Consider the following 269,248-nt stretch of genomic DNA (forward strand, 5'->3'; position numbering starts at 1 on the left):
AAAGTCAGAAAACTAAAAAGAAGATTTATGCTGGGGTCTCAGGACTGATTCTATAGGATTTATTTTATTTACAATAAAAACTGGGGAGACATTTCAGTAGGTTTTGTTGTACATGGTTAACATCCACTCAGAACATATTCCCTTCATCCATGTTCATTGAAGAACAAGGAACAGTCATCAAAGGTGGAAGAAAATGAGCAAAGTCATTTCTAGCCTCCAGATTCATGCTCTGAACGGAAATATCTTGAATCATCATCATGGATAGCGAGACCTTCCACTTTAGACACACATTTCTCAAGTACAGAACTATAGAAATGATCCCTGAAAGTATAGTCTTGATGTAGAAGTTGTTGTGATCAAGGTGGAGCATCTTGACAAGAGCATTTGCACCACCGGTTTGTGTTGCATTCTCAGCATCAACAGTTGTTGCAATCAAATTATGTTAATTATGGAGAATTGTGAGCTTCCACAAATGAGAAATATGGTCAACGATGCTGGTTGCCAACAGGTAAAATATGACCTAATGTTGGTGGACAGCTATCCATATTTCAAAGCTGGTTATTTTGTGGAATTCTACCCCCTTTTAAACATTGTGTGTTTTAGCTATAGACGTATGGGTTGTACCATCAGATTTGTCTTTGTCTTCCTCATCCAGTGGTACCAAGAGTTGGTCTGTGTGATTAACGGGGGCTGAGATAGAGCTGTGTTCGTGAGACGAAGACGGATCCCGAAGGGGCCCAGGCCGGGTCTTTGTTTTACAGAAACATCTGTAGAAACAGAATGGTTTGAATTACAAATTACTAAAACCTATCTATGAAAAGCTGAGACTCTATCGAACATGCACATGTAACATGTTTTGCTCTATGACACTCACAAGCTACACAAGAGTTGTTAGAAGGTACAGGGTTCTTCTACGTAGAAGATCAAAGGAAGGTCAAAGGTTGTCCTGAAAGGAAAATGGTAAAACACCTCATTGTGAAGCTAAATTTCAGGGCTGGACATGAGATAAATCAAAGTCAGAAAACTAAGAAGAAGATTTATGCTGGGATCTCAGGACTGATTCTATAGGATTTATTTTATTTACAATAAAAACTGGGGATACATTTCAGTAGGTTTTGTTGTACATGGTTAACATCCACTCAGAACATATTCCCTTCATCCATGTTCATTGAAGAACAAGGAACAGTCATCAAAGGTGGAAGAAAATGAGCAAAGTCATTTCTAGCCTCCAGATTCATGCTCTGAACGGAAATATATTGAATCATCATCATGGATAGCGAGACCTTCCACTTTAGACACACATTTCTCAAGTACAGAACTATAGAAATGATCCCTGAAAGTATAGTCTTGATGTAGAAGTTGTTGTGATCAAGGTGGAGCATCTTGACAAGAGCATTTGCACCACCGGTTTGTGTTGCATTCTCAGCATCAACAGTTGTTGCAATCAAATTATGTTAATTATGGAGAATTGTGAGCTTCCACAAATGAGAAATATGGTCAACGATGCTGGTTGCCAACAGGTAAAATATGACCTAATGTTGGTGGACAGCTATCCATATTTCAAAGCCAGTTATTTTTGTGGAATTCTACCCCCTTTTAAACATTGTGTTTTAGCTATAGACGTATGGGTTGTACCATCAGATTTGTCTTTGTCTTTCGCATCCAGGCGTACCAAGAGTTGGTCTGTGTGATTAACGGGGGCTGAGATAGAGCTGTGTTCTTGAGACAAAGACGGATCCCGAAGGGGCCCAGGCCGGGTCTTTGTTTTACAGAAACATGTGTAGAAACAGAATGGTTTGAATTACAAATTACTAAAACCTATCTATGAAAAGCTGAGACTCTATCGAACATGCACATGTAACATGTTTTGCTCTATGACGCTCACAAGCTACACAATAGTTGTTCGAAGGTACAGTGTTCTTCGACGTAGAAGATCAAAGGAAGGTCAAAGGTTGTCCTGAAAGGAAAATGGTAAAACACCTCATCGTGAAGCTAAATTTCAGGGCTGGACATGAGATAAATCAAAGTCAGAAAACTAAAAAGAAGATTTATGCTGGGATCTCAGGACTGATTCTATAGGATTTATTTTATTTACAATAAAAATTGGGGATACGTTTCAGTAGTTTTTGTTGTACATGGTTAACATCCACTCAGAACATATTCCCTTCATCCATGTTCATTGAAGAACAAGGAACAGTCATCAAAGGTGGAAGAAAATGAGCAAAGTCATTTCTAGCCACCAGATTCATGCTCTGAACGGGAATATCTTGAATCATCATCATGGATAGCGAGACCTTCCACTTTAGACACACATTTCTCAAGTAAAGAACTATAGAAATGATCCCTGAAAGTATAGTCTTGATGTAGAAGTTGTTGTGATCAAGGTGGAGCATCTTGAAAAGAGCATTTGCACCACCGGTTTGTGTTGCATTCTCAGCATCAACAGTTGTTGCAATCAAATTATGTTAATTATGGAGAATTGCGAGCTTCCACAAATGAGAAATATGGTCAACGATGCTGGTTGCCAACAGGTAAAATATGACCTAATGTTGGTGGACAGCCATCCATATTTCAAAGCTGGTTATTTTGTGGAATTCTACCCCCTTTTAAACATTGTGTGTTTTAGCTATAGACGTAGGGATTGTACCATCAGGTTTGTCTTTGTCTTCCGCATCCAGTGGTACAAAGAGTTGGTCTGTGTGATTAACGGGGGCTGAGATAGAGCTGTGTTCGTGAGACGAAGACGGATCCCGAAGGGGCCCAGGCCGGGTCTTTGTTTTACAGAAACATCTGTAGAAACAGAATGGTTTGAATTACAAATTACTAAAACCTATCTATGAAAAGCTGAGACTCTATCGAACATGCACATGTAACATGTTTTGCTCTATGACACTCACAAGCTACACAAGAGTTGTTAGAAGGTACAGGGTACTTCTACGTAGAAGATCAAAGGAAGGTCAAAGGTTGTCCTGAAAGGAAAATGGTAAAACACCTCATTGTGAAGCTAAATTTCAGGGCTGGACATGGAGATAAATGAAAGTCAGAAAACTAAAAAGAAGATTTATGCTGGGGTCTCAGGACTGATTCTATAGGATTTATTTTATTTACAATAAAAACTGGGGAGACATTTCAGTAGGTTTTGTTGTACATGGTTAACATCCACTCAGAACATATTCCCTTCATCCATGTTCATTGAAGAACAAGGAACAGTCATCAAAGGTGGAAGAAAATGAGCAAAGTCATTTCTAGCCTCCAGATTCATGCTCTGAACAGAAATATCTTGAATCATCATCATGGATAGCGAGACCTTCCACTTTAGACACACATTTCTCAAGTACAGAACTATAGAAATGATCCCTGAAAGTATAGTCTTGATGTAGAAGTTGTTGTGATCAAGGTGGAGCATCTTGACAAGAGCATTTGCACCACCGGTTTGTGTTGCATTCTCAGCATCAACAGTTGTTGCAATCAAATTATGTTAATTATGGAGAATTGTGAGCTTCCACAAATGAGAAATATGGTCAACGATGCTGGTTGCCAACAGGTAAAATATGACCTAATGTTGGTGGACAGCTATCCATATTTCAAAGCTGGTTATTTTGTGGAATTCTACCCCCTTTTAAACATTGTGTGTTTTAGCTATAGACGTATGGGTTGTACCATCAGATTTGTCTTTGTCTTCCTCATCCAGTGGTACCAAGAGTTGGTCTGTGTGATTAACGGGGGCTGAGATAGAGCTGTGTTCGTGAGACGAAGACGGATCCCGAAGGGGCCCAGGCCGGGTCTTTGTTTTACAGAAACATCTGTAGAAACAGAATGGTTTGAATTACAAATTACTAAAACCTATCTATGAAAAGCTGAGACTCTATCGAACATGCACATGTAACATGTTTTGCTCTATGACACTCACAAGCTACACAAGAGTTGTTAGAAGGTACAGGGTTCTTCTACGTAGAAGATCAAAGGAAGGTCAAAGGTTGTCCTGAAAGGAAAATGGTAAAACACTTCATTGTGAAGCTAAATTTCAGGGCTGGACATGAGATAAATCAAAGTCAGAAAACTAAAAAGAAGATTTATGCTGGGATCTCAGGACTGATTCTATAGGATTTATTTTATTTACAATAAAAACTGGGGAGACATTTCAGTAGGTTTTGTTGTACATGGTTAACATCCACTCAGAACATATTCCCTTCATCCATGTTCATTGAAGAACAAGGAACAGTCATCAAAGGTGGAAGAAAATGAGCAAAGTCATTTCTAGCCACCAGATTCATGCTCTGAACGGGAATATCTTGAATCATCATCATGGATAGCGAGACCTTCCACTTTAGACACACATTTCTCAAGTAAAGAACTATAGAAATGATCCCTGAAAGTATAGTCTTGATGTAGAAGTTGTTGTGATCAAGGTGGAGCATCTTGAAAAGAGCATTTGCACCACCGGTTTGTGTTGCATTCTCAGCATCAACAGTTGTTGCAATCAAATTATGTTAATTATGGAGAATTGCGAGCTTCCACAAATGAGAAATATGGTCAACGATGCTGGTTGCCAACAGGTAAAATATGACCTAATGTTGGTGGACAGCCATCCATATTTCAAAGCTGGTTATTTTGTGGAATTCTACCCCCTTTTAAACATTGTGTGTTTTAGCTATAGACGTAGGGATTGTACCATCAGGTTTGTCTTTGTCTTCCGCATCCAGTGGTACAAAGAGTTGGTCTGTGTGATTAACGGGGGCTGAGATAGAGCTGTGTTCGTGAGACGAAGACGGATCCCGAAGGGGCCCAGGCCGGGTCTTTGTTTTACAGAAACATCTGTAGAAACAGAATGGTTTGAATTACAAATTACTAAAACCTATCTATGAAAAGCTGAGACTCTATCGAACATGCACATGTAACATGTTTTGCTCTATGACACTCACAAGCTACACAAGAGTTGTTAGAAGGTACAGGGTACTTCTACGTAGAAGATCAAAGGAAGGTCAAAGGTTGTCCTGAAAGGAAAATGGTAAAACACCTCATTGTGAAGCTAAATTTCAGGGCTGGACATGGAGATAAATGAAAGTCAGAAAACTAAAAAGAAGATTTATGCTGGGGTCTCAGGACTGATTCTATAGGATTTATTTTATTTACAATAAAAACTGGGGAGACATTTCAGTAGGTTTTGTTGTACATGGTTAACATCCACTCAGAACATATTCCCTTCATCCATGTTCATTGAAGAACAAGGAACAGTCATCAAAGGTGGAAGAAAATGAGCAAAGTCATTTCTAGCCTCCAGATTCATGCTCTGAACGGAAATATCTTGAATCATCATCATGGATAGCGAGACCTTCCACTTTAGACACACATTTCTCAAGTACAGAACTATAGAAATGATCCCTGAAAGTATAGTCTTGATGTAGAAGTTGTTGTGATCAAGGTGGAGCATCTTGACAAGAGCATTTGCACCACCGGTTTGTGTTGCATTCTCAGCATCAACAGTTGTTGCAATCAAATTATGTTAATTATGGAGAATTGTGAGCTTCCACAAATGAGAAATATGGTCAACGATGCTGGTTGCCAACAGGTAAAATATGACCTAATGTTGGTGGACAGCTATCCATATTTCAAAGCTGGTTATTTTGTGGAATTCTACCCCCTTTTAAACATTGTGTGTTTTAGCTATAGACGTATGGGTTGTACCATCAGATTTGTCTTTGTCTTCCTCATCCAGTGGTACCAAGAGTTGGTCTGTGTGATTAACGGGGGCTGAGATAGAGCTGTGTTCGTGAGACGAAGACGGATCCCGAAGGGGCCCAGGCCGGGTCTTTGTTTTACAGAAACATGTGTAGAAACAGAATGGTTTGAATTACAAATTACTAAAACCTATCTATGAAAAGCTGAGACTCTATCGAACATGCACATGTAACATGTTTTGCTCTATGACACTCACAAGCTACACAAGAGTTGTTAGAAGGTACAGGGTTCTTCTACGTAGAAGATCAAAGGAAGGTCAAAGGTTGTCCTGAAAGGAAAATGGTAAAACACCTCATTGTGAAGCTAAATTTCAGGGCTGGACATGAGATAAATCAAAGTCAGAAAACTAAAAAGAAGATTTATGCTGGGATCTCAGGACTGATTCTATAGGATTTATTTTATTAACGATAAGAACTTGGGAGACATATCAGAAGGTTTTGTTGTACATGGTTAACATCCACTCAGAACATATTCCCTTCATCCATGTTCATTGAAGAACAAGGAACAGTCATCAAAGGTGGAAGAAAATGAGCAAAGTCATTTCTAGCCACCAGATTCATGCTCTGAACGGGAATATCTTGAATCATCATCATGGATAGCGAGACCTTCCACTTTAGACACACATTTCTCAAGTAAAGAACTATAGAAATGATCCCTGAAAGTATAGTCTTGATGTAGAAGTTGTTGTGATCAAGGTGGAGCATCTTGAAAAGAGCATTTGCTCCACCGGTTTGTGTTGCATTCTCAGCATCAACAGTTGTTGCAATCAAATGATGTTAATTATGGAGAATTGCGAGCTTCCACAAATGAGAAATATGGTCAACGATGCTGGTTGCCAACAGGTAAAATATGACCTAATGTTGGTGGACAGCCATCCATATTTCAAAGCTGGTTATTTTCTGGAATTCTACCCCCTTTTAAACATTGTGTGTTTTAGCTATAGACGTAGGGATTGTACCATCAGATTTGTCTTTGTCTTCCGCATCCAGTGGTACCAAGAGTTGGTCTGTGTGATTAACGGGGGCTGAGATAGAGCTGTGTTCGTAAGACAAAGACGGATCCCGAAGGGGCCAAGGCCCGGGTCTTTTTTTTACAGAAACATCTGTAGAAACAGAATGGTTTGAATTACAAACTACTAAAACCTATCTATGAAAAGCTGAGACTCTATCGAACATGCACATGTAACATGTTTTGCTCTATGACGCTCACAAGCTACACAAGAGTTGTTAGAAGGTACAGGGTTCTTCTACGTAGAAGATCAAAGGAAGGTCAAAGGTTGTCCTGAAAGTAAAATGGTAAAACACCTCATTGTGAAGCTATATTTCTGGGCTGGACATGGAGATAAATGAAAGACAGAAAACTAAAAAGAAGATTTATGCTGGGGTCTCAGGACTGATTCTATAGGATTTATTTTATTACCGATAAGAATTTTGGAGACTTTTCAGTAGTTTTTGTTGTACATGGTTAACATCCACTCAGAACATATTCCCTTCATCCATGTTCATTGAAGAACAAGGAACAGTCATCAAAGGTGGAAGAAAAATGAGCAAAGTCATTTCTAGCCACCAGATTCATGCTCTGAACGGGAATATCTTGAATCATCATCATGGATAGCGAGACATTCCACTTTAGACACACATTTCTCAAGTAAAGAACTATAGAAATGATCCCTGAAAGTATAGTCTTGGTGTAGAAGTTGTTGTTATCAAGGTGGAGCATCTTGAAAAGAGCATTTGCACCACCGGTTTGTGTTGCATTCTCAGCATCAACAGTTGTTGCAATCAAATTATATTAATTATGGAGAATTGCGAGCTTCCACAAATGAGAAATATTGTCAACGATGCTGGTTGCCAACAGGTAAAATATGACCTAATGTTGGTGGACAGCCATCCATATTTCAAAGCTGGTTATTTTGTGGAATTCTACCCCCTTTTAAACATTGTGTGTTTTAGCTATAGACGTAGGGATTGTACCATCAGATTTGTCTTTGTCTTCCGCATCCAGTGGTACCAAGAGTTGGTCTGTGTGATTCACGGGGGCTGAGATAGAGCTGTGTTCGTGAGACAAAGATGGATCCCGAAGGGGCCAAGGCCCGGGTCTTTTTTTTACAAAAACATCTGTAGAAACAGAATAGTTTGAATTACAAACTACTAAAACCTATCTATGAAAAGCTGAGACTCTATCGAACATGCACATGTAACATGTCTTGCTCTATGACGCTCACAAGCTACACAAGAGTTGTTAGAAGGTACAGGCTTCTTCTACGTAGAATATCAAAGGAAGGTCAAAGGTTGTCCTGAAAGGAAAATGGTAAAACACCTCATTGTGAAACTAAATATAAGGGTTGGACATGGAGATAAATGAAAGTCAGAAAACTAAAAAGAAGATTTATGCTGGGGTCTCAGGACTGATTCTATAGGATTTATTTTATTACCGATAAGAATTTTGGAGACTTTTCAGTAGTTTTTGTTGTACATGGTTAACATCCACTCAGGACATATTCCCTTCATCCATGTTCATTGAAGAACAAGGAACAGTCATCAAAGGTGGAAGAAAAATGAGCAAAGTCATTTCTAGCCACCAGATTCATGCTCTGAACGGGAATATCTTGAATCATCATCATGGATAGCGAGACATTCCACTTTAGACACACATTTCTCAAGTAAAGAACTATAGAAATGATCCCTGAAAGTATAGTCTTGGTGTAGAAGTTGTTGTGATCAAGGTGGAGCATCTTGAAAAGAGCATTTGCACCACCGGTTTGTGTTGCATTCTCAGCATCAACAGTTGTTGCAATAAAATTATGTTAATTATGGAGAATTGCGAGCTTCCACAAATGAGAAATATTGTCAACGATGCTGGTTGCCAACAGGTAAAATATGACTTAATGTTGGTGGACAGCCATCCATATTTCAAAGCTGGTTATTTTGTGGAATTCTACCCCCTTTTAAACATTGTGTGTTTTAGCTATAGACGTAGGGATTGTACCATCAGATTTGTCTTTGTCTTCCGCATCCAGTGGTACCAAGAGTTGGTCTGTGTGATTCACGGGGGCTGAGATAGAGCTGTGTTCGTGAGACAAAGATGGATCCCGAAGGGGCCAAGGCCCGGGTCTTTTTTTTACAAAAACATCTGTAGAAACAGAATAGTTTGAATTACAAACTACTAATACCTATCTATGAAAAGCTGAGACTCTATCGAACATGCACATGTAACATGTCTTGCTCTATGACGCTCACAAGCTACACAAGAGTTGTTAGAAGGTACAGGCTTCTTCTACGTAGAATATCAAAGGAAGGTCAAAGGTTGTCCTGAAAGGAAAATGGTAAAACACCTCATTGTGAAACTAAATATAAGGGTTGGACATGGAGATAAATGAAAGTCGGAAAACTAAAAAGAAGATTTATGCTGGGGTCTCAGGACTGATTCTATAGGATTTATTTTATTACCGATAAGAATTTTGGAGACTTTTCAGTAGTTTTTGTTGTACATGGTTAACATCCACTCAGAACATATTCCCTTCATCCATGTTCATTGAAGAACAAGGAACAGTCATCAAAGGTGGAAGAAAAATGAGCAAAGTCATTTCTAGCCACCAGATTCATGCTCTGAACGGGAATATCTTGAATCATCATCATGGATAGCGAGACATTCCACTTTAGACACACATTTCTCAAGTAAAGAACTATAGAAATGATCCCTGAAAGTATAGTCTTGTTGTAGAAGTTGTTGTGATCAAGGTGGAGCATCTTGAAAAGAGCATTTGCACCACCGGTTTGTGTTGCATTCTCAGCATCAACAGTTGTTGCAATAAAATTATGTTAATTATGGAGAATTGCGAGCTTCCACAAATGAGAAATATGGTCAACGATGCTGGTTGCCAACAGGTAAAATATGACCTAATGTTGGTGGACAGCCATCCATATTTCAAAGCTGGTTATTTTGTGGAATTCTACCCCCTTTTAAACATTGTGTGTTTTAGCTATAGACGTAGGGATTTTACCATCAGATTTGTCTTTGTCTTCCGCATCCAGTGGTACCAAGAGTTGGCCTGTGTGATTAACGGGGGCTGAGATAGAGCTGTGTTCGTGAGACAAAGATGGATCCCGAAGGGGCCAAGGCCCGGGTCTTTTTTTTACAAAAACATCTGTAGAAACAGAATGGTTTGAATTACAAACTAATAAAACCTATCTATGAAAAGCTGAGACTCTATCGAACATGCACATGTAACATGTTTTGCTCTATGACGCTCACAAGCTACACAAGAGTTGTTAGAAGGTACAGGCTTCTTCTACGTAGAATATCAAAGGAAGGTCAAAGGTTGTCCTGAAAGGAAAATAGTAAAACACCTCATTGTGAAACTAAATATAAGGGTTGGACATGGAGATAAATGAAAGTCGGAAAACTAAAAAGAAGATTTATGCTGGGGTCTCAGGACTGATTCTATAGGATTTATTTTATTACCGATAAGAATTTTGGAGACTTTTCAGTAGTTTTTGTTGTACATGGTTAACATCCACTCAGAACATATTCCCTTCATCCATGTTCATTGAAGAACAAGGAACAGTCATCAAAGGTGGAAGAAAAATGAGCAAAGTCATTTCTAGCCACCAGATTCATGCTCTGAACGGGAATATCTTGAATCATCATCATGGATAGCGAGACATTCCACTTTAGACACACATTTCTCAAGTAAAGAACTATAGAAATGATCCCTGAAAGTATAGTCTTGGTGTAGAAGTTGTTGTGATCAAGGTGGAGCATCTTGAAAAGAGCATTTGCACCACCGGTTTGTGTTGCATTCTCAGCATCAACAGTTGTTGCAATAAAATTATGTTAATTATGGAGAATTGCGAGCTTCCACAAATGAGAAATATGGTCAACGATGCTGGTTGCCAACAGGTAAAATATGACCTAATGTTGGTGGACAGCCATCCATATTTCAAAGCTGGTTATTTTGTGGAATTCTACCCCCTTTTAAACATTGTGTGTTTTAGCTATAGACGTAGGGATTGTACCATCAGATTTGTCTTTGTCTTCCGCATCCAGTGGTACCAAGAGTTGGTCTGTGTGATTAACGGGGGCTGAGATAGAGCTGTGTTCGTGAGACAAAGATGGATCCCGAAGGGGCCAAGGCCCGGGTCTATTTTTTACAAAAACATCTGTAGAAACAGAATGGTTTGAATTACAAACTACTAAAACCTATCTATGAAAAGCTGAGACTCTATCGAACATGCACATGTAACATGTTTTGCTCTATGACGCTCACAAGCTACACAAGAGTTGTTAGAAGGTACAGGCTTCTTCTACGTAGAATATCAAAGGAAGGTCAAAGGTTGTCCTGAAAGGAAAATAGTAAAACACCTCATTGTGAAACTAAATATAAGGGTTGGACATGGAGATAAATGAAAGTCGGAAAACTAAAAAGAAGATTTATGCTGGGGTCTCAGGACTGATTCTATAGGATTTATTTTATTACCGATAAGAATTTTGGAGACTTTTCAGTAGTTTTTGTTGTACATGGTTAACATCCACTCAGAACATATTCCCTTCATCCATGTTCATTGAAGAACAAGGAACAGTCATCAAAGGTGGAAGAAAAATGAGCAAAGTCATTTCTAGCCACCAGATTCATGCTCTGAACGGGAATATCTTGAATCATCATCATGGATAGCGAGACATTCCACTTTAGACACACATTTCTCAAGTAAAGAACTATAGAAATGATCCCTGAAAGTATAGTCTTGGTGTAGAAGTTGTTGTGATCAAGGTGGAGCATCTTGAAAAGAGCATTTGCACCACCGGTTTGTGTTGCATTCTCAGCATCAACAGTTGTTGCAATAAAATTATGTTAATTATGGAGAATTGCGAGCTTCCACAAATGAGAAATATGGTCAACGATGCTGGTTGCCAACAGGTAAAATATGACCTAATGTTGGTGGACAGCCATCCATATTTCAAAGCTGGTTATTTTGTGGAATTCTACCCCCTTTTAAACATTGTGTGTTTTAGCTATAGACGTAGGGATTGTACCATCAGATTTGTCTTTGTCTTCCGCATCCAGTGGTACCAAGAGTTGGTCTGTGTGATTAACGGGGGCTGAGATAGAGCTGTGTTCGTGAGACAAAGATGGATCCCGAAGGGGCCAAGGCCCGGGTCTTTTTTTTACAAAAACATCTGTAGAAACAGAATGGTTTGAATTACAAACTACTAAAACCTATCTATGAAAAGCTGAGACTCTATCGAACATGCACATGTAACATGTTTTGCTCTATGACGCTCACAAGCTACACAAGAGTTGTTAGAAGGTACAGGCTTCTTCTACGTAGAATATCAAAGGAAGGTCAAAGGTTGTCCTGAAAGGAAAATAGTAAAACACCTCATTGTGAAACTAAATATAAGGGTTGGACATGGAGATAAATGAAAGTCGGAAAACTAAAAAGAAGATTTATGCTGGGGTCTCAGGACTGATTCTATAGGATTTATTTTATTACCGATAAGAATTTTGGAGACTTTTCAGTAGTTTTTGTTGTACATGGTTAACATCCACTCAGAACATATTCCCTTCATCCATGTTCATTGAAGAACAAGGAACAGTCATCAAAGGTGGAAGAAAAATGAGCAAAGTCATTTCTAGCCACCAGATTCATGCTCTGAACGGGAATATCTTGAATCATCATCATGGATAGCGAGACATTCCACTTTAGACACACATTTCTCAAGTAAAGAACTATAGAAATGATCCCTGAAAGTATAGTCTTGGTGTAGAAGTTGTTGTGATCAAGGTAGAGCATCTTGAAAAGAGCATTTGCACCACCGGTTTGTGTTGCATTCTCAGCATCAACAGTTGTTGCAATAAAATTATGTTAATTATGGAGAATTGCGAGCTTCCACAAATGAGAAATATGGTCAACGATGCTGGTTGCCAACAGGTAAAATATGACCTAATGTTGGTGGACAGCCATCCATATTTCAAAGCTGGTTATTTTGTGGAATTCTACCCCCTTTTAAACATTGTGTGTTTTAGCTATAGACGTAGGGATTGTACCATCAGATTTGTCTTTGTCTTCCGCATCCAGTGGTACCAAGAGTTGGTCTGTGTGATTAACGGGGGCTGAGATAGAGCTGTGTTCGTGAGACAAAGATGGATCCCGAAGGGGCCAAGGCCCGGGTCTTTTTTTTACAAAAACATCTGTAGAAACAGAATGGTTTGAATTACAAACTACTAAAACCTATCTATGAAAAGCTGAGACTCTATCGAACATGCACATGTAACATGTTTTGCTCTATGACGCTCACAAGCTACACAAGAGTTGTTAGAAGGTACAGGCTTCTTCTACGTAGAATATCAAAGGAAGGTCAAAGGTTGTCCTGAAAGGAAAATAGTAAAACACCTCATTGTGAAACTAAATATAAGGGTTGGACATGGAGATAAATGAAAGTCGGAAAACTAAAAAGAAGATTTATGCTGGGGTCTCAGGACTGATTCTATAGGATTTATTTTATTACCGATAAGAATTTTGGAGACTTTTCAGTAGTTTTTGTTGTACATGGTTAACATCCACTCAGAACATATTCCCTTCATCCATGTTCATTGAAGAACAAGGAACAGTCATCAAAGGTGGAAGAAAAATGAGCAAAGTCATTTCTAGCCACCAGATTCATGCTCTGAACGGGAATATCTTGAATCATCATCATGGATAGCGAGACATTCCACTTTAGACACACATTTCTCAAGTAAAGAACTATAGAAATGATCCCTGAAAGTATAGTCTTGGTGTAGAAGTTGTTGTGATCAAGGTGGAGCATCTTGAAAAGAGCATTTGCACCACCGGTTTGTGTTGCATTCTCAGCATCAACAGTTGTTGCAATAAAATTATGTTAATTATGGAGAATTGCGAGCTTCCACAAATGAGAAATATGGTCAACGATGCTGGTTGCCAACAGGTAAAATATGACCTAATGTTGGTGGACAGCCATCCATATTTCAAAGCTGGTTATTTTGTGGAATTCTACCCCCTTTTAAACATTGTGTGTTTTAGCTATAGACGTAGGGATTGTACCATCAGATTTGTCTTTGTCTTCCGCATCCAGTGGTACCAAGAGTTGGTCTGTGTGATTAACGGGGGCTGAGATAGAGCTGTGTTCGTGAGACAAAGATGGATCCCGAAGGGGCCAAGGCCCGGGTCTTTTTTTTACAAAAACATCTGTAGAAACAGAATGGTTTGAATTACAAACTACTAAAACCTATCTATGAAAAGCTGAGACTCTATCGAACATGCACATGTAACATGTTTTGCTCTATGACGCTCACAAGCTACACAAGAGTTGTTAGAAGGTACAGGCTTCTTCTACGTAGAATATCAAAGGAAGGTCAAAGGTTGTCCTGAAAGGAAAATAGTAAAACACCTCATTGTGAAACTAAATATAAGGGTTGGACATGGAGATAAATGAAAGTCGGAAAACTAAAAAGAAGATTTATGCTGGGGTCTCAGGACTGATTCTATAGGATTTATTTTATTACCGATAAGAATTTTGGAGACTTTTCAGTAGTTTTTGTTGTACATGGTTAACATCCACTCAGAACATATTCCCTTCATCCATGTTCATTGAAGAACAAGGAACAGTCATCAAAGGTGGAAGAAAAATGAGCAAAGTCATTTCTAGCCACCAGATTCATGCTCTGAACGGGAATATCTTGAATCATCATCATGGATAGCGAGACATTCCACTTTAGACACACATTTCTCAAGTAAAGAACTATAGAAATGATCCCTGAAAGTATAGTCTTGGTGTAGAAGTTGTTGTGATCAAGGTGGAGCATCTTGAAAAGAGCATTTGCACCACCGGTTTGTGTTGCATTCTCAGCATCAACAGTTGTTGCAATAAAATTATGTTAATTATGGAGAATTGCGAGCTTCCACAAATGAGAAATATGGTCAACGATGCTGGTTGCCAACAGGTAAAATATGACCTAATGTTGGTGGACAGCCATCCATATTTCAAAGCTGGTTATTTTGTGGAATTCTACCCCCTTTTAAACATTGTGTGTTTTAGCTATAGACGTAGGGATTGTACCATCAGATTTGTCTTTGTCTTCCGCATCCAGTGGTACCAAGAGTTGGTCTGTGTGATTAACGGGGGCTGAGATAGAGCTGTGTTCGTGAGACAAAGATGGATCCCGAAGGGGCCAAGGCCCGGGTCTTTTTTTTACAAAAACATCTGTAGAAACAGAATGGTTTGAATTACAAACTACTAAAACCTATCTATGAAAAGCTGAGACTCTATCGAACATGCACATGTAACATGTTTTGCTCTATGACGCTCACAAGCTACACAAGAGTTGTTAGAAGGTACAGGCTTCTTCTACGTAGAATATCAAAGGAAGGTCAAAGGTTGTCCTGAAAGGAAAATAGTAAAACACCTCATTGTGAAACTAAATATAAGGGTTGGACATGGAGATAAATGAAAGTCGGAAAACTAAAAAGAAGATTTATGCTGGGGTCTCAGGACTGATTCTATAGGATTTATTTTATTACCGATAAGAATTTTGGAGACTTTTCAGTAGTTTTTGTTGTACATGGTTAACATCCACTCAGAACATATTCCCTTCATCCATGTTCATTGAAGAACAAGGAACAGTCATCAAAGGTGGAAGAAAAATGAGCAAAGTCATTTCTAGCCACCAGATTCATGCTCTGAACGGGAATATCTTGAATCATCATCATGGATAGCGAGACATTCCACTTTAGACACACATTTCTCAAGTAAAGAACTATAGAAATGATCCCTGAAAGTATAGTCTTGGTGTAGAAGTTGTTGTGATCAAGGTAGAGCATCTTGAAAAGAGCATTTGCACCACCGGTTTGTGTTGCATTCTCAGCATCAACAGTTGTTGCAATCAAATTATGTTAATTATGGAGAATTGCGAGCTTCCACAAATGAGAAATATGGTCAACGATGCTGGTTGCCAACAGGTAAAATATGACCTAATGTTGGTGGACAGCCATCCATATTTCAAAGCTGGTTATTTTGTGGAATTCTACCCCCTTTTAAACATTGTGTGTTTTAGCTATAGACGTAGGGATTGTACCATCAGATTTGTCTTTGTCTTCCGCATCCAGTGGTACCAAGAGTTGGTCTGTGTGATTAACGGGGCCTGAGATAGAGCTGTGTTCGTGAGACAAAGATGGATCCCGAAGGGGCCAAGGCCCGGGTCTTTTTTTTACAAAAACATCTGTAGAAACAGAATGGTTTGAATTACAAACTACTAAAACCTATCTATGAAAAGCTGAGACTCTATCGAACATGCACATGTAACATGTTTTGCTCTATGACGCTCACAAGCTACACAAGAGTTGTTAGAAGGTACAGGCTTCTTCTACGTAGAATATCAAAGGAAGGTCAAAGGTTGTCCTGAAAGGAAAATAGTAAAACACCTCATTGTGAAACTAAATATAAGGGTTGGACATGGAGATAAATGAAAGTCGGAAAACTAAAAAGAAGATTTATGCTGGGGTCTCAGGACTGATTCTATAGGATTTATTTTATTACCGATAAGAATTTTGGAGACTTTTCAGTAGTTTTTGTTGTACATGGTTAACATCCACTCAGAACATATTCCCTTCATCCATGTTCATTGAAGAACAAGGAACAGTCATCAAAGGTGGAAGAAAAATGAGCAAAGTCATTTCTAGCCACCAGATTCATGCTCTGAACAAGAATATCTTGAATCATCATCATGGATAGCGAGACATTCCACTTTAGACACACATTTCTCAAGTAAAGAACTATAGAAATGATCCCTGAAAGTATAGTCTTGGTGTAGAAGTTGTTGTGATCAAGGTGGAGCATCTTGAAAAGAGCATTTGCACCACCGGTTTGTGTTGCATTCTCAGCATCAACAGTTGTTGCAATAAAATTATGTTAATTATGGAGAATTGCGAGCTTCCACAAATGAGAAATATGGTCAACGATGCTGGTTGCCAACAGGTAAAATATGACCTAATGTTGGTGGACAGCCATCCATATTTCAAAGCTGGTTATTTTGTGGAATTCTACCCCCTTTTAAACATTGTGTGTTTTAGCTATAGACGTAGGGATTGTACCATCAGATTTGTCTTTGTCTTCCGCATCCAGTGGTACCAAGAGTTGGTCTGTGTGATTAACGGGGGCTGAGATAGAGCTGTGTTCGTGAGACAAAGATGGATCCCGAAGGGGCCAAGGCCCGGGTCTTTTTTTTACAAAAACATCTGTAGAAACAGAATGGTTTGAATTACAAACTACTAAAACCTATCTATGAAAAGCTGAGACTCTATCGAACATGCACATGTAACATGTTTTGCTCTATGACGCTCACAAGCTACACAAGAGTTGTTAGAAGGTACAGGCTTCTTCTACGTAGAATATCAAAGGAAGGTCAAAGGTTGTCCTGAAAGGAAAATAGTAAAACACCTCATTGTGAAACTAAATATAAGGGTTGGACATGGAGATAAATGAAAGTCGGAAAACTAAAAAGAAGATTTATGCTGGGGTCTCAGGACTGATTCTATAGGATTTATTTTATTACCGATAAGAATTTTGGAGACTTTTCAGTAGTTTTTGTTGTACATGGTTAACATCCACTCAGAACATATTCCCTTCATCCATGTTCATTGAAGAACAAGGAACAGTCATCAAAGGTGGAAGAAAAATGAGCAAAGTCATTTCTAGCCACCAGATTCATGCTCTGAACGGGAATATCTTGAATCATCATCATGGATAGCGAGACATTCCACTTTAGACACACATTTCTCAAGTAAAGAACTATAGAAATGATCCCTGAAAGTATAGTCTTGGTGTAGAAGTTGTTGTGATCAAGGTGGAGCATCTTGAAAAGAGCATTTGCACCACCGGTTTGTGTTGCATTCTCAGCATCAACAGTTGTTGCAATAAAATTATGTTAATTATGGAGAATTGCGAGCTTCCACAAATGAGAAATATGGTCAACGATGCTGGTTGCCAACAGGTAAAATATGACCTAATGTTGGTGGACAGCCATCCATATTTCAAAGCTGGTTATTTTGTGGAATTCTACCCCCTTTTAAACATTGTGTGTTTTAGCTATAGACGTAGGGATTGTACCATCAGATTTGTCTTTGTCTTCCGCATCCAGTGGTACCAAGAGTTGGTCTGTGTGATTAACGGGGGCTGAGATAGAGCTGTGTTCGTGAGACAAAGATGGATCCCGAAGGGGCCAAGGCCCGGGTCTTTTTTTTTACAAAAACATCTGTAGAAACAGAATGGTTTGAATTACAAACTACTAAAACCTATCTATGAAAAGCTGAGACTCTATCGAACATGCACATGTAACATGTTTTGCTCTATGACGCTCACAAGCTACACAAGAGTTGTTAGAAGGTACAGGCTTCTTCTACGTAGAATATCAAAGGAAGGTCAAAGGTTGTCCTGAAAGGAAAATAGTAAAACACCTCATTGTGAAACTAAATATAAGGGTTGGACATGGAGATAAATGAAAGTCGGAAAACTAAAAAGAAGATTTATGCTGGGGTCTCAGGACTGATTCTATAGGATTTATTTTATTACCGATAAGAATTTTGGAGACTTTTCAGTAGTTTTTGTTGTACATGGTTAACATCCACTCAGAACATATTCCCTTCATCCATGTTCATTGAAGAACAAGGAACAGTCATCAAAGGTGGAAGAAAAATGAGCAAAGTCATTTCTAGCCACCAGATTCATGCTCTGAACGGGAATATCTTGAATCATCATCATGGATAGCGAGACATTCCACTTTAGACACACATTTCTCAAGTAAAAGAACTATAGAAATGATCCCTGAAAGTATAGTCTTGGTGTAGAAGTTGTTGTGATCAAGGTAGAGCATCTTGAAAAGAGCATTTGCACCACCGGTTTGTGTTGCATTCTCAGCATCAACAGTTGTTGCAATAAAATTATGTTAATTATGGAGAATTGCGAGCTTCCACAAATGAGAAATATGGTCAACGATGCTGGTTGCCAACAGGTAAAATATGACCTAATGTTGGTGGACAGCCATCCATATTTCAAAGCTGGTTATTTTGTGGAATTCTACCCCCTTTTAAACATTGTGTGTTTTAGCTATAGACATAGGGATTGTACCATCAGATTTGTCTTTGTCTTCCGCATCCAGTGGTACCAAGAGTTGGTCTGTGTGATTAACGGGGGCTGAGATAGAGCTGTGTTCGTGAGACAAAGATGGATCCCGAAGGGGCCAAGGCCCGTGTCTTTTTTTTACAAAAACATCTGTAGAAACAGAGTGGTTTGAATTACAAACTACTAAAACCTATCTATGAAAAGCTGAGACTCTATCGAACATGCACATGTAACATGTTTTGCTCTATGACGCTCACAAGCTACACAAGAGTTGTTAGAAGGTACAGGCTTCTTCTACGTAGAATATCAAAGGAAGGTCAAAGGTTGTCCTGAAAGGAAAATGGTAAAACACCTCATTGTGAAACTAAATATAAGGGTTGGACATGGAGATAAATGAAAGTCGGAAAACTAAAAATTAGATTTATGCTGGGGTCTCAGGACTGATTCTATAGGATTTATTTTATTACCGATAAGAATTTTGGAGACTTTTCAGTAGTTTTTGTTGTACATGGTTAACATCCACTCAGAACATATTCCCTTCATCCATGTTCATTGAAGAACAAGGAACAGTCATCAAAGGTGGAAGAAAAATGAGGAAAGTCATTTCTAGCCACCAGATTCATGCTCTGAACGGGAATATCTTGAATCATCATCATGGATAGCGAGACCTTCCACTGTAGACACACATTTCTCAAGTACAGAACTATAGAAATGATCCCTGAAAGAATAGTCTTGTTGTAGAAGTTGTTGTGATCAAGGTGGAGCATCTTGAAAAGAGCATTTGCACCACCGGTTTGTGTTGCATTCTCAGCATCAACAGTTGTTGCAATCAAATTATAGTAATTATGGAGAATTGCGAGGTTCCTCAAATGAGAAATATAGTCAACGATGCTGGTTGCCAACAGGTAAAATATGACCTAATGTTGGTGGACAGCCATCCATATTTCAAAGCCGGTTATTTTTGTGGAATTCTACCCCTTTTAAACATTGTGTGTTTTAGCTATAGACGTATGGGTTGTACCATCAGATTTGTTTTTGTCTTCCACATCCAGTGGTACCAAGAGTTTGTCTGTGTGATTAACGGGAGCTGAGTTAGAGCTGTGTTCGTGAGACGAAGACGGATCCCGAAGGGACCCAGGCCGTTTTTAAAAATAATTTTTACAAAAACATCTGTAGAAACAGAATGGTTTGAATTACAAACTACTAAACCCTATCTATGAAAAGCTGAGACTCTATCGAACATGCACATGTAACATGTTTTGCTCTATGACGCTCACAAGCTACACAAGAGTTGTTAGAAGGTACAGGCTTCTTCTACGTAGAATATCAAAGGAATGTCAAAGGTTGTCCTGAAAGGAAAATGGTAAAACACCTCATTGTGAAACTAAATATAAGGGTTGGACATGGAGATAAATGAAAGTCGGAAAACTAAAAAGAAGATTTATACTGGGGTCTCAGGACTGATTCTATTGGATTTATTTTATTACCAATAAGAATTTTGGAGACTTTTCAGTAGTTTTTGTTGTACATGGTTAACATCCACTCAGAACATATTCCATTCATCCATGTTCATTGAAGAACAAGGAACAGTCATCAAAGGTGGAAGAAACATGAGCAAAGTCATTTCTAGCCACCAGATTCATGCTCTGAACGGGAATATCTTGAATCATCATCATGGATAGTGAAACCTTCCACTTTATACACACATTTCTCAAGTAAAGAACTATAGACATGATCCCTGAAAGTATAGTCTTGGTGTAGAACTTGTTGTGATCAAGGTGGAGCATCTTGAAAAGAGCATTTGCACCACCGGTTTGTGTTGCATTCTCAGCATCAACAGTTGTTGCAATAAAATTATGTTAATTATGGAGAATTGCGAGGTTCCTCAAATGAGAAATATGGTCAACGATGTTGGTTGCCAACAGGTAAAATATGACCTAATGTTGGTGGACAGCCATCCATATTTCAAAGCTGGTTATTTTGTGGAATTCTACCCCCTTTTAAACATTGTGTGTTTTAGCTATAGACGTAGGGATTGTACCATCAGATTTGTCTTTGTCTTCCGCATCCAGTGGTACCAAGAGTTGGTCTGTGTGATTAACGGGGGCTGAGATAGAGCTGTGTTCGTGAGACAAAGATGGATCCCGAAGGGGCCAAGGCCCGGGTCTTTTTTTTACAAAAACATCTGTAGAAACAGAATGGTTTGAATTACAAACTACTAAAACCTATCTATGAAAAGCTGAGACTCTATCGAACATGCACATGTAACATGTTTTGCTCTATGACGCTCACAAGCTACACAAGAGTTGTTAGAAGGTACAGGCTTCTTCTACGTAGAATATCAAAGGAAGGTCAAAGGTTGTCCTGAAAGGAAAATGGTAAAACACCTCATTGTGAAACTAAATATAAGGGTTGGACATGGAGATAAATGAAAGTCGGAAAACTAAAAAATAGATTTATGCTGGGGTCTCAGGACTGATTCTTAAGGATTTATTTTATTACCGATAAGAATTTTGGAGACTTTTCAGTAGTTTTTGTTGTACATGGTTAACATCCACTCAGAACATATTCCCTTCATCCATGTTCATTGAAGACAAGGAACAGTCATCAAAGGTGGAAGAAAAATGAGGAAAGTCATTTCTAGCCACCAGATTCATGCTCTGAACGGGAATATCTTGAATCATCATCATGGATAGTGAAACCTTCCACTTTATACACACATTTCTCAAGTAAAGAACTATAGAAATGATCCCTGAAAGTATAGTCTTGGTGTAGAACTTGTTGTGATCAAGGTGGAGCATCTTGAAAAGAGCATTTGCACCACCGGTTTGTGTTGCATTCTCAGCATCAACAGTTGTTGCAATCAAATTATGTTAATTATGGAGAATTGCGAGGTTCCTCAAATGAGAAATATGGTCAACGATGTTGGTTGCCAACAGGTAAAATATGACCTAATGTTGGTGGACAGCCATCCATATTTCAAAGCCGGTTATTTTTGTGGAATTCTACCCCTTTTAAACATTGTGTGTTTTAGCTATAGACGTATGGGTTGTACCATCAGATTTGTCTTTGTCTTCCACATCCAGTGGTACCAAGAGTTTGTCTGTGTGATTAACGGGAGCTGAGTTAGAGCTGTGTTCGTGAGACGAAGACGGATCCCGAAGAGACCCAGGCCGGGTTTTTTTTTTTTTTTTTTTTTTTTACAAAAACATCTGTAGAAACAGAATGGTTTGAATTACAAACTACTAAAACCTATCGAACATGCACATGTAACATGTTTTGCTCTATGACGCTCACAAGCTACACAAGAGTTGTTAGAAGGTACAGGGTTCTTCTACGTAGAATATCAAAGGAAGGTCAAAGGTTGTCCTGAAAGGAAAATGGTAAAACACCTCATTGTGAAACTAAATATAAGGGTTGGACATGGAGATAAATGAAAGTCGGAAAACTAAAAAGAAGATTTATACTGGGGTCTCAGGACTGATTCTATTGGATTTATTTTATTACCAATAAGAATTTTGGAGACTTTCCAGTAGTTTTTGTTGTACATGGTTAACATCCACTCAGAACATATTCCCTTCTTCCATGTTCATTGAAGAACAAGGAACAGTCATCAAAGGAGGAAGAAACATGAGCAAAGTCATTTCTAGCCACCAGATTCATGCTCTGAACGGGAATATCTTGAATCATCATCATGGATAGTGAAACCTTCCACTTTAGACACACATTTCTCAAGTAAAGAACTATAGAAATGATCCCTGAAAGTATAGTCTTGGTGTAGAAGTTGTTGTGATCAAGGTGGAGCATCTTGAAAAGAGCATTTGCACCACCGGTTTGTGTTGCATTCTCAGCATCAACAGTTGTTGCAATCAAATTATGTTAATTATGGAGAATTGCAAGGTTCCTCAAATGAGAAATATGGTCAACGATGCTGGTTGCCAACAGGTAAAATATGACCTAATGTTGGTGGACAGCCATCCATATTTCAAAGCCGGTTATTTTTGTGGAATTCTACCCCTTTTAAACATTGTGTGTTTTAGCTATAGACGTTTGGGTTGTACCATCAGATTTGTCTTTGTCTTCCACATCCAGTGGTACCAAGAGTTTGTCTGTGTGATTAACGGGAGCTGAGTTAGAGCTGTGTTCGTGAGACGAAGATGGATCCCGAAGGGACCCAGGCCGGGTTTTTTTTTTTTTTTTACAAAAACATCTGTAGAAACAGAATGGTTTGAATTACAAACTACTAAAACCTATCGAACATGCACATGTAACATGTTTTGCTCTATGACGCTCACAAGCTACACAAGAGTTGTTAGAAGGTACAGGGTTCTTCTACGTAGAATATCAAAGGAAGGTCAAAGGTTGTCCTGAAAGGAAAATGGTAAAACACCTCATTGTGAAACTAAATATAAGGGTTGGACATGGAGATAAATGAAAGTCGGAAAACTAAAAAGAAGATTTATACTGGGGTCTCAGGACTGATTCTATTGGATTTATTTTATTACCAATAAGAATTTTGGAGACTTTTCAGTAGTTTTTGTTGTACATGGTTAACATCCACTCAGAACACATTCCCTTCTTCCATGTTCATGGAAGAACAAGGAACAGTCATCAAAGGTGGAAGAAACATGAGCAAAGTCATTTCTAGCCACCAGATTCATGCTCTGAACGGGAATATCTTGAATCATCATCATGGATAGTGAAACCTTCCACTTTAGACACACATTTCTCAAGTAAAGAACTATAGAAATGATCCCTGAAAGTATAGTCTTGGTGTAGAAGTTGTTGTGATCAAGGTGGAGCATCTTGAAAAGAGCATTTGCACCACCGGTTTGTGTTGCATTCTCAGCATCAACAGTTGTTGCAATCAAATTATGTTAATTATGGAGAATTGCGAGGTTCCTCAAATGAGAAATATGGTCAACGATGCTGGTTGCCAACAGGTAAAATATGACCTAATGTTGGTGGACAGCCATCCATATTTCAAAGCCGGTTATTTTTGTGGAATTCTACCCCTTTTAAACATTGTGTGTTTTAGCTATAGACGTGTGGGTTGTACCATCAGATTTGTCTTTGTCTTCCACATCCAGTGGTACCAAGAGTTTGTCTGTGTGATTAACGGGAGCTGAGTTAGAGCTGTGTTTGTGAGACGAAGATGGATCCCGAAGGGACCCAGGCCGGGTTTATTTTTTATTTTTACAAAAACATCTGTAGAAACAGAATGGTTTGAATTACAAACTACTAAAACCTATCGAACATGCACATGTAACATGTTTTGCTCTATGACGCTCACAAGCTACACAAGAGTTGTTAGAAGGTACAGGCTTCTTCTACGTAGAATATCAAAGGAAGGTCAAAGGTTGTCCTGAAAGGAAAATGGTAAAACACCTCATTGTGAAACTAAATATAAGGGTTGGACATGGAGATAAATGAAAGTCAGAAAACTAAAAAGAAGATTTATGCTGGGGTCTCAGGACTGATTCTATAGGATTTCTTTTATTACCGATAAGAATTTTGGAGACTTTTCAGTAGTTTTTGTTGTACATGGTTAACATCCACTCAAAACATATTCCCTTCATCCATGTTCATTGAAGAACAAGGAACAGTCATCAAAGGTGGAAGAAAAATGAGCAAAGTCATTTCTAGCCACCAGATTCCTGCTCTGAACAGGAATATCTTGAATCATCATCATGGATAGCGAGACCTTCCACTTAAGACACACATTTCTCAAGTAAAAAACTATAGAAATGATCCCTGAAAGTATAGTCTTGGTGTAGAAGTTGTTGTGATCAAGGTGGAGCATCTTGAAAAGAGCATTTGCACCACCGGTTTGTGTTGCATTCTCAGCATCAACAGTTGTTGCAATCAAATTATGTTAATTATGGAGAATTGCTAGGTTCCTCAAATGAGAAATATGGTCAACGATGCTGGTTGCCAACAGGTAAAATATGACCTAATGTTGGTGGACAGCCATCCATATTTCAAAGCCGGTTATTTTTGTGGAATTCTACCCCTTTTAAACATTGTGTGTTTTAGCTATAGACGTATGGGTTGTACCATCAGATTTGTCTTTGTCTTCCACATCCAGTGGTACCAAGAGATTGTCTGTGTGATTAACGGGAGCTGAGTTAGAGCTGTGTTCGTGAGACGAAGACGGATCCCGAAGGGACCCAGGCCGTTTTTTAAATTTATTTTTTACAAAAACATCTGCAGAAACAGAATGGTTTGAATTACAAACTACTAAAACCTATCTATGAAAAGCTGAGACTCTATCGAACATGCACATGTAACATGTTTTGCTCTATGACGCTCACAAGCTACACAAGAGTTGTTAGAAGGTACAGGCTTCTTCTACGTAGAATATCAAAGGAAGGTCAAAGGTTGTCCTGAAAGGAAAACGGTAAAACACCTCATTGTGAAACTAAATATAAGGGTTGGACATGGAGATAAATGAAAGTCGGAAAACTAAAAAGAAGATTTATGCTGGGGTCTCAGGACTGATTCTATAGGATTTATTTTATTAACAATAAGAATTTGGGAGACATTTCAGTAGGTTTTGTTGTACATGGTTAACATCCACTCAGAACATATTCCCTTCATCCATGTTCATTGAAGAACAAGGAACAGTCATCAAAGGTGGAAGAAAAATTAGCAAAGTCATTTCTAGCCACCAGATTCATGCTCTGAACGGGAATATCTTGAATCATCATCATGGATAGCGAGACCTTCCACTTTAGACACACATTTCTCAAGTAAAGAACGATAGAAATGATCCCTGAAAGTATAGTCTTGGTGTAGAAGTTGTTGTGATCAAGGTGGAGCATCTTGAAAAGAGCATTTGCACCACCGGTTTGTGTTGCATTCTCAGCATCAACAGTTGTTGCAATCAAATTATGATAATTATGGAGAATTGCAAACTACTAAAACCTATCTATGAAAAGCTGAGACTCTATCGAACATGCACATGTAACAATTTTTGCTCTATGACGCTCACAAGCTACACAAGAGTTGTTAGAAGGTACAGGCTTCTTCTACGTAGAATATCAAAGGAAGGTCAAAGGTTGTCCTGAAAGGAAAATGGAAAAACACCTCAATGTGAAGCTAAATATAAGTGCTGGACATGGAGATAAATGAAAGTCGGAAAACTAAAATGAAGATTTATGCTGGGGTCTCAGGACTGATTCTATAGGATTTATTTTATTAACAATAAGAATTTGGGAGACATTTCAGTAGCTTTTGTTGTACATAGTTAACATCCACTCAGAACATATTCCCTTCATCCATGTTCATTGAAGAACAAGGAACAGTCATCAAAGGTGGAAGAAAAATGAGCAAAGTCATTTCTAGCCACCAGATTCATGCTCTGAACGGGAATATCTTGAATCATCATCATGGATAGCGAGACCTTCCACTTTAGACACACATTTCTCAAGTAAAGAATTATAGAAATGATCCCTGAAAGTATAGTCTTGGTGTAGAAGTTGTTGTGATCAAGGTGGAGCATCTTGAAAAGAGCATTTGCACCACCGGTTTGTGTTGCATTCTCAGCATCAACAGTTGTTGCAATCAAATTATGATAATTATGGAGAATTGCAAACTACTAAAACCTATCTATGAAAAGCTGAGACTCTATCGAACATGCACATGTAACATGTTTTGCTCTATGACGCTCACAAGCTACACAAGAGTTGTTAGAAGGTACAGGGTTCTTCTACGTAGAAGATCAAAGGAAGGTCAAAGGTTGTCCTGAAAGGAAAATGGTAAAACACCTCATTGTGAAGCTAAAATTCAGGGCTGGACATGGAGATAAATGAAAGTCAGAAAACTAAAAAGAAGATTTATGCTGGGGTCTCAGGACTGATTCTATATTCTGATTCTATTCTATTCTATTTTATTTTTGTGGAATTCTACCCCCTTTTAAACATTGTGTGTTTTAGCTATAGACGTATGGGTTGTACCATCAGATTTGTCTTTGTCTTCCACATCCATTGGTACCAAGAGTTTGTCTGTGTGATTAACGGGAGCTGAGTTAGAGCTGTGTTCGTGAGACGAAGACGGATCCCGAAGGGACCAAGGCCGGGTTTTTTTTAATATTTTTTTTTTTTACAAAAACATCTGTAGAAACAGAATGGTTTGAATTACAAACTACTAAAACCTATCTATGAAAAGCTGAGACTCTATCGAACATGCACATGTAACATGTTTTGCTCTATGACGCTCACAAGCTACACAAGAGTTGTTAGAAGGTACAGGGTTCTTCTACGTAGAAGATCAAAGGAAGGTCAAAGGTTGTCCTGAAAGGAAAATGGTAAAACACCTCAATGTGAAGCTAAATATAAGTGCTGGACATGGAGATAAATGAAAGTCGGAAAACTAAAAAGAAGATTTATGCTGGGGTCTCAGGACTGATTCTATAGGATTTATTTTATTAACAATAAGAATTTGGGAGACATTTCAGTAGGTTTTGTTGCACATAGTTAACATCCACTCAGAACATATTCCCTTCATCCATGTTCATTGAAGACAAGGAACAGTCATCAAAGGTGGAAGAAAAATGAGGAAAGTCATTTCTAGCCACCAGATTCATGCTCTGAACGGGAATATCTTGAATCATCATCATGGATAGTGAAACCTTCCACTTTATACACACATTTCTCAAGTAAAGAACTATAGAAATGATCCCTGAAAGTATAGTCTTGGTGTAGAACTTGTTGTGATCAAGGTGGAGCATCTTGAAAAGAGCATTTGCACCACCGGTTTGTGTTGCATTCTCAGCATCAACAGTTGTTGCAATCAAATTATGTTAATTATGGAGAATTGCGAGGTTCCTCAAATGAGAAATATGGTCAACGATGTTGGTTGCCAACAGGTAAAATATGACCTAATGTTGGTGGACAGCCATCCATATTTCAAAGCCGGTTATTTTTGTGGAATTCTACCCCTTTTAAACATTGTGTGTTTTAGCTATAGACGTATGGGTTGTACCATCAGATTTGTCTTTGTCTTCCACATCCAGTGGTACCAAGAGTTTGTCTGTGTGATTAACGGGAGCTGAGTTAGAGCTGTGTTCGTGAGACGAAGATGGATCCCGAAGGGACCCAGGCCGGGTTTTTTTTTTTTTTTACAAAAACATCTGTAGAAACAGAATGGTTTGAATTACAAACTACTAAAACCTATCGAACATGCACATGTAACATGTTTTGCTCTATGACGCTCACAAGCTACACAAGAGTTGTTAGAAGGTACAGGGTTCTTCTACGTAGAATATCAAAGGAAGGTCAAAGGTTGTCCTGAAAGGAAAATGGTAAAACACCTCATTGTGAAACTAAATATAAGGGTTGGACATGGAGATAAATGAAAGTCGGAAAACTAAAAAGAAGATTTATACTGGGGTCTCAGGACTGATTCTATTGGATTTATTTTATTACCAATAAGAATTTTGGAGACTTTTCAGTAGTTTTTGTTGTACATGGTTAACATCCACTCAGAACATATTCCCTTCTTCCATGTTCATTGAAGAACAAGGAACAGTCATCAAAGGAGGAAGAAACATGAGCAAAGTCATTTCTAGCCACCAGATTCATGCTCTGAACGGGAATATCTTGAATCATCATCATGGATAGTGAAACCTTCCACTTTAGACACACATTTCTCAAGTAAAGAACTATAGAAATGATCCCTGAAAGTATAGTCTTGGTGTAGAAGTTGTTGTGATCAAGGTGGAGCATCTTGAAAAGAGCATTTGCACCACCGGTTTGTGTTGCATTCTCAGCATCAACAGTTGTTGCAATCAAATTATGTTAATTATGGAGAATTGCAAGGTTCCTCAAATGAGAAATATGGTCAACGATGCTGGTTGCCAACAGGTAAAATATGACCTAATGTTGGTGGACAGCCATCCATATTTCAAAGCCGGTTATTTTTGTGGAATTCTACCCCTTTTAAACATTGTGTGTTTTAGCTATAGACGTTTGGGTTGTACCATCAGATTTGTCTTTGTCTTCCACATCCAGTGGTACCAAGAGTTTGTCTGTGTGATTAACGGGAGCTGAGTTAGAGCTGTGTTCGTGAGACGAAGATGGATCCCGAAGGGACCCAGGCCGGGTTTTTTTTTTTTTTTTTACAAAAACATCTGTAGAAACAGAATGGTTTGAATTACAAACTACTAAAACCTATCGAACATGCACATGTAACATGTTTTGCTCTATGACGCTCACAAGCTACACAAGAGTTGTTAGAAGGTACAGGGTTCTTCTACGTACAATATCAAAGGAAGGTCAAAGGTTGTCCTGAAAGGAAAATGGTAAAACACCTCATTGTGAAACTAAATATAAGGGTTGGACATGGAGATAAATGAAAGTCGGAAAACTAAAAAGAAGATTTATACTGGGGTCTCAGGACTGATTCTATTGGATTTATTTTATTACCAATAAGAATTTTGGAGACTTTTCAGTAGTTTTTGTTGTACATGGTTAACATCCACTCAGAACATATTCCCTTCTTCCATGTTCATGGAAGAACAAGGAACAGTCATCAAAGGTGGAAGAAACATGAGCAAAGTCATTTCTAGCCACCAGATTCATGCTCTGAACGGGAATATCTTGAATCATCATCATGGATAGTGAAACCTTCCACTTTAGACACACATTTCTCAAGTAAAGAACTATAGAAATGATCCCTGAAAGTATAGTCTTGGTGTAGAAGTTGTTGTGATCAAGGTGGAGCATCTTGAAAAGAGCATTTGCACCACCGGTTTGTGTTGCATTCTCAGCATCAACAGTTGTTGCAATCAAATTATGTTAATTATGGAGAATTGCGAGGTTCCTCAAATGAGAAATATGGTCAACGATGCTGGTTGCCAACAGGTAAAATATGACCTAATGTTGGTGGACAGCCATCCATATTTCAAAGCCGGTTATTTTTGTGGAATTCTACCCCTTTTAAACATTGTGTGTTTTAGCTATAGACGTGTGGGTTGTACCATCAGATTTGTCTTTGTCTTCCACATCCAGTGGTACCAAGAGTTTGTCTGTGTGATTAACGGGAGCTGAGTTAGAGCTGTGTTCGTGAGACGAAGATGGATCCCGAAGGGACCCAGGCCGGGTTTATTTTTTATTTTTACAAAAACATCTGTAGAAACAGAATGGTTTGAATTACAAACTACTAAAACCTATCGAACATGCACATGTAACATGTTTTGCTCTATGACGCTCACAAGCTACACAAGAGTTGTTAGAAGGTACAGGCTTCTTCTACGTAGAATATCAAAGGAAGGTCAAAGGTTGTCCTGAAAGGAAAATGGTAAAACACCTCATTGTGAAACTAAATATAAGGGTTGGACATGGAGATAAATGAAAGTCAGAAAACTAAAAAGAAGATTTATGCTGGGGTCTCAGGACTGATTCTATAGGATTTCTTTTATTACCGATAAGAATTTTGGAGACTTTTCAGTAGTTTTTGTTGTACATGGTTAACATCCCCTCAAAACATATTCCCTTCATCCATGTTCATTGAAGAACAAGGAACAGTCATCAAAGGTGGAAGAAAAATGAGCAAAGTCATTTCTAGCCACCAGATTCCTGCTCTGAACGGGAATATCTTGAATCATCATCATGGATAGCGAGACCTTCCACTTTAGACACACATTTCTCAAATAAAGAACTATAGAAATGATCCCTGAAAGTATAGTCTTGGTGTAGAAGTTGTTGTGATCAAGGTGGAGCATCTTGAAAAGAGCATTTGCACCACCGGTTTGTGTTGCATTCTCAGCATCAACAGTTGTTGCAATCAAATTATGATAATTATGGAGAATTGCAAACTACTAAAACCTATCTATGAAAAGCTGAGACTCTATCGAACATGCACATGTAACATGTTTTGCTCTATGACGCTCACAAGCTACACAAGAGTTGTTAGAAGGTACAGGGTTCTTCTACGTAGAAGATCAAAGGAAGGTCAAAGGTTGTCCTGAAAGGAAAATGGTAAAACACCTCAATGTGAAGCTAAATATAAGTGCTGGACATGGAGATAAATGAAAGTCGGAAAACTAAAAAGAAGATTTATGCTGGGGTCTCAGGACTGATTCTATAGGATTTATTTTATTAACAATAAGAATTTGGGAGACATTTCAGTAGGTTTTGTTGCACATAGTTAACATCCACTCAGAACATATTCCCTTCTTCCATGTTCATTGAAGAACAAGGAACAGTCATCAAAGGAGGAAGAAACATGAGGAAAGTCATTTCTAGCCACCAGATTCATGCTCTGAACGGGAATATCTTGAATCATCATCATGGATAGTGAAACCTTCCACTTTAGACACACATTTCTCAAGTAAAGAACTATAGAAATGATCCCTGAAAGTATAGTCTTGGTGTAGAAGTTGTTGTGATCAAGGTGGAGCATCTTGAAAAGAGCATTTGCACCACCGGTTTGTGTTGCATTCTCAGCATCAACAGTTGTTGCAATCAAATTATGTTAATTATGGAGAATTGCAAGGTTCCTCAAATGAGAAATATGGTCAACGATGCTGGTTGCCAACAGGTAAAATATGACCTAATGTTGGTGGACAGCCATCCATATTTCAAAGCCGGTTATTTTTGTGGAATTCTACCCCTTTTAAACATTGTGTGTTTTAGCTATAGACGTTTGGGTTGTACCATCAGATTTGTCTTTGTCTTCCACATCCAGTGGTACCAAGAGTTTGTCTGTGTGATTAACGGGAGCTGAGTTAGAGCTGTGTTCGTGAGACGAAGATGGATCCCGAAGGGACCCAGGCCGGGTTTTTTTTTTTTTTTTACAAAAACATCTGTAGAAACAGAATGGTTTGAATTACAAACTACTAAAACCTATCGAACATGCACATGTAACATGTTTTGCTCTATGACGCTCACAAGCTACACAAGAGTTGTTAGAAGGTACAGGGTTCTTCTACGTAGAATATCAAAGGAAGGTCAAAGGTTGTCCTGAAAGGAAAATGGTAAAACACCTCATTGTGAAACTAAATATAAGGGTTGGACATGGAGATAAATGAAAGTCGGAAAACTAAAAAGAAGATTTATACTGGGGTCTCAGGACTGATTCTATTGGATTTATTTTATTACCAATAAGAATTTTGGAGACTTTTCAGTAGTTTTTGTTGTACATGGTTAACATCCACTCAGAACATATTCCCTTCTTCCATGTTCATGGAAGAACAAGGAACAGTCATCAAAGGTGGAAGAAACATGAGCAAAGTCATTTCTAGCCACCAGATTCATGCTCTGAACGGGAATATCTTGAATCATCATCATGGATAGTGAAACCTTCCACTTTAGACACACATTTCTCAAGTAAAGAACTATAGAAATGATCCCTGAAAGTATAGTCTTGGTGTAGAAGTTGTTGTGATCAAGGTGGAGCATCTTGAAAAGAGCATTTGCACCACCGGTTTGTGTTGCATTCTCAGCATCAACAGTTGTTGCAATCAAATTATGTTAATTATGGAGAATTGCGAGGTTCCTCAAATGAGAAATATGGTCAACGATGCTGGTTGCCAACAGGTAAAATATGACCTAATGTTGGTGGACAGCCATCCATATTTCAAAGCCGGTTATTTTTGTGGAATTCTACCCCTTTTAAACATTGTGTGTTTTAGCTATAGACGTGTGGGTTGTACCATCAGATTTGTCTTTGTCTTCCACATCCAGTGGTACCAAGAGTTTGTCTGTGTGATTAACGGGAGCTGAGTTAGAGCTGTGTTCGTGAGACGAAGATGGATCCCGAAGGGACCCAGGCCGGGTTTATTTTTTATTTTTACAAAAACATCTGTAGAAACAGAATGGTTTGAATTACAAACTACTAAAACCTATCGAACATGCACATGTAACATGTTTTGCTCTATGACGCTCACAAGCTACACAAGAGTTGTTAGAAGGTACAGGCTTCTTCTACGTAGAATATCAAAGGAAGGTCAAAGGTTGTCCTGAAAGGAAAATGGTAAAACACCTCATTGTGAAACTAAATATAAGGGTTGGACATGGAGATAAATGAAAGTCAGAAAACTAAAAAGAAGATTTATGCTGGGGTCTCAGGACTGATTCTATAGGATTTCTTTTATTACCGATAAGAATTTTGGAGACTTTTCAGTAGTTTTTGTTGTACATGGTTAACATCCCCTCAAAACATATTCCCTTCATCCATGTTCATTGAAGAACAAGGAACAGTCATCAAAGGTGGAAGAAAAATGAGCAAAGTCATTTCTAGCCACCAGATTCCTGCTCTGAACGGGAATATCTTGAATCATCATCATGGATAGCGAGACCTTCCACTTTAGACACACATTTCTCAAATAAAGAACTATAGAAATGATCCCTGAAAGTATAGTCTTGGTGTAGAAGTTGTTGTGATCAAGGTGGAGCATCTTGAAAAGAGCATTTGCACCACCGGTTTGTGTTGCATTCTCAGCATCAACAGTTGTTGCAATCAAATTATGATAATTATGGAGAATTGCAAACTACTAAAACCTATCTATGAAAAGCTGAGACTCTATCGAACATGCACATGTAACAATTTTTGCTCTATGACGCTCACAAGCTACACAAGAGTTGTTAGAAGGTACAGGCTTCTTCTACGTAGAATATCAAAGGAAGGTCAAAGGTTGTCCTGAAAGGAAAATGGAAAAACACCTCAATGTGAAGCTAAATATAAGTGCTGGACATGGAGATAAATGAAAGTCGGAAAACTAAAATGAAGATTTATGCTGGGGTCTCAGGACTGATTCTATAGGATTTATTTTATTAACAATAAGAATTTGGGAGACATTTCAGTAGCTTTTGTTGTACATAGTTAACATCCACTCAGAACATATTCCCTTCATCCATGTTCATTGAAGAACAAGGAACAGTCATCAAAGGTGGAAGAAAAATGAGCAAAGTCATTTCTAGCCACCAGATTCATGCTCTGAACGGGAATATCTTGAATCATCATCATGGATAGCGAGACCTTCCACTTTAGACACACATTTCTCAAGTAAAGAATTATAGAAATGATCCCTGAAAGTATAGTCTTGGTGTAGAAGTTGTTGTGATCAAGGTGGAGCATCTTGAAAAGAGCATTTGCACCACCGGTTTGTGTTGCATTCTCAGCATCAACAGTTGTTGCAATCAAATTATGATAATTATGGAGAATTGCAAACTACTAAAACCTATCTATGAAAAGCTGAGACTCTATCGAACATGCACATGTAACATGTTTTGCTCTATGACGCTCACAAGCTACACAAGAGTTGTTAGAAGGTACAGGGTTCTTCTACGTAGAAGATCAAAGGAAGGTCAAAGGTTGTCCTGAAAGGAAAATGGTAAAACACCTCATTGTGAAGCTAAAATTCAGGGCTGGACATGGAGATAAATGAAAGTCAGAAAACTAAAAAGAAGATTTATGCTGGGGTCTCAGGACTGATTCTATATTCTGATTCTATTCTATTCTATTTTATTTTTGTGGAATTCTACCCCCTTTTAAACATTGTGTGTTTTAGCTATAGACGTATGGGTTGTACCATCAGATTTGTCTTTGTCTTCCACATCCATTGGTACCAAGAGTTTGTCTGTGTGATTAACGGGAGCTGAGTTAGAGCTGTGTTCGTGAGACGAAGACGGATCCCGAAGGGACCAAGGCCGGGTTTTTTTTAATATTTTTTTTTTTTTACAAAAACATCTGTAGAAACAGAATGGTTTGAATTACAAACTACTAAAACCTATCTATGAAAAGCTGAGACTCTATCGAACATGCACATGTAACATGTTTTGCTCTATGACGCTCACAAGCTACACAAGAGTTGTTAGAAGGTACAGGGTTCTTCTACGTAGAAGATCAAAGGAAGGTCAAAGGTTGTCCTGAAAGGAAAATGGTAAAACACCTCAATGTGAAGCTAAATATAAGTGCTGGACATGGAGATAAATGAAAGTCGGAAAACTAAAAAGAAGATTTATGCTGGGGTCTCAGGACTGATTCTATAGGATTTCTTTTATTAACAATAAGAATTTGGGAGACATTTCAGTAGGTTTTGTTGCACATAGTTAACATCCACTCAGAACATATTCCCTTCATCCATGTTCATTGAAGAACAAGGAACAGTCATCAAAGGTGGAAGAAAAATTAGCAAAGTCATTTCTAGCCACCAGATTCATGCTCTGAACGGGAATATCTTGAATCATCATCATGGATAGCGAGACCTTCCACTTTAGACACACATTTCTCAAGTAAAGAACTATAGAAATGATCCCTGAAAGTATAGTCTTGGTGTAGAAGTTGTTGTGATCAAGGTGGAGCATCTTGAAAAGAGCATTTGCACCACCGGTTTGTGTTGCATTCTCAGCATCAACAGTTGTTGCAATCAAATTATGTTAATTATGGAGAATTGCGAGGTTCCTCAAATTAGAAATATGGTCAACGATGCTGGTTGCCAACAGGTAAAATATGACCTAATGTTGGTGGACAGCCATCCATATTTCAAAGCCGGTTATTTTTGTGGAATTCTACCCCTTTTAAACATTGTGTGTTTTAGCTATAGACGTAGGGGTTGTACCATCAGATTTGTCTTTGTCTTCCACATCCAGTGGTACCAAGAGTTTGTCTGTGTGATTAACGGGAGCTGAGTTAGAGCTGTGTTCGTGAGACGAAGACGGATCCCGAAGGGACCCAGGCCGGGTTTCTTTTCTTTCTTTCTTTTTTATTTTTTTACAAAAACATCTGTAGAAACAGAATGGTTTGATTTACAAACTACTAAAACCTATCGAACATGCACATGTAACATGTTTTGCTCTATGACGCTCACAAGCTACACAGGAGTTGTTAGAAGGTACAGGCTTCTTCTACGTAGAATATCAAAGGAAGGTCAAAGGTTGTCCTGAAAGGAAAATTGTAAAACACCTCATTGTGAAACTAAATATAAGGGTTGGACATGGAGATAAATGAAAGTCGGAAAACTAAAAAGAAGATTTATGCTGGGGTCTCAGGACTGATTCTATAGGATTTATTTTATTACCGATAAGAATTTTGGAGACTTTTCAGTAGTTTTTGTTGTACATGGTTAACATCCACTCAGAACATATTCCCTTCATCCATGTTCATTGAAGAACAAGGAACAGTCATCAAAGGTGTAAGAAAAATGAGCAAAGTCATTTCTAGCCACCAGATTCATGCTCTGAACGGGAATATCTTGAATCATCATCATGGATAGCGAGACCTTCCACTTCAGACACACATTTCTCAAGTAAAGAACTATAGAAATGATCCCTGAAAGTATAGTCTTGGTGTAGAAGTTGTTGTGATCAAGGTGGAGCATCTTGAAAAGAGCATTTGTACCACCGGTTTGTGTTGCATTCTCAGCATCAACAGTTGTTGCAATCAAATTATGATAATTATGGAGAATTGCGAGGTTCCTCAAATGAGAAATATGGTCAACGATGCTGGTTGCCAACAGGTAAAATATGACCTAATGTTGGTGGACAGCCATCCATATTTCAAAGCCGGTTATTTTTGTGGAATTCTACCCCCTTTTAAACATTGTGTGTTTTAGCTATAGACGTATGGGTTGTACCATCAGATTTGTCTTTGTCTTCCGCATCCAGTGGTACCAAGAGTTTGTCTGTGTGATTAACGGGAGCTTGAGTTAGAGCTGTGTTCGTGAGACGAAGACGGATCCCGAAGGGACCCAGACCGTTTTTTTTTCTTCGTTTTTTTTACAAAAACATCTGTAGAAACAGAATGGTTTGAATTACAAACTACTAAAACCTATCTATGAAAAGCCGAGACTCTATCGAACATGCACATGTAACATGTTTTGCTCTATGACGCTCACAAGCTACACAAGAGTTGTTAGAAGGTACAGGCTTCTTCTACGTAGGATATCAAAGGAAGGTCAAATGTTGTCCTGAAAGGAAAATGGTAAAACACCTCATTGTGAAACTAAATATAAGGGTTGGACATGGAGATAAATGAAAGTCGGAAAACTAAAAAGAAGATTTATGCTGGGGTCTCAGGACTGATTCTATAGGATTTATTTTATTACCGATAAGAATTTTGGAGACTTTTCAGTAGTTTTTGTTGTACATGGTTAACATCCACTCAGAACATATTCCCTTCATCCATGTTCATTGAAGAACAAGGAACAGTCATCAAAGGTGAAAGAAACATGAGCAAAGTCATTTCGAGCCACCAGATTCATGCTCTGAACGGGAATATCTTGAATCATCATCATGGATAGTGAGACCTTCCACTTTAGACACACATTTCTCAAGTAAAGAACTATAGAAATGCTCCCTGAAAGTATAGTCTTGGTGTAGAAGTTGTTGTGATCAAGGTGGAGCATCTTGAAAAGAGCTTTTGCACCACCGGTTTGTGTTGCATTCTCAGCATCAACAGTTGTTGCAATCAAATTATGTTAATTATGGAGAATTGCGAGGTTCCTCAAATGAGAAATATGGTCAACGATGCTGGTTGCCAACAGCTAAAATATGACCTAATGTTGGTGGACAGCCATCCATATTTCAAAGCCGGTTATTTTTGTGGAATTCTACCCCTTTTAAACATTGTGTGTTTTAGCTATAGACGTATGGGATGTACCATCAGATTTGTCTTTGTCTTCCGCATCCAGTGGTACCAAGAGTTTGTCTGTGTGATTAACGGGAGCTGAGTTAGAGCTGTGTTCGTGAGACGAAGACGGATCCCGAAGGGACCCAGGCCGTTTATTTTTTTATTTTTACAAAAACATCTGTAGAAACAGAATGGTTTGAATTACAAACTACTAAAACCTATCTATGAAAAGCTGAGACTCTATCGAACATGCACATGTAACATGTTTTGCTCTATGATGCTCACAAGCTACACAAGAGTTGTTAGAAGGTACAGGGTTCTTCTACGTAGAAGATCAAAGGAAGGTCAAAGGTTGTCCTGAAAGGAAAATGGTAAAACACCTCATTGTGAAGCTAAAATTCAGGGCTGGATATGGAGATAAATGAAAGTCGGAAAACTAAAAAGAAGATTTATGCTGGGGTCTCAGGACTGATTCTATAGGATTTATTTTATTAACAATAAGAATTTGGGAGACATTTCAGTAGGTTTTGTTGTACATGGTTAACATCCACTCAGAACATATTCCCTTCATCCATGTTCATTGAAGAACAAGGAACAGTCATCAAAGGTGGAAGAAAAATGAGCAAAGTCATTTCTAGCCACCAGATTCATGCTCTGAACGGGAATATCTTGAATCATCATCATGGATAGCGAGACCTTCCACTTTAGAGACACATTTCTCAAGTAAAGAACTATAGAAATGATCCCTGAAAGTATAGTCTTGGTGTAGAAGTTGTTGTGATCAAGGTGGAGCATCTTGAAAAGAGCATTTGCACCACCGGTTTGTGTTGCATTCTCAGCATCAACAGTTGTTGCAATAAAATTATGTTAATTTTGGAGAATTGCGAGGTTCCTCAAATGAGAAATATGGTCAACGATGCTGGTTGCCAACAGGTAAAATATGACCTAATGTTGGTGGACAGCCATCCAAATTTCAAAGCCGGTTATTTTTGTGGAATTCTACCCCCTTTTAAACATTGTGTGTTTTAGCGATAGACGTATGGGTTGTACCATCAGATTTGTCTTTGTCTTCCGCATCCAGTGGTACCAAGTGTTTGTCTGTGTGATTAACGGGAGCTGAGTTAGAGCTGTGTTCGTGAGACGAAGACGGATCCCGAAGGGACCCAGGCCGGGTTTTTATTTTATTTTTACAAAAACATCTGTAGAAACAGAATGGTTTGAATTACAAACTACTAAAACCTATCTATGAAAGGCTGAGACTCTATCGAACATGCACATGTAACATGTTTTGCTCTATGACGCTCACAAGCTACACAAGAGTTGTTAGAAGGTACAGGGTTCTTCTACGTAGAAGATCAAAGGAAGGTCAAAGGTTGTCCTGAAAGGAAAATGGTAAAACACCTCAATGTGAAGCTAAATATAAGTGCTGGACATGGAGATAAATGAAAGTCGGAAAACTAAAAAGAAGATTTATGCTGGGGTCTCAGGACTGATTCTATAGGATTTATTTTATTAACAATAAGAATTTGGGAGACATTTCAGTAGTTTTTGTTGTACATGGTTAACATCCACTCAGAACATATTCCCTTCATCCATGTTCATTGAAGAACAAGGAACAGTCATCAAAGGTGGAAGAAAAATGAGCAAAGTCATTTCTAGCCACCAGATTCATGCTCTGAACGGGAATATTTTGAATCATCATCATGGATAGCGAGACCTTCCACTTTAGACACACATTTCTCAAGTAAAGAACTATAGACATGATCCCTGAAAGTATAGTCTTGGTGTAGAAGTTGTTGTGATCAAGGTGGAGCATCTTGAAAAGAGCATTTGCACCACCGGTTTGTGTTGCATTCTCAGCATCAACAGTTGTTGCAATAAAATTATGTTAATTTTGGAGAATTGCGAGGTTCCTCAAATGAGAAATATGGTCAACGATGCTGGTTGCCAACAGGTAAAATATGACCTAATGTTGGTGGACAGCCATCCATATTTCAAAGCTGGTTATTTTTGTGGAATTCTACCCCCTTTTAAACATTGTGTGTTTTAGCTATAGACGTATGGGTTGTACCACCAGATTTGTCTTTGTCTTCCTCATCCAGTGGTACCAAGAGTTCGTCTGTGTGATTAAGTCAAAAAAATGTAGAGGTTTTTGCTGTGGTCTCAAGACTGATAGGGACTGCCTCCGCTATTCCAGCACCATTTCAAATTCAACATTTCAACATCATCAACACACCTCTGCCTAGTCTAATACAGTGATCACTAAAACATACCAAAAACTATTTGGCACAATATAAATATTATGTGGGTAACCATGGATCTGAGTTCTGTTTGTGTGTGTGTGTGTGGATGCTTTCTCCAGTGAGATACAGTTGAAGACGGAAGATTACATCAAAAACATTTCAACTCAGTTTTTCACGATTCCTGACATTTAATTATAGCAAAATCCCTGTCAGAAGTTGACATACACTCAATTAGTATTTGGTAGCATTGCCTTTAAATTGTTTAACTTGGGTCAAACGTTTCGGGTAGCCTTCCACAAGCTTCCCACAATAATCAAATCAAATCAAGTTTATTTTATATAGCCCTTCGTACATCAGCTAATATCTCGAAGTGCTGTACAGAAACCCAGCCTAAAACCCCAAACAGCAAGCAATGCAGGTGTAGAAGCACGGTGGCTAGGAAAAACTCCCTAGAAAGGCCAAAACCTAGGAAGAAACCTAGAGAGGAACCAGGCTATGAGGGGTGGCCAGTCCTCTTCTGGCTGTGCCGGGTGGAGATTATAACAGAACTATGCCAAGATGTTCAAAATATTCATAAGTGACAAGCATGGTCAAATAATAATCATGAATAATTTTCAGTTGGCTTTTCATAGCCGATCATTAAGAGTTGAAAATAGCAGGTCTGGGACAGGTGGCGGTTCCATAACCGCAGGCAGAACAGTTGAAACTGGAATAGCAGCAAGGCCAGGTGGACTGGGGACAGCAAGGAGTCATCATGCCCGGTAGTCCTGACGTATGGTCCTAGGGCTCAGGTCCTCCGAGAGAGAGAAAGAAAGAGAGAATTTGAGAGAGCCAAGATTTTCAAAATGTTCATAAATGACAAGCATGGTCAAATAATAATCAGGAATAAATATCAGTTGGCTTTTCATAGCCGATCATTAAGAGCTGAAAACAGCAGGTCTGGGACAGGTAGGGGTTCCATAACCGCAGGCAGAACAGCTGAAACTGGAATAGCAGCAAGGCCAGGCGGACTGGGGAAAGCAAGGAGTCATCATGCCCGGTTTGCCGTGACGTATGGTCCTAGGGCTCAGGTCCTCCGAGAGAGAGAAAGAAAGAGAGAAGGAGAGAATTAGAGAGAGCCAAGATTTTCAAAATGTTCATAAATGACAAGCATGGTCAAATAATAATCAGGAATAAATATCAGTTGGCTTTTCATAGCCGATCATTAAGAGTTGAAAACAGCAGGTCTGGGACAGGTAGGGGTTCCATAACCGCAGGCAGAACAGCTGAAACTGGAATAGCAGCAAGGCCAGGCGGACTGGGGACAGCAAGGAGTCATCATGCCCGGTTTGCCGTGACGTATGGTCCTAGGGCTCAGGTTCTCCGAGAGAGAGAAAGAAAGAGAGAACGAGAGAATTAGAGAGAGCATACTTAAATTCACACAGGACACTGGATAAGATAGGAGAAGTACTCCAGGTATAACCAACTGACCCTAGCCCCCCGACACATAAACTACTGCAGCATAAATACTGGAGGCTGAGACAGGAGGGGTCAGGAGACACTGTGGCCCCATCAGAAGAAACCCCCGGACAGGGCCAAACAGGAAGGATATAACCAAAGCACAGCCCCCACACCAATAGAGGGATATCTTCAACCACCAACTTACAATCCTGAGACAAGGCCGAGTATAGCCCACAAAGATCTCCACCACAGCACAAACCAAGGGGGGGCGCCAACCCAGACAGGAAGATCACGTCAGTAACTCAACCCACTCAAGTGACGCACCCCTCCCAGGGACGGCATGAAAGAGCACCAGTAAGCCAGTGACTCAGCCCCTGTAATAGGGTTAGAGGCAGAGAATCCCAGTGGAGAGAGGGGAACCGGCCAGGCAGAGACAGCAAGGGCGGTTCGTTGCTCCAGAGCCTTTCCGTTCACCTTCACACTCCTGGGCCAGACTACACTCAATCATATGACCTACTGAAGAGATAAGTCTTCAGTAAAGACTTAAAGGTTGAGACCGAGTCTGCGTCTCTCACATGGGTAGGCAGACCGTTCCATAAAAATGGAGATCTATAGGAGAAAGCCCTGCCTCCCGCTGTTTGCTTAGAAATTCTAGGGACAATTAGGAGGCGTCTTGTGACCGTAGCGTACGTATAGGTATGTATGGCAGGACCAACTCGGAAAGATAGGTAGGAGCAAGCCCATGTAACGCTTTATAGGTTAACAGTAAAACCTTGAAATCAGCCCTTGCCTTAACAGGAAGCCAGTGTAGGGAAGCTAGCACTGGAGTAATATGGACAAATTTCTTGGTTCTAGTCAGGATTCTAGCAGCCGTATTTAGCACTAACTGAAGTTTATTTAGTGCTTTATCCGGGTAGCCGGAAAGTAGAGCATTGCAGTAGTCTAACCTAGAAGTAACAAATGTATGGATTAATTTTTCTGCATAATTTTTGGACAGAAAATTTCTGATTTTTGCAATGTTACGTAGATGGAAAAAAGCTGTCCTTGAAACAGTCTTGATATGTTCGTCAAAAGAGAGATCAGGGTCAAGAGTAACGCCGAGGTCCTTCACAGTTTTATTTGAGACGACTTTACAACCATCAAGATTAATTGTCAGATTTAACAGAAGATCTCTTTGTTTCTTGGGACCTAGAACAAGCATCTCTGTTTTGTCCGAGTTTAAAAGTAGAAAGTTTGCAGCCATCCACTTCCTTATGTCTGAAACACAGGCTTCTAGCGAGGGCAATTTTGGGGCTTCACCATGTTTCATTGAAATGTACAGCTGTGTGTCATCCGCATAACAGTGAAAGTTAACATTATGTTTTCGAATAACATCCCCAAGAGGTAAAATATATAGTGAAAACAATAGTGGTCCTAAAACGGAACCTTGTGGAACACCGAAATGTACAGTTGATTTGTCAGAGGACAAACCATTCACAGAGACAAACTGATATCTTTCCGACAGGTATGATCTAAACCAGGCCAGAACTTGTCCGTGTAGACCAATTTGGGTTTCCAGTCTCTCCAAAAGAATGTGGTGATCGATGGTGTCGAAGGCAGCACTAAGGTCTAGTAGCACGAGGACAGATGCAGAGCCTCGGTCTGACGCCATTAAAAGGTCATTTACCACCTTCACAAGTGCAGTCTCAGTGCTATGATGGGGTCTAAAACCAGACTGAAGCATTTCGTATACATTGTTTGTCTTCAGGAAGGCAGTGAGTTGCTGCGCAACAGCTTTTTCAAAAAAATTTGAGAGCAATGGAAGATTGGATATAGGCCGATAGTTTTTTATATTTTCCGGGTCAAGGTTTGGCTTTTTCAAGAGAGGCTTTATTACTGCCACTTTTAGTGAGTTTGGTACACATCCGGTGGATAGAGAGCCGTTTATTATGTTCAACATAGGAGGGCCAAGCACATGAAGCAGCTCTTTCAGTAGTTTAGTTGGAATAGGATCCAGTATGCAGCTTGAAGGTTTAGAGGCCATGATTATTTTCATCATTGTGTCAAGAGATATAGTACTAAAACACTTAAGTGTCTCTCCCGATCCCAGGCCCTGGCAGAGCTGTGCAGATCCAGGAAAGCTAAGCCCTGGAGGAATATGCAGATTTAAAGAGGAGTCTGTAATTTGCTTTCTAATGATCATGATTTTTTCCTCAAAGAAGTTCATGAATTTATTACTGCTGAAGTGAAAGCCATCCTCTCTTGGGGAATGCTGCTTTTTAGTTAGCTTTGCAACAGTATCAAAAATAAATTTTGGATTGTTCTTATTTTCCTCAATTAAGTTGGAAAAGTAGGATGATCGAGCAGCAGTGAGGGCTCTTCGGTACTGCACGGTACTGTCTTTCCAAGCTAGTCGGAAGACTTCCAGTTTGGTGTGGCGCCATTTCCGTTCCAATTTTCTGGAAGCTTGCTTCAAAGCTCGGGTATTTTCTGTATACCAGGGAGCTAGTTTCTTATGACAAATGTTTTTCGTTTTTAGGGGTGCAACTGCATCTAGGGTATTGCGCAAGGTTAAATTGAGTTCCTCAGTTAGGTGGTTAACTGATTTTTGTCCTCTGACGTCCTTGGGTAGGCAGAAGGAGTCTGGAAGGGCGTCAAGGAATTTTTGTGTTGTCTGAGAATTTATAGTACGACTTTTGATGCTCCTTGGTTGGGGTCTGAGCAGATTATTTGTTGCGATTGCAAACGTAATAAAATGGTGGTCCGACAGTCCAGGATTATCAGGAAAAACATTAAGATCTACAACATTTATTCCATGGGACAAAACTAGGTCCAGAGTATGACTGTGGCAGTGAGTAGGTCCAGAGACATGTTGGACAAAACCCACTGAGTCGATGATGGCTCCGAAAGACTTTTGGAGTGGGTCTGTGGACTTCTCCATATGAATATTAAAATCACCAAAAATTAAAATATGATCTGCTATGACTACAAGGTCTGATAGGAATTCAGGGAACTCAGAGAGGAATGCTGTATATGGCCCAGGAGGCCTATAAACAGTAGCTATAAAAAGTGATTGAGTAGGCTGCATAGATTTCATGACTAGAAGCTCAAAAGACGAAAACGTCATTTTTTTTTTTGTAAATTGAAATTTGCTATCATAAATGTTAGCAACACCTCCGCCTTTGCGGGATGCACGGGGGATATGGTCACTAGTGTAACCAGGAGGTGAGGCCTCATTTAACACAGTAAATTCATCAGGCTTAAGCCATGTTTCAGTCAGGCCAATCACATCAAGATTATGATCAGTGATTAGTTCATTGACTATAACTGCCTTTGAAGTAAGGGATCTAACATTAAGTAACCCTATTTTGAGATGTGAGGTATCACGATCTCTTTCAATAATGGCAGGAATGGAGGAGGTCTTTATCCTAGTGAGATTGCTAAGGCGAACACCGCCATGTTTAGTTTTGCCCAACCTAGGTCGAGGCACAGACACAGTCTCAATGGGGATGGCTGAGTTGACTACACTGACTGTGCTATTGGCAGACTCCACTAAGCTGGCAGGTTGGCTAACAGCCTGCTGCCTGGCCTGCACCCTATTTCATTGTGGAGCTAAAGGAGTTAGAGCCCTATCTATGTTAGTAGATAAGATGAGAGCACCCCTCCAGCTAGGATGGAGTCCGTCACTCCTCAGCAGGTCAGGCTTGGTCCTGTTTGTGGGTGAGTCTCAGAAAGAGGGCCAATTATCTACAAATTCTATCTTTTGGGAGGGGCAGAAAACAGTTTTCAACCAGCGATTGAGTTGTGAGACTCTGCTGTAGAGCTCGTCACTCCCCCTAACTGGGAGGGGGCCAGAGACAATTACTCGATGCCGACATCTTTCTAGCTGATTTACAGGCTGAAGCTATGTTGTGCTTGGTGACCTCTGACTGTTTCATCCTAACATCGTTGGGTGAATTTTGGCCCATTCCTCCTGACAGAGCTGGTGTAATTGAGTCAGGTATGTAGGCCTCCTTGCTCGCACATGCTTTTTTAGTTCTGGCCAAAAATGTTCTATAGGATTGAGGTCAGGGTTTTGTGATGGCCACTCCAATACCTTGACGTTGTTGTCCTTAAGCCACTTTGCCACAACTTTGGAAGTATGTTTGGGGTCATTGTCCATTTGGAAGACCCATTTGCGACCAAGCTTTAACTTCCTGACTGATGTCTTGAGATGTTGCTTCAATACATCTACATAATCCTCATGATGCCATCATTTTTGTGAAGTGCACCAGTCCCTCCTGCAGCAAAGCACCCCCACAACATGATGCTGACACCCCCGTGCTTCACGGTTGGGATGGTGTTCTTCTGCTTGCAAGCCTCCCCCTTTTTCCTCCAAACAGTATGATCTTTGTTCACATGTGCAGTTGCAAACCGTAGTATGTCTTTTTTATGGCGGTTTTGGAGCAGTGACTTCTTCCTTGCTGAGCGGCCTTTCAGGTTATGTCGATATAGGAATCGTTTTACTGTGGATATAGATACTTTTGTATCTGTTTCCTCCAGCATCTTCACACAGCCCTTTTCTGTTGTTCTGGGATTTATTTACACTTTTCACATCAAAGTACATTCACCTCTAGGATACAACCCGTCTCCTTCCTGAGCAGTATAACGGCTGTGTTGTCCCATGGTGTTAATACTTGTGTTCTATTGTTTGTACAGATGATCGTGGTAACTTCAGGCGTTTGGAAATTGCTCCCAAGGATGAACCAGACTTGTGGAGGTCTACAATTTTTTTCTGAGGTCTTGGCTGATTTCTTTTGATTTTCCCATGACGTCAAGCAAAGTGTCACTGAGTTTGAAGTTAGGCCTTGAAATACATCCACAGGTACACCTCCAATTGACTCAAATTATGTCAATTAGCCTATCAGAAGAAATTTGTGGAGTGGTTGAAATACGAGTTATAATGACTCCAACCTAAGTGTATGTAAACTTCCGACTTCAACTGTACATTCAGCCTCTTGTGAATTGAAGGAAAATTATGAAACACAGAGACAAAAGTACATTTTTTGGGGAAGCCTGGCTTCCCTTGGCATCCATAAATACACATCACTGACAGGGGTTGTATTTGAAGTCGAAATGGAGGTTAGTAACTGTCGATCTGATGTCCAGAAGTGCTTTGCGGTATGAACTTTCTGTCCCGCTTTAATATAAATGCATCTTATGAAGGCTTCAATTCACAAATAATCTATAACCGTATATCATGCTTTATACAGATTCATGTGTATGACATAACCATCAATATATTTTTTCACATCTATTCATATTTTACAGTGCATGAAATACGGTTATAGATGATTTGTGATCCATTTATGCAGTGCTTTTGAAGCTTTATAAAGCCTTCATAAGATGCACTTCAACTAAAGCGGGACCAAACTTTCTGTACAAAAAAATAAAGATAAACACGAAAAAATCCACTAAATAGCAAAGTTGGATTGGAACTCGTAAGATAATGCCCTACTCCGTCGGCACCATCTTATCAAAGGAGACTGATGATGATGGCATCTGCACAAGGATAATGCACTAAAACATTTTAAATGTGTTATTTTGTTACATGTGTCCTTAAATTGGGCCCATTTTTTTTCATGATGATGTTGAGTTGGAAGTTGTGTCTGTTCGTGACAAACTGAAGAACTTTCCACCTGAACGTAGTTCATGCTTTGCTCTCACTATCCAACTGGTTGTCCGTGATGCCCCAGAGCAGGCTGGCTCATTTAGACAAGTGCTAGGCAAAGGTGTCTAGAATATTGTCCCAAACCATACAGAGCTACCGAAGGCCCACAACAAACTAAAGATTTCAAATGCGACAAAATGGAATAGCTAGCTGAAGATGCTCAGGTCAATTCTGAGAGTTACACCAGAAGTCCTCAGTCGGCTCCATGACTCATGCAAGCTCACAGCCACTGACATGGAAAAACATCTGAAAGCTTTGTGAAACTCTGGAGCCATTTTACGGATGCCACTGAAATGGTCTAGGGGGACCAGGTTGTAACCAGCAGCTAATTCCATAACATGTGCCAAAGGTCTTCGCCTTACAAATGCCTTGCAAATGTCCCTACAACAAAATGCTTAAAACCATGAAGCTCTCGGAGAAAAACGTCTGTCGAAGTGATGGAGTGTTTCAGTTGGCAACATGCCTGGATCCACGCTTCAAAGTGGATTGGTGTTCTGGGGATGAGGCAAACAGTATGAAGGATCTTCTCCTTGCAAAGGTCACCCCTCTTCTGGATATGCAGAGGTACCGTACCTGCAACCCCTCCAACACAGTCACACTCTAAACTCTTGAGTACATGACTGACCGTTCCAGTAGGAAATCCAGGAAATTGCATGAACCATGTGCCCCAGAGGATTCTGATCCATTGACTTTTTGGAAAGGTCAAGAGAAGACACTTACCCACCTGACAAAGCTAGTTATCAAGAATCTTACCAGCTTCTTCAGCACCTCTTAAGAGATTGTTTTATGTTTCACCGTACTCTGATTTTCTTAATCAGCATAAGGCCATAATCAAAGTAAGTATAAACTGATTAAAACACCTAGATTGGAACGCCTTAATCGGAGTTCCAGCAGTGTATTTGATCTGTGCATGTGCTAGCACGAGCAGCGCAAGCCTTTTGCATGAGTGAAGTGAGTTCGGAAAATCGTACATTTATTTATATTTTATTTAACCTTTATTTAACTAAGGAGGGTAGGTTGAAAACAATTTCTTATTTACAATGGCTGCCTACAAAAAGGCAAAAGGCTTCCTGCTGGGACGGAGGCTGGGATTAAAACAAAAAATGTAGGACAAAACAAACATCATGACAAGAGAGACACCACAACTACATAAAGAGAGTCCTAAGACAACAGCACAGCATGGCAGCAACACAACATGACAACAACATCGTAGCAACACAACATGGCAGCAGCCCAACATGGTAGCAGCACAAAACATGGTACAAACATTATAGGGCACAGACAACAGCACAAAGGGCAAGAAGGTAGAGACAACCATACATCACGCAAAGCAGCCACAACTGTCAGTAAGAGTGTCCATGATTGAGTCTTTGAATGACGAGATGGAGATAAAACTGTCCAGTTTGTGTGTTTTTTGCAGCTCGTTCCAGTCGCTAGCTGCAGCGAACTGAAAAGAGGAGCGACCCAGGGAGGTGTGTGCTTTGGGGACCTTGAACAGAATGTGACTGGCAGAACGGGTGTTGTATGTGATGTGGAGGATGACGGCTGCAGTAAATATCTCAGATAGGGGGGAGTGAGGTCAAAGAGGGTTTTATAAATAAGAATCAACCAGTGGGTCTTGCGACGGGCATACAGAGATGACCAGTTTACAGAGAAGTATAGAGTGCAGTGATGTGTCCTATAAGGGCCATTGGTGGCAAATCTGATAGCCAAATGGTAAATAACATCTAGACGCTCGAGAGCACCCTTACCTGCCGATCTATAAATTACATTTCCATAACCTGGCATGGGTAGGATGGTCATCTGAATCAGGGTTAATTGGCAACTAGGGTGAAAGAGGAGCGATTACGATAGAGGAAACCAAGACTAGATTTAACTTTAGCCTGCAGCTTGGATATGTGCTAAGAGACAGACCGTGTACCATCTAGCCATAGTCCCAAGTACTTGTATGAGGTGACTACCTCAAGCGCTAAACCCTCAGAGGTAGTAATCACACCGGTGGGGAGAGGGGCATTCTTCTTACCAAACCACATGACCTTTGTTTTGGAGGTGTTCAGAACAAGGTTAAGGGCAGAGAAAGCTTGTTGGACACAAAGCTTTGTTGTAGTGTTTAACACAAAATCCGGGGAGACTGTATCATCTGCATATAAATGGGTGAGAGAGCTTCCTACTGCCTGAGCCATGTTGTTGATGTAAATTGAGAAGAGTGTGAAAGTATGGATCTTCGAAATTTTTCACATAAAATGTTTATATATGTTAAAACTCAGAATCTAATATGTTTCCCAAAAATAATAAAGTTTCTGTGATAGTACGTTTTGATAGATTGTTGATTTTCTGCATTTTCAAAGTCCCATCAGGTTGATTTCAGATGTGTCTGTGTAAACAGGATTATTAGGGACATTGTTCTTCTTGCAAAGTATGTAAATGTTTTAATCAAACTCATTTACGAATCTTCGTATTATTGTGTGCATGTAAATGTACCCACTGTCATTTTGTCATTTTTGGGTGAACTATCTTATTAATATGGCTTTTTTATATATTAAATGTATAAGTTCTCAATTACACAAAACAAAGTCACAGGTGCAACAGGAATGTTTATTTCGCTTTTTATCAAAATCAAGTGGTGAGGCACACCTGTTTTACATTTCATGTTGCGCACTATGGTGGTGTTTATATATATTTTTTTTTTTACAAAAGCATAAACCACAAATTGAGAGAATTCTGGTGGGACATTTAAAAATGATGAACCTGGCAGAACATAATAGCGAACTGAGCAACATTAGTAATTGAATGACCCATTATTGTAAACAACATCTTTAAGCTCTGTCTCTTATAAATGGTGCTCACTGTGATGCTGTCAACCCTCTGAACTGCAGCATGGTATTCAACATATTTATCACTTCTACCCCCCACAAACCCTATCTAATTCAGACACCACCACTACCACCCCTCAACCCGGCCGACGTGCCTGAAATGTGTTCTTAAAGAAAAGCATATGTGCAAAGTTGCATAAGAGTACAAACACTGTAATTGAAAACTTTTGAGGCAAGCCTGAGTCAAAACAGGACCTTTAAACCTTTAGTTTATTTATTTATCTTTTATTTTTTACATATTAACCTTGTACCTCTCTGTATATCTGTCCCCCTGCATGCAAATTACATTGTGTGAACACATAAACCTATGAAAAGTGCTACGACTGGCCCATAACTTCAGATTACATAACTACACAGCAAATTGGCCAGTGTTACCTAGTGTTGATTTAGATTGACGCACATCATTTAAAAAATCCCCATCAGAATCCGTCAGTTTAAACTAGAGATATCCGCTTTTTTTTGCATTGGCTGCATCTCAATCGACCACATCCGTCTATGTGAGCCTTCCGCATGCATGGTGGAAAGTGGTTGATTACAGTGTGTTTGTCAGACCATGAGACATCCCGAAAATCCGTCTTCTCACAAAAATATCTGTAGCTTCCGAACGGTTTACGTTTTGCACAAGTGTCACGGGACTCATCTGAAGTCAGTAACGCTGATGTGCTTCTGTCTGTAGAGTCCGGACCATTTGAGCTACAAACTATTATGACTCTCGTGAAAACAATGGAGTTCTCCATTTTTCTTTACGACCCCCACAAGTGTCACAAGACTCGTTTGAAGGTAACCCATAGTATGGAGGTAGTTTTGTGCAAACAAAAATAAGGGGTTAAATATGTGTCCAAAAAATATATATATATTTGCTGAGCCTTCTTTTATCTCCTAAACATAGGACAGACACCTCAAAACCTTATTTCTTAAGATTTTTTTTTTTTACAGTTTTTTTGCTTTTGATTAATGTGTTATACAATGCGTTTCTAAGAGGCTATAGTAATACAGGCCAAATTCTATATTTTATCAAATAACTTTGTAAAAAGAATTGTGGGGGGGGTCCTAAAGGGGTCCTAAAATTCAAAATCAAATATCTAAATGATCCATGGTATGACCATCTTAACACAATTCCATAAACTTTTAGAGTAACAATAATTTGTTTAAAAGCCGTAGAGCAGGTATTCCCAAACTGGGGTACAGGTACACTCAATACCGTCAGGGGTACGCCAAATAAAAATGTGATTCACATTTATTTTTATTTTTATAAATCTTCACATCGGGGCTATACATTTGGGTGAGTTTTTTTTCTCTCGACTGAGTAGCCTCGTTTCAGTGCCAAAAATAAAATTGAAGCATCTAGTGTTCAGTGAAATAACAACACAAGGTCAAATACAGGTAGCCTAGTCAAATAATTAACATCCAATCACATTAACCGTTACTCTCTCGTGGGAATTCCACTAACGGTCCGTATGTAGCTAAACGTAGCTGCTGCTCATGTTGGTATCAGTACTGATGGTGCAAAAGCCATAACAGGGAAACCTAGTGGAGTGCAAGCAGTTTCTCCCGACGCCACTTGGGTACACTGCAGCATCCACTGAGAGGCTCTTGCTGCCAAGGGAATGCCTGACAGCTTGAAAGATGTTTTGGACACTATAGTGAAAATGGTTAACTTTGTTTAAGCAAGGCCCCTGAACTCTTGTGTATATTCTGCACTGTGCAATGATATGGGCAGCGACTATGTAGTGCTTTTACAACATACGGAAGTGCGCTGGTTATCAAGGGGCCAAGTATTGACACGTTTTTTTTTTAAATTGAGAGACAAGCTTATTGTTTTCTTTACTGACCATAATTTTCACTTGTCTGACCGTTTGCATGATGGCGAGTTTCTCATACGACTGGCCTATCTGGGTGATGTTTTTTCTCGCCTGAATAATCTGAATCTAGGATTACAGGGACTCTCCGCAACTATATTCAATGTGCGGGGGACAAAATTGAGGCTATGCTTAAGAAGTTGCAGCTCTTCTCTGTCTGCATTAACAAGGACAACACACAGGTCTTTCCATCATTGTATGATTTTTTGTGTGCAAATTAACTCAAGTTTACGGACAATGTTTAATGTGATATAGCGAAACACCTGAGTGAGTTGGGTGCGCAATCACGCAGGTACTTTCCTGAAACGGATGACACAAACAACTAGATTCGTTATCCCTTTCATGCCCTGCCTCCAGTTCACTTACCGATATCTGAACAAGAGAGCCTCATCGAAATTGCAACAAGCGGTTCTGTGAAAATTTAATTTAATCAGAAGCCACTGCCAGATTTCTGGATTGGGCTGTGCTCAGAGTATCCTGCCTTGGCAAATCGTGCTGTTAAGACACTGGTGCCCTTTGCAATCACGTACCTATGTGAGAGTGGATTCTCAGCCTTCACTAGCATGAAAACAAAATACAGGCACAGACTGTGAGTGGAAAATTATTTAAGCCTGAGACTCTCTCCACTACAACATTGCAGAGTTATGTGCATCCTTTTAAGCACACCCTTCTCATTAACCTGTGGTGAGTTATTCACAATTTTCGATGAACAAATAAGGTTTTATATGTAAGATGGCTAGACCCTTTCCTTTCCTGTTTCAGCATGACAATGCCTCCATGATCGACGAGCAGGTGTCCACCTACTTTTGGTCATGTAGTGTATACGTTCCGCTCAAGTTATTCGCTCTTTCCAGAGTTAAATGGGAAACACTGCAACATAGTAAAATCTTTAACACGTTCAAAAGTGTTATTTTAACACCAGTTCAGTGGGACACTTTCCGAATTAAATGTACACCTTTGATTTTGTTGTGTGTTAAGCCTACACTGTAAGATTCTTCTGTAATTTCAACAGTAAAACACTGTAGAATACACAGTATAATACCTTAAATATGGTGTTGATTGCACTGCCTTATGTGTAATATGCTGAAAAAATTGTTATTAACTGTAATCAAAACTGTAATCGAAATTGTCAAGTGCCGATATATGTCTATGTGTTACTGTTTAATCTAATAGATAGAATATATATATACTGTACATTAATACTATAACTACGCCTAATCTTTATTGCTAGCCAACTTTAAACGACTTTATGTTTTCTTTGCTAACCTAGCTAGCTAGCTGGCTAAAGTTTGCTAACTGGCCTACTTCTCAAGTAGACACAAGCAATTTAGGTCTACTATAAATTGTTCTTAATTATCTTGCTGTTCGACCTGGAATTTTATTTTGGGAGCACCAGTGTGCCTAGAAAAAAAGATCTAACAAATAATCTTTGTTGTAATGATTACACTTCGCTGCATCACGGTCTCTCGGTGCCATAGAGAATAAACACGCAGATTCGTGACCGTTATGTTTGCACCATTACTACAGAGAAAATTGCTTATTTTTTTAGCCCAAACAGTTCAAAAGATATGACCCATATTACTGGCGCAATGTTTTTGTCATTCTATAGTGGATTGACGTGCCACATTTTACACATAAACTACATAAACCACATCGCAGGCCATTCTAAAACTCCTCGGGAGCCACTAACCATTTAACTTAACTTGTCTTCCAAAAAAGGTTATTCATTTGAAAATGGTTCTTGGTAGAACCCTATCCCTCAAGAAAGAACCCTTTTGGAACCATTTTCTCTAAGAGTGTGGGGTCACGTAAGGTCAATGCTACAATAGTTTTTTCAGTTTGTAACAATAAATAGCCCAATGGTCCACTGGTTGTTTTATTACCCACAGCATCATTCAAATTGTTAAGTGGTGATTTATATATATGTGTTATTGTATAATCTAATAGATAGAATATACAGTTGAAGTCTGACGTTTACATACATTGAATTTACATTGAAAAACTTGTTTTTCAACCACTCCACAAATTAATTTCTTGTTAACAAACTATAGTTTTTTGCAGGTTGGTTAGGACATCTACTTTGTGCATGACACAAGTAATTTTTACAACAATTGTTTACAGACAGATTATTTCACTTATAATTCACTGTATCACAATTCCAGTAGTACATATACTAAATTGACTGTGCCTTTAAACAGCTTGGAAAATTCCAGAAAATTATGTTTTTAGCTTTAGAAGTTTCTGATAGGCTAATTGATATAATTTGAGTCAATTTGAGGTGTACCCGTGGATGTATTTCAAGGCCTACCTTCAAACTCAGTGCCTCTTTGCTTGACATCATGGGAAAATCAAAAGAAATCAGCCAAGACCTCCACAAGTCTGGTTCATCCTTGGGAACAATTTCCAAACACCTGAAGGTACCACGTTCATCTGTACAAACAATAGTACGCAAGTATAAACAACATGGGACCACACAGCTGCCATACCGCCCAGGAAGGAGACGCGTTCTGTCTCCTAGAGATGAACGTACTTTGGTGTGAAAAGTGCAAATCAGTCTCAGAATAACAGCAAAGGACCTTGTGAAGATGCTGGAGGAAACAGGTACAAAAGTATCTATATCCACAGTAAAACGAGTCCTATATCGACATAACCTGAAAGGCCGCTCAGCAAGGAAGAAGCCACTGCTCCAAAACTGCCATAAAAAAGCCAGACTACGGTTTGCAACTGCACATGGGGACAAAGGTCATACTTTTTGGAGAAATGTTCTCTGGTCTGATGAAGCAAAAATAGAACTCTTTGGCTATAATGACCATCGTTATGTTTGAAGGAAAAAGGGGGACGCTTGCAAGCCGAAGAACACCATCCCAACCGTGAAGCACGGGGGTGTCAGCATCATGTTGTGGGGGTGCTTTGCTGCAGGAGGAACTGGTGCACTTCACAAAATAGATGGCATCATGAGGCAGGGCAATTATGTGGATATATTGAAGCAACGTCTCAAGACATCAGTCAGGAAGTTAAAGCTTGGTCGCAAATGGGTCTTCCAAATGGACAATGACCCCAAGCATACTTCCAAAGTTGTGGCAAAATGGCTTAAGGACAACAAAGTCAAGGTATCGGAGTGGCCATCACAAAGCCCTGACTTCAATCCTATAGAAAATTTGTGGGCAGAACTGAAAAAGCGTGTTTGAGCAAGGAGGCCTGCAAACCTGACTCAGTTACACCAGCTCTGTCAGGAGGAATGGGCCAAAATTCACCCAACTAAATGTGGGAAGCTTGTGGAAGGCTACCCGAAACGTTTGACCCAAGTTAAACAATTTAAAGGCAATGCTACCAAATACTAATTTATTCTTAAAATAAAGTGGTGTTCCTAACTGACCTAAGACAGGGAATTATTACTAGGAATAAATGTCAGGAAGTTGGCTAAGGTGTATGTAAACTTCCGACTTCAACTGTATACACTGAATATGCATACATACTGTATGTATTTGTGCACATACATGTATGTGTGAGTGCTATGGACTCACACTGCCGTGGACTCCACTGCACACTGAACATGCAAAATACACAAGTTAGTAGTGTTTTACATTTATCACATCTGTGTATCGGTGCAGTGTATAAGAGCTAATCATTTGATGGTTTGTGTGTAGAGTTTTGATGCAAAAACACAACTTTGAGAAGAGTTCAAATAGTTTTGAATTAAGTGTTTGGTTTTGCAAGAGATGTGTGACGTTTTGCATGTTGTGTGTTTTGGGGTTTTGTGTGCAGAGTCTTGAGAAAATGAGCCAGAGTTTCAGAAATCATGTGTAAGCAATTGTCAAAAACTGTAACAGCATTTTTCCAAAATAGCATCTACCACATTCCACCATACAGGGAAACAGACTTTTTCCAGATTGGCAGCAACCACCTTCAGAGACTACAGTGAACGTTTCATCCCATGTAGGAGCTACACCTATTTAGCACATTTCCGGGATACTATTGTCCGGCCAAATTTCCAATGTGGAAACTGTCCGTTTATTGAGAATGTACTGTATTTCTGAGCTGGAGGTCCAGAGTAAGCAAATTGAGACATTGCAGTGTATCCTGGATAGTTCGCACTCTAAGACCTTTTCCTTTACTACTCCTGAGCCTGGTCGTTGTGCCACCGTGTTGCCACTGACTGGCCAGGGTTGCCCTGCAGAGACCCCTCCCTAGTGAAAGCATCACTACCCTCCCATCTCACCCGCTCTTCCCATTCTATCTCGACCTCCCATCCCACCCCCCTTTGGAGAATAAAGGAGCAAGGACGCTTTATGAGGAGCTGGTGGATGCCACGGTTATCGATCCTGCATCCCAGCATTTATTTGGGCTGCAATTTCTGAGGCTGGTAACTTTAATGAACTTCTCCTCTGCAGCAGAGGTAACTCTGGGTCTTCCTTTCCTGTGGCGGTCCTCATGAGAGCCAGTTTCATCATGACTGACCTTCATGTCTTAAAGTTCTCATTTGCAACTGCGACCTGGCCAAGATAAAGCATAGCAGTGTGAACAGACAACAACACAGAGTTACACATGGAGTAAACAATAAACAAGTCAATAACATGGTAGAAAAAAAGAGAATCTATATACAATGTGTGCAAAAGGCATGAGGAGGTAGGCAATAAATCGAATAATTACAATTTAGCAGATTAACACTGGAGTGATAAATCATCAGATGATCATGTGCAAGTAGAGATACTGGTGTGCAAAAGAGCAGAAAAGTAAATAAATAAAAGCAGTATGGGGGGTGAGGTAGGTAAATTGGGTGGGCTATATACCGATGGACTATGTACAGCTGCAGCTGGTACAGCTCCTGTACCACCCCTACCTTGTCACAACACAATTGATTGGCTCAAATGCATTAAGAAGGAAAGAAATTCCACAAATTAAATTTTAACAAGGCAAACCTGTTAATTGAAATGCATTCCAGATGACTACCTCATGAAGCTGGTTGAGAGAATGCTAAGAATGTGCAAAGCTGTCATCGGGGCAATGGGTGCATCTTGTCAATGCTTTGGAAACTACAATTAAATGTGCTGCTTTGTTTGTGTATCTGTCAAAAGCTTTTGACACTATTGATCATGCTGTTTATTGAATAAGTTGTCCTTGATAGGCCTGAGCTCTGACGCCTGTTATTGGTTTCATGATTATCTTAGTGATAGATGGGGTTAAGTCAGTATTTCTTGAAGTATATAAATGTGTGGGCTATACTCGGCCTTGTCTCAGGATGGTAAGTTGGTGGTTGAAGGTATTTCTCTAGTGGTGTGGGGGCTGTGCTTTGGCAAAATGGGTGGGGTTATATCCTTCCTGTTTGGCCCTGTCCGGGGGTATCATCAGATGGGGCCACAGTGTCTCCTGACCCCTCCTGTCTCAGCCTCCAGTATTTATGCTGTAGTAGTTTATGTGTCGGGGGGCTAGGGTCAGTTTGTTATATCTGGAGTACTTCTCCTGTCTTTTCCGGTGTCCTGTGTGAATTTAAGTATGCTCTCTCTAATTCTCTCTTTCTCTCTTTCAGAGGACCTGAGCCCTAGGACCATGCCTCAGGACTACCTGGCATGATGACTCCTTGCTGTCCCCAGTCCACCTGGTCATGCTGCTGCTCCAGTTTCAACTGTTCTGCCTGTGGCTATGGAACCCTGACCTGTTCACCGGATGTGCTACCTGTCCCAGACCTGCTGTTTTCAACTCTCTAGAGACAGCAGGAGCGGTAGAGATACCCTTAATGATCGGCTATGAAAAGCCAACTGACATTTACTCCTGAGGTGCTGACTTGCTGCACCCTCGACAACTACTGTGATTATCATTATTTGACCATGCTGGTCATTTATGAACATTTGAACATCTTGGCCATGTTCTGTTATAATCTCCACTCGGCACAGCCAGAAGAGGACTGGCCACTCCTCATAGCCTGGTTCCTCTCTATGTTTCTTCCTAGGTTTTGGCCTTTCTAGGGGGTTTTAGGCTGGGTTTCTGTACAGCACTTTGAGATATCAGCTGATGTAAGAAGGGCTATATAAATACATTTGATTTGATTTGTACCACATGGATAAATTTTGGGACTTGTTCTCTTCGCTATATACTGTATATAAACACCATTGGTCAAGCTGTTAAAAATGGTAAACTTCATCTACAGTGGGGCAAAAAAGTATTTAGTCAGCCACCAATTGTGCAAGTTCTCCCACTTAAAAAGATGAGAGAGGCCTGTAATTTTCATCATAGGTACACTTCAACCATGACAGACAAAATGAGGAAAAAAAATCCAGAAAATCACATTGTAGGATTTTTTATGAATTTATTTGCAAATTATGGTGGAAAATAAGTATTTGATCACCTACAAACAAGCAAGATTTCTGTCTCTCACAGACCTGTAACTTCTTCTTTAAGAGGCTCCTCTGTCCTCCACTCGTTACCTGTATTAATGGCACCTGTTTGAACTTGTTATCAGTATAAAAGACACCTGTCCACAACCTCAAACAGTCACACTCCAAACTCCACTATGGCCAAGACCAAAGAGCTGTCAAAGGACACCAGAAACAAAATTGTAGACCTGCACCAGGCTGGGAAGACTGAATCTGCAATAGGTAAGCAGCTTGGTTTGAAGAAATTAACTATGGGAGCAATTATTAGGAAATGGAAGACATACAAGACCACTGATAATCTCCCTCGATCTGGGGCTCCACGCAAGATCTCACCCCGTGGGGTCAAAATTATCACAAGAACGGTGAGCAAAAATCCCAGAACCACATGGGGGGACCTAGTGAATGACCTGCAGAGAGCTGGGACCAAAGTAACAAAGCCTACCATCAGTAACACACTACGCCGCCAGGCACTCAAATCCTGCAGTGCCAGACGTGTCCCCCTGCTTAAGCCAGTACATGTCCAGGCCCGTCTGAAGTTTGCTAGAGAGCATTTGGATGATCCAGAAGAAGATTGGGAGAATGTCATATGGTCAGATGAAACCAAAATATAACTTTTTTGGTAAAAACTCAACTCGTCGTGTTTGGAGGACAAAGAATGCTGAGTTGCATCCAAAGAACACCATACCTACTGTAAAGCATGGGGGTGGAAACATCATGCATTGGGGCTGTTTTTCTGCAAAGGGACCAGGACGACTGATCCGTGTAAAGGAAAGAATGAATGGGGCCATGTATCGTGAGATTTTGAGTGAAAACGTCCTTCCATCAGCAAGGACATTGAAGATGAAACGTGGCTGGGTCTTTCAGCATGACAATGATCCCAAACACACCGCTTGGGCAACGAAGGAGTGGCTTCGTAAGAAGCATTTCAAGGTCCTGGAGTGGCCTAGCCAGTCTCCAGATCTCAACCCCATAGAAAATCTTTGGAGGGAGTTGAAAGTCCGTGTTGCCCAGCAACAGACCCAAAACATCACTGCTCTAGAGGAGATCTGCATGGAGGAATGGGCCAAAATACCAGCAACAGTGTGTGAAAACCTTGTGAAGACTTACAGAAAACGTTTGACCTCTGTCATTGCCAACAAAGGGTATATAACAAAGTATTGAGATAAACTTTTGTTATTGACTAAATACTTATTTTCCACCATAATTTGAAAATAAATTCATAAAAAATCCTACAATGTGATTTTCTGGATTTTTCTTTCTCATTTTGTCTGTCATAGTTGAAGTGTACCTATGATGAAGATTACAGGCCTCTCTCATCTTTTTAAGTGGGAGAACTTGCACAATTGGTGGCTGACTAAATACTTTTTTGCCCCACTGTATATGTGGTTGATACTACTATGTAATGTATGTTATTGCCCCGACTGTTGATCTGGCTGTGTCAAAACTACAGTCAGATTTTATAGCTATGCAGGAGTCCCTTGCTGATTTAAAACTTGTGCTTAATATAGGCAAAACTAAATACATGTTGTTTTTAGACTCTCGTAAGAAGTTTTCAGATTAACTACATGTTCACTCATTAGATGGTTATCCAATCGAATGGTGTTCCCGCAATTCTTAGGCATTTGTATTGATATGGATTTGACGTTTGAAAAACATATAGATGAGCTAGTTAATTAAGAAGCTAAGATTTAATATTGGCTTTTTCTACAGAAAGAGATCGTACCTTTCTCTAAACACTAGAAAGCAGATTATTCAGTCAACCTTTTTATCTGTTCTTGATAATGGTGATATTATTTATCAAAGTGAGGCTGCTACTACTCTTAAACCTTTAGATGCCATCTACCATAGTGCCCTTCGTTTTGTTACAGGCGACAGTTCTGATACTCATCCCTGCATCCTGTATCAAAAGGTTGTCTGGACTTCGCTAAAGCCGTGTAGAGCTCTACATTACTCCTTTTTTGTTTACAAGGCCCTACTTCATTAACTTCCGTCTTATCTAACTTTGCTGTTGAAGTATAGACACCTAGCCTAACCCGTCCTGTTAGGAGGGGGGGGCAGTTTTGCAACTTAACCCCCACATCATAAATTACGTAAAGAGACTCTCCCTGGCCATGCAGTATGGAGAGAGAGTTTCACAGTAAGACAAAGGGATCCTTCCGCCCAATTCTACTCCATCCCAGAATTTGAGAACTGAACAAAATTACTATTTTGGAGAATGTGTAAACGATCAGTGGAGAAGCCAGCTACGACCCGGTCCGTTTTGTTTCATGTTTGTGACCTCATGAAAGACAATACAGCCACATTACCCTAACTCTGTTTATACAGGTGCCTCAGTTATGAGGTTTGCATCTAATTCTTGTATAAAATGAATGAGTAAAGATTAAACTATTTGCGAAATTATTTAATGTGATGTGAACTTTTAAAATGAGAAAATCATCTTCCCTGTAAAATGTAACTAAGTCAGCAGCCACGCCCAAGTGAATAGGCATTGGTTGGAAATGATGAACCAACCCCTTTCTACATTTCTATAAAAGTCCCTGTGACCCAAAGTCACCTAAGTTCCAAATAACAGGAAGACTTGACCTCACATTTAAAAAGGGCTAATTTCTCATTTCAACCATACAGGCCAGGAAATGTGAGAGCTTGTGCCACACGTGAAATGGTATGAACTCTGAACTATTGATCACCTAAAGAAGAAGTGCATACTAAACTAGCATATACAGTGGGGAGAACAAGTATTTGATACACTGCCGATTTTGCAGGTTTTCCTACTTACAAAGCATGTAGAGGTCTGTAATTTTTATCATAGGTACACTTCAACTATGAGAGACGGAATCTAAAACAAAAATCCAGAAAATCACATTGTATGATTTTTAAGTAATTAATTTGCATTTTATTGCATGACATAAGTATTTGATACATCAGAAAAGCAGAACTTAATATTTGGTACAGAAACCTTTGTTTGCAATTACAGAGATCATACGTTTCCTGTAGTTCTTGACTAGGTTTGCACACACTGCAGCAGGGATTTTGACCCACTCCTCCCTACAGATCTTCTCCAGATCCTTCAGGTTTCGGGGCTGTCGCTGGGCAATACGGAGTTTCAGCTCCCTCCAAAGATTTTCTATTGGGTTCAGGTCTGGAGACTGGCTAGGCCACTCCAGGACCTTGAGATGCTTCTTACGGAGCCACTCCTTAGTTGCCATGGCTGTGTGCTTCGTGTCGTTGTCATGCTGGAAGACCCAGCCACGACCCATCTTCAATGCTCTTACTGAGGGAAGGAGGTTGTTGGCCAAGATCTCGCGATACATGGCCCCATCCATCCTCCCCTCAATACGGTGCAGTCGTCCTGTCCCCTTTGCAGAAAAGCATCCCCAAAGAATGATGTTTCCACCTCCATGCTTCACGGTTGGGATGGTGTTCTTGGGGTTGTACTCATACTTCTTCTTCCTCCAAACACGGCGAGTGGAGTTAGACCAAAAAGCTCTATTTTTGTCTCATCAGACCACATGACCTTCTCCCATTCCTCCTCTGGATCATCCAGATGGTCATTGGCAAACTTCAGACAGGCCTGGACATGCACTGGCTTAAGCAGGGGGACCTTGCGTGCGCTGCAGGATTTTAATCCATGACGGCGTAGTGTGTTACTAATGGTTTTCTTTGAGACTGTGGTCCCAGCTCTCTTCAGGTCATTGACCAGGTCCTGCCGTGTAGTTCTGGGCTGATCCCTCACCTTCCTCATGATCATTGATGCCCCACGAGGTGAAATCTTGCATGGAGCCCCAGACCGAGGGTGATTGACCGTCATCTTGAACTTCTTCCATTTTCTAATAATTGCGCCAACAGTTGTTTCCTTCTCACCAAGCTGCTTGCCTATTGTCCTGTAGCCCATCCCAGCCTTGTGCAGGTCTACAATTTTATCCCTGATGTCCTTACACAGCTCTCTGGTCTTGGCCATTGTGGAGAGGTTGGAATCTGTTTGATTGAGTGTGTGGACAGGTGTCTTTTATACAGGTAACGAGTTCAAACAGGTGCAGTTAATACAGGTAATGAGTGGAGAACAGGAGGGCTTCTTAAAGAAAAACTAACAGGTCTGTGAGAGCCGGAATTCTTACTGGTTGGTAGGTGATCAAATACTTATGTCATGCAATAAAATGCAAATTAATTATTTAAAAATCATACAATGTGAGTTTCTGGATTTTTGTTTTAGATTCCGTCTCTCACAGTTGAAGTGTACCTATGATAAAAATTACAGACCTCTACATGCTTTGTAAGTAGGAAAACCTGCAAAATCGGCAGTGTATCAAATACTTGTTCTCCCCACTGTATCAGACTGCAGCTGAACATATGCGCAAATCTAGTAGGAGAACACTGACCGACGTGGACCAATCTCCAGAGTGAGATGAACCTCTCAGACCGAAGATTCCACAAAGAACAGGGCAAATCAGAGCCTCACATCACCAGCTTCACGTAAATACAATGCATTGCTTTTCCGAATGAGCGATCATAAGTGGCATATGTATTTATGTGAGAATATCTTCCCAGGTCCGATAAAGACCAATGTTCCTTAGTCTTCCTTCCAAACCCCCCTTCTCTTCTCTCTGAATCTATCATGTTAACCAAACTGTTTTTGTTTAGTTTAATCACGTAATAATAATTACAGAGAATTTATTTGATAAAATAACAGTCTTCAACTTTAATGATGCAAAAGACACGACACCACTGAGTGTTAATTTCCCTCCAACAGAGTTAATTTAACTCCTGAATCAACACTGGAAATATAACACTGAAAAATCAACACTAGAAATGTTACAATGAAAAATCAACACTGGCCAATTTGCTTTGTACTTAGTACCGACACAAATGAGTCACATTTCCCAGATATTTGGGTCTTGACTCCGTGTTCTTGTCTCCAATCTGCAGCTGCTGATGGATTTGTCTCCATTGGGTCATAAAAAATGTACTGAAATAGCAAGTCTGCTATCGGTTTTCAACATCAAAGACTTACGGTTAACAATATGATCGCACATTGGCTTAATGTCTTGCTGCATCTCACTCAATCTCCAGGGGTAACTGTCATAGAGGTGTCATTGTGGAACGAGTGCCAGCGTTCGATGCTTGATTTGCCTGTGATAGTGTTGTGCTGCAAGCCTTTCCTCTATGGTGCCTCGCCAACACTCTCCTCGGTCTCCATGCAGGGAAAGAGGGGTGATGTAGGCCATATGAAATGTGACCCTGGCACGCTGTACAGCTGTTGTATAACGGTTCATTAGAATCGAATCATTCACCCGAGCTGTCTGAGCTAAGGGACGACTGTCACATTGTCCTCGTTATGACTTCAGAGTAGCTGCACCGAAAGAAGGAAAAAAACATGTTTTATCACCTCTTAAGAAATTAAGAGACGTGGCAGATAAAAAAAATTAAAAAACATTTTATTGAGGCAATGTTGTTTATGCCAGTGTTGCTGTGTAAAGACAAGCAAGGCTTCACCTTTCTGTTTTTACAGGTACAAGAGGTGGCTGGAGCGTTTTCAACATGTGTGAGCTAATAACCCAAAGGCAAAAAATCAGAGGGACATTGTTAAGCACTGGGCCAGTGTCCATGGATAGAAAGGGGGATCAGGGGACATTGTTAAGCACTGGGCCAGTGTCCATGGATAGAAAGGGGGATCAGGGGACATTGTTAAGCACTGGGCCAGTGTCCATGGATAGAAAGGGGGATCAGGGGACATTGTTAAGCACTGGGCCGGTGTCCATGGATAGAAGGGGGATCAGGGGACATTGTTAAGCAGTGGGCCAGTGTCCATGGATAAAAAGGGGGATCAGGGGACATTGTTAAGCACTGGGCCAGTGTCCATGGATAGAAAGGGGGATCATGGGACATTGTTAAGCACTGGGCCAGTGTCCATGGATAGAAAGGGGGATCAGGGGACATTGTTAAGCACTGGGCCAGTGTCCATGGATAGAAGGGGGATCAGGGGACATTGTTAAGCAGTGGGCCAGTGTCCATGGATAAAAAGGGGGATCAGGGGACATTGTTAAGCACTGGGCCGGTGTCCATGGATAGAAGGGGGATCAGGGGACATTGTTAAGCAGTGGGCCAGTGTCCATGGATAAAAAGGGGGATCAGGGGACATTGTTAAGCACTGGGCCAGTGTCCATGGATAAAAAGGGGGATCAGGAGACATTGTTAAGCACTGGGCCAGTGTCCATGGATAAAAAGGGGGATCAGGGGACATTGTTAAGCACTGGGCCAGTGTCCATGGATAAAAATGGGGATCAGGGGACATTGTTAAGCAGTGGGCTGGTGTCCATGGATAGAAGGGGGATCAGGGGACATTGTTAAGCACTGGGCCAGTGTCCATGGATAGAAGGGGGATCGGGGGACATTGTTAAGCACTGGGCCAGTGTCCATGGATAGAAAGGGGATCAGGGGACATTGTTAAGCACTGGGCCAGTGTCCATGGATAAAAAGGGGATCAGGGGACATTGTTAAGCACTGGGCCAGTGTCCATGGATAGAAGGGGGGTCGGGGTACATTGTTAAGCACTGGGCCAGTATGACACACTCCTCCAAGGGGGCATAGTGGGTGTGCTAGCCAGGAAAAGGATGAGGATACGGTAGCGCGCAGATAATTCAACCTTTAGGCTTCGCCACATCAAGCTCATGGCCTTTCACCTACTAAAGAGAGCCCTCCTGAACCGTTCACTTCTACCTCTTCTCCATTATGTACGCTGTTTTCAGATATTGAGGTATTTTTAGACAGACTCTGCTTCTATAAAGGATGCTGGTATACAATGCGTTGGTCCGAAGCCAACTCGAACCTTGGCTCATTCAGCCCCAGCCAGAATAAATCAAGAGAGAAGCATAAATGGATGTCCTGGCTGGCTGGAGTGCAGTACAGTCCATGTGGGGTGCTGGTCAGGAACTTTTTTGCTGAGACACTTGTGTTCTATATTTACTCCATTTGAACACATTCTTCTGTGTTGGTGGGGGAGGATGAGGAGGAGAGATATTCTCGCTTCCAAAGCCTTGCGTCTTGTCACGTATACAACATTCCACACGCAGATAGCTACGCAGCAAACAGAGTACCCCCACCTCCCATTCCAAGTCCACTTCAGGCTACAAACAGAGTGTGTGTGTGTGTGGGTGGGCGGTGGGGGGGGGGGGGGAGGGATTGTGCGGCGCTTACCCTATGTTTGTGTGCATGTGTAACCTCTGACCTCATATAAATCCTGCTGTAGAAGGCAGAATGGCAAACCACTCACCTTTAACTTGGCTATTTCTATTGTTCAGGGATATTTATAACTGGATGGGTTTGATTTCCCTGCAGTGGCCTAAGCCTGGCCTTCCTGTGAGAGAGCAGGGCAGACTGAAGTTAGTAACTCTGATTGGATCCAGATTCCTTTGTCTCAAACTCAGAATCTTTGAGCCCTCACAGAATCCAACACAATGCTATAACCTTGTTGTTGTATTACCCTTGTTACAAAAGCCAGTGATAACTGAACCCACGTGTGCCATTGTGATGCAACAGGACAGGTGATAGTAGTGACCCTTTAATTCTGTATGTTCTCTGCCTATATTTCATGGTTTGCCACTTTATGAGAGGACGTGTTACATGTGTTTGAAATACGCATAAATGTTTTCTATTCTATTTTTTTTATAGCTGTTTACAATGTTGTGGCCCCCTATCACCACAAATTTCCTGCATTGGTATCAGAAGTCTGATGGCACTATGGCGTCTATTAAATTACCAACATTTTTATTTTAAAAAATGTGTTGTCGTTAAGGGTTCTACTACCAAATATATTTATATTTAATTAAATACATTATTTTTATTATTTATTTTACCAGGAAAAGCCCATTGAGACCCAGAGTCTATTTTTCAAGGGAGACCGGGCCAAGAAGTCAGATACAATCAATATATTACAGAATTAAAACATACAACGATACAATACAACAACATGATCCAGAATAAAAAAAGCATTTGCACTCCTCTGTAACAGTCTCCTATTAATATTTTGGCACTAACATATCCAGATGAAGCATGGATTGTAGACTATTCCATGCGTCTGGTGCACAAGAAGAGAAGACAGTCTTGCCTAATACTGTGAATGTCCTGGGGACTTTAAGTAGCAACCACCTAGCAGACCGGGTATGGTAACTGCTGGTGGTGAAGGAGACAAGACTACAGAGGTAAAGAGGGAGTTTACCCAAAAGGGCTTTGTAGATGAAAACATACAAATGTATCTTTCTGCGCATATAAAGTGAGGTCCAGCCTACCATTTGGTACAATGTGCAATTGTAGGTGAGTGACTTGGCATTTGTAATAAAGCGCAAGGATGCATGATAAACAGAGTCCAGTCTCTGTAAGACAGAAGAGGTTGCATGCATATACAGCAAGTCACCATAATCAATTACAGAGAGAAAAGTGGCCTGAACAAGCTTCTTTCTAGCCATAAGCGGGAAGCAAGCCTTATTACGAAAATAAAATGTAATTTAAGCTTTGTCACAAGATTATCCATATGAACTTTAAAGGACAACTTGTCGTCCAACCAAATACCTAGGTATTTGTAGGATGACACTTTTTCAGTGAATAAGCCACCAGATGTGACAATGCTAACGTTCTCTGGCAGAGTTCTAGCTCTAGGAAATGTCATGAATTTAGTTTTTGTACATTCAAGACCAGTTTGATACCATAAAGGGAGGCCTGCAGTGACTGAAAAGCAGTCTGGAGCTCTTCAACAGCCTGAACCAGAGAAGGAGCACATTAATATTTGACTGTATCATCTGCATATAGATGTAACTTTGCTGGTTGCATCCCATTTCCCAAAACATTCATACAAATTGAGAACAACACAGGAGCTAAAATGGAACCCTGGGGCACACCTCTATTCATCTCAAGAAAGCTAGACTTGTGATTGTCAGTATATACACATTGTGTTCTGTCAGAAAGATAGTTCCTAAACCAATTTGCTGCCCCTTCAATGAGACCAATGTTTCTGAGTCTAGCTTGCAACAATTTTGAATCAAATGCCTTTTATAAATCCACAAACAGAGCAGCACAATGTTGCTTTTTATCAAGTGTATTACTTGGCAAAAGTATTATATTTTGATACATTGGTCTTTTAGATAATGTTTTTGTATTTTAACGTATCTTTATCTCTGTTTATGAGATGAGGGAGGACATCTGTTTGTATCACTGACCTGAACAAAACATTTCTGTGGACATTTTAACATAAGCCTACTGTAGAGACAAATGCTGTACAGATACTATGATATACTATTTCCATCTCGCCAGATGCTTGTTTAAGGTCACTCAGCTTTTACTACATCTGAATGCAGGTTGCAAGGGAATAAAAAGTCAGACTGGTTTTGCTTCATTACGCACACACCTGCCCTGAGGAGTCCTCGGAGTTGTGTCTCTATTTTTCATTTATTTCGATAGGCTAGGGGACAGTGCTAGTAACAGTGGCTTGACTGCGGCTGGTTTTGTTCCCTTGAGGAGACGACAGACTGCAGGCCTTGAGGCGAGTAGAAGCCCTGCCATGGCAAGCCTTTACTCCCTCTACCCCCTGGCCTGCAGACGGAGAAGGATGTAATTGCAGACAGAAATTAGGGGGCGTTTTCTGATATAGCCATTTCTTGATATCAAGTCACACACATTGATACTCACCATTGGTCCGTGGATGTTTCTTTCGTATTGGGGACAATAGTTATTGGCAACTGTAGCATTGTAGCTAAGCCAAACTAGAACCCTTTTCCTAACCTTAACCTCAGCCTCCTAACCTGCCACGCTAATTCATCTAACCTGCCATGCTAATTCACCTAACCTGACACGTTATTTATCCTAACCTGCCACATTAGTTATCCTAACCTACTATGTAAACAAATAATCTGTGTCTCATAACACTGGAAGTGACCAATGGCTGGTATCAAAGGCCGTTTTCTGATATCAGAGAACACCCACATCATGAAACGGCCCGAATTGTGGTCTTCAATTACACCATATTCTGCAGGCCTCCTCCCCTGCTTTCTGTCTCCCCATCTGCCTTCCTCAGGCCACAACTGACCAGATAAGGACCAGCTGACCGCCAACCACCCGGAGCAGTTTCACCAGAAGGAGACACCAGACCAGACCAGAAGCAGAGAACACCACCTCAACCAGGGCACGGAGGAATAAAGCCCTTTAAAGATACCAACCCACGCTCGGAGCGAGCAGACCACTGGGGAGGGCCTCCATTGACCTTCGGCTCACGAGCTTCCAGGTGTGTCTGCTCGCTCTGAGGTTGTCCTTCCTCCCCCTGCAGGACCAGAGCAGATCAATGACCAGACCAGACCAGACAACGCCAACACCAAGACCAGGCCAGAACCAACACCATTCCAACCCCCACCATAGATAAGTGGTCTATGGTTATGTAGTGTAAGTCAAAGTTAAAACATGTCCGCTGCCAGTCCTGAAGTCTTTGTAAAGGCAGAGCATGTGGCATTAAAGACTAATATTATTGTAATGTCCTTAATCACTAAGTGAACTGAGATATGGACTTCTTTGTGTAATGGTTAAAAATACTTTATGAGGTGTTATTGCATAACACTAAAAGTGTTAGGTCCCTAACACTGACAAAGTGTAACAGCGTCACCATTAATAAGCACAGTGTTAATTTAACACTGAAAAGTTTGGACCCTTATAGGCACTGGCCCAGTGTTAAATTTAACACTGTCGGTGTTGATTTAACACAGGAGACTTTGCTGGGGGCCTCAGAGATTCATTCATCTTCTCCTAGGACACTATAATGGCGAAAGTGGGGATGGCTGCCGTTTTACAGGCTCCTATCCAACAGTGGTATTTTGTGTGTTTTTTCACATTGTTTATAACTTATTTTTATATAATGTTACTGCTACCGTCTCTTATGTCCGACAAGAGCTTCTGGGCATCAGAACAGCAATTACTCACCTTGACCTGGACAAATATTTTTCCTTTAATGAGTCCGACGCAAAGGATATACTGCTTCTCCGAGACCAGGTCCAAATCCCCGTCATTCGCATGGAAATACAGGGGGCGGAGATCGGGGTGCCTTGTGAGAATTTGTCGGCGAGTGGGTAACCCGCCTCTACCATCTGTTTTATTTGACAACGTGCAATCACTTGAGAATAAACTCGATGATCTCCGTTCGAGACTACCGAGTCGAGGCTGAACGACGACACTGATAATATACAGTTGGCTGGGTTTTCCATGCATCGGCAGGACAGAACAGCTACTCTTGTTAAGATGAGAGGTGGTGGTGTATGTCTATTTGTCCATAACAGCTAGTGTGTGATGTCTATTATTAAGTAGGTCTCGAGGTATTGCTCGCCTGATTTAGAGTACCTCATGATAAGCTGTAGACCACACGCTCTGCCAAGAGGGTTGTCATATATATTTTTCATTGCCATCTATTTACCACCACAAACCGATGCTGGCACTAAGACCGCACTCAACGAGCTGTATAAGGCCATAAGCAAACAAGAAAATGCTCATCCAGAAGTGGTGCTCCTAGTGGCTGGGGACTTTAATGCAGGCAAACTTAAATCCGTTTTACCTCATTTCTACCAGCATGTCACATGTCGAACCAGAGGAGAAAAAAACTCTAGACCACCTTTACTCCACACCCAGAGATGCATACAAAGCTCTCCCTCACCCCTCCATTTGGCAAATCTCATTTTGCAAATATGTTCCGGGATTCATCCAATGGCATTGCTCAGTCACTGGCTTCATCAATAAGTGCATCGATGACGTCGTCCCCACAGTGACCGTACGTACATATCTCAACCAAAAGCCATGGATTACAGGCAACATCCGCAGCGAACTAATGGCCAGAGCTACCGCTTTCAAGGAGCGGGACACTAATCCGGACGTTTATAATAAATCCCACTATGCCCTCAGCTGAAGCATCAAACAGGCAAGGCGTCAATACAGGACTACGATTGAATCCTACTACACCGGCTCTGATGCTCGTTATATGTAGCAGGGCTTGCAAACTATTACGGACTACAAAGGGAAATCCAGCAGCGAGCTGCCCAGTGACGCGAGCCTACCAGACGAGCTAAATGCCTTTAATGCTCACTTCGAGGCAAGCAACACTGAAGCATGCATGAGAGCACCAGCTGTTCCAGATGACTGTGTGATCACGCTATCCGTAACCGATGTGACCAAGACCTTTAAACAGGTCAATATTCACAAGGCTGCGGGGCCAGATGGATTACCAGGACGGGTACTCAGAGCATGCGCGGACCAACTGGCAAGTGTCTTCCCTGACATTTTCAACCTCTCCCTGACCGACTCTGTAATACCTGCATGTTTCAAGCAGACCACCATAGTCCCTGTGCCCAAGAAAGCGAGGGTAACTTGCCTAAATGACTACCGCCCCGTAGCACTCATGTTGGTAGTCATGAAGTGCTTTGAAAGGCTGGTCATGGCTCACATCAACACCATCATCCCTGAAACCCTTGACCCACTCCAATTCGCATACCGCCTCAACAGATCCACAGATGACGCAATCTCAATCGCACTCCACACTGCCCTTTCCCACCTGAACGAAAGGAACATCTATGTGAGAATGCTGTTCATTGACTAGAGCTCAGCGTTCAACACCATAGTGCTCACAAAGCTCATCACTAAGCTAAGGACCCTGGGACTAAACACCTACCTCTGCAACTGGATCCTGGACTTCCTGATGGGCCACCCCCAGGTGGTAAAGGTAGGCAACAACACATCTGCCACAACACAGAGCCCCTCAGGGGTTCGTGCTTTGTTCCCTCCTGTACTCCCTGTTCACCTGTGACTGCGTGGCCAAGCACGACTCCAACACCATCATTAAGTTTGCTGACGACAACAATGAGACAGCCTATAGGGAGGAGGTCACACTGCCTGGACAACAACCTCTCCCTCAATGTGAGCAAGACAAAGGAGCTGATCGTGGGCTACAGGAAAAGGAGGGCCGAACAGGTCCCCAATTAACATCGACGGGCTGTAGTGGAGCGGGTCGAGAGTTTCAAGTTCCTTGGTATCCACATCACCAACAAACTATCATGGTCCAAACACACCAAGACAGTCCTGAAGAGGGCACAACAACACCTTTTCCCCCTCAGGATACTGAAAAGATTTGGCATGGGTCCCCAGATCCTCAAAAAGTTCTACAGCTGCACCATCAAGAGAATCCTGACCGGTTGCATCACCGCCTGGTATGACACCTGCTCGGCATCTCATCGTAAGGCGCTACAGAGGGTAGTGCGTATGGCCCAGTACATCACTGGGGCCAAGCTTCCTGCCATCCAGGGCCTATATAATAGGCGGTGTCAGAGGAACGCCCGAAAAAATTGTCAAAAACTCCAGTCACCCAAGTCATGGACTGTTCTCTCTGCTATCGCACGGCAAGCTGCACCGGTACACCAAGTCTAGGTCCCAAAGGCTTCTTAACAGCTTCTAACCCCAAGCCATAAGAATGCTGAACAATTAATGAAATGGTCATCCAGACTATTTATACTGACCCCCCCCCCCCCCCCGGCACATGTGACAAATAACATTTGATTTGATGGAGTAAGACAGTGTATACCCATCTATTTGCATATCCTACGCTCCAAACAGCCAGAGCAGGTCCAGAGAGACTCAAGGCTCCTTAACTTGGAGTACCCCTTCAAAGCAAATACCTGAAATTCCTTCGTCTTTTCAAATTGTCTGTATTTGCAGGCTTTTTCCACCCCTGCGTATCTTGCTCTGCAGATACACAAGTTCACACACAGACCCCCAATGGATTCCATCTTTGTGGCTACACTGAGACACGCTCTCTCTCTCACACACACACACACACCCCGATAGATTCCAGATCAGAGGGGGAATTTATTGCATTCTCTGTTTCGCATCACGTCCCTGGAATGTGGTACTCAGGCTACAGGCCTCATAACCCCCGAGCTGATGAATTTGAGGAGGTTTAAGGAGGCATGATGGGATGCAGACTCCGCTGGGGGTGGAGGGGGGAAGGAGGGGGTTTGACGGAGCGCTTCCGGAGTGGTGCTTGGCGTTAATGACAAGCTGCCCTGTTGCTTAAAGCAGTGTTAGTACAGCTGTGGTGTGTGTGAAGCGCATCTGGAGCAAATCTTTAGGTTTTGTTCCTGACTGCCCCCTCGCTCTTTTCACTCAAGCAAATGAACAACGATTGCACGATATGCAAGGCAGACAGGGTGAATTAAATAGTTCATTAGGGGGATCTATTGTGGGGAACAGATTAGCTTGATTGTCTTTTGAGAGTTTGGGATGTTTAGAGTTTACACCTGTTTAGAGTTTATTCTTCCCTCCATCTCTTTGTTTTTTCACTTGACCTGCTGCCTCTTTGCAGCCAAAGAATAAGTTGCGTCGCCACTTACTAGAAAAAAAAGAGGCCCTTCGGGATCTTCTAGTCCAGAGATTTTGGCCAGAAAAGCTATGAAAATGATATTTATTTAAAATATGAAAGAATGTTAAAGTTTTTCAGCAGATAAATACTAAACAATGCAGATAATATTGGTTTACACAGGCAGCCCAATTCTGATCTTTTGACCAATCAGTTTAGCTCTTTCTACAATAATTGGGCAAAAGATCAGAACTGGGCTGCCTGTGTAAACGTAGGCGTAAGGAGAAGACAAGAATCTATTTTATTTTGGAAAGCGGTGGGTTTGGGCAGTGTAGTAATGGAAATAGGGCCCCGAAACATCACTGAAGACACACATGTGCGCATGCACACACATACAGTTGACAGCATAACAGGTTGTATTCATGACATAGTTTACTTTATTTAATGTTGTAGGGATCAGCAACTAGATTCAGTTCCGGTTAAATTTTTTCTTTAGCGGATGGTCGGAGGGCCGGAACATAATTACAGATAAATTGTAGACTGTAAATTGACCGCAAGAAGCCCAAACATATCTAATATTTGACTAAAACAATTTCAAAACTTGCTTACATTTGTATACTATCATGTATCTATTATGCATGGGAATACTTGGGAACAGATTTCCAAAATTACAATCACTTGGAGCTGATTATTATTATTTTTTTACAGTCTTTTATGTCCAACCATAATTTTTTAAATTATAATTGGAAAAAACATTTTTTTGCTCAAAACTTGGGAGGCCAAATAAAAGCCTGCGGGCCACCAGCTGGGGTACCCTTTTGTAGATGACGACCAACGATGTATAGCCTTGCCTTTTCTGGAACTATAGTGCCCCCTGGAGGACATCCTCTCAAACAACCATACTAATCCCGTTGTATCGCTGGCAGCGTCATATCAACTGCAGAGACTGGGTTCTTATGTCTATCAGTGGAGGCTGCTGAGGGGAGGACAGCTCATAATAATGTCTGGAACGGAGCGAATGTAATGACATCAAACGCATGGAAACCATGAGTTTGATACCATTCCACTCCAACCATTATCACGAGCGTGTCCTCCCCAATTAAGCTGCCACCAACCTCTTGTGATGTCTATTGTGTTCTGTTATGAACAATGTTAAATTATATATCAATAATCAGTTGATAGAGAACAAATGTGTAACTACTTGCAACAATTGCACAAAACTACTGTTTAAGAATGATGTAATGTTTTATTACAGGGTTCTTTCTTAAGCGATTTACATACATGAAAGAATAGAAAATAGCAAAAGTTCAACAACAACTCCATATCCCCCATGATGATGGTTCTGGCACCGGGGTACAAAGCCCTGTATTTTTGCTAGCAACAATGCTTCAAGGGTAATGTTGCAAAATGCCCTGTTTCTTACAGTATGTGTACACAAAAATGACATGAAATACTGGGAGCAGTACAGTATGACGGCTAGTTATTGAGATAAGCTCTGGACATTTGATTTTCATGAATTGTCATTCCATGATGTTATCATAGAGTTTTGTTCATACTTACATGGGCTATTTAAGTGCTATAAATTCTATCACTTTGACAATGAAACCAAAAACAGTCCTCCTAAAACTATGCAAGCTGTAGTTTTAACATTTAAAAATGACAAACAACTGTGAAATCTTAGGAAAAATTGAAATAGGCCAAAACACGCGCCAAAACATTTTGATAAAAACGACTCCACCTTCCCCACAGACATTTAATTATTAGTGTAAAGTGTGCAGTTCCTTTATTCCTTCATATGAAAGCAATTTTAATCTGGCTGTTCATTTCCCTCTAAGGCTCTCCAGGTAGTATCAAGATCTGTGCTGCACCTGCTCTGAACTAGGTTGTGTTCATTAGGGGACGCAATAGAAAACCTTTCAAAACGCTTTGCAACGGAAAATAAAAATGAGCCTTTTGTATTGGACAGGTCCAGGTAGTCCCTCGACATTTTCTAACCCTGGTTTCTGTGTAAAAACAAGCCTGCCTTTCCTGTTTTCTTTTGAGTTGGTCAACGAATGCTGAAGACGCAACTTGGCACACTGAGGGCAACATTGCATCATTGTTCCAGCAACCATGAGTGTGTTGAATGTGGGAATGGGGGCTCTACTGGTTCTCGGCGGCTTGGTTCTTTCTCTCCTGCCAGTCTTTCTGCCGCAAGCTCAGTTCTGCCTCAGTGAAGGACGCTGGGCCCCAGTTAGTGATTTTCTGAGGCCCCTTCGAACCTGAGAAAACAAAATCAGAAAGTTCACTCACATCAGTGCGGACAAAGGAAAGTAAATGAGGAAAGGAAGCCACTTTAGATTATTGAGATGCACCCAGAGAGGGTGAACAAAAAAACAACACAACAGAGGGAAGAATGAAGAGAGAGTATTGATAAAAGGAGGAAAGCGTACAGTAATATAGTGTTGTGTTACCTGGTTGAACGAGGCGGACTAATCCCTCATGGTGGGCCACTTTATGTTTCCAGGTCCTGGTGTTATTTGCTGCATCCTCCAGTTTCTGCACTACCTCCTGTGACAAACAAAGAAAATACGATATCAGTTGTTTTTTTGATAGTGAAACAGGACAATCCATGGCTCATCTGTAGAACTCTACTGCCACCTACAATTGTCATCTGGTACTATTTGCTTCACAAGGCACCCACCGTTCTAGCACCCCCTACATGTATAAGTAGGTATTGTTCTAGCACCACAACTCAAGCATCCCTGTTCCAGCAGAACAAAATTAGTCCTACTCCTGAACTGAAAATAATTGAGAATCTTTGTTCAAAGTACATTTTAGTCCAGAAATAAGCCGTGAATCTTTGTCCTGGAAACCGTCCCTAAAACATGTCTCACCTGGTACTGCTCCAGTGCCCCCTGCCTCTCTTTCTCTAGCTGCTCCAGCTGCAGCATGGCGGCCTGCAGGGCATTCTCCTTGGCCGTTCCCTCCTTCCGCAGCTCCTGCTTCTCCACCTCTGTCTCAGAGATGGCCCTCTGCTGGTGGAGGTGGATCTGTTCCAGCTCAGCCCGCTTGACAGCCTCCTCCTCTAGTAACCTGGAGAGACGTACTTTAGGTACAGGGAACAGCCTCCTCTAGTAACCTGGAGAGACGTACATTAAGTACAGGGAACAGCCTCCTCCTCTAGTAACCTGGAGAGACGTACTTTAGGTACAGGGAACAGCCTCCTCTAGTAACCTGGAGAAACGTACATTAAGTACAGGGAACAGCCTCCTCCTCTAGTAACCTGGAGAGACGTACTTTAGGTACAGGGAACAGCCTCCTCTAGTAACCTGGAGAGACGTACTTTAGGTACAGGGAACAGCCTCCTCTAGTAACCTGGAGAGACGTACATTAAGTACAGGGAACAGCCTCCTCCTCTAGTAACCTGGAGAGACGTACTTTAGGTACAGGGAACAGCCTCCTCCTCTAGTAACCTGGAGAGACGTACTTTAGGTACAGGGAACAGCCTCCTCCTCTAGTAACCTGAAGAGACGTACTTTAGGTACAGGGAACAGCCTCCTCCTCTAGTAACCTGGAGAGACGTACTTTAGGTACAGGGAACAGCCTCCTCTAGTAACCTGGAGAGACGTACTTTAGGTACAGGGAACAGCCTCCTCTAGTAACCTGGAGAGACGTACATTAAGTACAGGGAACAGCCTCCTCCTCTAGTAACCTGGAGAGACGTACTTTAGGTACAGGGAACAGCCTCCTCTAGTAACCTGGAGAGACGTACTTTAGGTACAGGGAACAGCCTCCTCTAGTAACCTGGAGAGACGTACTTTAGGTACAGGGAACAGCCTCCTCCTCTAGTAACCTGGAGAGACGTACATTAAGTACAGGGAACAGCCTCCTCTAGTAACCTGGAGAGACGTACTTTAGGTACAGGGAACAGCCTCCTCTAGTAACCTGGAGAGACGTACATTAAGTACAGGGAACAGCCTCCTCCTCTAGTAACCTGGAGAGACGTACTTTAGGTACAGGGAACAGCCTCCTCTAGTAACCTGGAGAGACGTACTTTAGGTACAGGGAACAGCCTCCTCTAGTAACCTGGAGAGACGTACTTTAGGTACAGGGAACAGCCTCCTCCTCTAGTAACCTGGAGAGACGTACATTAAGTACAGGGAACAGCCTCCTCTAGTAACCTGGAGAGACGTACTTTAGGTACAGGGAACAGCCTCCTCTAGTAACCTGGAGAGACGTACTTTAGGTACAGGGAACAGCCTCCTCCTCTAGTAACCTGGAGAGACGTACATTAAGTACAGGGAACAGCCTCCTCTAGTAACCTGGAGAGACGTACATTAAGGACAGGGAACAGCCTCCTCCTCTAGTAACCTGGAGAGACGTACATTAAGTACAGGGAACAGCCTCCTCTAGTAACCTGGAGAGACGTACTTTAGGTACAGGGAACAGCCTCCTCTAGTAACCTCGAGAGACGTACTTTAGGTACAGGGAACAGCCTCCTCCTCTAGTAACCTGGAGAGACGTACATTAAGTACAGGGAACAGCCTCCTCTAGTAACCTGGAGAGACGTACTTTAGGTACAGGGAACAGCCTCCTCCTCTAGTAACCTGGAGAGACGTACTTTAGGTACAGGGAACAGTTAGTTCAGAATGTGTAATATACAAACAAAAGGGATATGTTGATCAAAACAATTATATTGCATACATATCCATCCTGGGGGTATACACACAAACATACAAATTCCCATTGAGAACACAATGTGAAAAGTGCTGAGCCCAGAGAAGCACAAATGTCAGCACAGAGGAAGGAAGGGTTTCTGGATGGGAGGGACTGTTGCCTATGTCTATGTAGGAAACATGTAGATGCCTTGGTGTGTCTGTGTGGCCCCCTTGTGTCTCAGTGTATCCACAGAAATGGAATTGTGTGTGTGTGTGTGTGTGTCACCCTCTTCCACATTGACTCACTCCACTTGGCAGACAATTACAGTGACTCTAGTCAGAGAGACAATCAAGTCCAGGGATCAAGAGTGTGCATGTGTGCCTATATGCCCGCTTATGTGTCTGTGTGTTGAGCACCGACCGGGCCTGGAGCCTGCGGACCGTCTCCTCGTCCTGCCTGGCACGTTTCTCGTCCTCCAGGGCGTCCTCCAGGCGGTGGTACATGTCCTCCAGCTCATGGACGCGCTGCAGGTACTGCTCCAGCTCACTGGACTTCTGAGCCACCTGCTCCTCCATCTCCTGTCGCACCTGAAGACCAGCGACAAGACAATGTAGAAAGAGCACCACAGTTCACCTGAAGACCAGCGACAAGACAATGTAGAAAGAGCACCACAGTCCACCTGAAGACCAGCGACAAGACAATGTAGAAAGAGCACCACAGTCCACCTGAAGACCAGCGACAAGACAATGTAGAAAGAGCACCACAGTCCACATGAAGACCAGCGACAAGACAATGTAGAAAGAGAACCGCAGTTCACCTGAGGACCAGCGACAAGACAATGTAGAAAGAGCACCACAGTCCACATGAAGACCAGCGACAAGACAATGTAGAAAGAGCACCACAGTTCACCTGAGGACCAGCGACAAGACAATGTAGAAAGAGCACCACAGTCCACCTGAAGACCAGCGACAAGACAATGTAGAAAGAGAACCGCAGTCCACCTGAAGACCAGCGACAAGACAATGTAGAAAGAGCACCACAGTCCACATGAAGACCAGCGACAAGACAATGTAGAAAGAGCACCACAGTCCACATGAAGACCAGCGACAAGACAATGTAGAAAGAGCACCACAGTCCACATGAAGACCAGCGACAAGACAATGTAGAAAGAGAACTGCAGTCCACATGAAGACCAGCGACAAGACAATGTAGAAAGAGCACCACAGTCCACATGAAGACCAGCGACAAACAATGTAGAAAGAGAACCGCAGTCCACCTGAAGACCAGCGACAAGACAATGTAGAAAGAGCACTACAGTTCTGTAAAACTAAATCTATTGGCGCTCTTGGACCTGAGGAGTCAGTGGTTAGTAGATTATAGCACTGATAGAAGGGGTTGGTTGGTTAGCAACAAAACCAACGCGTGCACAACTATGGAGAAAAACAGACGGAGTTGGCTTAAGACTGTTGACAACAGGAAAAGTATATTTCGTCTCCAAATGTTTCTTGAAAACATACATTTGCACAATGAGCACTTGTTGTCTCTCAAATATGTTGTTACAGTTTGTTAGCTAGCTAGTGAATCCGTCAAAACAAGACATGGTATCAATAACGAGATACATTATGTGACCAAAAGTATGTGGACACCTGCTCGTCAAACATTTCATTTCAAAATCATTTGCTGCTATAACAGCCTCCACTCTTCTGGAAAGGCTTTCCACTAGATGTTAGAACATGGCTGCGGGGACATGCTTCCATTCAGCCACAGGTGCATTAGTGAGGTTGGGCACTGATGTTAGGCAATTAGGCCTAGCTTGCAGTCAGCTTTCCAATTCATCCCAAAGGTGTTCAATAGAGTTGAGGTCAGGGCTCTGTGCAGGCCAGTCAAGTTCTTCCACACCGATCTCAACAAACCATTTCTGTATGGACCTCACTTTGTGCATGGGGACATTGTCATGCTGAAACAGGAAAGGGCCTTCCCCAAATTGTTGCCACAAAGTTAGAAGTAAAGAATCGTCTAGAATGTCTTTGTATGCTGTAGCTTTAAGATTTCCCTCCACTGGATCTAAGGAGCCTAGCCCGAACCATGAAAAACATCCCCAGATCATTATCCCTCCTCCACCAAACTTTACAGTTGGCACTATGCATTGGGGCAGGTAGCGTTCTCCTGGCATCCACCAAACCCAGATTCGTCTGTCAGACTGCCAGATGGTGGAGAGTGATTGATCACTCCAGAGAACGCATTTCCACTGCTCCAGTGTCCAATGGCAGTGAGCTTTACAGCACTCCAGCCGACGCTTAGCATTGCGAATGGTGATTTTAGGTTTGTGTGCGGCTGCTCAGCCATGGAAACCCATTTCATGAAGCTCCCGACGAACAGTTATTGTGCTGACGTTGCATTCCAGAGGATAGTTTGGAACTTGGTAGTGAGTGTTGCAACCGAGGACGGATGATTTTTACGCACTTTAACACTCAGCGGTCCTGTTCTGTGAGCTTGAGTGGCCTACCACTTCGAAGCTGAGCCGTTGTCGATCCTAGACGTTCCCACTTCACAATAAGAGCACTTACAGTTGTCCGGGGCAGTTTTAGCAGGGCAGAAATTTGCTTAACTAAATTGTTGTAAAGGTGGCATTCTATGACAGTGCCACGTTGAAAGTCACTGAGCTCTTCAGTAACGCCATTCTTCTGCCAATGTTTGTCTATGGAGATTGCGAGGATGTGTGCTCAATTTTATACTCCTGTCAGCAACAGGTGTGGCTGAAATAGCCCGAATCCGCTAATTTGAAGGGGTGTCCACACACTTTTGTTTATATAGTGTGAAACGGGCTGAAACGAGCCACCTACGTTTCCACACATGGCAGCTTCTTGTCCTTGTTGCCAGCTATTTGACCATTCATTGATGCACGTTGTCAGCCAAGCAGTCTATTTAACTCACTTATTGAATCTAATATGGCTGAACTATCCCTTTAATATAACTAAATTTAACCCATTGCATCTTCTCTTTCATATATTTATTGGAGACCCATTGTCTCTTATAACCACTCATTTGATTTTATATCCTATGCCCACTAACTTCCTACCATTCAGTCCTACCCTTCAGGCTATGAAAATGAATTATGTGATGATTGGAAACACTTGCCATCGCTAATGCCAATCTGTAAACCTTCCGTTCTTTTTTTTTCTACATATAACAAAGAAAAGAGGAAACAACCCTTCTGGATACTTCCTGAAACAGAGCAGACATTGGCCTGAGATAATGAAATAATGTAACCTTATTGATGGCAGTCCTATGAACGGAAGATGACATTTATAAAGTGTGTCAGTAGGATGTGTGGAATAAATGTCAAAGGTTATGAGCTTAGGGGTATAGATGGGAGGATGAAAGAACTAGAATGTTGCAATCATTTTCATGGAGCCAAGAATTTACTGAATAAATTAAGAGAACCTGCTGAACAAGCTGAATCAGTGGTTAGGGACAACTTCTACCTACTCCTTGAAGTCTCACATGGTGCAGGACAACTTCTACCTACTCCTTGAAGTCTCACATGGTGCAGGACAACTTCTACCTACTCCTTGAAGTCTCACATGGTGCAGGACAACTTCTACCTACTCCTTGAAGTATCACATGGTGCAGGACAACTTCTACCTACTCCTTGAAGTATCACATGGTGCAGGACAACTTCTACCTACTCCTTGAAGTCTCACATGGTGCAGGACAACTTCTACCTACTCCTTGAAGTCTCACATGGTGCAGGACAACTTCTACCTACTCCTTGAAGTCTCACATGGTGCAGGACAACTTCTACCTACTCCTTGAAGTCTCACATGGTGCAGGACAACTTCTACCTACTCCTTGAAGTCTCACATGGTGCAGGACAACTTCTACCTACTCCTTGAAGTCTCACATGGTGCAAGACAACTTCTACCTACTCCTTGAAGTCTCACATGGTGCAGGACAACTTCTACCTACTCTGTAATTCTGAAGTAGCCAGTGTAAGGTAAAATTTGCCAACTAAAAGTGTGAGGGGCAATTTTGTTAAAGTCAATTAAGTAGCCGGCCACATAAGGGGAAGTAGTCAGTGGTGAGTGTAGTTTAAAATACAAACATATTCTCCTTTGACCGCTAAATTGTGAGTAGCTAGGTAGGTACCATTTTCTCCCTCTCCAGGTCCATCCTGTAGCGATCCTGTTGTTCAGTCTGGGTCTGCAGGCGTTTCCTCTCCTCCTCCGCCGCGTTGGCCGCCACCTCCTCTAGTTCCTGACCAATAGCAGAGGAGACAGTCGTTACATAATTGACGACAGATACACAATCTTCTCTCTGTCAAAGTTGATTGTGTTTCTGAATTTAAAAATCACTTCCTGAATTGAAAATTAAATCTATCCAGTGCAATGCATTAACTAAATTCTTAACCTAATGGATATGCGGCTTTGTAAACAAAACTATCTGAAAAGCTCCTAAAGATGAATTGCAAGCGCAGCACTGGCATCTGACTTGGCGTCATCGCAGCACAAAAAAAATACGTATTGTAAAGATTTCCCAATGTCATCTTGTGCTGACAAAGCATAGAAAGTAATATATCTTAGTGAGTTGTATCATCTTTTTCTTTGTAAATGAGCTATTTTTACTAAACTTTTTTTAGGGGCATTATTTAGTTGGTACATCCATTATTGGAGTTGTAAATTAATTATATGTACACAGTGACTATTGAAAAAAAAAAAATACTTAGATGCCTAATGAGCTTAGTTCTACTGTAACACCCCCATCAGAACCCAAAATCTAAGTTTGTTTTACTCCATTGTTTGTAAACAATGTAAATCAACATTGTGTGCAGACTCAAAACATGGTTAAAACCATCATTTTGATCTCACAGATGGTCAGTCCCTGCATCCATAGCTCTGTCTATGAATTTGAGAGTGGTTACATTTCTAGAGCCCCATAGCTCAGGTGTTTGCCAACACAGTGGCAGGGTCATTTTGTTATTGTTTGAACTGCAGATTTCCCCTTGGTTGTTAAATAAGATACATGTATGTTTGAGGAATTTTAATTATGAGATTTCTGTTGTTTAAATTTGGCGCACTGCACTTTCACTGGCTGTTGTCATATCATCCCGTTAACGGGATTGCAGCCATAAGAAGTTTTAATAGGTGATTCATCTAACATTTGACTCTTTCCATGCAGCTGTGACTTGTCATTTGACCTTTCTCGTTCGTTACTCACTCACCATGGCAGGTTAGTGTGAAGTGACCAGCCAATCACAGTGGCTATTGTGTACACGTGAATCCAAGGTCAAAAAGGTTTAAATGGGGTTGTACCCTCAATCTCCAGTCCTGTGTGTATCAGAGAGTACGAGAGACGGGGACTTGTTGCACCTCAATGGGAGAATGTCTGAACATTCATTGTACCGCTACTCCTCGATGCATAATGAATGAACAACAAAAGAGAGATTGTTTCCTCGGGAAATCCAATGAATGTCCACGGCTACACTATATGTGTTACATTGGACAATAAAGTTGTATTGTTGTATTGCAAGTCTCGTGTGAGTTTGTCCAAATGAATTGTCAAGGGTCTCATCTATAAGAGCTCAGCTACAATGGGTATTGAGGACAAGCACTGGTATTGGAATGTACAGCACAATCTCTCTACCAATCTCTACAGCGTGAACAAAACGTTTTTTTGTTAGAACTATAAGAGTGAAATGCAATGACCACATAAGACAACATTTATGAATGTTATTTCACTCATAACTGCCTTGTTAGTATAATCAGCTCAATAGGAGAATATTGTCACTATGTATTCCATGTTTGTTTGCTGATGAGTGAAACGAGGAAACATTTAATTTAAGTGACATTTCATCCGTAATTAGAGACCCAACTGAGCAGCGATAATTGGATTTAAACTGTCAAACTGCATCAGAAGGCCAGATTAAAGAACTTAAATCAGGATTAAGAGGTACTGTACAATTTAATCACGATTAACAGAGGTACTGTAGCTGGAAAAACGAGTTAAATAGAAGTGACAGCGCAAGACAGGGTAAGTTGAGCTGCGGGACAGGGTAAGTTGAGCTGCGGGACAGGATAAGTTGAGCTGCGGGACAGGATAAGTTGAGCTGCGGGACAGGGGTGAGCTGAGCTGCGGGACAGGGGTGAGCTGAGCTGAGGGACAGGGGTGAGCTGAGCTGAGGGACAGGGGTGAGCTGAGCTGCGGGACAGGGTAAGTTGAGCTGCGGGACAGGATAAGTTGAGCTGCGGGACAGGATAAGTTGAGCTGCGGGACAGGGGTGAGCTGAGCTGCGGGACAGGGGTGAGCTGAGCTGAGGGACAGGGGTGAGCTGAGCTGAGGGACAGGGGTGAGCTGAGCTGAGGGACAGGGGTGAGCTGAGCTGAGGGACAGGGGTGAGCTGAGCTGAGGGACAGGGGTGAGCTGAGCTGAGGGACAGGGGTGAGCTGAGCTGAGGGACAGGGGTGAGCTGAGCTGAGGGACAGGGGTGAGCTGAGCTGAGGGACAGGGGTGAGCTGAGCTGAGGGACAGGGGTGAGCTGAGCTGAGGGACAGGGGTGAGCTGAACTGAGGGACAGGGTAAGTTACCACTTCCTTTTAAAACCATGTCTAGCTTTATTTCCCAAACACAATTCTACCTAATCACAACTGCTTTCTTGTCTTTTAATCATTTTAAGCATCTTTTAACACAGGCTTAACACCTAACAAACACGTTGTACTTTTTAGTCGCTGGGATATGAGGTAACAGGGTCTTGCATAACGCCTGGGAAACAAACACTTCAATTTGCTCAACTTGACATTGACTCAACTTACCCCATGGCCATTGGCTGAAATTACCCCAAGGGAAACATTTGTACTATTTTAGCCCACACAGCTAAATGGATGCACTTTCATGCTAGGTTTATGACCTCATATTTAAGCTAGAGACCCCGACTGATGTAAAGCATCTTCAGAAAGTATTCACACTCCTTGACTTCTTGCACATTTTGTTTTGTTACAGCCTGAATTTAATTGATTAAATTGTGTGTTTTTTTTGTCACTGGCCAACACACAATAATAGCCCATTATGTCAAAGTGGAATTTGGTTTTTCGAAAATTTTACAAATTCATTAAAAACGTAAAGCTGAAATGTCAAGGCAAAATCCTAGAGGTAAACTTGGTTAAGTCTGCTTTGCACCAGACACTGGGCGATGAATTCACTTTTCAGCAGGACAATAACATCCGCATCGAGCTAAAGTCTAGAGCTGCCGCTTTCAAGGAGCGGGAGACTAATCCTTATTAGTCGCTTGTAATAAAGATGCTTATAATAAATCCTGCTATGCCTTCAGACAAACCATCAAACAAGCAAAGCGTCAATACAGGATTAAGATTGAATCCTACTACACCGGCTCTGACGCTCGTCGGATGTGGCAGGGCTTAAAAATGATTACGGACCACAAAGGGAACCCCAGATGCGAGCTGCCCAGTGACGCGAGCCTACCAGACAAGCTAAATGCCTTTTATGCTCGCTTCGAGGCAAGCAACACTGAAGCATGCACGAGATCACCAGCTGTTCTGGATGACTGTGTGATAACGCTCTCGGTAGCCGATGTGAACAAAACCTTTAAACAGGTCAACATTCACAAAGCCGCTGGGCCAGACGGACTACCATGACGAGTTCTCAAAGCATGCGCGGACCAACTGTCAAGTGTCTTCACTGACATTTTCAAACTCTCCCTGACCGAGTCTGTAATACCTACATGTTTCAAGCGGACCACTATAGTCCCTGTGCCCAAGGAAGCAAAGGTAACCTGCCTAAATGATTACCGCCCTGTGGAACTCCCGTCGGTAGCCATGAAGTGCTTTGAAAGGCTGGTCAAGGCTCACATTAACAGCATCCTCCCGGACACCCTTGACCCACTCCAATTCGCATACCGCCCCAACAGATCCACAGATGATGCAATCTCAATCGCACTCCACACCGCCCTTTCTCACCTGGACAAAAGGAACACCTATGTGAGAATGCTGTTCATCGACTACAGCTCAGCGTTCAACAGCATAATGCCCACGAAGCTCATCACTAAGCTAAGGACTCTGGGACTAAACACCTCCCTCTGCAACTGAATCCTGGACTTTCTGACGGGCCGCTCCCAGGTAGTAAGAGTAGGCAACAACACTTAGTCCCCTCCTGTATTCCCTGTTCACCCACGACTGCGTGGCCAAACACAATTCCAACACCATCATTAAGTTTGCTGACGACACAACAGTGGTAGGCCTGATCACTGACAACGATGACACGGCCTATAGGGAGGAGGTCAGAGAACTGGCAGTGTGGTGCCAGGACAACAACCTCTTCCTCAATGTGAGCAAGACAAAGGAGCTGATCATGGACTACAGGAAAAGGTGGGCCGAACAGGCCCCCATTAACATCGACAGGGCTGTAGTGGAGCGGGTCGAGTTTCAAGTTCCTTGGTGTCCACATCACCAATGAACTATCATGGTCCAAACATACCAAGACAGTCGTGAAGAAGGCACACCAAAACATTTCCCCCCTCAGGAGACTGAATAGATTTGGCATGGGCCCACAGATTCGCAAAAGGTTCTACAGCTGCACCATCGAGAGCATTCTGACCGGTTGCATCACCACCTGGTAGGGCAACTGCTCGGCATCTGACCGTAAGGCGCTACAGAGGGTGGTGCGAACGGCCCAGTACATCACTGGGGCCAAGCTTCCTGCCATCCAAACAAATTTTTCAACCACTCCACAAATTTCTTGCCAACAAACTATAGTTTTGGCAAGTCTGTTAGGACATCTACTTTGTGAATGACAAGTCATTTTTCCAACAATTGTTTACAGACAGATTATTTCACTGTATCACAATTCCAGTGGGTCAGAAGTTTACATACACTAAGTTGACTGTGCCTTTAAACAGCTTGAAAATTCTAGAAAATTATGTCATAGCTTTAGAAGCTTCTGATAAATGATGTCAATTCGCCTGAGTCAATTGGAGGTGTACCTGTGGATGGATTTCAAGGCCTACCTTCAAACTCAGTGCCTCTGCTTGACATCAAGTCTTGTTCATCCTTGGGAGCCATTTCCAAACGCCTGATGGTACCACGTTCATCTGTAGAAACAATAGTTCGCAAGTATATACACCATGGGACCACGCAGCCGTCATACCGCTCAGGAAGGAGACGCGTTCTTTGGTGCGAAAATTGCAAATGAATCCCAGAACAGCAGCAAAGGACCGTGTGAAGATGGTGGAGGAAACAGGTACAAAAGTATCTATATCCACAGTAAAACGAGTCCTATATCGACATAACCTGAAAGGCCGCTCAGCAAGGAAGAAGCCACTGCTCCAAAACTGCCATAAAAAAGCCAGACTACGGTTTGCAACTGCACATGGGGACAAAGGTCATACTTTTTGGAGAAATGTTCTCTGGTCTGATGAAACAAAAATAGAACTGTTTGGCCATAATGACCATCGTTATTTTTGGAGGAAAAAGGGGGAGGCTTGCAAGCCGAAGAACACCATCCCAACTGTGAAGCATGGGGGTGGCAGCATCATGTTGTGGGGGTGCTTTGCTGCAGGAGGGACTGGTGCACTTCACAAAATAGATGGCATCATGAGGCAGGGCAATTATGTGGATATATTGAAGCAACATCTCAAGACATCAGTCAGGAAGTTAAAGCTTGGTCGCAAATGGGTCTTCCAAATGGACAATGACCCCAAGCATACTTCCAAAGTTGTGGTAAAATGGCTGAAGGACAACAAAGTCAAGGTATTGGAGTGGCCATCACAAAGCCCTGACCGCAATCCTATAGAAAATTTGTGGGCAGAACTGAAAGAAAAAAAAGATTCACCCAACTTATTGTGGGAAGCTTGTGGAAGGCTACCCGAAATGTTTGACACAAGTTAAACAATTTAAAGGCAATGCTACCAAATACTAATTGAGTGTATGTAAACTTCTGACCCACTGGGAATGTGGGAAATAAATAAAAGCTGAAATAAATCATTCTCTCTACTATTATTCTGACATTTCACGTTCTTAAAATAAAGTGGTGATCCTAACTGACCTAAGACAGTGAATTTTTACTAGGATTAAAATGTCAGGAATTGTGTATTTGGCTAAGGTGTATGTAAACTTCCGACTTCAACTGTATATAATAGGCGGTGTCAGAGGAAAGCCCATAAAATTGTCAGACACTCCAGTCACCCAGACTGTTTATAGACTGTTTTCTCTGCTACCGCAAGGCAAGTGGTACCGGAGCGCCAAGTCGAGGACCAAAAGGCTCCTCAACAGCTTCTACCCCCAAGCCATTAGACTGCTGAACAATTCATAAAAAATCGGCACTGGACAATTTACATTGACACACACCACCTCCCCAGCACTGTCAGTTAAGGGCTTGTAAGTAAGCATTTCAATGTAAAGTCTACACTTGTTGTATTTGGCGCATGTGGCAAATAAAGTTTGATTTGATTAATACTTTCTGTATAGAACAATCTTAAAATCATCTACTTTGGTTTATTTACAAGCATCACAAAACCTCTAACAATAAATTAATTTGACTTGGTGAAAATATTTTTGGGGGACCTAACTTGCTTACCACTTTTCCATGTGTTTTTTTCCTTCACAGACCTCTTCCGAAATATTTGGTAAAATTATACATTTGTTGTATGGTTTCCTAGCAACAAGGGTTGCTCAACTTACCCCACTCTCCCCTGCTGTTAGTATAACTGTGTGTTAGTGCGGGTTTTCAGTGGATTTATGTAAATCATGAAGCTCCTCTGCATGTCCTGCAGTGCAGGACATTTTTAAGCAACAAAAGAGTGATCAAATTAAGATCTTACATCTGTAGAGAGAAAACACTTTCCCTCTGCCTTCCCACTGTTTTGGGTGTTCCAGCAAACATACTCATGACTTGCAGTTAGTCTAACAGCACTAACCGTCTTAGACTAAGAACCATTCACACCACCTTACTGTGCTGGCTTGGATGTTCTCTCTTCACATTGTCTTTTTCATATTGTTAATGCATAACTAGGCCAGCACAGTCTAGCTCAGCTCAGTAGTGTGAAAAAGGCATAGTAGCAAAGGGAGGACTTTGAACGTTGTGAGTGGGCTGGCTGGGTTCACCTTCTTCATGGCCTCCAGTTGGTGCTGCTTGTTCTCGTTGGCCGTCTGCAGCTCTCTCATCCTAAGCTCCAGCTCCTCCTGCTCCGCTTGCTGTTTCTGCCTCAAATCCCGCCGCTTCTGAAGGGACTCGCGGTGCGGCACCGTCCGTCCCAACTGCAGCAGACTGAGACACATCTGGATGGCTGAGATGGAGAGGAGACATACCAGACAGGGGTCAGTTCCAAGGCTGGGAAATATTCAGTATAGGCCAACGTTGTGGCACGTCGCAGATAGAAATGTGATGAGTAAAGCTGATACGATTCCTTATTCTACATTTCAAAGAGGCATGTCTATTCTACATAACATATTTATATCTGAACATTCCACAATGTTGTGCTTTGCTGAACACCCCCCTGTACATATACCTATCAACCAAGTCTAAATGTCCAGTCCATGCTTTCCATAATACTAAAAGGAGATAAATTACATGAGAGAATTGTCCTACCCTGAATCCATTCCTGTTTCCTCTTCTTATCCGACGCGTTGATCTCATAGCGTTTGTCAGAACATTTGACATAGAACAGGCACTTCTTTCCTTCCTTATCCGGTAACGACTGCAAAGACAAATTCTGAAATAAATGTCACTCTTTCACCAACGTACACTGAGTATACAAAACATTAGGAACACCAGCTCTTTCCATGACATAGACTATCCAGGTGAACACTATGATCCCTTATTGATATCACATTTTAAATCCACTTAAATCAGTGTAGATGAAGGGGAGGAGATTTTTAAGCATTGAGACAATTGCAACATGGATTGTGTATGTGTGCCATTCAGAGGGTGAATGGGCAAGACAAAATATTTAAGTGCCTTTGAACGAGGTATGGTAGTAGGTGCCAGGCAGGCACACCGGTTTGTGTCAAGAACTGCAATGCTGCAGGGTTTTTCACGCTCAACAGTTTCCCATGTCAAGAATGGTCCACCGCCTAAAGGACATCCAGCCAACTTGAGACAACTGTGGGAAGCATTGGAGTCAACATGGTCCAGCATCCCTGTGGAACGCTTTCTACACCTTGCAGAGTCCATGCCCTGACAAACTGAGGCTGTTCTGAAGGCAAAAGGGGGTGCAACTCAATATTAGGAAGGTGTTTCTAATGTTTTGTACACTCAGTGTATATTACTAGTTAGGTTAAGGTGTAAAATTAATGTATGAGCCTTGTTTGTTGTTGTTTAGTGTTCCTTGCCTCGACACAGCAGTTTCCATCCAGCACGATGTCGCCCTTCTTCTCAGCCAGGTCCTCGCTCACGTAGTAGGACATGGAGTTGGGCCTCAGGAGGAACCAGCGCTCTGTCCAGTTTTTCCTCTTGTGGCCCTTTTTCATCATGTAGCCCTGCATCAAGAGAATACAGTATGTTTCTGTATTTTTTTTACATTTGTATCTGTCGGTTTGTGTTAATATCTGTGTTGAGATAATGGGATGGCTCCTGCCAGTTTAACTGTTTAGTTGACCACTGCACAGCCAACACCATGAGTTTGTGGTGTTGCATATGAGATTCTAATTGTCAATATTCATGTTGTCCCTATAACATGGCTCCCTACTGCACTCGACTGACCATCGCTTTGGTGTGCTGTGTTTAAAAGCTCACTCCATGCTACAGTATTGCTAGTACATAACACGGGTCAACGCTATCCATCAATCACGGTCACATGGAGGACGATAATGTGGTTGATGTCAACATCGTGCCAAGATATGGAGATATAAATGGGTCTGATGCCAACCTGTTTGAATACGTCAAGGATGAGCTCGTGGAAGACCTCGGTGATGCCCATGGAGAGGGTCTGGGGGTCCACGGCCTTGCTGAAGGTGCCCGTGCCCACCAGGGTGATGAGCTCCCAGGCACTCAGACTCTGCTGCTTGATGCTCAGCTCTAGCTTGTAGTCCTCAAAGCGCTCCTCCACCCAACTGCCACCCATGGCCTCTGTCAACTTGCGCAGGAAGTACTCGATCTGAGGGAGGTGGGGAAGAGACACAGGTGAGTACACAGACAGGTCAGCATACCCACACACCAACAAAGAAAATACCCATACTTCCTTTGAAGTGACACAATCTGTATGTTACAGTAGGGAAAGGGGGATACTTAGTCAGTTGTCCAACTGCATTTAACCCAACCCCTCTGAATCAGAGAGGTGCAGGGGGCTGCCTTAATCGACGTCCACGTCTCCGGCGCCCGGGGAACAGTGGGTTAACTGCCTTGTTCAGGGGCAGAACGACAGATTTTTACCTTGTCAGCTCGGGGATTCGATCCAGCAACCTTCCAGTTACTGGCCCAAGTCTCTAACCACTAGGCTACCTGCCGCCTCTACACTCTAACCACTAGGCTACCTGCCGCCTCTACACTCTAACCACTAGGCTACCTGCCGCCTCTACACTCTAACCACTAGGCTACCTGCCGCCTCTACACTCTAACCACTAGGCTACCTGCCACATGTGTTTATATGGAATAATAAAAAGGAGTAATAATCCTCACAGCAATAATTATATGAAACTACACACAGTTTCCATTAATGACCTTATAATAAATCCTGCCGTGTTGTAATTTAACAGCAAGCTGCTAACTTCCTGTTCTGTGAGAGCTGTTTGGCAATGGTGATGGTCTTTCTTCAAAGGAGTACATAACATATAACCGTGGATCTGAACAATACTTCTTTACCTATAACCTACTCCAGCAACCTTCCAGTTATTGGCCCAAGAGGAAAACAATGTTATATCATGTATCACTGATTATCTGTACAACTGATTACTGATCTGTTAATAATTAAACTAAACTTCGCACAAAGTCAGGTTTGTGTTGGGGCTAAATGTGCCAGCATTAGAGCCCAGGTCATGTTCATTAGGACACTCGACAGAAACGTTTTAAAACCTTTTACAACAGTAAATGGAAATTAGTGTTTCTTATTGGACGGTCCCTGCCTGTTTCAGTCAGTTTTCCTCTGTTTGGTGCCCAATGAACACAACCCCTGTCCAATCTCACCTCCTCAGTGACGATGGCCAGTGGGTATTTCTCTTCAGATAGGAAGTTGAAGATGCACCAGATCTTGAAAGCGTCTTCGTCAGAGATGAGGAGGTGGGTTCTGTTGAGGTTCTTACGGGCGCACAGGGTCCAGCACATTCTGTTAAAGTCCTGCCGGTCAAAGTTGTCCTGGACCTGCAATTAGGAACAGTCTCAGGTCAGGTCACTTGGCTGAAGACCGGCATTTTTCATATGAGAAAAATACAACAAAGGCACAATAAGCTGACTCTGTACTAAGGACATCTTCACTCTTCTCTTTATACTACAGTTCAGGTTAAAAATGGCATGGAAGACCATACATTCAGTGTAGGTTTGATTAACACATGAATCAAACCAAATTCATAGGACAGAATGAAAGGAGAAACTTTGTTTTTTGTAAACAGCTGACCTGGCCACTATTATTAGCATTTTCACGCTAAAGTATCCAAAAACTCAATGATGCTATTTGGATATGAAGAGCGAAAAAGCTAATATAGTACCATTGACTTGTATTGGATTTGTGCCACAAATACTAAAATGTTAGCATCTGAAACACTGGCCAGGTAAACAAAAACAAAGCATGGGTAGCTGTCGTATCTTGTCCATAGACCGCTTACAGGGTACGGAAACCAATATGTAATTTTGTCATTTGGGTGAACGATCCCTTTAACATTTAGAGGGGGGGATTCAATTGTTTGTAGGAACGGCACCATCAATTAGCAGGAACAGCATCACCTAGTGGTCAGAACCAGGTAATATCAGGATGCAGGACGGAACATAAACCCAACAACTTCATTTACTATTTTCTCTGAACAGGGAAAAAAACAACACTAAATTCACTGAGAATTTATTACATAGGGATGATGGAAACAATAGTCCAAGCTGCAGCTCCATACCACTTGTTAAACAGAGAACTCCTACTGTATACTTGTTGTTGGGGTGGATTTGGCATGGGGGGTCCATGGGTGTTGGATTTGGCATGGGGTGTGGCTTGACTATTTCTTTGGCATGTCTTACTCATTGTTAGAATATTTGTTTTGTACAAATCGGATGTTATGTACCTATAATTTTAAAAAATGGCCAATTTGGGTGCAATAAATTTGCTTAATTTCTCAGAGATTAAATTATATTTCAACAAAATGTTGAAGGAATGCTAATTTGATCTGTTACAGAAATTATTACAGAACAATCTGAGATGGTGGGTTTCATGGCTTGCTGAATGGACGTTGAATGACACTTAACTGTTTATACAGATGCCTGACTCAACTCAGCTAAATCACAACAGAGAGATAGGCCCGATAATGATTATCAGCAATCTACAAATAGCAAGTGATGCATCAACAGAGAAACAGACTTTTGAAACGCAAGCGGAATATTTATTAAGGAGACGTCTTTAGGAGTGTTTAAAACATACATCTAACCCTAATCTGGATGAAAGACAAAAATGACCACAAACAAAAAGCTGAAAATGCTCCTCCCATATGAAAAATAATCATGAAAAGCAAATAAGAATCTTGTATGGCAGAATAAGATTAAAAGCTAAAAAGTATCTGGTAAGATTTTGTATGTTATGTCAGTAGTGTATGTGTGTTAATTTATGCCATGTAACATACAAGTCACTACATGATTATGGTGAATTTCTTACAAAGATAGGGTATGACATTTGAGACAAACTATATGAGTCATCTAGGAATTTTATAAGAAAAGTGTATGTTCTGACATGTTAACCTCTACAAAATAAATGTTTTCCTTACAGGTTTCACATTTGTCATTTATACACAATGCATTCGGAAAGGATTCAGACTTATTCCACATTTTGTTAAGTTACAGCCTTATTCTAAAATGGATTAAATCGTTTTTTCATGCCCCTCATCAATCTACACACTATACCCCATAATGACAAAGCAAATGTATTAAAATAGAAAACTGAAATATCACATTTACATAAGTACTCAGACCCTTTACTCAGTACTTTGTTGAAACATCTTTGAGTGTTTTTAAATTTTATTTCACCAGGTAGGCTAGTTGAGAACAAGTTCTCATTTACAACTGCCACCTGGCCAAGATAAAGCACAGCAGTTCGACACAAACAACAACACAGAGTTACACATGGAATAAACAAACATACATAATACAGTAGAAAGAGTCTATATACAGAATGGTGTTGTCTGCGTAGAGGTGGATCAGAGAATCACCAGCAGCAAGAGCGACATCTTTGCTGTATACAGAGAAGAGAGTCGGCCCAAGAATTGAACCCTGTAGCACCCCCATAGAGACTGCCAGAGGTCCGGACAATAGGCCCTCCGATTTGACACACTAAACTCTATCTGAGAAGTAGTTGGTGAACCAGGCGAGGCAATAATTTGAGAAACCAAGGCTGTTGAGTCTGCCGATAAGAATGTGGTGATTGACAGAGTCAAAAGCCTTGGCCAGGTATTCTTGGGTATGACCCTACAAGCCTGGAAAACCTGTATTTGGGGATTTTCTCCCATTCTTCTCCGCAGATCCACTCAAGCTCTGTCGAGTTGGATGGGGAGCGTCACTGCACAGCTATTTTCAGGTCTCTCCAGAGATGTTCGAACGGGTTCAATTCTGGGCTCTGGCTGGGCCACTCAATGACATTCAGAGACTTGTCCCGAAGCCACTCCTGCGTTGTCTTGGCTGTGTGCTTAGGGTCGTTGTGCTGTTGGAAGGTGAACCTTCGCCCCAGTCTGAGGTCCTGAGCGCTCTGAGGCAGATTTTCATCAAGGATCTCTCTGCACTTTGCTCCATTCATCTATCCCTCGATCCTGACTACTCTCCCAGTCCCTGCCACTGAAAAACATGCCCACAGCATGCCCACAGCATGATGCTGCCACCACCATGCTTCACCACAGGGATGGTGCCATGCTTCCTCCAGATGTGACGCTTGGCATTCAGGCCAAAGAGTTCAATCTTGGTTTCATCAGACCAGAGAATCTTGTTTCTCATGGTCTGAGTCTTTGGGTGCCTTTTGGCAAACTCCAAGCGGGCTGTCATGTGCCTTTTACTGAGGAGTGGCTTCCGTCTGGCCACTCTACCATAAAGGCCTGATTGGTGGAGTGCTGCAGAGATGGTTGTCCTTCTGGAAGGTTCTCCCATCTCCACAGAGAAACTCTGGAGCACTTAGAACCCGATGGTCATTCTTGGTCACCTCCCTGACCAAGGCCCTTCTACCCCGATTTCTCAGTTTGGCCGGGCGGCCAGCTCTAGGAAGAGTTTTAGTGGTTCCAAACTTCTTCCATTTAAGAATAGGGTGTCATCCGGGTTAGGGGAGGGTTTGACCGGGGTAGGCCGTCATTGTAAAATAATCATTTATTCTTAACTGACATGCCTAGTTAAATAAAGGTTAAATAAAACAGAATGATAAGAGACCACTGTGTTCTTGGGGACCTTCAATTTTGACATTTTTGCTACCCTTCCCCAGATCTGTGCCTCGACACAATCCTGTCATCTCGGCGCTCTACAGACAATTCCTTCGACCTCATGGCTTGGTTTTTGCTCTGACATGCATTGTCAACTGTGGGACAAACATGCAATTGTGTGTGTGCCTTTCCAAATCATGGCCAATCAATTGAATTTACCACAGGTGGACTCCAATCAAGTTGAAGAAACATCTCAAAGATGATCAATAGAAACAGGATGCACCAGAGCTCAATTTCGAGTCTCATAACAAAGGATCTGAATACATATATAAATAAGGTAGTTGTTTTTTTTATTAACAATAAATTTGCTAACATTACTAAAAACCTGATTTTAGATTTTTGTGTGTAGGAACATTTTTGAATAAGGCTGTAATGTAACAATATGTGGAAAAAGGGATGGGGTCTGAATACTTTCTGAATGCATATACAAAAACATGAAAAAGTACAATATTTGTATATACACTGAAAAAAAACGCAACTTGCACCAATTTCAAAGATTTTACTGAGTTACTGTTCATATAAGAAAATCAGTCAATTGAAATAAATTAGGCTCTAATTTATGGATTTCACATCACTGGGAATACAGATATGCATCTGTTGGTCACAGATTTGCCTCATGCAGCACAACATCTCCTTCGCATATAGTTAATCAGGCTGTTGATTGAGGCCTGTGGATTGTTGTCTCATTCCTCGTCAATGGCTGTGCGAAGTTGCTGGATATTGGGGAACTGGAACACGCTGTCGTACACATCAATCCAGAGCATTCCAAACATGCTCAATGGGTGACTGGTGAATATGCAGACCATGGAAGAACTGGGACATTTTCAGCTTCCAGCAATTATGTACAGATCCTTGCAACATGAAGCCGTGCATTATCATGCTGAAATATGCGGTGATGGCGGTGGATGAATGACACGACAATGGGCCTCAGGATCTCATAAAGCTATCTCTGTGCATTCAAATTGCCATTGATAAAATGCAAATTGTGTTCGTTGTCCATAGTTTATGCTTGCCCATACCATAACACCACCGCCACCATGGGGCACTCTGTTCACAACGTTGACATCAGCAAACCGCTCGCCCACACAACGATTTACACGCTGTGTGACATCTGTCTGGTACAGTTGAAACCGGGATTCATCCGTGCAGAGCACATTTTTCCAGTATGCCAGCGGCCATTGAAGGTGAGCATTTAACCACTGAAGTGGGTTACGACGCTGAACTGCAGTCAGGTCAAGACCCTGGTGACGACGATGAACATGAAGATGAGCTTCGCTGAGATGGTTTCTGACAGTTTGTGCAGAAATACTTTGGTTGTGCAAACCTACAGTTTCATCAGCTGTCTGGGTGGCTGGTCTCAGATGATCCCTCAAGTGAAGAGGCCGGATGTGGAGGCTGGTGTGGCTACACGTGGTCTGCAGTTGTGAGGCCAGTTGGATGTACTGCCAAGTTGTCTAAAACGAACGTTGGAGGCAGCTTATAGTAGAGAAATGAACATTCAATTCTCTGTCAACAGCTCTGGTGGACATTCACGCAGTCAGCATGCCAATTGCGCGCTCCCTCAAAACTTGAGACATCTGTGGCATTGTGCTGTGTGACCAAACTGCACATTTTAGACCGGCCTTTCATTGACCGGCCTTTCACAAGGTGCACCTAGGTAATGATCATGCTGTTTAAATCAGGTTCTTGATAATCCATCCAACTGACAAATGAGAAATGCTCACTAACAGGGATGGAAACAAATTTGTTCACAAAATTTGAGAGAAATAAGCTCTTTGTGAGTATGGACATTTTCTGGGATCTTTTATTTCAACTCATGAAACATGGGACCAACACTTTACATGTCGCGTTTACATTTTTGTTCAGTGTACATTTACATTTTCAGGTATGAGTTTCCATGGTTAAGGCTGGGCAGCACCTTTTACTGGACAGTTGATTTATTTACAGGTCACCCATCCAGCCTTTGGTCTCCCATACAGAGTTTTAACCAAGCCCAGCCCTGCTTAGCTTTGACATGTCACTGACTACTACCAATGTACTACCGTGAGAATGATTGTTGAGGGATCTCAAAATAGATTCACTGCTGCTATCAAACTCATTCCTCCTCCTCCTCCTCTCTGCCTCTGTTTCTCCTCCTCCCGCTCCTTCTGATTTCCCCCTTCATCCTCCTCTTGCTCCCCCTCCTTCTTCCTGCTCCTCCTCTTCTTCTTGCTCCTCCTCCTCTTGCTCCTCCTCCTCACAGCGGATAAATACTCCTCTTCTTGCTCCTCCTCCTCACAGCGGATAAATCCTCCTCTTCTTGCTCCTCCTCCTCACAGCGGATAAATCCTCCTCTTCTTGCTCCTCCTCCTCGCAGCGGATAAATCTTCCTCTTCTTGCTCCTCCTCCTCACAGCGGATAAATCCTCCTCCTCTTCTTGCGCCTCCTCCTCTTCTTCTTGCGCCTCTTCTTCTTGCGCCTCTTCTTCTTGCGCCTCCTCCTCTTCTTCTTGCGCCTCCTCCTCTTCTTCTTGCGCCTCCTCCTCTTCTTCTTGCGCTTCCTCCTCCTCCTCACAGCAGGCTTTGCTTCTTTCTTCAATAAGTGTGTCAATGAGATCACAGTTGTGTGTCCCATGAAATGTGTATGTCCCATGTATGTGAGACCTTCTAAGGCTTAGCTTACATGACTCTTGTATGTTTTTTATATAATACATGCAACATTTCTGTTATGTCTAATGTTACCACCTCTATAATTCAGACATTACAAGAATCTTCTCAGTGTATTTGTTGCCGTATGTATTAGTTCCAGGTAGAACATACAAGAATCTAGTTAAATTCTTCTGTGTCTTTTCGGTGGATGGCGCAGTCAGAGTAAACAGAGTTAATCGCATTTTAACGTAATAGATTTAGCCAGTGGGTAACTTATGGAATAGACAACGCCTGGAATGCGGTTTTAACCAATCAGCATTCAGGAATAGACCAACCCGTTGTATAAATCCACAATAATAAGATGACATATATACAAAATAATAGCATACTGCTATTATTATTGAGTAATTTGTTCGATGTGTCTCTAATTTCCCTCCCCCTGACGAGGTGGTGGGGGAATATTTTACAACAGGGCTGAGTTCTGCAGGGTAGAACATTGTGGAACGTTCAGTTAAAATGATGTACAATAAACATTACTCTTTGACATGTAGAATGGGCTTAATGTCAGGTCTATTCATAACATTTCTCACTGCAACCTTCCACAGAGTTTGCCTATTGAACGTGGCCCAGGAAAGAATCAGGTCAATGAACTAAGGGGAAACACAGGTGTGGCATGTCTGCCTTCAACATCAGAAAACACTATTTATAGAGCTGTAGTTTGTTTCGGGTGAGTCAAAGATTGCACAGTAAAGATAACTCAAGGGAAATGTAGTTTCACAGTAACACCAACTCAAGGGAAATGTAATTTCACAGTAATACCAGCGAGGTAAGCAGAAAGAGGATGCGGAGGGAGGCGCAATAGAAGTTGTGAAAGTGGGATTATTATGAAATAGCAGCTCTCTCTTTGTCCTCACAATGTTGTGTCATGGTCATCTCATTCTTGCTCTGTACTAGCTGGTCCAGACTGAGGTCTCCCACTCTCTGCACCTCAACAATGGAGGCCTTGTCACGGCACCTCCAGCACCCAGTCCTGCCTCTCCACTGCAGATACACATGCTCGTTAGTATTCTCTGTAGTGGAATGTCCAAACAGGTTTACAAACAGTCTTATCACTGTCCTTGGCCCTCCAGGAGACTGAAACTTCCTACCGTCAAATGGTCACACCACAGAGATGCCTGTTGTTACTGTAGCGCGAGGGCAGAGGACAGGTGACTCAAAAGTAATTGTGAAATTACAAACAAGGTAGAATAGGATATAGCGCCTATGTGTTACTCCATTATGAAACGTGGATCGAAATATGTCGAGGTCTGGGCAAGACTAGGACGGACAGAGTGGTTGAACTAGCAACCTATGAAATGAGGAAATAATTCAACCACAGCAGCCTTAAAAATGTTAACTAAATGAAGGTCACATGTTCACAGCCTTGAACTATTTTGGTGCTCTGTTGTTTGTGTAACCTTGCTTTCTTTTGTTCCCCTTCTAACAAAAGGGGAACAAATTAAGCTCCCAATTAACAATGCATTCCAGGTTTCTACAGGGTCAGTTGGCTAGGAAGAATGATGTGCTCCACATAGTGAGGGACTGCTGAGTCCCAAATGGCAGAATGGGGAATTATGTGGAACAGTCAGCGATGGACTTGATTGTCTCTCCGGCTGAGTCACTGTAATTGTCTGACAAGTGGAGTGAGTCAGTGAGGAAGAAGGTGACACACACACACTGGACTGTTTGGGTGGAGTTTCCCTGGGGAGTGGGGGTGGTGCCCCCGACCTGTTTGGTAGGGTTATATCCACATGGGTGGGGAGACTCTTGACGTTTGTCCATGATGTCATATCTAGGTTCCTGAAACCTTTTTGTAGTATTAGAGGACTGAGAGCTCGGGGAAGTGACAGGAGAAGATATATCAACACATCAGAGAATAGAATGGGCTAATTTACCGTAAGGTGTGTTGTAAAATCCCTTGTCATCTATTTCCTCGTGTGTGTCATAGGAAGCACTTGAACAGTAAATATCTGCCTTCAAATGGAAATCCCAGACTATGAAATGCACACCAAGTCCAAAATGGGTTCTTACCAGGAACATTTTTAAACATTAACCAAAAACATTCTAATTTTAAACTGTCATTGATGACAATAAATGCTGTAGTAAATCTTTAGAACAACACACAAGAATTCTATGTCATGAAAAACAACATGTATGAAAACAAGTATGCCAAAACATTTACGATAACTCTGTGACATTTCACAAGAATTAGCCTACAAATTGTCATCATGGTAACCTTTCATATAATCAACAACTACAAAACTGTTCCAAAAGCTCCCCTCTATGAAATGAACAAAGGTGTCTTGCTGTAGTAATTCTTTCTGACACCACTGAAGAATTCCACAGTCACCATGGTAAGCCTTTATGACAGCAGAAACCATTTCCAAATGTGACATGGTAAGTTTACACACCTCTATGACACCAGCAGAACGCGCCAAACTTGATTTGCTAACCCTTGATGACCCATGGGCTCCCGAGTGGCGCAGCGGTCTAAGGCACTGCATCTCAGTGCTAGAGGCGTCACTACAGACCCTCGTTAAATTCCAGGCTGTATAACAACCGGCCGTGATTGGGAGACCAATAGGGCGGCGCACAATTGGCCCAGCGTTGTCCGGGTTAGGGTTTGGCTGGGGTAGGCCATCATTGTAAATAAAAATGTGTTCTTAAAACTGACTTGCCTAGTTAAATAAAGGTACAATTTTTTTTAATTACACAAGAATTCTCATATTTATGACAGTGGTAAAGGAATGCCTATGTGTCACCATGGTATCCATGTTGTGACATTGGAAAAGGAATCCTTTATTCTCAGTATAATGACCCATTTTGACCAACAATAGAATCACTAGCATTTACTGAAGTCAAGGTTGAAGATGTCAAACTAAGGCAATGGAATTCTAACCTTGTCATCTTCATCCTAGACTTCAGTGACCCTTCATCACAAACAGTAAAACATATAAACAGCAGTGAGTGAGAGAATGATTGACTGAGAGGCATAGATACTCTAAGTATTACTGTGTGTGCGGCTCACCTTGTCCAAAATGAACTTGTTCAAGTAGGGCATGTAGCCCTGAGTGGAGACAGGGCCTTCGTCGTCATGTTTGAAGTGCTCTTCAAGGGCCACCGGGTCATGGGGGATCCTCATCACAGTGCACAAGTTATGCGAGAGCACCTGCAAAGACGAAAATCCCTCTTCTTATCAGGACTTCACAGTTCACACAGAGCCGATAGTTATATTAAATGCAGCAACAACGCCCAAACAGCATATATTTCTACTTAATGAAGGCGTTGAACACATCAGTCACTGGAAAGGTTTCTAGTCAACTACACCAGCGGTTCCGAAACTTTTTCACTTGGAGGCCCCCCTTCCAGCTTTTGGGAAACATCAGACATTACAAGATGTAATGTCGCCCCCCCCCCCCTTTATTTCTATGGGCACAAGCACTGTTCAAGACACAATGCTCACACCCCTCTTGTTGGCAGAGAGAAAAAGTGCAGGTTTAAAGCCTATTTCCTGCTATTCTATACCTTTTGTCACAGGGTGCAAAGTACATTTTCCAGTTTTAAAGCAAATTTTCTTGCAATTCTATACATTTTGCCATGTCTCATTTGTATTCTTGTGATATTTGAGTGACTTGAACATCTACTACAAAATCTATGGGCTAAAAAACCTAGCTAAAAACGTTAGCTGGCTGACATGGGCTAGTTGATCTGGACATTTCTGACTAGTTATAAATAGCTCTAAAATATGCAATGACTGACATGACAAGATAAAAACTGATGATGCACGACCCAATTTCGAAATTGCACCTATGTGACTTTACCCTGAATGATTTCAGCACTATGGTACTGATAAGTGCCTTCTCACGAAACTAGACCACAAACAAGCCATAAACAAGCTAAACACACAACTCAGCAAATATGCTGTTTAAATGTAAGGCTACTTAGACAAACACTTAACATTGATGAAGTGGATTATGAAGTAAACACGGTAGGCTATAGATTTAGAGCCAGCAAAAGCGTCATCTCAACAATTTATTAGTCTAATGGTTTAAAATTAACAAAATATTTCCGACTATCAGTAAACGTCCACAGGCGTGCCATAACAAGAAGTTCCCTTTAACCATCCACAAGTAGTTTACATAAACCATTAACGTCTGACATGCACCGTGTCTGTGCTGTAGTAATATAAAGGCAGACAATGATTTGGGCTAAAATGACATCATTCCAAATGCATCCTCGGCTATTAAACAGTATCCATCCAAAATCAGATGGCCTTCACTTTGATGGCAACCTTTTTTGGACGCTCAAGAAAGTTTCTGCGTGTCATTTTTTAATAATTGAGGGAACGACGTGCCTCGGGTTTGTTTGACAAACACACTATCTAGGTAAATATAATTCCATACCTTTAACTGTGACTTGGACACTTTCCCACTTTTGTCCAGGTCCAGCGCTGTGAACGCATGCCATATTGGCTTTAAAAGTTCGTCTCGTAGTGCCATTGAGCTTGCTGCTTGCTTGACTAAAAGTAGCTCGTGTAGCGTTTTTCTCATACTAGGATACAATGAGACAGTCACGTGACAAGCTGCCAGACGCTTGTCAGCACCTAGGGAACGCACATTTTAGTTCTGCATTTCCTCATGGCATCTAGTCAAAATGCACCTAGTAGATTATTCACATTGAGAACTGAATTGGTTACAACGTGCCAGGTGTGCGATAAGGGGGTAATACAGAGTCATGTAGGGCCTTATGTAATATGCGACATGAATTTGAAGACCTGCATGAATTTGATAAGAATTTATTCAAAGATAATGTACAGGCTATAACAGAGTTAGAAACGGAGAACCTACAGAACAATGATTTATTTAATGCTACATAGGCAGGGTTGAAGCATGAAGTTGGAGGCTGTACCCCTGTTTAATTTTAGCTAAGAAAGCACTTTCTTTAACCAGGTTTGATAGACACCATTTTCTTACATGTATTGCATGATCCATTAAAAAAAATATTTATATATATATTGTGGATACTTTAAACAAAAAAATTATGTTATGGTCCACAATTATAGTCCAACAAATATGATAATGGGTGCAATGATTTAAAACTACCCCAATGGGAAAATGAAAAATCCATTATCCCCGTAGAACACAGACATGAATAGCAGCGGGTTATGTGGCAAGTTCCCCGTTGCTTCCAAAGTGCTCTTAAAAGCATTGTCTGACAGACCCTCGGATGCCTGGAATCAGGCAATAAGGTGCGCACATTTGTGGCCTGGTACGTTCACACACTGAGGGCTTCTCTGTGTCCCTCTCCATCAAAGAGCAAGGCTTTTAAGGAAGTGCATGGAGTACAGTGGAGAGCCTCTGCAATCTACTTAGACTTGTGGCTGACAAAAACAAAACAGGAAAAAAAAGGTACAGTAACTACCTTAAGGAATGCTTGGTCTCTGTCAAGAGATGTCCACTACCAGAATTACTGGTCAAATATTTGACAAGTCAGTACTAATTGAGTATGGCAATGTCTAGTCTCAGTCTTGATCGAGTCTGACAAGAAAGGTTCACCCACAGCACTGATTTCGACAGTGAAAAGTCTCTCCTGTGACCAGTGGAAATGGGGTCCATTTTCAGCACTCGTACCCAACAGAATACGTAGCTAGTCAGATTCCCTAGGTATCAGTTTTGCAGTCCATGTTCCAACATCATTGAAGGGGGGGGGGGGGGTCTGCATTTCAGTAAATGGTCAGGCTCATTGAGCGGTTCATCTTCTTGCCGATGAGTCTGGAGGTTTTGGGGTTGGGCTGGACAGTGGAGCGGGTCAGGACTCTGTCCGTGGACAGAACCTTCTCCTCAGCAGCAGCTTTGGCAATCTGGGCCAACTTCAGCTCCCTGGGGAAAGCAATGAAGAACAGTTAGACCAACCCTGAAAGAAACATTGCACCATGAGACAAACAGATGATGAAACCGAAAATCCATACCGTGAATCTCTCATTTACAAGCCCCACCTTTTCTACGTCTTCAATGTCACTTAGCCGTCAATTAATCAATTTATGTCACACTATGGGTAGGTTGGCTCATTAGTTGTACAATGTGCCAGCATGGAGAAATTGGTATACCCATGTAAAAGCATGAGCAACAACTAGCCAACCACTGCCTTTAGTGTTGACAAAAACAGCCTGGGGGGGGGGGGGGGGGGTGTATGCTACATCAGATCCTTGTTTCACTTGGTGTCAGTGCCATTCTGTACTTACTTCTGGAGCAGTGCATTCTTGAACTTCTCTGCGTTGAGTTCCACACGGAGCTGGTCAGCACTCATTCTAGCTGCGGTCAACAGCACCGGGTGCTTGATGAGGTCAGAGGTGGACGGCCGCCTGGTGGGGTCAGGGTGGATCATCAGCTGCAGAGGGGGAGAAAAATAATAAAGTTATCTCCTGAAAACTAGCAACTGTAAATAGCCTAACACCAGCCATTTGATGTTTGAGAGCACAATTCAAATGAACATTATATATTTCAATATCACATAGCTTTATCAGTTTGTCCTATAACAGGACAGTGAACATCACTGAATAGCAGTGGCATAGAATCATATATTTTCCAACTGTACTGTTATCTGGTTATAAGGACAATTCTCAAATGCCCTTCTAGCCAATTAGAAACTAGTATTCAACAATGCTGTGGTATAAGCAAAGGTCTAGGGTCAAGAGGAAAACGACTGCTTTTAGAAAACCTTCTTAAATTAACCGGTCACAATTCAAAAGAAACGCTTATAGTAACATCAAGTTCTTACCTTGAGTAGACTCAAGAATTCCTGAGAGAGCACTTGTGGGATGGGTGGTAGTTTTCCCTGACGGATTTCGTGCCACTTATCCCCATTGGTGGGTAGAGGCTCTGCCCCCGAGGCACTGATAACAGTCAGGGCCAGGGCAAAGATGTCCGCCTTCGTCAAGTTACTGTAGTCCTGAAAGAAAAGTTTAACGTGATTAGGAACGTTGTAAAGAATCATTTGAATTACCCTGGATTTCCAAATAATAATAATTTAGCTGGGGCGAGGCAAATTTCTAATGGAGAGAAAACTCACCTCTTGGAGGACTTCATTTGCCAGGAACCTGCTATCGCCTTCTTCAACTTGAGGATTGTTCACCCTTGTCACATGGCCAAGGTCACCTATTTTGTATACCACACTGGTTGCCAGTCCATCCTTTTCGTCCTCCTCTTCATCACACGCGTCTACACTGCACACTGTCTTGCGTGAGATAAAAATATTGCCTGAAAGAGAGACAACACACAAATTCATTGTTGTCAATGACTAAGTAAAAACAAAAACACTTCAAACAAATTGCATTGAATTAGGGATGTGAATCAAGATGTCCTCCTGTTAAAAACTAAGCTGAAATGTTCAAAAAGAACTGTGCTGGTTTCTCTTCTCTCCACTGTTAACTAAACATCCAATTCATTATTACAAATCCCATCTAACATTAAAGTTCATGCTTTTCAACCTCTGTGGTACTTACTAGGCTTGATGTCCATGTGGACCAGCGAGGATGAGTGGATGTACTTGAGGCCGCGAGTCACCTGCAGCAGCAGGTCCTTCAGCTCCAGCTCTGATAGGAAGCCGAGCCGCCGATAGTTCTCGGCCGTGACATCTGAGAGGGTGCCGCCGTTGCAGTACTCGTTCTGGATGAGCATATGGTCATCCTCTGCCCAGGCGGAGTAGTAGCGAACCACGTGGGGGTGCTGGCCCAGCACAGCATGGGCATACACCTCCCGAAGGGCATTCTGCCTATGGGTGGAACACAGATGTAGTTCGATTAGGCATTTCTTCAAGTTTGTTAAGTGTGGTTGGGATAACTAACATTATTTATTATTTCAAGGACCATTAGAGAATAGATATAAAATAGTATTCCCAAGTCTGGTTGGAATACATGGTGACAGCAACAAAGGGAGGATGTCAGAATGGCTTCAGCAAGAGTACCCATACACAATATATACTGAACAAAAATATAAACTCAACACCTGTTGGTCCCATGAGCTGAAATAAAAGATCCCAGAAATGTTCCATGAGCACAAAAAGCTTATGTCTCTCAAATTTTGAGCAAAAATGTGCCAAGATAATCCATCCACCTGACAGGGGTGGCATATCAAGAAGCTGATTAACTTCTTATGGCTGGGGGGGCAGTATTGAGTAGCTTGGATGAATAAGGTGCACAGAGTAAACTGCCTGCTACTCAGTCCCAGAAGCTAAGATATGCATATTATTAGTAGATTTGGATAGAAAACACTCTGAAGTTTCTAAAACTGTTTGAATGATGTCTGTGTATAACAGAACTTATATGGCAGGCAAAAACCTGAGAAATTCCAACCAGGAAGTGGGAGATCTGAGGTTTGTAGGTTGGCCTATCCAATATACAGTGTCTATGGGGTCATATTGCACTTCCTAAGGCTTCCACTAGATGTCAACAGTCTTTAGAACCTTGTTTCAGGCTTCTACTGTGAAGGGGGAGCGAATAAGAGCAGTTTGAGTCAGGTGTCTGGCAGAATGCCATGAGCTCAGTCAGGCGCGCGCCCGTGAGTTAGCTGCGTTCCTTTTCCTTTCTAAAGACAAAGGAATTGTCCGGTTGGAATATTATTGAAGATTTATGTTAAAATCATCCTAAAGATTGATTCTATACTTAATTTGACATGTTTCTATGAACTGTAATAACTTTTTTGACTTTTCGTCTGGACTAAGTGCCTGCGCCTCTTGAATTTGGATTTGTGAACTAAACACTCGAACAAAAAGGAGGTATTTGGACATAAATTGACTTTATCGAACAAAACAAACATTTATTGTGGAACTGGGATTCCTGGGAGTGCAGTCCGATGCAGATCAAAGGTAAGTGAACATTTATAACGCTATTTCCGACTTCTGTTGACTCCACAACATGGCAGGTATCTGTATGGCTTGTTTTGGTCTCTGAGCGCTGTACTCAGATTATTGCATGGTGTGCTTTTTCCGTGAAGCTTTTTTGAAATCTGACACAACGGTTGCATTAAGGATAAGTATATCTTTAATTCCATGTATAACACTTGTATTTTCATCAACATTTATAATGAGTATTTCTGTAAATTGATGTGGCTCGCTGCAAAATCACCGGATGTTTTGTAAGCAAAACATTACTGAACATAATGCGCCAATGTAAACTGAGATTTTTGGATACAAATATGAACTTTATCGAACAAAACATGCATGTATTGTGTAACATGAAGTCCTATGAGTGTCATCTGATGATCAAACGTTAGTGATTCATTTTCTCTATTTCTGCTTTTTGTGACTCCTCTCTTTGACTGGAAAAATGGCTGTATTTCTGTGACTTGGCACTGACCTAACACAATCGCATGGTATGCTTTCGTTGTAAAGCCTTTTCGAAATCAGACACTGTGGTAAGATTAACAAGTTTATCTTTAAAATGGTGTATAATACTTGTATGTTTGAGGAATTTTTATTATGAGCTTTCTGTTGTTTGAATTTGGCGCCCTGCACTTTCACTGGTTGTTGTCAAATCGATCCCGTTAACGGGATTTCATCCATAAGTTAAACAGCATGATCATTACACAGGTGCACCTTGTGATGGGGACAAAAGGCCACTAAAATGTGCAGTTTTATCACAATACAATGCCACAGATGTCTCACGTTGAGGGGGCTGACTCACAGGAATGTTCAACAAAGCTGTTGCAAGAGCATTGAATGTTCATTTCTCTCCCAAAAGCCACCTCCAATTATTTTTTCCAGAATTTTGCAGTACGTCCAACCGGCCTCACAACCGCAGACCACGTGTAACCATGCCAGGACCACCAAATTCGTCTTCTCCACCTGCGGGATTGTCTGAGGAGCGCATGGGGGGGTGCTGGGCCTGGCTCCACAGTAGGTGGATCAGTATATTTAGAGCGTGCTCCTGTTTCACAGATAGGAACTCCAACTTACTCATCCACAGAGCCTGCCAGGGGCTTCTTTGAGCGCTTGATAGCATAGATGCAGCCGTCCAGTCTTTTGACACACTTGAAGACGGCCCCATACTCCCCGCAGCCGATCTTCTCCAGCTGGTGGAACTCAGAGGCGTACCTGGACTTCATGTTACTCTCCATCAAGGTGATTCTCTGAGGATGGAGAGGAGGTTTAATAGAAAATCACAATAGTCTAATGTTATTTGGATTATGTTATCATTATGTTATCCATCTAACTGGATATGTGTAGGTTGAGAGCTTTGCTGAATAACATGCCTGCGAATGAACCAAGTTCATCGCAATGCTATAAAGAAATCAGGATGGTTAGAAAATAACTACCTTTGGCGGAGGAATGATTTCTTCGGTTTCAGCGTCACTCGCCTCCATGTTCTCACCACAGGAGCTGAATGAAACGAGACAAAGAGTTTGTTAGCATACATTCCAACCACCAGAGGGCAGCACTGAGGCCTTCACGCACACATGGCAGAGTTCATTAGTGACCATGACGGGTCTTGGTTTCCTGCCAGACTTTTGCCTTACTGATGCTTAGTCAACGGATTTAACGAATCCAGCTAGCAATAACAATGGGTTACAATCTGTGTGTACCGACATATGGACACATCCAGGTATCAAATGAAAGGACAAAAACATAAGTGATCAAATGTTGTCTGACAATCTGTGTGTACCGACATATGGACACATCCAGGTATCAAATGAAAGGACAAAAACATAAGTGATCAAATGTTGTCTGTTGAAATTGGACTAAGTTCAACTGTTTTAGATAGTATTAGACTAACTTATTTGGCAAAAATAAAGACAGGATAAATGAGTGACATACTCATTCCAGTGTGCCCTCTTTCTGTTGTTCTTCTGTTGAGTGGTAGACTGGATGAGAAGGGCTTCCGGGGTGAAGGGGTTGATGTTGACCAAAGGGGTCTGGCTTCTCCTACTGTCTGGACCAGACTTTCCTGTGGAATCCACATTCCTGAAGAGAGCCACTCTCCTACTTGAGGACACTGAGCTGGCAGTTCTGGCTTTGTTCAGCAAACTCTGTGAATGAAAATATTCAAGACATGTTGAGACACTTAGAGAGCAAACTATTATGATAAAGTGAAATACCCTTAATAAACTGAAATATCAAATATATAACTAATGGAGTAAAGTTGAAGTGAAATTTAAGTGAAAATGTATACAGATATGCCTATCAATGCAAAATACTGATGTTGACAAGGATTCCAGAGCAGATAACGGAGGCATGTCCAGCCATGAAAAATCCTTGACTTCGAATCAATGACTCAATTTGCAAGGCTGACTGCTGGGTTATATAATTGTATAGCACTACTGAAAATAGGTCATTGGGTGGTTACTATTATTCAACAAAAGCTACCTTTAAAAAGTAAAGTTTCAATGAGTCACTAGGTAATGCTGCCAGCCTTTTGTACAGTATTACAAAAATGCCATACATCATTACTACGTCATAAATGTTAACTAAGTAGGCTACATTGCATTAACTATGTTGTCAAAACAATATTAGCCAATTGTTGGTATGTTACACCTTGCAGGTTTTCTGGATCAAATGGTCAAACCTTTGGTGTGTGTGGAGTATCAAAAAGGCGAAGTTTTCTGAAGGTTTTGTGTGGAGGTGTATCGGGGCAGTCTGGAATAGGTGAGCTCGAGCCTTCCCCGTCGTCCTGAATGTATGACCGCTCCGGTGAATTGCCGTACACCCGAGAGCTTTTCCGTGGTGACCGGGACCCCTTCGTGAAAATAACGCTACTGGGGGACTGAAGGTGAGACGGAGAACCGAATCCCTCTTCGTCCCATAGTTCCACATCACCACGTTCCCCAGTCCGATTCAGAGGGCTGCTGTGTTCGAGTCGTTTATTGACACTGTCCCGTAGCTCATGCATTGGAGAGTCCAGTTCTGTAAAGCCCGATTCTGCACCTGTGCTGTTGTTTCCTTCCTCAATCGGGTCATCCTCTTCATCGCTCGGTGCAAACTGTAACTTCTGACGTATTGGTCCGGCGTTTGGCGATGAACTTCCATGCCGACGACGGCAACTGTAACTCTGCATTTTCATTTAAAACCAGGCTATCGCTTTTTCAAAAAAAGTGGCTGTTTATAGCTAAAGGTGTAACGTTAACCAACTGTTAGCTAGCTAATCCGCGTAATTACTATGCAACTACTGTAGTATGTATATATCACCGTAAAATAAATGTATGTAGCTTGTAATATCAAGTCAGTCGGCTAGCCACGCAGCAAAGTTGACGCTGCTACCTAGCAAACGAGAAGTATGGCAAAAAGTCAAACTTCCTCCGAAATCTCCCTTACGTTCAGCGAACACTTTCTCTTGTTGACGGGTCGCAAAATGTAACATACATCTCAAGCAAGTTTATGTTCATCTGATAAATTTGCTCCGAAGATGTGTCGCTAGCTATACAGTTAGCTAACCAGCTACACGCCCCTGCCGTGGTCACTCCTACTAGCTACAGCCAAGTTAGCTTAGGTACCGGAAAATGGCTGTGGCGCACTGCAACCCCTTGTCCAGAACCCAGCGCGAATAGAAAAACATCAAATCCGTCGGGGTACCTAAAAAAAATAATCCGAAAAACTCGCAATAAAATGACTTGGTTATCTTAAAACGTTACAAACTAGAAAAGTGTATTTTCACAACAAATCATTAGCTAGCTATGTTTACATACATTGATCAAACGAAACTCAGAGCATCCGTATCAAGCGCATGGTGAAGGGCTTCCCGCGACCGTTGGTCAGATGATCTACTCCTCAGCCAATTGGAGCGAACCATGCGCGTTTAAAAGATAGGCGTTCCAGTAGGTGCTACGTCATTTACATTCTCTTTTATGAAACGTCAATTTGGCGCGAATAATCATCTTTCATCAAGTTCCTAGCGAAGCAATCAAATTAAAAACCCGCTTAACAAGTATTTTTCAAGGCCGAAGTTTTTTTAAAATAATTTCTGAAATTAATTAAATCAAAGTTTAATACCAGGCCATTATGAACTGATCGTAGACATACAATTGTCCATATACATATGGATCTGCATGCAATAGGCTATTAGCATGAATAATCATACATTATTGGAACTGATCTACCTTTCAAGTTTTATATGACCCATGTTTGGCATTAAAGATGGCATTTTACAGTTTAGATATAGCTCTGCATCTTAATTTAATATTCTCATACACACCTTGCCATAGGCTTTCAAGCATTAATTTCAATAAATCAGCAAGCTAAAATATTATAGATCATAAAAATATATATTATATATATTTTTATGATCCGTCTCAAGATTGTGTCCACAACATTTAACTAATTGTGGTAGTTCTATGCATGTCTCAATACAACCGTAAGGTAATGGGACTACGGGGTTCATGATGTTCGGTCTTTCTCTGTTCCCCAAACAAACTTTATGTACACAGTATATTGTGTGATCAATCTTTTTATTACATTAAAAAAAAATGAGTTAGCTGTACATTGCAGTTGCACAATAGAAATAATCCTGTCCTCACCAATGGCTGAAGGAGCACATTAAATCCACATAGGACTCCAGTTATCAAAACATATATATATATATATATATATATATATATATATACAGTGGGGAGAACAAGTATTTGATACACTGCCGATTTTGCAGGTTTTCCTACTTACAAAGCATGTAGAGGTCTGTAATTTTTATCATAGGTACACTTCAACTGTGAGAGAAGGAATCTAAAACAAAAATCCAGAAAATCACATTGTATGATTTTTAAGTAATTAATTTGCATTTTATTGCATGACATAAGTATTTGATCACCTACCAACCAGTAAGAATTCCGGCTCTCACAGACCTGTTAGTTTTTCTTTAAGAAGCCCTCCTGTTCTCCACTCATTACCTGTATTAACTGCACCTGTTTGAACTCGTTACCTGTATAAAAGACACCTGTCCACACACTCAATCAAACAGACTCCAACCTCTCCACAATGGCCAAGACCAGAGAGCTGTGTAAGGACATCAGGGATAAATTGTAGACCTGTACAAGGCTGGGATGGGCTACAGGACAATAGCCAAGCAGCTTGGTGAGAAGGCAACAACTGTTGGCACAATTATTAGAAAATGGAAGAAGTTCAAGATGACGGTCAATCACCCTCGGTCTGGAGCTCCATGCAAGATCTCACCTCGTGGGGCATCAATGATCATGAGGAATGTGAGGGATCAGCCCAGAACTACACGGAAGGACCTGGTCAATGACCTGAAGAGAGCTGGGACCACAGTCTCAAAGAAAACCATTAGTAACACACTACGCCGTCATGGATTAAAATCCTGCAGCGCACGCAAGGTCCCCCTGCTCAAGCCAGCGCATGTCCAGGCCCGTCTGAAGTTTGCCAATGACCATCTGGATGATCCAGAGGAGGAATGGGAGAAGGTCATGTGGTCTGATGAGACAAAAATAGAGCTTTTTGCTCTAAACTCCACTCGCCGTGTTTGGAGGAATAGAAGGATGAGTACAACCCCAAGAACACCATCCCAACCGTGAAGCATGGAGGTGGAAACATCATTCTTTGGGGATGCTTTTCTGCAAAGGGGACAGGACGACTGCACCGTATTGAGGGGAGGATGGATGGGGCCATGTATCGCGAGATCTTGACCAACAACCTCCTTCCCTCAGTAAGAGCATTGAAGATGGGTCGTGGCTGGGTCTTCCAGCATGACAACGACCCGAAACACACAGCCAGGGCAACTAAGGAGTGGCTCCGTAAGAAGCATCTCAAGGTCCTGGAGTGGCCTAGCCAGTCTCCAGACCTGAACCCAATAGAAAATCTTTGGAGGGAGCCGAAAGTCCGTATTGCCCAGCGACAGCCCCGAAACCTGAAGGATCTGGAGAAGGTCTGTATGGAGGAGTGGGCCAAAATCCCTGCTGCAGTGTGTGCAAACCTGGTCAAGAACTACAGGAAACGTATGATCTCTGTAATTGCAAACTAAGGTTTCTGTACCAAATATTCAGTTCTGCTTTTCTGATGTATCAAATACTTATGTCATGCAATAAAATGCAAATTAATTACTTAAAAATCATACAATGTGATTTTCTGGATTTTTGTTTTAGATTCCTTCTCTCACAGTTGAAGTGTACCTATGATAAAAATTACAGACCTCTACATGCTTTGTAAGTAGGAAAACCTGCAAAATTGTCAGTGTATCAAATACTTGTTCTCCCCACTGTATACATACACACACACACACCATTATTGTAGAATCTAGAAAATAGTTTAGACACAATTTATTTTTTGCTATTAGTTAATTGTGGAGTTAATCGTCCAATCCGGTGGTCTCGCCTTGCTGTATTCGCGACGCTATTCTGATGGCTTCTTCCAATGATGGTTGATCACTGAGCTAAAAACAACAAAAAACACCATATGTTATTACAAATGAAATTATAACTTATATTTAGCACAAGTTGAATCCACTAATCTCCCCACCACTCAAACCCACTACCATCTCCTCATCAGTATTATTGCTCTTTTGTGTGATTAACGACTTTGACAGGGTGTTATACCACAGAAGGATTAGAGAGTGTTTGCATTTTTATTAGCATGACAAGAGGGCAGATCGAAGCAATCAATGGGTTAACAAGCCAGGAAATGTATCTGCCCACTTTGGCTATTACAGAACTCCCTCATGCAGAACAATGGCTTGCAAATTTAACACCTTGTAGCACTGAAGTGATATTAGTCCTAGGGAGCTTTGAGCTTCTGAATGATTAACTGTTATTGACTTACTGGCTACATGATTTCAGTCTAATTTCTCACAACAAATGTTTATTATTATTAACCTAACAGGTGTTTTATATAAAAACAAACATTTGTGTGACAAAGTTTACTGTTGCAATTCATTTAGTTTACTACATATCAATGTTGACATTTTATTCAATGACCCAAAACAGATACTGGGTAGAGCCTGGAGGGTACAAGTGGAAAGAAACACTTCGCCAGGGGGACTGGCTTCCTTCTGTACCTTGTGATAAGATTCAGAATGTAGTAAATCATGTCAATTCTAGGTGTTTCCTGGAGTAGCAGGAAATACATGTCCCAAATGGCACACTTTACCCCTCATATGTTGCACTACTTTTGACCAGAGCCCTGCTAAAATAAGTGCACTATATAGTGAACAGGGTGCCATTTGGGACATATCCTGGTAAGCAACAAGCCACTCTGTGGGATCAGCCTACGCAGTAGTGGGCCACAGGGCTAGAGGCAGCTGTCCACTGGACCTCGATTGCATAGAAACCACAGTCCACACATCATGTGACTATAGGCCTCCTTTCAGTAAGACAGTTAGGTCAGCACCAGAAATGGAGAGTGGCCACCACAACCCTTGGCACACAGCTCCTGCTAAACCCCAATCCAACCCCACCTACCCATCAAGTTCACCTGAGCGTTTAAACAGCAAAACAGAGGTTGGGTGGGGAGGGATTAGCCAATGGCAAATAGCTCAGGTTTAATCTTTGCTGATTACTCTGTTTGTTCTGAAACTCATGTGAGTATCATCAACGGCAGAAATATCAGTTCAATGTGTTCTCATCCGGCAAAACTACGGGGAACAGTCAAACAGAACACATAATTCAAGACGGATACTGAATGAATAGAGCAGGCGATGTCCCCTTTTCCACATGGAATCTCCTCTCTCTCTCATATATATATATATATATATATATATATTCAATTTCTACCTGCAACATCAGGTAATGTGAGAACCAAAGAATTGTATAACTAACCCAAGATAACTACAGGCTGTGGTCTTCCAATGGAAGCAAATTAATAATTGTGGGCAGAGCCAAGCTAGAGAGATTCTATTGGTGAGTTCTAGCATGTACATGTATATATCCATTATGTAACACCTATTCTGAAGTCCACACAGTGCAATTACTCAATTCCCCCTTGTACTCAAACTAATCATTTTTATTTATTTTTTTACTTTGTCAAAAGGTAAAGACTAATTTTTTTTTAAACTTTGTCCACTCTAACAGATTGTAGTTTTGGGAACAGAACACTGTATTGAGATCAAATGTTTAATGGATGAGAACATTTGCAGAATGTCAGCCAAAATCCATCTCGCTCAATTTTCTCCCTTCGCCGGCCACTGGGCTTCCCATCGTCACCATATTGGTAGTGAGTGGAAATGCCAATCGTATGCTTCAGGTTTATACATCCTGTGAAACATCTGTGGTGTTGCCTTCCATCTCCCAAACCAAGTAGCTAGGTAACATGTTCACCAAGGCTGTGTTTACACAGCCATCTGAAGAACCCAATTCAGGTTATATTCTGACTGACACTCAGTTTTACATGTGACCTATATTCGATTTGCGTATTCACACTGATGTAGCCTCTCAAACTGAGCAAAGATGCAACGCTAATTTCCTGTCACTGCTCCTTTAAATTTTGTGGTGGTTGTCATGGTAACAGCAGGTCATGTGAAATATATATATATATGCATCCAAACTGAGGTCACATTTGAAGCATCAGAATTGTATCAGGATTGAGATTCAAATACGAATGTATGTACACAGGCAGCCCAATTCTGATCTTTTTCCACTAATTGGTTTTTTGACCAATCAGATAAGCTCTTTTGCCAATAATTGGCCAAAGGTTCAGAATTGGGCTTCCTGTGTAAACGCAGCCTAAAGATCAGATTCTATGTTGTTTTTTCCATTTACACATTGGGGAAAATATCAGATAGACCTAGGTATCAGATTTGCCAATACACTAGAATTGGGGTAACTGTGTAAACGCAGCCTAACTAACATCCATAGGCTGCTCATTATGGCATACCTGTACAGCGATGTGAGTGCCATTGGAAGTAGCCAATAGGGTAACCGGGTGAGGGCTTGAAGACACCACCTGGTGCTCCTGTTCCTGGATAAAATCCACCTCCTCCACTGTCTGGAACATGGTCATATCTGGGGTCATAATTTGCACCTGCAGAGGACAGAAATAATGTTTGAAATAGAGAATACAGAGTATAAAATATAGAATTCAAAAATCAAGGACAGAAAGACTTTGCTCCGAAGTGGGATTGATTAGGCCTGGAAACATTTTGTCCCTTAAAATCAAAATAAATCCTGTATTTTGTGTGTTTATTATTGTAAATATTGTAGATTACATGTAATTGTGCTGTAGTATGTTTTGTTGTTGGTCACTCATGTTTTGAAAATATAAAATAATGTTTGAAATAAAAAATTAAATAAAAAAATCCCACATGTATTGGGAGTGTGTGGAATCTTTATTTTCTTTTTGCTGAAGGTATACTTGGTTCACCAACATCTACCCAGAAAAAAATCTTAGGTACATATATTTCTGTCTTTTCCTAGTACATAGAATGGACATTGGCAGTAGTGCAGATGGGCAGCAACCCAGAATATATTATTTAAAAAAGAACACACCCAACTTTACGTTAAAAAAATTATAACTAAACATTCTTTAATAATTGATAGATACCTGTCCCTCTGTGCCATCCGCTGTCACCATGGTGACAGAATGATGCCCTTGTGACATCAGCTCATGGGCTGGGATGGTGATGGTGGTACCTTCTTGTGTTACCATGGTAATTGTACCGCCCATCGCTTGCAAATCCGCCTCGGAGATACTGACCTGAAGTATAACAACATCAGCTCGTTTTCTAACTACTCCAACCGTCACAACAGTCACTCATCAACATACATGTACGAATGGTGTTTCTTCATTTCCTCTATAAAAGAGTTCTTGAAGAACAGTTCCTGTTACGCACCCCAGCAATGCATTATTTAAGTTTAAAGATCATTCTTTACAGCGAAAAGACATGAAAAGCAAAGAATAATATAAAATCCATCCATATGCAAGGGAGAGAAGGTGAGCCAATAGTAGGGGAAACACTGATGTGTGACATGGATGCTTACCTGCTGCGTTGTTCCATCCTGTGTGACTAGAGACACTTGGTGCTGTTGCCCTAGAACCTCTGGGGTCCCCACAGACACCTGTTCCGACAAGGAGTCCTCCACCTCCACTACAGATGTGTAGGTGACCTCGGGATCATCAATGGCATCTGAATCAGACAGGGAAAACAGGGTCAAGCTTTGAAAACCACAGAATAAATGAATAAGGTCAGGTTTAACGTGTTGATGACAGGTCATCTGAGATTGAATGAGGGCCAATGAAAGTCATCTCCGTATCCAAGCAATCACTGCAATTTGTCAGTATTCAACATAATTTAAGAACTCAATGATTTCATCATTCGCCATTCCTTTAGAAATAGAGGTAAACTGCTATTCTGTCTACTATACGTCACAGCTGAGTATAGAGTGCAGTATTACTTTTCCCTCTCGTTTATGTGCACAGGCGTACACACAAACACTGACCTGTGGGTTGCTCAAAGTAGGCCTGCTGCTCCTCTTCGATGGGCTCCGTGTCGTTGTGCGCTGTGCGCTTGTGCATGGCCAGGGTGGAGATCTGTTTGTAGGTCTTCCCACAGTAGTTGCAGTTGTAGGGCTTGCAGGGCGTGTGGACCACATGGTGCTTGTACAGGCTGGAGTACTCCGTGAATCGCTTATCACACCCTGGCACGGTGCACACGTAAGGTTTCTCTCCTGGACACATGGACAGGTACAACACATTTATTTCTTTGCCCAATGATAACACTCAGTCAAGGTATATTGTGATTGCTTCAAAAAAAGAACATGACATTTTGGTCCAAAAAGCCTCCATCAGACAGCTCCTTCCTATATGGCCATGTAAATAACATGTAAAGAAGAAGTCTAGTATTTTGGTACATGCCTGTATGAATCCTCATGTGGTTCTTGTAGTTGGTGGCGCTGGCGAAGGATCGCCCGCAGCTGGGCTCAGCGCAGTAGTACGGCCGCTCTCCGGTGTGCGTGCGGATGTGAACCTTGCGGATGTTGGAGGTAGTGAACGACCGTCCGCAGCCCTCAACAGGACATTTGAATGGCTTCTCTCCTGAAAACAACACAAGGCAGGACAAATGAGAGTAAGACTACGTCTCAGAATGTACCTTCGACATAATGGGGGTTCGAGAGTGAGAAACCTGAGATCTATCAATGGCCTATATTGAAAATAGCAACCTGACCCCAACACAAGGCAGAGGAGACCATGACAAAGAAAACTCAATAGGTGGAAGAATAAGTGGAACCCATCCTCTTCCTTGTACCAGTGCGTTTCTACCGGGAGTGTATTGTACCAGTGCGTTTCTACCGGGAGTGTATTGTACCAGTGCGTTTCTACCGGGAGTGTATTGTACCAGTGCGTTTCTACCGGGAGTGTATTGTACCAGTGCATTTCTACCAGGAGTGTATTGTACCAGTGCGTTTCTACCGGGAGTGTATTGTACCAGTGCATTTCTACCGGGAGTGTATTGTACCAGTGCGTCTCTACCGGGAGTGTATTGTACATTTACATTTACATTTAAGTCATTTAGCAGACGCTCTTATCCAGAGCGACTTACAAATTGGTGCATTCACCTAATGACATCCAGTGGAACAGCCACTTTACAATAGTGCATCTAAATCTTATTGTACCAGTGCGTCTCTACCGGGAGTGTATTGTACCAGTGCATTTCTACCGGGAGTGTATTGTACCAGTGCATTTCTACCGGGAGTGTATTGTACCAGTGCATTTCTACCGGGAGTGTATTGTACCAGTGCATTTCTACCGGGAGTGTATTGTACCAGTGCGTTTCTACCGGGAGTGTATTGTACCAGTGCGTTTCTACCGGGAGTGTATTGTACCAGTGCGTTTCTACCGGGAGTGTATTGTACCAGTGCATTTCTACCGGGAGTGTATTGTACCAGTGCATTTCTACCGGGAGTGTATTGTACCAGTGCATTTCTACCGGGAGTGTATTGTACCAGTGCATTTCTACCAGGAGTGTATTGTACCAGTGCGTTTCTACCGGGAGTGTATTGTACCAGTGCGTTTCTACCGGGAGTGTATTGTACCTGTGCATTTCTACCGGGAGTGTATTGTATCAGTGCATTTCTACCGGGAGTGTATTGTACCTGTGCATTTCTACCAGGAGTGTATTGTACCAGTGCATTTCTACCGGGAGTGTATTGTACCAGTGCGTTTCTACCGGGAGTGTATTGTACCAGTGCGTTTCTACCGGGAGTGTATTGTACCTGTGCATTTCTACCGGGAGTGTATTGTACCTGTGCATTTCTACCAGGAGTGTATTGTACCTGTGTGTGTCCGTGTGTGCTTCTGTAGGTCTCCGGATGTTTTGAAAGACTTCTGGCAGTTGATCTCCTGGCAGCGGTAAGGCTTTTCCCCGGTGTGTGTACGCGAGTGACTCTTCAGCCCATACCCTGAAGAGGACCAAACAAGGTGCCAAACAACTTTAGTCTAGAGACAATTTAAACACAAAGAAGAAATCAGCAAGGTTGTATGACCCATGAGAAGAGTTAAAGCCCTCACAGTAGCTTGCTACCTGTAGCAAACTTCTTCCCACAGCCAATGTGGTCACAGATATATGGCTTATCTCCAGTGTGGCATCTCTCGTGTACCTGTGGGAAACACAAACAAAGCTATATTACAGCAACAGTAAAAACAAACTACACACACACACAAAATACTCTAGCTTTTATTAGAAGTAAGAAGAACAAAGTATAAAACTGTCATTAGACAAAATATTTGACATAGAGAGGAGAATGGTATTGAGACAAACAAACACAGGGCCTTGCCTTTAGATGGTGAGCAGTGGTGAAGAGTTTCCCACAGCCCTCGTGGTCACAGTGGAAGGACTTCTCCCCTACGTGTGAAACCCTTCCTGTCCTACCCTCTTGACCCTGGAGAACAATCTGAAGAGAAGAGGAGACATTAGGTCCTCATGACAAACCAGGGTCTTGTTCATTAGCCACCAAACGGAAGAGACCGTACTAAAACACAGAGGATCTACCTGGACTTGTGGAGTAAGATACATACCTTTTTGTTCTCCATTGCAAAATGTTTTTAAAAGTTCTTTGTTGCGTGCCAGTTTAGGGTTAAAACAAAAATGGGAAACATCTGTGTGCGAGGGTTGAAAAACCCTGCTCTAATGAACATTATCCAGCAGAGTGACAGTACCTGCATGTGGATGCCATTATCAGTCTCCTCTCGGCCGAACAGCCCACTCTCTAAATTCTCCACCTGGCGAACAAGCAAATTAAATGCATCATCATATAGTGCTTCTGAATGAGACTCTCTTCACAGCAATACTGCAGCACATAACCTTGAGTCCTCAAACTCTACTCTGGACCACGAAGCCAGTTCCACTGACTTAGACCTGGGATACCAGGTGCGTGCAATTAATTATCAGGTAGAAACAGAAAACCAGCAGACTCTGGACCTCGTAGGGTAGAGTTGGGTACCCCTGCCCTATAGTAACATGGAACATTCTCCACTCCAACCCAGCTTTAAAGTGTGCAGAAATAAGGGAAGGAAACAAATACTTTCTCAACCCAGTCTTTTCATGACCATGTTGCAGAGCAAATCAGAGGTGACATGTTTAGTATCCATGTCTATATGAATAAATCTATACTTCCCTCTATGGCTCTGGGTTTAGATATCACACTACCTTGGTGGTGTACTGCTCCAGCACACTGATGGTCTCAGGGTCTATGCCCCCGTCTGTCTGCAGGTCGGAGATGGTGCCGTCGGCCTGAATGGCCAGGATGGTGTTGGACTGTGGCATGTGCACCGTGTGCTGGATGTACGCCGTGCTGCCGTCCTCCAACTGCACCGCCTGTAAGCTACTCTGTTCATATGTCTCTGAGGAGGTATCAGGAGAAAGGTTAAACGTGACCAATGTGATGACCAATGTGGCCCCTAGTCACTACTCCTCTAGGTATTCTTGTACACCCGAGATTGAATTTGAGGCAAAAAATATCACATGGCCTAACAAAGATAAAGGTGGCACTTCTATCCTATTACTAATGATAAATAATTATACCTAAACCTAATGCCAATCCAAGAGATGAAAGAGACCAGACAGAATCTGGCCTACTTCCTTGATGAACAACATTTACCTTTGGGTGCATGAATGTAGGCTGTTGTTCCATCTTCTAGCTGGACAGCCTGTCCATCTTCAAGTTGCAAACTGTCTCCTCCTAAAAAATAAACATGCAATACACATGGTAGTCTCTAGAAATGCATTATACACAAACGTCTGTCACCGAAACAAAACAAAAAAAACAGACGTTATCCAGGTTATGCCTGAGAAGCACAGGCCAAAATCAAATGTTTATTTTCACATGCTTCGTAAATAACAGGTGTAGACTAACAGTGAAATGGTTACTCACGGGCCCTTCCCAACAATGCAGGTAAAAGTACATGTAAGAGTCTGGTTCATATCCTTTACCTGATTTTGGCATGGACATATGCTGGACGTATGCAGCAGACCCATCCTCCAGTTGGATGACCTGTCCGTCCATTAGCTGTCCATCTGAAAAGGAAACTACTCCTCTCAATTAGACTGAACTCTAATCAGAGCTGTCACTGAGCCACAACATACTTGTCTCAGAAGCCCCTGCTAAGCACAGATCTAGGATTAGCTTACTCCCTTCCCTTAACCATAGAGGATAAGACCTTGCATTTGTACGTAGAGAAAACATGAGGCAAATGTGGACATTTTTGCTTTTCTCTCACCTCACTGATAATGACATGAGAGAGTGATGCACGCTTACCTTTGGGGTCATGCTGTATGTATGCTGTGGAGCCGTCGGCAAGGGTTACCGCCTGTAGACTCACTGTGTCCATATGATCGCCGTCTATATAGGATCATAACAGTCAGTATCAACGTACTCAACTAAGAGCTGGTCGAGACACGATAACAATTGTGGTGGTGCACTTTTTCTATTAGGCAGTATGTACTTTAATTAGGTCCCACGTTGACTTCTAAAACCCATCTACATATGTTGATATAGTGTAATGACAGTGTTGATACACATAGTAGTTATACTGTGGTAATATGAAAGCTATTTGCCTAACCCAGTCTTGGGATATAAACAAAGTACCAAGCTTGCTGTAGTATTTTACTCTGAACTGTAATACACACATCTAATTCTATTCTCTGACCACTTCCCATTAGTAATTGGATGACCCTTTGACCTCCCCTGTGTTGGGTTAGGACCCCGAGGGAGCTCACCTGCCAAGGTCACTGCCTCGGCCAGACAGAGGGTCATCTGCTGGCCGTCTGCATCCTGGAACTCTGCCATCCCCTGGGAGTCACGGTTTATCTGAGCCAAGAGCATGTCTCAACCTAGTCAAACAAACAGGACAAAAAAAATACATGATTCAAGAGGTTGTCTCTGGTTCTGAATTTAGAGAAATGAATTTGAAAACATAAAATCTGAGAAGTTGAATACATGAAACTTTGGTCAATTTGAAATTATAGTTTTGTAAACTTGATACACAGATAAAAAAAAATTATATCTACCATGTTGAAACAGAATATATAAATATTGAATTTGGATTTTCAATTAAATTGAATTTTAAAACAATACAATGCTCAATTCAGTTTCAAATCATGAAATACAAGTTTAATTTAATTATTAAATTTGTGCATAAAAAAAAGGGGCCTCACATTCACATCACTGTATTTTTTTTTGCATTCAAAATGCCTTATTTAAAAATGCAGTTGTGTTCATTGTCCGTAGCTAATGCCTGCCCATACCATAACCCCAACATGGAGCACTACGTTCAGCAAACCGCTCGCCCACACGACGCTATACACGTGGTCTGCGGTTGTGAGGCTGGTCAGACGCACTGCCAAATTCTCTAAAACGACATTGGAGGCGGCTTATGGTAGAGAAATTAAAAATGTTGTATTTGATACATTAGGATCCCCATTAGCCAACTCCAATGACAACAACAAAAAATTACACACTAAAAGACTTTTAGTTTACATACATTGAAGACTTTTTCAATTTACATACATTGAAAAACATGTGTGTGTGCATCTATCAGTTACACATACATGTCAGTACATAGACACAACAAGTAGATCACATGGGGGAAAGGCATTGTGCCGTGAGGAGTTGCTTTATTTGTTTTTTGAAACCAGGTTTGCTGTTCCCTTGCACTGTATAAGATGGGAGTTTCATGCACTAATTGTATTTATGTAACTAGGCAAGTCAGTTAAGAACAAATTCTTATTTTCAATAACGACCTAGGAACAGTGGGTTAACTGCCTTGTTCAGGGGCAGAACGACAGATTTGTACCTTGTCAGCTGGGGGAATGCCAGCCCAATGCTCTAACCACTAGGCTACCCTGCCGCCCCATAATGGCTCTGTATAATACTTACTGTACGTTTCCTTGAATTTGTTCTGGACCTGGGGACTGTGAAAAGACCCCTGGTGGCATGTCTGGTGGGGTGTGTATGTCAGTGCTGTGTGTAAGTTGACTACGCAAACAATTTGGAATTTCCAGCACATTAATGTTTCTTATAAAACGAGAAGTGACGCAGTCTTTCGTCAACTCTTACCCAAGAGAGACTGGCATGCATAGTTTTAATATTAGCGCTCTGATTACAATGTAGAGCAAGACGTGTGGCTCTGTTCTGGGCCAGCTGCAGCATAACTAGGTCTTTCTTCGTAGCACTTGACCATATGACTGGACAATAATTAAGATACAAATAAAGCCTGCAGGACTTGCTTTGTGGAGTGTGGTGTCAAAAAAAGCAGAGCCTTTCCCCGTCTTTACAACCATTGAATCTATATGTTTTGACAATGACAGTTTACAATCTTAGGTAACGCCAAGTAATTTAGTCTCCTCAACGTGTTCAACAGCCACACCGTTCATCACCAGATTCAGCTAAGTTCTAGAACTTAAGGAATGACTTGTACCAAAAATAATGCCCTTAGTAGAGATGTTCAAGACCAGTTTATTACTGGCACTAACATTAAATTCTCTGGCAACAGCTCTGGTGGACATTCCTGCAGACATATGTGGCATTGTGTTGTGACAAAACTGCACATTTTAAAGAGTGGTCTCACTAACAGGGATATAAACAAATTTGTGCACAGAATGAGAGAGAAGCTTTTTGTGCGTATGTAAAAGTTCTGTGATCTTCTATTTCAGCTACTGAAACATGGGACCGACACTTTACATGTTGCGTTTATATTTTTGTTCAGTGTACTATGTGCTAGATGCCTTGCTTAAGATTGATGATTTTAAAAAAATGATCCACTGGGGCTGATATGCTGGATCCATTTTTGCTGCAGCTCTCTGCCACCCCGATTGCTGAATCATTAACCCATATTTTCAACCCAACGATTATATCTGGTACTATCCCCAAGGTTTGGAAGGCGGCCCATGTACTCCCCCTTCAAAAGGTGGTGACCCTTGTGACCTAAATAATTATTAAATCACTCTGCTCCTAAAATGTTCTTGCTTAGGTAAAATATTTGAATCTTTGATTAATTCTCAGCGAAGACCTTTCCTATTTTGAAATGTAAATCAGTCTGCATCCCTAGTTATAAATGTGGTTAACTGTACAGATAAAAGGCAACATTGACAAGTCAATGACAAGGACAGCACAAAGGCTTTTCATACTGTTGATCACACACTGCAAATTCAAAGGCAGTCCTAAAATTGGCCTAGACCAGGCTGCATGTAAATGGTTTCAAAATGACTTGACAGATACACAATGAGGTCTAACTATCGATGGTGTTAAATCAGGTTTCCTGGATATTACAAAAGGTGTCCCACTGGTGTCGATTCTGGGTCCTGTGCCTTTTACTGCTTAAATAACAATATCGACTTGTCTGTAAAAAATAACCTGCACTTGTATGCCGATGATACTGTTGTTTTTTATTTATTTATTTTTTATTTTACCGTTATTTTACCAGGTAAGTTGACTGAGAACATGTTCTCATTTGCAGCAACGACCTGGGGAATAGTTACAGGGGAGAGGAGGGGGATGAATGAGCCAATTGCAAACTTGTGTATGCTATTGCCCCCACAGGTGACCAGGCTCTATAGTCTGCCCTCATTGTATTACAGAAAAAAAACTTTATAGACCTGAAAATAGTACTGAATGCAGGTAAAACTAAGTATATGTTCTCTAGAGCACATAAAAATAACTATGATGATTTAAGCTTATGTACTTTGGATGGTGTCCATATTGATCGTGTCCCTGCTTAGAAATATCTGGACATATGGATAGATGAAATGCTGTCTTTTAAAAATAATATTGATGAGTTAGTTAAGAAGTTGAGAATAAAAATGGGCTTCTTCTATAGAAATAGGTCCTGCCTCTCGCTAAATATTAGAAAGCAGATTATTCAGTCAACATTCCTTATCGGTCCTAGACTGTGAATGTGTTTGTTTTTTATGACAGTGTTTTTCTTTCTGCTTGCATTTGTATTTACATTGTGTGTATTTTCTGCTATTCAGGGCTCATCTGTAAAAGAGACCTTGGTCACAGTATGACTCCCTGATAAAATAAAAGGTTAAATAAAATACAAAAAATATCTAGGGCGAAAAGAAGTAGCGACAGCCATTGACACTGTATACACAAAATATGACGATGCCTTTAAGTTATGCAACGCCACGCACATTTAAGTTACATTCCAAACAGTCCCTTCACAAGTCAGAATGTTGCATACACTTCATTTGAACTTACTCTACCAATTATCCATGTTGTTGGTCCTTCACTTGGTTGACATTTTAGACAAAATATCCCCAGGGAAGTGTTATTTACCCAACTTCAAAACGCTGGTCTCGGTGTGTGGCAATAAAGATGTGTTTGCTTGTGACCAAAGGCATGTGCACAAGATGGAAGCAAAGTCTGCAGGTGTTTACATGGTTTTGCACATGTACCAGGTGATATCAAGTTCAACGGCAGTATCGGTGTTATGATACTGATGATTTTTCACCACAGATGGAACTTTAGTTTCTACCGTTGTAGTTAGATGGAGCAGGCCTACCGCTCTATCTAGTGGTCTTATCAGGGACAACAGTTGTTGACAACTGTAGCATGGTAGCTAAGCCTAACCCTTTATGTTAATTTAATTCACCTAACCTACTGCGTTAGTTCTCCTAAACTGCCAAGTTAATTATTTTAACCTATTATGTAAACAACCCCTCTCTGGCAATAAATTATCAGTATCCTGAGTGGCGCAGTGGTCTAAGGCACTGTATCTCAGTGCAAGAGGCGTCACTACAGTCCCTGGTTCGAATCTAGGCTGTATCACATCCAGCCGTGATTGGGAGTTCCATAGGGCGGTGCACAATTGGCCCAGCGTCATCCGGGTTTCGCTGTCATTGCAAATCAGAATTTGCTCTTAACTGACTTACCTAGTTAAATAAAGATTAAATGTAAAAAATGTATTAATCAACACACCAGTGATCTAAAAAGTCAGGTAAGCAATACTTCACTGTGGATGTGTCTCAAAGACCAACCACACATACAACCTATAACAGAGTAAGTGCACATTTTATTTTATTCAGCATTCTGGCTTGTAAAGAAAACGTAGACGACTTTGAATTGCTATGTATATTAAGTATTGGTATACAAGTTTGATTTATTAGGCAACATACACTAACTTTATTTGGTAAGATGACTTGCAAGACAGACGCGTTGTTACAAATGTTGCAACTTCTAAACTGGCACGTGCCAGAGCAGGAGAACTAGGAACGTTTTTCCCAACCAGTACTAGGACCACTGAGGGTGTTTGGCCTATCCACAGCGGGTACTTCGACATGAGTCCATAGGCCTACTGGTAAAAATGCACATGAGGGAATACTCCGGGCAGAGAAATTCAGTTGGTGGTACAGTAACCTTAAAACGTTGGGAACAACTGAGTTAGAAGACTGCACACGAGTTAACGATACATAAAGCTAATCGGTGTTAACACAAACCGCAATTCCTCAAGTGATAGCCTAGCCTAAATTTGTTGAATTGGAGTTTCCCCAATAGGCTACATTGACTGTTACACAGCCAGCAGTGTAGCCTAACAATAATTCGTCGTTTCATAGCAACACTATAGTGGGTTACACACGTAGCTGATAATACACTTAGGCAACAAGACAATCTATTGGCTAGCTAATTAATGTTAAGAATGATTGTTCTTTGACATCCAATTTTATTGTAAAGCAGGTTTCTCCCGTCCCTCATTTACAGTCCCTGTTGTAGTTCTTCTCAGAGATGGCTGTGGGAATAATGCACACTGGGTAAAAACCAATTTATATACTAACCTCCGCAATTTTCCAACAATCCCTCCGTTCGACCACCATGCATCAGTGCAGGAAACGTTATGAGAGCATTTGCACCCGGGAACATGTATAAAGAAAAGCCGTTGCAACAAAGACCAACCCCAATTGAATTACCACCATTCTATTGGTTGTCTAAAACTTAATGGCGGTCTTCCCATTGGCCACATACCAGCTAAACCTTCACAATTTCAGGTAATATTTTCACTATACACGTTCATGGGCCCCTAGCAGGCGCCATTATGTGTATTGTTTGTGGCGTTTGACTATAAATGTTGTTTTTTAACGTTACAAAACGGTTGACGCTTTGCATTTTACGTAACATGTAACTAGATCGTTCTGAGCCCTTCTAATTTCTGTCTTATGTCATACAGCTGAGATCAAATTTGTCTGTAAATGTTCCATGTAAACAACATTTACTGTGAAATTTCGGGCATCCATGTTGAAAACAAGGTTGTGTGGGAAAAAAATGGGGGTATGTGGGCAATGCAGTGAACTGAGCTCATGGTGGCGGAGTATTGATGCAGACATGATAACGTGACCTTTATGCAAGCTTATTGTATATCTGACTTAATGAAGTAGAATTACCCTACAAAAGGTAACGTATAAGTTGGATATATAAGGGTGAGCAATCATTTGTAATTTATATAGTCTATTTTTAGGCCGTGGCTACAGAAACTGAGTTTTCGCCCACGCCTCGTCCTCCTCTAAGGAAAATATAATGTTACTTATTTTGTGTGTGTGAGAAATATCACAGATTAAGTTTATTTTTTTGTGGGGGGTCTTATTACGCTATAGACAAGTTACATTATAACAAATATTGTAGAAACTTCTTTGATGCGGCAGGTAGCCTAGTGGTTAGAGTGTTGTGCCAGTAACTGAAAGGTTGCTAGATCGAATCCCTGACCTGACGAGGTCAAAATCTTTCGCTCTGCCCCTGAACAAAGCAGTTAACCCACTGTTCCTAGGCCATCATTGTAAATAAGAATTTGTTCTTAACTGACTTGCCTAGTTCAATAAAATGTTATATAATATTGTAAATCAATTAGAAAAATAGACACATTTTTTTAATTGTATTTTTCCTTAAAGCTAATGATCGGGATCATTTTCTGCGCATGCGTTTTATCTAATATAGCTGCTGCTAAGTGTCAGTATATCCATAATCTTTGTTAACGCTGAGCTAACCAACGTCTTTTTCGGTTATTAAACAACTAATTGAACAACGTTGGTCCAATTACTTGAATTCCATTTAGGTCAGGTTTTTTTGTGAGCCCAACCTGTGGTTTCTTTAGAGAGAAATCAGATCATTCACGAGAGAAATTAAGTCAAGTTTTAATCCCGCATGTAAAGATGTGGACCTGACAGGACAATGGAATATTTTCCATGTTTTGTCAATTTAACATTGAAAATTTTTCACAGAGGGAATTTCCATGATTAAAAAGCTCTCATCATTCTGAACCATGATGATGTAGCCTATGTCTCTGCCTTATTTCTGAACAGCTGAAATAAAAACCCTGCATCTATTTGAACAAACATTCCAAAACAAACAGTGCATTTGAAAAGTTTACAGACCCCTTGACTTTTTCCATATTTTGTTATGCTACAGCCTTATTCTAAAATTGATTAAATTGTTTTCCCCACTCATCAATCTACACACAATACCCCATAATGACAAAGAAAAAACAACTGAAATATCACATAAGTATTCAGACCCTTTACGCAGTACTTTGTAGAAGCACCTTTCAGCGATTACAGCCTTGAGTCTTCTTGGGTATGACGCTACAAGCTTGGCACACCTGTATTTAGGGAGTTTCACCCATTCTTCTCTGCAAATCCTCTCAAGTTATGTCAGGTTGGATGGGAAGCGTCGCTGCACAGCTATTTTCAGGTCTCTCCAGAGATGTTAGATCGGGTTCAAGTCCGGGCTCTGGCTGGGGCACTCAATGACATTCAGAGACTTGTCCCGAAGCCACTCCTGCGTTGTCTTGGCAGTGCGCTTAGGGTCGTTGTCCTGTTGGAAGGTGAACCTTCGCCCCAGTCTGAGGTCCTTAGCGCTCTGGAGCAGGTTTTCATCAATGATCTCTATACTTTGCTCCGTATATCTTTCCCTCAAGCCTGACTAGTCTCCCAGTCCCTGCCTCTGTAAAACATCCCCATACAGGGGTGGGCAACTCCAGTCCTCGAGGGCCTGATTGGCATCACACTTTTTCTCCAAACCTAGCCAACACAGCTGATTAATCAAATTACATTCTAAACTGAAGATCATGATTAGGTAATTATTAGAGACTGGTGTGTTAGCTGGGGCAAAACTCTGACACCAATCCAGCCCTCGAGGACTGGAATTGCAAACCCCTGCATAGCATGATGATGCCACCACCATGCTTTACCGTACAGATTGTGCCAGGTTTATTCCAGACGTGACTCTTGTCATTCAGGCCAAAGAGTTCAATCTTGGTTTCATCAGACCAGAGAATCTTGTTTCTCATGGTCAGAGTCCTTTAGGTGCCTTTTGGCAAACTCCAAGCGGGCTGTCATGTGACTTTTACTGAGGAGTGGCTTTCGTCTGGCCACTCTACCATAAAGGCCTGATTGGTGGAGTGTTGCAGAGATGGTTATCCTTCTGGAAGGTTCTCCCATCTCCACAGAGGAACTCTGGAGCTCTGTCAATGACCATTAGATTCTTGGTCACCTCCCTGACCAAGGCCCTTCTCCCACGATTGCTCAGTTTGGCCGGGCAGACAGCTCTAGGAAGAGTCTTGGTGGTTCCAAACTTCTTCTATTTATGAATGATAGAGGCCACTGTGTGCTTGGGGACATTCAATGCTGCATACATTTTTTGGCACCCTTCCCCAGATCTGTGCCGACACAATCCTGTCTCGGTGCTTTACGGACAATTGCTTTGACCTCATGGCTTGGTCTTTGCTCTGACATGCATTGTCAACTGTGGGACCTTATATAGACAGGTGTGTGCCTTTCCAAATCATGTCCAATCAATTGAATTTACCACAGGTGGACACCAATCAAGTTGTAGAAAACAACTCAAGGATGATGAATGTAAACAATATGCACCTGAGCTCAATTTCGAGTCTCATAGCAAAGGTTCTGAATACTTATGTAAATTAGGTATTTCTGTTTTTAATTTTTTTATACATTTGCTAACATTTCTACAAACCTGTTTTCACTTTGTCATTATGGTGTACTGTGTGTATGTAACCGATGTGAAATGGCTAGCTAGTTAGCGGTGGTGCGCATTTAATAGTGCTTCAATCGGTGACGTCACTCGCTCTGAGACCTTGAAGTAGTTGTTCCCCTTGCTCTGCAAGGGCCGCAGCTTTTGTGGCGCGATGGGTAATGATGCTTCGTGGGAGGTGTAAGAAATTGTATAAGATACTGGTAACTTGTTTTAACCACTTCTCAACATAAGCTATTCTTGGCACAACATGCACCCATCCCCACTACTTTGTCAGACCCACACACACATCCCCTCCCCCATGAATAGGGCCTGTGAAAACAAACGCACATGCAGGATGCCTTAGGATGTGACTAGGACAAAGAACTGTGTGAAAAGCCAATGGAATGTCGACATCAGGCCTAACAGGACTACCCACGACCCAGATCGACCAATCGGAAGGCCAGACTTCAAGATCAACCTACTTTGCTAGTTGTCTATATAATCTGTATGTACTGTGTGGAGCGGCCTCTTCTCCGACGATTTCATAAGAATCAGACAGAAAGGAGCCGTGCACGCTTTTGCCTGATATCTTTACACTTGAATAAAACGGCCTTATTATAAAATTATCCACCTCGTCCTATGTCTCCACTTGTTCTCCTGTCTCAAGTAAACGTTTTATCAACAGAGGCAGTTGTTGATGTGTGCAGAGGGTCCCTGGTTCGAGCCCAGGTAGAGGCGAGGAGAGGGACGGAAGCTATACTGTTACATCTAGATTGATGAGGATTTTTTTTATTTTTTTATCCATTTTAAAATAAGGCTGTAACGTACATTTTTTGGGGGAAAAGCCAAGGGTTCTAAATACTTACCTGGTAAAATAACAGATAAATATAAATAAAAAATATATAACTTTCCGAATGCATTGTATTTGAAAATACATGTATTTTAATTAAATCAATTAAAAAGTATTTTATTATCCTAAAAATAATTAGTAATAGTGTTTTGTAATTTTTGCCCATTCCTGTGTGTTCCTCTGTTTCCTGATTGAGTATAGTAACAGTTGAATTTGCATACACGTAGGCTACAGTAAGTGTGAAGGTCTGTGTGTGAAAGTGAACAAATGCATGTGTTGTACTTGCATCTACACTCTTAAAAATAAAGGTGCAAGTTGGAACCTAATAAGGTTCTTGAGAGCGATAGCATAGGGGAACCTTCAGAGTCTCTAAAGAACCATAAAAAAAATCACAAACCAGAAACATTTTGTCACTCCAGGACCGGAATTCAATCGCCTTATTTGCATATTTCCCAGGGTGCCTTTCGAGTGAATTTTAGAATTGCCAGAACTACCCATGTTTGTTGGTTGTTGCATTCTTTAATTTTCACCAAATGAGATCATATCTGAATATGTTGTCATTCAAATTAAATTATTGAAGACAATAGAATACATTTTTCATAAGGCCTTATTTTGAGGGCCTAGTTTTACCCTAATACAGTGGCCTAAAACTCATAGTTTACAGGCCACATAAGGCCTGCAAGTCACATTATGCTGCATTGCAAAGTAATTAGGGTTGTGACAAGACCAGTATCGCAATATATATATATTCAAAAAAAGAATGAAAACACGAAGCAGACCTAACTCTTTGGTCGATTCCCACGGGGGACAAGTACAGAAAAAAGTATGTAAATGTATGCACTCACTACTGTAAGTTGGATAAGAACGCCTGCTAAAATGTAAAAATGTTTTTTTTGTAGCAGCCGCACCACATTATGGAGAGGAGGTTGCTGGAAGCCAACCTGTTGCAAGGCAGGCTGAACAATCGAGGCGTGAAACTTACTGGTAAAGAAGGCGAGGTTGGATCTCTGGAGATGTGTTCTTGTCAGCAGCTAGACTATTATATTGTCTGTGAGGGTAATGACTCAGGATTTGAGAAATAGAGCTGGGACAATACCATTATCGCAATACCGGTTATTATAATGGAACGGAAACAAAACACGAAGCGGAATTAACTTCTTTAGGAAAACAGCCCTAATGTTGGAAACAAACATCATTATGTTGTTATCCAGTCACATTTATTTTCCAAGCTATAGCACAATATTTTACATACAGCAGGTTTTTAAAGGACCGAATAGTTAGGTCTGCTTCGTGTGAATCATCTCTAGACCCATAGATACAACCTCACCTTCCATACCTGTCAGTGAATCATCAAATTTGCCATGGGAAAAATATTTCGATACTGGTATCATCACAGCCATACTGAGAACTTTCACCCTTTTTATTTCAGTAATGCTCAAAGTTACTGCTGATGGGCTCACATAAAGGTACGATGGAGGAAAGTAGGAACTGTAAACAAGACCAATGTGTGTCACTATATGTTGCACACTAAGCTGAGTTCTGTCTCTGCCCCTGCAGCAGACAGTGGGAAGGGGCTCCAGGTGCTGCTGTGGAATGGGAGGCTGATGCAGGTGCATATTGACTCTAGCTGTGTGGATCCCTCTAGCTGTGTGGACTCTAGCTGTGTGGATCAGCATGAGCGGATCATCAGGGAGCTCCAGCGAATTCCTCCGCTGCCATGACAATTTGCTCTGCGTCCACACCACAGTGCTGTCCATCAGCAGGAGGACCATGCCATTGTTCAATCATGCTGCCATGGCCACTGAGGGTTCTGCCTACTCACCTGTGTAGTCTGAGAGGGAGGGGCCAGAGAGGGAGGGGCTAGAGAAGAAGGTGGACCTCCAGTTGGAGAGCTCAAAGACACAAAAGAGGTAGAACATGATACATCCACCTCTTCTTCATCCCTGTTGGAGGATGAGGAGGCAGGCGCTGTCAACCTGTTGGCCAGCACAGAGCTCTGTCCCCTGGACAAGCTGGTGACAGAACCCGACCCGCCTAGAAGTACTAGAGAAGCCTTCCAGAGCCCCAGCACAGACAGCCAGGTATTGAGTACCCTCAGCTAAAACTGCTGACTGATTCACTATGCACAACCTGATACTGGGCACATCTATAATGTTGCCTAGTCACTACTCCTACCTATATGTAAATAGCTACCTCGTACCCCTGCACATCAACTCGGTACTGGTACTCCCTGTATATATCCATGTTATTTTTTTACATTTTTCCCACTTAGACTTTTATTTATACAACACAAAAACCACCACACCCGATATACACCATGTTATTTTTGACTCATTGTTATTCACTGTGTATTTATTCCTTGTCACTTTTTATTTTACTCTGCATTGTTGGAAAAGGACCCATAAGTAAGTATTTTACTGTTTGTCTACACTGGTTGTTTATGAAGCATGTGAAAAATACAATTTGATTTGAGCTGTATGCTGAAAATGCAGTAATGTAAAACTGATGATTATACAAACCAAAACTAAGTACAACATGCATGGTTCAACCATAAATATGATTACATCTGTTGATTTGTCAGGGAAAGTACCCAAAAATTCCAGTCCACGAAAACGATCTACCCTGACATTAAAATCAGCGTTTCACCCACTTCCTGGTTGTGAGAGGAGAAGCGTGACCATCAGGGGTGTGTTTTGCCTGACAGACTCCAGACCTCACGGTCACAACTGTTTATATATTAAGGTTTTGTCTATCAGATATGAATCTTGTGGAGTATATGTATTAAACATTCGATTGAGAGTTGTTGAGTTGACAAGAAAAACTGTGCCATAAACTAAATGATCATTGATATAAAATATATACTTTATTATACTGATATGACAAAAAAAAAAAAGAAATCTTTACATGATGCGTTTGGATAGACATTTTACATACAAAATTGAATATAAAAATAAAATCATGATTCAATCATCAAAATATGGCTTCTCATTTAGCAGCAAATTAATAACACTATCACTCTAACGCGACATTTCAACAGAAAACGATAGTATGACGTGAAAATATGTACGTAAACATTCAGGTTGGGCAGTTTTGTTATTGTTAGCAGAAAGGTCATGGGGATTGGTCAGGGGTGAGAGGTTAGAGGTGAAATGTGAGGTTCATGCTCTCTCCTGCATTAATCCGTACTACCCGGGTCTGTTGCTGGGAGTCCTGCGTTCCTGCAGTAATTTTATAGGTACCTGGAGACACCTCAATGTGGAAATCCTCAGGTGATGACTGTGCCTGTAGAAACACAGGCATAGCTTAGTATCTCAACCACAGGAGTATGACAAGAAATGCCATTTCAAATGGCATGTTTTTGTTGACTTTCCCATTTGAATATATGGGCTCTGCCCTACAATTCTAAATGTACAATATGGCTTTATGACAGCTTGTTGCACTGAAAGGCTGTAACTTTGCCTCACATGTTTCCTGGTCTGCAGTGAGGTCCCTGGGTGTTGGTGAGATTGAGAATGGTATCTACACACATGGGTTCTCTCATTTTCCATAGGCTCTGTCTCCGACATGTAAAAGTTCTGTAATACAAACATATTTATCTAGCACTGACAAAAGCATGCACAAAGTAAGGGCAGTAGAATTGGTTTGGAGCACATACCTTGCATTGATATGTTGTCTGTGCCATGAATTCAGCTATGGTCTCAAAAGCATCATCCAGGCTTGTGTGGGCTGAGTCTCCCTGAACCTGAATATGGACAGTTGGACATCAAAGTGGCAATCAGCAGTAGAAACAATAACAAAGAGCTATAGATGCAAGGACTCACCACCGATGCTACTAAATGTATAGTTTAACCATGTTGAGTCTATACAGTGTTTTAGATTTACTTTGTTTACAAACATTGGAGTTAAACAAACTTATATTATAAGGGGCGGCAGGTAGCCTAGTGGTTAGAGCATTGGGCCAGTAACCAAAAGGTTGTTAGATCGAATCCCCGAGCTGACATGGTCAAAATCTGTCGTTCTGCCCCTGAACAAGGCAGTTAACCCACTGTTCATAAGCCTTCATTGTAAATAGGAATTTGTTGTTAACTGACTTGCCTAGTTAAATAAATATATATTTTGGGTTCTGATAGGGTACAACAGTTGAACTAAGCTCATATAAAGTGGGAATATGTAACTTTTTGGGCAACCCGGCCAAATTCAAAATAGAAATGTGAGTTATAGATCTAACATTTTACTTGAAAGCAAGTCTAAGAAGCAGTAGATATGTTCTATGTGCGCTATTTCTATGCTTCCCGTTCTTAAATGTTTTGTACACCAGCTTCAAACAGCTGAAAATACAATATTTTGGGTTATGGAAAATATATTTCACAGCGGTTTAGATGGTACAATGATTCTCTACACTATATCAGCTTATTTTGTGACAAACTGAAATTAGGCAAACAATTAGTTTTAGCAACCAGGAATGGTCAGATCAATTTCTGCATAGTGCAACTTTAAATTATATTCTTCAAGAATCAAAGGGGTACATATCCTTCATTTATTAGTCATAAAATTGATGTAGCAATTGCATGAGACAAATGAGATAAATTCCCCAAATGCCCCAGTGCTTCACATAGTACAAAGAAACCAGAGAAAACAAGATAGCTGACATAAAGACTACACGGTTCCATGCGCGCAATAATACAATTATTGTGGATAATCAGATTAATATAATAGTTCGTTTAAAACGTTTCCATGCATACTTTGCATGAATAACGACGTCCCTAATAAATCTGTATACAATACATGGTACATCTAAAATCAGGCTACTGATGGGACTTTTTATAAATGCAGAAAATCGCCAACAAAACAAACCTTCTACCACAGTGACCATGTTATCTTTACTAATACTATCTGATTCCGAGTTCGGACAAATAAAGTTTGCATGTGAGAACCATTTTTAAAATGCATACTTTCAGTGAACTCACTCCACTCGCACAGAAGGGGAAGTTTGCGGTGAGGGTGCTAGCACATGCGCATATCAAATATTCACGACTGGAACACCGACTAAAGTGTTGAGATGTCCTAATATTTCGAAAGATTAAAATACCTGGTTTTCTGTGCAATCTGCGTATGCTTACTTCGATTATGACCTTACGCCGATTAAGATAAACATAGTATGGTGTTTACATGACTAACGCCATACTCGGCCATAATAAATGTAATATCGAATTAATAGTGTGCATGTAAATGTACTCAATTACACATAAGCCTACCTCCTCACTCACGGCGTTGTCATCCTTTGGTGTTGTACTGGGATACGGATTCGAACTAGACCAGTCTACACTCCGTCTCGAGGCTCTCTCCAGTACTTCTAGGCCGAGTCTGGCGGAGCGGAGCAGGGATAACTCCATCTGCCAGGCGTGCCTCGCTATAGGAAACAACACCGCGGGTCAAATCTCTGCTGTACCCAACCCACCGGCAAACAACCCTCGTATGACAAGAAACATATTGTAGAATAACGTAAACATAACGCTGACGTCACAATCTCCATTGCTTTGTGCACGCAGATTTGACAGAGCACGAGCAGCAATGCAAAACAGGCAGTGAGCACTCGAGTAGATCCCTAAATTCGAGAATATGTTGAACACGAATTCCCATCCAATCATAATAATTTGTGTGGACGAGAAACAATGTATTCACAGAAAGCTACTTACCAGAAAACTTACGCCTGTTTAAATTACTTTTGCGCGCACTAAACTTGCTTTAAAGATTGTCGTCACATTTCCGGTGTAGGGCACCGCCTTTATAATCTGGAATGACTAGATCCCGCTCCGTCTCTCACCAAATTAATCCTTTATTCTGGTGTAAGTGTCAAAATATTTAATTAATTCAAATATGTTATTCAAAAATGGGCATTGCTCATGGCCCGAATCAATGTGCTGTGAAATGGTTACTTACACTGCCGGATGTAATCATGTCTTGATTAAAAATAGTTTTTCCATTAGTGACTCTTTTAGGTTGTTTTGGTAATGTAACAGAGACATCAAATACAAAAACTACGAATGTACACCTACTTCATTATAACAGAAAATCCAGGTTATTAAAATAACTTCAGTCATGACCTGCAAACTGTATTTGACTCACCCGTGGTCAAACCAGGTCCTGCAAAACTATTTGTACAGGTTGACCTAGCCAAACACTGACACCTCATGCATCCTATTATCCTGACAGTTATTTGGTGGATTCAAGGTAGCTTGTAGATCAGCGATTCTGTCCAGGCCAATTGCAATGTCTCAAACACACCTTTATTAGCCAAATCAGATGTGTACATGCTGGTTGGAACAAGTCTCCACACCCTGTAACTACAAGGACCAAGGTTGTTGACCAGAGTGACAAAGGCATTGTTCTATGCAGCAAATCAATCCATTCTGTTCCTTTGACATATTTTACCCAACAATGTGTGAGCTAAGCTTCAGGCAACATTTACATCTTCGACAGACCACAAGACAAGTCGATCCCATTTATACAGTTTATTCGAAAAACACTGACAGGAGCTTATGCCATCAGCACACAGGCTCCTCCCACTGCTTTGATCTTCTCCTCCGCCCGTCGGCTGAAGAACTTTGCCTTGACGATCACAGGCTGCTTGGGCAGCTTGCCTTTGCCCAGCACTTTGAAGTAGCCCTGTGGGGAGCGACAGAACCAACATTAACCAACACATCTACACACGTTTTTTTTGGCCTACCTTCCCACAAAGTCTGTCCTACATGCCATTGCCATGTAGTTACTCAAGTTCAATCTGCAAAACGAGTGACCCCAAAATGACAGGCAGCAGATCTTGAAGACATACATGGCTCAAATTACCACTACCACAATCTCTATCCCCTTGATAAAACAGCACAGCAGCTACTGCCGTAATGGTGTTTCCACTAGGATCTTTTTCTCCAGCTGTAGTGGTAAAGGTAGCGGGTCGTTAATACCCATCGAAATCTGTCTGTTTGTATGGACTGCATCTCAATCCATCCGCCTATGTCGGCCTTCTGCGGTGGAAGAGATACAGCGCCGTTTGTCAGACCAGGAAACATCCCGACAATCGGTCTTCTCACAAAAACGTCTATAGCGTCTGAACAGTTTGCCCTATAAACTAATGTGACCCCCCTGGAAAGATAACTCACGAAAACTATGGCGTTCTCCGTTTTGCTCTACGACCCCCACAAGAGTCACGGGACTCGTCGGAATTCGGTACTGCTGATCTGCTAACTTCTGTCTGTAGCATCCAAACAGTTTGGGCTACACAGTAACAGGACCCCACCATCGAAAGGTGAGACTTTCACAAACATATCGGTTGTTTTGCTCTAGGACGCCCACAAGCCTCATTTGATGTTAGCCCGGTACCAGTTACATTTATAGAAGTACTTTAGTGCAATGTTCCCTCTAAGCTGCGCGTCTGCCCAGCTCCCCCAGCACAAGAAATTTCAGCCTGCGCAGAGAAGCACGAGATTTAACTTCACTCAACTTTCTAGAGTTTACCCCGTTATTTAACACTATCAACGTTTCCCTTCACTGTGGGAATTGTGATCAAATGAACACAATATTAGTCCCTTTCAATGCAACATACCGAAATGAAACTAACTATGTGGTGGCAAGGGTAGCTTTTGTTGTAGGCAGAATGCATCAGAGTAGGATTCTATTGCATTGATAACTCAGGCCCGTACTCTACAGACTGGCGCTCCATAACCAATCAGAGCTCCAGTAAACCTATTTGCAAATAGACCATTTGCCATATATGGATCTGTGACACTCACTTTGAACTGGACTGTGTTTACAGCATGAGAGGTTGTCAGTAGATGCGCTTGTTGAGATCAAAGCAAGAGCTGCATGTAGCAACATGTGCACGTTTGTTCATATCCTTTGCTAGTTAGTGAGTTATTAGCCCTGTTATAGATAATTCTTAGTCAGCAATGGGGGAGTGATTGTAGGAAGCAATCTTTGAAAAGTGAGTCAGGTAAAATAGCTTTTTTTCCTACTTAAAGGGGCAGAGTTGTATTTTGAGACAGGCTTGAATAAGATAAGTAGCTAATAGGCGGCGGGTAGCACAATTTGTTTGATTCTCTGTAATAATGGTATGGGAATAATGATGCATTTTATTTTGTAAAGTGGTTTCTTGCATCAAACACCACAATATAATTTCTCAGTCACCTTGTCTGAAAGACAAGTGGATAAACACTTCCATTTTTTCCATTCCACTTCCATTTCCATTATGGTAGGCCACTCTGGTAGGCCTGCATTATGATCAAATAGCCACAATACCCTACTTGACCACTGTTAAAAATAACTTAACAGGTACAGCCTCAGTATTCACAGTAAACGCACAGCGGAAATTGCTGAATTTTCACAACTTCAGCAGACCTGAAATTTGATCAGCGGCAGAATTTTTTTGAGGGAACATTGCTGTTAAATATGGGTAAAAATACAACATTTTAATATTTCTTAGATATAGGACAGAAACTTCAAAACAAACTTCTTTACAATATATATTTTTTAACTATCTGTTTCGCTATGCATGAATACGTTATTCAATGCATTTCTATGGGCTAATAGCAGCAAGGCCAAATTCAACGTCTCATTAAAAAAATTATACTTACAGCAGTCCTAAAATTCAAAATCAAATGGTCATACCAAGGATCATTTGGCTATCTTAAAACAATTCCATATGTTAGCCGGAAATATATATATTTGTAAAAAATTACATTATTTGCAGCGGTGACAACAATATAGCAGCGGTGGGCAGCCACTGCTAAATGAATATAGGGGAAACACTGAACACAGCTCCTTTCACACCAATGTCAGTCGAAGATTCCATGCCATCAAAGCCAGCATGGCTACAACAAACTAGATTTAAAAAACAAAATATTGACACCCATGAGCAAGCGGTCAGGAAGCCAATATGTTTCTCAACAACAGCAGGGGGCTGTCATCTGTTTAGGGATCTTATTATGGACTTTTTATAGCAGTTCATTTTGAACAACCAGCTAGTACGCAAGCAAGCTCCCAACATGCCTACATTTAAAGATAAATATTCTGTCCGATAGAGGGTAAAGGCCAAGAGCTCCCGCACAAACCTGGGCCTAGAACAGTCTAGGCTAGTTTCAGCCGATGACTGAGGTTAGGTCAGTAAAACCTGTGCTGGGGCTCATAAAGCCATTTACTGTTGCTGAGTGCTGACTGCAATGGAAAATAATTTGTCCTACTTGTGGAAAAACCAACATCCTTATCAGGGGTGGCTAACCCTCCTGAAGACTACGTGAACATGTCCAGCAAGAAAAACTCATTTTAGTTTTCAGTTCACTTTATATATGGTCAATTGATTTGTTTGTAACAATGTATGACACTTGTAACGGTCCATGTGGCCGATTGACCTATGAGAGGACCAGTCGGTGAATAGGAACAGTCTTCACTCTGAGAGAACTCTAGCACACCAAGACAATGGTGTTTGTCAAGATGAGACTCTTGAGTCTCTGGCTGCATCACTCACTGTGTGGCATACTGAACCCCACCATAGCAGTCAGCCACTAACCAGGCCTATGATTACCTTAATCAGATGTGTTAGAACAGAACTGAAGAAAAGGCCTGTAGCAAAAGCCATTACAACAACTGTTTTCCATTAACTGTATGAATCAGCAACTTCCATCTGGGACCAGACATACTGTCCTGTTGGGAAGATACTTACAGCGCGCACAGCATCAATGATGGGAGCGGGGCCCTCAGGCTTCTTGGCGTAGTTGAGCCTGGTCTGCTCGCTCACCAGCGTCCACAGCTTGTCGAGGTTGACAGTGGGGCAGTGCACCGTGTTCCTTTTGAGATGGTAGTGTCTCATACCCACCTTACCAAAGTAGCCCGGGTGGCTGTGGAGGCACAGAGGAGACCAGACAGGTGATATATCAAACACATTGTGTTACATCAATTGTTACTGGTGATGAAGCTGAAAGTAAAAAGTTCAGTCTTAGGGCCTCTACACTACATTGACGGCAAACTAGGTCCAGGAGAGATACTTGTGTAGTTTAATGAGACAGATCTAGATTCAAACCTAAGAGATCTCTTTTGGCAGTAGTATGGGAGACATCTACACCCCCCCCACCTTTGAGTGTTATAGTGTAAAGACAACAGCTCTCCCACACCACATGTCCCTGCAGGAATTACCTTAGTACCAGTAAACAGCATTTTTCACAGTTAGCCAAATTGAAAATGAAAGGCTTAAAATATCCACACATTTGAGAAAAATTGCATTAGTTAAGTGTGCAACACTGCAATATGGTTTAGATGAGAAGCTCCTGTATCATTTGAATTTCTATCCTTTGTTTGTGTGTGTATATACACACACTTTGGTATTTACGGTATGCTAATAGCTGTACTCACACCAAATCCACCCTTAAAGTTGCACTAAACACAAATCACTCCGCCATTTCCTGGTTAATGAAACAAACAGTGTACCTAATTTCAGTTAATGTGACAAAATAAGACCGTTTAGTGTTGAGAATCATTGTACCATCTAAACTGCTGTGAAATATATTTCCCATAACCAAAAATTGTTTCTTTCATCTGATTGAAGCTGTTGTACAAAACCAAAAGACAGACACCAAAAAAACAAAACTTTAAGGGAAGCATAGAAATAGCGCACACAGAAAAAAAATCTACCACTTTTTAGACTTGCTTTCAAGTCAAATGATAGATCTATAACCCACATTTGTATCCGAATTTTGGTCAGATTGCCCCAAAAGTTGCATATTGCTACTTTATAACAGTTTGCCATGATGACAATGTAATCAACAGATGAGATCTGAAGCAGTAGGACAGCAAATCCATCAGCTATAAGTACCTGACTATTTCCTTATAGGTAAAGCATTTAATAGTAACTTTACCAGAAGCACAAAATGAAAGTGATGAGGGATGATTTCATCCCACAACCTTCAGTAATGTGAGCAAACTACTATGTATTGGACATATAGATGTGTTGGCAACAATGTATGACACTTGTAACTGCCCATGTGGGTGACTGGCCTATGAGAAGGCCAGTCGGTGAATAGGAACAGTTTTCGCTCTGAGAGAACTCTAGCACACCAAGACAACAGTGTTTGTCAAGATGAGACTCTGAGTCTCTGACAATCACTCAAACTCTTAAACAACATTGATAATGTTTTCTTACTACTGAAGCCACCAAACAATGCAGTGTAGGCTTACTGTAAGATATGGTGAATAGTGTCACACTGAACAAGACAAGGTAAAAGTGCTCTCTCTACTCACTATTTGTCAAAGTTAATTCTGTGGTGATGCATGCCACCAGCATTACCACGACCTCCAGGATGCTTCCTGTGCTTGCCTAGGAAGAGAAACGACAGTTGTCACATCTTGTAATAACTTACATTATAAAACACACAAGTATCACCAATGCTGACTATGCTCAACTCACCGATACGACCATGTCCGTGGCTTACGTGCCCTCGGAGCTTCCTGGTCTTGGTCTTCTTGGTGGGCTGCAATACAGCATTTGAGGTTAGCAAACTAGGTAGCAACAGTCATGATTGGCCCACCAGTAGGCGACCTTTTTAGCCAAGCATGTCATGTCAACCACCAAACAGAAGACTTCACAACCTGGTCAATAATCAAATAGAAAAATATACACCTAGGCATAATGCGCTCGAGCCTCATCTTTGCTCTCCCCCTACCTTACCCCTGCCAGGTAACGTTAGCACCTAAATGACTAGTTAGCTAAAAAGCTAAGCTAGCACAACAGATATCTGGTCACAATGGCCAAGGTTGTAAGTATTACAAGACGCATATAACACATTTTACAAAGTTCCGTGACGTAATGTATGTAATTTACGCCATCGTAATCTCGCCAGTAAACGTGGTTAACTAGTTAGGTTTGAACGGCATGTATCCAACATCGGTGAGTTTTCGCCGATTTACGTTTCTTCACCACATAATCAGTAATAGTGACATGGGAGTGGGACATTGTCTGTCACATATAATACAACTTTACAAATGTGTTTTTTTTCTACTCGCAAAACTCAGGATGGACATAGATTTAAGCCCATTTCTACAGCAGGGGTATACATGTAAGTACCTACCATCTTGGAGGATAAATTAAGAGGAACGCGAATTGGAAATCTCACGGTTTTGTACGAGATTTGCAACACGACACAACTTTCAAAGAACCTACAGCGACATCAGACGGACGGTCCGTGCTATACGGAATTCTCGGGACGTCCCTACCCCGTTGAAGTTTTTTTTTTAAATGGTTAGGTGAGGGTTATGGGACGGACAGAAGAAAAAAAATATGTGCGAATACAAGCTGATAAATTGAGAAGTTTATGAATATGAATTGAAACAATGCTATTCATTCCTGAATTAGACTGAATGATATCGCAGTTTGATCCCCAACCAAATCATGATCACACGAAGCTGCAGTAGGCCTATTTATTTATTAGGCTATAACAAAAATTTCTCAGATACCAGTTATCAGTAATTTTTATTGGACAATTTACATCCCAGCTAGCACATAACGTTCTGAGAACCATGTTTCTTAGCGCTTGGCGAGAGCGTAGTTGTCCTATGGTTATTTTGCATACAACCTTCCTACAACTTTCTGGGAATTCTGCAAGATAGCTGCTTCACTCTGGGCACACACTGGTTGAATCAACATTGCTTCCACATAATTTCAATTAAATTACGTTAAACCAACTTGGAATTGACGTCTCTATTCTCTCTACTCACTTGACCTCTGCTGGTCTCTATTCTCTCTACTCACTTGACCTCTGCTGGTCTCTATTCTCTCTACTCACTTGACCTCTGCTGGTCTCTATTCTCTCTACTCACTTGACCTCTGCTGGTCTCTATTCTCTCTACTCACTTGACCTCTGCTGGTCTCTATTCTCTCTACTCACTTGACCTCTGCTGGTCTCTATTCTCTCTACTCACTTGACCTCTGTTGGTCTCTATTCTCTCTACTCACTTGACCTCCGTTGGTCTCTATTCTCTCTACTCACTTGACCTCTGTTGGTCTCTATTCTCTCTACTCACTTGACCTCTGTTGGTCTCTATTCTCTCTACTCACTTGATCTCTGCAGGACTCGAGTGATTTGTAGCTTGTTTTTATTGTTGTCTGAATACCAGACCTGTTTGGGTTATTGCTCTGTCCATCACCGAATCTTTGCAGCAATCACAGGCAACACCTCGATGAGCAACTGCAACAGGAGATAGCCCTTTTCCACCAACTGGATCATGTACAGAACATGTACAGAACATCACCTTCATCTGCCAACCACAGTTCAGCAGTGAGCTGGTGAGCACTTCACCATATTTGTTCACTTGAACAATGCTCTTGGACCTTTTCTTGTTTGACTTAATCGGCAGATGTTCTTGGAGTATGTTTGAAATGGCCCCTTATAGCCATTTGTTGTAGAAACAGAAGGCCATCCCACTGGTTAAATCAATGTTGTTTCAAAGAAATTACACTGAACCATCGTGGAATAGACGTTGAATTGACGTCTGTGCCCAGTGGGATGTCACGTGATTCCTTCGGTGTTGTACAAACATTGTTTGTCGACACAACACGTATAAATGTGGGACCATCACTGCTGTTTAGTGGGCCTGTGTGTACATTTAAGTCATTTAGCAGACGCTCTTATCCAGAGCGACTTACAAATTGGAAAGTTCATACATATTCATCCTGGTCCCCCCGTGGGAATTGAGCCCACAACCCTGGCGTTGCAAGCGCCATGCTCTACCAACTGAGCCACACGGGACCTAGTGTGTAATCAGAATACATTTTGTACTGTTCTTTTGTGTGGCCGGAAGCATAATGGAACTACACACTGGTGCAAAGCTATCCATTTGGAAAGGACAGTTCTTTTCAAATAGACGTCTGTTGGTTATTACGATAAGAATGTTTGATCAAATGTTACCGTTAATGTCATGCAAATAACTCCAGGCTTTTTTATTAGCTCAGGAATGATCGGGTGACAAGATGTGCTTTTTGTATTGTGCTTCTATTACCCACATAAAGTCTGGACAGAATATTAAAAGAGATTCCATAACTCAAACCCTTGTTTGTCAGATTTGTCACCAGGTACAAGACCTCCTGGAATCCTTAGTCCTTACTACTACCGCCTCAGTCAAAATTCAGTTATACTGGGACGCTAGCCTTTGAACAAGGCAGATAGCCACTCTAGGTATGAAAATCTTCCCATATCAAATAATGAAGTATTATTATTTAATTTTTTTTTGTCAATAAGACTTTTTATTATAAGTTACCGGTTGGGTATTTAATTTGTCTTGTAAAAAGTTGATTAACTGAGTATACAAAACATTAAGAACATCTGCTCTTTCCATGACAGACTGACCAGGTGAATCCAGGTGAAAGCTATGATCCCTTACTGATGTCACTTGTTAAATCCACTTCAATCAGTGGAATGAAGGGGAGGAGACAGGTTAATGAAGGATTTTTAAGTCTTGAGACATGGAATGTGTATGTGTGCCATTCAGAGGGTGAATGGGCAAGACAAAAGATTTATGTGCCTTTGAACCGGGTATGGTAGTAGGTGCCAGGCTCACCGGTTTGTGTCAATAACTGTACCGCTGCTGGGTTTTTCACTCTCAACAGTTTCCCATGTGTATCACAAATGGTCCACCACCCAAAGGACATCCAGCCAACTTGACACAACTGTGGAAAGCATTGGAGTCAACATCGGTCAGCATCCCTGTGGAACGCTTTCAACACCTTGTAGAGTCCATGCCCCATGTTCTTAATATTCTGTACACTGTGTATATCCAAAAGTAATGGTTTTTTTTGTGTTTTTTTACCCCCTTTTCTCCCCAATTTTCGTGGTATCCAATCACTAGTAATTACTATCTTGTCTCATCGCTACAACTCCCGTACGGGCTCGGGAGAGACGAAGGTCGAAAGCCATGCGTCCTCCGAAGCACAACCCAACCAAGCCGCACTGCTTCTTAACACAGCGCGCCTCCAACCCGGAAGCCAGCCGCACCAATGTGTCGGAGGAAACACCGTCCACCCGCCCCCCTTGGTTAGCGCGCACTGCGCCTGGCCCGCCACAGGAGTCGCTGGAGCGCGATGAGACAAGGATATCCCTACCGGCCAAACCCTCCCTAACCCGGACTACGCTAGGCCAGGCGTCGCCTGGGACATTTGTTTTGAACATGGGGCATGGACTCTACAAGGTGTTGAAAGCGTTCCACAGGGATGCTGACCGATGTTGACTCCAATGCTTTCCACAGTTGTGTCAAGTTGGCTGGATGTCCTTTGGGTGGTGGACCATTTGTGATACACATGGGAAACTGTTGAGAGTGAAAAACCCAGCAGCGGTACAGTTATTGACACAAACCGGTGAGCCTGGCACCTACTACCATACCCGGTTCAAAGGCACATAAATCTTTTGTCTTGCCCATTCACCCTCTGAATGGCACACATACACATTCCATGTCTCAAGACTTAAAAATCCTTCATTAACCTGTCTCCTCCCCTTCATTCCACTGATTGAAGTGGATTTAACAAGTGACATCAGTAAGGGATCATAGCTTTCACCTGGATTCACCTGGTCAGTCTGTCATGGAAAGAGCAGATGTTCTTAATGTTTTGTATACTCAGTTAATCAACTTTTTACAAGACAAATTAAATACCCAACCGGTAACTTATAATAAAAAGTCTTATTGACAAAAAAAAATTAAATAATAATACTTCATTATTTGATATGGGAAGATTTTCATACCTAGAGTGGCTATCTGCCTTGTTCAAAGGCTAGCGTCCCAGTATAACTGAATTTTGACTGAGGCGGTAGTAGTAAGGACTAAGGATTCCAGGAGGTCTTGTACCTGGTGACAAATCTGACAAACAAGGGTTTGAGTTATGGAATCTCTTTTAATATTCTGTCCAGACTTTATGTGGGTAATAGAAGCACAATACAAAAAGCACATCTTGTCACCCGATCATTCCTGAGCTAATAAAAAAGCCTGGAGTTATTTGCATGACATTAACGGTAACATTTGATCAAACATTCTTATCGTAATAACCAACAGACGTCTATTTGAAAAGAACTGTCCTCCCGGTCGCGGCCGGCTGCGACAGAGCCTGGGCGCGAACCCAGAGACTCTGGTGGCACAGCTAGCGCTGCGATGCAGTGCCGTAGACCACTGCGCCACCCGGGAGGCAAAGTAATGTATTTTCATCACGACAGGCCATTTTGGGTTAAAAGCTCATTTGATTTGTCTACATTGAGGTTATCTGGTCACTGAGGGAGAAAACCGGCAGGTTTTTGAGGAGTGTAGCAGTGTCTCTTTTGTAGCAGTGTCTCCCAAAGCCTCAGACAATCTCCTCTTTGGCTTCCACTGCCCTCTTGAATCAGAGCTATGGTTCCCTGCTCTATCCTCAACAGGGTTGCTTTTCCTGATATGAGGACACATCACAGATCCAGAATCAGTCAGATCAGTCACACCCAGATACAAACTCTCAGCAGAACCCAAAGGAACAAGTCTAGAATCATCCCCGGACCCTGTGGACCAGACTTCACTAAGATGGCCATGTAGTGGCTCTTCTCCAGGCCTTCTACAGATCACACCAGAACATTTGCTGTGGTCTCCTCACCAATCCCTGGTCCAGAGGCTACCAGGCAGCCAGGGGCAGATGGACATGGGATGGTACTCAAGGCAGCAGACAGAGCTGGGTTGGGGTTGGGTCGATTTGGCCAGCTGAAGCACATGAGGGTGCACAAGGCCCTTCGAGTCAGACGACGTCAAGCACAGGCCACACAGAGGAACAGCAGGAGTTCCAGTTGATTAAACTTCCAGCACAGAGACAGCAAGACCAAGTCTAAGACCAGATACTGCTGTTTGTGTCCAAGTTAACATGTAGGTACCGACCCACAAGCTTTAAAGAGCGTAAGTATAGATTGCATGTGTGTGCTTCATCATCAATAATGGTGACAGCAGCTTGAAGATTTGATTGTCCAGCTTTTCACATTTTAACACATTACAACCAAGCTTGTGACATGCTTTTCCATCTACACCCCTACCACTCTCTGACGTGTAGGTGGATTAATATGGAACACTTTGCAGTGCACTGCAAACTCACATGTACAAAACCAGGGTTGTGTTCATTAGGCACAAAATGCAAGAAAAATAGTGAGCTACTGCCTGAACCAATTAGGAACACTTGTTTTTGTTTTCTGTTGCGAAATGTTTTTCAAAGGTGTGCCCTAATGAATACAATCCAGGTACTAATGAGATGCCAGGGGGGAGAGGACGTGCGTGTAGGGACAATTTTTGCGTCAAACGTTACTCCAATCAGGGAGGACCACCGTGATACTCTCCCGTCATCTCTTTGCTTCTTTCCTCTCTTCATCCATCAACATCAATCTATCTCATCCCGTCTTCCACTGTCCCGGAGAAAAGGAAAAGCACTACCACTCTTCTCATTAGGTCAGAAACACAGTTCTTCTGTAGTCACACACCCATATTCGTTGCTTAGAAAGTTTATTGTTGCACTATTGGGACATTGTAGAGGTAAGTGTTATTCTGCTGTCACTATAGTGAATCGCTATAAAAATATGTTTTACTGTAGACGTCTGTGCATTCTGTCGTCTCGTGGTAACGTGGTAATGTTCGCTGGATGTCATAAATTGTCATTTTGCTGTCGACTACAATCAGCATCTGGTGGTTTTGTTAATGTAGATGCAGTGCATAGTTCAGGGCATCTTTCGTTATGGTGTTTATGTAGATTCAGGGCATCTTTCAGGGCATCTTTCGTTATTGTGTTTATGTAGATTTAGTGCATAGTCCGGAGCATCGTTCGGTGCTTATGTAGATTCAGGGCATCTTTCGTTATGGCATACCATTGGGACATTTGTTTTGCTACTGTAAACTGGCCTATGGCTGTAGGGATATAAGACTATTGTTAACTGGCCTATAGCGGTAGAGATGTAGTGAGTTGGTCATGTGTCTATCTACCACCCAGGGATCCAGTTCGCTGGCGATGGCAGCGGCGGCCCGCAGGCGCCATGGCAACATGCCCCAAAGGCGGGCGACTTTGTTGCCGCGGGGATTCCAGCGCTCCATGGCCAAACAGGTGACATCGACAGCACCGGAGAGACAGCCCACTGGGAAGACTGAGACTACTAGCCCAAACCTGGTAACCACAGCAGGGGCACCGAGGCAGACAACACAGCAGGTAATACGGGAAAGGGGGGGGGGGGGGGGGGGTAAAAGAGAGAGTGAGAAAGTGGTAGAGATAAGAACGTAGAGCAATGAAGATCTAGAAAGGGGCAGAGGGGGAAATAAAGAATCGGAAGAAATAAAGAATTGGAGAGAAAGTGAGAGATGGCCTTTTTATGTGTTTTTTTGCATGGACTTTGAACGAAAGTGTTACACCAATTAGGTTGACAGGAAGTTGAAGTGTTTATCTTACTCTGATTATACTGGTCCATCTTTGTCTGCCTCCCTGTAGCCTGGCACTATTCAGCCCTGTGGGATAGAAATGGGGCCAGGTTGGACATTTATCTGCAAAGCCAAGATGTCCCCCTCATCCTCTCAGCAGTGTCAAAATCACCCTGACCCAAACATTGCTCCTTTGACAGTCTGTCAGACAGAGCCCGTCAGACAGAGTTCTCATGGTTGTACCCTAAGATATCATAAAGGAATTAAATACAGTGGTATGCCAAAGTTGCTGCTCTCATAAATGTACTACTTCTCTCCTCAGTATGGGTCCATAGTGGGAAGAACAGAGAGGCTGATGGGAAAGACAGAACCACAGCAGCTTCACTGGGGAGAATCAGGTAGGCCAGGTCAGTTTCAGAAAATAATGACATCCCTTGGATAGTAATGCTCAGTCTTGTGTGTTCGCTCAGACCTACGGTGTCCATTTTAGGAAAGAACCAACAACTTCTCGAACCCTCGACCTTCTAGCCCGAAGTCCAGCGCGCTATCGACTGTGCCGCAAAAGCATGCTCGAACGGCAGAGTCGATTTCCCCGCTTATAAACCCAGGGTCCTTTCAAAGAGCAAGGTCCGATCACTTCTGACACCAATGTAATGAAACAGCAAGGAGCAGGTCTCGAACCCTCGACCTTCTAGCCCGAGGTCCAGCGCGCTATCGACTGTGCCGCAAAAGCATGCTCAAGGGGCAGAGTCGATTTCCGCGCTTATAAACCCAGGGTCGTTACACTACATTGGCATCAAATTAATACATTGGTCTTGTAATATCAACATATTCAAATAACTACAGAGCAAATTGGCCAGTGTTATTTTGTAGCATATTATGTTTAAGACAGGACCTCGTAGACTAAGGCCATTTTCCATATCCTCAGGATCCATCCAGAGTCCCAGAGGATTCTGGGCAGTTCCTGTGTAGCCACTGTGCGTCTGGAGCGTCTGAGGATCAAACTTGACCCCGGACAGTCAGTTGCCCTGTCAATGGTACCGCCACTGGTGTCTTTGGTGTCACTGTTACGCCAACCACACTCAGAGTTGCTGACTGAGGACGCTGCGGCGCCTCTGCCGGCAGTCATTACCCCAGAGGAGCATGTCCAACAGGTACATACCATAGAGTTGGATAGAGGGCGCACTTGCCACAAAGTCTGCATGCTTTACCATGAAATGTTACCATGGGTGCTGATGAAAGGGACTGGTAATTTGCTAGCAACAAGACCTGCAGTGCCATTGAGTACTTTCAACATTTTGAAACAGTCAACTGGGTGGTACTTCCTATGGGTAAACAAGTGATCATAGAATTACATACAAGTCAGCAGGAGGGAACAGCCAATGAATTATAGCCCTGAGCAAACATTCCATTCACTGCATGTGGAAGTAAATCATCAACCTTGGCTTTATGCCTGTTCTGACAGCACACTCCAGATGGCAGTATTCACCGTTTCAGTTTGTTTACCGACTGCCAACAAACTCCTAGAAGTTGAAAAATAAGTAATTGTCTACTTTAAAATTGCCCTCAATGGTGCTGCCCATGCTGTCAAAGTCATTATGGTAAAGATGCAAAGAATGGCCCTGTATCTACCTCTACAGATTCACCTGGTTCCCCACATATTGTCTCATGTTATGATACAGTGTTACAAATACATTAGTGCTTTAAAAAGTCCTACTCTATTAGACGAGTCAGACGTTTCATTCCTAAATCAGGGTTTAAATGTCAATGAGAGTTGCATGAATGGACGTTTCTCAAATTAGGATTCGGCCACCTCGAATCACACTGGGTTAGAGAGGTTACACAGTTACGGTAATTGCCTGGGATTCACCGTTTGAAATGTCTTTCCTCCACGCCCATCAACCAAGCTGACCTGTCCCTGTTCTACATAGAGTAATGTGTTTATTGGCCAATTCTATAAAATGTGACTTTAGATTCCTGTCTGTCTTCTATTTGAAGACAGGGTCCAGTCTGGATTTCCAGCAGAGTTCAACAAACAGAGAAGAGTCATCTGGATCAGAACCAGGGGCCTCAGGGATGGAGCCAACACAAATACAGGGGCCCCTCTGGACTGAACCACCACACCCTCAGGAGAGACCTGCACCCCCATTGCCCCCTATAGGAAAAGCACCAGAATCAGATCTAGTACTCGACTTGGAGTCTGAATGTGAATCTGAATTGGTTCCAGGTCTGAAATCTGGCTCAGATTCACTGGAAATGGAATCAGACCTGGAGCCAAAGTCAGAACTGAATCTGTCAATGGAGTTAGACCCAAAGTCGGAATCAGAAACAAAACTGGAATCTGATTGGGAGCCTGCAGATGGGGAGGACAGTGAGGGGGGTCATGTGGGGCAGTGTGCACCTATCGATGGGTCTATAGTGTCCCAGGAGCAGCCTGAGAACGAGAAAGGGGCAGCAGGGATGGAGAGTGAGGATTTCTGTGCGGTGTGCTTCAATGGGGGCGACTTGCTGTGCTGCGATGGCTGCCCTAAGGTCTACCACCTCTCCTGCCACATACCACCCCTCCGAAGCTCCCCGCTGTATGTATTCAGATGCCATTGTCGGTGTTTATGAATGTTTTATAATGATTTCTTCTAAACATTTTTCCAAATAGAGTTTCACATCCTTTGAATTTTTGTGTATCCCGCACATTTTAGATGTGGAGATACAATTTCAGGAAACTGTGTATTATACTGTAGCGCAGACCCGGCGCCAAAACGAATCAGTTGGATGTGCCTTTGATTTCCATAGGTGGGCTTGTTTTTTCACGGAACCCCCCATGTGTGCACGTGCGTGCATGCATTTTTGAATGGCTGTTATAGTAAAGACTATAGGTAGTTGGTGAGTTTCAAGTTTGGGCAAGCTTACAATTTACCTTTTCTACCCATCTGCGTGCCAGTTATGATTATTTTATATGCACATTTTCGTGGAACAGTTTCATTTTAATAATAACGTTTTCGTTTCTCAAAATAATTGTCACATAGTTAATCATAAACATCTAAAGTAAAATTATAAAAATATAAAAGTTCAAATGTAACTATGGCGAGAGCACTAGCCTCCGCCATATGGACACATTGATACTCTGTGATCCATTGGCGGCTAAAGAAATAAGCGCATAGAACTCAGAGATAGCCTATTGGCCAATGCAGCAGTAGGCCTATAACGTTTCAATCACATTCGTCTCTCTTTTCTGCCTGTCTGCCTCCCTTTCTATCTGTCTTGACTTGAGCGATTGCTAGTGAAGTTCAACATTGTCTCAAATCATCACAGGTTCTGCCTGAAGAAGCTGTCGATAACGAACTTGCAACATTGCATCAACTAGCCTTTTTCCGGGCCCTTAATTATAGTTTCCTGCACCAGTGAGCTCGAGACAGGAAGCTGTTTTTAATGACGTTTCCACTGGATATAGGGATAATCAGATCATCATACACTACCTGACCAATAGTATGTCGACCCCTGCTCGTCGAACATCTCATTCCAAAATCATGGGCATTAATATGGAGGTAGTCCCACCTTTGCTGCTATAACAGCCTCCACTCTTCTGGGAAGTCTTTCCTAGACGTTTCCACTTCACAATAACAACAGTTGACCGGAGCAGCTCTAGCAGGGCAGAAATTTGATGAACTGACTTGTTGTAAAGGTGGCATCCTATGACAGTGCCACGTTGACAGTCACTGAGCTCTTCAGTATCGGTCATTCTACTGCCAATGATTGTCTATGGAGATTGCATGGCTGTGTGCTCGATTGTATACACCTGTCAGCAACAGGTTTTGCTGAAATAGCTGAATCCACTAATTTGAAGGGGTGGTTTGCTCTTTCACTCCGACGCTTGGTGATTATCGAGGCCGGGAGTGTTAGAAAGATTTTTCCAATACGGAGGAACTATCATTTGTAATGGATGTAAAAAAAAAAAAAAATGTTTTAAATACTTTGTTGACTTGTGTGAGTCCGAAGAAAAATGACTGAGAATCTCAGCTTATTAGTGGTGGAGGTGATATGTTAAGACCACACATCTAAACATTTTTTAAAAAGCAATGAGGCTGATGCAACAGATCAGAATGTTTAGCTTAAAATGTTGATAAACTATTAGGCTATTTCTTCACATTATAAGCGCAGCAATGCACACACAGCAGTAGGCTATACGTGGGAATGTTCCAAAATAAGTGCACCCCATGGGTTGTTAATATGAAATAAAGTTGAGAACATGAGACAAGTACAGGTTTCAATGGCATATGAGGAAGTGATTATAAAATAATCCCTTTAACATTCTTATGGTCTGAACACGGTAAAATATACCTCGTAAAATGACAAGTCGAGTTTTTAAACAATTACGTTTATGGTTGAATAGTTTTAAAATGTTGACTGCCTCCTGTTTAGATTGCAAGGTGGGTGATGTTGCGGTGCGCAACAAGCACTGGCCTTTCTCCTCTTTGGGGCGGCAGGTAGCCTAGTGGTTAGAGTGTAGAGGCGGCAGGTAGCCTAGTGGTTAGAGTGTAGAGGCGGCAGGTAGCCTAGTGGTTAGAGTGTAGAGGCGGCAGGTAGCCTAGTGGTTAGAGTGTAGAGGCGGCAGGTAGCCTAGTGGTTAGAGTGTAGAGGCGGCAGGTAGCCTAGTGGTTAGAGTGTAGAGGCGGCAGGTAGCCTAGTGGTTAGAGTGTAGAGGCGGCAGGTAGCCTAGTGGTTAGAGCATTGGACTAATAACCGAAAGGTTGCAAGATCGAATCCCCGAGCCAACAAGCTAAAAATCTGTAGTTCTGCCCCTAAACAAGGCAGTTACTTCTATGCGTGCTCAGTCGTGCTCGTTCCCTCAATGTTATCAGGACAAAGAAACCAGACCCATTGCTCATGGAAAACTCCAAAGAAAAGATTGACAAAACTCATAATCGTTGTGAACTCTGCAAATAACATTTCCACTCCGAGAATGGTAAATGACTAATTAACACATGCATTAACAGAAATGTGTGTAACCAAATGAAGAGGGATTAAGGGTACATTTACTAGACCTACTGGTGACATGTAATGGGGAATTTATGAAAAAGAAACCATCAAAGGGCAAACAATTCACACAATGAACGGGAAAGAATTGGTGGGAGACAGCTGAGCGCATTCTGGAGAGCTGAGTGCATTCTGGAGAGCTGAGTGCATTCTGGAGAGCTGAGTGCATTCTGGAGAGCTGAGTGCATTCTGGAGAGCTGAGTGCATTCTGGAGAGCTGAGCGCATTCTGTAGAGCTGAGCGCATTCTGGAGAGAGACGCGCCATATCTTTGCCACACACCTCCTTCTTGTTGCAACATTTTAATGATACTCAAGACACATTATCTTCACACATATTTTAGATGCTTTTCACTCACAGCCTCAACTCAATCAGCTAAACATATTGCCATACGTGCCGCCCAAATTGCAGGATTTCCAAATAGGTATTGACCTACACATTTATGATTTGAAACAATCCACAATTTTTTTTTTAAATCGGCTAATGATCCTCTGTGGCTAAGTCATGCTCTCTGGTGAAGTATTTTTAATGTTTTTATTTAGACCGGAGTAGTAATTCTATAATTTTGGCCAAACATCAATTTACTTTTGGGGAAGCCAGCATCCTAACAGTGCACTAGCCAATTTTCCTTTCCAATTCTCAAGAGGCTGAAACCAGAGATCTGTATATAATGACAAGATGCTCATGTCTCCGCCCTAACAATGGGAGTCGTTGTCCCAAAGGCGGGAAGGCAGGCGACAAGCTTAGGTCTGCACAGGGGTGCAACTTTCACATGTCCACCCAACGTTCGGAAATTGCATTTTTGTCCCCCACCCAGCTTTATCATTGGAATGTGATACAAAACGAAGCAACGGGGTGTGCTTTAGTGACCATGCGGACGCCTCCGAGCGGTCGGGTAGGCTGTTTGGAGTGTTTATCCATTTGGATAGAAAAATTTAATAATACTAATTTGTCCCCCCCCACTTCTAAAACCAAAGTTGCGCCCCTGGGTCTGCATATAATTCCCAAAGAAACTCATTGGGTTTATTCTGGGCAGATTTTGGCAAGAGTGAGCCCTCTCGCTTCACCTCTTCCGCTCTGCTGAAACTCTCGATTGATGCATCTTTCTGTCGGCGTGCATCTCTGTCCAATACATGATCAATATTTTATTTGGACTGGCACAGAGGTACGGTAGGGCGGGCCAGGCCCCCTAAGGCCCGCCCATAACCCCGACCCTGCTGTAGTGCAAAACTAAACCGGTCTTGAGTTGGCATTGTTGACAATGTTCACAGGGCAACGATATGTGTTCTGTAACCAATAACCATACTGACAGTTTATGTAATACTGAAAGCCTCTGGATTAGCTGAGGAAATGGAACAAATATGAATCTGACCCTCTCTCTCTGTCCCACAGGGGCGACTGGGTGTGCACATTGTGCCGGAGTGACCAAGACCCTGGGGTGGGCTATGACTGTGAGACCATACATCCCTCGACAGACCACCAGGGGGCAGGCACACCATACACACTGTCCAGTCTGGACCAAAGAGTGGGTTATGATGATGATGATGATGATCTTCACTGTATCCATTAGGACATTCTTTCCATGTCATACAGCAGTCAAGCATACAAGTATTCGCATAGATAGATTTACAGCACATCACCAACATACGTTAAAGGAGAGTAGATAAGAGCCAGCTACAGTGTCTGTTTAGGATCGGGAACTATCATGGTTTAATGAAGGGAATAGTGGGGTTCAATATGATTTTAGTTATGTGTATCTCTTTCTTTGCAGAGGTGTGAGAAGCTGACTCTTCTGTTGTCCAGCCACGTCCTCAGTGCTCCATTCCAGGAGCCTGTCAGCCCACTGGTAATAAGGCACCAATCATCTTCCTCCAAGTCTATTGACATATCTTCCTCTATTCAGTGGTGGAAAAAGTACCCAATTGTCATACTTGAGTAAAAGTAAAGATGCCTTAATAGAAAATGACTCACCCAGTAAAATACTACTTGAGTAAAAGTATAAAAGTATTTGGTTTTATATATACTTAAGTATCAAAAGTAAATGTAATTGCTGAAATATACTTAAGAGTCAAAAGTAAAAGTATAAATCATATCAAATTCCTTATATTAAGCAACCCAGACGGCACACATTTCTTGTTTTCATTTTTTTTATGGATAGCCAGGGGCACTCTTCAACAGTCTGACATAATTTACAAACGAAACATTTGTGTTTAGTGAGTCTGCCAGAGGCAGTAGGGATGACCAGGGATGTTCTCTTGATAAGTGCGTGAATTAGACCATTTTCCTGTCCTGCTAAGCATTCAAAATGTAACTAATACTTTTGGGTGTCAGGGAAAATGTAAGTAGTAAAAAGTACATTATTTTATTTAGGAATGTAGTGGAGAAAAAATGAAGACAGCGCCGGAGAAGATGGCTGACGTTTTACATGCTCCTAACGGATTGTGTTTTTATGTTCATTTTTTTTGCGTTGTTAAACTTATTTTTTAACTTGTTTTGTACATAATGTTGCTGCTACCGTCTCTTATGACTCAAAATAACTAATGGACATTAGAACAGCGATTACTCATGTCTCGTTTCCTTTAACGAGCCCGAGGTGAACGACAAACTGCTTTCCCAGGAACAGGCCCAAATCCCCGTCATTTGCGTGAAGAGACGACGGAGAAAAAGGACAGAGGTCAGGCTGCCTTCTGAGAATTCGAAGGCGATCGAATTGTTGTTCTTCTAGCTAACTTCCAATCATTGGAAAATAAAATCGACAACCTACGAGGAAGATTAAACTACCAACTGGACATCAAAAACGTTAATACCTTATGCTTCACGGAGTCATGGCTGAATGACGACATTATCAACATACAGCTGGCTGGTTATACGCTGTATCGGCAGGATAGAACTGCGGCGTTTGGTAAGACAAGGGGTGGCGGACTAGGCATATATGTAAACAGCGGGTGCACGATATCTAAGTAAGTCAAGGTTTTGCTCGCCTGAGATAGATTATCTCATGATAAGCTGTAGACCACACTATCTACCTAGAGTTTTCATCTGTATTTTTCGTAGCTGTCTACATACCAGGTCGCAGTTGTAAATGAGAACTTGTTCTGAACTGGCCTACCTGGTTAAATAAAGGTGAAATAAATAAATACCACCACAGACCGATGTTGTAACTAAGACCGCACTCAATGAGCTGTATTCCGCCATAAGCAAACAGGAAAACGCTCATCCAAAGGCGGCGCTCCTAGTGGCCGGGGACTTTAATGTAGGGAAACTTAAATCTGGTTTTACCAAGTTTCTATCAGCATGTTACATGTGCAACCAGAGAAGAAAAAACTCAAGACCACCTTTACTCCACACACAGAGACACGTACAAAGCTCTCCCTCGCCCTCCATTTGGCAATTCTGACCATAATTCTATCCTCCTGATTCCTGCTTACAAGCTAAAATTAAACCAGGAAGCACCAGTGACTCGGTCAATTAAAAAAGTGGTCAGATGAAGCAGATGCTAAGCTACAGGACTGTTTTGCTAGCACAGACTGGAATATGTTCCGGGATTCTTCCGATGGCGTTGAGTAAACCACATCAGTCATTGGCTTAATCAAAAAGTGCATTGATGACATCGTCCCCACTCTTGCTCACCCTGAGGAAGGCACAGTGATGCCGAAACATTGGTAACTACCCATTAAATGGCTGGGTTTATACATGGAGTGTAATTACATACCCCAACCAGAAGCTTATAAGAAATCCCGCTATGCCCTCCGACGAACCATCAAACAGGCAAAGCGTCAATACAGGACTAAGATTGAATCGTACTACACCGGCTCCAACGCTCGTCGGATGTGGCTGGGCTTGCAAACCATTACAGATTACCAGCACAGCCGAGAGCTGCTCAGTGACACGAGCCTACCAGACGAGCTAAACCACTTCTATGCTCGCTTCGAGGCAAATAACACTGAAACATGCATGAGAGCACCAGCTGTTCCGGACGACTGTGTGATCACACTCCGCAGCTGAAGTGAGTAAGACCTTTAAACAGGTCAACATTCACAAGGCCACAGGTCCAGACAGATTACCAGGACGTGTACTGTGAGCATGCGCTGACCAACTGGCAAGTGTCTTCACTGACATTTTCAGACTGTCCCTGACTGAGTCTGTAATACCAACATGTTTCAAGCAGACCACCATAGTCCCTGTACCTAAGAACACTAAGGTAACCTGCCTAAATGACTACCGACCCGTAGCACTCACGTCTGTAGCCATGAAGTGCTTTGAAAGGCTGGTCATGACTCACATCAACACCATTATCCCAGAAACCCTAGACTCACTCTGATTTGCATACCGCCCTAACAGATCCACAGATAATGCATTCTCTATTGCACTCCACACTGCCTTTTTCCACCTGGACGAAAGGAACACCTATATGAGAATGCTATTCATTGACTACAGCTCAGCGTTCATCACCATAGTTCCCTCAAAGCTCTTCAATAAGCTAAGGACCCTGGGACTAAACACCTCCCTCTGCAACTGGATCCTGGACTTCATGACGGGCTGCTCCCAGGTGGTAAGGGTAGGTAACAACACATCCGCCATGCTGATCCTCAACACTGGCGCCCCTCAGGTGTGTGTACTCGGTCCTCTCCTGTACTTCCTGTTCACTTATAACTGCACTGCCAGGCACAACTCCAACGCCATCATTAAGTTTGCCGATGAAACAACCGACAATGACGAGACAGCCTATAGGAAGGAGGTCAGAGACCTGGCCGTGTGGTGCCAGGACAATAACCTCTCCCTCAACGTGATCAAGACAAAGGAGATGATTGTGGACTGCAGTAAAAGGAGGACCGAGCACGCCCCATTCTCATCGGCGGGGCTGTGGTGGAGCAGGTTGAGAGCTTCATGTTCCTTGGTGTCCACATCTCCAACAAACTAACATGGTCCAAACACACCAAGACAGTCGTGAATAAGGGAACGACAAAACCTATTCCCCCTGAGGAGATTGAAAAGATTTGGCATGGGCCCTCAGATTCTCAAAAGGTTCTACAACTGCACCATCGAGAGCATCCTGACTGGTTGCATCACTGCCTGTTATGGCAACTGCTCGGCTTCCGACCGCAAGGCATTACAGAGGGTAGTGCGTAAGGCCCAGTACATCACAACCAGTCAGGATGCTCTCAATGGTGCAGCTGTATAACTTTTTGAGGATCTGGGGATCCATGCCAAGTCTTTTCAGTCTCCTGAGGGGAAAAAGGTTTTGTCGTTCCCTTATTCACGACTGTCTTGGTGTGTTTGGACCATGATAGTTTGTTGGTGATGTGGACACCAAGGAACTTGAAGCTCTCAACCCGCTCCACTACAGCCCCATTGATGTTAATGGGGGCCCGTTCGGCCTGCCTTTTCCTGTTGTCCACAATCAGCTCCTTTGTCTTGCTCACATTGAGGGAGAGGTTGTTGTCCTGGCACAACACTGCCAGTTCTCTGACCTCCTCCCTAAAGGCTGTCTCATCGTTGTCGGTGATCACTGTTGTGTCGTCAGCAAACTTAATGATGGTGTTGGAGTCAAGTTTTGCCATGCAGTCATGGGCGAACAGGGAATACAGGAGGGGCCTAAGTACACACACCTGAGGGGCCCCAGTGTTGAGGATCAGCTTGGCAGACGTGTTGTTGCCTACCCTTACCACTTGGGGGCAGCCCGTCATGAAGTCCAGGATCCAGTTGCAGAGGGAGGTGTTTAGTCCCAGGGTCCTTAGCTTAGTGATGAGTTTCGTGGGCACTATGGTGTTGACCGCTGAGCTGTAGTCAATGAACAGCATTCTCACATAGGTGTTTCTTTTGTCCAGGTGGGAAAGGGCAGTGTGGAGTGCGATTTTGAGATTGCGTCATCTGTGGATCTATTGGGGTGGTATTGGAGTTGGAGTGGGTCTAGGGATGGGCTGCCCAACCCTCTTCCTGGAGATCTACTGTCCTATAGGTTTTCAGTCAACCCTCATTTAGCATATCTGATTCAGCTAGTTAAGGTCTTGTTGAGCAGCTAATTAGTAGAGTCAAATTAGGGTTGTGTTAAATTAGGGTTGGACTGAACCCACAAGACGGTAGATCTCCAGGAAGAGGGTTGGGCAGCCCTGGTCTAGGGTTTCCCGGGAGGATGCTATTGATGTGAGCCATGGCCAGCCTTTCAAAGCACTTCATGGCTACCAACGTTACTGCTACGGGGCGGTAACCATTTAGGCAGGTTACCTTTGCTTCCTTGGGCACAGGAACTATGGTGGTGTGCTTGAAACATGTAGATATTTCAGACTCAGACAGGGAGAGGTTAAAAATGTCAGTGTAGACACATGCCAGTTGGTCCATGCATGCTTTGAGAACACATCCTGGTAATCCATCTGGCCCCGCGGCTTTGTGAATGTTAACCTGTTTAAAGGTCTTGCTCACATCGGCTACTGAGAGCGTTATCACACAGTCATCCAGAACAGCTGGTGCTCTAGTGCCTGCTTCAGTGTTGCTTGCCTTGAAGCGAGCATAAAAGGCATTTAGCTCATCTGGTAGGCTCACGTCACTGGGCAGCTCGCGTCTGGGTTTCCCTTTGTATTCCGTAATAGTTTTCAAGCCCTGCCATATCCGACGAGCGTCAGAGCCGGTGTAGTAGGATTCAATCTTAATCCTGTATTGACGCTTTGCTTGTTTGATGGTTTGTCTGAAGGCATAGCAGGATTTATTATAAGCATCCGGATTAGTCTCCCGCTCCTTGAAAGCGGCAGCTCTAGACTTTAGCTCGATGCGGATGTTGCCTGTAATCCATGGCTTCTGGTTGGGATATGTATGTACGGTCACTGTGGGGACGACATCGTCGATGCATTTATTGATGAAGCCGATGACTGAGGTGGTATACTCATCAATGCCATTGGATGAATCCCGGAACATATTCCATTCTGTGCTAGCATAACAGTCCTGTAGCGTAGCATCCGCGTCATCTGACTTCCTGATTTCGTTTTTGCTTGTAACAGGAATCAGGAGGATAGAATTAAGGTCAGATTTGCAAAATGGAGCACGGGGGAGAGCTTTGTATGCATCTCTGTGTGGAGTAAATGTGACATGCTGGTAAAATTGTTTGTAAAACTGATTTAAGTTTGCCTGCATTAAAGTCCCCAGCCACTAGGACCCCCGCTTCTGGATTAGCATTTTCTTGTTTGCTTATGGCCTTATAGAGTTGGCTGAGTGCGGGTCTTAGTGCCAGCATCGGTCTGTGGTGGTAAATAGACGGCTACGAATAATATAGATGACAACTCTCTTGGAAGATATTGTGGTCTACAGCTTGTCATAAGGTATTCTACCTCAGGTGAGCAATACCTCGAGACTTCTTTAATATTAGACATTGCGCACCAGCTGTTATTGACAAAAAGACACACGACCCCACCCCTCATCTTACCAGACGTAGCATCTCTGTTCTGCCGGTGCATGGAAAATCCCGCCAGCTCTGTATTGTCCGTGTCGTCGTCCAGCCACGACTCGGTGAAACATAAGATATTACAGTTCTTAATGTCCCGTTGGTAGGATAATGGTAATGGTGGGTCCTACATTTTATTTTCCAATGATTGCATGTTAGCAAGTAGAACGGAAGGCAGTGGGAGTTTACTCGCTCGCCTACGGATTCTCAGAAGGCAGCCCATCCTCCGTCCTCTTTCTCCGTCGTCTCTTCACGCAAATGACGGGGATCTGGGCCTGTTCCCGGGAGAGCAGTGTATCCTTCTCGTCGGACTCGTTAAAGGAAAAAGCTTCTTCCAGTTCGTGGTGAGTAATCGCTGTACTGATGTCCAAAATTAATTTTTGGTCATAAGAGATGGTAGAAGAAACGTTATGTACAAAATAAGTAAACAAATAAGTTACAAACAATGCAAAAATACTAACAAAAGAGCACAATTGATCAGGAGCATGTTAAACATCAGCCATCCTCTTCGGCGCGCACCATCTTATCGTTATGTTTTGAAAAAATTAAATAGACTCTGTGATTGGGCTCCAGGCTCGTCATTACTACCAGATCATTAAGAGGCCGATAGACCTATCAGTGATCAGGAGGAAGCTAGACCAGAGGAACACTCTTCACTACTTCACAGCCCAGCAGTTTGTGGACGACGTCCTACTCATGTTCAGGAACTGTGCAACTTTCAATTACGTAGGTCAAATCCATATGAATTAAATCTTAATTTTGTTATTTAAAAAATATTTTGTTATTGTTAATGTTAAGATAATATTCAATTTCCAGAAACTAAAACTATACCTATCTTTTTTCTTGCAAATAAGCCATAGGGATTTTCCCATAGACATATAGGAGCCAGGAACACAGCAATGCATTTTTTTTGTTTTGTACATAAATTCTTCTTCATTGTGTTGAAAGTTGAACTCTGCAGCTCCCTTCATGACATCTGACCTCTTGACCTCTAGCCGGACTCTGAGGTCGCCAACGCAGGTCGTAACCTGGAGGTGTTCTTCCTGTCCAAGCTGAGGGAGGTGTTTCCCAGCCAAGCCTTCCCCACGCTGACCCAGGACAGAGCGAACAGGAACAGTCTCGCTTGGCTGAACAGGACAAGGAGGGACTACCACAGGAAGAAGAAACGAGGTCACTTCCTTGACTTCTGAGGTGGTCTGGTGTAATGTTGTATGGTGGCAAAACATCTCACATAGTTGTATATTTTTAATATTAATTAAACCTTAGTCTGGCTATATCTAAATACATTTTTTATAATCAAGGAATGTAGACATATGGGAACATTTTATTCAGAATTTGTGTTTTACAGTCTTGTCAAATTTGAAGTGATTAAATGTCTTTATTAAACATTTAGGGGCCAATTGAATCCATTGATGGCCACCAGATTATCGCCATCTGATCTTTTGTTAAACCATCAATACTGATAAAATCATGCACACAGTGATCTTAATTGCAACTATTATTGGCCACCGATTTACTGCTCCGTGAAGCGGATGTCGGAGTTTACTCTTAGTCCTGATTGCTGCCATCATTTTTTCAAGACTATTTCACTTTCTGCTGGTTTTATCATCGGAACAATTGAATCCTGCTATTATAGCAATTTATCTATTTGACAATCATTCCGTACAACTGAAATAAACTATTCATTTTCCTAGTTTACCACTTGGTTGAAGATGGGAAGGTAACGACAACGGCGTCACAATAATGTGGAGGTTCTACCACTCTGAATCAACCATGGGACCAGCTCAAGAGTTGTAGCTATGCTGCCTAGGCAGCAAAAAGACTACAACCATCTAGCCAGCTAGCTAACGTTAGCATATGAGATCAGTGGCGTCTATTCATGGTTGCCAAGGGAAGCCAGGTTTCCCCAAAAAATTGACAAACATAACAAAACAAAAAATGTTTTATTAATTGACCTTTCGTCTCTGTGTTTCATCATTTTCCTTCAATTCGCAAGAGGCTGAATGTATCTCACTGGAGAAGCATCCGATCGAGCGAAACAGCGCCTCTCTGTATGTGTTGCCCATCTATCTGATGCTGTCTGGTCAAAAATAGTATGATATTTTTGCTGCCCGTAGCATTGAATGCATGGGAAGCCAGCACGCATTTGGCCTCCCTTGATATTTTTTTTATACAATAATATCTAATCAGCGTTGAGCTAAACTGAGTAAGCTCAACTGTGAATGGTCCTGGCACACCACATTTTTAAGTGTCAAGGGAAGCCAGTTTGAATTTGGCTTCACACCAATCACATCAAGCCAAACGTCATTTATCAGAAAATAAATTGAATTGTTGCATCTCGTTGAGTTGTTGACCTCTGGTGGCTAGCTAGCTAAAATTGTTCCTTTCCTAAATTAGCCATGGACAGAGAGAGGGATTTGGACTTGTGATTTTACTTAATTCTCCATACTGACCAATGATTATAATAGCGATTCTGATCCAACCATAAATTCATACATTGTGCCTCTGGCCTGAGAGAATGGAAGTTCAATATGTAGCTAGATGTAACAGTAGTAGGCTAATGTTAACTAGCCGGCTAATTGTTGTCCATGAAAGGAAGTTAGGCTAGCCAGCAAGCATTTTAGCCAGGTAGCCTAGGACAACAAAAACTAAAAGTGTATACTGTATGCCAGAGTCATAAAACATTTCGTTAACATGAAAGAGAGGAGGATGGCATTGGCCGTAGGGTGAGTTTACATGTTTTTTCCACTTACGCACACACACACACACACAGGAATCAGTGCCATGGACAGCCACATTGTAGTTAGCTAACGTTGATTGGACTAAATTGTTTTTGGAATCTTTTAGTGGTTACTGTATTAGTAGACTAAGTATAGGTGACTTGATGATGTTGAAATGGTGTTGGAATAGTGGAGGTAGTTCCGGTTTTCTTTGCAACTTGCAGTAACTCTCGGGTGTTCTAAATCAAGTTGTTTAGTAGCCCGAAAATGTCGGAAACATTAACTTGCTTGACCATGCTGTAGGTCATGTAACTGTCTGTTACATGCAGTGGTGTAAAGAACTTATAGTAAGTAAAACTACTTTAAAGTACTACTTAAGTAGTACTTAAGACGGTCCAATTCACACACTTATCAAGAGAACATCCCAGGTCATCCCTACTGCCTCTGGCGGACTCACTAAATACACATGCTTTGTTTGTAAATGTTGTGTCCGTAAATTTAAAAAACAAGAAAATGATGCTGTTTGCTTAATAATATAAGGAATTTTAAATGACTTTTACTTTAGATACTTAAGTTTATATGAGCAATTACATTTACTTTTGATACTTAAGTATATTTAAAACCAAATACTTTTCTACTTTTACTCAAGTAGTATTTTACTGGGTGACTTTCACTTTTACTAATTAAGGTATCTTTACTTTTACTTAAGTATGACAATTGGATACTTTTTCTACCCCTGGCTGCATGCAATATGCTTTGTGGACTCCACCAGACAGATGTTGCTCTCCGGTTTTGTGTTGAAACAAAGGTGTGGTTGAATTTGTTCTACCACTGTGTCTTATAGCGTTAGGCTGTATCACGGTGGCAAGCCATATGCATTTAACAGGTTATAGGGCAAACAACGCAATTATCACAACACACAGGTTGAAATATGGCTTGTTTTTATTCATACATCGCTGACATAGCTAGCTGGTCAGGTTGAAGATGGAAAGGTTAAGACAACATAATTCCATGCAGAAGCTTTTGAAAATAAACACATTCATGGGACCAGCGCCGTTGCTGGATTCTACAGGATTAGCATTGAAAACGTGACCACGGTTGGGAAAACTATACTATGACAATGTAGCCTACCCTACACATTTAATTAAAGGAAAAATCATGGTATAGGATAAATCTTTTTTTTGTTCCAATTTATGTAAATCGATTAATGATTTTACCTGTCTTATCAAAAGCGAAAAAGTAAATATTCCTGAACTCTAGGCTACACATTTGACATTTGAAACTAAATTGTGTTTGTGTTGTGTTTTTTATCAAATGATATTGTATACTAATAAAGTTATTTAAAGTTGCACAAATGATACAATAATTATGTTTTCATTGAATCGCTTTCAAAAACAAAACAACATACGATAGGATCAAAACCGCAATGTATTATGGGTACAAAGCCTTTTATTTATGTTGCAAGGTTCTTTGTAGATCAGTCGTCAGTCACCTGCACTGTCGGCTGCGTCGTCGAACAAGCCCCCAAACAACATACAGAGTGATTGTCTGTGCGTGATGAGCTTTCCATAGTTAGGCTGGTAGTGAAAAGTGTGTCTAGCATTTCCAATGTTGTGTGGATATCAGAGTGTAACGAACGTCGTTGGGAGAAGGAGAAGAGGACCAAGGTGCAGCGTGGTAAGTATTCATAATACGTTATTTTAATAAATATGAACACTAACAAAACAACAAACGAACAGTTCTGTAAGGTGACGAAAAACACTAAACAGAAAATAATCACCCACAACTCAGTGGCAAAACAGGCTACCTAAATATAGTTCTCAATCAGAGACAACGATAGTCAGCTGCCTCTGATTGAGAACCACACATGGCCAAACACAAAGAAATAGACAACATAGAACACCAAACATAGAATGCCCACCCAAACTCACGCCCTGACCAACCAAAATAGAGACATAAAAAGGATCTCTACGGTCAGGGCGTGACAGTACCCCCCCCCCCCCCCAAAGGTGCGGACTCCGGCCGCACACCTGAACCTATAGGGGAGGGTCTGGGTGGGCATTTCACCGCGGTGGCGGCTCTGGTGTGGGACGTGGACCCCGCTCCACCTTAGTCTTGGCCCACTTAGGTGGCGCCTCTGGAGCGGGGACCCTTACCGCCGACCCCGGACCGGGGACCCTCGCAGCGGGCCCCGGACAGGAGGGCGACTCTGGCTGCTCCGGACAGGAGGGCGACTCTGGCTGCTCCGGACAGGAGGGCGACTCTGGCTGCTCCGGACAGGAGGGCGACTCTGGCTGCTCCGGACAGGAGGGCGACTCTGGCTGCTCCGGACAGGAGGGCGACTCTGGCTGCTCCGGACAGGAGGGCGACTCTGGCTGCTCCGGACAGGAGGGCGACTCTGGCTGCTCCGGACAGGAGGGCGACTCTGGCTGCTCCGGACAGGAGGGCGACTCTGGCTGCTCCGGACAGGAGGGAGACTCTGGCTGCTCCGGACAGGAGGGAGACTCTGGCTGCTCCGGACAAGAGGGAGACTCTGGCTGCTCCGGACAAGAGGGAGACTCTGGCTGCTCCGGACAAGAGGGAGACTCTGGCTGCTCCGGACAGGAGGGAGACTCTGGCTGCTCCGGACAGGAGGGAGACTCTGGCTGCTCCGGACAGGAGGGAGACTCTGGCTGCTCCGGACAGGAGGGAGACTCTGGCTGCTCCGGACAGGAGGGAGACTCTGGCTGCTCCGGACAGGAGGGAGACTCTGGCTGCTCCGGACAGGAGGGAGACTCTGGCTGCTCCGGACAGGAGGGAGACTCTGGCTGCTCCGGACAGGAGGGAGACTCTGGCTGCTCCGGACAGGAGGGAGACTCTGGCTGCTCCGGACAGGAGGGAGACTCTGGCTGCTCCGGACAGGAGGGAGACTCTGGCTGCTCCGGACAGGAGGGAGACTCTGGCTGCTCCTGACTGGAGGGAGACTCTGGCTGCTCCTGACTGGAGGGAGACTCTGGCTGCTCCTGACTGGAGGGAGACTCTGGCTGCTCCTGACTGGAGGGAGACTCTGGCTGCTCCTGACTGGAGGGAGACTCTGGCTGCTCCTGACTGGAGGGAGACTCTGGCTGCTCCTGACTGAAGCCCGTCGCTGGAGGCTCTTGACTGGAGGGCGTCGCTGGAGGCTCCTGACTGGAGGGCGTCGCTGGAGGCTCCTGACTGGAGGGCGTCGCTGGATGCTCCGGACTGGAGGGCGACGCTGGAGGCTCCGGACTGGAGGGCGTCGCTGGAGGCTCCGGACTGGAGGGCGACGCTGGAGGCTCCGGACTGGAGGGCGTCGCTGGAGGCTCCGGACTGGAGGGCGTCGCTGGAGGCTCCGGACTGGAGGGCGTCGCTGGATGCTCCGGACTGGAGGGCGACGCTGGAGGCTCCGGACTGGAGGGCGTCGCTGGAGGCTCCGGACTGGAGGGCGACGCTGGAGGCTCCGGACTGGAGGGCGACGCTGGATGCTCCGGACTGGAGGGCGACGCTGGAGGCTCCGGACTGGAGGGCGACGCTGGAGGCTCCGGACTGGAGGGCGACGCTGGAGGCTCCGGACTGGAGGGCGTCGCTGGAGGCTCCGGACTGGAGGGCGTCGCTGGAGGCTCCGGACTAGCGTCCTTTGTTGGAAGCCTCGTGCCATAACTCCTCACTGGAGGTTTCGTGCCATGGATCCTCACAGGAGGCTTCGTGCCATGGATCCTCACAGGAGGCTTCGTGCCATGGATCATCACAGGAGGCTTCGTGCCATGGATCATCACAGGAGGCTTCGTGCCATAAATCATCACAGGAGGCTTCGTGCCATGGATCATCACAGGAGGCTTCGTGCCATGGATCATCACTGGAGGCTTCGTGCCATGGATCATCACTGGAGACTTCTTGCCATGGATCATCACAGGAGGCTTCGTGCCATGGATCATCACTGGAGGCTTCGTGCCATGGATCATCACTGGAGGCTTCTGGCCATGGATCATCACTGGAGGCTTCGTGCCATGGATCATCACTAGAGGCTTCGTGCCATGGATTATCACTGGAGGCTTCGTGCCATGGATCACCACTGGAGGCTTCGTGCCATGGATCACCACTGGATGCTTCTTGCCATGGATCATCACTGGAGGCTTCGTGCCATGGATTATCACTGAAGGCTTCTTTCCATGGATCACCACTGGAGGCTTCTTGCCATGGATCATCACTGGAGGCTTCTTGCCATGGATCATCACTGGAGGCTTGACTCTGGGAGAAGGCACATGACTCACCAGGCTGGGGAGACATGCAGGAGGCCTCGTCCTTGGCCGAGGCACCGGATACACTGGGCCGTGGAGGCGCACTGGAAGTCTCGAGAAAAAAGCCTGCACAACCCGTCCTGGCTGTATGGTGGCTTTGGCCCTGCACCTGCGGTGCGCAGGCACAGGACGCACTGGGCTGTGCAGACGCACTGGAGACACAGTGCGCAAAGCTGGCGAAGGATAACCCGGGCCGAGGAGACCCACTGGAGACCAGATGCGCTGAGCCGGCATCATCTCTCCTGGCTCGATGCCCACTCTAGCCCGGCAGATGCGAGGAGCTGCCATGTAGCGCACCGGGCTATGAACACGTACTGGAGACACCGTGCGCTCCACCGCATAGCACGGTGCCTGACCAGTACGACGCTCGCCATGGTAAGCACGGGGAGTTAGCTCAGGTCTCCTACCTGACTCCGCCAATCTCCCCGTTTGCCCCCCCGCAAAAAAATGATGGGGCTGCCTCTCGTGCACTTCTCCTCGAGCCAACTTCTTATAGCGTCGCCGCTCCGCTTTTGCTGCCTCCAGCTCCTTTTTCAGACGGCGATACTCTCCTGGCTGTGCCCATGGTCCTTTGCCGTCCAAAATGTCCTCCCATGTCCAGGAGTCCATTTCCCCACGCTGCTTGGTCCTTTGTTGGTGGGTGATTCTGTAATGAACGTCGTCGGGAGAAGGAGAAGAGGACCAAGGTGCAGCGTGGTAAGTATTCATAATACGTTATTTTAATAAATATGAACACTCTAACAAAACGACAAACGAACAGTTCTGTAAGGGGACGAAAAACACTAAACAGAAAATAATCACCCACAACTCAAAGTGGGAAAACAGGCTACCTAAATATGGTTCTCAATCAGAGACAATGATAGACAGCTACCTCTGATTGAGAACCACACACGGCCAAACACAAAGAAATAGACAACATAGAACACCAGACATAGAATGCCCACCCAAACTCACGCCCTGACCAACCAAAATAGAGACATAAAAAGGATCTCTACGGTCAGGGCGTGACACAGAGATTATTTATTTAGAGAACAACATAACACTTGTATATTTTCTTACAGGGCTACAGTAATTAAGACAGTAGCCCTGCTGTGGAAAATTGTACTTTATTGAAGAAACAATGTCTGAATTGGAATGTGTTAGGGAGAGTTTATTATTATTATTATTAGGAAGTTATCTTAACCAAAGAAACAGATACAAACCTTTGTTATAATAATATTTAAATTGGCATCATACATTGCTGCAATCCATGTCAGTTTAATTTACAATGTGGTATTTTAATTAAGTTGATCATGACTTTATTTTCGTAGAAGAGTAGCCTCAATGTAGTTAACTAAATCATAGGCCTAATTGATATAGGCTGCATTGTTAACACATTTAATTGCAGACAATTACGCCTACATCTAGGCAGTGCAGCATGTGTTCAATATTTTCAACTTCTGCATTGCTTTACCGTACACACAGACTCCGACTAGCTAGATTTTAGCTAGTTGAAAAGCAAAGCACATGTACGGAAAATACTGTCACGGCTTTCTAATTCCTCCTCCTCGGACGAGGAGAGGCGAGAAGGATCGGACCAATACGCGGAGTGGTTAGTGTCCATAATTTATTAGCATCGAACTGAACACTATAATGAAACAAAATAACAAATAGAAAACCGACAAACAGTCCCGTGTGGCTCAACGACTACACGGAAGACAAACACCCACAAACCACAAGTGAAACCCAGGCTGCCTAAGTATGATTCTCAATCAGGGACAACGATTGACAGCTGTCTCTGATTGAGAATCATACCCGGCCGGACACAAACATCCCAACATAGAAAATACCACATAGACAAACCCACCCAACTCACGCCCTGACCAACTAAATAAATACAAGAAAAAGGAAAACAGGTCAGGAACGTGACAAATACAGTCTAGACATCTGGCAAAACAAAATGCAAACGCATCTGGTAGTCAACAAACATGGAGAACTTTGATGAAAGGCTATCAGAACAAGTTCAGAAATCAAAAACATCTTTATGATACCTCATGTAGGGATTTCAAAGACACAAAAATGAGTTTGAACTCCTGGAAAGAGACCTGGGAGGTAATGGGGGTAGATGTGGTAAACAGGTCAATGGAATGAAGACTGGGGGGATAGAAGGACACTGGATTGGCGCACATTCAACAAATCTAACAAAGTGGATATTTGTCAAATCCGTCATGACTGATATATTGTAACAGGCCCGTAATGTGGTTACTAACATCCGATTTGTATATATTTGAAATCGGTTGTGGTAGTCAAAGCTGTTTTTAACTGTAATGCACTTGATTTGACGATGACGTGAACATATATTGGGGTTGACATCCATACAAGCATTATACTCTGATTTCTACCTCAACATAGTGTGAAATACACATTTAAACAATAGCCTAATTTTAGGCTCATTTTGCTGGGGGGGGGCATTAGGGAGATTCGGAATGGAGATGCAGGTGAGAAAACTGTGCAGCCTTTTAACTTCATGCTATCTTGGGTGAGCTCCTATGTCAAGCGCCAGAAAAACACAGGTATTTTCGTTTAGCCGTTTGCTTGTAATTAGCTGGATGGCTATAGAGATTAGCCCTGAATCACTATGAGTGATGTGGTGCAGACCAATGTATTGGATGTGTATCACAGTTCCCCAAAGAGCAAGAAGTGTGAATGCTCTAACGTCTGCTGAGGCTGCATTGCAGTAAACGCTGTAAGGTCACTGCAGACGTTGGATGATTCTTCTTCTTTCTTTGAGATTGGGTTGGTGGATCACATCCAACTTTTAGATGCATACACCACCACCTACTGCACCGGAGTGTGAGGCCAGTCAGTCCTCTCATGATCCCTCACCCTGTACCCATATTCCTCTACCACTCTCTTCAGCATACAACACTTTCTGTACTGCTCTGACCCTGGCAACCTCAATCTGCCTTCCTCTCACTGGACACCTCTGATCTCCAGCACAATGGGCACCTCCACAGCATACACACAACTTTCTCCACCCGATACTACACTTTCCTTCATCTCATGCACTCCTGCACACTTCTCACATCTAGGAATCTCCCACCTACATACTGCTGCAACATGACCATAAGCTTGGCACCTAAAATCTCTGACGGAATAGCTAACACATCCTAACTTGACGTTGTCGGGCCAGTTGTTGGCTTGACCATGCAGAGCCTTTAGAACCCCTTAAGGTGAACTTTTGTAGAATCATGACACTTTCGAGTTGTCAGTTCATCGTTCCCCGGTAGGCTAAATTTCCTTCTGTAGGAGGAGGGGGCAATTCATGAATATTCATGAGCCTCGACAGAACCCGTCGGGTGATTGGTTGAGCCTTCTTGAGTGCATAACATTTTACGTTGACATATTAGTGACGTCACACAGATGCTCTACAGAGCCGTCTGTTTAGCTAGCTGATTGCATGGGCAGTTAGCACCGACCAAACTACTTGGGAAACCCAGCTTCAGCTTGATCACCAAATTAATTGGGAAATAAATTAAAGCCTCACCAGCTAGCTAGCAGTTTATTTTAGTTTCACTGTCTGATCATTCAAAAAACGAGCCCACTAATTGTTATTTTGACCTTTCCACAATTGGTCTGGTACGTGTTGCTTGATATGAGCAAGTTAACACAAATGTATTAATCCACGATAAGTTATTGGCTACTGCCTGGCCAGTGATCTAGGTAGCTACATTTCAGAAATGAGCTATCCTCTTAAATGCAGTGGTCAGTGGATAAAATAAGTCGAAGAGTTGAAAATATTTGTCTAAAAAGAATTAGTCGCCAGCTATTGTTGGTTATCATGTCTAACCAGTTGGCTCCTGAAGCCTATCTATGTCCCCATGAGCTCCCGAGTCTAGCTAATGTTAGCTAGCTAGCATTTCTGAATCAAATACTGTAGCTAGCAAGCCCTCATCGACAACAATTTTATTAGGAAGCAGGAATGTCAGATTCGTATTTAAATGTTATGTTAACTGTCATTGAATTTGGTGGTTAATACTGGTTTCAGATCCTATAGAAATTGTCCGCCATTTTTTGTGTTTCGGTAAGCAGAGTGACGTTGCGCACTCAAAAAGGCTTAAGCCAATTACCTGACGGGTTCTATGTCAAGACTCTTGAATATTCTTTATGAATAGGCGTCCTGCGTGCTCTGGGCATTGCTGAATCAAATGAACAAAATGAGTCAAAAGATTCGTTCGTTTGACTGAATGAGTCGAAAAAATGAGAGTCAATAGAAGAGCTGAACTTCCCATCACTAGTTGTAATATGTCATATTCTTTCATTTATGTTTATCCTATTCCGATTTCGTTGTTCCTGATAGGATGTTACTTCATTGGGAGCAGGAGTATTGAATGAAGCCAATGACCATTTCGTCTGTCTAGTATCAAGCCGGCTTGACACCGTAACAACGTCAGATCAGCTGGTCTGTATAGATCCTCAGTTATTTTCGTTGCAACCACGATTATTTTAGCCTGGAGCTCCATGTAATCTCCCGTTAGTAGCATATAAAAAAAATCCAGTGCTAACCTGTAGGTGTTATGATGCTGATGGTTTTCGAGACTGATGGTTGGTGGCTACCATTACAGCTCCATCTAGTTGTCGCATTGAGGATAACAGTTGTTGACAACTGTAGCATTTTAGCTAAGCCTAACCTGTTATCTAACCTTAACCTCTGTCTCCTAACCTGACACATTAGTTCTCCTAACCTGACACGTTAATTCTCCTAACCTGCTTGTAAACAAACCAACAGTGCCGACAACCCATCAATATCACCCCACAGGTGAGTGTTAAATTCTGCATCTTTGTTGCCATGCACCCACCATCTGAATGTCTTTGATGTATTTGTGTATCCATGGGCATTAACAACAAATGAAAGAAGACACATGGAAGGAGATAAGATCCCCCTTTAAAAGCCTACAGCCTTTTGGGTAATGTTAAGTGAAATGGGGAAGTAGATTTTGAGATTGTATCAAGGGGAAGGATGATTCTCGACACATGCACGTTCTTTACTTTTTTCTAATTCTAAAGAAGCCGAGCCACATGTGTTTTTGATCGTTGTTGGGTGAAGAGCCAGCACACCTCAAGGGAGTACAACCAGCAAGCCCTGTGTAATGGAGACACATTCTACTAGACCTACATGTATTGTTTACTCTACACTCAATCGCATAGACTAGAGCCAGCTGGAAGTGTGCATTGTGAACCATACACTTGCTTACCATTCACTGTAAGGGATTTCATCATTTTGGAAGCAATGCAATATGTTTAAAAACACTTACAGATATGTCCATGACAGTTTTCCGTCTGCTAGCGTCTGGCCTAGTGGTAGCGGCTGACTCCGGATTACACACACGCCTGCGACTGGGTTACTAATCATGCCATGGCTCCTACTCTCTGTCTCTCTCTGTACCTCTCTCTCTCTGTTACGAATGTCTAAGCAAGAAAAAGCAATGTACATGTATTTATTAAACAAAAATAAAGTACATTTTCTAATTAAGACAAAATTAAACGACTTTACTCACTTTCTTCTCACAAGCCTAGAATAAAACAACTCATAAAATGATCCAACATTCATTAGTAAAATATTGAGTCTATAAACAGGAATAGCAGGGTGCTTTGTTTGTGTTGGACTATGTTGAGAACAGTGGAGGCTGCTGAGGGGAGAACAGCTCATAATAATGGCCGGAACGGCGCAAATGGAATGGCATCAAACATCTGGAAACCATGTGTTTGATGTATTTCATACCATTCCACTGATGCCGCTCCAGTCATTACCAAGGGCCCATTCTCCCCAATTAAGTTATCACCAACCTTCTGTGGTTGAGAACAAGGTTAGAAGTTTGCTACCATCCTTGAAAGATTCATTTCGGTGGGTGGAGTCAGGACGGGCCCAAGAATATTATTCAGCTTTTTTAGAATTTGTGTCTCTGTCACGTTCTGACTTATATTTTCCTTTGTTTTGTCTTTATTTAGTATGGTCAGGGCGTGAGTTGGGGTGGGCAGTCTATGTTATTTGTTTCTATGTTTAGGTTTGTTCATTTAGCCTGATATGGTTCTCAATCAGAGGCAGGTGTTTTGCATTGTCTCTGATTGGGAGCCATATTTAGGTTGCCTGTTTTCACTGTTGGTTTGTGGGTGTTTGTCTTCCGTGTCAGTGTTTGTTGCCACACGGGACTGTTTCAGTTAGTTCTTTTGTTATTTTGTATTGTGTCTTGTTTTCGTGGATTATATTAAAACATGGAAACTTACCACTCTGCGTATTGGTCCTCCGATCCTTCTCGCCTCTCCTCGTCAGATGAGGAGGAAGAGATAGACAGCCGTTACAGAAACACCCACCAACCAAGGACCAAGCAGAGTGGTAAAGGACAGCAGCAGCAGCGGCAGAAGACACAGGACTCATGGACTTGGGAGGAGATTCTGGACGGCAAGGGACCCTGGGCTCAGCCAGGGGAATATCGCCATCCCAAAGCAAAGTTGGAGGCAGCGAAGGCAGAGAGGCGCTGGTATGAGGAGGCAGCGCGGCGACGCGGTTGGAAGCCTGAGAGTCAGCCCCAAAAATGTATTGGGGGGGGGGGGACACGGGGAGTGTGGCTAAGCCAGGTAGGAGACCTGAGCCAACTCCCCGTGCTTACCGTGGAGTGAGAGGGCGTCGTACTGGTCAGGCACCGTGTTATGCGGTGGAGCGCACGGTGTCCCCAGTACGCGTGCTTAGCCCAGTGCGGGCTATTCCACCTCGCCGCACTGGCCGGGCTAGGTTGGGCATCAAGCCAGGTGCCATGAAGCCGGCTCAACACATCTGGTCTCCAGTGCGTCTCCTCGGGCCGGTGTATATGGCACCAGGACCTGCATCAGCCAGGACCTGCCAGAGCCGTCAGCCAGCCAGGAGCTGCCAGAGCCGTCAGTCAGCCAGGACCTGCCAGAGCCGCCAGCCAGCCAGAAGCTGCCAGAGCCAGTCAGCCAGGAGCTGCCAGAGCCAGTCAGCCAGGACCTGCCAGAGCCGTCAGCCAGCCAGGACCTGCCAGAGCCGTCAGCCAGCCAGGAGCTGCCAGAGCCGTCAGTCAGCCAGGACCTGCCAGAGCCGTCAGTCAGCCAGGACCTGCCAGAGCCAGCCAGCCAGGACCTGCAAGGGAAAATACTATAAAGGAGGTAATTCCTAATCAATGGCTGCTTGGACTGTCCTCTCCCTAATATCTGGGCCACAGAAATCTTTAATTACATATCGTTATCCTCATAATATCCTACAGAACACCCTGACCAAGACATGGACTTGGATCAACATTACAGCACAACAAAGACCAATTCAAGTTCAAATGAGGCGGAGCCAAAGGAATATCAATTCAGTTAGTATTTCATTAAATTGTTATTTCACTCCATGCCCAGTATTTGAACTTCGAGAGAACAAGTATGTCAAAGCCTGCCTTATGCCCAAATTTAGGAATCTAACTCGGCAAGAGGAGAGAACATTATCCATCACACCATGAGGAAAAGAGCGAGGCATGTCAAATGATGTCATTTGACCTGTAGTCTTCATTCCTATAGTGTACTTCAGCTATCTAGGCTATATGCCCTGTCTGAAATATATTCTTTGGTTAAAGTAATGCACAGTATGTATTCAGTTTCACTTAGTTTGCCGTGTGCTGTTCATACCTTTGTTGGTTTTATTCATATTACAACTTTAAAAGCTAACTGAGCTGAAATATATTGCCGGTATAGAAGACATTACAAAATAAACCGTTGATTATCCAGTGGATTTAGGATTATAACTAATGCAATTCAAATGTATCATTGTTACATTTGCTAAATTGTCTCCTCTGAGGATATAAAACACTTGGTACCTAATGATCATTTAGTTGATCTGTAAAGTGCTTTTCAAACATTAGGCTACACACAATGCTATGATAGCACTCACCCCAATGATGCACTATGCTCTAGCCATTTGGTGTCAGAATGCGCACCACTACTATATGTTAGTAATGAACCTCTCCTCCACCTACAGTGCTGGAGAAGCATATGGGCTTATCCCTAATTTCACCATGGGCACTTTACCATTCTGTCTCAGCCCCATGAGACATTCTTCTGACACAGACATGATGTAATACCATGAAGGGCTGCGTTACCCCTTAAACCATACTGAGAGCTAGAAAGAGCCCTTTCTATGTGTGTTGAGTGGGTTTATACTGCGACTTAGAGGGAGTTAGTTGGAGGGAAGGAGTGCATGAGATGATGACCTGTACACTGTAGCTAAGTGAGTTTGATGTTTTTTTGAGTATGTGACATTGACTCTTGCGCAGTAGTGATATACAGCCACGTGTGGGTCCATTTGGTCAGATTAAAAGTTGTATATTGTTATGAATGGCTGAGTCTGACAGCATGCCTTTTATTTTTCATCAGTGGTGGAATATTTATTTTCCATTAAGAAGATTTTGAGATTTGAGGATGAGAGGCGACAGAAGAATGCAGTCTTATTCTCGGGTTTACTTGCTTTTATCAACTGCACATTGTATCTCTCCATCCTCAATCTCCCCGGCTTTTTTTAATCAAAGAAGATGTGTGGCAGCCCTTCTCTTTTTTGTTTATAGGATAGAGACAGAGTGGAAAGATAAGAGAATATACTGAAATGGCAATAGGGTGGATTTAAACCGATGCTGAAGTGGTGTTTATGTGCTCCAGAGACAGCAGCTTAGACCGCTAGACCACCCCAGGCCACATCAGGAGCCTTTAAGTACAGGTCAGATCTGTGGCATTTTAAGTGTATGGGATTATGTTGCTTTGAGAAGAGGTGTTCTTACACTATTTATCAGTGTTATATGTTGGAGATGACTCATCACAGAATTGCAATTAGATTACATTTCATAAATCAATGAAATTATACACGGTATGTATAACACAGTGTATTATCAAATCTATTTATCACAAAGTGCTCAACAGCAAACTGGGCCTAAGAGGAACCTGATGTAACAGTCTGAAAAGGCCAAACTCCTTGACAGGATCCCCGTCCTCCTCTGGATGACCGTAGAAGATCAGGCCAGACAGTGGACAGAAACTCTGTCCTCCTCTGGATGACCGTAGAAGATCAGGCCAGACAGTGGACAGAAACTCTGTCCTCCTCTGGATGACTGTAGAAGATCAGGCCAGACAGTGGACAGGATAACCGTCCTCCTCTGGATGACCGTAGAAGATCAGGCCAGACAGTGGACAGGATAACCGTCCTCCTCTGGATGACTGTAGAAGATCAGGCCAGACAGTGGACAGAAACTCTGTCCTCCTCTGGATGACCGTAGAAGATCAGGCCAGACAGTGGACAGGATAACCGTCCTCCTCTGGATGACTGTAGAAGATCAGGCCAGACAGTGGACAGAAACTCTGTCCTTCTCTGGATGACTGTAGAATATTAGGCCAGACAGTTGACAGGATAACCGTCCTCCTCTGGATGACTGTAGAAGATCAGGCCAGACAGTGGATGGTAACTCTGTCATCCTCTGGATGACTGTAGAAACCCCGTCCTACTCTGGATGACTGTAGAATATTAGGCCAGACAGTTGACAGGAAACACATCCTCCTCTGGATGACTGTAGAAGATTAGGCCAGACAGTTATCCATGAAGGACAATTATTAAAAGGACATTCTGGGATTTGTACATACAGTTGAAGTTGGAAGTTTACATATACCTTAGCCAAATACATTTAAACTCAGTTATTCACAATTCCTGACATTTAATCCTAGTAAGAATTCCCCGTCTTAGGTCAGTTAGGATCACCACTTTATTTTAAGAATATGAAATGTCAGAATAATAGTAGAGAGAATGATATATTTCAGCTATTATTTCTTTCATCACATTCCCAGTGGGTCAGAAGTTTACATACACTCAATTAGTATTTGGTAGCATTGCCTTTAAATTGTTTAACTTGGGTCAAACGTTTCGGGTAGCCTTCCACAAGCTTCCCACAATAAGATGGGTGAATTTTGGCTCATTCCTCCTGACAGAGCTGGTGTAACTGAGTCAGGTTTGTAGTAGGCCTCCTTGCTCATAGGTGTATGTAAGGTGTATGTAAACTTCCGACTTCAACTGTATATGCCTCATGGTTATCCTGTCTTACCCCAACAGAAACCAAACTATAAGCTTATTTTACTCCATTGTTTGTAAACAATGTCATTGTAAACAAACATTGTATAGCTTAAAACAATCATATTGATCTCATGGATGATCAGCATTTGCATTCCATAAATCAAGCTATGAATTATTTTGTGGTTACATTTATCTAGCTCTATCCCTCAGCTCTTTGCCCAAAATAAATTAATGCAGTGACTCCTTTGTTGTCGTTTGAATCCCAGATTGCACCTTTAAAGATAATGAAACAGATATTAAAGGAAACATGTTCCGTCCTCATTTCATCCCTAACTCATTGCAATGTGGTAGCACTTATGTGTCCTCATGTGAGGTCAGCCCCTCTGTATACAATTTGAAGTGAGATTCCATTTGAAGAGCAAATCCATATTTTAGTAAACATTTCAAAAGCCCTTTGTGTCTGAATGGAGTACCACGCAATATGGCTGCTGAGGATCAACATGTCGTGGCTATGTTATTATTTTCGATTCTAGAATTGCTCGCATTTAACCTAACTTTAAACCAGTTAAACGGTGCTGTTTCAGTTTTCCCAAACAGTGTTATCCTAGGTGAACACAGCCAAGGAAAACAGGCCATTTTGACAGGCTGGGGTACAAGTTAAGTCTTTCTTCTGGAGGTGGGTCAGTGGCTTTACAGTCAACAGATACAATAAGATCAAATTAAATCGGATTGGAATGGGGCACAAAGGCCCTGCACAAGCAAAAGAAGGTCAGGGGAAAAAATGGCTGAAATTTCTATAATATTGCATTTCTTGGCTGGTGTTAGGCTACCGTCTATGAAATTGAGGTTAAGGATGATGGAATGGCTACACGTGCCACATTTTGTGTGGTGGGAAGCTGAGGGGAGACGGATTGTTTGACGTCTCATCCAAAACAGCTCAGTTCGATGTCAGAGTATGATCGATGTTTTGATACAGAGTTTTGATGTCATACAGTATTAATCCAGGACTTTCCCACTAGCATGGCCACTAGCAACTCACCACCGGAACTTCTTCAATGTGTGCACTGTAGATTGAATGTATTTATTTGTATGCACCACGAAGTACAACTAAATACATTACAGTATGTGAACAGTAATGCTACAGGTGAATAAGGGGAAGGGAGCTGCACTTCAAAACAATGAAACCGTGTAGAGAACATTCACCCAGGGGGAAAAAGCAAACATCACATGGTGAAAAGAGGCATAGAATACTGTACAGTCGGAGATGAAAGCATAAAGAGAGGAAAGAAAATATTTGCTTCAGTGACCTTGAAGTAACCTCCACCTTAGTGGGAGGAAAGACGGAGAGGAGAGAAAGAAACAGACAGAGGACAGAGAGTAAAAGATAGAAAAAGGCAGACAAAAGGAGAGAGATAGGAATTAAGAGTGGGAAAGAGATAGTGGAGAGTGAGAGAGAAAGAGGGGTGTGCGTCTTGTGAGAGGGAAGCATTTGTGAAACCACTCTTTGAAGGGGCAGTCCACACTGTTGCTCTCAAGACCAAGAGGCATGTTAGTGTGCTAAAGCTAACCAGCTAACACAACAGCACAGGACTGGACCAGAGTGAGATCAGAGGAGAGAAATCAAGAGCGACATGAACGACATCAAACTGGCCCTGCTGGGCAGTGAGGGCGCTGGGAAATCAGGTGAGAGATCCACCGGAGAGCAGAGAAATCTCTAGGTCAGACAGAGCCCCTGTGCCTGCCTGGAGGGAGGGGAATATATGGTAGTCAATATGCAGAGGGGGGGGGGGGGGGGTGAGAGATCTGTAATCTAATCGATTTTGTAAAGAGAAACAAGTTCAAGATCAAAGTCATACAAGTACACACCTGTATGTACAGTGGGGAGAACAAGTATTTGATACACTGCCGATTTTGCAGGTTTTCCTACTTACAAAGCATGTAGAGGTCTGTAATTTTTATCATAGGTACACTTCAACTGTGAGAGACGGAATCTAAAACAAAAATCCAGAAAATCACATTGTATGATTTTTAAATAATTAATTTGCATTTTATTGCATGACATAAGTATTTGATCACCTACCAACCAGTAAGAATTCCGGCTCTCACAGACCTGTTAGTTTTTCTTTAAGAAGCCCTCCTGTTCTCCACTCATTACCTGTATTAACTGCACCTGTTTGAACTCGTTACCTGTATAAAAGACACCTGTCCACACACTCAATCAAACAGACTCCAACCTCTCCACAATGGCCAAGACCAGAGAGCTGTGTAAGGACATCAGGGATAAAATTGTAGACCTGCACAAGGCTGGGATGGGCTACAGGACAATAGGCAAGCAGCTTGGTGAGAAGGAAACAACTGTTGGCGCAATTATTAGAAAATGGAAGAAGTTCAAGATGACGGGCAATCACCCTCGGTCTGGGGCTCCATGCAAGATTTCACCTCGTGGGGCATCAATGATCATGAGGAAGGTGAGGGATCAGCCCAGAACTACACGGCAGGACCTGGTCAATGACCTGAAGAGAGCTGGGACCACAGTCTCAAAGAAAACCATTAGTAACACACTACGCCGTCATGGATTAAAATCCTGCAGCGCACGCAAGGTCCCCCTGCTTAAGCCAGTGCATGTCCAGGCCTGTCTGAAGTTTGCCAATGACCATCTGGATGATCCAGAGGAGGAATGGGAGAAGGTCATGTGGTCTGATGAGACAAAAATAGAGCTTTTTGGTCTAACTCCACTCGCCGTGTTTGGAGGAAGAAGAAGTATGAGTACAACCCCAAGAACACCATCCCAACCGTGAAGCATGGAGGTGGAAACATCATTCTTTGGGGATGCTTTTCTGCAAAGGGGACAGGACGACTGCACCGTATTGAGGGGAGGATGGATGGGGCCATGTATCGCGAGATCTTGGCCAACAACCTCCTTCCCTCAGTAAGAGCATTGAAGATGGGTCATGGCTGGGTCTTCCAGCATGACAACGACACGAAGCACACAGCCATGGCAACTAAGGAGTGGCTCCGTAAGAAGCATCTCAAGGTCCTGGAGTGGCCTAGCCAGTCTCCAGACCTGAACCCAATAGAAAATCTTTGGAGGGAGCTGAAACTCCGTATTGCCCAGCGACAGCCCCGAAACCTGAAGGATCTGGAGAAGATCTGTAGGGAGGAGTGGGCCAAAATCCCTGCTGCAGTGTGTGCAAACCTAGTCAAGAACTACAGGAAACGTATGATCTCTGTAATTGCAAACAAAGGTTTCTGTACCAAATATTAAGTTCTGCTTTTCTGATGTATCAAATACTTATGTCATGCAATAAAATGCAAATTAATTACTTAAAAATCATACAATGTGATTTTCTGGATTTTTGTTTTAGATTCCGTCTCTCATAGTTGAAGTGTACCTATGATAATAATTACAGACCTCTACATGCTTTGTAAGTAGGAAAACCTGCAAAATCGGCAGTGTATCAAATACTTGTTCTCCCCACTGTATGTGGAACCATGTAAATAATGGTTTCATCATACATCATTTGGAGGACTACACAATATTTCATCACGTGGCTCCAAATTGACTTTGATATGATGGTTATTATGGTCATAACTCTATTTCTTGAACTGCATTTGTATTTGTATTTGTATTTATTATGGATCCCCATTAGCTGCAGCCAACGCAGCAGCTACTCTTCCTGGGGTCCAGCAAAATTAATAAGGCAGTTTATATCATTTTAAAACATTACAATACATTCACAGATTTCACAACACACTGTGTCGAACAATAATTGTTGGTTAAGGGCTTTAAGTAAGCATTTCACGGTAAGGTCTACACCTGTTGTATGTGACAAATATATATATATATATATTTTTTTATTATATCAATATTTGCACACGAAGCCCTTTTCACCGCCATTTCCCTCAGAATTTATTTTACTGACACAAAAGATCCCACCATGTCGAATGAACAAATTATCGGTCGACATTTATGAAGATACACCGAAACTTCCTGTTTCCATCACAGCTGGGGTTTTTTTATACAATGTGACTTTACACGCATAAAAACTGTGGATGGAAACGTGGTTACTGTGGTGGTACCCTAAAAGGCAAATTTGTACCATGATCATTAGCATATTTATGTTTAAATATCTGTGATTTTGCATTGATTCATTAATGTTATGCTACATAAACATAAATAACATGAATTTTTCTAAATTAATCAATACGGTTGTATTTTTTGCACCCGTTACTGAAATGGTTCTTCCAGTTTAAATGGCTTAGTTAGTCTCTTCACATTGTCTCTGAACCTAGAAGTCAGTGAATGCAGGTTGCTGGTAAATAATAATTCCACCTGTTCGATAGTCTAACTCTGGCTGGATTCCAAAAGGAATTACTTATCCCTTTGCAAGTTAGCATAGTGTGAATTGCAGGTAGGTTTGCAAAATTCTGGAAACCTTTCCATGGTTGGAACTGGGACGGAATAAGCAGGAAATGTGAAAAATTACTGATATCTGACGTGGCCTGTAAACCATGAGTTTCTGCCTACTGTATTAAGGTAAGCATAGACCCTCATAATAAAGCCTTATGAGATGTATTTGTTATAATTACTTAAATTTGAATGACAAAATTCACCTAGGACCTCGCTCGGGGAAGACCACAGGGCTAAAAATGTCTCTGTCATTAACAAATACAGTAATGGGTGGTAACTCTACAATTCACTCGAAAAGGCAAGGCACACTGGGAAATTATATTGGAGACGTGGCTTAATGGGTGCATGGCTTTCCGTTAGTTATTTTTGGCCACCTGTGAGTGAAAGTGTTGTGCCAGTTTAAGTAGTCTATGGTAGAGGTACATTTTTTTGTCACTTACAAAGAACAAAGAACTTTTTATTGTGGTGCTACCCTATAAAGGCTAAATGTACATTTTCTAAATGCATACTTTTGTACCTGTGGACTACATGTAAGAAAGGTACTATCTGAGGTATAAACAAGGGTACAATCATGTTCCTATAACTAAAGGCACAAAGGATGACCTTACAGGGTACCACCCCAGTGACAAGTGTTTATAGCTCTTTAAGAACAAATCTAATCCTTTATTTCTAAGAGTGTATGTGGGAGCATGTAAATCATTGTTTAATCTCACTGTTTGTCATAATTCGTCCCACAATGTGATAATATATGGGGGACCCATTCAGATATGGAGGGGAGTGTGGTCTGAGAAAACAAATCCGTTATGAGGGGTCAATCAGTGTAACTCTTCAATATGAGTATTTTGTCACATATAGTACTGGATATGCAGAATGACCCTTGATCAAATATATGGCTGTACACAATGATTGGAAAAGCATCACTTAATATCTCCAGATATGAATGTAATAAATATATCCCCAGATATGAATGTAATAAATATATCCCCAGATATGAATGTAATAAATATATCCCCAGATATGAATGTAATAAATATATCCCCAGATATGAATTTAATAAATATATCCCCAGATATGAATTTAATAAATATATCCCCAGATATGAATTTAATAAATATATCCCCAGATATGAATGTTAAAAATATAGCTCCAGATATGAATGTAATAAAATATACCTCCAGATATGAATGTAATAGGGAAATACTAAATACTAATGACAATGATCACAATCTTTATTATGTGTATCAGCTTCTCTGAGGGACTCGTGAGTTAAAGAAACCCCATGTATTTCCCACAATAAATCAATTGAAATTAACTTGGGAGGGACAGTGACTGTACAGTTGTTTTTCATTGTCTGGACTTGAGGGAGGCAGGGGGACTCATTAAGAGTCTTGTGGCTGTATGGCGTCCTGTCTGGTAAATATCAGTATTCAGTGAGTCACTGCAGCCTTCGGGAGCCCAGAGCCCATTAGTGCACACCGTAGCAAAACGTTTTGCAATGGAAAATGTTTTTCAATGAAAACAAGTGTTTCTTATTGGACAAGTGCAGGTTAGCCCCTCCCTGTTGCAGACCATTTTCTTCCGTTTGGTGCCTAGTGAATACGACCCTGGTATATGTGTTTAATAAAACAGCAGGGTGTACCATTCCCCCTGGCACACTGCACTGCAGAGTGTTTTCTGTGGAGATGCACCGACTGTGCTGTGAGGCTAGAACCCCAGAGACTGCGGGGATCTGTGTGTGAGTGTGAGAGAGAGGGAGTGAGAAAGACAGTGGGTGTGACAGTGAGTGTGAGAGAGAGGGAGTGAGAGAGACAGTGAGTGTGACAGTGGGTGTGAGAGAGAGGGAGTGAGAGAGACAGTGAGTGTGACAGTGAGTGTGAGAGAGAGGGAGTGAGAGAGGCAGTGGGTGTGAGAGAGAGGGAGTGAGAGAAACAGTGAGTGTAAGAGAGAGGGAGTGAGAGAGGCAGTGGGTGTGTGAGAGAGGGAGTGAGAGAGGCAGTGGGTGTGAGAGAGGGGGAGTGAGAGAGTGAGTGTGAGAGAGGGAGTGAGAGAGACAGCGGGTGTGAGAGAGGGAGTGAGAGAGCCAGTGGGTGTGAAGGAGAGGGAGTGAGAGAGCCAGTGGGTGTGAGGGAGAGGGAGTGAGAGAGACAGTGGGTGTGAGGGAGAGAGAGTGAGAGAGACAGTGGGTGTTTGAGGGAGAGTGCTGCCATTAAGTTACTGTACATTTTACAGGAAATGTTTTACATTGTAAGTGTGTATCGGTCTGTTTCTGTGTTTCTGCCAGTATGTGTGTGTGTGTGCTTGCGTGTGTGCATTACTGTATGTGTGTGTATGAGCATGTGTGTGTGCAAGTGGACTGGAGCGCTTCAACCAGAGCTCAGTAAAACTCAACCTGGGGCTTCAATTGAGTCGGATGGCTGTGACCTCATCTCTCACAGAGAGGGTAGTGTGTTCAGAATCTGGAAAGGGAGAACGAGCAGAAATAGCCAATTTTGCTTGCCAAATATGCACACATCCCTCGAGGTAAACCCATCCAGGCCAAACCTTTCATGTGTGGGGTTAGATGAAACCCCTGATTCCTCAGGCTTTTGGCACCCTCACCAAGCCTGCGTCCCAAATGACACCCACCTTATAAAGTGCACTACTATTGACCCGGGTCCATAGGGATCAGGTAGGGCCCATAGGGATCAGGTCAATAGTAGTGAACATACTGTAAATAGGGAACCATTTGGGACACAACCTCAGCCTGAGGGATCATATGAAAATACATTTTCCTCCACTGGACAAACTGTAACCTTGTTTTCTTTTTCATTCGCCGATTTCCTCCAGCTGTTCTGGTGCGGTTTCTGACCAAGCGCTTCATCGGGGAGTACGCCTCCAACACTAGTAGGTTCTCCACACAGGCCCACAGTCCCACGATATCATGGCCATAGTGTTGTTCACATACTGCAAACACACGGCCCCACAGCCCCACGATATCATGGCCATAGTGTTGTTCACATACTGCGTCAGTGGAGCAAAGTATCACAGATACACTACCGTTCAAAAGTTTGGGGTCACTTAGAAATGTCCTTGTTTTCCATGAAAATATACATGAAATTAGTTGCAAAATGAATAGGAAATATAGTCAAGATGTTGACAAGGTTATAAATAATGAGATTTAATTGAAATAATAATTGTGTCCTTCAAACTTTGCTTCGTCAAAGAATCCTCCATTTGCAGCAATTACAGCCTTGCAGACCTTTGGCATTCTAGTTGTCAATTTGTTGAGGTATTCTGACGAGATTTGACCCCATGCTTCCTGAAGCACCTCCCACAAGTTGGATTGGCTTGATTGGCACTTCTTACGTACCATACGGTCAAGCTGCTCCCACAACAGCTCAATACGGTTGAGATCCGGTGACTGTGCTGGCCACTCCATTATAGACAGAATACCAGCTGACTGCTTCTTCCCTAAATAATTATTGCATAGTTTGGAGCTGCGCTTTGGGTCATTGTCCTATTGTAGGAGGAAATTGGTTCAAATTAAGCACCGTCCACAGGGTATGGCATGGCGTTGCAAAATGGAGTGACAGCCTTCCTTCTTAAAGATCCCTTTTACCCTGTACAAATCTCCCACTTAACCATCACAAAAACACCCCCAGACCATCACATTGCCTCCACCATGCTTGACAGATGGCGTCAAGCACTCCTCCAGCATCTTTTCATTTTTTCTGCATCTCATGAATGTTCTTCTTTGTGATCCGAACACCTCAAACTTACATTTGTCTGTCCATAACACTTTTTTCCAATCTTCCTCTGTCCAGTGTCTGTGTTCTTTTGCCCATATTCATCTTTTATTTTTATTGGCCAGTCTTAGATATGGCTTTTTCTTTGCAACTCTGCCTAGAAGGCCAGCATCCCGGAGTCGCCTTTTCACTTTGACGTTGAGACTGGTGTTTTGCGGGTACTATTTAATGAAGCTGCCAGTTGAGAACTTGCGAGGCGTCAGTTTCTCAAACTAGACACTAATGTACTTGTCCTCTTGCTCAGTTGTGCACCGGGGCCTCCCACTCCTCTTTCAATTCTGGTTAGAGTTAGTTTGCGCTGTTCTGTGAAGGGGGTAGTACACAGCGTTGTACGAGATCTTCAGTTTCTTGGCAATTTCTAGCATAGAATAGCCTTCCTTTCTCAGAACAAGAATAGACTGACGAGTTTCAGATGAACGTCTTTGTTTCTGGCCATTTTGAGCCTGTAATCGAACCCACAAATGCTGACGCAGATACTCAACTAGTCTAAAGAAGGCCAGTTTTATTGCTTATTTAATCAGAACAGTTTTCAGCTGTGCTAACATAATTGCAAAAGGGTTTTCTAATGATCAATTAGCCTTTTAAAATTATAAACTTGGATTAGCTAACACAACGTGCCATTGGAACAGGAGTGATGGTTGCTGATAATGGGTCTCTGTACGCCTATGTAGATATTCCATGAAAAATTACTATTGTAGCTGGAAACGGCATATTTACAACATTAACAATGTCTTCACTGTATTTCTGATCAATTTGATGTCATTTTAATGGACCAAAAATATGCTTTTCTTTCAAAAACAAGGACATTTCTAAATGACCCCAAACTTTAGAACGGTAGTGTATGTGCAGTGGTATCTCAACACCAATAAATGTTTATCAAATATTATTATCCATCTGCCTAACTATGGTGTAGAAATTACACCTGTGCTTCTTGTTCTTAAAGCAATCACTGCACATCGATGTAATACATGCAAATACATGCACCCTGTACGGGTAAATAGAGTTAGTTACCTCACAGGTTTCTAATGGATATCTTCTCTCTTCTAGATTCCCTGTATCGTAAAAGACTATCCATTGATGGTAGACAGCTGAACCTGGAGGTGTTCGACCCTTGCTCTCAGGTACAACAGAATACAACATAGGCCAAATCTTCCTAAACAACACCTGTCACAACATTGGGGTAGCGTTGTACTGCACTCCCGTGACCTGGTTTTCCCCTTGCACAAACCCCAGGAGCAGTCTAATGTTTACTTTCTGCAGGCACATGGACGATCCATACCTTAGAGTTTTAAATCCGATGAGATTTACGAGTGTATCCCAAGGCAGTGAGTGCCAATGAGTCTGCCTTTGAAGAAAGAGATTCATACAAGCTGTTCTGTGCGTAGCCAACCAGGCCAGAGACCTCAGAGGGTTTTTACTACAAAGTTCTGCTTTATTGGAACACCCTGAGGCTGAGGCCCAGAGGGGGAAAGGCCAATCTATTGTACTCTGCTAAAGCTCACTGTAAGCCAAGACCTAAGAGGAACGCTAGAGTGGCTTTAGATGCATTGTCCCATGGCTCGATCTTTACGGCCTCCACCTTCATAAAGAAAAGCCATGATGTCATTAAAGAGAGAAACAGAGAGAGGTTGGTGTGAGCCTGGATGTTCACTGCTCTGCAGCACCTGTAGCCAAGGGGTACGGCGTGTGAAAGAGCTACTTGTCTTTTGCCATATACACCACGGTCACTGTTTTGATACAGGACTGATTTCATCTTATTTAACCTGAAAATGATTCATGCGGAGATTGTATGAGATGCACAGAATGAATCTTGAGAGAAAACGTCAGGACATTTTTTGAGAATTTAAGAACACATAATCATGTTCATTAATGAAAATGTATGTTTCTTATTAGATCAGATAGTCCCTCCCTTGTTCCAGTCCGTTCTCTTCTGTTTTGTGTCTAATGAACACGTCTCAGTGTTGAGCTACCCAACTGTGGCAGTGTTGTTTGACAGGGAACTGAGGCTAGGTGTATACTGGAGGAGCCGGTGGACTGGGCTGATGGCTTTGTGGTGGTGTACAACATCAGCGACCGAACATCCTTCATCAATGCTGAAAACATTCTGCAGCAGATCAGAGAGACACGGATTGAGAACTGCAAAGGGTGAGAGTTCCTCTGAACAGGGAATTACATTTTTGGAAGGCTTGGTGAGAGGCAAAACCATTTGTAAATCCATGTAGTACCTCTGTTTTCTCTTAATAAAAAGAGTGGAAATCCACACTCTTTTCCTATTTTTTTGTTCTTTGTTGGACAGCGCAATGAGATGGGGAGACAGACTGGGTGAATGGCAGAGTTAAATGTCTCAGGGTGCGTTTTGTAACCCATGCCCAGAGGGGCAAGGCATGCATCTTCTCTATACAGTTTGAATTCTGTGGCACTGGGAAAGAATTTGTCTGGAATAATGCTGTTGATCGTGTTAGGGATTCACCTTATAAAAACTGCATAAACAGAAAAGCGTTATATCTAGAACAGCCAAACAGACCGAGCGAGGGCATGAATTTGGGTCTCCCATATACATCAAACTGTCATAGACAAGAACATCTCAGTAAGGCAGTGGGAATGGGCTTCATTTGGATAGAGCAGCATATCTCTGGAGCTCAGTGGTTTGTAATGGCAGGATTTCCAGACCTACAGTAAAAGGCTTGCTTTTTTTTAGTCCCGCCTATTAAAATTTGCCTAAAAACATTAAGAAACCATGTGTGGCATGAAGTCAGTTAGTCGTTGTCATACGCTTGAACTTTTCCCTCATATGAGATGCTAATGCTCTATCTTCTGATACCTGCTCTGATACCTAGTCAAACTAGAAGCACACCTCGATTCTCCAAATGAAAATACACTGACTCTGTCTCTGCTTTACTCTGCCAGGGAGGTGGAGGTGCCAGTCTGTCTTGTTGGCAACAAGCAGGACCTGTGCCACGCCCGGCAGGTTTGTGAGGAGGAGGGCCGCTCGCTGGCGCAGGAGAACCGCTGCCTTTTCCAGGAGGTGTCGGCGGCCGAGAGCTACCAGGAGATCGCCAACCTCTTCACCCAGCTCATCAGACAAGTGATGGAGCACCTCAAGTACCGCGCCGACCGACGCCGCTACAGCAGCTCCAAGTCCATGGCCAAGCTCATCAACAACATGTTTGGCAAGAGGAGGAAGTCCGTGTGATATCCCCAGAAAGACTGGCCGGGATTGGCTGAGAGAGACAGAATGGCCTACCTAGGACTACAGTTGGACTCCAATCGTAAGGATAATGGTGATGAGGACTGATCTTTGATCTCCATAGCTTCTTCACACTGTATCAAATCATTTCTGGTTAACAATAAATTACTTACTTTAATTGTTTTCAGTTACAATGGTCCTCCAAAAATAAAAAAATGCTTTTTGCTAACCACAATTTTTCAAGACATTTCTTCCAGACTGTCTGGGCGTGGTCTAATGCCGCGTTCACGTGCTTGTGGGAACTAGGAAACTCTGAAATTCCTGACTTGCTAACTGATTGTAGTTATACATGTGCCGTGTTTCCTAGAGTTTCCTCGTTTCGACTAGCACGTGAACGCGGTATAACACGCCTGGTGGGGAAAGGGACAAGTTACCAAGTTAGCAGGGGAAGGGGGAGAATAACCCCAGCCCAGTTGAAATGGCAGGGATTTGTAAGCTTAACACAAGTTCATTATGGCAGAGAGGTTTGAACGTCTCTGTTATTGGTCTATTAAAATCAGTTGGGGGCAAAAAGATCATGCATAACCTGCTGACACAAAGGTCCTGTTGATCATATTTTCAACCATCAACTACTGAGAAGTGACGCTGATTAAAACGTTTATACTTTTACTGTGTTGGTTTCATCAGCTATTTTGTCAGTGTTTTTTCCCCCAAGGTGGATGTAACCATAGAGATAGGAGATGAGTCCTTTAACTAACTGGGCTCCCGACGGTCCAAGGCACTGCATCACTACAGAACCTGGTTTGATTCCAGGCTGTATCACAACCGGCTGTGATTGGGAGTCCCATAGGGCGGTGCACAATTGGCCCAGCACCGCCCGGGTTAGGGCGTAGGCCGTCATTGTAAATAAGATTTTGTTCTTAACGGACTTGCCAAGTTAAATAAAAATCTTTATCTGTGCCATTATAGCGTCTGTGACAGCCTCAATGGAGCTGTCCATACTATCTCCATTTTGAAGTAGTCCATTTTCTTCATGATTGGCTGATCCCTCCAGGACATGACTCCCACACACTGAGGCATGATAGGACTGTGTCCAAGATGTTTGACCGTATTTTTCAAGGTAAACTACTCACGTTCACATACGATGACTCATGGACCGTCTATATCCGGGTTGCATAAGGTTTGTACAGACCAACATCACATGTGCACTAGCACTCAGTGCGCACAGGGAGCAGGGCGAGCAATGACAACGTCATCAAATCATCCAAAAACATGGCAGACATTGGATGTTGAGAATGGCGGTGGAATGTACTGCGGACGTTTTACGGGATCCTAACCAATTCTACTAATCGGTTTGTTTTTTTGCGCTGAACTTAACCTGTTTTGCACATAATGTTCCCGCCATCATGTCTTAAGACCAAAAAGAGTTCTGGACATCAGAACAGCGATCAGTAACCTCTATTTGGATGAAGATCTCTACTTCAATGAGTCGACGGCACAGGACATACTGCTCACCCTGGACCAGGCCCTAATCCCTGACACTCGGAAGAGAAAGAGATGGCAATATAGAGGCCGATGTGCGGGTACCATGATGAAACTACAGAGGCAAGTAAATAATCCACCTCTACCCTCTGTTCTATAGGTGAATGTACAGTCACTGGAGAACAAACTGGAATAATATCCTATGTTTCCCAGAAACTTGGCTGAACAAGGACATAGATAATATTCTAGCGGTTTTTCTATGCGTTGGCAGGACAGAATGGCAGTGTCGGGTAAGCTCAAGAGTGGTGATGTGTGTCTCTTTGTTAACAACAGCTGGTGCGCAATCTATAACATTAAGGAAGTCTCAAGGTTCGGCTCGCCTGATTTAGAATACCTCATAAGCTGTAGACCATAATATTTATCAAGAGAGTTTATATCCATATTTTTCATAGCTGTTTATTTACTACCACAAACTGATGCTGGCACTAAGACTGCACTCAACGAGCTGTATAAGGCCATAAGCAAAGAAGAACATGCTCATCCAGATGCGGCACTCCTAGTGGCCAGTGATTTTAAAGCAGGAAAACTGAAATCCGTTTTACCTCATTTCTACCAGCATGTCACCTGTGCAACTAGAGGTGAAAAAAACTCTAGATCACCTTTACTCTATACAAAGAGATGCAGACACAGCTCTCCATCCCCCTCCATTTGGCAAATCTGACCATAACTCTATCCTCCTGATTGCTGCTTACAAGCAAAAACTCAAGCAAGAAGTACCAGTGACGTGCTCAATATGGAAGTGGTCTGATGAAGCGGATGCTAAGCTGGAGAAATGCCCTCCAATGAACCATCAAACAGGCAAAGCACCAATACAGGACTAAGATCAAATCCTACTACACCGGCTCTAACGCTTGTCAGATGTGGCTTGCAAACTATCACGGATTACAAAGAGAAACATAGCCGTGAGCTGCCCAGTGATGCAAGCCTAGCAGACTAGTTAAATGCCTTCTATGCTCGCTTCGAGGCAAGCTACACTGAACCATGCACGAGAGCACCAGCTGTTCTGGACGACTGTGGGATCACGCTCTACGTAGCCGATGTGAGTAAGACCTTTAAACAGGTCAACATTCACAAGGCCGCAGGGCCAGACGGATTACCAGGATGTGTACACAGAACATGCGCCGACTAGCTGGCAAGTGTCTTCACTGACATTTTCAACCTCTCCCTGACCCAGAATGTAATACCTATGTTTCAAGCAGACCACCATAGAATGCCAAGGTAACCTGTCTAAATTACTATTTACCTGTAACACTCACATCTGTAGCCATGAAGTGCTTTGAAAGGCTGCTCATGGCTCACATCAACACCATAATCCCAGACACCCTGGACCCACTCCAATTCGCATACCGCCCCAACAGATCCACACTGCCTTTTCCCACCTGGACAAGAGAAACACCTATGTGAGAATGCTGTTCACTGACTACAGCGCAACATTCAACATCATAGTGCCCTCCAAGCTCATCACTAAGCTAAGGACCCTGGAACTGAACACCTCCATCTAAAACTTCATCCTGAACTTCCTGACAGGATTCCACCAGGTGGTGAGGATAGACAGTGATGTGATGTTAGCTGGTTAGCATACGTTGTTGAACTATTCATATGTTGACTTGTACTACATTTCTGTTTTAGTACTACAATTTCCCTTTATAAATACTTTACAAACTAAATTATACTCCAGAGAAAATTCAAGTTAAACCTTAATAATTTAATCATTTCAAAGTGTGTAGTTTCACTTTTAATGAGAATCTCTTGATACCCTCTGAACTAAAAGCCTTCATGAAAGCTTTTAAAAACAGATTTTGTTCCCATGACTAATTCCTAAGAATAGAAAGTTAACAGGGCAGGTGAGAAAAAGGTTACGTTTCATAACACTGTATTTTGAGGATTAAAAAAAAACTATGAAATGTTCCCTCACTTTACCCACTAGATGGCATCAGACAGTAGTGTAGTAAGGAATAAAGTGAAGTTGCACTTAGACACTGATCTTGAGTCAGTTATGTATTTTTCAGACAAATTGTTAAAATTATGATGGGGCAGGGAAAGTTGATCCTAGATCTGTACCTACAGCAGTATAACATTTACCCTGGATCAAAATAGATCTATGATGCCTCTTAATATTTGCCTCCTGTAACCATTTTATCAAAAGCCACAAATAAAGATTCCATTTAGGTCTACAATTCTACTGTATTATTTGCAAAGAGACATTCAAGCGTGTGGTATTAAGATAACTTGACACATACAGACAGGTTAAACAGAGTAGAGACAAACTGGGAAAGTAGAGCAGAATGTACAGCGCATTCAGAAAGTATTCAGACCCCTTGACTTTTTCCACATTTTGTTACAGCCTTATTCTAAAATGGATTAGTTTAATTATTTTCCTCATTAATCTACACACAGTACCACATAATGACAAAGTGAAAACTGGTTTTTAGACATTTTTGAAAATCTATTACAAATAAAAAAAACTAAATACCTTATTTACATAAGTATTCAGACCCTTTGCGATGAGACTCGAAATTGAGCTCAGGTGCATCCTGTTTCCATCGATCATCCTTGAGATGTTTCTACAACTTGATTGGAATCCACCTGTGCAAAATTCAATTAATTGGACATGATTTGGAAAGGCACACACCTGTCTATATAAAAGGTAGTTGACAGTGCATGTCAGAGCAAAAACCAAGCCATGAGGTCAAAGGAACTGTCCGTAGACCTACGAGACAGGATTGTGTCGAGGCACAGATCTGGGTAAGGGTACCAAAACATTTCTGCAGCATTGAAGGTCCCCAAGAAGACAGTGGCCTCCATCATTCTTAAATGGAAGAAGTTTGGAACCACCAAGACTCTTCCTAGAGCTGGCCGCCCAGCCAAACTGAGCAATCGGGGGAGAAGGGCCTTGGTCAGGGAGGTGACCAAGAACCCGATGGTCACAATGACAAAGCTCCAGAGTTCCTCTGTGGAGATGGGAGAACCTTTCAGAAGGACAACCATCTCTGCAGCACTCCACCAATCAGGCCTTTATGGTAGAGTGGCCAGACGGAAGCCACATGACAGCCAAAAGGCACCTAAAGCCTCTCAGACCATGAGAAACAAGATTCTCTGGTCTGATGAAACCAAGATTGAACTCTTTGGCTTGAATGCCAAGCGTCACGTATGGAGGAAACCTGGCACCATCCCTACGGTGAAGCATGGAGGTGGCAGCATCATGCTGTGGGCATGTTTTTCCTAGTCAGGATCGAGGGGAAAGATGAACGGAGCAAAGTACATAGAGATCCTTGATGAAAACCTGGTCCAGAGTGCTCAGGACTTCAGACTGGGGCGAAGGTTTACCTTCCAACAGGACAACGACCCTAGGCACACAGCCAAGACAATGCAGAGCCCGGACTTGAACCCGATCGAACATCTCTAGAGAGACCTGAAAATAGCTCTGCAGCGACTCTCCCCATCCAACTTGACAGAGCTTGAGAAGATCTACAGAGAAGAATGCGAGAAACTCTCCAAATACAGGTGTGCCAAGCTTGTAGCTTCATACCCAAGAAGACTCGAGGCTGTAATCGCTGCCAAAGCTGCTTCAACAAAGTACTGAGTAAAGGGTCTGAATACTTATGTAAATGTGATAAATTTGCTAAATTGACAAAAACCTGTTTTTGCTTTGTCATTATGGGGTATTGTGGGTAGATTGATGAGGGAAATAAATATTTAAATACATTTTAGAATAAGGCTGTAGAGTAATTAAGTCAAGGGATCTGTATACTTTCAGGATGCACTGTAAATGAGAAAGACAGAGGAAAGTACAGAGCAAGAGAATGCTAGAACTCTCTCACACTCGCTCTCTCATCGCTGTAGATGAAAAATAACCTCAAGGCCAAATCAAACACATAGACCCGAAAGAAGTCAGAGAGACAGTCAGAACAAGTTATGTGCCTAATTTTTTCAAGTAATTACAGTGGATGGATTTTTAGAGGTCCAATTAGCCTCGATTTCCAGGCTTGCTATGGTCAAATCAATAACCAATCACATGGACAGTGGCCTTCACACCATAGGACTCAGAAAACCTCCAAAAGTACTGTAGTCAGTGGCTACTGAAAACGGCTCAATTTGGACTCCAATCACACAGTAGCCTTATCAAGCCTCACAGACAAGACATTCGCTGGGATTAAATGCAAACCGCGTTATATAGCACAATGCTCCATACCAGGGGTTCCCAAACTTTCACTCAGGCTCCCCTTCCAGCATTGGGGAACATAACCGGGTTCACTTTCCTGCCCCTCCATTCGCTACATTGGTGGGAGAGTGGGATGACGGTCGTGAAGTTGTCGGAACGCATGGCCAGACTTGTGAGGGGGCCGCGGTGGGTCGAAGCACGGGGACTTCCTGTTCGGAGGGGGCATTGTATAACAATTCCAATCAGTGGTTAACTATTGGCGTAGGGTGTTTGCCTTTCATGCCAGCGACCCGGGTTCGCTTCCCTGACCCGCTGTTCGCTACAATATACACCTGACAATGTGCCTTTTAAAATGCATTTTCCTCCAAAGTTTGCGAATCAAATGAAATCAAGCTTTATTTATACAGCACATTTTCAGACATGGAATGCTTCACAGGAAAAGACCAATAATAACAATGAGAATAAAAACACAAGTGGATAAAAAAACAAAAGAATAACAAAAACTGAACTACTAAAAAGCACTACAAGGAAAAGCAAAGCAAAGGTGTGTTTTAAGATCTCTTATAAAAATGTCCACAGTGTCGGCCGCCCTCAGGTTCTCTGGCAGGCTTTCCAGAGGCTGGGGAATTGTAACTAAAGGCTGCTTCTCCATGCCTCTTGGTCCTAGGCTTTGGGATAGTTAAAAGGCCAGTGCCAGAGGACCTGAGGGACCTACTGGGTACATAACTAAAGAGCATGTCTGACATGTATTGGTGTGCATAATCATGGATTGATTTAAAAACCAATAAAATAATCTTTAAATTAATTCTAAAACTCACAGGCAGCCAGTGCAGAAACCTTAACACCGGTGTAATGTGTGCTCTCCGTCTGGTCTTGGTCAGTACCCGTGTTGTAGCATTCTGTATGTTTTGCAGTTGACCAATGGATTTCTTGGGTAGACCAGACATGAGACCATTACAGTAGTCAAGCCTGCTTGTAATAAAAGCATGGATAAGTCTCTCTGCATCAGACAGAGAGAAACGGCAGCACCTTGGCAATGTTCCTCAGGTGGTAAAAAGCTATTGGTCACATTCCTAATGTGTGATTCGAAATTGAGTTTAGAATCAAAAATAACATCTACCTTTTTTACCTGGTGTTTTATCTTTATTGCCTGTGATTTAAATGTGCGGCAATATTCTCTCTCTGTTCTTTGGCTCCAACAATAAGTACCTCAGTCTTGTCTTGATTTAGCTGGAGGAAGTACTTAAAAAATTAATAAATAACAATAAAAGTTGTGTATCATCTGCATTACAGTGAAAATCAATGTTTTGACTTCCGGATAACGCTGCCAAGGGGTAAGATATATAAACTGAACAGTACCAGACCCAAAAATCGAACCTTGTGGAATGCCACATGTGATATGTATTTCTTGAAGTTATGTTCACCAAGGGTTACAAAAAAAAAATGTGACCGGTTAAATAGATCCTAAACCAATTTAGAACTGGACCGGAGAGGCCAACCCACCTCTCCAGTCTGTCTAGAAGAACATTATAGTCAACAGTGTCAAATGCAGTACAAGGACAGAGAGCTGTTTGGCATCTGTGTTGGCTCTAAGATCATTTACCATTTTAACTATGGCTGCCTCGGTGCTGTGATGGGCCTGAAAACCAGATTGTAATTTTTCTAAAATACAGTTGGCACTTAAAAAACAATTTCCCCAGAATTTTGCTTAAGAATGGAAGGTTGGAGATTGGCTGAAAATTGTTATGAGCTGAAGAATTTAGATCACTTTAGATCATGGGGTTTCACCATAGCAGGTTTTAGTGCAGTGGGGAAAGTGCCTGTGATCAGGGATTGATTAACAATAGCTTGCACTTCTTCAGATATGCAATTAAAAACTGTTTTGAATAAGGTGGTGGGGATAGGATCGAGAAGGCAGGTAGAAGGCTTAAATTGTGACATCTCTTTCCTGATGAGCATGTCTGTCAACCAGGGAAAATAAATCCATAGTGACTTTGCATGGTAGCCTAGGGCACAAACTTCTCATCAGGTCTTGCTTGACTGATACCCATGTGCTATGGCATCAATGGTTGCCCTTAATTTGCTATTAAAGTTAAGACAACTATAATCACCACAAGAGGAAGGCAGAATAGGTGACGGAGTACTGTTCATACACTCACAATCTGTAGCAACTTCAGAGGTAATGTCAGGCTCCTGAGTGGCGCAGCGGTCTAAGGCACTGCATCTCAGTGCAAGAAGTGTCACTACAGTCCCTGGTTTGAATCCAGGCTGTATATCACGACTTCTACCGAAGGTGGCTCCTCTCCCTGTTTGGGCGGCGGTCGTCGTCGCTGGTCTACTAGCTGCCACCGATCCCTTTTCGTTTGGTTTTGTCTGTCTTGTGTTCACCTGTGTCTAGTTTAGTTAATCAGTGGGGTATTTAATCTCGCCCTACCCGCTAGGTTTTGTCTGTCTTGTGTTCACCTGTGTCTAGTTTAGTTAATCAGTGGGTTATTTAATCTCGCCCTACCCGCTAGGTTTTGTCTGTCTTGTGTTCACCTGTGTCTAGTTTAGTTAATCAGTGGGGTATTTAATCTCGCCCTACCCGCTAGGTTTTGTGCGGGATTGTTTTGATTTACTGTCGTTGGTTTGGGTTGCGTTTTTTAACTGTTTAGCAGGTGTTTTGTCACGGGACTGTTTTGCCCACACGTCAGTTTCCATAGAGGAGTGTTTCCTCCGTTTTTTTTACTGACTGCGTTCCTGTGTTCTTGTGGCTACGTTTGTGGTCCTGTACCTGTTGTGTTGGTGGACAGTAATAAACGCCCTTCTTTGGATATTCTTGCTCTCCTGCGCCTGACTCCACACCCACCTCTCCTAGGGAGATTCTGACACTGTATCACATCCGGCCGTGATTGGGAGTCCCATAGGGCGGCGCACAATTGGCCTAGCGTCGTCCGGGTTTGGCCGGGGTAGGCCATCATTGTAAATAAGAATTAGTTCTTAATTGACATGCCTAGTTAAAAAAAAGTTAAATAAAATAAAAATATAGCGTTTCTTAATAATGTGTTCAGTTATCACCTGTAACAATGTAGTAAAGAAAATACACTGTGGTGATCAGATAAACCAACATCAATAGAATGTCCCTTGGTAATAAATCAGGTCCAGAGTATGGCTGCACTTATGGGTGGGCCTAGTAACGTTGGCTAAAGTCCATAGAGCTCAAACTATTCATGAATTCAAATGGCCTTGGAGTCAGTCTCTTTGTCAACATGAATATTAAAATCCCAACACAATGATTTTTATCATAGTTCTGAAAGATAATAGTTCAGAGAAATCAGTAAAGAAAGTGGGGCAGTGCTATACACCTATACAGGTCAGCACTGGTGGCTGACATTTAAACAGTATAGCATGATGCGCAAAAGATCCAAAGTCACCAAATGAAATGTCCTTACAGCTGAGAGCATTACTAAAAATAGTGGCTGCCCCCCTACCCTTTTCTGATAGAGTATGGAACGCTGTAGGGTTGGGTGGGGGGGGCTTTAATAAGAGCGGCACTACAGTCTGAACACATCCATGTTTCAGAGAGAAACATGCAATCAACTTTGCGCTCAGTCGTGAGGTCATTCACGAGAAAGAGCAATCACTAGTAAAACCTAACATTTAAAAGTGCCATATTCAATGAGTTTGAGCACACTGGGATCTGCCTAGAGGTAACCAATGGAATAACAACCAAATTATTATCGTTACAACCACGTTTTCTGACAGTCTCCAATCAGAATGGTAGGATGACAGTTTGTATAAACTCACTAGAAGGCAGAGTATAAGGTTACTCACAATAACCATAGTGCCAGTTCTACAGGAGTTGATATGGTTTCCAAGTCCAGACGCTGTCTGTCAGTCTCTTAAACAGTTTGCCATGTTGCTGGAACTAATCCTGGAACCCCTGCGTTGAGGGTGAATCCCATCTCTTTAAAAAAGTGCTGTTTGCTCCCACAGCAAATCAAAGTGGTCACAAAACATTCTTCAGGTATTTCATTCAGGGCAAAGGGTCGGCTGGAACATTCCGAACCCCTTCGGTAGCATGGGAGGGGCCAGAGATAATTCTATTTCCTGTGCTAGCGAGAGTCTTTAAAAAAATGTTGTAGTCCTCCCTCAGATCTCCTAAAACGAAGGTCGTTAAAACCTACGTGAGTGACGATGGTGTCAATATTGGAGTAGTTGGCCAGAACCGTGTGCAGGAGAGAGGTGACGTCATGGAAATGGGCTCCTGGGTGACAGTGGACCTTGGTCGGTCCACAAACCATAGGCAGGCCAAAGTCTCTCACCATTGAGCTGCCCACAATGATGATGGTAGTGGTGGAATCCGATGGGGAAATGACCTGCTGAAGTGTGGTGGCTGTGGAGGATGGTGCCACTGGGCGGCCGCCAGCTGTTGGTATACACCCAGGATCTGTGTTGACTCCCGGGGCTGGTAGGGCCGTCTCAAGCTGGGCAAACCGGTTCGATAGCTGGACCACGGTAAATGCTGTGCATGTCGGTTGAAGCATAAAATGCTTTTTGAAAAGTATGGAACAGTGCACTGCTCTATAAACACAACTTGCACTGAATCCTGGCCACCCTCTGCCTTCAGTGCAGACGCAGAGCAGGTAGTCAACATGCATGTTAAATGTATGCAAATGGCCGGAGGTTAGAGAGAAGGTCTCATGTACACAGCATTTCCTCTTGGCACCGTGCCCTAGTGGGGTTATTAGCCACTGTACTGAAAACGTTGACGCATCATTCGGTTGTTGCTCTGCTTGTCCAAGTCATCTGACATCCTTGAAACGTGATGCAATTAATCTTATAACTGAGTTGCAGCACAGATGGCAATTGAGGCAAACCAGGTGACGCTAGGCTCACACAGATTCGGCCGCCACCACCGTTTCAGAGTGAGGGCCTGCTAGGCAGAACAGAGATAGCAAGCAAAACTCCATTGATATCTGCCGATATGGCAGCTCAAATTAAATTAAACTAATACAATTCAGAACAAAAGTTTTGGGACATACAGTGGGGAGAACAAGTATTTGATACACCGCCGATTTTGCAGGTTTTCCTACTTACAAAGCATGTAGAGGTCTGTCATTTGTATCATAGGTACACTTCAACTGTGAGAGACAGAATCTAAAACAAAAATCCAGAAAATCACATTGTATAATTTTTAAGTATTTATTTGCATTTTATTGCATGACATAAGTATTTGATACATCAGAAAAGCAGAACTTAATATTTGGTACAGAAACCTTTGTTTGCAAGTACAGAGTTCATACGTTTCCTGTAGTTCTTGACCAGGTTTGCACACACTGCAGCAGGGATTTTGGCCCACTCCTCCATACAGACCTTCTCCAGATCCTTCAGGTTTCGGGGCTGTCGCTGGGCAATACGGACTTTCAGCTCCCTCCAAAGATTTTCTATTGGGTTCAGGTCTGGAGACTGTCTAGGCCACTCCAGGACCTTGAAATCCTTCTTACGGAGCCACTCCTTAGTTGCCCTGGCTGTGTGTTTCGGGTCGTTGTCATGCTGGAAGACCCAGCCACGACCCATCTTCAATGCTCTTACTGAGGGAAGGAGGTTGTTGGCCAAGATCTCGCGATACATGGCCAAATCCATCCCTCCCTCAATACAGTGCAGTCGTCCTGTCCCCTTTGCAGAAAAGCATCCCCAAAGAATGATGTTTCCACCTCCATGCTTCACGGTTGGGATGGTGTTCTTGGGGTTGTACTCATCCTTCTTCTTCCTCCAAACACGGCGAGTGGAGTTTAGACCAAAAAGCTCTATTTTTGTCTCATCAGACCACATGACCTTCTCCCATTCCTCCTCTGGATCATCCAGATGGTCATTGGCAAACTTCAGACGGGCCTGGACATGCACTGGCTTGAGCAGGGGGACCTTGCATGCACTGCAGGATTTTAATCCATGACGGCGTGGTGTGTTACTAATGGTTTTCTTTGAGATTGTGGTCCCAGCTCTCTTCAGGTCATTGACCAGGTCCTGCCGTGTAGTTCTGGGCTGATCCCTCACCTTCTTCATGATCATTGATGCCCCACGAGGTGAGATCTTGCATGGAGCCCCAGACCGAGGGTGATTGACCGTCATCTTGAACGTCTTCCATTTTCTAATAATTGCGCCAACAGTTGTTGCCTTCTCACCAAGCTGTTTTTCTATTGTCCTGTAGCCCATCCCAGCCTTGTGCAGGTCTACAATTTTATCCCTGATGTCCTTACACAGCTCTCTGGTCTTGGCCATTGTGGAGAGGTTGGAGTCTGTTTGATTGAGTGTGTGGACAGGTGTCTTTTATACAGGTAACGAGTTCAAACAGGTGGAGTTAATACAGGTAATGAGTGGAGAACAGGAGGGCTTCTCAAAGAAAAACTAACAGGTCTGTGAGAGCCGGAATTCTTACTGGTTGGTAGGTGATCAAATACTTATGTCATGCAATAAAATGCAAATGAATTACTTAAAAATCATACACTGTGATTTTCTGGATTTTTGTTTTAGATTCCATCTCTCACAGTTGAAGTGTACCTATGATAAAAAGTACAGACCTCTACATGCTTTGTAAGTAGGAAAACCTGCAAAATTGACAGTGTATCAAATACTTGTTCTCCCCACTGTATATCCATCCTGCCTTTCTGAAGTCTTCGAAAGCCAAGTTAACAAACAGATCACTGACCATTTCGAATCCCACTGTACCTTCTCCGCTGTGTAATCCGGTTTCCGAGCTGGTCACGGGTGCACCTCAGCCACCCTCAAGGTACTAAACGACATCATAACCACCATCAATAAAAGACAGTACTGTGCAGCCGTCTTTATCGACCTGGCCAAGGCTTTCGACTCTGTCAATCACCGTATTCTTATCGGCAGACTCAACAAACAGCATTGGTTTCTCAAATGACTGCCTTGCCTGGTTCACCAACTACTTCTCAGATAGAATTCAGTGTGTCAAATCGGAGGGCCTGTTGTCCGGACCTCTGGCAGTCTATGGGGGTACCACAGGGTTCAATTCTCGGGTCGACTCTTTCTCTGTATATATCAACAATATCGCTCTTGCTGCAGGGGATTCCCTTATCCACCTCTACGCAGACGACACCATTCTCTATACATCTGGCCCTTCTTTGGACACTGTGTTAACTAACCTCCAAACGAGCTTCAATGCCATACAACTCTCCTTCCGTGGCCTCCAACTGCTCTTAAACGCTAGTAAAACTAAATGCATGCTTTTCAACCGATCGCTGCCTGCACCCGCCGACCCGACTAGCATCACTACTTTGGACGGTTCTGACTTAGAATATGTGGACAACTACAAATACCTAGGTGTCTGGCTAGACTGTAAACTCTCCTTCCAGACTCATATTAAACATCTCCAATCCAAAATGAAATCTAGAATCGGCTTCCTATTTCACAACAAAGCCTCCTTCACTCACGCTGCCAAACATACCCTCGTAAAACTGACTATCCTACCGATCCTTGACTTTGGCGATGTCATTTACAAAATAGCCTCCAACACTCTACTTAACAAATTGGATGCAGTCTATCACAGTGCCATCCGTTTTGTCACTAAAGCCCCATATACCACCCACCACTGCAACCTGTATGCTCTCGTCGGCTGGCCTTCGCTACATATTTGTCGCCTGACCCACTGGCTCCAGGTCATCTATAAGTCTTTGCTAGGTAAAGCTCCGCCTTATCTCAGCTCACTGGTCACCATAACAACACCCACCCGTAGCACGCGCTCCAGCAGGTATATCTCACTGGTCATGCCCAAAGCCAACACCTCATTTGGCCGCCTTTCCTTCCAGCTCTCTGCTGCCAATGACTTGAACGAATTGCAAAAATCGCTGAAGTTGGAGACTTATATCTCCCTCACTAACTTTAAGCAACAGCTATCTGAGCAGCTTACCGATCGCTGCAGCTGTACACAGCCCATCTGTAAATAGCCCACCCAATCTACCTACCTCATTCCCATATTGTTTTGATTAACTTTTTTGCTATTTTGCACACCAGTATTTCTACTTGCACGTCATCATCTGCACATCTATCACTCCAGTGTTCATTTGCTAAATTGCAATTACATCTCTACTATGGCTTATTTATTGCCTTACCTCCTCACGCCATTTGCACACACCGTATGTAGACTTTCTCTATTGTGTTATTGACTGTACATTTGTTTATTCCATGTGTAACTCTGTGTTGTTGTTTGTGTCGCACTGCTTTGCTTTATCTTGGCCAGGTTGCAGTTGTAAATGAGAACTTGTTCTCAACTGGCCTACCCGGTTAAATAAAGGTGAAATAAAAATATAAAATAAAAGATACTAAATCGATCACAGCCAGTTACTGGGCGTCTGGTAGGAGTGAAAAATATAATTTATTTCCCTGCAGCACTAGCAGCAGGTTTTTATTGTGCTGGGTTTCTTTTTGTTTCACATTGTAAATGTTGTTTTGTATATCTAATTCTAAAATGGTTTATGAACTGGCACCTGATTAACCAGGTTTAATTAAACATTGTGCTTGGTAATTTTGACTAGCTCAATAAAATCCTGCCTCATAGCTTCAGCTTCAATATATTTTATTTAGTCGATCGACTTTCATACTCAGTCTCTCTTTTCCTTCCTTCAATCTCAGTTCATCCCTCACCATCTCCTTTCCCCCCTCCCACCTCTTCCTCTTTAGCTTCCTTCAATCTCAGTTCATCCCTCACCATCTCCTTTCCCCCCTCCCACCTCTTCCTCTTTAGCTTCCTTCAATCTCAGTTCATCCCTCACCATCTCCTTTCCCCCCTCCCACCTCTTCCTCTTTAGCTTCCTTCAATCTCAGTTCATCCCTCACCATCTCCTTTCCCCCCTCCCACCTCTTCCTCTTTAGCTTCCTTCAATCTCAGTTCATCCCTCACCATCTCCTTTCCCCCCTCCCACCTCTTCCTCTTTAGCTTCCTTCAATCTCAGTTCATCCCTCACCATCTCCTTTCCCCCCTCCCACCTCTTCCTCTTTAGCTTCCTTCAATCTCAGTTCATCCCTCACCACCTCCTTTCCCCCCTCCCACCTCTTCCTCTTTAGCTTCCTTCAATCTCAGTTCATCCCTCACCATCTCTTTTCCCCCCTCCCACCTCTTCCTCTTTAGCTTCCTTCAATCTCAGTTCATCCCTCACCATCTCCTTTCCCCCCTCCCACCTCTTCCTCTTTAGCTTCCTTCAATCTCAGTTCATCCCTCACCATCTCCTTTCACCCCTCCCACCTCTTCCTCTTTAGCTTCCTTCAATCTCAGTTCATCCCTCACCATCTCCTTTCCCCCCTCCCACCTCTTCCTCTTTAGCTTCCTTCAATCTCAGTTCATCCCTCACCACCTCCTTTCCCCCCTCCCACCTCTTCCTCTTTAGCTTCCTTCAATCTCAGTTCATCCCTCACCATCTCCTTTCCCCCCTCCCACCTCTTCCTCTTTAGCTTCCTTCAATCTCAGTTCATCCCTCACCATCTCCTTTCCCCCCTCCCACCTCTTCCTCTTTAGCTTCCTTCAATCTCAGTTCATCCCTCACCATCTCCTTTCACCCCTCCCACCTCTTCCTCTTTAGCTTCCTTCAATCTCAGTTCATCCCTCACCATCTCCTTTCCCCCCTCCCACCTCTTCCTCTTTAGCTTCCTTCAATCTCAGTTCATCCCTCACCATCTCCTTTCCCCCTCCCACCTCTTCCTCTTTAGCTTCCTTCAATCTCAGTTCATCCCTCACCATATCCTTTCCCCCCTCCCACCTCTTCCTCTTTAGCTTCCTTCAATCTCAGTTCATCCCTCACCATCTCCTTTCCCCCCTCCCACCTCTTCCTCTTTAGCTTCCTTCAATCTCAGTTCATCCCTCACCATCTCCTTTCCGCCCTCCCACCTCTTCCTCTTTAGCTTCCTTCAATCTCAGTTCATCCCTCACCATCTCCTTTCCCCCCTCCCACCTCTTCCTCTTTAGCTTCCTTCAATCTCAGTTCATCCCTCACCATCTCCTTTCCCCCCTCCCACCTCTTCCTCTTTAGCTTCCTTCAATCTCAGTTCATCCCTCACCATCTCCTTTCCCCCCTCCCACCTCTTCCTCTTTAGCTTCTTCCCCTCCCCTTTACCTCTGTCTGTTCTCCCAGCTGAGAAGAGGAGCTGGATGGTGACAGAGGGACTGTGAACCGTCACTGATCTCATTTGGCTCCAGTGTCGAAGGGAATTGACTTGGGGAGAGAGGAAGAGCAGCCAACCCACAGGAACTGCTAGGATGTTGTAAGGGAGCCAATCAGAAAGGCCATCGATTAGCCCACTCTCATGTCACAGTCGCTGACCACATCTCATCCCCAATTTCAAACTCTGTTCAGTTGAATAGGCAGGAGATTGGATCCCTCCCTATCGCTTAACCTCCCTTAGAACTGGAACATTTGTGGATGTAGTTAGTTTTTCCCCACAGAAAACTAATGGGAGGTAGGCTACCTCCTCTGAGATAAAACCCCTGCAGTCCCCAAGTGTACAGTCGACAGATGAGCTTCAGGACCACTTCCACATTAGTTAGGGAAAATATAGCCTAATTAATCAGAGGGATAGTGAGTGTGCAACATAGGATGACACATATGGGCTGAAAGGAATTGTTATTGAAGTAACAAAAATAATTTCCCCAATGCGGATAGATACCATTTTATACCCTAGGCCTACATATGCAATGCAAGAACGCTATACGCAAAACGGCGATCCTGCATTCTTGCGTTGAGTTATGAATTGCGGGGCTGCACATGTCTGCGTAGTTTTGCTACGCAACAGTATTTTGTGTAGCTTCTTATAGTTCTTCCATGCGTACATATGGTATAAACTAGGGTGTCCACTTTGATAACAGTCAGTATCCAACAGATATTTTTTTATGAAGGGAACCCATCTGACTGTGTGTGGTCCTGCCATTGACAGCACTGAAGGAGCAGATGGCAAAAAGAAAAAAGGTCCTTGAGCTGACAGTTAATGATGGCACTAACCACAGCCACCCACACACCTCTTATGTAAGGGGCGACCCATTAGTACAATTAGACTAATGGTCCTGCACAGTGGCTCTATGAATAGACAAACCGTAACCAACACTATACAGAACATTAGTATTGATATATCAAAATAAGGATTTTGTGCTTTCTTCTAATTTGACAACTCATATCAACGTATCAGACCTGTTGGAGGGGGGTGAGGGGAGTTGCTGTGGGATTATTTAAGAAACTCTTTGAATAGGTGGGGGGTCAGTTGCTCTTGCTGCTTCGTACGCAAGTACCATTGTCTTGTAGTGGATGCCAGTGGAGCGTGCGGAGGAGTGGGGTGACTTGGGAAGGTTGAACACCAGGTAGGATAAGTTGCAGGGGTTTGATGGCACAAGCGGGCAGCCCAGCCAACATTGAGTTGCAATAGTCCAGATGGGCGATGACGAGTGCCTGGATTAGGACCTGCGCCGCTTCCTGTGTGAGGTAGGTTCATACTCTATGGATGTTGTAGAGCATCAACCGGCAGGAGAGAGTCACTGCTGATGTTTGCAGGGAATGACAGGGTGTTGTCCAGGTAACGCCAAGGTTCTTTGATCTCTGGGAGGGGGACACCATGGAGTTGTCAACCGTGATGAAGAGGTCTTGGAGCAGGCAGGCCTTCCCCGGGAGGAAGTAAAGCTCAGTTTTGTTGAGGTTGAGCTCAGGTGGTGGTCAGAGCTCAAGTATTATGGAAAGAAAAGGAGGGACACAGATGAAATGGACACGTGAGTGAGGGAGAAAGAGAAAGTCTCCACTTAGGAGAAATTAGTAGCCCTGTGGCACCAGCATGACAACCAGATGCTCTCGGACTATGAGAGAACACGTAGTCAGATGGAGAGAGAGCAGCTGGAGTAGCAGTGTTCTCTGGGGTGATCCATGTCTCCATCAGGGTAAAAAAAAAAGTACAGGGACTGAAGGGCCACATAGGCTGAGATGAACTCTGCATTCTTGACCACAGATAAGCAGATTCAAATGCTGCCAGACCAGAAATTCCACATGGGTTGCGCACACAGAGTACACTAAATAAGAATGGTTGCAGCCAAGGGGTGGGAAGCATCTGTAAAGCCTACAGGGAGAGGAGTGAACAGGTATAGAAAACACACACATAGTTGACAAAGAGCAAAATGAGAGTCTGTAAATAACAAGGCACGATTCTCAAGTGAGAGTGGTGTGGTCTGGTCTGGTCTCGTCCGTCCGTCCGTCCTTCCAACTCCGCAGACCTGTCTTTGTTTCGGCTAAAACTAAAGAACTAACACTAATTGGTACTTGCCTAGCAGAGGTTAAGAGCACACCTCCCGGTACCAATTGCTGATTGTCTAAAAAGGAGAAACTACTCCCTCTCCAATACAGCCACTGATTACCAAAACAACAACAGTCACAAATTGCCCTGCCCCTTAATGCTGGTTGATGTGTCAACAATCTCCTGCAAAATTATACTTATCACTGGAGATATCGGGAGTCCTCTAGCAATGGGATGACGTCAGAGTCGGACATCCCAAGGATCCTAGGATAGCACTGGCCGTTTACACAGGTAGCCCAATTCTGATCTTTTGCCAAATTATTGGCCAAAGAGTTGATCTAATTGGTCTGAAGACCAATTACTGAAAAAAATATCAGAATTGGGATACCTGTGTGAACGCAGCCTTAGATCCTAATGAATAAGACTACATAGACAGGTTGGAACTGATCCCAGATCAGCACTCCTACTCTGAGATGTTTGATACGGCCCCAGATGAAAGGCAGAGCATACCATCAATGGTCTGGGTAATTGGTGTGTGTTAATTTAGAGGAATGTCAGGAGGAGTCAAGACTATTTTTCATGCCTCAGTCATTCCTAATGAGTGGTATTTATCTGGGTCAGTGTTCATAAGGCACCAACTATGGGAGAACACTGAACTAGTCCAATAAGAAAGGCACATTTTCATTTTCTGTTGAAAAACGTTTTGCTATGGTGTGTCCTAATGAATACGACCCTGTTTAGCGGTGGATTTGAGTTTTATACATAAATTAAGTCTAATTTGTTTGATAAGTTAAGTGTAACTTGTGAAAAGGCAAACAGATGATAATAGGGCTGAAAGGTGATACAGGATAGAGGATAAAGGATAGAGGATATTGGTTGAAGGATAGAGGATAAAGGATAAAGGATAGAGGATATTGGTTGAAGGTTAAATGATAGATGATATTGATTGAAGGATAAAGAATAGAGGATCGAGGATAAAGATTAGAGGATAGAGGATAAAGAATAGAGGATAGAGGATGAAGGATAGAGGCTAAGGATAGAGGTTGGAGGATAAAGGATAGAGGATAAAGGATAGAGATTGGAGGATAGATGCTAAGAATAGAGGATAGAGAATAAAGGATAGAGAATAAAGGATAGAGGATAAATAATAGAGATTGAAGGATAGAGAATAGAGGATAGAGGGTAAAGGATAGAGGTTGGAGGATAAATGATAGAGGTTGAAGGGTAGATGCTAAGAATAGAGGATAAAGAATAGAGGATAAAGAATAGAGGATAAAGGATAGAGGATAAAGAATAGATGATAAAGAATAGATGATAAAGGATAGAGGATAAAGGATAAAGTATAGAGGATAGAGGATCAAGAATAGATGATAAAGAATAAAGGATAAAGAATAGAGGATAGAGGATAAAGAATAGAGGATAATGAATAGAGGAAAGAGGATAAAGAATAAAGGATAGCGGAAAGAGGTTGAAGGCTCTCAATGCTCAATTGTGAATCTGGTAAAGTTTCAAAGCAAAGACATGTTTCAACTGGTGAGTGGGGTTTCAAAGCAAAGACATGAAGTGAAAATCTTTGCCTAATGGAGTTTTTCTTAAAAGCTTGTGAGTAGCTCACACACACACACACACACACACACACACACACACACACACACACACACACACACACACACACACACACACACACACACACACACACACACACACACACACACACACACACACACACACACACACTTCCCAATGGGCAATGCATTTGTGTCCTGTTCAAATTACAGTAATGAGAGAAGTGCCCTTAGGGTAATTGGTGTCCTTGAATAAGCTTAAACAAAAAAAATACTTAGGCCCAGGCAGAGTGTGTATTGAATAATTGATTCAAAGAGGGGGAGGGACCACTAATCAGATCGGAGCATAATGACTTTATATAATTAGCACGCGCGGGGACACGTAGGTCTATGAGAGCCGTGCACATTTTACAGAGCATTGGCACAACTAGAGAGGCAGAAAGCCGAGGTCGACCGTAGACTACTTTGAAACGCTTGATCCGATGCTTTTAAATATAATGGATCTAAGTGCTGTGGCAACACCAGAGCTATTGAAATACAACCCGACACTTTTGGTAGATATCGCGGGAGAAGTAGGATTATTGATCCACTGACATCTATGGACTATTTTGCCTATTTTTCACATGCCATAAGATACTTTTTACGTATAGCCCAATTTGCCAACATGAAAGGGTTTTAATGGATATAATCATGCCTGGTCAGATTTGATATCGCTGCAAGCGTTCAATTCCTACTAGCGGAGCTGGAAGACTTTGATAAGATCAGCTTCAAGAGAATCTAAATCCATTTGCGTCGACCAGCGAGAATTTGCGTCCGAACGTCGAGGGGGACATTGAGAGGTTGTCGCAGCCGTGTGAAGGTTTCTCCGAGTCGAATCCCCGTCTGAACGATGGTGTTTGACAAGGAGGAAAGTGAGTGCCTGATTTGGATGTCTACATTTTTAAGCAACTAATGTTCGAACGGTCGGTCTACGATTCACAGACCTGTATTTCCTTGCCCGTCTGTGTCATCGACATATAGGCCTAATTAGGAATGTCGCCTATGTGATATGAATTTACAATCTAAAGGCTTTTGGGATGTAGCAAGAGCAAATGCCATGTCTCTTTGGTCATTGGGACTGGGTTAAAGGGATAGCCAGAACTTTTTCCACCACAAACTCACTAAATCATAAAAAAAAAAATGGAATGTTAATTCATATTGAAATGATTGTGTTATGACCGGATCAGTCTGGCCATATAGCACTAGAAAGGGTCCCATTCATTATAGGCTCTGGAGTCAGAAAATGTTTAAGACCAAAATATGATTTAGACGTGACCAAGAGATAATCATAGCCCTGAGAGAACCATATAAAGTTATGGTAGCCAAACAATATTCCTTGGTCATGTAACAGAGGGTTAGGGATGGCTGTACTGTAGCCTACTTCCAAATCTATCTGTGTCTGCCTGTCTGTAGGTGTCTCCCTTGTGCCTCTCCAGTCCAAAGGGAAGCAGAGGGTCTGCGCCGGGTGCAACCGGAGGATCATGGACCGCTTTATGCTAGAGGCTCTGGACAGGTACTGGCACGAGGACTGTCTGAAGTGTGCCTGCTGTGACTGTCGCCTGGGTGACGTGGGCTCCACCCTCTACACCAGAGCCAACCTCATCCTCTGTCACAAGGACTACCTGAGGTAAGGACTCTCAAACCAGGGCTGTGTTCATCAGGCACCACATGGAAGAAAACGGACAGAAACAGGGAGAGACTATATTAACTTTTCCAATATGAAATTCGAAAAAAAAAAAAAAAATTCCATTGCAAAATGTTTTAAAATGTTGCGTACTTCAAGCCTCTCCAATCTAGCCTCTACCCCTCTGTGTTTGTCGGGATGGGTGTAAGCAATAATGGCGTCATCTCAACCTAGACTTCCAATTGATGGAACTATTGCCATGTTGCTTACTCCTTCCTATCTGTTTATTTTCTGATTTGTTAAGACAAATTACCTCAGCTTGGTGAAGGGGGCAGAACAGGCAAAAATCACAGCATCTCCATGTTTTGGTTAGCAGATAAAATGGAGATCAGAGTTTGAGGAGCACAAATATGAATAAAACTATAGTGGCAGACCTGGAAATGAATCATTATGGCTTCAACTCCATATGAAGAGTTTCATTCCAAAAAGCTTTATACCCATTTTCATAAATGTTGGTAAATTGGCTTTTATTGTTTAAAGAAATTAGGAAATGCAATAAAAGATTTTATAATGAAGAAAATGTACAAATGAGAACACATTGTGACGTCAATATAAAAAAATGTTTTTGTAAATAATCCAATCTGTATGTAAAACGTTGATATTTGACATCAGGCATTTAGCATATGCTCTTATCCAGAGTGACTTTCAGTGAGCACATTCATCTTAAAATGGCTAGGTTGAGACCACCACATATCACAGTCAAATATACAGGATACCAACATTCCATTCCAGCTAAACAATATAGCGTTTTGCAAAAAAAACTGTAATTTTCATACACATCCAACCTCTATGAATAAAAAAAAAAAAGAATAGTAATATTTTACACACATGAAGGTACCTATAATTAATGATGTGGGGGGAAACACAAATGTGAAAAATTGGTGTATAGCTCATCGTGGAAATAAACTCTTCATATACATCAATATACTCGAGCACAGAAAACCCTCAGAACTATTCTGGGGTTGCTGCTATAGAAACCCTTGCGAATATATTTAGCCCACTACCAGTCATTCAACTCAAGTGCAAGTCTCATGTGTAAGATCCAGCTGGATTTGGTTGAAGCTAAGTCTCTCATTAGCTGCATTGCTTTTAGAGGGGAAAACCAGTTTGACAGTTAAATTGGCTAAATTGCCTCCTGTTTTCCTCGTCATCGCGACGATCAGGCAGAAAGCCTTTGAAGGCCGGGATTAAAACCATGTGATTTATTTTAATTGGACCATTAGTGGAGAATTAGCATTAAGGCCCATACCCTTGTTAAGGAGAAACACCAGGTGCATACCAAGACCCCATTAGCATTGCCTTCGTTAGGCTTCATTAGGCCTGCTTGCTTTTGGTCTCTTGTTTGCCGCTGGTCTATGGCACTATCATGTTTTGTGAGACTTGCCATTCTGATGCAGCTCTGTGTAGATTCTATGAGAGACTCAACCCATGGATGTGGTTCTTCTCAAGGCTCTCTTCCACCACTGCAGATTTCACCCTATGCTACTTTTTTAACGTATTAATAAAATGATAATACGTTAAGTCCTAGTTAATGTATTATCAAAGCAGTCGGCTACCTGGGTTGTGTTCAGTTGGCATGAAACATAGTGAAAAGAGGAGATGGATAGTATCTGAACTTGTCCAATGAGAAACTAAAGTTTATTTCCTAATTGGTGTTTCCTAATGAAGACAACCCACATCATTGCCTCTCTTTCTCCACCTCCAGGCTCTTTGGGATGACGGGGAACTGTGCAGCTTGCAGTAAGGTGATCCCGGCCTTTGAGATGGTGATGAGAGCCAGGGAGAATGTCTACCACTTGGACTGCTTTGCCTGCCAGCTGTGCAGCCAGAGGTGAGATGAGGGGAGCCTCAAGGCTATATTCATTAGGGCACACAACAGAACACGTTTCGCAATGGAAAACAAAAATTGAGTCCCAAGTACTCCCTCCCGGTTTCATTCTGTTTTCTTCTTTTTGGTGCCTAATGAATGAATCCCAGTTCACCCCACATACTGTGTATGCCTTGAAAGCAGGCATCAAGTGACCCTGAAAGGAAAATAATCATGATAGATCCCGTAAACAGCTTGTTTATGTGAGTAACAACAGGCATGTTGAGTATCTGTTTGACTGCCTGGTGCTTTTGGAAAAATTTTAGCCTATAAGGGGGGTTTAAGGGATGGCCTCTTAATGAGCATTTGAGGTCAGACAAAATGGCGCAAACAACCAGCTAAGAGTTTGGGCTTGAAGCAAGTACAGCAAATCCCAAACAATCGAAATGTATGAATGCTTTAAGTTACTCTCTGGAACAAGGTCAAATGTTTTTTCGAGCCTGAAATTGAGGCACTGTATATGGTGCGGCAGGTAGCCTAGCGGTTAAGAGCATTGGGCCAGTAACCGAAAAGTTACTGGTTCGAATCCCTGTGCCAGCAAGGTAGAGCAAAGCACTTTTTCCCTTGAGCAAGGCAGTTAACCCACAACAACTGCTCGCCGGACGTCGGTTTAAGGCAGCCTCCCCCACACCTCTGATTCACACATTTCAGTTGAATGGATTCAATTGTGCAACTGACTTTCCCACAACGTGGCAGTAGGCCTTCATACTGTATGGAATGCAGCATACTGTATGAAGGCCTATTCATTTCCTTTACCCAATGACTACTGCTTTTAAGGACTTGGGAAGTTTCATTGGTCTTAAATGAAGGCACTAATTTGTGTGTGTGTGTGTGTCTGCAGATTTTGCGTGGGAGACAAGTTTTTCCTGAAGAACAACATGATACTGTGCCAGCTGGACTACGAGGGGGGGCATCAGAATGGAAACTCTGCTGATCAGGCTCTGTAGGCTCTACTGCTCTCTGCTGGTCAGAGACTAGCTACCGCCAGTGGACACTACTCCCTACCGGTATGCCCGGACAGTCCTCTTCTCATCACATCAGGGCTGTATTCACTAGGAACCAAATGGAAGAAGGACCTACACTACATGGCCAAACGTATGTGGACACCTCTTCAAATGGGTGGATTCTGCTATTTTAGCCACACCCGTGTGCAGTAGAATGGCCCGTAGAGCTCAGTGACTTTCAACGTGGCACGTCATAGGATGCCGCCTTTCCAACAAGTCAGTTTGTCAAATTTATGCCCTGATATGTTTCTAGAAGATTCTGTGCTTCCAACTTTGTGGCAACAGTTTGGGGAAGGCCCTTTGCTGTTTCAGCATGACAATGCCCCCATGCACAAAGCAAGGTCCATAGAGAAATGGTTTGTTGAGATCGGTGTGGAAGAACTTGACTGACCTGCCCAGAGCCTTGACATCAACCAACCCCTTCGAACACCTTTGGGATGAATTGGAACGCAGACTGCGAGCCAGGCCTAATCGCCCAACATGCTCTTGTGGCTGAATGGAAGCAAGTCCCCGCAGCAATGTTCCAACATCTAGTGGAAAGCCTTTCCAGAAGAATGGAGGCTGTTATAGCAGCAAAGGGAGGACCAACTCTATTTTAATGCCCATGAAGTTGGTATGAGATGTTTGACGAACAAATGTTCACAAACCTTTGGCCATGTAGTGTACTTGAACTTTTTCAATAAGAAACTATTTGTTGCAAAATGTTTTGCTACAGTGTGCTAATGAATACACCCCAACTGACAGTTGTGGACAGTTGTGGACAGTGCAGGATTAAGCGCCCAGTTCCCGATGCTCAGCGACAATGGTGATGCCACTTTGCCTTGACTTCTGCTATGCTTACTGTCCTTGACGGTAGACTCACCACAGAGTTATTAGCGAATGAAGCGGCCTTGTGCATGGGATATTACTCTCATTGACTGAAACGAGGAAGGAGAACTAATGAGCATTGCCGTGCAAAACAACAACAAAAAAGTAAAAGAAGTTCAGAGCAATATGTTTGGACTCTATTATTAAAGCTGCATTATGTTACTTTTTGGCCGACCTGACCAAATTCACATAGATATGGGAGTTATAGATCTGTCATCTTTGCATTGAAAGCAAGTCTAAGAAGTGGTAGAGCTGTTTGATGTGCACAATTTTTTTGCTTCCCATTCAGTTTTGTTTTTGCATCTTTTGGTTTTGTACACCCGCTTCAAACAGTTGAAAATACAATATTTTTGGTTATGGAAAATGTTTCCATCTGTTTAGATGGTACAATGATTTCTCTACAGTATACTTGCTTGATTTGTCGCTAACTTTTAGAATTTTATCAATCAGGGAATGGCGGAGCAGTTTCTGCATAGTTCACCTTTAATGGTTCTTCCCAAATCATGGCTAAGGAGAAAGGCACAGCACTCATTTGTTTGTAGCGGGGCAAGCTGCCTCTGTTCACAATAGGCAGGTCCACTGGTAATGCTGGTATTGAGTTCTGATGTACAGACCCTTTTAATAAAGGGTAATAACTAACATGCTCTATCTCTGAAGATATTTGTTTTTAAGTTACCTTTATGAAGAGTAGTATGATTTGTTTGCTCAGCTTTTGACTTTCAATAAAGACTGAAACATTTTATTTGAGCACTCATGTATTCACCACTCACACTCGCTACTTATAGCTGGATAGCAGCAGCATATAAAAGGACTGACATTCTCTAATTAATAATCCAGGCCATCTGTGTGTGAATACACTAACAAGGATACCCACACCTTGATGATACAAGCCCCTGGGACCTTTTTGAAATAGCTCCTTGATAAAGCTGGATACGCCTGTGTTCCTTTTTCAAAGCTTCTCATTTGAGGGGCAGTGAGCAGTCTGAGGTGATACCCTTCTCACATTAGTGACCCTCTCCATACTGTACAGGCTCAGATATTTCCATTTCATACTGGCCTTCCACCATGGTTCCAACAAAGATTAAGGATATACTCGCAAGATTCTTGCCCCCCCCCCCCGACCAATAATGGGAGTCGTTGTCCACAAAGCGGTGGCAAGCTGTCACGCTCTCGCCTATTCCTCTCTTTAGATTGGTGGATATATCTCATTATTTTAATACATTTTTGAATATTTGATGAGGGTTGTTGATGTCAACCGCCTGTATTGAAGGGAGAGAGACGCTATGCCACTAGCCACAAGTTGGGCCTCTCGCTTTGCCTCTTTCTTGCTGGTTCCACCAACTATAACCAGTCAGTTGTGGACTCGAGTCACATGACTTGGACACACATTTTATGATTTGAGACAACTTGACAGAAAATAAAACAACTTGAGACTACTTGGAGCCTCAAGACTCAGGACTCGACTTTGACTTGAGACAGATGACTTGAAATTATCTGGCCAGGTTTTGTAACGTTTTGTCAATCATTTTGGGGCACAGTCTCCCTATACTTCGGCTCCTCTCCACGCAGCCAGAAAAAAAGCAGCCGCAGCATCCCCCTCGCAAAAACAATGTGCAACAGATTGGCTATTGGAATGCGCACACTGATTAGACCAGAAAACGTTCAACCAACACAGGTCGGGGTGGGATTGGGTCGCATGCAAACGTCAAATTGTAGGGAGAGTTTGGCGTAATAAATATGCAGCTCCTAAAAATGTAGATGATCAAGAATATTAACTGTTTACTTTTCAAGCTCACCAGCAATAGAGTATCAAACAACAATTACTAGCATTGGTATTTATTAGGATCACCATTAGACGCTGCAACAGCAGCAGCTACTCTTCCTGGGATCCACATGAAACATGACATAATACAGAACATTATTAGTCAAGGACCAAACTATACTGAACAAAAATATATATGCAACATGTAAAGTGTTGGTCCCATGTTTCATGAGCTGAAATAAATTATCCCATGAATTGTCCATATGCACAAAAAGCTTATTTCACTCAAATTTTGTGCACAAATCTGTTTACATCCCTGTTAGTGAGCATTTCTGGCTCCCAAGTGGGTGGGCCTATGTCCTCCCAGGCCCACCCATGGCTGCGCCCCTGCCCAGTCATATTAAATCCATAGATTAGGGCCAAATGTATTTATTTCAATTGACTGATTTCCTTCTATAAACTGTAACTCAGTAAAGTTGTTGTATGTTGCATTTTATACTTTTGTTTAGTATACATAATGTACATTTAAAACGTCACACACAGCCTACACATCAGTACACACAATATCTAGGTCTAATACATAATACAGAGCAAATTACAATACAATATATATAAAATGGCTGTGTCTCTTCACAGTCCCCTTTGTGCAGTAAGGTGTTCTTTTATCTGGTTTTTTTTATCCGTTTTTATTACTAGTTTATGGGTCTGGCCATAAGACTTCATCCACATCATATGCGATGTTGTCTTGACGAAGGCAGAGTGGAAAGTATCGCCTGGAGTGCCGTATCCAGGCCTGGCATGACCCCTGATCCATGTCTCCACAAGCCTCCTCCATTGCCTGTAGAAGGGGATTGGTGGGGCTGGCGATCATACACCTTCTAACACCATGCAGAGAATAATTCTTCAATAGGATTCAAGAACGGAGAGTGTGGGGGGAGATTTGAGTGCGATGAAAAGTGGGTGACCTGTGAACCAATTGCGGACCACAGCAGCCCGGTGGAAACTAACATTGTCCCAGATGATAACGTACCTGGGCTGCTCTGGCCCCTGGTCATTTGGGATTAGTCTGTTGTGGAGGGTGTCCAGAAATAAGATAATGTGTGCAGTGTTGTATGGGCCTAGGATTGCATGACGGTGAAGGATGCTGTTTTGACTAATAGCCGGACACGTTGTTATGTTGCCACCAGGTTGTCCCGGGACGTTGATGATGGCACGGTGTCCGATGATATTTCTGCCGCGGCCCCTTGTTTTTGCAAGGTTGAAACCTGCCTCGTCCACATATATTAGCTCATGATGCACTGCATCTGCTTCTAGCTCCATGACTCTCTGAAAGAGACGAGACAAAACAATGTAGCACAGTAGGAAAAGACAGGGATCAGTCAATATGATGTAGCACCATACACTTCCAGATCCAGTACCAATGATAGGATAGTATAGCTTACCTGCACATATTCATATCTTAGTTGTTTTACACGGTCTGAGTTTATTTCGAAAGGGACTCTGTACATCTGCTTCATCCTAATTCTACCGCGTTTCAGTAGACGAGACAATGCAGAGAGACTCACTCTGTTGATGTTTTGGAATATGGTGTTATCTACCATTATGTGGTCCTGCAGTTCTCTGAGTCTGATGCAGTTATTTGCAATGACCATATTTACAATGTGGGTCTCCTGCTCTGGAGTGAACAGTCAACCTCTTCCACCAGATACTGGTTTTCTTGCAGTTGTGTAAAAACATTTGAATGGTTTTAGTGATAGATCCTTCTCATTATGAAAGTACAGTACATACTAATGTACCAGTAAGACTACAGCACTTACAGTTACTTACTGGTTCTCATTTCGATATATCCGGATGATACCTGCAACAGTATAGCGGCTCAGATTTGGTTGAACCCGTTGCCCAGCCTCCCTCATGCTCATCCTATGGTTGACAACATGGTCAACCACAGTCGCTCTGATTTCATCAGTTATTGTCGGTTATAGTGATGCAATCAATCTCTCCTCAACTTTGAGCCAGGAAGAAGTGTGGCTTTGTTCTGGACCAACTGCAATTTACCTATTTTACCTGTCCCTACTATACCTGTCCCTATTTGCTGCACATGACCACACACCTGGGTAATATTCCTTGTGAAACATTATCTAGGACCTGTCTGGTTGACTGAGATGTCAAGAAGGCAGAGGTCTGTCCTGTCATGGACAGACCTCTTCCCATTTTAGCAACCATTGAGTCTATGTTTTGACCACGATAGCGGCATACTATGTTTACACCAATTAGTTTAGTGTCCTCAACTTGCTCAATCGCGACATTATTCAATAATATATCTGAGGTTAGGTTAGACCAATGAGGTTAGGCCTACTGGTGTTTTGGTATGTCAAAATTGCTTGAAATTTACTTATGAAGCTTGCATTTGGAATTTAATGTTAATATTAATTATTACTTGCGCAAGTCGAGCTCTCCAAACTCCCGCCAGTGGAGAGCGCTTGTTCCGATGTTGAAAAGTTTGCTGCTGCTTTCACACGTTTAAATGCATATGTGGTAAATCTATATTCCATCTAATCCTACAATAATTGCCTGTACCGTTTATTGCAACCCTTAGACATTTCTGTTTCTGTTTCATGTTTGATATAAGATTTTCATTTAGCCCCATTTAATGCCTTTTCAGTGGGCGCTATGTTTCTTGTGCACATGGACGTTTGCAAGACTCGTGAGAAGTTCTGCGTAATAGGAGCGTTCTGCGTAATAGGAGCGTTCTGCGTAATAGGAGCGTTCTGCGTAATAGGAGCGTTCTGCGTAATAGGAGCGTTCTGCGTAATAGGAGCGTTCTGCGTAATAGGAGCGTTCTGCGTAATAGGAGCGTTCTGCGTAATAGGAGCGTTCTGCGTAATAGGAGCGTTCTGCGTAATAGGAGCGTTCTGCGTAATAGGAGCGTGCGCCTTTCAACGCGCATAGAAATAGGCTACGTGGCCTGGGCGCCACACTTTGGAGTCAGGATTTTGAATAAGATAAAATGATTTCTCCATTTATAAATGGTGATGAAATATCATTAATACTCATTCAAAATGACTAAGAAGGATGTACCAATGTTAAAATGTATGTAGAAATTGCCTTTTATATTGTAGAAGCAGTTTATTAGTTGTAATTGCCAATTAGGTAATTGTATGGACCAAGGGAGGGGCCAAGTGCTTATACTAGACAGATTCGATGTGGTTTCTCAAGGGGAGGATGTGCAGTTTTGCCCTCTACCTGTGTCCATTCAGATAGGACAGGTTAAAGGGATTCTTCTGTACTTTTGTATACTTTTTAGCTAGTAGTTCTGAAAGTAGCACCCACCAGCCAAATGTGGTCCCAGAAAATGATGTATTACATCAAATGCCAAGGAGCTGAAGCACATTGGCTAAAACTCGAAATTGCTAGAGGGTTGGCCCACATGGGGGGAAATGTAGGGAAAATGGTAATACACAGCTTTCAGAAAACAGTTGCTTTCAAACTAGGGATTTTGTGGATAATTGAGGTAAAACAGTAATTTGTTCATAGATTATGCATGTATGAACTACACATTGACATATCCAGCGCAAAGCGGGAGGTTTAAAAAATACTTACTAGTTGCCAAAGTACCGGAGCATGTCTTTAAGCCTGATACAGAAGCTATTTCTTTTGGGCTATTGCCTTTGTATATTTGGTAAATGCACTGGTATATTTTGGATGATATGGTGCTTTCACCATTGGATCACCAAGACCTGTAAATAAATCTACACTCGGAACACGTCAACCTGCTGATGTCATGTCCTTACGACTGCTACATGGTCCCTATTTCACAATTACATCATCAAAATGTGTTGTAGACAAAATCATGAAAATGGCTGTCTGGTAGTCTCAATGAACAGACACAGATTTGTAGTTTAACAAGTTGTTGCATGGATAGATTTTTTTTTACTTGACTTGAAAAAACTTGTGACTGGACTTGCTCAGAATACAGGACTTGGACTTGTGACATAAGACTCATTCAACTTGGAACTCAACTTGAAACTTGCTTGTGACTCAAATAATAGTAACTTGGTCCCACCTCTGTAACCAATACAGCTGGCCTGGTCTTTGCGCAAATTGACTTGTCTCAGTGGTGTGAATAGGGTGGCTTAGTTTCCCTGACAATTCACAGACAGTGGTTTATTCGTATTGTAAGAAATTGTATAAGATACTGGTAACTTGTTTTAACCACTTCTCAACATAAGCTATTCTTGGCACAACATGCACCCATCCCCACTACTTTGTCAGACCCACACACACATCCCCTCCCCCATGAATAGGGCCTGTGAAAACAAACGCACATGCAGGATGCCTTTGGATGTGACTAGGACAAAGAACTGTGTGAAAAGCCAATGGAATGTCGACATCAGGCCGAACAGGACTACCCACGACCCAGATCGACCAATCGGAAGGCCAGACGACAAGATCAACCTACTTTGCTTGTTGCCTATATAATCTGTATGTACTGCTTAGAGGGCCTCTCTTCCGACGATTTCATACAAGTCAGACAGAAGGAGCCGTACTGTACGATTTACTAAGATATTTTTACATATTAATAAAAGGCCTTATTATATAATAATCCACCTCGTCCTATGTCTCCACTTGATCTCCTGTCTCCAATAAACGTTTTACTAACAGTATCTACATGGTAAATGTATATAATTGATATCATAATGAATGTTATGGGGCAATGAATGCTGGGCTAATCTACAGACTAAGTAGTGACGGAGTGGCTGGTCGGATGGTGCACATTCTTGACACCAAGGGAGATTCTCGTTTGTAAAAAATTCTCCTGCCCTCTCTCCTCCGTGACCTGGAACCAATAAGTGATCGAGAAGTGGGTCAATTCTTTAGTAGGCAAACGGAAGAGTGCCCTCCCCTCCTCGATAGCCACCTTTCCTCGAGGATACTCGTGTGTATCCTATTGCAGAATAGTTTTAAATCTGCCACCCCCTTTGAATCAGCTTTTGTTTTGTCAGAGAAAAACATGCACACGTTTAAAAACAATATGCTACGTATTGTTTTATCTATAGAATGTCTTGCACAACTACCTTAACTTGTTTACACATTTATTTTGGGATCCCTTGCTGTAAACATAATTTGACTGATGACGTGCGAGTGGGGAAGGACCGTCTCATTTCAAGCAAGCACAATTCCATCCATGTTCACTCTCTTCGCGGACTGTCCTCGATTAACTTTGACCTTTTTCAAAAGGAGGCGAGAGGGCGCAGGGGGTGAGCAAATCAAATTGATAAAAGTCCCAACCAAGTCTTCAACGCACTGAGTTGACAGTTCCAATTAGGTCTTTCCCTAGGTATTACCATTATCTAATCCAGTGGCGACCCGTCTTTCAGGGCAGGTGGGGGCTTGCCTGTTTTGCATGTTATTTTGGCATTAATATGTGTCAAATATCAGTTTGCAAACAATGCAACAAAAATATATATCATTGAGTTAATAAATCCGCATACAAACAGGCAGCTCCAAAATACAGGTGTTTCAGCCTAGCTCAGGGCTTTCTGTGGTAATGGGGCAGGCCAGCAGAAAATAGGAGCATTGCACCGTGATTGGCTCAGCATTGCACCGTGATTGGCTCAGTGTTCTGTCACTTATGGGGACACTGCGTCACTCTCCTTTAGTAAGGGTAGACATCAAGAATGTGATCCCTTTGGGTCCCTGCCATAGACTTAGATTGAAAGTGCCCTCCAAGAAGGCTCAAGGTCATTGGCCACAGATAAAATGATGTCAAATCATGTTATATCTACAGTAGCTTTGATTGGACTGAACATCTTACTTTCAAAATCTTAGCTAGCAGTCATCATCATAAATCAAGTAGACAATCTACTGGCAAATCCTTTTTAATCATTGCCATATGAAGAGAAAAAATGAAGAGAAATTATAGATCAAATGTATCGGTGCTCATCGGCCATTGGACATAAACATTACACAACCATTTGGAAATCGTAAATTCAACAATGAGTTGTTTGGAAGGAATTGGTGACAGTGGCTAACCGCTAGCATTGCAACTGAGTACTCGGGAATAAACGGGCTCAGACTGGGAAAATACATTTTGAACGGTCATCCAACTCGGAATTGTAAATCTTCTCTTTCTTTGATGACAAAATTTGCCAACGAAGGACCACCGCGCACTAAAAGGTGAGTCCAGAAATGTCTGCATAAATTATGTAATATGTCAGGGAGAGCTGGTCAAACATATCAGCTATGTTTTGTAAAAAGGCATTAAACGAGGCTGTATGAACTGTTTTGCTGCCAGTCAAGGCTCTGCTGATAGCCAGGTGTAGCAGTGGTAAGGATTCACTCCATGGAGCTGAAAAGAAAGCTCTGCTGTTGGGACAGATTTATGTAGGCCCTAATAGTTTGTGGGCACCGCTTGACGGCGTTATTGTGCAATTAATATATTGTTTAGTCTTGTGTTGTGTAGTGGCTTTGCTGGCATGCATCTAAAAACTTTTTTGCCCCACCAAGATTTGCATGCTAAAATCGCCACTGATCTAATCTATCACACTAATAATTATAGCAGGTATAAAGAGTTTTAAAAACGACTTTACCATATTTGGCTATTTCTTACAAGGGGGATGTAGTGCCATCACAGCCTTTCTATTTGGTCGAAATAAATGAAGGTTCTCTGGCGCCATCTTCTGGAGAGGTACATCCACTACAACAAATGTTACACTTCAGTTTTTTAGCGAACAAGAAAGTGTACACAAATTAATGATGCTGAGGAGACACGCATCATCTACATGACCCTCTTGTGTTTTCAGTTGTTTGTGTAATCTTGTCGTTTTTTTGGGACATTTCTCTGCAAAAGCAACATTGCGGATGTAACAATGTCGATGTCAACATTTCAAAACGTTACGCTCGTATCTTGCCTGGTGCTCTGCGTTGCTCTTCTGGTTCCGAAAATGCTTCTAGGCGGAGAGAAGAATGGTGCACAGACCGAGGGTAAGTTCTACGCTCTAAAAATGATACATATCTTTATTATTCCAGCTATCATAGGTTCCAGCATTTACTTTTTTTTTTATGCATGCATCGTCGTTTATCTTTGAAATGACCAGCTACATCCGTATAGGGTGGTATCACAACCGACTTATCTTTTTTAGTTCAAATAACATTGACTACGCTTCAACCGTGAATGTAGGTCTATGGGCCCGAGTCAAAGGTATTGCACTAAATAGGGAATAGGGCAGTAGCGGTGCGTGGGTAAAATCACTTGGGACGCCAAGCCAGGGGGAAAAAATCCTGTTATAGTTCATATGTCTTGCCACCCTAATATATAGCCCTATGGCCGAGACAATAAGAAGAAACAGTGGCAGAATACATACAAAACTGGAGAGCAACATCTGTCTGCTTGAGTCCACAAAGCATATTGCATATAACAAACAGTTACATGACCTGCAGCATGGTCAATCAAGTTAATGTTTCGGAGATTTTCAGACCACTAAACAACTATTGATTTAGAACACTGCAGAGTTAGCAGTCCGGTGTCTCTACTCCTACTACCATTTAATCACACTTCACTCCTGTCTCTTCTCACCACCTCCGGATAGGAGACATGCTGGACAGTCCTTATGCTTGCCACCTCTGTCTCCTTCCCCTTAACAGGGTACTTCAGAAATGTGGGCGCATAAAGTTGTTGCTCCAGTGGAACCCGCGTATTAGATCACAGTGTCGGGTTTGTCTACCTCCTTTGCGTTGCTGGTTCAGGATGCTTTCCTCCCATGGTGCACAGGCAGATGGTTCCGGACAGTCAGGGCCAGAGGGCTGCTGGGTACACCAGGACACACAACATCGAGGCAAGGGCTAAGGGTGGTGGTAGCACAGGGGTAGGGACTGGGGGCAAGTCCAACCTGGCAGGGCAGATCATCCCCATCTATGGCTTTGGGATCCTCCTCTGCCTCCTGTTTAAGGTGCGATGTTGTGGGGTTGGTATAGTGAGGTTGGTATAGTGAGGTTGGTATAGTGAGGTTGGTATAGTGAGGTTGGTATAGTGAGGTTGGTATAGTGAGGTTGGTATAGTGAGGTTGGTATAGTGAGGTTGGTATAGTGGGGTTGGTATAGTGGGGTTGGTATAGTGAGGTTGGTATAGTGAGGTTGGTATAGGGTACACACACGACATGCAATAGTCATGGGCATTTTAAAGAAAGTCTGTGTTTGATTACTCTCGCATGTTAGCATTTTAAATGTGAAATGGGGCTGAAGGCAAAAGTTTGCATTTGAAAATTAATAGAAGACTAATCTTGAATCGAGTACCTGCAGTTTTGGACTCTCTCTCTACTGCACCTGCTGTCTCTAACTCTGAATGATCGGCTATGAAAAACCAACTGACATTTACTCCTGAGGTGCTGACCTGTTGGACCCTCTACAACCACTGTGATTATTATTATCTGACACTGCAGGTCATCTATGAACATTTGAACATCTTGGCCATGTTCTGTTATAATCACCACTCGGCACAGGCAGAAGAAGACTGGCCACCCCTCAGAGCCTGGTTCCTCTCTAGGTTTCTTCATAGGTTCTGGCCTTTCTAGAGAGTTTTTCCTAGCCACCGTGCTTCTACATCTGATTGCTTGCTGTTTGGGGTTTTAGGCAGGGTTTCTGTACAGCACTTTGTGACATCGGCTGATGTAAGAAGGGCTTTATAAATCAATTTGATTGATACTTGTGCCCATCCAAACATGTGTGCATATACTAGGAGGAGGACACGCATGCACACAAACTCCATTGTTTCCTATTCTCACAGAAACTATTTGTTTATGATCGGTGTGTTGAATGTTCAAAAGACACATTTATAGCAAGGTTTAAATCATATTCCTATTGTGTTCTCAAAAGATAACATCAAAGGTGAAGAGCGTCGTACCTGCCGAGCTCAGATTTCCCTCGGTGAGAGGAGAGAACCGGAAGGAAAAGATCAGTGAGTTACTGTGTTTGTATTCCGTAATCTAATCTCACGATTCTTAGATCTTTCCCCTTCAAGAAGATTGATAATTATATAGAAAGAAACAGCAACAGTTTATAGTACTACTTTTAAATAGTTCATTTCGAAAACATGAAATCTAAATAGTTCTGCTTCAGTTCAGACAATGCCAGCCTGGAAAGTTCAGTATTTACCCACCCTTGCACTCTCCTTATTCTCTCTCTCCTCTTCTCTGCAGCTGATTTTCAGCTGACTCATCTGCAGGATACGCTGAGGGAGACAGAGATGGTAATGGAGAGGATTGTTTCTAAAGCCAGCTACAGCTCTAAAAGGTTTGTTGTTTACCTGCCGTTCTCCTCAACTCTCTCATTTATTCTCCCTTCAGTCTTTCTCTCATTCGTACTCTTTGCATATGAAAGAACATACAGTATATTCAACGTGTAACAAAGTGTAACTTTCCCACCTCACATGGTTTTTCATGGCAAAAATATTTGATTGAACATTTTTTTGGGGGGGAATTTAATTTAATTGAATACAATCTGGATTGAACAATGTATTTACTTTACTATTACTGTATTTGTACTGTCAACTGTAATTGCAACTCCCAATGATTGACTGGTGAATTCTAATGGTTAGACCCTGACCTGTGGCTGTGATGTGCTGCTCTCTCTGCAGGGTGACAGGGGTGAGTGCCGACCAAGAGGAGAGACTGCTTCTCCAGCTGAGAGAGATCACACGGGTGATGCAGGAGGGCCGCCTGGCGGAGGGGGTCGCCCCACCAGAGATGGGGGCCCAATGCTGGGAAGGTATAATGGGATTGAACCCCTTTCTGGGCCTTTTTCTCCACCACACAACAGCTATTGTTATATGGGGATACTTCCTTTGTGCTTATTTAATGGTTGTCACACTACGGTGGCACTTTTATTGCTTATATGACATCATTAAAGACTTGTCTGAATATGTCATCCACGCTCAACAATATGGAAACTCACTCTACATACTTAGATGAAGTTGCGTGGAAAAAGGAATGGGGTGGTGAAATAATTTTCTGTCGTGGACAAAGGATCTCAAAGGGTGTGACGATATTAATTAACACACTTTTTTATCTGAATGTGCAAATACTCAGGAATGATTCGCAAAGAAGGTGGATCCTTTTGAATATGAAAGTGGACGAAAAAGAGATTTGGCTCATTAATCTATATCAGGGGTGTCAAACTCATTCCACGGAGGGCCTAGTGTCTGCAGGTTTTTGGTTTTTCCTTTCAATAAAGCCCTAGACAACCAGGTGTGCGGAGTTCCTAACTAATTAGTGATGTTAATTCATCAATCAAGTACAAGGGAGGAGCGAAAACCCGCAGACACTCGGCCCCCCGTGGAATGAGTTTGACACCTATGATCTATATGGTCCAAATCAGGATGATCCACACTTCTTCGAAAACATTTATACCAATTTATTGAACTTACAGGCAACAAATGATCTAATCATTATGGTAGGAGACTATAACACAATGTTAAGTACCTCAATGGACCGTAAAGGTAATCACTCTACAAACTATCATCACTGTGCCCTTAAGGAAATCACAAATATTATGGACACATTAGAAATAGTGGATATTTGGAGACTAAAAAACCCCGACCTAGTGAGATATACATGAAGGAGACTTAATCAAGCTAGTCGTCTTGACTTTCTTGTCTCTTGCTCTCTTGTATCAAAGATTTTAAAAGTTTTAATAGGAGACGGAATGCGATCGGATCATCATCTAATTGCCCTTCACATAACTCTTATTGATTTTCCACGTGGATGGGGATATTGGAAATTTAATCAAAGTTTACTGGAGGACAACTTATTTTTAACTAAGACCAAATAATTTATAACTGAATTTTTCCAATATAATATAGGTTCAACAAATCACCTTCTCGTTTGGGATACCTTTAAATGTACCTTCCGGGGTCATTCAATATTCATCAGTAATGAAAAAGCAGTTTCTGGCTAAAGAGACAAGACTAACAAGGGAAATCCATGAACTAATAGTACAGGTAGATAGCAATAAAAACGATAGTACAGAGATACAAAATAAGTTACAGGAAAAACAAAAAGAACTTGAGGAACTTATTCAAGAACGATCTAATGTAATCTATTACAAAAATAAAGCAAACTGGATGGAATATGGAGAAAAATGCACAATATTCTTCCTGAATCTCCAATACAGGAACGCTAACAAAAATAATTTACAGAAACTCGTTACTGAAGACGTTACTGAAGAGTCATCTATGATTCTCCGAATTATATTTTAAAAGAGGATGCTAATTATTTTAGGCAGATGTTCTCTTTTCTGTCTCATCCTCTCCCACTGAATGAAGATTATGGTAAGGAATTATTTCCAAATAATAAAAACATTTAAAATTAACAAATGTACAGAAAAATCAGTGCGAAGACCAAATTACAGAGGAAGAACTTTTTGAGGCTATTAAATCCTTTCAGTCTGTAAAAATCCCAGGGCTTGATGGCATACCGGTAGACGTATGTTTTAACTACTCCTATAGAAATTGTAGTCTGTCACGTACTCAGCAGGAAGGTCTGATTTCTCTATTATTAAAACAAGACCCAGATGGCAAATATAAAGACCTAGTCTATCTAAAAAACTGGAGGCCCCTTACACTTCAATGTTGTGATGCAAAAATACTAGCAGAATGCATAGCACTCAGAATTAAAAGGGTTTTACCAGGTATTGTTCATCCTGATCAGACATATTTTTTACATGGACGATACATTGGAGATAATATACGACAACTACTAGAAATAATAGAACATCATGAAACATATAAGAAGCCAGGAATGGTATTTATAGCGGATTTTGAAAAGGCATTTGATAAAGTAAGACTGGATTTTATTTATAAATGCCTTTTTACTTTTTCAATTTCGGTAATTCTCTTAGAAAATGGGTAAAAATAATGTATAGCAACCCCAGGTATAAAATAGTAAATAACGGCTACTTCTCATAGAGTTTTGAATAGTCAAGAGGAGTTAAAAAAGGGTGTCCGCTGTCACCATATCTATTCGTTATGGCCATCGAAATGCTAGCTATTAAAATCAATATCAATAATAACCAATAACAACATTAGAGGATTTGAAAAGGCTTAAAAACATAGGTGTCCATGTATGCCGATGACTCAAGTTTTATATTAAGTCCGCAAGCTAGATCCCTGCAATGTCTCATTAAAGATAACTTTTCTGTACTCTCTGGACTCAAACCTAATTATGATAAGTGTACAATATTACGTATTGGATCCTTAAAAAATATAAAATTTACATTACCCTGCAGTTTACCTATAAAATGGGCTGATGGTGAAGTAGACATACTCCGTATTCATATCACAAAATATATAAATTAACTCTACACAATGAATTTCAATAGAAAACTTGTAAAAATAGACAAGATCCTGCAACCATGGAGAGGTAAATACCTGTCTATTTATGGAAAATTTCCCCTGATTAACTCCTTAGTCATATCTCAGTTTACTCACTTACTTATGGTGCTGCCTACTCCTGATGATTTGTTTTTCAAATTATATTAGCAAAAATTATTTCGCTTTATCTGGGACGCTAAACCAGACAAAATAAAACGTACCTATCTATAAAATGAATATGAATTGGGTGGGTTGAGATTATTAAAAATAAAAGCACTAAACCTCTCTAAAAGCTTCTCTCATTCAAAAGTTTTATTTGAACCCTAAATGGTTTTCAAGTAGATTACTAAGAAAAGCTAATCCATTGTTTAAAAATTGCCTTTTTGCCTTTGTGCAGATTGCCATGTCTCCTTTTCGATTAATTGAAAATGATACTTTTTTCAAAGTATCTCTCTTTTTCAAACAAGCATTGCAGAGCCGGCTACAATTTCAATTTCATCCCCCTGAAAAGATAGAACAAATATTACAACAAATATTATGGCTGAATTCAAATGTGCTGGTTGATAAAATACCTATATTTATGGGAAAGATGTTTGAAAATTGTATTTTGTTCTTAAATAATATTGTAAATTGGAATGGTAGAGTTATGTCCTTCATGGAGTTATCAGAATTGTACGGAAAGGTCTGCTCAATCCAAGAGTACAACCAATTGATTACAGCATTGCCCCAAAAATGGAAGAGGCGGGTGGCAGCGGGAGGAGGTAGGGAACTGGTCTGTCTGCCCAATATAAAGGATCAAAACTTGCAGAGGAATAAAAATAGCATAAATAGGAAAGTATACCAGTTTCATTTGAGGACCAGAATGTTGACAACTGTGCCATACAGATTGCAAAATAGATTCCGATGCCATGGTACAGGGTGTATGAGTTGATATATAAAACAATGCAAGATTCAAGACTTTGTGCTTTTCAGCTAAAATTATTATTTAGAATTCTTGCCACCAACAAAATGTTGAATATTTGGGGCATAAAATCATTGAAGCTCTGCAGATTTTGTTGTGAGGATACAGAATCAATAGACCATTTATTTTGGTATTGCCCTCAGGTAGCCTGTTTCTGGTCTCAGGTTTAGAAATGGCTGAAAATGCATAGCATTGATCTAAAATTGACCCTAGAAATAGTACTGTTAGGAGATCTGGAGAGACCGGGTCAGTCAATTACTAATACTCTTAGTAAAAGTATTTATCTTCAACTCGCAATCTGTGGATTCTATTCAATTAGATAGATTGAAATTGTACGTTAAACATCACAGCATAGTTGAAAGATATGTGTTGCGTAGAAACCCAAAGTGGGTGGCCAGCAGAGATGAATGGGATGGGCTGAGGGTTGGTATGTGGAATTGGAGACAAGTGGGAGTGGAGTTGCTGTGTGAGAGATAGAATGATGGTCAAAGATAAAGTAAAAAAAAAATATATAAAAATGAAGTACAAATAAAACATAATAAAAAGTACACTAAGTGGCAGTGTTTTTACAACTAATGCCGGTTTGCCTGAGGCTGATGCCGTGCAGGTGTTTGTACACATGCATATACACACACTCTCATTCAAATAAACACATACAAGAACACACATACATGTAATAGTGCCAGACATACACACAAACATATACAGTTGGCATTGCTGTTATGATTTTAGTTGTCCTTAATGTCCTTTGTTTTAATAATACATTTAAAAAAAAAAAAAAAAGCATTTTGTTTGATCTTGGGGGGTGGAGAATGGAATTAATTGTATTTTTTATTTTCTTCCTGGTGGGGGTGGGGGCTGTGGGAGGGCTCTCGAATGGTTGAGGGACAGCTATTGGGGTACTGTGGGGGGATCTTGGAGGGTTCGGGTTCACGTTTTTTGGCCTGGTGGTAGATCGGTCAAGATGCCCTTGAGCAGGGCATTGACCCTGGATGCTTCTGTGTGTCACTCTGAATGGGAATCTGTTGGATGACTGGTATGATGTAGTTATTGAGCGGCTTCACTGCAAGTATATTGTATGTTTCGAATATTCAATAAATAATACAAGGTAAATTAATAAAACAATATGGAGCTATACCAGATTTGGTGTAACATACAGTAGGGTTTAGTGCTTCTGATGAGGACTGTGCAGTATGTGCTCGAATTACAAAGTGACTGACGATGAATGGAAATGGAAACTTTATTAGGTACTGTATATGTATCCATGGTTGAATTAGGTTTCCCAGAAGATCCCCATCCATGCTGGGAAGAGCCCTTCTGTGGATGTGACCATTCCCAGGCGACCAGCACTGAGGAGCAGCCAGAGACGACCAACGGGAGTGGGGCTGACCAGGAGGAGGGTGGGGCTGAGGATGATGAAGGTGGAGCTGAGGCAGGGTCTGATTTGAATACTGATGAGGGAGCTGCTGATTTATCCACTGGGAATGAGGAAGGTGGGGCTAAGTGTGATGTGGGTGGGACTGAGGTAGAGAAAGAAGGAATGTACCGGGAGGAGGGTGGGGCCAATGACAAGCTGGGTGTGGCTGATAATGAGATGGGCGTTGCAGAGGAGCAAGGGGAGGAGCTTGAGTACACACTAAAGATGTACATGGTGTTGGAGTGAGAGGAAAAGGATAGTGTCAACAGAAACATCAACTGGCCGTTCTTAGATGGAACAAGAAGCAGAAGAAATAACCACAAGGAAACACTATTGATTCTTCCCTAAATTCCTTCCTATACTTGGGAGAGAGGAGTGCAACCTACAAACAAGTCTGATTACATCTGTCAATAAACATTTCTTTCTAGCCTCTAAAAGCTTCAATACTAGATGGGCCCTAGCATGAAGGCTGGCAGTTATCCAGTCTGTAACAGAGTAGAGGAGCAAAAAGCTCCACCTGAGAAAGATGGTATCGCTTCTTCTCTTGCTAAGTGACAGTCTGAAGCAGAAGTCATACAGTACCCACAGTATTGTACCAGTGTCTGGTTAAGGAGTCCACCATTGAATAATACCTTTGACACAATGTGCTTACAGTAAACTGACTGATTGGGATTGTATTGTGCTCCTACACTTCTGGACTTAAGGATGCTTTTTGTCCTTAGTGCAATAAACTGTCATTAGAATCAATGTGAAATTTATCTAGAACTTCGAGACCTTGACTCTGACATTTGTCAAAAATGATTCACATAATTGATCTTTAGCTGGTTCTACATGTCTGTGTGAAGAAAAGTAAAGACTACAAAGTTCAATCTGCATAAACCCATCTGGACTTTGCGCTGTAAGGTTATCTGCAGTCCAATCACAAGCCTGAACAAAGAGACGTGTTCTGATTGGTCTGTCTTTGCCATCGCCCTCTAAGTATGGTCTATGCTAGCCAGAAATAATGGCACGCAAGCAAAAAAAGTCTGAAATTATAAGTAAATTGTGATGACAGTCAGAACCCATGATCAGACTAATTACTACCTATAGTTATATCATTTATGTATTCAAATAGCTAGTTGTGACTGAACATATCTGCAATTGCAACTTCTACATTTCTTTTAATGTCTCAGGATTTTGAAGCTCTGCACTCCAGTTTCCTTTTAAGGTGAGGACAAATGTGTAATGAAAGGATTCACTATAAAACACTTGGTCTGGGATGTGAAAACTTTGATTATCAGTATCTCAGAACTATGCTTTGCATAGATTGAACCTTAGTAGAAATGATCATTGGTGACCTTGGGACTAAGGTTCAATCTACGCAAAGCATAGTTCTGAGATACTGATAATCAAAATGTTCACATCCCTGCTTACTTCATGGCTATAATGCAACACTGGACCACTAGTTATATAGAAAAACTCACTTTTATACACTATTGATTAACCTGTATGCCAATGTTATAAAAAGTAGTCACTGCTGTGGAATATCTCTTGGTTGGACAACCAACAACCTTAAAATAAAAAATAAGTCTCAAGTATGTGTCAAACAAAAAACACATTGGCACCAAATGAGAAAAAAGGTTTTATTTATAGAATTGAACATTCTACCAATAGAAAAGCAACATCCAATGTTATTAGCAGAAAGCGTACAATTCACTTGTTTTCAGTAAGTGGCATATTGTCACAGTACAGAATTTCCCCATTGCAGTCCAGTGAGTGGTGCCTTGTTGGATTTTGGTTTCTGGCCACCGCAGTGTGACAAGAAGTGTGTAATCATTCTGCGTCCTCCAAGTCTCAGATATCCATTGGCTCATCAGGTTTGTCTGCTGCAGGCTCATCTCCAGCCTGGATGACCTAAAGGACAGACAGAAGGAGAGGTTAGCAGTGGCCCACATCTTGATTGGCTACCGTTCAACGATAATGTGACAATTCCAACACTTGATGTGTTCAGGCAATTTTGTGATGTCATGTTTGTTAACCACTAATATATTTACATATACAAATATCTTTGAGGGTGCATTATACTACCCTGGATTCCAAATGAATTGTTCTGTTTCAGTGTGGTTCCAGGCTAGCATTAATCCAACCACTTTCCTCAAATTACATCCAGTTAGCTCCAAGCCGACTCCTACCTTTCTCTGTGGCCTCTCCTCTAGACCCACGAGGAAAGGAGCCACGTCATCATCGTCGTAGATGGTGAACTCCATGTCTTTCCCCACAATACCGATGGAGACATTCTGAAAGGCAGGGAGAGCTACTCAGTAAAGGCCTGGGTTGTGTTCATTAGGCACCAAACAGAAGAAAACCGACAAACAGGGAGGAACTAACTGGACTGAGAAATACTAATTTTATCATAAAATGTAGCAAAACATGCTCTGTTACATGACTTAATGAGCACAGCCCTGTTCAGCAGGGAAGGAGGGGTAAGACCAGTTGGTTGAGCCATAGCAGCTTACCTTAGTCGTGAGGTCCTGTTCAGCAGGGAGTGTTTCTCTGAGCCCAAGCAGACCATGCCTGATCAGCTCATTCAGATTAGCTAAATACAGACAATGCAATGGACAAAGGGATAAATGCAAAGAGCATGTGCTGAAATGTGTGTGAGAGAGGTGCTACAGTTAACAAGCATCAAACGGTATCTACTTTATAGTAAGTGTCTGAGTAGACATGCATTTGTGCCCTCAGGTATGCATTTGTGTTAGTACTTGTGAGAACTACAAATACAGTGTGTGTGTGCGCATGCTCTCACAGTCCAGGAAGGTGTCCATGTTTCTCTCTAGGTATGTGCGGGCAGACTGGGAGCGGGCTCCAATGGACATGGCTTTGCAATCGAAGTAGTTTGCAGAGGGGCAGGTCTGGAAGATATGAGGCCCCATGTCCTACAAGAAGAAACCATATGGAGAGAATGACAGATGCTCCACATTACTAATTAATATTGCTTTAAGAATCACATACTACTTCTAGAGTGTTACACCCCTTCATCAGCAGACCTAGTTTCCATTAAAAAAGATGACAAAGAGAACTCACGTCGTAGCCAGCGATAAGCAGTCCCACACCATAGGGTCTTCTTCCATATCTCTGTGTGGGGATTTGGGTTTCTGAGGGACTGTTAAGTCTAAAGCACAGCACGCCAATTCCCAAACCTGACCTCACCTATTAACTCATGAAAAGCCCAGTGTACATTTTGACATTGAAACATTGATTGGAGTGCCGGTGCAGGCTTCTAGAGGTGAATGTGTGAAAACATGACAAAGGATACTGCTTCCAATGAGAGTGACGAGGCGCGACACTGGGAGAGGCCTGTCAAACACAAACCTGGAGTCCAGGCATTCCTGCCTCATGAAGTTACTGTCGAGGATGAAGGAAGGGGAAATCTTGACACAGATTACAGTGGATACACTTTGCATACGAAGTCATGGTATTCCTGCAACTAGACACGAGATGTGTGTGTGTGTGTGTGTGTCGTACCAGAGGAGCCTGGCATCTGCAGTCAGCCCGGCAATAGAGATGCCAATGTGTTCATCAACATGAAGGATCTTCTTCTGGTGAGCAGCCAGCTCAGACTGGGCTCTCTGTGGATAAACACAAAACAGTCTCACTCAACAGCCCATTGATAGTCACTGCAAGTGTAGTACTTAGTCAAGAGTAAGGTACTACAACTGTGGGACAGCCACATTTTTATTTCATCCCAGGGTATCTTAACTGGCCTGGCACACCGGAAACTTAACTTTTGCTGAGGGTGAGACGCTCTTATTCATTTAAATTAAACCTGGGCATAGGAGCACCGTCTACTTAGCACAACATTACCCTCTGGTTCTATTTTCTAGATTGCAAAGTGTGGCTCTTGTCCACATCCAGTGTAGCAGGTAAATATATATATTTTTTACTGTTTTCCTGACGTCTCGGTGTAGCTCCTATGTACCCCCTGACAAAATAAAGCCGTCACAGTGTAGAATAGAAGTGGGACGTTACTGGGAAATACCTTGAGAGCAACCAGGACTGCATGGGTTCTGGACTTGAGCCCCACTGTAGCCGAACCTTGTTTCACCGCCTCCATGGCGTATTCGATCTGGTGAATGCGCCCCTGAAACAAGTGCATTGATAATGTTACCTTATTTGGGAGACACTGCAGGGAATCTCATTCCCCAAAACATTTAGAATCATTTTGATTGTCCGTTGAGTTATGTTAACGCTGTAGTTGGTACCTTGTAAGGTCGCTTTCTCATAAGGCAACATGGCCCTTACCTGAGGACTCCATACGGTGACGTCATTGTCGTACTGGTTACGGAACTACAGAGAGACAAAAAGCAGTAGTGTCAATGTTTTCACGGTATATTTGTCAAGAAATACACATTTACATGTTTTACTTACGTAGTTATCTTGCATTGCGATGAGTTATCTACCAAAAAAACAACTCGACACAGAACGTGTTTGCCACCCTAGACTAAGGTATTGTATTGCTATAAATAAATTATAGCGCAAGCTATCAAGCAACCAACCTTGTGGCTTTGTTTACAGTCACCTGGCATGGGGGTGCACCCACAGAATCAGTCAGTAGAATAGGACCTCTATGGGTGCACCTCTCATGACGTCAAACACGTTTGAAACTTTTAGAGGTAGGTATGACAACTAGCTAAATTCGTTTCAAGCAGCAAAGTAGCTGGTTGCAAGCATTTGGAAGACAGCACCGCGAACAACCATGCAATTTCAATCAGCCTTTGACTCCATAGGTAAGGACGGTTGACTGCAAATACCAATGGCATTCGGCAAAGTTGGGTAACTTTTATGGCAGTCAAAAAACGAAAGTGAAACAATCAACATTACACTGGCTAACGATAGCTAGCTAACGTAGAATGCTAGTTAGCTACCTAGCTGTGTTAGGTAGCTAACTAGCCATCTAAAATTAGCTAACTAACTTAGTTACGTTACTATGTAACTAACTGCTAACTAGACTAGTACTTTTTATTTATTTAATCTTATTGAGATAGTTTGCTAACCATCTAGCTCGTGCATAATCATAAACTTCCAGATGCTTGCTGTTTTGTGCTTACTCACAGTGCACATAGACTTGTGCTAAGCTAGTCTAGCTAACGTAAACTTAATATCCTTTCAACGAGTGATAGCTAGCTAGCTGCTCTAGCTAGGATCCTTAATTATCGAACACTTTTGCCATTCAATGTATGCGATTAATTTTATTACCTATTAAGCAACATTCGCGCTTAGAAACGTAAAACAAAATGCATGCTTTATTCATTCTTACCATCTCTGCTTTGCTTGGTGAACTGTGACTCTGGATTGATTTATTTCCCTAGATCTGTGACGTAAGGCAAAGCAGTAGATCTCAGAAGTCCATCCAGTAGATTAAAATTCGAAATGCAATCCCGTGGTGTAAAGCGTTTAAGTAGTACTTTAAAGTATTTTTACTTACGTTTTTTTTAGGGGTATCTGTACTTTACTATTTATATTTTTGGCAACTTTTACTCCACTACATTCCTAAATAAAATAATGTCCTTTTTACTCGATACATTTTCCCTGACACCCAAACGTACTTAGTTACATTTTGAATGGTGAGCAGGACAGGAAATTGTCAAATTCACGCACATAAAAAGAAAATCCCTGGTCATCCCTACTGCATCTGATCTGGCAGACTCACTAAATACAAATATCTGAGTGTTGGAGTGTACCTATGGGATCGATATCATGCCAAATGTATTGTGAACACACAGCATGCATTTTGTATTTCTGTATAACGATCTGTACAAATAAGTACCAATCCACAAATGTAAATCACTTGTTTTAATTTGGCATGATATTGATCCCATATGTGCCCCCTGCTATCCGTAAATAAAAAAAGAAAGAAAATTGTGCCCTCTGTTTAAAAAAAAAATATATATATTTATAGTTTTACTTTTAATACTTAATTATATTTTAGCAATTACATTTACTTTTGATACTTAAGTATATTTCAAACCAAATTCTTTTTTACTTTTACTCAAGTAGGATTTTACTGGGTGACTTTCACTTTTACTTGAGTCATTTTCTATTAAGGCATCTTTACTTTTACTAAAGTATGGCAATTGGGTATTTTACCACTGATGTAATCAAAGATTGAAAACGTTAATCATTTTTTACTTGACCAAAGACTTGCAATTTTACTGTTTAATTTAAATGATTCCTGTCAATTCTGGAATTAATTTAGATTTTGATTGATGTTAAAATCCATTCCAGACAGTATGTGTATGGTTCTCAGAACGTTGCAATAACTGGAATGACATATACTTGCAGTAATAAAAGCAAACAACATTTTGTTTTAACATTTCTTTTTCTGCAACGAAATACATAATTGCAGTGTGCCTAGATGAGCACTGGATGGCAGCAGTAAATTGGAAGTTTACATCACAGGCTACAGTAAACTGATACTGTGTGTGTGTGTGTGTGTGTCCACTTTTTTTTTTCTTTGACTGGTTGGCTTTGACAGTTATTTTGTTCAATAGGATTCATTACGCTATACATTGTCTTTCTTATTTTATGAAGTATACAGTACTACAATCTCTGTATAGGGGACTATGGCATAGGTCAGGTAGTCATGTTTTTCCTCAATCTGCAGGGTTGCTATTTCAAGTCAGGACAGGTCTGCAAGAAATGCTTTGTATTTCATTTTCAATGTACAGAATTCCTTTGAATGGTGTTTTATCACTAAGTCCTGCCGAATCAGTCAGAGCTACAAAAAAGAGGTCTTGTCAATTCAGTAGTGTTGAGCTGCCATCAAATTAAACCTGGATATTTTGCATTCTGAATAGACAAAATGACTCTCGAAGGAAAAATAACGAGACCAAAATAAACTTGCATCACTCCAATCAAAGCAGGGATAGGCCTAACAACAGTATAGGCTACTTTTGATTCACAATGTGCAACAAGAGCATCATGGTCACAACACATGCTCTGTAAGCCTGTCATAACAGCAGTGAACACAGCTGAGTGTAGTATACAACATGAACAGGCTCATGGATGCAGGGTTTATTTGATCCCTATTTGAATCCCTCTCTCCCCACTCTCCACCTCTCTCCGCCCACCCTGTCTTTTTTTATTTGGGTTGAAACGGCTGGACACTGAGAGCCGAGACTCTGTTAATGATATCTGATGTACCCTTGATCCGGAGGGAGATTAATTAAAGGAGCTGTGCTGACGAGCCCTCCTCCCCTGCCAAGGCAGATGCAGTGGTGGCCATTACGTCAGCGTGCCTCCTTTGTGATTGAGCTTCTAGGAGCTGTGCTGAGCTCAGCATATTTCGCCAGGGCTTCATTTAACTCTGCCAAATGGCCCCCTTTTTAATTTTTCAAATGGCAGAGTGGCCTGAGTCACTCTGTGACGGGTCCAAGCCACGCCGCCAGTCCTCACACGCAGGGAAGGAAGAGGAGGAGTGCGGAGGTGTTTAAAGGTGTAGCGTTATGGATTGGGAAGACGAAAGCAAGGTTGCTAACCCAGACCAAGTCTCGGAGAAGAAATATGTCAGTGCATTGTCAACTGTACTTAGCTATCTCAATCAGTGACACAACAGTGTGTGTTACCACAAATCCAGAAAAATTGTCCCTCAAAATGTGCTTGAATATGTTTTTGAAGCCCTTGTGGGGTTCCGGCCCTTTGACCCTCATCACTAAGGTCATTGTCATCACAGACAAAGTCAAGCATTTTCATGATTTGGAGTTGTAGTTGGACCTCAGAGGTGCATCTTAGTCCTCCCAGCGACTCACTGGAGCGAGAGATGATGACATCAGCGTCAGCAGTGAACCTGTACGTGCCTCCAGATATGGATTGCTTGAGTATCCGGAGTGACTAAATGTGTCTAAATATGCCCCCATCTCACACCACTGTTGCTTAAAATAGGCCAGCGATGTGTTTAGCCTGGGAATCAGCTGGACTAATGGGCCGGTCTGCCAAGTATGCATTAAGCTGGCAGGTACCACGGAGCGGGTCAAGGGTCATCAACAGCACACGGAGTGAACGGAAAGCCCTCCTCAATAGGTTTTATGAGCATGTATACATATTCATTGACTTTTACATTTCCCACTAAATGTCAGGACACGCAGCAGCAGGTGGTGGAGGAGTTGAGAGTCATGCAGAATCTTGCCATCCGTTTCCTTGCGTTTTCTCAAAGAGTTTACACAGTATTTTGGCGGTAAATGGCTGAAAAGGCTTCTTCTGTCTCAAACCAGGAAGAGCCCATTGTGGAGCACTTACTAATATGAGAGCCAGATAGATTGCATATTCACTCAGCCTTTGGATCTAACAATAGCTAGCCAATAAGTGGCGAACCTCATGCTGTGTCACACATTTATACAGCTCAATCCCCTAGACTAGGGAAACGCATGGCGGTCATGCAGCAATGATGGAAGTTGACTGTTTGACTGAAGACACCAGGGTTCAAATGTCCAGCCTTCTAGATATATAGTCCCTCTCCTCTCTCAGTGCTCCTCATTCATTCTCATGTCTCGTTTTCCATGAGACAAATGCTTCCTCGTTAGAAAAAAATGCCTCCTTATCTGATGTTTTCTGGGTTCCCCTAAAACATCACTGCTGTAGATCATTTCTAAACATTTTCAATTTTACAATTTTCAAGCCCCATAATACCTTTCGTGCTGGGAATCATGGAATCAAGAAAATGTCACTTTGATGTTCATGCACTATATGGATTTCAGTACAGATTGTCTCAGTACAGATTGTCTTAGTACAGGGGCCAGGAACCTGATGGTCCAGAGCCACATGGAGGCTCTTTAACTGTCCCTTTGTGTCTCAGTGGTGATCTATAATTAGTCATTTGATCTGATCAATACATTGTACAATGCCTGATTGAGATTCATGTATGTAGATAAACAGCCATGTTGTCTCTCCCCTGAATCATCTGGCCTTTGAGGTTCTGACTGACAGCTGTGATGGCTCTTATGTGTGTGGTGTGGTGTTTTGTGGGACATCATGTGTTTTTTGATGTGCTATCGTTCTAGGCTGCTCTGATTCTGCTCTGACAGGTGTGACTGGCAGGCTCTAGCCTCTGGGCCTTCAGTGTCCATCCAGTCAAATAGAGACAGGAGGAGAGGGTAGTCCCCGCCTCCTCCCCTTTTTGCCTGTCAACCATGTTGTGAGCGTGCGGTCTAATCGGAAATCAACAGGTGGTCTCGGGAGGGGTCCATTGAGGGAGATTCCACGGCAGGACTCCATTACATCAAGGGCAGGATGATCTAGGGAGGTCTTTTGATGTGTCAGAGTGAATTACTCCAAACAAGTGTTTCAAACCCTCAGGTGCTTTTCATGTGTGACAGCTAGGATGTTTATCACAACTGTAATTTCCTGGCAAGGTTACTCATATGACTGGTGAGAGGGGAAGGGGGAGTGTTATCCTCAGATAAAAAGAAAGCTTTTGTCATTGAACTGTCATCATTCTCACATCAAATCGTCTTATAGATGTCCCTGCCTATTGTAGCACCTACTTCTTGGTGCTTTCTTCACATAAAGGTTATTGGGTTTTCAAACAAAATAATCACACAACAAGCACTGACAGACAAAACACAACTCCCCCAAGTTAATGTAGACACCATCTATTTCTTCAACCTCCATTGTCAGTGTAGATGGAGAAATCGGTCGATGCCAAGTCTGGGAAGCAAGAAGACGTCAAATCATTACTGAACTCAAAGTATTTCCCTTGCTCCCCAGCAAATGCTCAAACATTAATTGCATTTGCTCATCCGATACTGTAATTTTGGATTAGCTAATATGAGAGGTCACTTTTGGAGACGGGAGAGATTCCTGGCTCCACTTCATCTGCTTTATGAGCAGCCTCTTCAATTTTCTCACTAATTTTTCTCTGGAGTTTGACAACAAATCTATGAGCTGGGTTTTCAGCCTGTATGGGTTGGGTATGAAATGAGAATTCTCAGGAATGTGTTCTTAGTCAATCTGCTGTGAAGCACAGTATCTTATATTTTCCTTAGACTCACTATAGTGTAACTCATCAACAATAATACTGTGTTTATAAATAGTGTTGCAAATCCCCAGTTGGACAACTTTTGGAATCCGCTTGGAATAACCCGAAAATCCGGGAATCACTGTTAGTCTGCACCTGTTGTCTACGAAGCATGTGTCAAATAAAACATTTTTTATTTGATGCTCAATATGTAGTCTGTCCACGAGAGATTAGCGCACCTCTAATATCATTATCTATCCCGATGAGCATGGTATTTCTCTCTTTAGCCAGTACATGTTGAATGGCTTCACAGCATAGTGCACTTATTGAATTGACCCAATAACTGATTCCAATCACTACCCATGTCTGTTTGGCAGGTTTCACATTCATGTTCTATGTACACATTTATAGAGCACAGATTACTAAAAAACATGAGCGATTTAGACAACACATTCAAGGAACATTCAGGGGATATGAGGAGTTAGGGATTGTTTCATACCCTTCATTGAGCATATAATGTCATCCAGGACAGACTGAAGGATTCATTCTGACACAGTGGGACCATGTCCCATTGCAGAGGACTGAGCAGGAGAGCAAACCAGGACAGGGATCGTTGTCCATCAGTATTGTGGGAACAGACCTGGGAAAATACAATCCATGACATTAAAAGCTTAACCATGATCACAAGTATGTTCTTTGCACTTGGAACACTTTTGAATGAACTCATGAATTTACTATAGGACATTTAACAGCCGGAACACTTAGCAAATGAACACTGACATTTCATCTGATTGAAGCATGTGGAGACTCCTTTTTCACTATATTGCATTGCCATCTACAGGTACTTTTGATACCTGTGGTAGACAGTAAAACTTCAGGCCAGAATTCACATAGCACATTCCCACTCTGTGCTTTCAAAGTTGTGTTTGAGTTGCACAGCAGCGTGTCTGTTATGGAGGGAGATGACACTTGATTTCCATTGCGCCGTGCAGAAATCCCCTTTCTGCAGTTGATTGAATCTCAGCCTTAATCTGAAAGTATTCACATCCCTTGACAATTTTCACATTTTATTGTGTTACTCCTTACATTTTAAAATGAATTAAATTGTGATTTTGTGTCACTGGCCTACACACAATACCCCATAATCTCAAAGTGGATTTATGTTTTTAGAAATGTAAATTAATTAGAATTGAAAAGCTGAAACGTCTTGAGTCAATAAGTATTCAACCCCTTTATTAATCCTAGCCTAAAGAAGTTCAGGAGTAAAAATGTGCTTTAACAAGTCACATAATAAATTGCATGGACTCACTCTGTGTGCATTAATAGTGTTTAACATGGTTTTTGAATGACTACCTCATCTCTGCACCCCACATTTACAATTAAGATCCCTTAGTCAAACAGTGAATTTCAAACACAGATTCAACCACAAAGACCAGGGAGATTTTCCAGTGCCTTGCAAAGAAGGTCACCTATTGGTAGATGGGGGAAAATGTTTAAAAGCAGACATTGAATATCCCTTTGAGGATGGTGAAGTTATTAATTACACTTTGAATGGTGTATCAATAAACCCAGTCACTACAAAGATACAGGCGTCTTTCCTAACTCAGTTGCCGGAGAGGAAGTAAACCGCTCAGGGATTTCACAATGAGGCCAATGGTGACTTTAAAACAGTTACAGTATTTAATGGCTGTGATAGGAGAACTGAGGATGGATCAACAACATTGTAGTTACGCCATAATACTAACCTAAATGACAGAGTGAAAAGAAGGAAGCCTGTACAGAATACAAATATTCCAAAACATGTATCCTGTTTGCAACAAGACACTAAAGTAATACTGCAAAAAATGTGGGAAAGAAATTCACTTTTTGTCCTGAATACAATGTGTTATGTTTGGGGCAAATCCAATATGACACATTACTGAGTACCACTCCATATTGTCAAGCATAGTTGTGGCTGCATCATGTTATGGGTATGCTTGTAATCGTTAAGGACTGGGCAGGTTTTAACTTTGTCATTATGGGGTAAAAACAATCCATTTAATCAATTTTGAATTCAGGCTGTAGCACAACAAAATGTGGAATAAGTCAAGGGGTGTGAATACTTTCTGAAGGCGCTGTATATCGGCGCCTGATCCTACATAAGCTATTCTACTCTGAGACACTTTATGAATAACAGCCCAGGGATTCACAAACCAAGTTATCAGTCGATGTCCTCATAATAACTGTCTCGGTTATCATACAAGCCTGCTAAGATCTAATGCTATGAGTTGGCGTCGCAAGAGTTAGGTGGGTGGCAAGTGGTCAAGTGTTGTTCCTTAGCTACCTGGCTGCTCCTTCGGCTAATCTATTCATTAAAGTTGTTAATGGGCTCTTGTGCTTCAGAATCCATCATGTCACAATAATGACTTTTTACGATTTGACAGCGCTTTCACTGCGTTTGACTGATTGGCCAAACTGTCCCGTTTCCCAGTACGGAGGGATAATGCAATCGCTAGATCTGAACATGGCGTATTCATTTCATTGTTGCCACACCGGCTGAGCCATTTGCTTCAAGACTCAATTACGTCAAAGAGGGTGACATAACCAGAGATGCGAGAGAGTAAGGTCAGAGGTGAAGTGTGGGATGGCCTCAAGCCGCCTCCTGCTTTGGCTGCCTTCCTCTGAAGAGATGCAAAATACCTGACAGAAGGGAGTGAATGGCGACCGTGGATGTCAAGGAACTCAGAAGGTGTAGAGATTGTTCCAGGTCCTCTCTTCGAAGAACAGGTTGCACCTCAAGTAGTTTAAAATGTCATGTTTTTATTGTCACGTGCAAAAGTACAGTGAAATGCTGTTCTTGGAAGCTCTTTTCCAACAATGCAGTAACCAATATCAGTAGTACTATAAAATAAAGTGGAACAAAAACACACGAGAAATAAGATGAACGTGCTCACACCAGGACTACACAAAACAGTACAAATATGATACATTTTATCCCCTTGATCAAAACAATAGTTAGCCTACGTAGAGTAAATTTGTTGTGAACACTTTACATTGAGCTGCTCTTATACCTGTTTAGTAACACTTATTACTACTGTAACGACACTGTTATTACACATTATTTCAGTAATTGCTTTGTAATTGCACAATGATGGAGTTAAATAGTTTTTTAAATATTCTACAAGGCTCAATATCCATTACTATGTGATTATAATACAGTTACTAAAGTACCACGTAACATGTTAATATAATGTTATTACTGTAGTAATTACAGGGTTATTACACCGATATGAGAACAACTTAATGTAAAGTCTTCCTGCATTTTTCAATTAATCAGCAACCTGGTTCTGCAGACCAGATCTTTTGGAAGTGAAATACACAGTACAGAAAAATTGGATACTCCTTCATTTTTAACTCTCAGCTTTGCTGTGGAGGCAGAAATGACTGCAGACGTTGGCCCTCTGCCATGTTTCATAACCGCATACCGTTTAACTTTCTATAAATACCGAAGGACTCGGTCCAAGTTGATCAAGTGTGATTGAATCTGAAATGGCTCCAAACGTGGGAGCCAAGTTTCCTTGAGGAGAATTGCTGCCTCCATCCTGGCTTCTGACTCACTAAGATTTCTTCTCCGGTTGCATTGGGATGATTGAGCCAAATGCACAGTGGTGTCACTGCAATATCAGCCCCCGAAAGCAAGATGGTTATCTTTTAAAAGTGTTGAACTTACAGTGTTGGGGAGTAGTGAACTACATTTAGCTCAACTAGTAATTGAATTACATTTTGCTGTAGCTTGGTGGTAGTTGAACATGACACTTAGCGTCATAACACGTTATGACACGGTCATAACCATGTCATAATATGTCATAAGAGCAGACATAACTTGTCATAATATGGTCATAACTCTATTGTGTTTTTTTTACGTCTTATTTTACAAATGTCAAAAAGCGCAAAACCTACCACACAAGGCAAACCATTCCATTACACCATAACCTACTTGTAAACATTATGTTTATGTTATATAACATTTTCTGAAATTGACCATATTAAATGATCATTGTAATTGCACACACATTGATGTCAGACATGTACCTACCCCAATGCTCTGTTGCTGATGACTGGGATGAATGCAGGAGCAGATTTCAGGAATGCAGGAGCAGATTTCAAGAGCAGGACAAGACACTCTCTTTGTGACTGATGACTGATATAAGGTCATGTACGTGAGAGGCCTATCTGGCTTATATGATTATGATGGTCATAATGCTGCTTGACAGTGTCACAGCGGTTTAGATGGTATAATGATATACATTGCTTGTTTTGTCACATAAACTGAATTTAGACGAGCTATTCGAATTTTAGCAACCAGGAAATGGCAGAGCGAATTCTGAATATTTCCTTTCATTTGAAAGTTGGTTTCTGCAGGCTCCCTCAAGGTCTTCACCTCCACCCTTGGAGGCAGCAGATGCATTACTTTTTCTGAAAATATATATCTAAAGAACAGAAATCTGAGAATAGAGTAAACTACAATGCAGTGACACCGCTAAAGAAAGCTGAAAACTAAAACTTCATACCAAATATATTATGGCAATAGCAAACACTTTCACACATTCTCAAATACATTACAATACCGTTTCTCAATGTTTTCATAACATAGCTAAAGCTAGCTCTCAACTTTTCATGTAGCTAGCTAGCTAGCTAGCTATCTATCTAACAGTTAGCTACCATCTAATTAGTGTTTTTTTTTAGCTAACGTTAGCTATCTTATCACTAAAGACGGTGGTGTGCAAAACAAATAAATACACCCATCCGATGTTAAGGCAACAACAGTACATCTGATTCACTCTATATATACAGTGGGGAGAACAAGTATTTGACACACTGCCGATTTTGCAGGTTGTCCTACTTACAAAGCATGTAGAGGTCTGTAATTTTTATCATAGGTACACTTCAACTGTGAGAGACGGAATCTAAAACAAAAATCCAGAAAATCACATTGTATGATATTTAAGTAATTAATTTGCATTTTATTGCATGCCATAAGTATTTGATCACCTACCAACAAGTAAGAATTCCGGCTCTCACAGACCTGTTAGTTTTTCTTTAAGAAGCCCTCCTGTTCTCCACTCATTACCTGTATTAACTGCACCTGTTTGAACTCGTTACCTGTATAAAAGACACCTGTCCACACACTCAATCAAACAGACTCCAACCTCTCCACAATGGCCAAGACCTGAGAGCTGTGTAAGGACATCAGGGATAAAATTGTAGACCTGCACAAGGCTGGGATGGGCTACAGGACAATAGGCAAGCAGCTTGGTGAGAAGGCAACAACTGTTGGTGCAATTATTAGAAAATGGAAGAAGTTCAAGATGATGGTCAATCACCCGCTGTCTGGGACTCCATGCAAGATCTCACCTCGTGGGGCATCAATGATCATGAGGAAGGTGAGGGATCAGCCCAGAACTACACGGCAGGACCTGGTCAATGACCTGAAGAGAGCTGGGACCACAGTCTCAAAGAAAACCATTAGTAACACACTACGCCGTCATGGATTAAAATCCTGCAGCGCACGCAAGGTCCCCCTGCTCAAGCCAGCGCATGACCAGGCCCGTCTGAAGTTTGCCAATGACCATCTGGATGATCCAGAGGAGGAATGGGAGAAGGTCATGTGGTCTGATGAGACAAAAATAGAGCTTTTTGGTCTAAACTCCACTCGCCGTGTTTGGAGGAAGAAGAAGGATGAGTACAACCCCAAGAACACCATCCCAACCGTGAAGCATGGAGGTGGAAACATCATTCTTTGGGGATGCTTTTCTGCAAAGGACGACTGCACCATATTGAGGGGAGGATGGATGGGGCCATGTATCACGAGATCTTGGCCAACAACCTCCTTCCCTCAGTAAGAGCATTGAAGATGGGTCGTGGCTGGGTCTTCCAGCATGACAACGACCCGAAACACACAGCCAGGGCAACTAAGGAGTGGCTCCGTAAGAAGCATCTCAAGGTCCTGGAGTGGCCTAGCCAGTCTCCAGACCTGAACCCAATAGAAAATCTTTGGAGGGAGCTGAAAGTCCATATTGCCCAGCGACAGCCCCGAAACCTGAAGGATCTGGAGAAGGTCTGTATGGAGGAGTGGGCCAAAATCCCTGCTGCAGTGTGTGCAAACCTGGTCAAGAACTACAGGAAACGTATATCTCTGTAATTGCAAACAAAGGTGTCTGTACCAAATATTAAGTTCTGCTTTTCTGATGTATCAAATACTTATGTCATGCAATAAAATGCAAATGAATTACTTAAAAATCATACAATGTGATTTTCTGGATTTTTATTTTAGATTTCATCTCTCACAGTTGAAGTGTACCTATGATAAAAATTACAGACCTCTACATGCTTTGTAAGTAGGAAAACCTGCAAAATCGGCAGTGTGTCAAATACTTGTTCTCCCCACTGTACATGGCAAATTGTACAAATCAAGCATAGAAAAGGCCTGTGTATTAAATGTAAGAAACCCCCATGGGCAGCATTAAGTGAATTTACACGAGTACATATGTTCCATGCTAATGATATGTATTTTAGAAGGTTACGTTTTATGAAATGTGTATCTAATGATCGCATACTAACTGCTAACGTAGCTAGCTAGTTGTTGTTAGCGAGCCATCATTTGTAAAAAGTAAATGCATTTAATCCAAGACACCATCTTGTCTCATTGACTTACATACAAAGTTTACTAGCTTAGCTTTGCTGCAGTCACATGAAGGGGAAAATGAGACAAGATGGTATCTCGGATTAAATGTATTTTCATTATAAACATTTGGGCTTTTTAATGGTTTCATGTCTTTTTACAAATGATGTCTCGTCTTATGTGTATTTACATGAGTACATAAATTAAACACTTAAATTATACATCAAAATTACAAGAAAACTAATCATAGTTTAGATAAACCTTTTATCTCTAGATTTCAAAAACAAAACCATGCTTATAAATGTTACAAGCCTGAAAACAGGATGAATAAGGAGACAATGTAGCGGGGTGCGTAATTGGCGGCAGAGAAGTCAGGCGCAGGAGAACAGAACTGGGTAATAACCAGAGATTTATTAAGCAAAACCAACGGCATCCAGAACAACAAGATAAATAGGCACAAAAATAACCCGTTGTGCGCTCACGGGGAGCATGCACAAGCACTACAATAAACAATCCCACACAAAGACATGGGGGGAACAGAGGGTTAAATACACAACAGTAAATGAGGGAATTGAAACCACGTGTGTGGAAAAACAAGACAAAACAAATGGAAAATGAAAAGTGGATCGACGATGGCTAGAATACCGGCGACGCCGACCGCTGAGCGCCGCCCGAACAAGGAGAGGACCCGACTTCGGCGGAAGTCGTGACAGACAAGAACAATTTACATTTTTCCGCGTCTTTCTTTTTCACAATGCAGTTAAACCAACACCACACCCCGTTATTCAGAGGGGCGTTCTACAATGCTTTGAGCGCTCTCCAAGTCCGGAAGTGAATATCAGGTAGCTAACAGTGTTCAGTAGGGAATCCTTGCATGTAAACGTAACAAAGAGATAATGATTAGCTATAATGTGGTGCACTTTTGCTATCTCTGTGGTTTATGTCTTCAAGTGTTTTGGATGGTGTAACTAATGTCACATGCAACAACTTCATTCAATATAATAGGCCATTTTTGGAAACTGTTCTCTCAAACCACACCATTGCCAACTGTCTAGAGATCAACGCCTGACGTTTAAGGATTAGGGAGCCGGTACTCATGGTACTGTACTGTATATTCACCGAGATCCGGTACTCCAGTACTCAGATCTGGTAACCCAGCACCGGTCCACATCAACCATTGGTCTAGACATTGATTGCTGAAGGGGCTCTTTTTCTCTCTGGCCTCTTTTACTTGAATGAGAGTGGAGGAAGCAGCCTACTACAGTAGCAGAGCGGTGCACGCAGACAGCACTGGATGATGTCAGGGCTAGCCAAAGCTTCCCCCCTCCAGGGGCGGACTTAGAGAATTGGAGGCCCCAGACAGAAGCCAAAGTGTTAGCTAAATTGAGTTGAGTGCTCATCATCTGTATTCTAATTTGCTCATTATATTAAGGATTTTTTGCATGTTATGTAGCTTAACAAGTGTATTTTGCTCTTCACTCGTGTAGTACACTCTTAGAAAAAGGGTTCCAAAAGGGTTATTTGTGGAGGGATAGGGTTCTACCAAGAACTGTTATGATCAGAAGAACCTTTTTTGGAAGACAAGGGTTCTTTGTAAGTGAAAGGGTTCTACCTACAACCTTTAACATCCTAAGAACCATTTTTGGAAGAAAGGGTTCTTTGATGATTCTTTGAAAGGCAAGAAGTATTCTTTGGAAGGCAAGAAGGATTCTACATATAATCATATATAATATTTCCTAGCAACCTTTCATAGACCGTTCTAGGAAGACTGTTTAGATGATGCAACTTTGAAGCTTCCCGCAGATTTTGCTGCTGGACCAACCTGCTGAAGCAAGACAGAAGGAGAGCAGTGAACTGAGCAGCCCGCAACAGCGGATCGTGCGGAGGATGGGAGGGGGGAGGAGGTTGGGGGGGGCTCGAGCGGAGAAATAAATATATATATTTTTTATTACTATTATTATTTTTATTTTTTATTATGCCCAGTTCACGGGGCCTCTGATGATGTGAGGCCTGAGGCAATTGTCTCTTCTGCCTAATTATAAGTCCGACACTGCCTCCCACGCGCTATATGGCGTGACCAACTAATTGATGCTCTAACGTTTCAACGATTAAATGTAATTTCTCTAATGCTCCCAGGATGAACAACAGAAACTCCAGCAAGTGCTCGGCTGCTCTTACAAGTCAAGTGGCACTTCCCATTTGCCTTTAAGTAATGACCTGTCCCCAAATCTGAATGTGGCATTTGTTTGCGCCCCCATCCCACTCGCATAATGAATGAATTGATGTATGTTGGGTGTGTGTGTGTTTGTGTGTGTGGGTGTGCGTGTGTGTGCCTGCCTGCACTCTAGGGCCTTGTGGGTAATCCCAGTGTGATGGAAGTCGGCAGGTGTTCAAATGTTCCCTTACCGCCCCAGTGGGAGAGCCCCCAAAGACAAGAGCTTGGTCACACACTTGAACTTGAATTTAATCAAGGGAGAGCATCCTTTGTGGTGATGGTGTGCAGCACTGATTAGATTTGGAGATTGAGAGCCATTAAAGAAGGTTGGAGTCTGCTAATGACTTAAGTGCTGTTGCTTTTTCCTTGAGGAAGTGATTTATATGGACAGGGTACTGTCCCCGAACCTCGGAGCACCCAACAGTGAATGGAGACACTGATAGATCCATAGATCAATTATTCACTGATAGATCCATAGATCAATGATTCACTGATAGATCCATAGATCAACGATTCATATCACTCCACTTTGGCCCCATCACGATGTATATCTCTGATATAAGGATTTACGGTCTCTGTACGTTGGGGGTGCTTTGTAACGTTCAAAGGTGTCTATATCCTCATCAATCTTTGTCCGTGATTAAAAGGTTAAATGTTTTGGTGGCGACATTGTTATTAGTGCATGTTGCATGTTAGATTACTGGATGATGTACTACTTACTTTTCTTAATCCCATGGCATAGAAAGACAATACAAAGTTTGAAGTAAATAACTAGAAAATGTCAATTTCCTGATGAAAATATGTGTCCTTGCTTCAGCAGTCTAAAAGAACGGTCGTGTCCGGATACCTGTATTTGTATCTTCTATAGGAGGCAGTTTGGTTATTTGAAAATATGTTTTATACTGATATTTATATTTGTTGCTTCCTGCATACATTTTTTTAATAAACATTATGTTCTAAAAAAGTATGTAGTACGATTAGTACACAGTAATACTGTAAAAAAATGTAACTTAAATATCCAAGTTGTCTGGACTTCAAATTGGGAAATTGTTGAGCTGACATGAATTACTACTCCACTAAAACCCAATGATTTTTACTCAATGTGAGTTGAAAAAGAATGAACTGAAATATTGTCATTTGCAACACAAATAGCTGAGTTGATCACACGGGAGTTATGTTTGCTGACACTTACAACATAAAATACTGTTCTGGCTTAAACACGTGTTTAATGAACATATTACCCAGTATACCTTTCTGCAAGTTGTATTATACATATTATTTATTTAACCTTTATTTAACTAGGCAAGCCAGTTAAGAACAAATTATTATTTACAATGATGACCTACCCTGTACAACGCTGGGCCAATTGTGCGCCGCCCTATGGGACTCCCAATCACGGCCGGATGTGATGGAGGCTTGATTCAAACTAGGGACTGCAGTGTCGCCTCTTGCACGGAGATGCAGTGCCTTAGACCGCTGCGCCAGTCGGTCAGGGATCAGTTACAACTGAAACATGTATTGCAGAGGCTGATGCATTTAACCAGATATAGTAAGTTGATTTGTTCTAACCCTTATGTGATCTGTGGTTACTCAGATTTGATAGACCTACCTGTCTGGTCCATTATATGGATCATGGCTGAAACTGGTTAGGAGTCAAAGGAGACACTAGTCTGTCACAAACATACTTGGCTCAATCAAAATAAAAAATATAACAGCCATTCGTCAATAATACAATCATTTCCATAGTTGAGCAGAAATCTACAGTATATTATAGCTCATCCAACTTCAGCTCTCTTGGCGTCATGGACCAACGTATAAGGTGTTGGGTTGACACTTGACAGTCAGTGAACCCGGGTTTGAGTCCCTGCCTGGGGCTATCCCCCAACTTCGCTACGTTGGTCCATGAAGCGTAAATAGTTCAGCTGATGATATCCTTACATCGTTAAGTTGAAAGGACTTGAAATCGAAAGTTAAGTCAATTTAAAAAATCAAGGCAACCAGATTTCTAGTTAACTCAACTTCGGCAAATGTGATGAGACAACTCAGGAATGTATGTTAGCAGAACTTTCCTGTCCCAAAGTTAAAAACCGTAAAGCAATAAGTCTGATTACTCCATTTGGATGGATGTATGAAAAATAGCCCCAGACCATTATTCCTCCTCCACCAAACTTTAAAGTTGGCACTATGCATTTGGGCAGGTAGCATTCTCCTGGCATCCACCAAACATAGATTAGTCTGCCGTACTGCAAGATGGTGAAGCGTGATTCATCACTCCAGAGAACGTGTTTCCACTGCTCCAGAGTCCAATGGTGGCGAGCCTTACACCACTCCAGTCGATGCTTGGCATTGCGCATGGTGATCTTGCGGCTGCTCGGCCATGGAAACCCATTTCATGAAGCTCCCGATGAACAGTTCTTGTACTGACGTTGTTTCCAGAGGCAGTTTGGAACTCTGTAGTGAGTGTTGCAACCGAGGACGGTTGATTGTTACACGCTACGTGCTTCAGCACTCGGCGGTCCTGTTCTATGAGCTTGTGTGGCCTACCACTTCGCGGCTGAGCCGTTGTTTCTCCTAAACGTTTCCACTTCACAATAACAGCACCTACAGTTGTCCGGGCAGCTCTAGCAGGGCAGAAATTTTACAAACTGACTTGTTTGAAAGGTGGCATCCTATGACGGTGCCACGTTGAAAGTCACTGAGCTCTTCAGTATGGGCCATTCTACTGTCAATGTTTGTCTATGGAGATTGCATGGATGTGTGCTCAACTCTATAAACCTGTCAGCAACGGGTGTGGCTGAAATAGACAAATCACTAATTTGAAGGGGTGTCCACATACTTCTGGCCATGTAGTGTGGGGCTGGGACCTCTGCGCAGTCCATTTTACTGTGATTTAGCGCCTGGGACTTCGGAGCCGCTCACTGTTCAATAACACTAAAAGGCTCATCCTGTCTAATGTGGTACCTCTGTGACGCATGCAGGGAAAGGCCCCCCCACTCTCCTTCTCTTACACATACACACACACACACACACACACACACACACACACACACACACACACACACACACACACACACACACACACACACACACACTTTATGATGCTTTGCCCGCTATTGAAAAGGAAGGGAAATTAGATTATGCCACCTGACAAACAGTTCTGTAATTGCTTTTGAAAAACAACTGTCTTTGTCATCAGGGATTCTGCAATGATTCCCTGTTGAAGTCCACTTAATGTATCCATTGAAGGAGGACATGGACTGGGGCAGGGATAATCATTTTAACGCATTAGCCATGTTTTCATAATTCATACCAATGTTGTCTTTTGGTATGTGGACTAGGTAACTTGTAGATGAATAACGTAATGGTGAACCCTGTGTTACTGTGGATCATTGAGACACAGTCATACTCATTAACTCAGATTACATTAGAGGAGTTCAAAACCATGATCAAATTCCACATTTTTTAAATCTTAATTGTATAAAATAAGGACATGTAAAATCATATTCTTACGAGTTGAAGTCTTTGCAGTGATTGTATTCATGATGGTAATAAATGCTCTTTTATTTAACTGCTCAGATAATTGTAAACTTTTTTGAATAGAACAATCGGCCGTATTTGAGTTTCAGCATGACAGTGGAATTGACTGGGGTACTTACTTGATCCCTATGTCTCTTGGTTGAGTAGCACCAACCTAGGAGTAGATGGGACTGCAGTATACCTTCATTCCCAGCAGATGGCCCTGCCTACTAGTACTTTGCTGTGGCTTATCAATTTGGCATTTGAAAAATAGCATGCGTGTAACATTTTTGGAAGCCTATAAAATATTTATTGCGAGGGATGGTTGCCGTGGCCATTCATTAGATTTGCTCCTCGTTAATTAATGACCTCAATGGAAATTTGGATATCAAATTGTTCAAATGACTGGTGGATTTTGTGAATGGAGCACTTAGTGACTAAAGAATGACGTCATTGCAAAGCCATATCCCTTCTTAGTGTGCCAAAAGTAAGGGGTGTCATCCGATTGGCTCGCAGGAGCATCTCAGCGACGGGATTGGCCGATGGGAGATAATTAAACACCTACACAGTCAATACACAAATGCAAGCAGTGGATATATAGGCTTGTGCATTGGCACTGCATGCTACAGATCCAAGAGTTGGTCTTCAAAGTGAGAGAAGTCAACTTAGGCGTTTCCTACAAAGCTAGATATTTTTGGGGGCCCGGTGATTAACACAAAAGGTAAGTGGAGAACTTTAACCAGATCCACATGGTGGAGACTGTGTATTTGGATGGTAGGTTGACTTAATGGGTTGTGTCTGAGGACTCTGTAACTCGGTTGGATATGGAGAGTGTGGACCTGCGTTTTGGCGCAGTGTGATGTGATGGTGACGGTAATGGGATTGGGATTGAAGTGTGGCCGTAGGGGTCACAACTCTCCTTCAGCTCTGTGGTGGAGGCAGAACAGAAAAGATGGAAAGAAAGATGAGAGAGAGAGAGAAAAAGTGAGCAATGGTGAGTGAGAGACCAAAGAGTAAGTAAGAGACGGAGAGAAATAAACAGTGAGTAGAATGGAGAGAGAGATGGAGTGCTTGTGTGTGAGAAAGTGGTGGCAGCTCATTACACTAATGTACTGGTCCTCCTCTGGGAGTTGGCACACTGGCTGGAACCACTATCCCCTCCTCACAGCGGCTAGCTAACGCTACGTCCCCTCAGTTAGCACCAACCGACAGGCTTGGACCCCCGTCATTCCTGGACACGCCAAGGGCTCCTCCTCAGAGAACTACCTCTCCTGTGCAGTGCTGTACCCAATATTGTGAGACTGGAGGAATAGTTTGCTCCGTGGAGAAGAGTAGAGACTGTTTGGATGGAAGGTGTCATGGGGAGACAGAAGGATGGATATGCAGCTTGAGAGATCAGTGCTACTGAACTGAACTAGTGCGGTAAAGCTGAGTCTGCCGTCAATACATCATCTAGCAGCTCATTTCAAACTTAACGAAGGAATCCTTTAACCAACAGTTTTATTGTGTTACATTTAGCCGTACAATGCTTAATCTCATTCTGGTAAAAGTATGCTGAATGTTTTTGTGTTTGCGACCTGCTTCTCTCATTGTCACATGTAAATGTTAATGTAATTGCTTCACTGATGGGACTGTCTCTTTGCTGTAGGGGACCATGGTTATGTTGAAGATCTCTGCTTTCCTTGTTGCCTATGCCCTGGTCATTTGCCAGATGTACAGCTCACAAGCAGCCCCTGCCAGGTGAGCCCGACGGACATACTGAATGTAAAAATTTACACTCAAACACATACATACATCACACGAGCACACACACACTTGTGTAATCTTTCATGAAAAGATGGATAAGACGTGCTGCCATATATAACTGTATTATTTTAGAATGAAAATTATGAGTTACATTTTTTGGGGGCAATAATTTGTATGTGATAAAAGTTACATAGTACACATGTTTTGGTCTGTAAATTGTTGATTTAGAAACTGTAACAAATACATAAAAGTTCATATGTTCCTTAATCCAATATCCCAGAAGTGCACTGCAGTTAAAGGGACAGCAATCCATGCTTAGGTTTAGCTTCCCTGGCACTGTTTCCACATGCTAACATTGTTGAGCTTCACAATCAATTTGAAATAGTTTTTGATGATTTGGTCATGATACACGAAAAATGCTAATATCGGTACCATGACTTGAATGGGATTTGTTCCATAAATGCTAAAATGTTAGCATGTGGAAACCGTGCCAGGGAAACTAAACTAAAGCATGGATTGCTGTCATACCTTGTCGATAGACTGCTTAAAGGGTAAGGAAACCAATGTGTAATTTTGTAATTTGGGTGAACTATCCCTTAAGGTGTAAAGGGGACTGTAATGACATTTGCAGAAAGAAAAAACACCACACAACAAGAGTAATTTAATTTAGGAGAGATAAATGAGACATAGAAAAACATCCAAGCCACTCCCCGTTATAAATCTGAACTAGGTCACATGTCGGCCCTTTTAGATGGAGTACTCTTAGCAGATGACTATTTTCCATGTTGGCTGGGGTCCATTCCAGTCCCACGTCATATCTTTAGACTCAGTGATGCTCTGAGGATCTTTTTTCTTTTCTTTTCCCAGGTGATAACTCCATTTGAGTTTTTACGTTGATCCCTGTGCATCACCCACCCCCTTTTTTCCCTCCTCTAGAACGGGCATAGAGTCCATGACAGACCAAGTCACGCTCACGGACTACGAGGCACGGAGGTTACTCAACGCCATAGTCAAGGAGTTTGTGCAGATGACAACTGAAGAGCTGGAGCAGCAAGTGAATGAAGGCAATAGGTACAGACAACTGCTTTTTCTTCCTGCATTTCGAACAGCCTGAGTTTGCCTCTTAGCTACCAATTAATGGACTGATGATGAATTAAACGTGATGATCAGTATTGATGGTCAGAGCTACTTTTATATTACCTGTGTGGAGAGACGTCTTCTAGCCACCTGCCGTTTGATTTAATCCATTTGGAGGTATGTGCTCAGAGGAATGGTTGCTAACTCCATCTCAAGGAGAGAGATCCAGATCCTAATCCCTCCCAACTGATTCTCTGTCGTAACCCTCCCACATGGATAAGTTTGACATTCAGTTATTTGAATGGATGAATGTTAACAGTGTGTTTGCCTGCTGCAGATATTATATTAGCGGGGAATGCCCAACTGGATGGATAAGTGCATGGTCTCAATTAGTGGAGGCGGAAAGAGTTGCATGACAACAGGAAACTACCCGTTCTGTTCTGTTTGGGGTGATATGAGGGTGGGTGTGACGATACAATGGAGTTGGAGCATGGGGGTTGATGTAACGTTTTTGGAAGGGAAGCATGATATTTTGGAAATGTTAATTTATTGCCTATGACAGCACGTCTGACAATGCATTGTGTATGAGACATGCATGAATTAATGGGGGATGACACAGTACTAACATGAGAGAGAGAAAGTGTGTGTGTGTGTGTGTGTGTGTGTGTGTGTGTGTGTGTGTGTGTGTGTGTGTGTGTGTGTGTGTGTGTGTGTGTGTGTGTGTGTGTGTGTGTGTGTGTGTGTGTGTTGGAGAGAGAAACCTGCATGGGTCCAGCTACTATGAGCCTGTTTTCTGCATGTTTGTCTCTCCCCTCTGACAGCATTGAAAGACCCCTAACCAAGCGCTGCTCCAACCTCAGCACCTGCATGCTGGGCAAACTGTCCCAGGACCTGCACAAATTACAATCGTTCCCCCGCACAGACGTGGGCGCGGGCACGCCTGGCAAGAAACGCAGCACGCCCGAGAGCGAACGCTATGCAAGCTACGGAGAGACACTTGACAGCATCTAACCCTTCGCCCTCCTCCTGTTCCCACTCTTTTTCACTTTTAATTTGAATGTCCTCCTGGTTTTAAATCTCCGTGCATGTAGATTTTGCCTGCTTGATTGACGTTAGAGCGGATCTCCCATCGCAACGCCCCCGTGATTTTTTTCCTTCTTCTTTTGATAATTCCTTTCCCCTTTCGGCAGAGAATGACGTTGTATCTGTTTAGACAATCGAAATGAGAACTTATCTAAATTACAATTATTCAAAAGAATGACTCGAAATGTATAGATGATTTTTTTCTGAGTGTATATTCATATAATTTGATTGCGTTACAAATTCCTCAAATCTCCAAATTCATGAGAGATAACCTACGTATTATTCGACCATAATAAATGGTTTCTTTATGCGGCACCATGTTTCTTTTTCAATAAACCTATTTTTATACCAGGAAGACTTTTACTTTTTATTCTTAAGAAATGTAATGTTAGTACTTATTTATTTTATGAAACTTTGACTCTTCCAACAACTGCATTCAATATTGTTTGAATTGCAGCATAGAATAAATCATAGTTATAATAGCAGTTCCAATATCCTTGAACTGTCTCTAAAACCCTCACCAAGTCTCAAGGTAAGAATTATGACCAACTGAACCATTCTAATGATCGAACATTTCCAGAGACTATATTAATCCTCTGTCTACTTTTATGTGTGTGTGTGTGTGCGCGTGTGTGTAATAGTGCACTTGTGTAGGCCATCTGTGTGTGTGCTTGAATATGTGTATGTTTGTGAGTGTCTGGCATGAGTGTGAACACACATGTGTATTGTATGTGTACGAGGTGCGGAGCAGGGCTCACCATTAACCCCGTCTCCATTCCCGAAGCAGCGTTACAGCACAGAAGCGGGCCTGCAACACGGCCACCTGCGTGACTCACCGCCTGGCAGACTTTCTGAGCCGGTCGGGGGGCATGGGCAACAGTAACTTTGTCCCCACTAACGTAGGCTCTAAGGCTTTTGGCCGGCGGAGGAGAAACACACAGATGTGAACATTCCAACAACCTTCAGGGTGAATATTCCTCCTCCCCGCTGTCCTTTCCGTCTATGTTCTTTTGGCTAGGCCTTATTTCTATTCTCTAGCTTTTAGTTAAACGCCTGACATGACGACTGTATATATGAATGAACAAAACCATCGATCACGTGTGAAGACTCAATAGATATTTGAAGACAAGAAAGCCGGTTAAGATGGCGTCTCATGGAGACATAACATGCGCAGTTTGAGCTACTCCAGGAAGTGACGTTGCAGGCTAGTTCAGTGTTGCCCCCTCTCATTGAGTATCTCAAGTTCAAGGCCGACCGGGGCACTGCAGGCTGCCATTAGCTACTATAGTACATTATCTTTATAGCTTGTTCTGTATGTCCAAGGACATACATCTGGTGTAATAGAAGCAGTTATTGGTTCCATGATTGTCTACAAAATGTGTATTTATTGACACAAAGATTGTCTACAAAGATTGCCATTTTCCCCTTCACTAGAATGGGGGACCCTGTTTTCTGCAAACAATGCCTGCAATTCCGTGGTCGGCCTTGAACTTCGTTGCTTCAATGAGAGGGAGCATTAGAAAATATATATATATATTTTTTAATACAAATTTTACATATAGATAATTGATTTCCTGTGTTGATGACAAATAATTGCTTGGTCTTCTTGTTTGCTCAGAGGACTTAAGTTTTGTGACTGACAGAAGGCGCTGGGCACTGAAGTTGTTGACTTGTCTGTTCTCTCCCTTCCTCTCTCTCTTCCCTTTCAGATGTTTACCCTCCTTAACGCGATGACATCAGAACATATCTGGGAGAAAACAACAAAACAAACAGAAAAAAACACTGGCTTTATTATCCACTCTCCCACAGTCTACACAAAGAATCCCCTTCAGATTGTAGGACTCCTCTCACTCCCATAATGTTATGAACCTTTCATTTTGCTTTTTGCAAAACAGAGGGGGGAAAAATGAAAATATTACAGCAACCTCCGTTATGTACATTGACAGCTGAATCCGATTCCTTTTTTTTATACATTAAATTAATTTGAAATGAATGGAGAAAGCATCAGTGCTTATTTATTATTTACTATCTATTGTCTTAGAGCACATTTGTACCATGTGACCCATTTTCCCTGTCACTCATACCCCCTGTCTCCATGGCAACTGTGACCCGCAGGGATAGACATTAAAGATCAGCTTTCCCTTGGCTCCCTCACAACTGCTGTCTTGTGCCTTGATGTAAAACACTTTACATGACATGATTGTACAGTATGTTTCAAGATTATAAGAAGATTACGAAGAAGAGAATGAAGATGAAAAATATTCAAGAGATTAATATTGTAACAATTGTGAATTTCAGCAAGATTAAAATGTATTTTAGATACATTTGGGTTTGGGGTACTTGTGTTGTTCTTCAAAAGTTTCATGAAATGTTTAGGTGAAGAGAGAACCGTTGTGTTGATAGTATATTACCTTTACATGGGACGAGTGTCTTCAGTTACAGACCATGCAGATTTCTCCGTAACTCTGGAACACTTTGGTCTAACACTGAAACACGTTGGGAATTCTGCAGCAAAGAAATCTGTTCTAACTTCACTGTAAAATCCCAATGTGCTGTCATTACTCAAAACTTTTGAAGAAATCCGGGTACTGTTACTAAAAGTGATTTTGTAGTCATTACTCAAACCGGTAGAGTCACTGTGACCCTGTAGGGGTCCACATTTGAGTTGCATGAGCTTGACTTTAAAAAAATAATGCCCTCACTAAGCCACGCCTCCAATATAATTTCCCAGTGTACCTTGCTTGCCTTTGAGTGAATTGTAGAGTTACCATCCATGACTATATTTGTTAGTGACTGAGATGTGGTTGTTGAATTCATTTGTCCTGTGGCCTAATTATAGTCTTTATGACAATGCCTATCTCATAAAGCCTTATTTTGAAGCCTCCCTTTACGAAGATAAAGCAACCAGAAACACATGGTTTGCAGACCACATCAGTTCTGCAAGTAGGGTTACAAAATTCCCAGATTTCCTAACATTCCTGGTTGGAGGAATTCCTGCAACCTTCCATCCAGGCTATCTGGAAAACCAACCAGAATTATGCAACCCTAATTGCAAGTCATATTATGCAGACTTGTGAAGTGCTGTGCAATTCCTATTGGAATCCAACCAATGTTAGGATATCCAATGGCTGGAATTTTTATTTACCATCAACCTGCATAGATAATGAGTTAATGAACATTGGCTTAGGAAGAGTGTGAGGAGACTACCTAAACCATTTCAGTAACTGGTGCAATTTTTTTTAAACTAAATGATTGGATTAGTTTAGAAAAATGTATGTTATTCATATTTTTGTAGCATAAGATTAATCAGTCACCTTATATACATGCAAAAACACAGATATTAAAAGCAATTCCACAAAAAATCTACCTGCAGTAGAGCATGCTTGGTAAAAAGTTAATTTGTTATTATGACTTAATTTAAAATTTTTTAGTTGATGTGACTTCTCGTTTAGTTTTGGTTCTGGCACCCCAATGGTGGAACAAACTCCCTCACGACGCCAGGTCAGCGGAGTCAATCACCACCTTCCGGAGACACCTGAAACCCCACCTCTTTAAGGAATACCTAGGATAGGATAAAGTAATCCTCCTAACCCCCCCCCCTCCCCCTTAAATGAGTTAGATGCACTATTGTAAAGTGGTTGTTCCACTGGATATCATAAGGTGAATGCACCAATTTGTAAGTCGCTCTGGATAAGAGCGTCTGCTAAATGACTTAAATGTAAATGTAAATGTAGTTTTGAGTCAGTACCACATAAATATTTGAAGTAATATTGACTTTGAGTTGACTTTGAGTTGAACTTACTAGAAACATTTGAGTAAAAAATGCCTTGGAGTTTAGTGCACTCCAAACCTTTCACACTGTTCTAAACATACACAGCTTATTCATCTGGTTCGGTGACACAAAAATGTCAGATTGTGACATCCATTTCCATACAAAAGACAAACCTTTCATAGTAAATCACAAAAATGGAAACAGATATTGTCCTATTGTCCTCAAACTAGCCTATTCCAGCTCAACATGAATTCTCTTAGGAGGAGAGAATTCAGGCATACTTTGTCCCAGTCACTTTTCTACCAAAATAAAGGAAACACCAAGATAAAGTGTCTCAATAGGGCATTGGGCCACTATGAGCCAGAACAGCTTCAATGCACCTTGGCATAGATTATACTGTCAGGAACTCTATTGGAGGAATGAAATGCCATTCTTTCATGAGACAATACATCATTTGGTGTTTTGTTGATGGCAATCGAGTTGAACTCTGTTGACTACCACAGCATATAGTTTTCAAGCTCATCAAACCATTTAGTGACCACACTTGCCTTGTGGATGGGGGCATTTCCATCCTATGGGGGCATAGCTATGGTAGCCAAAATAATGGACTGCCCAGGATTTTTGTACATGACCCTAAGCATGATGGGACGTTAATTGCTTAATTAACTCAGTAACCACACTTGTGTGAAAGCACCTGCTTTCAATATACTTTGTATCCCTCATTTACTCAACTGGTTCCATTATTTTGGCCAGTTACCTGTATGTTAATAACTAGGTTGAAGAAAACAAACACATTAATATGAGTTTGAATAGGGCCTCCCGGGTGGCGCAGTGGTCTAAGGCACTGCATCGCAGTGTAGCTGTGCCACCAGAGATTCTGGGTTTGAGCCCAGGCTCTGTCGCAGCTGGCCGCGACCGGGAGGCCCATGGGGCGGCGCACAATTGGCCCAGCGTCGTTAGGGAGGGTTTGGCCGTCAGGGATATCCTTGTCTCACCGTGCACTAGCGACTCCTGTGGTGGGCCGGGCGCAGTGCACGCTGACCAGGTCTCCAGGTGTATGGTTTCCTCTGACACATTGGTGTGGCTGGCTTCCGGGTTGGATGTGCATTGTGTCAAGAAGCAGTGCGGCTAGGTTGGGTTGTGTTTTGGAGGACGCATGTCTCTCGACCTTCGCCTCTCCTGAGTCCGTACGGGGGTTGCAGCGATGAGACAAGACTGTAACTACTACCAATTGGGGAGAAAAAAGGGGTAATAATAAATAAAAAAAATTAGTTTGAATAACATTAAACAATGAAATAGAAATAGACAATATGAATACATTTCTCAATATAACAGCAAAACCTAGCAAGTGTTCACTTGTTCTTGCTCAGGCTTTGAAAGCTTTGTCATTCATCATCTCAATCAGACAATTGAAGTGTAAATATTATGATAAGATTGTTTTAGCTTGAGAGGCACACGCCTTCTCCAACCAACAAATGTGTGACCAGTTGTTTCTCCAAGCCAATGAAGGCTTGTTGGGATTGTATTTTATTTCCATATTATGGTATCTATTTTTGCATACACCCACCTCATTATTGTGGAAAACTCAATTATAATTTTCCTATAAAAAATACAATTACGACAGTCGTGATGGAAACAGGTAGTTTCGATACAATTTTATAAATATTAACAGATAATTTGACATGGTTGGGTCTTTTTGTGTCGCTAAACTTAATCATGCGAGAAATGGTGGTGGAAACGCCTTTATGAGAAAATATTGAGAGAATAAGCATCATATTTATGTAAACTTGGATTCACTCGATGATATGGTGTGTGGTCCTCCCACTACGACTCGGTAAACCATGCAGTTTATTTGGCTACAGATGAAATACGTTATGATGAACTTCACAGGGTGGGGAAAGTGCACAGTGGTCTTGATGCTCCTTTCCAATAAATATTGCGGGTCTTATTCGGAAAGTATTCAGACCCCTTGACTTTTTCCACATTTTGTTACGTTACAGCATTATTCTAAAATTGATTCAATTGTTTTTTCCCCTAATCAATCTACACACTATATCCCATAATGACAAAGCAAAAACAGATTTTTAGACAGTTTTGCTAATTTATAAAAAATAAAAAATAAACTGTAATATCACATTTACTTAAGTATTCAGACCCTTTACTCAGTACTTTGTTGAAGCACCTTTGGCAGCGATTACAGCTTTGAGTCTTCTTGGGTATGACGCTACAATCTTAGAACACCTGTATTTGTGGATTTTCTCCCATTCTTCTCTGCAGATCCTCTCAAGCTCTGTCAGGTTAGATGGGGAGGATCATTGCAGAGCTATTTTCAGGTCTCTCCAGAGATGTTAGATTGGGTTTAAGTTCTGGCTCTAGCTGGGCCACTCAAGGACATTCAGAGACTTATCCCGAAGCCACTCCTGCGTTGTCTTGGCTGTGTGCTTAGGGTAGTTGTCCTGTTGGAAGGTGAACCTTCGCCCCAGTCTGAGGTCCTTAGCACTCTGGAGCAGGTTTTCATCAAGGATCACTCTGTACTGTGCTCCGTTCATCTTTCCCTCGATCCTGACTAGTCCCCCAGGCCCTGAAAAACATCCCCACTGCATGATGCTGCCACCACCATGCTTTGCCATATGGATGGAGCCAGGCTTCCTCCAGACGTGACGCTTGGCATTCAGGTCAAAGAGTTCAATCTTGGTTTCATCAGACCAGAGAATCTTGTTTCTCATGGTCTGAGAGTCCTTTAGGTGCTTTTTGGCAAACTCTAAGCGGGCTGTCATGTGCCTTTTCCTGAAGAGTGGCTTCCGTCTGGCCACTCTACCATGAAGGCCTGATTGGTGGTGCTGCAGAGATGGTTGTCCTTCTGGAAGGTTCTCCCATCTCCACAGAGGAACTCTGGAGCTTTGCCAGAGTGACCATCGGGTTCTTGGTCACCTCCTGACCAAGTCCCTTCTACCCCGATTGCTCAGTTTGGCCATGCGTCCAGCTCTATGAAGAGTCTTGGTGGTTCCAAACATCTTAAATTTAAAAATGATGGAGACCACTGTGTTCTTGGGGACCTTCAATGCTGCAGAAATTGTTTGGTACCCTTCCCCAGATCTGCGCCTTAACACAATCCTGTCTCGGAGCACTTCGGACAATTCCTTCGACCTCATTGCCTGTTTTTTTCCCCTCGGACATGCACTGTCATTTGTGGGACCTTATATAGACAGGTGTATGCCTTTTCATATCATGTCCAATCAATTTAATTTACCATAAGTGGACTCCAATCAAGTTGTAGAAACAACAAAAAAAGAATCAATGGAAACAGGATGAACCTGAGCTCAATTGAGTCTCATAGCAAAGGGTCTGAACACTTATGTAAATAAGGTATTTCAGTTTATTTTAATTTTTATAAATAAGCAACATTTTCTAAAAACCTGTTACCACTTCGTCATTATGGGGTATTGTGTGTAGAATGATTAAATTGCTTTTTCCCCAATTCAGTTTTAGAATAAGACACCAACGTAACAAAATGTGGAAAAAGGAAAGGGGTCTAAGTACTTTCCAAATGCACTGTAGAAGGGAGAGTTTGAGGGAAGCTGAAGGGTGGGACTAAAAAATATAAAAAATAAACAAGATAACTAATGTAAAATATACTTTGTCCGTAAAATGTATATAGTATGTATAAGCTGGAAGTAGAAACTTAAGTGTTGTTGTCCATTAGTTTACTCCAATTAGGAGAGGGGTGGTAGGGTTAGGGGGAAATAATGAAGGAAAATATATATTTTTAAAGTATATATACAATATATACAATACCGTTCAAAAGAAATGTCCTTGTTTTTGAAAGAAAAGCATATTTTTGGTCCATTCAAATAATATCAAATTGATCAGAAATACAGTGTAGACATTGTTAATGTTGTAAATGACTATTGTAGCTGGAAACGGCAGATTTATTTATGGAATATCTACATAGGCGTACAGAGGCACATTATCAGCAACCGTCACTCCTGTGTTCCAATGGCACGTTGTGTTAGCTAATCCAAGTTTATAATTTTAAAAGGCTAATTGATCATTAGAAAACCCTTTTGCAATTATGTTAGCACAGCTTAAAACTGTTGTCCTTATTAAAGAAGCAATACAACTGGCCTTCTTTAGACTAGTTGAGTATCTGGAGCATCAGCATTTGTGGGTTCAATTTACTGGCTCAAAATGGCCAGAAACAAAGACCTTTCTTCTGAAACTCATCAGTCTGTTCTTGTTCTGAGAAATGAAGGCTATTCCATGCGAGAAATTGCCAAGAAACTGAAGATCTCGTACAACGCTGTGTGCTACTCCCTTCACAGAACAGACTAGCTCTAACCATTTTTACATTTTTACATTTAAGTCATTTAGCAGACGCTCTTATCCAGAGCGACTTACAAGTTGGTGCATTCACCTTATGATGTCCAGTGGAACAACCACTTTACAATAGTGCATCTAACTCTAAGGGGGGGGGGTTAGAAGGATTACTTTATCCTATCCTAGGTATTCCTTAAAGAGGTGGGGTTTCAGGTGTCTCCGGAAGGTGGTGATTGATTCCGCTGACCTGGCGTCGTGGGGGAGTTTGTTCCACCATTGGGGTGCCAGAGCAGCGAACAGTTTTGACTGGGCTGAGCGGGAGCTGTACTTCCTCAGAGGTAGGGAGGCGAGCAGGCCAGAGGTGGATGAACGCAGTGCCCTTGTTTGGGTGTAGGGCCTGATCAGAGCCTGAAGGTACGGAGGTGCCGTTCCCCTCACAGCTCCGTAGGCAAGCACCATGGTCTTGTAGCGGATGCGAGCTTCAACTGGAAGCCAGTGGAGAGAGCGGAGGAGCGGGGTGACGTGAGGAACTTGGGAAGGTTGAACACCAGACGGGCTGCGGCGTTCTGGATGAGTTGTAGGGGTTTAATCGCACAGGCAGGGAGCCCAGCCAACAGCGAGTTGCAGTAATCCAGACGGGAGATGACAAGTGCCTGGATTAGGACCTGCGCCGCTTTCTGTGTGAGGCAGGGTCGTACTCTGCGAATGTTGTAGAGCATGAACCTACAGGAACGGGTCACCGCCTTGATGTTGGTTGAGAACGACAGGGTGTTGTCCAGGATCACGCCAAGGTTCTTAGCGCTCTGGGAGGAGGACACAATGGAGTTGTCAAGCGTGATGGCAAGATCATGGAACGGGCAGTCCTTCCCCGGGAGGAAGAGCAGCTCCGTCTTGCCGAGGTTCAGCTTGAGGTGGTGATCCGTCATCCACACTGATATGTCTGCCAGACATGCAGAGATGCGATTCGCCACCTGATTATCAGAAGGGGGAAAGGAGAAGATTAATTGTGTGTCGTCTGCATAGCAATGATAGGAGAGACCATGTGAGGATATGACAGAGCCAAGTGACTTGGTGTATAGCGAGAATAGGAGAGGGCCTAGAACAGAGCCCTGGGGGACACCAGTGGTGAGAGCACGTGGTGCGGAGACAGATTCTCGCCACGCCACCTGGTAGGAGCGACCTGTCAGGTAGGACGCAATCCAAGCGTGGGCCACGCCAGAGATGCCCAACTCGGAGACGGTGGAGAGGAGGATCTGATGGTTCACAGTATCAAAGGCAGCCGATAGGTCTAGAAGGATGAGAGCAGAGGAGAGAGAGTTAGCTTTAGCAGTGCGGAACCAAAATAGAAAGAGGAGTGGGAGGCCCCGGTGTACAACTGAGCAAGAGGACAAGTACATTAGAGTGTTTAGTTTGAGAAACAGACGCCTCACAAGTCCTCAACTGGCAGCTTCATTAAATAGTACCCGCAAAACACCAGTCTCAATGTCAACAGTGAAGAGGTGACTCCGGGATGCTGGCCTTCTAGGCAGAGTTGCAAAGAAAAAGCCACATCTCTGTCCATTGTCTGTGTTCTTTTGCCCATCTTAATCGTTTCTTTTTATTGGCCAGTCTTAGATTTGCCTTTTTCTTTGCAACTCTAATTCCCCAAATCCAGATATCCAAAGCTGATACAGACATACCCAAGACCACTCAAAGCTGTAATCGATGCCAAAGGTGTTTCTACAAATCAAATCAAATAACATTTTATTGGTCACATACACATGGTTAGCAGATGTTATTTGGGAGTGTAGCGAAATCCTTGTGCTTCTAGTTCCGACAGTGCAGTAATCTAACAATTCCACAACTACCTAATACACACAAATCTAAGTAAAGGAATGGAATAAGAATATATACATATAAATATATGGATGAGCAATGACAGAGCGGCATAGGCAAGATGCAATAGATGGTATAAAATGCAGTATATACATGAGGTGAGTAATGCAAGATATGTAAACATTATTAAAGTGGCATTATTAAAGTGACTAGTGATCCATTTATTAAAGTGGCCAATGATTTCAAGTCTGTATGTAGGCAGCAGCCTCTCTGTGTTAGTGATGGCTGTTTAACAGTCTGATGGCCTTGAGATAGAAGCTGTTTTTCAGTCTCTCAGTCCCAGCTTTGATACAACTGTACTGACCTTGCCTTCTGGATAGTAGTGGGGTGAACAGGCAGTGGCTCGGGTGGTTGTTGTCCTTAATTATCTTTTTGGCCTTTCTGTGACATCGGGTGCTGTAGGTGTCCTGGAGGGCAGGTAGTTTGCCTCCGGTGATGCATTGTGCAGACCGCACCACCCTCTGGAGAGCCTTGCGGTTGTGGGCGGAGCAGTTGCCATACTAGGTGGTGATACAGCCCGACAGGATGCTCTCAATTGTGCATCTGTAAAAGTTTGTGAGGGTTTTAGGTGCCAAGCCGAATTTCTTCAGCCTCCTGAGGTTGAAGAGACACTGTTGTGCCTTCTTCACCACACTATCTATGTGGTTGGACCATTTCAGATCGCTGGTGATGTGTACGCTGAGGAACTTGAAGCTTTTCACCTTCTCCACTGTGGTCCTGTCGATGTAGATAGGGGCGTGCTCTCTCTACTGTTTCCTGAAGTCACCTCCTTCGTTAAAAAGTATTGACTCAGTGGTGTGAATACTTATGTAAATTAGATATTTCTGTATTTCATTTTCAATGAATTTGCTAACATTTCTAAATACCTTCTAAACACTTTTCCCTTTGTCATTGTATTTAGATGGGTGAGAATTGTTTTCAATTTAATCCATTTTGAATTCAGGCTGTAATAACAAAATGTGGAATAAGTCAACGGGTATGAATACTTTCTGAAGGCACTTAGGTTCCAGGCAAAGGTGCTTTGGCAGTGAAAACTACATATGTTTTAGAAGTCTAATGTCACTGAAACGTGTGCGATCGATGCTACAAACAATATGTGCCCTTGGGCCCGTATTCATAATGCATCTACAGAGTAGGAGTACTGATCTAGGATCAGGTCCACCCCCAGTCCATTCATTATAATCTAAAAGGCTAAACTGATCCTAGATCAGAACTCCAACTCTGAGAGGCTTTATTATGAATATGTGCCTTTGTGTTTTTAAGTTCCTCTATGCTTTTTATCAGCACAGAGACTAGACAGAACTGTGGATCTGTACTCCATTCCCCTCCGGCAGTATAGAGGCCTCATCTGTCATTTGGTTCTTTTTACAGCCTTTTCCGCTGTCCTCGTGCTTTCTCAGTCTCTCTGTCTGGGCTGGAAGCAGCTCCGGAGTTGTCGGGACGTGCTGGAATCAGCATGGAAATGACAAAAATATTCCATATTTTGATAACTGAAGTTGAGTGCTGGATTGGGGAGAGTTGTACATCTTTCTCGATAATCGATCCTCTTCGCCAATGAGGAAAAAACAGACCTAATAGTGAACATCTGTATTTCATTGGGTCATTTCAGTTGGAAGATGGTTCATAAGACCTAGCAGCAAACTCCAATTTCCAGATAGAAGGATTTACCCTCGCTCCAGTTCCCAGAAATTTACACCACAGCCCAACTCTTGGTTA

General features: G+C 42.2%; 11 protein-coding genes, 2 long non-coding RNA genes and 42 other non-coding genes across 62 annotated transcripts; 6 read left to right on the forward strand and 49 right to left on the reverse strand.

The window, feature by feature from the left end:
• Positions 1 to 122: 122 nt before the first annotated feature.
• On the reverse strand, positions 123 to 337 carry LOC139579846 (small nucleolar RNA U3). Its single transcript, XR_011675861.1, has one exon. It is a non-coding gene; the product is annotated as a small nucleolar RNA U3 (small nucleolar RNA).
• Positions 338 to 1,134: 797 nt separating this feature from the next.
• On the reverse strand, positions 1,135 to 1,349 carry LOC139579850 (small nucleolar RNA U3). Its single transcript, XR_011675865.1, has one exon. It is a non-coding gene; the product is annotated as a small nucleolar RNA U3 (small nucleolar RNA).
• A 796-nt stretch (positions 1,350 to 2,145) lies between these two features.
• On the reverse strand, positions 2,146 to 2,360 carry LOC139579943 (small nucleolar RNA U3). The gene has a single exon (XR_011675951.1). It is a non-coding gene; the product is annotated as a small nucleolar RNA U3 (small nucleolar RNA).
• A 798-nt stretch (positions 2,361 to 3,158) lies between these two features.
• Positions 3,159 to 3,373, reverse strand: LOC139579858 (small nucleolar RNA U3). The gene has a single exon (XR_011675873.1). It is a non-coding gene; the product is annotated as a small nucleolar RNA U3 (small nucleolar RNA).
• A 797-nt stretch (positions 3,374 to 4,170) lies between these two features.
• On the reverse strand, positions 4,171 to 4,385 carry LOC139579945 (small nucleolar RNA U3). Its single transcript, XR_011675952.1, has one exon. It is a non-coding gene; the product is annotated as a small nucleolar RNA U3 (small nucleolar RNA).
• A 798-nt stretch (positions 4,386 to 5,183) lies between these two features.
• On the reverse strand, positions 5,184 to 5,398 carry LOC139579847 (small nucleolar RNA U3). Its single transcript, XR_011675862.1, has one exon. It is a non-coding gene; the product is annotated as a small nucleolar RNA U3 (small nucleolar RNA).
• A 797-nt stretch (positions 5,399 to 6,195) lies between these two features.
• LOC139579946 (small nucleolar RNA U3) lies at positions 6,196 to 6,410 on the reverse strand. The gene has a single exon (XR_011675953.1). It is a non-coding gene; the product is annotated as a small nucleolar RNA U3 (small nucleolar RNA).
• A 799-nt stretch (positions 6,411 to 7,209) lies between these two features.
• Positions 7,210 to 7,425, reverse strand: LOC139579932 (small nucleolar RNA U3). The gene has a single exon (XR_011675939.1). It is a non-coding gene; the product is annotated as a small nucleolar RNA U3 (small nucleolar RNA).
• Positions 7,426 to 8,224: 799 nt separating this feature from the next.
• Positions 8,225 to 8,440, reverse strand: LOC139579955 (small nucleolar RNA U3). The gene has a single exon (XR_011675962.1). It is a non-coding gene; the product is annotated as a small nucleolar RNA U3 (small nucleolar RNA).
• Positions 8,441 to 9,239: 799 nt separating this feature from the next.
• On the reverse strand, positions 9,240 to 9,455 carry LOC139579933 (small nucleolar RNA U3). The gene has a single exon (XR_011675940.1). It is a non-coding gene; the product is annotated as a small nucleolar RNA U3 (small nucleolar RNA).
• Positions 9,456 to 10,254: 799 nt separating this feature from the next.
• LOC139579934 (small nucleolar RNA U3) lies at positions 10,255 to 10,470 on the reverse strand. Its single transcript, XR_011675942.1, has one exon. It is a non-coding gene; the product is annotated as a small nucleolar RNA U3 (small nucleolar RNA).
• A 799-nt stretch (positions 10,471 to 11,269) lies between these two features.
• Positions 11,270 to 11,485, reverse strand: LOC139579935 (small nucleolar RNA U3). The gene has a single exon (XR_011675943.1). It is a non-coding gene; the product is annotated as a small nucleolar RNA U3 (small nucleolar RNA).
• A 799-nt stretch (positions 11,486 to 12,284) lies between these two features.
• Positions 12,285 to 12,500, reverse strand: LOC139579936 (small nucleolar RNA U3). The gene has a single exon (XR_011675944.1). It is a non-coding gene; the product is annotated as a small nucleolar RNA U3 (small nucleolar RNA).
• A 799-nt stretch (positions 12,501 to 13,299) lies between these two features.
• LOC139579937 (small nucleolar RNA U3) lies at positions 13,300 to 13,515 on the reverse strand. The gene has a single exon (XR_011675945.1). It is a non-coding gene; the product is annotated as a small nucleolar RNA U3 (small nucleolar RNA).
• Positions 13,516 to 14,314: 799 nt separating this feature from the next.
• LOC139579939 (small nucleolar RNA U3) lies at positions 14,315 to 14,530 on the reverse strand. The gene has a single exon (XR_011675947.1). It is a non-coding gene; the product is annotated as a small nucleolar RNA U3 (small nucleolar RNA).
• A 799-nt stretch (positions 14,531 to 15,329) lies between these two features.
• On the reverse strand, positions 15,330 to 15,545 carry LOC139579940 (small nucleolar RNA U3). The gene has a single exon (XR_011675948.1). It is a non-coding gene; the product is annotated as a small nucleolar RNA U3 (small nucleolar RNA).
• A 799-nt stretch (positions 15,546 to 16,344) lies between these two features.
• LOC139579961 (small nucleolar RNA U3) lies at positions 16,345 to 16,560 on the reverse strand. Its single transcript, XR_011675967.1, has one exon. It is a non-coding gene; the product is annotated as a small nucleolar RNA U3 (small nucleolar RNA).
• A 799-nt stretch (positions 16,561 to 17,359) lies between these two features.
• Positions 17,360 to 17,575, reverse strand: LOC139579941 (small nucleolar RNA U3). The gene has a single exon (XR_011675949.1). It is a non-coding gene; the product is annotated as a small nucleolar RNA U3 (small nucleolar RNA).
• An 800-nt stretch (positions 17,576 to 18,375) lies between these two features.
• On the reverse strand, positions 18,376 to 18,592 carry LOC139579963 (small nucleolar RNA U3). The gene has a single exon (XR_011675969.1). It is a non-coding gene; the product is annotated as a small nucleolar RNA U3 (small nucleolar RNA).
• Positions 18,593 to 19,391: 799 nt separating this feature from the next.
• On the reverse strand, positions 19,392 to 19,607 carry LOC139579860 (small nucleolar RNA U3). Its single transcript, XR_011675875.1, has one exon. It is a non-coding gene; the product is annotated as a small nucleolar RNA U3 (small nucleolar RNA).
• An 804-nt stretch (positions 19,608 to 20,411) lies between these two features.
• On the reverse strand, positions 20,412 to 20,627 carry LOC139579863 (small nucleolar RNA U3). The gene has a single exon (XR_011675878.1). It is a non-coding gene; the product is annotated as a small nucleolar RNA U3 (small nucleolar RNA).
• A 799-nt stretch (positions 20,628 to 21,426) lies between these two features.
• On the reverse strand, positions 21,427 to 21,641 carry LOC139579808 (small nucleolar RNA U3). Its single transcript, XR_011675823.1, has one exon. It is a non-coding gene; the product is annotated as a small nucleolar RNA U3 (small nucleolar RNA).
• Positions 21,642 to 22,431: 790 nt separating this feature from the next.
• Positions 22,432 to 22,647, reverse strand: LOC139579812 (small nucleolar RNA U3). The gene has a single exon (XR_011675826.1). It is a non-coding gene; the product is annotated as a small nucleolar RNA U3 (small nucleolar RNA).
• Positions 22,648 to 23,429: 782 nt separating this feature from the next.
• Positions 23,430 to 23,645, reverse strand: LOC139579805 (small nucleolar RNA U3). Its single transcript, XR_011675820.1, has one exon. It is a non-coding gene; the product is annotated as a small nucleolar RNA U3 (small nucleolar RNA).
• A 782-nt stretch (positions 23,646 to 24,427) lies between these two features.
• Positions 24,428 to 24,643, reverse strand: LOC139579818 (small nucleolar RNA U3). Its single transcript, XR_011675832.1, has one exon. It is a non-coding gene; the product is annotated as a small nucleolar RNA U3 (small nucleolar RNA).
• Positions 24,644 to 25,448: 805 nt separating this feature from the next.
• Positions 25,449 to 25,664, reverse strand: LOC139579869 (small nucleolar RNA U3). The gene has a single exon (XR_011675884.1). It is a non-coding gene; the product is annotated as a small nucleolar RNA U3 (small nucleolar RNA).
• Positions 25,665 to 26,128: 464 nt separating this feature from the next.
• Positions 26,129 to 26,344, reverse strand: LOC139579822 (small nucleolar RNA U3). The gene has a single exon (XR_011675836.1). It is a non-coding gene; the product is annotated as a small nucleolar RNA U3 (small nucleolar RNA).
• A 1,012-nt stretch (positions 26,345 to 27,356) lies between these two features.
• Positions 27,357 to 27,571, reverse strand: LOC139579811 (small nucleolar RNA U3). The gene has a single exon (XR_011675825.1). It is a non-coding gene; the product is annotated as a small nucleolar RNA U3 (small nucleolar RNA).
• A 781-nt stretch (positions 27,572 to 28,352) lies between these two features.
• Positions 28,353 to 28,568, reverse strand: LOC139579813 (small nucleolar RNA U3). Its single transcript, XR_011675827.1, has one exon. It is a non-coding gene; the product is annotated as a small nucleolar RNA U3 (small nucleolar RNA).
• A 783-nt stretch (positions 28,569 to 29,351) lies between these two features.
• On the reverse strand, positions 29,352 to 29,567 carry LOC139579964 (small nucleolar RNA U3). Its single transcript, XR_011675970.1, has one exon. It is a non-coding gene; the product is annotated as a small nucleolar RNA U3 (small nucleolar RNA).
• A 782-nt stretch (positions 29,568 to 30,349) lies between these two features.
• Positions 30,350 to 30,565, reverse strand: LOC139579867 (small nucleolar RNA U3). The gene has a single exon (XR_011675882.1). It is a non-coding gene; the product is annotated as a small nucleolar RNA U3 (small nucleolar RNA).
• Positions 30,566 to 31,029: 464 nt separating this feature from the next.
• On the reverse strand, positions 31,030 to 31,245 carry LOC139579806 (small nucleolar RNA U3). Its single transcript, XR_011675821.1, has one exon. It is a non-coding gene; the product is annotated as a small nucleolar RNA U3 (small nucleolar RNA).
• Positions 31,246 to 32,027: 782 nt separating this feature from the next.
• LOC139579965 (small nucleolar RNA U3) lies at positions 32,028 to 32,243 on the reverse strand. The gene has a single exon (XR_011675971.1). It is a non-coding gene; the product is annotated as a small nucleolar RNA U3 (small nucleolar RNA).
• Positions 32,244 to 33,025: 782 nt separating this feature from the next.
• Positions 33,026 to 33,241, reverse strand: LOC139579868 (small nucleolar RNA U3). Its single transcript, XR_011675883.1, has one exon. It is a non-coding gene; the product is annotated as a small nucleolar RNA U3 (small nucleolar RNA).
• Positions 33,242 to 33,705: 464 nt separating this feature from the next.
• On the reverse strand, positions 33,706 to 33,921 carry LOC139579823 (small nucleolar RNA U3). The gene has a single exon (XR_011675837.1). It is a non-coding gene; the product is annotated as a small nucleolar RNA U3 (small nucleolar RNA).
• Positions 33,922 to 34,934: 1,013 nt separating this feature from the next.
• LOC139579804 (small nucleolar RNA U3) lies at positions 34,935 to 35,150 on the reverse strand. Its single transcript, XR_011675819.1, has one exon. It is a non-coding gene; the product is annotated as a small nucleolar RNA U3 (small nucleolar RNA).
• A 797-nt stretch (positions 35,151 to 35,947) lies between these two features.
• Positions 35,948 to 36,163, reverse strand: LOC139579949 (small nucleolar RNA U3). The gene has a single exon (XR_011675956.1). It is a non-coding gene; the product is annotated as a small nucleolar RNA U3 (small nucleolar RNA).
• Positions 36,164 to 36,973: 810 nt separating this feature from the next.
• LOC139579857 (small nucleolar RNA U3) lies at positions 36,974 to 37,189 on the reverse strand. The gene has a single exon (XR_011675872.1). It is a non-coding gene; the product is annotated as a small nucleolar RNA U3 (small nucleolar RNA).
• Positions 37,190 to 37,992: 803 nt separating this feature from the next.
• LOC139579931 (small nucleolar RNA U3) lies at positions 37,993 to 38,208 on the reverse strand. The gene has a single exon (XR_011675938.1). It is a non-coding gene; the product is annotated as a small nucleolar RNA U3 (small nucleolar RNA).
• Positions 38,209 to 39,013: 805 nt separating this feature from the next.
• Positions 39,014 to 39,229, reverse strand: LOC139579807 (small nucleolar RNA U3). Its single transcript, XR_011675822.1, has one exon. It is a non-coding gene; the product is annotated as a small nucleolar RNA U3 (small nucleolar RNA).
• A 34,283-nt stretch (positions 39,230 to 73,512) lies between these two features.
• LOC139578157 (switch-associated protein 70-like) lies at positions 73,513 to 101,841 on the reverse strand. Its single transcript, XM_071405414.1, has 12 exons — positions 101,585 to 101,841; positions 100,210 to 100,350; positions 91,055 to 91,228; positions 89,802 to 90,029; positions 89,266 to 89,412; positions 88,523 to 88,631; positions 88,039 to 88,220; positions 81,077 to 81,184; positions 77,348 to 77,514; positions 75,163 to 75,361; positions 74,740 to 74,836; positions 73,513 to 74,547 (listed from the first exon to the last, which is right to left on the reverse strand). The coding sequence occupies exons 1-12, from the start codon at positions 101,729 to 101,731 to the stop codon at positions 74,429 to 74,431; spliced, it is 1,818 nt and encodes a 605-aa protein (XP_071261515.1). The 5' UTR covers positions 101,732 to 101,841; the 3' UTR covers positions 73,513 to 74,428.
• Positions 101,842 to 101,960: 119 nt separating this feature from the next.
• wee1 (WEE1 G2 checkpoint kinase) lies at positions 101,961 to 109,929 on the reverse strand. The gene is made up of 9 exons (XM_071405413.1): positions 108,739 to 109,929; positions 107,991 to 108,202; positions 107,492 to 107,555; positions 107,133 to 107,305; positions 104,683 to 104,951; positions 104,250 to 104,437; positions 103,959 to 104,129; positions 103,423 to 103,568; positions 101,961 to 103,060 (listed from the first exon to the last, which is right to left on the reverse strand). Exons 1-9 carry the CDS (start codon positions 109,231 to 109,233, stop codon positions 102,904 to 102,906), a joined length of 1,875 nt encoding a protein of 624 aa, XP_071261514.1. The 5' UTR covers positions 109,234 to 109,929; the 3' UTR covers positions 101,961 to 102,903.
• Positions 109,930 to 112,400: 2,471 nt separating this feature from the next.
• Positions 112,401 to 126,470, reverse strand: znf143b (zinc finger protein 143b). Its single transcript, XM_071404568.1, has 16 exons — positions 126,373 to 126,470; positions 121,318 to 121,431; positions 120,857 to 120,940; positions 120,532 to 120,627; positions 120,200 to 120,280; positions 119,749 to 119,942; positions 119,259 to 119,321; positions 118,877 to 118,993; positions 118,624 to 118,699; positions 118,376 to 118,501; positions 116,958 to 117,137; positions 116,543 to 116,770; positions 116,084 to 116,229; positions 115,647 to 115,799; positions 114,981 to 115,127; positions 112,401 to 112,545 (listed from the first exon to the last, which is right to left on the reverse strand). The coding sequence occupies exons 2-16, from the start codon at positions 121,421 to 121,423 to the stop codon at positions 112,462 to 112,464; spliced, it is 1,881 nt and encodes a 626-aa protein (XP_071260669.1). The 5' UTR covers positions 121,424 to 121,431; positions 126,373 to 126,470; the 3' UTR covers positions 112,401 to 112,461.
• A 157-nt stretch (positions 126,471 to 126,627) lies between these two features.
• On the forward strand, positions 126,628 to 133,424 carry LOC139577530 (uncharacterized). The gene is made up of 2 exons (XR_011675323.1): positions 126,628 to 126,985; positions 131,967 to 133,424. It is a non-coding gene; the product is annotated as an uncharacterized lncRNA (long non-coding RNA).
• Positions 133,251 to 136,754, reverse strand: LOC139577528 (A-kinase-interacting protein 1-like). Of its 2 annotated transcripts, XM_071404570.1 has the most exons (5): positions 136,106 to 136,754; positions 135,665 to 135,819; positions 134,065 to 134,151; positions 133,874 to 133,984; positions 133,251 to 133,691 (listed from the first exon to the last, which is right to left on the reverse strand). In XM_071404570.1, exons 2-5 carry the CDS (start codon positions 135,800 to 135,802, stop codon positions 133,548 to 133,550), a joined length of 480 nt encoding a protein of 159 aa, XP_071260671.1. In that variant the 5' UTR covers positions 135,803 to 135,819; positions 136,106 to 136,754; the 3' UTR covers positions 133,251 to 133,547. The 2 variants fall into 2 exon arrangements, with proteins under 2 accessions (XP_071260671.1, XP_071260672.1); XM_071404571.1 differs by lacking the exon at positions 136,106 to 136,754 and having other exon boundaries at positions 135,665 to 136,094.
• A 152-nt stretch (positions 136,755 to 136,906) lies between these two features.
• On the reverse strand, positions 136,907 to 142,656 carry LOC139577529 (large ribosomal subunit protein uL15). Its single transcript, XM_071404572.1, has 5 exons — positions 142,520 to 142,656; positions 141,859 to 141,922; positions 141,693 to 141,768; positions 140,122 to 140,296; positions 136,907 to 137,075 (listed from the first exon to the last, which is right to left on the reverse strand). The coding sequence occupies exons 1-5, from the start codon at positions 142,520 to 142,522 to the stop codon at positions 136,947 to 136,949; spliced, it is 447 nt and encodes a 148-aa protein (XP_071260673.1). The 5' UTR covers positions 142,523 to 142,656; the 3' UTR covers positions 136,907 to 136,946.
• LOC139579918 (small nucleolar RNA SNORA3/SNORA45 family) lies at positions 139,782 to 139,913 on the reverse strand. Its single transcript, XR_011675925.1, has one exon. It is a non-coding gene; the product is annotated as a small nucleolar RNA SNORA3/SNORA45 family (small nucleolar RNA).
• LOC139579917 (small nucleolar RNA SNORA3/SNORA45 family) lies at positions 141,421 to 141,551 on the reverse strand. The gene has a single exon (XR_011675924.1). It is a non-coding gene; the product is annotated as a small nucleolar RNA SNORA3/SNORA45 family (small nucleolar RNA).
• Positions 142,657 to 147,802: 5,146 nt separating the features above from the next.
• LOC139577527 (tripartite motif-containing protein 66-like) lies at positions 147,803 to 165,371 on the forward strand. The gene is made up of 10 exons (XM_071404569.1): positions 147,803 to 147,968; positions 148,420 to 148,632; positions 148,909 to 149,074; positions 149,161 to 149,236; positions 149,767 to 149,992; positions 150,837 to 151,417; positions 155,260 to 155,392; positions 155,639 to 155,713; positions 161,873 to 162,025; positions 162,295 to 165,371. Exons 2-10 carry the CDS (start codon positions 148,438 to 148,440, stop codon positions 162,487 to 162,489), a joined length of 1,800 nt encoding a protein of 599 aa, XP_071260670.1. The 5' UTR covers positions 147,803 to 147,968; positions 148,420 to 148,437; the 3' UTR covers positions 162,490 to 165,371.
• Positions 165,372 to 177,208: 11,837 nt separating this feature from the next.
• Positions 177,209 to 197,880, reverse strand: LOC139577814 (uncharacterized). Its single transcript, XR_011675415.1, has 2 exons — positions 197,645 to 197,880; positions 177,209 to 177,901 (listed from the first exon to the last, which is right to left on the reverse strand). It is a non-coding gene; the product is annotated as an uncharacterized lncRNA (long non-coding RNA).
• On the forward strand, positions 179,654 to 190,010 carry LOC139578158 (ras-related and estrogen-regulated growth inhibitor-like protein). Its single transcript, XM_071405415.1, has 5 exons — positions 179,654 to 180,081; positions 185,636 to 185,692; positions 187,642 to 187,715; positions 188,591 to 188,739; positions 189,502 to 190,010. Exons 1-5 carry the CDS (start codon positions 180,030 to 180,032, stop codon positions 189,785 to 189,787), a joined length of 618 nt encoding a protein of 205 aa, XP_071261516.1. The 5' UTR covers positions 179,654 to 180,029; the 3' UTR covers positions 189,788 to 190,010.
• An 11,796-nt stretch (positions 197,881 to 209,676) lies between the features above and the next one.
• Positions 209,677 to 215,515, forward strand: LOC139578159 (rhombotin-1-like). Of its 2 annotated transcripts, none has more exons than XM_071405417.1 (4): positions 209,677 to 210,225; positions 210,790 to 210,980; positions 212,743 to 212,868; positions 213,746 to 215,515. In XM_071405417.1, the coding sequence occupies exons 2-4, from the start codon at positions 210,835 to 210,837 to the stop codon at positions 213,849 to 213,851; spliced, it is 378 nt and encodes a 125-aa protein (XP_071261518.1). In that variant the 5' UTR covers positions 209,677 to 210,225; positions 210,790 to 210,834; the 3' UTR covers positions 213,852 to 215,515. The 2 variants fall into 2 exon arrangements, with proteins under 2 accessions (XP_071261518.1, XP_071261517.1); XM_071405416.1 differs by having other exon boundaries at positions 209,678 to 210,225; positions 210,767 to 210,980.
• Positions 215,516 to 222,226: 6,711 nt separating this feature from the next.
• LOC139578161 (protein RIC-3-like) lies at positions 222,227 to 232,044 on the forward strand. Its single transcript, XM_071405420.1, has 6 exons — positions 222,227 to 222,714; positions 223,151 to 223,521; positions 225,409 to 225,490; positions 225,732 to 225,825; positions 226,169 to 226,299; positions 231,140 to 232,044. Exons 2-6 carry the CDS (start codon positions 223,504 to 223,506, stop codon positions 231,523 to 231,525), a joined length of 711 nt encoding a protein of 236 aa, XP_071261521.1. The 5' UTR covers positions 222,227 to 222,714; positions 223,151 to 223,503; the 3' UTR covers positions 231,526 to 232,044.
• Positions 232,045 to 232,887: 843 nt separating this feature from the next.
• On the reverse strand, positions 232,888 to 236,888 carry LOC139578160 (proteasome subunit alpha type-1-like). Its single transcript, XM_071405418.1, has 11 exons — positions 236,744 to 236,888; positions 236,576 to 236,629; positions 235,561 to 235,605; positions 235,298 to 235,399; positions 234,784 to 234,887; positions 234,575 to 234,663; positions 234,343 to 234,413; positions 234,065 to 234,194; positions 233,775 to 233,854; positions 233,451 to 233,555; positions 232,888 to 233,172 (listed from the first exon to the last, which is right to left on the reverse strand). The coding sequence occupies exons 2-11, from the start codon at positions 236,576 to 236,578 to the stop codon at positions 233,113 to 233,115; spliced, it is 789 nt and encodes a 262-aa protein (XP_071261519.1). The 5' UTR covers positions 236,579 to 236,629; positions 236,744 to 236,888; the 3' UTR covers positions 232,888 to 233,112.
• On the forward strand, positions 235,901 to 259,892 carry LOC139578162 (calcitonin-1-like). 6 transcript variants are annotated; one of them, XM_071405424.1, is made up of 5 exons: positions 254,255 to 254,383; positions 255,311 to 255,402; positions 256,345 to 256,479; positions 258,353 to 258,535; positions 259,278 to 259,892. In XM_071405424.1, the coding sequence occupies exons 2-4, from the start codon at positions 255,317 to 255,319 to the stop codon at positions 258,513 to 258,515; spliced, it is 384 nt and encodes a 127-aa protein (XP_071261525.1). In that variant the 5' UTR covers positions 254,255 to 254,383; positions 255,311 to 255,316; the 3' UTR covers positions 258,516 to 258,535; positions 259,278 to 259,892. The 6 variants fall into 6 exon arrangements, with proteins under 6 accessions (XP_071261523.1, XP_071261525.1, XP_071261527.1 ...); XM_071405426.1 differs by having other exon boundaries at positions 258,356 to 258,535; XM_071405425.1 differs by lacking the exon at positions 254,255 to 254,383 and adding an exon at positions 254,897 to 255,084.
• The last annotated feature ends 9,356 nt before the right edge of the window (positions 259,893 to 269,248 follow it).

The sequence above is a fragment of the Salvelinus alpinus genome, chromosome 6 (assembly GCF_045679555.1).
Source record: "Salvelinus alpinus chromosome 6, SLU_Salpinus.1, whole genome shotgun sequence".
NCBI lineage: Eukaryota > Metazoa > Chordata > Actinopteri > Salmoniformes > Salmonidae > Salvelinus > Salvelinus alpinus.

What these genes read in the sequence shown, in the direction of transcription:
- LOC139577529 (XM_071404572.1), bottom strand. An exon ending in CCACGGACATGGTCGTATCG is followed by an intron (nt 141,769 to 141,858) that starts GTGAGTTGAGCA and finishes TTCTCTTCCTAG; the next exon opens with GCAAGCACAGGAAGCATCCT. An exon ending in AGAATTAACTTTGACAAATA is followed by an intron (nt 140,297 to 141,692) that starts GTGAGTAGAGAG and finishes GTGCCTCCACAG; the next exon opens with CCACCCGGGCTACTTTGGTA.
- LOC139578160 (XM_071405418.1), bottom strand. An exon ending in CGTCACTCTCATTGGAAGCA is followed by an intron (nt 234,414 to 234,574) that starts GTATCCTTTGTC and finishes ACAGTCCCTCAG; the next exon opens with AAACCCAAATCCCCACACAG. An exon ending in TGCTTATCGCTGGCTACGAC is followed by an intron (nt 234,195 to 234,342) that starts GTGAGTTCTCTT and finishes TTCTTCTTGTAG; the next exon opens with GACATGGGGCCTCATATCTT.
- LOC139577528 (XM_071404570.1), bottom strand. Translation starts at nt 135,802, where the DNA reads ATGGAGTTATCCCTGCTCCGCTCCGCCAGACTCGGCCTAGAAGTACTG. An exon ending in AGACAACATATCAATGCAAG is followed by an intron (nt 133,985 to 134,064) that starts GTATGTGCTCCA and finishes TTTGTATTACAG; the next exon opens with AACTTTTACATGTCGGAGAC. An exon ending in CACTGCAGACCAGGAAACAT is followed by an intron (nt 133,692 to 133,873) that starts GTGAGGCAAAGT and finishes GTGTTTCTACAG; the next exon opens with GCACAGTCATCACCTGAGGA.
- LOC139578158 (XM_071405415.1), top strand. Translation starts at nt 180,030, where the DNA reads ATGAACGACATCAAACTGGCCCTGCTGGGCAGTGAGGGCGCTGGGAAA. An exon ending in TGTTCGACCCTTGCTCTCAG is followed by an intron (nt 187,716 to 188,590) that starts GTACAACAGAAT and finishes GTTGTTTGACAG; the next exon opens with GGAACTGAGGCTAGGTGTAT. An exon ending in CGGATTGAGAACTGCAAAGG is followed by an intron (nt 188,740 to 189,501) that starts GTGAGAGTTCCT and finishes TTACTCTGCCAG; the next exon opens with GGAGGTGGAGGTGCCAGTCT.
- znf143b (XM_071404568.1), bottom strand. Translation starts at nt 121,423, where the DNA reads ATGCTCTTGGCTCAGATAAACCGTGACTCCCAGGGGATGGCAGAGTTC. An exon ending in CATACAGCATGACCCCAAAG is followed by an intron (nt 120,628 to 120,856) that starts GTAAGCGTGCAT and finishes TGAGAGGAGTAG; the next exon opens with TTTCCTTTTCAGATGGACAG. An exon ending in GCACACACGGACACACACAG is followed by an intron (nt 117,138 to 118,375) that starts GTACAATACACT and finishes TGTTGTTTTCAG; the next exon opens with GAGAGAAGCCATTCAAATGT.
- LOC139578161 (XM_071405420.1), top strand. An exon ending in GAACCGGAAGGAAAAGATCA is followed by an intron (nt 225,491 to 225,731) that starts GTGAGTTACTGT and finishes TCTTCTCTGCAG; the next exon opens with CTGATTTTCAGCTGACTCAT. An exon ending in GCCAGCTACAGCTCTAAAAG is followed by an intron (nt 225,826 to 226,168) that starts GTTTGTTGTTTA and finishes CTCTCTCTGCAG; the next exon opens with GGTGACAGGGGTGAGTGCCG.
- LOC139578162 (XM_071405422.1), top strand. Translation starts at nt 255,317, where the DNA reads ATGGTTATGTTGAAGATCTCTGCTTTCCTTGTTGCCTATGCCCTGGTC. An exon ending in TCACAAGCAGCCCCTGCCAG is followed by an intron (nt 255,403 to 256,344) that starts GTGAGCCCGACG and finishes TCCCTCCTCTAG; the next exon opens with AACGGGCATAGAGTCCATGA. An exon ending in CAAGTGAATGAAGGCAATAG is followed by an intron (nt 256,480 to 257,306) that starts GTACAGACAACT and finishes CCCCTCTGACAG; the next exon opens with CATTGAAAGACCCCTAACCA.
- wee1 (XM_071405413.1), bottom strand. Translation starts at nt 109,233, where the DNA reads ATGAAAATGCAGAGTTACAGTTGCCGTCGTCGGCATGGAAGTTCATCG. An exon ending in CCACATGGACATCAAGCCTA is followed by an intron (nt 104,438 to 104,682) that starts GTAAGTACCACA and finishes TCTCTCTTTCAG; the next exon opens with GCAATATTTTTATCTCACGC. An exon ending in AAGAATGCACTGCTCCAGAA is followed by an intron (nt 103,061 to 103,422) that starts GTAAGTACAGAA and finishes TGCTTTCCCCAG; the next exon opens with GGAGCTGAAGTTGGCCCAGA.
- LOC139578159 (XM_071405416.1), top strand. Translation starts at nt 210,204, where the DNA reads ATGGTGTTTGACAAGGAGGAAA. An exon ending in TGTCACAAGGACTACCTGAG is followed by an intron (nt 210,981 to 212,742) that starts GTAAGGACTCTC and finishes CTCCACCTCCAG; the next exon opens with GCTCTTTGGGATGACGGGGA. An exon ending in TGCCAGCTGTGCAGCCAGAG is followed by an intron (nt 212,869 to 213,745) that starts GTGAGATGAGGG and finishes GTGTGTCTGCAG; the next exon opens with ATTTTGCGTGGGAGACAAGT.
- LOC139578157 (XM_071405414.1), bottom strand. Translation starts at nt 101,731, where the DNA reads ATGAGAAAAACGCTACACGAGCTACTTTTAGTCAAGCAAGCAGCAAGC. An exon ending in TGTCCAAGTCACAGTTAAAG is followed by an intron (nt 100,351 to 101,584) that starts GTATGGAATTAT and finishes TCGTCTTTGCAG; the next exon opens with GTGCTCTCGCATAACTTGTG. An exon ending in GAAACAGGAATGGATTCAGG is followed by an intron (nt 88,221 to 88,522) that starts GTAGGACAATTC and finishes TCTCCATCTCAG; the next exon opens with CCATCCAGATGTGTCTCAGT.
- LOC139577527 (XM_071404569.1), top strand. Translation starts at nt 148,438, where the DNA reads ATGGCAGCGGCGGCCCGCAGGCGCCATGGCAACATGCCCCAAAGGCGG. An exon ending in CGTCAGACAGAGTTCTCATG is followed by an intron (nt 149,075 to 149,160) that starts GTTGTACCCTAA and finishes TTCTCTCCTCAG; the next exon opens with TATGGGTCCATAGTGGGAAG. An exon ending in GCTTCACTGGGGAGAATCAG is followed by an intron (nt 149,237 to 149,766) that starts GTAGGCCAGGTC and finishes CCATATCCTCAG; the next exon opens with GATCCATCCAGAGTCCCAGA.